The 281,126-nt window shown below is 41.0% G+C and overlaps 1 protein-coding gene and 1 pseudogene across 1 annotated transcript; both read right to left on the bottom strand.

Annotated features, from left to right (window-relative positions):
* Positions 1 to 52,287: 52,287 nt before the first annotated feature.
* Positions 52,288 to 184,857, bottom strand: LOC142842044 (Y-linked testis-specific protein 1-like). The gene is given in 6 exon segments (XM_075959025.1): positions 52,288 to 52,411; positions 58,396 to 58,601; positions 100,810 to 100,991; positions 101,139 to 101,355; positions 108,000 to 108,231; positions 184,766 to 184,857. Coding segments are annotated over 6 exon segments (1,053 nt in total).
* A 3,473-nt stretch (positions 184,858 to 188,330) lies between these two features.
* LOC142842043 (RAC-beta serine/threonine-protein kinase pseudogene) lies at positions 188,331 to 195,985 on the bottom strand (annotated as a pseudogene).
* Positions 195,986 to 281,126: the final 85,141 nt, after the last annotated feature.

Below are 281,126 nucleotides of genomic sequence, written 5' to 3'. Positions count from 1 at the left end.
GTCAGTACACTCCCATTAAAATGAAATCCAGCTTCTTTTTTCAAAAGATTTATTTATTGTACAATATTCTGCCTGCATGTATGTATCCCTGTGGGCCAGAAGAGGGCATCAGATCTCATTATAGATGGTTATGAGCGACAATGTGGTTACTGCAAATTGAAATCTGGACCTCTGGAAGAGCAGCTCTTATCCTCTGAGCTCTCTCTCCAGCCCAAAATTCAGCTTCTTAATCCCTGTCCACATCCTATGAGCTCTAAACAAGGGCAGTCAATGAAATTCATTTGTCTTATAGACAAGGCTGGTCTTGAAACTCAAGTCCAAGAGGACCAAAGACCTCAACATAAAGCCAGCCATACTGAACATTATAGAAGAGAAAGTGGCGAAATACACTTGAATACATTGGCACAGACAACCTAAATGTAATGCCAGCAACTCAAAAACTAAGAGAAACAATTAATAAATGGGATATCCTGAAACTGAAAATCTTCTGTAAAGCAAAGGATATGGTCAACAAGACAAAACAACAGCCTACAGAATGGGAAAAGAATTTCACTGAAACTACATCACACAGAGGTCTGATCTTTAAAACTTTCAAAGAACTCAAGAAATTGGTTATGAAAAGAACAAATAATCTAATAAAATAAGGAAAGCAGACCTAAACAGAGAACTCTAAACAGAGGTATCTAAAATATCTGAAAGACACTTAAGGAAATGTACAAAACCTTTAGTCATCAGAGAAATGCAAATCAAAACAACTCTGAAATTCCATCTTACACCTATAAAATGACCAAGACCAAAAACACTAATGGCACCTTATGCTGGAGAGGTTGTTTGGAAAAGAAAACAGTTCTGCATTGATGGTAGGAATGCAAGCTGGTACAACCCCTTTGGATGTCAGTGTGATGATTTCTAAAAAAAAAGGGAAACAAGCTTCCTCAAGACCCAGGAAAACCTCTTTTGCGTATATATCCAAAGGGTGGTCAATCACGCCACAAGTTTTTGTGCTCAACAGTGTTTTAGAGTCATTGCTTATCAAAGCCAGAACCTGGAAACAATCTAAATTCCCCTTGAAGGAAGAATTGGTAAGGAACATGTGGGACATATACACAATGGAGTACTATACAGCAAAGAAAATAATGATATCTTGAACTTTGCACGGAAATGGATGATGAAGAAAAGCATTCTTTTGAGTTAGGTAACCCAGACATAGAAAAATAATTATCATATATACTCACTCAAAGGAGGTTATTAAATATAAAGCACCAAAAACCAGCTGCGAAACCATAATACAAAGAACTTAGACAATAATGAGGACACAAAGAAAGACATATATTGATCTAATATACATGGGAAATAGAAAAAGACAAGTTCTCCTGAGTAAATTGGGAGTATTGGGAACTTGGGCAAGGGTTGAAGTGGGCAGGGGAGAGGAAGGGAGAGGGACAATGACAAAATTTAGAGTTCAGTAAAAATCAATAAAAATAAATAAAAGAAAAATGTAATTCAATTGTTTTATGATGCTTTGCACATAGTTGAGAGTCAATTTGTTTACCTGTTATCACAGAAAAATGAACTACTAATGAGACAAAAAGTTGTCTCACTTATGGGCTGCATAAATTTTACATGCGTTAGGAATTTGCTTGAAGGTTGTATCTACACATGGCTTTCACTGGAGACGTCCCTTGGATTGTGTTAATTATTGGTGAGGGCTGGTGGCAAATATGTTGTCCTACATTTACTAATTAAAGAAGGCACTCTCACATATCTCTTGTAACTTCCCATGCTTAAACTGCTCTCTGTGGAATAAACAAAAAATGTAAGATTACTAGTTATTTTATGGGGTTTCAGAAGCCAGCATTTTTAAACATCATATTTAGACATTATGTTCTCCATTACTGTGAGTTCTCAGTGTCTTTCCATTGAAGAATGCCTCAATATGGAGTAGACTGTATTGAAATAATATGAATTTTATCTGTGATGTTTCTCCAAGGGATTCTTTGACGAACATGCAAGAATTTTTATAAAATTAAGAGTGCCACAATATGTATTTTTGGTTAACATAGTTAACATAGGTTGTCAAAAATGGATGCAAGAAACTTTTCCGTTACAGGGGTAATAAATCCTTTAAATTGAGTATGGAAATCTCTGGTAATACTAATGTTCACACTAAGAAAAAGAACAGTCTATTGCTATTTGATGCTAAACTCCCCTTGTCAAAAGTAGAGTCCTAATATATACCAACCTACACTGTCCCCATAGATGAGTTTTATTGAAGGGAATGAGTTTAACTTCCACAAACATATTCTATCAATTTAAGATATTTTAAAATAAGAAAAGAAAAAAATTAAACAAAAGAAGAACCAAGGAAAAAGCTGTATAAGAAAATAAGATTACAAATTAAAGTATGTTTGATTTACAAAAATGATAAAGGATAGAAAATGGTTAGGAATGCATGAGGATACAAAAGGAGAAGTAAGGAAAGTTTAACAAAATGTAAAAAGGACATGGCAGTCTAAGCAATTTCTTTTCAAAGTGGTCATAGTTTATGCAAATAATTCTTCTCAAACACAAGATAAATGAAATAACTTTTATTATCAAATCACAGTATAAAATGTACAACGCAGAACAAAAACTATAGAAAATATACCAGTTCATGATGAATATAAAATTAAAACATTTGAGTAAACTATGATTTCCTAAAGAAATTGGGAATAATTTTGTAAATTCTTAAACCCAAACAGTGATTGAAGGGATATACCACTCTTATATTGTACAAAAGTAATAGAACTGTGGGACATTGTATGTGTTTGAGTACACACACAAATAAATAAATATTGAACCTAAAAATGAAAACCTAAATATCATCACACAGATAAAAAAATAGCAAAGATCGTAATCAGGAAACAATGAGCTAATACCAAAAATTCAAACCTGAAGCAGAAAAAAGTAAACAATCCAACAAACACTTAAATCTATAGAAGGGCAAATATTCAAGCAAGCAGTTAGTGAAGGCAAACTAACGTAATGATTGTACAAGATTAAACTGAGATACTGAAGAAAAGGTGAAGGAAGATGAAAGAAAAAATTAACAAAGAGAAAGGGGAGAGGGAGAATTAAAGAAAGGGAAAGACAGACAGAGAGAGAGAAAGAGAGAGAGAGAGAGAGAGAGAAGAGAGAGAGAGAGAGAGAGAGAGAGAGAGAGAGAGAGAGAGAGAGAGAGAGAGAGAGAGAGAGAATATCCAGGGAAGGTAACAACTTTGAATAAGCCCCAATTTAGACTTCTGAGTCACTCCTGTTTTGCATTCCTGCTAAAAATGGCTTGGAATATCCTTGAAATCTGTCTTCAATCTTATTAAGGGAAAAACTGTACAACACTTTGTGTCTTATGATATGGCACAAGCCATTAGTGACAATACACCTAAATCACCTCTGACTACCAAGACAGAAGGGGCCCTGGCACTGTCATGTTAAAAGCAGGATTCTGCCAATGCAAGTCATAGAATACTAAAGTCAATCAATGTTATCATTAGCAAGAGTTGAATTTCAGTTGTTTTTTAATTAGAAAATCAACTGATAATTTAGTAGGTTCACATAATGGACACTCTGTTAGGCAAAAGTTCTCTAAGAGCCCTATCAAAGACTCTCTTTTATCCATATAATTTCTTATGCAAATTTGACCAGAGATGTCTCAAGGAACTTGAGCTAATGGTTTCTTGTTTGGGCTAAAGATTGTGTAGGATTCTCTTCCCCAAAGAACTGACTCATTCCATTAGGAAAAAATGACATCACTTCAATGTCAAGAGACAATGAAATTGGGGGGGGGGGGGGATTAATGGAACCTGACAATTATCTGAAAGAGTTTCCAGAAGTTTTAGAAACAAAATAATTGACACTGGGGCAAGAGGCCCAGGATCTCTCAGTATGCAACAATAACATACTGATATGGAAAATTGTAGTAGGAAGGCTGCATGTTAGTTATGGGCTGCTCAGATCCAAAAGAACTACAGAGATATTGTATTAATTAAATCACTGCTTTTCCCATTTGCAATATCTTATTATTGGCTAACTCTCACATATTAACATAACCCATTTCTATCAATTTATGTACTGCCACAGGCTGTGCTGTCCCTACTCAAGTTATGGCATTTGTCTCCAACAGGGTAACATGGCTTCTTTTGGCTCTGCCTTCTTTTCAAAGCATTCCCTGCCTAACTCTATTTTGCCCCTCCACACAGACCAAGCTATCTTTTTATTTATTAACCAATAAAAGGAACACATAGACTGAAGGCCCACCCACATCAGACACTTATACGTAACATGAAGTTACCATTTTTCACATGAGGGTCTGGCTTGTTGGGGTTTCTGTCCTGCCTGGTAAACCACAGTCAGTAAGCCACAAAGAAAATCATACATAGGTCTCCATAAATTATAAGCTGATTGGCCCATTAGCTCTAGCCTCTCACTGGTTCTCACATCTTGATTAACCCATTTTTCTGATCTATGTAAGGCATGAGGTTCAATAACCTTTTTCAGAGGGGCAGATCACATCCTGCTGTTTTGGTGGTTTAGGCAGGAGTAGGAGGAATCAACTTCCTCCTTCCTAGAATTTTCCTGTTCTTATTGCATCATTTCTACTTCCTGTCTTGTTTTTTAACTCATACTCCCTACCTGGCCTATCAGTGTTTATTAAAAACATGATTATCAGAATACTGACAATTCTCCCACACCCCTTGCACCTCTAAAAAAATAACCAGGAAAAAAATCAAATGATAGTATCCACAGTCCATTCTTTGGGGATGTGAGCATAATATTCCAGGCTGCTTCCAGCTTGTTTGGAGCACTGATAATCTTATGGGGACCTAAAGAATATTTAGAATTATGATCACGTCCTGACTGAAGTATCTTTTGAGCCTTGATCACCTCAGGCCACAGACTTGAACCTGTTCTGGATGAAGAAATCAGACGTCTGTGCCATGTATTCCTGCCAGAGATTTCTTAGGTGGTCTTCCTTGATCAAAGCTAATATTTCTTAACTCTGAATAAAATACACAGCCTCTCATTTTCTGTGGAAACAAAAGCAAAATCTCTTCTCCAAAGTAACATTCCTTTTGACTTCAATTTTGAATCCAAGCTATTTTCAAAATACCTATTTTGGATTAATTCTGCAACATTTATAAGGAAATATCTTTTAGTAGCACTTGTTCTTTTCTCAGAATTCAAACAATTTAAAGAGAACATATTAGTACACAGTATCAAGATTCTCTGTGTATTTTTCATCTTTACTGGATTTTTATCCTCTATTTCTTTTATTTTTACTTTTAACTTTTGGCTTTTTGAGACAGGTTCTCTGTGTAATTTTGTCCTGAAACTTCCTCTGTAAATGAGGCTATCCTTTAACTCACAGAGATCCATCTGTCTTTGCCTCCCAGGCAAATCCTACCAGCATGTGCCACCACAACTTGCTGCGCTCTTGCTTTCCTTTTTTATTTACTCTGAGAACTTTAACATTTAGCCAGTATGTATTTTTAACACACTGTATACCAAACATGTAACATATAATAGAAAACTAAACATGTAACATATAAATCTCAAATTTTAAGTTTATCTATTTAGAGTTAATTTATTAGTACAGAGGACATACACCACAAAAAAATCATTGAGCAGCTTCTAGAGAAGGAGGTTTTCTTCCTCTGTGAATCACTTTTTACTGTATATCTGCCTTTTTATGACCACATTAGTCTTTAATTCAGTAAGCAAGTATGGTTGAGGTACTTGCCAGAGCCATGTTTATTGACACAACTTGGCATTTCAAGGTCCTTGCCAGGAAGCAAGCTGCAAAAGAAAAGTATGTTCTTAAAGAACACCCAGAAGCCCCTATGGCATTTCAAGGTCCTTACCAGGATGCAAGCTATAAGAGTGTGTCCATAGCTCCATAGTTGGGACTGCCTGCTTTAAAGAGTCAGAGTTTTCCCTGGCAGGATGGATCAGAAAGCCAGCATTTTAAAACAGTGCAGCTTTTTTCTTGCTACTGCTGAAAACCAAAATGCTTTACTCTAGTCTTTCACAAGCTTTTTCAGGTTTTCTCTGGATGCAGTTATCCACATGAACATCATTCTGTAACATGGAGGTGCCATTTTTAAGATGAGGGGCTAGCATGTTGGGAATTTCGTCCTGCCTGGTAAACCACAGTCAGTAAGCCACAAAGAAAATCATACATATGTCTCCATAAATTATAAACTGATTGGCCGATTAGCTCTAGCCTCTCACTGGTTCTCACATCTTGATTAACCCATTTTTCTGATCTATGTAAGGCATTAGGTTCAATAACCTTTTTCAGAGGGGCAGATCACATCCTGCTGTTTTGGTGGTTTAGGCAGGAGTGGGAGGAATCAACTTCCTCCTTCCCAGAATTCCCCTGTTCTCATTGCATCATTTCTACTTCCTGTCTGGTGTTTCTACCTATACTTCCTGCCTGGCCCATCAGCATTTATTTAAAACATGATTGAGAGGATACAGAAACTTGTCCTGCACCACTTATGCAGGATGATCAGCTATGATATGGACACCTGGTTCAATGCCAACACACAAGGTATTTAGTCTTCCCTAGTTTTATTGACACTGTGGATTTATCTAAGGGAGCACGAGATGTAGTATTTGCTCAGCTCCTACAAGAAAGAAAAAAAGAAAAATAAACTATTGAACACACATCCCAAACACCACAAATCTTTGCATGGCACTATCTATAAAATGCAGTAAGAATCTTATTGAAAACAGGTACAGAGTAGAAAACTCAACAAGTAACAAGTAATTCTCAAATTCTAAGTTTATTTTTCTAGAGTTAATTTATTAATACAGAGGACATACACCACAAAAAAGTCATTGAGTAGCTTTTAGAGAAGGAGTAACCAGTGCCAATACTCTTTGGTTCTAATTCCAGTTAATGTCCAACTCTTAAAGATTTGGCCATTGACTCACTGGGAGAATCAAAATTTCTATATTCTGAAATGAATGAATGTAGAAGATACTTAACTTTGGGTAGTAAAATATCCAAAAGAAAATCCTGATATTCATCTGCTTCCTGCATGCAGAGATCACAATATAGGTTCAGAAGAAACTCCTTAATATTCCCAAGCAACTATTATCTCATGAGTATAATTGGAACAGCAGCAAACTGAACATCAGTGAATGAAGGAGGTATATCAATATTTGATTAAGCTCAGAAACACACACCTACAAACACACTTACATTACGCCTATTTTGATAGCCATTCTTAAAACACCAATTGCCAAATAGATTCCATGACATTTATCACCAGTACAGATAATTACCTCTGGATTACAGTGAAGTGACAATTTTCACTTGAGAAATGCTTTCATCACACTTTCATGTTGAATGTGCATTGGCTATCTCCTCAATATTTAGAATTTTTTTTATTGATAAAAGGAGGATAAAGAAAAGAAAAAAAAACAAATTTCCACCTCCTCCCACCAGCCACCCATTTCGCTCCCCCTCCTCCCACTCTTCTCCCCCTCATCCCACTCTTCTCCCCCTCCTCCCACCCCTCTCCCATTCCCCCCACACCTCTCCCCCGCCCTTTACAGTCCAAAGAGCTGTCAGGGTTCCCTGCCCTGTGGTAAGTCCTAGGTCCTACCCCCTCCATCCATATCTAGGAAGGTGAACATCCAGACTGGCTAGGCTCCCACCAAGCCAGCACATTGCGTAGGATCAAAACCGCGTGCCATTGTCCTTGGCGTCTCATCAGCCCTCATTGTTCACCATGTTACGAGAGTCCAGTTTTAACCCATGCTTTTTCAGTCACAGTCCAGCTGGCCTTGGTGAGCTCCCAGTAGATCATCTCCACTGTCTCAGTGGGTGGGTGCACTCCTCGTGGTCCCAACATCTTTGCTCATGTTCTCACTCCTTCTGCTCCTCATTGGGACCTTGGGAGCTCAGTCCAGTGCTCCAGTGTGGGTCTCTGTCTCTATCTCCATCCATCGCCAGATGCAAGTTCTAGGATGATATGCAATATATTCGTCAGTATTGCTCTAGGGTAGGGTCATTTCAGGTTCCCTAGCCTCAGCTGCCCAGGGAACTAACTGGGAACCTCAGCTTGGGAACCTGGGAGCCCCTCTAGGGTCAAGTCTCCTGCCCAACCTAAAGTGGGTCCTTTAACTAAGAATTGTGGTTCTGTGCTCCCCTATCCAACCTTCCTTTATCCCGATCCTCTTTTTCCCCAAGTCCCCCCTCCTTCGCTTCTACCATTTCTCTCCCCATCTCCATTAACCCCCATCCCACCCCACCCCCAAGATCCCACTTTTCTCCCCGGCAATTTTGTCTACTTCCCTTATCCAAGAGGATAACTATATGTTTTTCCTTGGGTTCACCTTCTTACTTAGCTTCTTTAGATTCACCTATTGTAGACTCCGTGAACCCTATTTATGGCTAGAAACCAATTATGAGTGAGTACATCCCATGTTCTTCTTTTTGGGTCTGGGATACCTCACTCAGGATAGTGTTTTCTATTTCCATCCATTTGCATGCAAAATTCGAGAAATTGTTTTTTACCGCAGCGTAGTACTCTAGTGTGTATATATTCCATACTTTCTTCATCCATTCTTCCATTGAAGGGCATCTAGGTTGTTTCCAGGTTCTGGCTATTACAAATAATACTGCTATGAACATAGTTGAACAAATGCTTTTGACATATGATAGAGCATCTCTTGGGTAAATTCCCAAGAGTGGTATTGCTTGGTCCAGGGGTAGGTTGATCCCGAATTTCCTGAGAAACCGAAACACTGACTTCCACAGTGGTTGCACAAGAGTGCATTCCCACCAGCAATGGATGAGTGTACCCCTTCCTCCACAGCCTCTCCAGCAAAGGCTATCCTTGGTGTTTTTGACTTTAGCCAATATTACAGGTGTAAGATGATATCTCAAAGTTGTTTTGATTTGCATTTCCCTGATAGCTAAGGAGGTTGAGCATGACCTTAAGTGTCTTTTGGCCATTTGAACTTCTTCTGTTGAGAATTCTCTGTTCAGTTCAGCGCCCCATTTTTTAATTGGGTTAATTAGCATTTTAAAGTCTAGTTTCTTGAGTTCTCTATATATTTTGGAGATCAGACCTTTGTCTGTTGCGGGGTTGGTGAAGATCTTCTCCCAGTCAGTAGGTTGCCTTTGTGTCTTAGTGACAGTGTCCTTTGCTTTACAGAAGCTTCTCATTTTAGTAGGTCCCATTTATTCAATGTTGCCCTTAATGTCTGTGCTTCTGGGGTTATACCTAAGAAGCCATCGCCTGTGCCCATCTGTTATAGGGTATTGCCCACTTTCTCTTCAATCAGATTCAGTGGTTTCGGGCTGATATTGAGGTCTTTAATCCATTTGGACTTGAGTTTTGTGATCGGTGATAGATATGGGTCTATTTTCATTCTTCTACAGGTTGACATCCAGTTGTGCCAGCACCATTTGTTGAAGATGCTTTCTTTCTTCCAATGTATACTTTTAGCTCCTTTATCGAAATGAGGTGTTCATAGGTTTGTGGGATAAAGTCCGGGTCTTCTATACGATTCCATTTGTCCACTTCTCTGTTTTTCTGCCAGTACCACCCTGTTTTCATTACTGTAGCTCGGTAATAGAGTTTGAAGTCAGGGATGGTAATGCCTCCAGAAGATCCTTTATTGTATAGAATTGTTTTGGCTATCCTGGGTTTTTTGTTTTTCCATATAAAGTTGATTATTGTCCTCTCCAGATCTGTGAAGAATTTTGATGGGATCTTGATGGGGATTGCATTGAATCTATAAATTGCCTTTGGTAGAATTGCCATTTTTACTATGTTGATCTTCCCAATCCAAGAGCAAGGGATGTCCATCCATTTTTTGGTATCCTCTTCAATTTCTTTCTTCAATGCCTTAAAGTTCTTATCAAATAGATCTTTCACTTCCTTGGTTAGATTTACCCCAAGATATTTTATGCTGTTTGTGGCTATCGTGAATTGAGAAGCTTCTCTGATTTCCCTCTCTGCTTCCATATCCTTTGAGTATAGGAGGGCGACTGATTTTTTGGAGTTGATCTTTATCCTGCCACATTACTAAAGCTGTTTATCAGCTGTAAAGTTCTTTGGTGGAATTTTGGGTGTCGCTTATGTACACTATCATATCATCTGCGAATAACGAAAGTTTAACTTCTTTCTTTCCAATTCGAATCCCCTTCATCCCATTATGCTGTCTTATTGCTATTGCTAGAACTTCAAGCACTATATTGAAGAGGTATGGCGAAAGTGGGCAGCCTTGTCGTGTTCCTGAGTTAAGCAGGATGGCTTTGAGTTTCTCTCCATTTAATTTGATGTTAGCTGTCGGCTTGCTGTATATAGCTTTTATTATATTTATGTATGACCCTTGTATCCCTAATCTCTCCAAGACTTTTAACATAAATGGTTGTTGAATTTTGTCAAATGCTTTTTCAGCATCTAATGAAATGATCATATGGTTTTTTTCTTTCAGTTTATTTATATGATGGATTACATTGATAGATTTTTGTATGTTGAACCAGCCCTGCATCTCAGGAATGAAGCCTACTTGATCATAATGGATAATTTTTCGGATGTGTTCTTGGATTCGGTTTGCCAGTATTTTGTTGAGGATTTTTGCGTCGATATTCATGAGTGAGATCGGCCTGTAATTCTCTCCTGGTTGAGTCTTTGTGTGGTTTTGGTATCAGAGTAAATGTAGCTTCATAAAAGGAATTTGGTAATGACCCTTCTGTTTCTATATTGTGGAATACGTTGAGGAGTATAGGTATTAGGTCTTCTTGGAAGTTCTGGTAGAATTCCGCATTGAAACCTTCTGGCCCTGGGCTTTTTTTGATAGGGAGGTTTTTGATAACAGCTTCTAGTTCTTCGCGACTGACAGGTCTGTTTAGATTGTTCACCTGATCCTGATTTAATTTTGGTAAATCGTATTTATCCAAAAAAGTGTCCATTTCTTTTACATTTTCCAGTTTAGTGGCATACAAGCTTTTGTAGTAAGATCTAATGACTCTCTGAATTTCCTCTGTGTTTGTGGTTATGTCCCCCTTTTCATTTCTGATCTTATTAATTTGCAAATTTTCTCTCTGCCGTTTGATTAGTTTGGATAGGGGCTTGTCAATCTTGTTGATTTTCTCCAGGAACCAGCTTCTTGATTCATTGATTCTTTGGATTGTTTTCTGTTTTTCTATTTTGTTGATATCAGCCCTCAGTTTGATTATTTCCAGTCTTCTACTCCTCCTAGGTGAGTGTGCTTCTTTTTTTTCTAGAGCTTTCAGGTGGGCTGTTAAGTCTCCAATATGTTATTTCTCTGTTTTCTTTAAGTGGGCACTTAGTGCTATGAACTTTCCTCTCACGACTGCTTTCATAGTGTCCCATAAGTTTGAGTATGTTGTTTCTTTATTTTCATTGAATTCAAGGAAGACTTTAATTTCTTTATTTATTTCCTCCTTAATCCAGGTATGGTTCAGTAGTTGACTGTTCAGTTTCCATGAGTTTGTAGGCTTTCTAGGGGTAGCATTGTTGTTTAATTCTAACTTTAATCCATGGTGGTCTGATAAGACACAGGTGGTTAGTAATATTTTTTTGTAGCTGTGAAAGTTAGCTTTGTTACCAAGTATGTGGTCAATTTTCGAGAAGGTTCCATGAGCTGCAGAGAAAAAGGTATATTCTTTCCTCTTTGGGTGGAATATTCTATAGATGTCTGTTAAGTCCATTTGCTTCATTACCTCCATTAATTCTCTAATTTCTCTGTTAGGTTTTGTCTGATTGACCTGTCCATTGGTGAAAGAGGAGTGTTGAAGTCTCCTACTATTAGTGTGTGTGGTTTGATGGCTGCCTTGTTTTAGCAATGTTTCTTTTACATATGTGGGTGCTTTTATATTAGGGGCATAGATATTCAGGACTGAGATTTCTTCCTGATGAATTTTTCCTGTTATGAGTATAAAATGTCCCTCTCCATCTCTTCTGATTGATTTGAGTTTGAAGTCAACTTTGTTAGATATTAGTATGGCCATACCTGCTTGTTTCTTAGGTCCATTTGCTTGATAAGCCTTTTCCCAGCCCTTTACTCTGAGTAGGTGCCTGTCTTTGTGGTTGAGTTGTGTTTCTTGTAGACAGCAGAATGTTGGATCCTGTTTTAGTATCCAGTCTCTTAGCCTGTGCCTTTTTATAGTTGAGTTGAGTCCATTGACACTAAGTGATATTAATGACCAGTGGTTGTTAACTCCAGTCACTTTTTTAGTAGTAGAGTTTGTGTGTTTCCCTTCTTTGAGTTGTGCTGGTGAAGGGTCTCTAGATGTCTGAGTTATTGAGGTCTTTGTTGGACTCCTTGGTTAGTGATTTTCCTTCTATTATTTTCTGTAAGGCTGGATTTGTGGCTATGCATTGCTTAAATTTGTTTTTATCCTGGAAAATTTTGTTTTCTCCATTTATGGTGAATGAAAGCTTGGCTGGATATAGTAGTCTGGGATTGCATCCATGGTCTCTTAGTTTTTGCAGTACATCTCTCCAGGACCTTCTGGCTTTCATGGTTTCCATAGAGAAGTCAGGTGTAAGTCTGATAGGTTTACCTTTATAAGTAAGTTGGCCTTTTTCCTTTACGGCTCTTAATATTCTTTCTTTATTCTGTATATTTTGTGTTTTGATTATTATATGGCGAGGGGATGTTTTTTTTTTTTTGATCTAGCCTATTTGGGGTTCTGTAGGCCTCTTGCACCTTCATAGGTACATCCTTCTTCAGGTTGGGAAAGTTTTCTTCTATAATTTTGTTAAGTATATTTTCTGGACCGTTGAGCTGCACTTCTTCTCCTTCTTCTACTCCAATTATTCTTAGGTTTGGTCTTTTTATTGTGTCCCATATTTCCTGAATGTTTTGTGATGAGAGTTTGTTGGACTTGCTGTTTGCTTTGATCAGTGCGTTTATTTTCTCTATGTTATCCTCAGACTCTGAGATTCTTTCTTCTATCTCTTGTATTCTGCTGGTTATGCTTGTTTCTGTAGTCTCTATTCGTTTACCTAGATTTTCCATGTCCAGCCGGCCCTCTGTTTGTGTTTTCTTCTTTGCCTCCATTTCATTTTTCAAATCATGAACTGTTTCCATTATCTGCTTGATTGTTTTTCCTTGCTTTCCTTGGGTATCATTCACTGATTTACTCAATTCCTTGAACTTAATGTTACACTTCTCATCCATTTCTATAAGGGCATTTTTTATATGCTGTTTAAGGGTGTCAATCCCTGTCATGAAGTCAGTTTTTTCTCCTTCTTCTTGATTAAGGTGTTCATGTCCTCCTGTTGTGAGGTCGCTGGCTTCTGGTGGTTTCGTGTTGTTTTTCAGATTGTTGGGTGAATTCTTGCATTGGCGTCTCCCCATCTCTTCCTCCCAATATTCTCCTATGGATCTTCTTTTACAGGATCAGGTCTTCTTGTCAAATGATGTACCTTCCCAGTGATGTCACTCCCCCGTGATGTTTCTCCTGGAGTCCAGTTCGGATCTCCTTGCTGCTTGGTTAGCTCGCAAACAAAGGGCCCACCCTGCTTGCTGCAGGCAGGTTATGGAGACAAAGGAGCTACCACCTTCCCCTTTGCACTCACCTTCGGGTTCAGTCCCAGCGCCCAGGCAGTCTGAGCAGGGAGGTGAACTGCTCCAAGAAGGGAGGGATGGAAGGAGACAGGGAGTTGGGGGATCTGGATGTAAGCTGGATGGGATAGGAAGAGAGAGGAGGTACCGGGCAGTGTAGCCCTGTAGGTGATCAGGAAGTGTTGGCGGGCTGTTCCCGTGTGCCGCAGCACTCACTCACCACAATGATGTCTCACTAGGTGCCCTGATTGCAAATCCATGTTGCTTGGTTCGCTCCCAGACAAAGGGCCCACCCTGCTTGCTGCAGGTGGGCTATGGGGACAAAGAAGCCCCCGAGCTCCCCTTTACCCTAAGCTTTGGGTTAGGACCCAGCGCCCAAGCAGGCAGAGCAGGGAGGCGCTCTGCCACCAAGGAAGGGAGGGGGGAGAGAAACAGGGGGTGGGGGGATCTGGATGTAAGCTGGATGGGATAGGAATAGAGAGGAGGTACCGCGCCAATGTTTAGAATTTTTGTTGTTGCTAAAGAGAAAAGACCTCCTTCCGCAGGTTAGACATGTCTTATTTTCACACTCTACCACCTAGAATAAAGTAAATACCTTTATGCTGACAAGTGATCTCTCTGTGTTATCCTGTTCTGAGTTGTCTACCTGAGTAGTCATATCAAGTAATTCATCAGCTGTTGTAATACTATGCCATTACAATATTTAAAATAGTTGTCTCTGGAGCACAAAACCCCTTCCCCCAGCTCCTTCTGCAGGGCTGTCCTTCTTATGCAGGACCCAGACCCCCATAACCACCCCCCCAACCCTGCCTTGCTGTATGCTATGACCAGTGCTCAAGAACAGTTTTAAGCTCCTACACTAAGGCTACCCACCCAGAGTGGTGAGTGCCTGTCTAACGGGCAGGCCTCAAGGTCCCCTGTAAATTAGCCCGGGCACCTTTAACTTGTGCTACATGGTCTCCTGTGCTGTCCTGGACCGCACCCTGACTGGCACATTCTTCATTTTGTCCCTGGCTCATTGGGCTACCAGGCGGCCCTCTTTAGGTGCTGAGGAGTTCCATCTGGATGGGTGAGTGTGTGTTATCCAGGGGCGGATTTAACTGGAAGAGAGTACAAACCCCACTCCCCAAGCTCCTTCTGCAGGGCTGTCTTTCTTACACCCCTCCCCCAAGCCTGCGTTTTCTGCAAGGTCCTTTTATGCTCCTAAACCAGAGCCGTGAGCGCCTGCCTACCAGGCAAGCCTAAAGACCCCCAAAAGGGAGCACATGCACCTTCAGCTTGAGCGGCAGGGTGTCCTGTGTTCTACTAGTCCCTGACCTGCCCCCCAAGTTCCCTCTTTTGTCCAAGGGACATTGGAATACCAGGCGTCCATGTTTTGATGCTGAGGAGTTCCATCTGGACTGGCCGGTTGCTGCTTTTACACTGAAGAGATACACCCAGAGAGTCAGTGACAGCAAAGACTGGACCAAGATGCCAGGCCTCTCCTGGTTCCATTTGAAGGCAGAGATGGGAAGGCGCCAATGCGGGAATTCCTCCACCAATCTGAAAGGCAACATAACAACACCAGAATCCAGGGATCCCGAAATAAGAAGAATTGTACACCCTACTCCAGAAGAATTAGAAGAAATCGACTCAAAAGTGAATTATATGAAAATAATAGAAGACCTTAAACAGGAGGTGAAAAACTGCCATAAAAATTAGAGATTACAAACAAAAAGGTAGAGAAAATGAATAAATCGCTCAAAAATACCCAAGAAAACCAAGAGAAACAAGAAAAAGCAATCAAACAGGAAAGGGAAGCTGTTCACGTTTTGAAGAATGAAAGGGAAGTAATGAAGAAAACACAAACAAATGGAAGGATGGAGATGGAAAATCTGGGTAAATGAACAGGAACTACAGAGACAATTACTACCAACAGATTACTAGAGATAGAAGAAAGAATGTCAGACACTGAAGATACCGAAGAGAAAATAAACACACTGATCAAAGAAAACAGCAAAACCAACAAATTCTCCTCAAAAAACATTCAGGAAATCTGGAACACAATAAGAAGACCAAACCTAAGAATAATAGGGATAGAAGAGGAAGAAAAAGTACAGCTCAACCGTTCAGAAAATATATTTAACAAAATTATAGAAGAAAACTTTCCCAACCTGAAGAAAGATATTCCGTTGAAGGTTCAAGAAGCATACAGAACACTGAATAGACTGGACCAAAAAAAAATCTCCTATAATATATAATATAATAATAATAATAATATAATAATCAAAACACAAAACATACAGAATAAAGACAGAATATTAAGAGCTGCAAAGGAAAAAGGTCAAGATACTTAAAAAGTAAACCTTTCAGACTTACATCTAAGTTCTCTATGGAAACCATGTAAAGAAGAAGGTCCTGGAGAGATGTACTGCAGAAGCTAACAAAACATGAATGCAAGCCCAGACTACTATACCCAGCCAAGCTTTCGTTCACTATAAATGGAGAAAACAAAATTTTCCAGGATAAAAAAAAAATTAAAGAATACGTAGCCACAAATACAGCCTTAAGAAAGTAATAGAAGGAAAATCACAAACCAAGGAGTCCAACAATGACCACTATAACTCAAACATCTAGAGACCCTTCACCAGCACAACTCAAAGAAGGGAAACACACAAACTCTACTACTAAAAAGTGACCAGAGTTAACAACCACTGGTCATTAATATCACTTAGTGTCAATGGACTCAACTCAACTATAAAAAGGCACAGGCTAAGAGATTGGATACCAAAACAGGATCCAACATTCTGCTGTTTACAAGAAACACAACTCAACCATAAAGACAGGCACCTACTCAGAGTAAAGGGATGGGAAAAGTTTTATCAAGCAAATGGACCCAAGAAACAAGCAGGTGTGGCCATGCTAATTTCTAACAAAGTTGACTTCAAACTTAAATCAATCAGAAGAGATAGAGAGGGACATTTTATACTCATAACAGGAACAATTCATCAGGATGAAGTCTCCATCTTGAATATCTATGCCACAAATATAAGAGCACCCACGTACATACAAGAAACATTACTAAAACTCAAGGCAGCAAACTGCACACACTAATAGTAGGAGACTTCAACACTCCTCTCTCACCAAAGGACAGGTCAGTCAGACAGAAACCTAACAGAGAAATAAGAGAATTAATGGAGTTAATGAAGCAAATGGACTTAACATACATCTATAGAACATTCCACCCAAATAGGAAAGAATATATATTCTTCTCTGAAGCTCATGGAACCTTCTTGAAAAGTGACCATATACTAGGTAACAAAGCAAACTTCCACTGTTGCAAAAAAAAAAATATTCGTAACCTCCTTTGTCTCATCAGATCACCATGGATTAAAGTCAAAATTCAAAAACAATGTTACCCCCAGAAAGCCTACAAACTCATGGAAACTGAACAGTCAACTACTGAACCACACCTGGATCCAGGAAGAAATAAAGAAAGAAATTAAAGTCTTCCTTGAATTCAATGAAAATAAAGAAACAACCTACTCAAACTTATGGAACACTATGAAAGCAGTCCTGAGAGGAAAGTCATAGCACTAAGTGCCCACTTAAAGAAAACAGAGAAAGCACACATTGGAGACTTAACAGCCCACCTGAAAGCTCTAGAAAAAAAAGAAGCAGACTCATGTAGGAGAAGTAGAAGACTGGGAATGAGCAAACTGAGGGCAGAAATCAACAAAATAGAAACACAGAAAACAATCCAAAGAATTAATGAAACAAAAAGCTGGTTCCTGGAGAAAATCAACAAGATTGATAAACCCCTATCTAAATTAATCAAATGGCAGAGAGAGAATATACAAATTAATAAGATCAGAAATGAAAAGGGGGACATAATCACAGATACAGAGGAAATTCAAAGAATCATTAGATCTTACTACAAAAGCCTGTATGCCACAAAACTGGAAAATGTAAAAGAAGTGGACACGTTTTTAGATAAATACACTATACCAAAGTTAAACCAGGACCAGGTGAACAATCTAAATAGACCTCTTGGTCGCGAAGAATTAGAAGCTGTTATCAAAAACCTACCTACCGAAAAAAGCCCTGCACCAGACGGTTTTAATGCAGAATTCTACCAGAACTTCCAAGAAAACCTAACACCTATACTCCTTAATGTATTTCACAATATAGAAACAGAAGGGTCATTACCAAATTCCTTTTATGAAGCTACAGTCACTCTGACACCAAAACCACACAAAGTCTCAACCAAGAAAGAGAATTACAGGCCAATCTCACTCATGAACATCAACGCAACAATCATCAACAAAATACTGGCAAACCGTGTCCAAGAACACATGAGAAAAATTATCCATTTTGATCAAGTAGGCTTCATCCCAGAGTTTAAGGGCTGGTTCAACATACAAAAATCTATCAATGTAATCCATCATATAAATAAACTGAAAGAACATAACAATATGATCATTTCATTAGATGAAGAAAAACTTTTGACAAAATTCAACATCCCTTTATGATAAAAGTCTTGGAGAGATTAGGGATAAAATGCTCATACCTAAATATAATAAAAGCTCTTTACAGCAAACTGACAGCTAACATCAAACTAAACGGAGAGAAACTCAAAGCCTTCCCACTAAAATCAGGAACACAACAAGGCTGCCAACTATCTCCACACCTCTTCAATACAGTGCTTGAAATTTTAGCAATAGAAATAAGACAACATAAGGATATCAAGGGAATTCGAATTGGAAAGGAAGAAGTTAAACTTTCGTTATTGCAGATGATATGATAGTGTACATAAGCGACCCCAAAAACACCACCAAATAACTCCTACAGCTGAGAAACACCTTTAGTAATGTGGCAGGATATAAGATCAACTCCAAAAAAAATAATCAGTCGCCCTCCTATACACAAAGGATATGGAAAGAGAGAGGGAAATCAGAGAAGCATCACCTTTCACAATAGCCACAAATAGCATAAAATATCTTGGGGTAACTCTAACCAAAGAAGTGAAAGATCTATTTGACAAGAACTTTAAGGCATTGAAGAAAGAAATTGAACAGGATACCAGAAAATGGATGGATCTCCCTTGCTCTTGGAGTGGGAGGATCAACATAGTAAAAATGGCAATTCTAACAAAGGCAATTTGTAGATTCAATGCAATCCACATCAACGTCCCATCAAAATTCTTCACAGATCTTGAGAGGACAATAATCAACTTATATGGAAAAACAAAAAACCTAGGATAGCCAAAATAATCCTATACAATAAAGGATCTTCTGGAGGCATTACCATCCCTGACATCAAACTCTATTAAAGATCTACAGTAATGAAAACAGTGTGGTATTGGCATGAAAACAGAGAAGTTGACCAATGGAATCGTATAGAAGACCCAGATTTTTAAAAACAAACCTATGAAAACCTTATTTTTGATAAAGGAGCTAAAAGTATACAATGGAAGAAAGAAAGCATCTTCAAAAATTGTGCTGGCATAACTGGATGTCAACGTGTAGAAGAATGAAAATAGACCTATATCTACCGTCATGCACAAAACTCAAGTCCTAATGGATCAATACCTCAATATCAGTCCAAACACACTGAATCTGATAGATGATTAACTGGTAAGTGCCCTACAACAGATGGGCACAGGAGATCACTTCCTATGTATAACCCCAACAGCACAGACATTAAGGGTAACATTGAATAAATGGGACCTACTAAAATGAGAAGCTTCTGTAAAGCAAAGGACACTGTCACTAAGACAAAAAGGCAACCTACTGACTGGAAGAAGATCTTCACCAACCCCGCAACAGACAAAGGTCTGATCTCCAAAATATATAGAGAACTCAAGAAACTAGACTTTAAAATGCTAATTAACCCAATCAAAAAATGGGGCACTGAACTGAACAGAGAATTCTCAACAGAAGTTCAAATGGCCAAAAGACACTTAAGCTCATGCTCACCCTCCTTAGCGATCAGGGAAATGCAAATCTAAACAACTTTGAGATATCATCTTAAACCTATTGGAATGGGTAAAATCAAAATCACCAATGATAGCCTTTGCGGGATAGGCTTTGGAGGAAGGGGTACCCTCATCCACTGCTGGTGGGAATGCAATCTTGTGCACCACATTGGAAATCAGTGTTTTGGTTTCTCAGTAAATCGGGATCAACCCACCCGTGGACCCAGCAATGCCACTCTTGTGAATAAACCCAAGAGATGCCCGATCATATGACAAGGGCATTTGTTCAACTTTCTTCATAGCAGCATTATTTGTAATAGCTAGAACCTGGAAACAACCTATATGTCCTTAAATGAAAAAATGGATGAAGAAAGTCTGGAATATATATACACATTACAGTACTACTCAGTGATAAAAACAATGACTTCTCAAATTTTGCATGCAAACTATCCTGAGTGAGGTAACCCAGACCCAAAAAGATGAACATGGGATGTACTCATTCATAATTGGTTTCTAGCCATAAATAAAGATCCGTGAGTCTATAATTTGATATCATAAAGAAGCTAAATAAGAAGGTGAACCCAAAGAAAAACATATAACAATCCTCCTGGTTATGGGAAGTAGACAAGATTGCCAGGCAAAAATTGGGATCTTGGGGGTGGGGTGTGAGGAGGGTAAGGTGAGATGGGGAGAGAAATGTGAGAAGGGGAGGATGGGGGAAACTTGGGGAAACAGGATGATTGGGATAAAGGAAGGTTGCATAGGAGAGGAGGGAGGCACATACTTTAATTATCGGAGCCATCTTAGTGTTGGCAAGAGACTTGGACCTAGAGGGTCTCCCAGGTGCCCAGGACGATGTTTCCAGTTAGTTCCTTGGGCAGCTGAAGATAGGGAACCTGAAATGACCCTATTCTATAGCTATACTGATGAATATCTTGCATATCACCATAGAACCTTCATCTGGTGATGGATGGAGATAGAGACAGAGACCCACACTGGAGCACTGGACTGAACTCCCAAGGTCCTAATGAGGAGCAGAAGGAGGGAGAACATGAGCCAAGAAGTTGGGACCACGAGGGGTGCACCCACCCACTGAGACAGTGGGCCAGATCTATTGGTAGCTCACCAAGGCCAGCTGGACTGTGACTGAAAAAGCATGGGATAAAACCGGACTCTCTGAACATGGCGGTCAATGAGCGCTGCTGAGAAGCCAAGGACAATGGCACTGGGTTTTGATCCTCCTTCATGTTCTGGCTTATTGGGCGCCTAGCCAGTTTGGATGTTCACCTTCCTAGACCTGGATGGAGAAGGGAGGACTTTGGACTTTCCACAGGACAGGGAACCCTGATTGCTGTTTGGACTGGAGAGGTAGGGGGCAGGAGTGGAAGGAGGGGGAGGGGAGTGGAGGAGGAGGAGGGAAATCGAAGGCTGGGAGGAGGGAATAATTTTTCATTTTTTCAATAAAAAATAAATAGTTGTCTCTCTAAAAAAATAAACAAAAATCATTACTTTTCTTCTGCTCACTTTCCTCCCTTCTTTTCTGCATATAGACAATCAAAGATAATCACACTTGGTTAGTTGGAAAACAGCTATTATCTCTCAAGTCTATCCCAATTTAATACAGTTCCTCATATTAAACTGAACCCTTCCACTCATCATATCACATTATATATTTATTTACTTTTCTATTAATATGTCTCTTTATAAGTTGTGACTGCTCTGACTTCTCTTTCACAAAGCATTCTTCTGTGATTGTTGTAAAAGACACAGCACTTGAGGTCATCACTATGCCTAGAACATTGATAGATGAGTACTTAGACAGAGTCAAGATATTCCTGATCTCATTTCTAAGGCACATGACCCCAGAACTCAGGTGTTTCTACTTTGCTCAGCTGTTTGGCCTTGCAGGAAAACATGTTCTATTTATACTGTTTTGTATCAGTGTTACATGAAACATTTATCTATTGTCAATTAAGTGGAGGTAGATGAGGAAATAAGACATCCAGTTCACACAGAGTGAGCACCAGTAAACAGACATATTCATACACAAGCATACATATGCACCAAACAACAGAAATTACAAATACCCATGAATATATTCAATACCTTCCATCACTAACCAAGGAAGTTAGTCTAGATTCTTGGTAAACAGCCTTTTTTATTTTGGAGTCACTTTTAATATAACAATAGGGAACTTTTTCCTCTTTAAGTAATGAATTTGCATAATAATCCTTACCTTTGAGATTTTGTTATTGTTTCTGGAAATAGGACCATCCTATCTGTGTCTTGGAGACTTCCTCCTCTTCCTCTTTGCCAAGAAGAATTCTATGTCTTTTGTTCCTGACATTTTCTTCAAGTATATTTCACTTTTTATTGTTTTCACTAGGATGTTGCTATGTTCTTCTTTTGATTGATCATTTGTTTTCCATATGGGTTTCAACAATTGCTTTCCACATGGGTTTCAACAAATGGTATTTTATGTTCTCAAAATATAGTAGACAACCACCATGAAAAAGATAGATGCTTCTTACTTGAATCACTTTTTGAGATTCTTTCATGACCCATGGCTGTTTTAATCTCTAGAGAACAAACTCTGCATGGATACTCTCATACCATTTCATGTATGAGACCTATAATGTATTACTAGTAAGCCATATGATAGTCATCCTTCCATCTGTGATAATGCTATTTCACAAATGAAGGATACATTGCTATAAAACAAATGTTTATAAAGCTCTCTATATAATTCTCTATAAAGTATCTTGGATAAAGTAAATATGTGCATATTAAATATTAATCACATATTAGATGCTGAATATTTCCTTTGTAATCCAAAATGGCAGTGAAACCTGAATACATGAAGCTCTTCACATTTCATTGGCTTCAAATATGCTTTGATCCTCATATGAGAGTCTCTTCCCAGTAAAAGACACCTTAATTTCTTCTTGATACCAAATATTCAGTATCAAAACCAGATGTCTAATTTGTATACCTATATAAAGTACATGTTACAATGTTTTAATAATAGGTATTTAGTAATAGTCATGTAAAAATATTCTGACTCTAAAATATCAGACAGTAAATTTATTAATCATATCTTTTAAAGAAGAAAAATTTAAAAAAGAAAAGAGAGAAAGAGAATAAAATGGAAATATGGAAAAAATTATATCATAAGAATGAAAGAGAAAGAAAAGAGAAATCAAATGAAGCAGAATTAATAATTACAGAGAGGAAAGAAAAAAAATATGAACAGAGAGTCAATAGAGCATTTATGAAGTAGGAAAGAAGAAGCAAAAATAATAAAAGGAAGGAAGGAATGGTAGATAATCAAGTAGTTAATATTTATTATATCATGGAGATATATTTTTATTTATCCATTAATATATGCAAAGGTAATTAATGACTAAAGAGACCATTAATAATCAAGGAAAAGAATATAGGTGACTTAGTAGGAACATGGGAGAACATTTTATAATACAATTATTTCATTGGAGGAATGAAGAAAGAAGAATTTTGGATAATGAATTTGCTTGTTCCCTTAGCAACAGAATTTCTACTACTTCCAGCCTTGCTTATTTTTCTCAAGATTTTCTTATTATTATCATTCTGGTCCCATAGTCTGCCACATACATTGTGTCAAATCTTTTTACCGATAGTTCAGGTCATTTTTAATTTGTCACTTTTGAAAAATTTATCAGATTGGAGAGCAAATGCATGAATAAATATTTGGTTACTGCAAAGAAAAAAATCACATGATCTCAAAAGTAAAACAAAAAAAAAATGCTTTTGAAAAAACTATGTGTCTTAATTTCACCAGTAGAAACCAGAATAACCAGTACAAATTTTGCCCCCAGGATATGAGGACTGGGTAGGTTTGGATAGCCAAGAAATAGCTTGTGCAACTGAGCAGGACTCTGTAGAACTGAGATAATGAATTTCTGCTAGTAAGAAAAGCTGGGATTCCAGGCAAGTTCCTCTTTTGTTGCAGTATCATATGTAGTCTTAGGTTACATTGATGTTCTTTTCCTTGCAAACATGGTCTCTAATGGAATTAGAAATCTATATTTTCTGCTTTCCTTGGATCAATAATTACAGAGGCCTCTAGTCTTTAGGAAATAATATTTTATAACACAATCTATAGACTTTAAACGGCCTTGGAATTTCAAGATAGTTGGAACCCTTACACTTTCGTGGTGAACTGAGATGGTACTCAATTCATGTCTTAACAAGAAGAGTATTGGATCCATAAGTAAGCCCATTCATTTTAAGGTCATTGTTTATACTTGAATGTCAAGCTGTTTTTAACCTAGTTTCACTTCACTCACATTGTGCCCTGCTCTTCCAATTTGCCATTTGCATGCCTATTGCAGGACTCCAACAATATGGTAAGACACTTAATTCATCACTGCTGGTTAAAGATGGTTCTAACTTGTTGAATTAGTGGAATGATATTGGGTTTGCTGTTTTTACTGGATTCTCCCTTTAATAAAACAAAAACATTCCCACAGTAAAAAAATATCATACCCATATGAAGAAAACATGGGTTCAGAAAGCTAAAAAGAACAAGATTCTTTTTGGGCAGATATTCCAGAACCCTAAGAAATAAGTCAGTGATACTAGCCCAAGAGTCATATCCCAGGAGATTTCTGTACATAACAGAAGTAAATTGATATGAACAGTTGTACAGCACATTCAGGCTTTATCTGGACACAAAGTTCAATGGTGACCCACAGTATGTTCAGTAGTTCTCAGTGGTATTGACATTGTGCATCGAGGCTTCTAGTTACCATCATATACGTCAAGTAGGATAGTGGCCTCATTGTATAAAAACATCTGTCACATCATATCTCATTCTTGTCTACTCTATTTCTCAGGGTATCATTCAAGTTTCAGCTTAGAGGAGAAAGATCTCCATTATTGGGACAATTTTGAGGCCCAGAAGCATACTGGGGATGATCTGAAAATTCTTTGGTAGTGATCACCTTGAGAAAGATAGAAATTCTGAGATGACTTTAGTAAAAACCACTTATTTTTATGAATTTCATTAGAGTGGAGAAAGCCTTATGTGTTATCTTTAATATTAGAAAGTCGTTACAGCAATTTTAATCATAAATATATTCAGATCATCAAAAAGCCACAGTGTGAGATGCCTGGAGAATAGGAATATTTTGGGGAGCCCATTTTAGAGGGTAAACTTCTGAGGTCATTCTGAATGGTCTAGCCTTGTGAGAAAGTTCCTGACAACGTTTGACCAAATAGCAAGATCCAATCACACCATTGTGTAGAAGGGAAAGAACTAGTTTAACCTGAGTAAGGTTTGGTTAGACATCATTTGCTTCCTACTTTGCTTCCAAATTCCATGACCCTTATATTACATCAAATACCGGGAAGAGTAAAAGAAACAATTACAATGCTCTTTCATCATGATTATTGGTGGTATAAACTTTGATGTTTCCTAAGAATTGTAATGATCTGTGCATATCCATCAATGTAAGTGATGAGGGATGTCCTTGTATATGTGTTTTTCATTTTAGGTTAATGAATAAATCTGCTTTGACCTATGGCAGGGTACAATATAGTCAGGCTGGAAGAGATATAGGAAGAGATCACGTGGATCCCAGGGAGGCCATGTAGCTGTACACCAGAAGTTTCCATTAGGCTACAGCCATAAGGTGATACAAAGATTAACAGAAATGGGTTAATTTAAGATGTAAGAGTTAGGTAAAAAGAAGACTGAGTTGTTAATAGGTTAAGTGATATTGTAAATTTCTGTGTGATTATTTGGGTTGGGGCAGTTGGGAAACATAAGGGCAGTCTTCATTTACATGAATGACATGAACATTTTGCATTTCTGACTGGTACATTTTAGGCAGAGTCCATGATTATTAGTTTTAGCTTTTTATATTTTCCCTCTACCTAAAGTCTTGTGAGGTCCCATGGTTATGAAAGGGTTTCCCCAGCAGTTGGAGACCCTGGGATTGGCACTAAGGTAATATGAGTCCAATGGACAAGTTAAATGTGTCCATGGAAGCAGGGGGATGCTCTAAAGCCTCCCAGGGTCAGTGGCTAGATCTGAATCTCAATTTATACTAAGTGAATGATTTGAAATCCCTTTGGTCATGGAATCCAATTCTGACATGTTATTCGCCACTGTGGACTATTCCAGACACCCTATGGAAAAAAGGGGATCTTTGTAAATTTTGTGGTTGAAGTTTGTAATCATAGTTCCCTCTTTCACTACTCTGGACTGAATATGGGCAAATCTGATTCTCACTTTTACAGTGTCAGTGGTGTAAGGATTATTTAATCTGGGCTCTTTGTATTCAAAGGTAAAGCTTGAGCATTTTTGCCAAAAAAAAAAAAAATCCTTAAGACCACCTTTGGCAAAAGGTGAAAGTCTGCAGTAGGCTTTGTCCGAGGAAGGAGATATGACAGTTTCATTAGTAAAATCAATGGAGTAAGCTAACTTGGGGAGAGTCTAGACATTGGCTCTATGTGAGAAAGGGTAAATTTTGAGACCTGTGTAGGGCAAGGTATAAGTTGGAAATCCTTGCACACAGGGGAGAAGTATCATGCACCATCCTGTTGTAGGTGAATGTTCTTACAAACCCATTCAGAGAAGGAAGGTCCCATTATTGCACTTCAATTTCCAATAATTCTTTGGAGCTTTCTCCTTTTGTGTTGACTCTTGAAGAGTTTAGGCACCAACAAGAGCTTTCTTCATTATGTCTGGATGCCTGTCAACAGCAAGATTTTTTTTTCAGGTTGGTTTCTTATTCCATATATGGGCACAATGATGGGGCCAGTTGATTTCTAGTGATTGGATTGAAAAACATAGCTTAGGATTCAGTTTCTAATTCTAAAGTAATGAGAGGGGCCAAAAATCTACAGTGGTGCAATGCATTTCACTAGCCACCTGTACCAAATCTTAAAGGTTTAAATCATTTTTATTTAGAACAGCATATTTTGGAGTACTTTGAAAACAGAATAAAATTCTTGAGAATTTTTGACAGAATCCTACAAGCTAGGATGCAGTATTTCACAAGGTGAAAAAAAAAGGAATGCATGAGTTTCATTGAGTCAAACACAATGCTTCCTAATCTCCCTTGGATAGGTGGATTATGAGTAAGTACACATTCTTAATGGAGAGAAGGATTATGGCCCAGTTTGACTCAGGGTTTTTCTCATGAAACTTTCAATAAACAAAATATATATGAGGTCTCTTGATAACAGGACTACAGAGAACCTCTTCCTAGAATGGAAATTTATGAGACTACCTTTAGCAAATGAGAATTCCTGAATGTCTTTATTCACATGGAGGAGGGCTCCAGTCACATATGGTAGAAAAGTAACATGCAATACACTCAAGATCAAAAGTGGAAGGGCCCAAGGCATCATGGATAATGGGATAAGAATCTGGCTCTGCACTAGGACCCAGATAATTTTTACAATGCAAAAATACATACCCAATGAGAAATATTTGATAGTCTAAGGCAAATCTCATGACAATCTTCCAATAGACTAAGCAAGCATTGATGTTTCCTCAAGGATGTGTTCAGCTGTACATATTTGTAAATATAGAAACAGTGCATTTTTGAAAAATGAACTTGGAGACAGATGGCTTGAGAGCCAATTTGCTCTTTCCACCTTCTGTCCTGTGATTTAAAAGCAGAATGTTTTAAGTTCCCATTGATCACATATGTGTTTGTGTGATTATCTTTGTCAGCAGGGTCAGATCTAAAGCAATCTTAGTAGAGGAATGTGTAATGTCAACATCACAAAAATGAAACTTGATGGTTTTTTAATCTTAGGGTAGACTAAAGTGCTGAAGATCATAGGGTGTAGGTCTGAGACTTCCCTTTTATACAGGGGTCAGTTTTGAGAGACCTTTCAATAGAGTTTGATTTTTCAGATTTCCTTTTGTGGAAACTTAACTTCTGAAATCTTCTTCCTGGATTGAAGTAGATAATTGGGTCACAAACCTTCAGTGAAGATCATGAATGTCTCATATTTCTTTTGCGTGGTGGTATAAGGCACTCTTGGTCTGGTACCCCTGACATGAGTAGAATAAAGACAGAGTCACTTGGGAGCATTGGGAATATATAAGAACCATGAAACACCAAATAATTGTTTTAGGTTAGGGCTCATTGGAAAATGGGTTTATGAAAATCTAAGTCTTAACAGAGTACTGACATACTGTTCCATGTACTGAAGAAGAATAGGTGACTAACATTAACAGTAATAATAATAATAGGAAAATGAAAATTCTGAGCCCAGTTTAAGAGTGGAAAACTCTGAGATCCCATTATTAATGAGAACAGAATCCATTTTCGACAAAGTGTGAAAGTGCCATACGCATTTCTGTTAAAGAGGACTATTCTGGGACCCTCATATAGTGGAGAAAGTTCCCAGCACTGGTCATGGTCTTTTAACTCTTATTCCTTGTTTGTATTCCATCTGGGAGAGACAAGGCAGCAACAATCTAGATCTTCTTCCAAAGACATGGATGATTGTTCCTCACTAGGTTACTTCCTGTAGTTTGTGTTCAGCAGTCCTTATCTAGGCAGAGATGTTAAAATCATCCCATTTATATTGACTGATTTGAATGCAGATGTAATGTGGTTCTATGCTCCGATTGCTAAACATGCCTATGTGACCTCAAACCAGAATAGACTAGTGTCCCTTGTTTATAGAGAGAGTCTCCCATGGACATATACCTGAAAAGCATGATGGACGACCTATTAGGCCATACGTGTAAGGTTTCTGGCCCCATGTTTGAAAGGGAGAATGTTTTGAGAAGGTAAGAAAAAGCTCAAAGGTACAGAACAATCAGGCAGAAGATGAGGCTCCCAGGTTACCTTGGGAACTAGAAGAAGGAGGAGCCGATATCTTATCTGGTCCAAATGTCATCACACTATGGAATACTCATGTGTTTGGAGGTTCTGAAGCTTCATTTCAAGCAATCAGAGTGATTTTTCCTGTTTTATTGATTTTCATTGAACATTTTTCTCTGTTTTCCTCTCCGCATCTACCCTCCTCTTCAACCTTCTTCCAATATCCCCATGCTCTCCATTTTCTCAGGAGATCCCCTTGGAAGCAGAGTGTTTCTTTTATAGTTTGGTTGGCAGTTGCTAGCCCTGTGTCCTCCACAAGCCGTTTATCAGAAGCACAGCCATAGGAGACAAAATGGGACGACTCCATTTCTGGTGAGACTATAAGAAGTAAAAAGGATTAATCAGGGATCAGATATTAATGTTTTTGTCCCAGGATATCAGTTCAGAGTGCTCTGACATCTTTTTGATCATATGGCATGCCTGGACACATAGGTCAGAAGGGAAAATTAATATCTTCTCAGTTAGAGAAATAGACCTGAGGTTTCTGCAGATAAAGTTGGATTATTGAAGGAAGCGAAGGTCACGGATTGCTTATTTTTAGTTTACATGACAAAAAGATGAACATCTGAGTGAGTCTTCATGTCACTGTCCTGGTCAGTATATCCTTAATCAGATGAGTCTCTTTCAGTAACCTTGAAGGTAAATGGTGTGTCTAAAGTACCCCATTTCAAGGAAAGTAGAATATTACCACCATTTTTGACAGGGTATTTATTGTTAGAGGCTCTCATAGGATCAATAAATGCCTACAGTTTACTGCAGTAGAAATCTGGGACCCATGTTTTAAGAAAAATGTCTGAGGTTCAATCCATAATAAAAGGAATTATATGGGCCCGTCAAATGAAAGGAACATCTAAGCCTCCTTTGAACAAACTGGAAAGATGTAGGACTCCCTTTGTTCCAGGATGAAGATCAAATATCTCCTTTATCAATAGGAGGAGTGAGGACCCTTGTGAAGAATGGAGTTTCTGAGACCCATGAGGCAGGGGAGATATGATCAGAATGTGAAAATTTCATATAACCATGATCAAAAATTCAATTGACTTCTATACCTCATAAGCTTTCAAAGTTGCCTCACCATTTAACTCTGCTTTATAGTTTAGAATTTCCATATCATTATCTGAATCTGCAAGAGACAAAACATCACTATCAGAATTCATGAAGATCTTCTGGAGGAGGCACAGTATGATTGACTCCCAAGAAAGCTGTGCAGTCAAACAGGACAGGGTGTGACTTAGAAATCTATTCCATGGCTACTTTAATTTAGGAAGTAGCATGGGTTCCTAGATTTGCCTACTATTCTTGACTTCTGTAAACTAACCACAGGGACTAATGCTTTTTGGTCAGTGGTGAAGTATTCCATGTGCCCTTCCTCAGAGGGAAATTTCTGAAAGCCATTTGGGCCAAAAGGGGTATTTTAAGGCCTAAGTTATCAGAGCAAAAAAAAAAAAATAAAGTTTTGGAAAGAGACAGAACCTAGACCTTGTTGGTCAAATAGGATTGCATCTGCTTACCTTCTTTATAAGAGAAGATCTAAGCACTCTCTATTCCTTCTCCAACTCTTCAGTGAACTGTCTAAAATTCTCATTTCTGACCACTTTTTTGAGGTACAATGGCAATCAGAGGGTTCTTCTTACAAGTTGAATTATTGCAGCTTGAAAACAGATTATCTTAGATCAAGGGTAGTTTTTATTCTTCTGCCATGTAACTTCAAACTAGAGTTCCATAAGTGTCCTTTGCTGATCAGAAGTGTACTTCTTAGTCATTCAGTTCTTAAGGAGAAGCTCTAGTCTCTATTATTTGCTAGACCTGAATCAGCCATGAACACAAAAAGAAGCTCCTTTGTTTTCCTAGTAAAATGGTGTCAATCTCAAGTACCTGTCAGCCAGGTATTAATATTTGAGATTTTTTTCAGTTAAATGCCAGTTTTTCACAACTTACTTCATCAAACAGGCATATCTCAGACTCCTCCAGTAGAGACAATCGAAGCTCTGTTTCCTGTTTGAAGATTGTATGTAAAAGAAATCCCTCCTTGGCAAAGTATGAAAATCAAGGGTTACTGTATTTGGAGGAAATAACTTTAAAACCCTCTTCAGAAGAGAGTGCTCCAAGGTGTATGCTTCTTCCATTAGTGAATTAACTCAATTTAGAAGAGGCTCTCTAAGACATGATAGAGTTGTTAGCTGGAGGCCTGAACTGTTCTGCTTCTGTAATAAATCTGAATTCCCAGTGTAAATTAGCAGAAATTCTATGGCTCATTCCCTTAAAGGGTTTGTATTTGTAGTCTCCTTGGAGCATTGGGGAAGTCTGAGGCTTTTTTGTTTCTCAAGTTATGTCTCAGGATGCCTTCAGCATTGAGGATGTGCATGACACCCTTGTTATGAAGTTTTAAGTATGAGGTCCCTTTGGGCAATTACACAATATCTGAGTTCTCCTGGTTCTCAAAGGAGGGTGTGTCAATCTTCTTTTGAACACAGTGTAATGGCTGAAACTTTTGTTGTTGACAGGTTATTCGTTTACTGGTCAAAGCTGTGAGTTACTTTGGCTCTAGGCAGAAAAGATTGAGGCCAATTGGGTCATTGAGAAAGATCTGAAACCCCAGTTTCTGAAGGAGTGGTCAGAAGCTCCCTTCGTCCATACATCTCTTTGGGAAATCTCTTATAATGTCAGGGTAGGACTATAGCCTGCTTGAGAATTAGTGGAGTTCATTCTGTATCCCGGTTCAGAAGAAATGTGCCTGAGCACCTAGTGAGTCCATGAAAATATTTTGAGGTCCACTTCAGTTACTGGGGAAAAGGATGAGTCCTTCTGGGCCTGAAGGAACAAGTCTGAGCCCTCTTTGTCTGAAAGAAAAATGTAGAAGCCCTGTACAGAATTAGACACAGTGGACGTGGCAGACATGATGCAGATGCTGTGGACGTGGTGCAGATGCTATGGACGTGGCGCAGATGCTGCGGACATGCGCAGACTCGAACTTATATTGTTTGATAGTCCAAGCTTGAAACAGTGAAGCCCACACTGAGAGCAGATAATCCCATGACAACTAATTAAAGTAGGTGTTTGGTGGCCACCCTGCAGAGTGGTAGGCCTCTTGTTGGCTACCTAGGTCCCTGGCGAACGGGGAACCTGGTCCTGTCCCTGAAGACCCTCCTAAATATGAGAGTGCTCTTGAACTGCGGTGGGACCCTGGAAACAGACCAGGGGCATTCCCCAACCCCCTTGACTCAACGGTCAGCCTTTGGGGTCTGCTCCCCTCTGCTGGGGCTGCTCTTCCTCTGCTACAACCTCTCTCTCCCTGGCCCATTCCAGCTTGTTCCCAGAGGCTTCCTTCCTTCTCCCTCCCTTCTGCGGGGATGTGGGATCACCCATTTCAGCCTGTTTGGGCGCTGGGTCAATGCTTGGGGCAGAGGGCAGCAGGAGTGTCTTTGTTTTGGTGGCTGGGCTGCAGAGTGGTAGGCCTTTTGTTGGCAAGATACCTGGCAAACTGGGAGCCTTGTCCTGTTCCTGTAGACCCTCCTGAGTGGTGAGAGGGATCTTGGCCCACAGCGGGAGCCAGAAAATGGAGCGGGGGCATTTTGTAATTGGGGCCCCTGAACAGCAGGGAAATTGGATTCTGTTTTAGGAGACCCACTAAATAGCATTGGTAGGAGGAGAAGGGCCAGTGGCAAAGCAAGAATTCATCCAATAATCTGAAAAACAACATGAAAACATCAGAAAACAATGATCTTACAACAGAAGGACCTGAACATCCTAGAACAGAAGAAGTCGAAAAAATTGACTTTATGAAAACAAAAGAGTCCCTAAAACAACATGTAAAAATTGGCACTATAGAAATGGATGAGAAGTATAACCAAACATTTGAAGAAATGAGTAAATACGTAAATGATACCCTGGGAAACCAAGAAAAAAATGATCAAACAAGTAATGGAAACAGTTCAAGAAATGAAAACTGAAATGGGAGCAAGGAAGAAAACAAAAACTGAGGACCGGCTGGATATAGAGAAGCAAAGTCAATGAGCAGAGACTACAGAAACAAGCATAATCAGTAGAATACAAGAGATAGAAGAAAGAATCTCAGATTCTGAGGATGCCATAGAGAAAATAAACGCACTGATCAAAGAAAACAGGAAAGCCAACAAATTCTCATCACAAAACATTCAGGAAATATGGGACACAATAAAAAGACCAAACCTAAGAAAAATAGGGATAGAAGGAGACAAGTCACAGCTCAAAGGCCCAGAAAATATTTTTAAAAAAATTATGGAAGAAAACTTTCCCAACATGAAGAAAGAAATTCCTTTGAATATTCAAGAAGCATACAGAACACCAAATAGACTGGATGAAAAAAAATCCCGTCGCCATTCAATAACCAAAACACAAAACATACAGATAAAGACAGAATGTTAAGAGCTGCAAATGAAAAAGTCAAGTAACTTATAAGGGTAAACTGATCAGACTTACACCTGACTTCCCTGTGGCATCCATGAAAGCCAGAATGTCCTGGATAGAGGTACTGCAGAAAATAAGAGAACATGGAAGCAAGCCCAAACTACTATACCCAGCCAAGCTATCATTCACTATCAATGGAGGAAACAAAACATTCCAGGAGAAGAACAAATTCAAACAATACATAGCCACAAATCCAGCCTTACAAAAAGTAATAGAAGGAAAATAACAACCCAAGGAATCCAACATTGCCAAACAGCCTACAGTAACTCAGGCACCTAGTGACCCTTCATCAGCACAACTCAAAGAAGGGAGACACACAAACTCCTCTACCAAAAACAATAAGAATAACTGGAGTAAACTACCACTGGTCATTAATATCACTTAATGTCAATGGACTCAACTCACCTATAAAGTGGCACAAGCTAAGAGATTGTATGCGGAAACAGAATCCAACATACTGCTGTTTACATGAATCACATCTCAAATACTTCTACTCAGAGTAATGGGTTGGGAAAAGGATTTTCAAGCAAATGGGCCTAGGAAACAAGCAGGTATGGTCATACTAATTTCTAACCACAGTGACTTCAAACTAAAATCAATCAGAAGAGATAGAGATGGAAATTTTATACTCATACCAGGAACAATTCATCAGGATGAGGTCTCAATTCAGAATATCTATGCCCCTAATAAAAAAGCACCCACTTATGAAAAAGAAACATTACTAGAACTCAAGGCAGACATCAAACCACACACACTAGTAGTAGGAGACCTCAACACACCTCTTTTGCCTATGGACAGGTCAATCAGACAGAAACCTAATAGAGAATTAAGAGAATTATTGGACTTAATGAAGCAAATGGACTTAACAGACATCTGTAGTACAGTTAACCCAAATAGGAAAGAATATACCTTCTTCTCTGCAGCTCAAGAACCTTCTCGAAAATTGACCATATCCTCGTTAAAAATGGAAACCTCCACAGATACAAAAAAAAAAACATCAGTGTCCACACATGTCTTATCAGATCACCATGGATTAAAGTTGGAAGACAACAACAATGATGCCCCAAGAAAGTAAAAAAAAAAAAAAAAAAAAAAAAAAAAAACTCATGGAAACTGAACAGCCAACTACTGAAACACACCTGGGTCAAGGAAAGAAAGAAATTAAAATCTTCCTTGAATTTAAGGAAAATAAAGAGACAACATACTCAAACCTATAGGATATGATGAAAGCAGAGCTAAGTGGAAAGTTCATAGAACTAAGTGCCCACTTAAAGAAAATGGAGAAAGCATACATTGGTTACTTAACAGCACATCTGAAATATCTAGAAAAAAAAGAAGCAGACGCGCCCAGAAGGAGTAGAAGACTCGAAATAATCAAACTGAGGAATGAAATCAACAAAATAGAAAGACAGAAAACAATCCGAAGAATCAATGAAACAAAAAGTTGGTTCTTGGAGAAAATCAACAAGATCAACAAATCCCTATCCAATCTAACTAAATGACAGAGAGAGAGAGAACACGCAAATTAATAAGATCAGAAATGAAAAGAGAATCACTATAACTTAATACAAAAGCCTGTAGGACAAAACACTGGAAAATTTAAAAGAAATAGACAATTTTTTTAGATAAGTACCATATACAAAAGTTAAATCAAGACCAGGTGAACAATCTAAATAGACCTGTTAGTTGCGAAGAATTAGAACCTATTATCAAAAAACCTCCCTTCCAAAAAAAGCCCAGTACCAGATGGATTCAATGCAGAATTCTACCAGAACTTCCAAGAGGAGCAAATACCTATACTATTTGTTGAAGAAAGCATCTTCAACAAATGGTGCTGGCACAACTGGATGTTAACCTGTAGAAGAATGAAAATAGACCCATATCTATCACCGTGCACAAAACTCAAGTCCAAATGGATGAAAGACCTCAATATCAGCCCGAAACCACTGAATCTGATAGAAGAGAAAGTGGGCAATACCCTACAACAGATGGGCACAGGCGATCGCTTCTTAGGTATAACCCCAGAAGCACAGACATTAAGGGCAGCATTGAATTAATGGGACCTACTGAAACTGAGAAGCTTCTGTAAAGCAAAGGACACTGTCACTAAGACACAAAGTAACCTACTGACTGGGAGAAGATCTTCACCAACCCCGCAACAGACAAAGGTCTGATCTCCAAAATATATAGAGAACTCAAGAAACTAGACTTTAAAATGCTAATTAACCCAATTAAAAAATGGGGCGCTGAACTGAACAGAGAATTCTCAACAGAAGAAGTTCAAATGGCCAAAAGACACTTAAGGTCATGCTCAACCTCCTTAGCGATCAGGGATATGCAAATCAAAACAACTTTGAGATACCATCTTACACCTGTCAGAATGGCTAAAGTCAACAACAACAAGGATAGCCTTTGCTGGAGAGGCTGTGGAGGAAGGGGTACCCTCATCCATTGCTGGTGGGAATGCAATCTTGTGCAACCACTGTGGAAGTCAGTGTTTCGGTTTCTCAGGAAATTTGGGATCAACCTACCCCTGGACCCAGCAATACCACTCTTGGGAATTTACCCAAGAGATGCTCTATCACATGTCAAAAGCATTTGTTCAACTATGTTCATAGCAGCATTGTTTGTAATAGCCAGAACCTGGAAACAACCTAGATGCCCTTCAATGGAAGAATGGATGAAGAAAGTATGGAATATATACACACTAGAGTACTACGCTGCGGTAAAAAACAATGACTTCTCGAATTTTGCATGCAAATGGATGGAAATAGAAAACACTATCCTGAGTGAGGTATCCCAGACCCAAAAAGAAGAACATGGGATGTACTCACTCATAATTGGTTTCTAGCCATAAATAGGGGTCACAGAATCTACAATTGGCGAACCTAAAGAAGCTAAGTAAGAAGGTGAACACAAGGAAAAACATATCGTTATCCTCTTGGATAAGGGAAGTAGACAAAATTGCCGGGGAGAAAAGTGGGATCTTGGGGGTGGGGTGGGAAGGGGGTAAGGGGAGATGGGGTGAGAAAAGGTAGAAGGGAAGGAGGGGGGACTTGGGGAAATAGGAGGATCGGGATAAAGGAAGGTTGGATAGGGGAGCACGGAACCACAATCCTTAGTTAAGGGACCCACTTTAGGGTGGGCAGGAGAATTGACCCTAGAGGGGCTCCCAGGTGCCCAAGCTGAGGTCCCCAGTTAGTTCCTTGGGCAGCTGAGGATAGGGAACCTGAAATGACCCCATCCTAGCGCAATACTGACGAATATCTTGCATATCATCTTAGAGCTTTCATCTGGCGAGGGATGGAGATAGAGACAGAGACCCACACTGGAGCACTGGACTGAGCTCCCAAGGTCCCAATGAGGAGCAGAAGGAGGGAGAACATCAGCAAAGAAGTCGGGACCACGAGGGGTGCACCCACCCACTGAGACAGTGGAGCTGATCTACTGGGAGCTCACCAAGGCCAGCTGGACTATTACCAAAAAAAGCATGGGATAAAACTGAACTCTCTGATCATGTCGAACAATGAGGGCTGATGAGACGCCAAGGACAATGGCACGCAGTTTTGATCCGACGCAATCTGCTGGCTTGGTGGGAGCCTAGCCAGTTTGGATGTTCACCTTCCTAGATATGGACGGAGGGGGGAGGACCTAGGACTTACCACAGGGCAGGGAACCCTGACTGCTCTTTGGACTGGAGAGAGAGGGGGAGAGGAGTGGGGGGAAGGGGAGAGGGGTGGGAGGAGGGGGAGAAGAGTGGGAGGAGAGGGAGAAGAGTGGGAGGAGGGGGAGGGAAAGGGGAGGCTGGGAGGAGGTGGAAATTTGTTTTTTTTTTTTCTTTATTCTTCTTTTATCAATAAAAAATGTTTAAAAAAAAAAAAAATTATCCATTAAAGGGGAGCTCGGGGGCTTCTTTGTCCCCACAGCCCGCCTGCAGCAAGCAGTGTGGGCCCTTTGTCTGCCAGCGTACAAAGCAGCAAAGAGTTTCAATCAGGACACCTAGTGAAACATCATTGTGGTGAGTGAGTGCTTCGGCACCCGGGAACAGCCCTCCTACACTTCCTGATCAACATACAGGGCTACACTGCCCTGTACCTACTCTCTCTTCCTATCCCATCCAGCTTACATCCAGATCCCCCTACCCCCTGTCTCCCTCCATCCTTCCCTTCTTGGAGCAGAGTGCCTCCCTGCTCAGCCTGCCTGGGCGCTGGGACAGAACCCGAAGGTGAGTGCAAAGGGGAAGGTGGTAGCTCCTTTGTCTCTATAGCCTGCCTGCAGCAAGCAGGGTGGGCCCTTTGTTTGCGAGCTAACCAAGCAGTAAGGAGATCCGAACTGGACTCCAGGAGAAACATCACGGGGAAGTGACATCACTGGGAAGGTACATCAGTTGGCAAGAAGACCTGATCCTGTAAAAGAAGATCCATAGGAGAATATTGGGAGGAAGAGATGGGGAGACACCAATGCAAGAATTCACCCAACAATCTGAAAAACAACACGAAACCACCAGAAGCCAGCGACCTCACAACAGGAGGACATGAACACCTTAATCAAGAAGAAGGAGAAAAAACTGACTTCATGACAGGGATTGACAACCTTAAACAGCATATAAAAAACACACTTATAGAAATGGATGAGAAGTATAACAGAAAGTTCGAGGAATTGAGTAAATCAGTGAATGATACCCTAGGAAAGCAAGGAAAAACAATCAAGCAGATAATGGAAACAGTTCATGATTTGAAAAATGAAATGGAGGCAAAGAAGGAAACACAAACAGAGGGCCGGCTGGACATGGAAAATCTAGGTAAACGAATAGAGACTACAGAAACAAGCATGACCAGCAGAATACAAGAGATAGAAGAAAGATTCTCAGAGTCTGAGGATAACATAGAGAAAATAAACGCACTGATCAAAGAAAACAGCAAAAAAAGACCAAACCTAAGAATAATTGGAGTAGAAGAAGGAGAAGAAGTGCAGCTCAACGGTCCAGAAAATATACTTAACAAAATTATAGAAGAAAACTTTTCCAACCTGAAGAAGGATGTACCTATGAAGGTTCAAGAGGCATACAGAACCCCAAATAGGCTGGATCAAAAAAAAAAAAACATCCCTCGCCATATAATAATCAAAACACAAAATATACAGAATAAAGAAAGAATATTAAGAGCCGTAAAGGAAAAAGGCCAACTTACTTATAAAGGTAAACCTATCAGACTTACACCTGACTTCTCTATGGAAACCATGAAAGCCAGAAGGTCATGGATAGATGTACTGCAAAAACTAAGAGACCATGGATGCAAGCCCAGACTACTATATCCAGCCAAGCTTTCATTCACCATAAATGGAGAAAAAAAATTTTCCAGGATAAAAACAAATTTAAGCAATATGTAGCCACAAGTCCAGCTTTACAGAAAATAATAGACGGAAAATCACTAACCAAGGTGTCCAACAAAGACCTCAATAACTCAGACATCTAGAGAACCTTCACCAGCGCAACTCAAAGAAGGGAAACACACAAACCCTACTACTAAAAAAGTGACCGGAGTTAACAACCACTGGTCATTAATATCACTTAATGTCAATGGGCTCAACTCACCTATAAAAAGGCACAGGCTAAGAGATTGGATATGAAACAAGATCCAACCTTCTGCTGTCTACAAGAAACACACCTCAACCACAGAGACAGGCACCTACTCAGAGTAAAGGGCTGGGAAAAGGCTTATCAAGCAAATGGACCTAAGAAACAAGCAGGTGTGGCCATACTAATTTCTAACAAAGTTGACTTCAAACTCAAATCAATCAGAAGAGATGGAGAGGGACATTTTATACTCATAACAGGAAAAATTCATCAGGAAGAAATCTCAATCCTGAATATCTATGCACCTAATATAAAAGCACCCACGTATGTAAAAGAAACATTGCTAAAATTCAAGGCAGCCATCAAACCGCACACACTAATAGTAGGAGACTTCAACACTCCTCTTTCACTGATGGACAGCTCAATCAGACAGAAACCTAACAGAGAAATTAGAGAATTAATGGAGGTAATGAAGCAAATGGACTTAATAGACATCTATAGAATATTCCACCCAAAGAGGAAAGAATATACCTTTTTCTCTGCAGCTCATGGAACCTTCTCGAAAATTGACCACATGCTCGGTAACAAAGCTAACTTACACAGCTACAAAAATATATTACTAACCACCTGTGTCTTATCAGACCACCATGGATTAAAGTTAGAATTCAACAACAATGCTACCCCCAGAAAGCCTACAAACTCATGGAAACTGAATAGTCAACTACTGAACCATACCTGGATTAAGGAGGAAATAAAGAAAGAAATTAAAGTCTTCCTTGAATTCAATGAAAATAAAGAAACAACATACTCGAATATATGGGACACTATGAAAGCAGTCCTAAGAGGAAAGTTCATAGCACTAAGTGCCCACTTAAAGAAAACAGAGAAAGCACATATTGGAGACTTAACAGCCCACCTGAAAGCTCTAGAAAAAAAAAGAAGCAGACTCACCTAGGAGGAGTAGAAGACTGGAAATAATCAAACTGAGGGCTGATATCAACAAAATAGAAACACAGAAAACAATCCAAAGAATCAATGAATCAAGAAGCTGGTTCCTGGAGAAAATCAACAAGATTGACAAGCCCCTATCCAAACTAACCAAACGGCAGAGAGAAAATTTGCAAATTAATAAGATCAGAAATGAAAAGGGGGACATAACCACAAACACAGAGGAAATTCAGAGAGTCATTAGATCTTACTACAAAAGCTTGTATGCCACTAAACTGGAAAATGTAAAAGAAATGGACACTTTTTTAGATAAATACGATTTACCAAAATTAAATCAGGATCAGGTGAACAATCTAAACATACCTGTCAGTCGCGAAGAATTAGAAGCTGTTATCAAAAACCTCCCTACCAAACAAAGCCCAGGGCCAGATGGTTTCAATGCGGAATTCTACCAGAACTTCCAAGAAGACCTAATACCTATACTCCTCAATGTATTCCACAATATAGAAACAGAAGGGTCATTACCATATTCCTTTTATGAAGCTACAGTTACTCTGATACCAAAACCACACAAAGATTCAACCAGGAAAGAGAATTACAGGCCAATCTCACTCATGAATATCGATGCAAAAATCCTCAACAAAATACTGGCAATCCGAATCCAAGAACACATCCGAAAAATTATCCATTATGATCAAGTAGGCTTCATTCCTGAGATGCAGGGATGGTTAAACATATGAAAATCTATCAATGTAATCCATCATATAAATAAACTGAAAGAAAAAAACCATATGATCATTTCATTAGATGCTGAAAAAGCATTTGAAAAATTCAACATCCATTTATGTTAAAAGTCTTGGAGAGATTAGAGATACAAGGGTCATACATAAATATAGTAAAAGCTATATACAGCAAGCCGACAGCTAACATCAAATTAAACAGAGAGAAACTCAAAGCCATCCCGCTTAACTCAGAAACACGACAAGGCTGCCCACTTTCGCCATACCTCTTCAATACAGTGCTGGAAGTTCTACCAATAGCAATAAGACAGCATAATAGGATCAAGGGGATTCGAATTGGAAGGAAGAAATTAAACTTTCGTTATTCGCAGATGATATGATAGTGTACATAAGCGACCCCCAAAATTCTACCAAAGAACTTTTACAGCTGATAAACAGCTTTAGTAATGTGGCAGGATAGAAGATCAACTCCAAAAAATCAGTCGCCCTCCTATACTCAAAGGATATGGAAGCAGAGAGGGAAATCAGAGAAGCTTCTCCATTCATGATAGCCACAAACAGCCTAAAATATCTTGGGGTAAATCTAACCAAGGAAGTGAAAGATCTATTTGACAAGAGCTTTAAGGCATTGAAAAAAGAAATTGAAGAGGATACCAAAAAATGGATGGACATCCTTTGCTCTTGGATTGGGAGGATTAACATAGTAAAAATGGCAATTCTACCAAAGGCAATTTATAGATTCAATGCAATCCCCATCAAGATCCCATCAAAATTCTTCACAGATCTGGAGAGGACAATAATCAACTTTATATGGAAAAACAAAAAACCCAGGATAGCCAAAACAATCCTATACAATAAAGGATCTTCTGGAGGCATTACCATCCCTGACTTCAAATTCTGTTACCGAACTACAGTAATGAAAACAGGGTGGTACTGGCATAAAAACAGAGAAGTCGACCAATGGAATCATATAGAAGACCCGGACTTTATCCCACAAACCTATGAACACCTCATTTTCGATAAAGGAGCTAAAAGTATACATTGGAAGAAAGAAAGCATCTTCAACAAATGGTGCTGGCACAACTGGATGTTAACCTGTAGAAGAATGAAAATAGACCCATATCTATCACCGTGCACAAAACTCAAGTCCAAATGGATGAAAGACCTCAATATCAGCCCGAAACCACTGAATCTGATAGAAGAGAAAGTGGGCAATACCCTACAACAGATGGGCACAGGCGATCGCTTCTTAGGTATAACCCCAGAAGCACAGACATTAAGGGCAGCATTGAATTAATGGGACCTACTGAAACTGAGAAGCTTCTGTAAAGCAAAGGACACTGTCACTAAGACACAAAGTAACCTACTGACTGGGAGAAGATCTTCACCAACCCCGCAACAGACAAAGGTCTGATCTCCAAAATATATAGAGAACTCAAGAAACTAGACTTTAAAATGCTAATTAACCCAATTAAAAAATGGGGCGCTGAACTGAACAGAGAATTCTCAACAGAAGAAGTTCAAATGGCCAAAAGACACTTAAGGTCATGCTCAACCTCCTTAGCGATCAGGGATATGCAAATCAAAACAACTTTGAGATATCATCTTACACCTGTAAGATTGGCTAAAGTCAAAAACACCAAGGATAGCCTTTGCTGGAGAGGCTGTGGAGGAAGGGGTACACTCATCCATTGCTGGTGGGAATGCAATCTTGTGCAACCACTGTGGAAGTCAATGTTTCGGTTTCTCAGGAAATTCGGGATCAACCTACCCCTGGACCCAGCAATACACCACTCCTGGTAATATACTCAAGAGATGCTCTATCACATGTCAAAAGCATTTGTTCAACTATGTTCATAGAAGTATTATTTGTAATAGCCAGAACCTGGAAACAACCTAGATGCCCTTCAATGGAAGAATGGATGAAGAAAGTATGGAATATATACACAGTAGAGTACTACGCTGTGGTAAAAAACAATGACTTCTCGAATTTTGCATGCAATTGGATGGAAATAGAAAACACTATCCTAAGTGAGGTAAGCCAGATCCAAAAAGATGAACATGGGATGTACTCACTCATAATTGGTTTCTAGCCATAAATAGGGTTCACGGAGTCTACAATAGGCGAATCTAAAGAAGCTAAGTAAGAAGGTGAACCCAAGGAAAAACATATAGTTATCCTCTTGGATAAGGGAAGTAGACAAAATTGCCAGGGAGAAAAGTGGGATCTTGGGGGTGGGGTGGGATGGGGGTTAGGGGAGATGGGGAGAGAAAAGGTAGAAGGAAACGAGGGGGGACTTGGGGAAACGGGAGGATCGGGATAAAGGAAGGTTGGATAGGGGAGCACGGAACCACAATTCTTAGTTAAGGGACCCACTTTAGGTTGGGCAGGAGACTTGACCCTAGTGGGGCTCCCAGGTGCCCAAGCTGAGGTCCCCAGTTAGTTCCCTGGGCAGCTGAGGATAGGGAACCTGAAATGACCGTACCCTAGAGCAATACTGACCAATATATTGCATATCATCCTAGAACTTGCATCTGACGATGGATGGAGATAGAGACAGAGACCCACACTGGAGCACTGGACTGAGCTCCCAAGGTCCCAATGAGGAGCAGAAGGAGTGAGAACATGAGTAAAGATGTCGGGACCACGAGGAATGCACCCACCCACTGAGACAGTGGAGATGATCAACTGGGAGCTCACCAAGGCCAGCTGGACTGTTACCAGAAAAAGCATGGGATAAAACTGGACTCTCGGAACATGGCGAACAATGAGGGCTGATGAGACACCAAGGACAATGGCACGCAGTTTTGATCCTATGCAATGTGCTGGCTTGGTGGGAGCCTAGCCAGTCTGGATGTTCACCTTCCTAGATATGGATGGAGGGGGGAGGACCTAGGAAGAACCACAGGGCAGGGAACCCTGACAGCTCTTTGGACTGTAAAGGGCGGGGGAGAGGAGTGGGGGGAAGGGGAGAGGGGTGGGAGGAGGGGGAGAAGAGTGGGATGAGGGGGAGAAGAGTGGGAGGAGGGGGAGGGAAATGGGAGGCTGGTGGGAGGAGGTGGAAATTTGTTTTTTTTTTCTTTTCTTTATCCTCCTTTTATCAATAAAAAAATTAAAAAAAAAACTACAAAAAATAACTTGAAAAATTCAAAAAAAAAAAACTGGACTCTCGGAACATGGCGAACAATGAGGGCTGATGAGACGCCAAGAACAATGGCACACGGTTTTGATCCTACGCAATGTGCTGGCTTGGTGGGAGCCTAGCCAGTCTGGATGTTCACCTTCATAGATATGGAATGAGGGGGGAGGACCTAGGACGAACCACAGGGCAGGGAACCCTGACAGCTCTTTGGACTGTAAAGGGCGGGGGAGAGGAGTGGGGGGAAGGGGAGAGGGGTGGGAGGAGGGGGAGAAGAGTGGGAGGAGGGGGAGAAGAGTGGGAGGAGGGGGAGGGAAATGGGAGGCTGGTGGGAGGAGGAAATTTGTTTTTTTTTTCTTTTCTTTATACTCCTTTTATTAATAAAAAAATTTAAAAAAATTATCCATTATGATCAAGTAGGCTTCATCTCAGATATGCAGGGCTTGTTCAACATATGTAAATCTATCAAGGCAATCAATCATATAAATAAACTCAAAGAAAAAAAACATATGGTGATTTCATTAGATGATGAAAAAGCATTCGACAAAATTCAACATCCCTTTATGATAAAAGTCTTGCAGAGATTAGGGACACAAAGGTCATACCTAAATATAATAAAAGATATGTACATCAAGCTGACAGCTAACATTAAATTAAATGGAGAAAAACTCAAATCCATCTGACTAAAATCACAAACTCGGCAAGACTGTCCACTCTTCCACATAGTGCTTGAAGTTCTAGCAAAAGCAATAAGACAACATAGGCGGATCAAAGGGATTCCTATTGGAAAAGAAGAAGTTAAACTTTCGTTATTTGCAGATGATATGATAGTATACAAAAGCAACCCCAAAAACTCTACCAAGGAACTCCTATAGCTGATAACCATCTTTAGTAATGTGGCAGGATACAAGATCAAATCCAAAAACTCATTTGCCTTATAATACAATAACGATAAGGAAGCAGAGAGGGAAATCAGAGAAGCATCAACTTTCACAATAGCCGCAAATAGCATAAAATATCTTGGGATAACTCTAACCAAAGAAAGAAAAGATATATTTGACAACAACATTAAGGCTTTGAAGAAAGAAATTGAAGAGGATACTAGAAAATGGAAGGATCTCCCTTGCTCTTGGATTGCGAGGATCAACATAGTAAAAATGGCAATTCTACCAAAGGTAATCTATAGATTCAATGTAATTCCCATGGAAATTCTTCACAAACCTTGAGAAGAAAATAATCAACTTTATATGGAAAAAACAAAGAACCCAGGATAGCCAAAACAATCTTATACCATAATAGATCATCTGGAGCCATTGCCATCCCTGACTTCAAACTCTATAACAGAGCTTCAGTATTGAAAACACCTTGGCATTGGCAAAAAAACAGAGAAGTCGACCAATGTAATCGAATAGAAGATCTGGACTTTAACCCACAAAGCTATGAACACCTGATTTTTGATAAAGTAGCTAAAAGTATAAAATGGAAAAAGAGAGCATCTTCAACAAATTGTGCTGCTAAAACTGGATGTCAATCTGTAGAAGAATGAAAATTGATCTATATCTATCACCATGCACAAAACTCAAGTACAAATGGATTCAAGACCTCAATATCAGTCTGAACACACTGAATCTGATAGATGAGAAAGGGGGATGTATTCTACAACACATGGACATAGGAGACCACTTCCTACATATAACCACAGACACACAGGGAATTTTGAATACAAATTTTTTTTGTTTTCAGAGACAGAGAGTCTTATACTATTTTGGGAAATGCAGAAAGGTCATTGACTCTTGCGGGAAGCACGGGATATCAAGAGTCAACTGAGTAATTAGAGAAGCCTGAACATTTTCCTGATAATATCTTTATGGGAATTTTGAATATCAATGTTTTGCAGGTCAGGAAGCAGTGTGATCAATCTCCAACATGCTAGGAGGCAATCCTCAGCTAGGTTCTGAACCAATTCAGCTAACTCCTTCTGATTCTTTCTTTATTTTCTTTATTTCTGCTGATCAAGTTAAGGCACATACACTGGGTTTAGGGCAATGCTAGATGTTCTAATGCTCTAAAACTTTAGGCACCTAGGTTGTTTTATTTTTGGGCAGAGACTTTGAGGTCAGAAGATTTGGATAAGAAACATTCTGAACCTCTAAGACAGAGGGAATTGATCTTTCACCCACTAGTAGGTCAAGGGCAATATTTGTACTAAAAAGCACATGCTATTCTCAGTGGGTAAGAATAGATTGTATATCATGTTCTATGTAGAAACTGTGACTTATTAATAATCAGATGCAAAACATCTTCCATTTTTATATTCAGATGGACCAATCTGGTGCCTTAATATGCATCTGAGATAGCCAAAAATGGAAATCAAATGTTTAACGGGCATTTGATGAGAAAGAAAAGTTATAGACTTCTGTTATTCATGTGGGCCACAGAGTAGAAAAATATGAGGCTGGCCTGTAAATAAGAAGATGTAATTACGGCATGATAAAAGGCAGTAGGACCCACAATCTCCCCTTGATATGTGCATCTTTAGAACTTCAGTTTGACAGGCTCTTAAGGTTTGAAGCCTCCATGGGCAGAAGGATTGTGTTTGTGTCTTCCTGGGGCAGAAGCTGAAGTTCTAACTTAATCTACATTAGAGGGCACATTTCTGAATTCCCTCTGCTCACAAGGAGCAAATCTGAGGATCAGTGATTTAGATGTTTAATTCTTGTGGCTCTCACTTTCAGACTGCAAAATTCTGAAGCTGCCTTCTCCATAGGAAAATCTAAAGCCCCTTTGGTCACATTGATATGTTCTGATGCCTTCTTGAGGGGGGGAGGTTAGAACTTAGGCTTTTTTGTGAGTCCCGTTACCTTTTATTCTGGCAGGATCCTCATCATAAGCATTTCCTAAACACAGGTCTAAATGCAGAAACAAAAATCCAAAATATTCAGGCATCTGAGAAATTCATTTGGTTAAACACATTTCACTGATTTAAAAAAGGCAGATCTTCAAAGCTAGAGAGATGGCTCAGTGGTCAAGAGCACTGCCTGCTTTTCTAAAGGTCCTGAGTTCATTCCCAGCAACCACATGGTGGATTACAACCATCTGTAATGAGATCTGGTGCTCTCGTCTGACCTGCAGGCATGCAGGCAGGCATAATACTACGTAGTTTTTCACAGTGGAATCTTTTCCAGACTGTATGGGACTAAACATGATTATCTATGGCCTCCTAGGACAGTAGGGTTATGTATGGGCATCCCATGTTCATATTGAAAGCCTGTGGATCTGCCTTGGTAAGTGATGGAAGGTCTCAGTTCCACTACTTCAGGTAGCTATGTCGGAAATTTCGTTGAACAACAGAGAATGATGTGGCACTCCTTTTTGGAATTGGTGAATATATGAGTCCCCATTGTACAGAAATCGAAGCCTTGCTCCAGTCTCTGGCACCAGAACAAAGTCTATGTCCCTCTTGGATAGAAAGTGTGTGTTTAAAATCCTGCTTTGTAGAAACAGGATGTCTCACAGCATTGCTTCTGGGCGATGAGAAAGACATGACTCATCACTATCAATGGGAATGTCTCCATCTGTAGATGAACTAAAGCTTTCTTGTGCTTCAGTGGAAGATTTGATGACTTCTTGAGTATATGGTGAATGACTGAATGTTGTTCTGGTATAAATAGAACAAACACTGAAGTCCCATGAGTAGATGAAAAATGTCTTAATGAGAGGGAGTAGTTGCTATGCCTTTTTCTGTAGAAGTGGATGCTTCTATGCTCTCTTTTGGAGTAACATTTTGTTTCTTGTCCCTTTTGGCAGATGAAGCCTGTCTAAATCCTCTTTGTGACAAAGATAGATGCTTATAGCCCCCATGTTCTCTATGGGAAGCATGAACATCTGCTTTGTTAGAACCTGTTCCAATAGAGTTTTGATAGATCTTGAATGTTTATGGCTGCCTTGGGAGGAAGCAATACTTCTCCCACTATCCTCATGAGATCATGAGGATCTGCAGACTCCCTTAAAGATGTAAGTTTCTATGCATTCTTGAGGAGTAGGTTTTGATTTCTGGTCATATTTGGAGCATGAATGCTTGGACTCTGTTTTGGACAAGGAGCATATGAGGCAGCCCTCATGTTCTGAATGGGAAACATGAACAACTGCTTTGTTAGAGGGGACCTGTTCCTAATTGATTTTGGTAGATTTGGAATATCTAGGAATTCCATGGGAAGAAGGAGAAAATCTGAGGCCCTCCTCATAAGATTGAGATGATCTCCAAACTCCCTTTGCAGAAGTAGTAGTGAGGCTCTCTTTGGGCTCAGTTTTAAGCCTTAGAGTAACGTTTTTAGAAACCTAATCTCTGCCTGCCTTTTGGGAGAATGCTGAAATTTCCAGCCTTCATCTTCTGTTGGGATAGATTTGAGGCATGATTCTTTAGAAGCAAGTTTTGATTTTGTGTTCTTTGATTTCAAATGTTTGGAGCCACCTTGTTAAGAGGGAGAACATCTTTGATACTTTTTAGGAGGGGAACTAGATCTGAAGTTCAATTCTGATGATACATGGTGTGAGACACTCCTTGGAGTAGTAGTGGTAGAAAGTGAGTCCTTTCTGATATATATGGAAGATGTGAGCCTATTTCTGGCAGAGTGAATGATTTTAAGGCATCAAGTTCTAAAAGTAAATATCTGATGATTCATTTAAGAAATGGAGCATGCTCCACTATTGTTTTGGTAGAATTGGAAAATCTATGGCTTTTATTGGGATAAGAGTAATATCTCAGGCAGTCTCCATGAGAAGGAATAGGAATGAATCTTTCATGTGCACAAGTGGACATTCCCAAAGATACCATTGAAAAGATAGTTTCCACTCTTTCTTGGGTAGATGGTATAGGCTCAACAAGCCCTTGGGGTTGTGTGGGATTTCCAAAGGTATCATAAAGAGGTTTTGAGGGCTCCAGATACTTGTGGTCTTATACTGACTGGCCTAGAGTAAATTTTTCAGAATGCCAATGTCTCAGAGTCCCTAAAAAGTGTGGTAAAGTATCTAGAGCACCTGACCAGGTTCTGAAGTCTTACAAACCTCTTTTGCTGTTGGAAAAGTTTCTGAGTTCTCTGGTGTAAGGGAAAGTTGCAGAGTCTGCACTGAAGGCACTTGATATTCTAAGGAATCTTGGGAAATTGTTGAAGTTTCTGTAAGCCCAATGCAAGAATATGGTATATCTAGAAAACTTTGGGTAAATGGTGGGGTTTCTCTTGTCCCCTTAATCAGAGTGAGCAAGTACAAACATTCCTGGATCAGATGATGACTGTCTTAAAGGCTTATGGTTTAAAGAATGGCCTAAAACCTCTTAGGTGACTAAGAATTATCTGGAGATTCTTGAGCAGATGATGAACATCCAAATGATTCCTATGCTGATACAGAAATTGCGAGAGCCTCTTGTGAATGCAATGGATTTCCTGTATAGCTTTGCTGATTGGGTGAATCTCCTTGTACACCTAAAGATATTTCCTAACTACCTTTTGATGAGGAGGAGAATGAACAATTCCCAGATGCAGGATGAGTGGGTCTTAGAAAACCTTGGTCAGAAAGAGAAGGTCCCAGAGATTCTTCCAAAAACACTGATGGTCTAAATTTTTTCTTTTTCAGATACAGATGGTCCTATAGTCCTTTGGAGAGAGAAAGAAATTTTGTGAGTTTCTAGGATAGATGGAAAGGTTTATGAAATTCCTGGGTAAGAGTCTGATATATTACTAGCTTCATGGTAGATGACAAAGGTTCTGATGTCTCTGGCATAAGGGGAGCCTCTTTTAGACTCTGTACAGAAGGAGCCATATGTGCTAGAGCATTTTGTGCATGTGCTGAAGTTTCTATATTCCCCTGAGTAGAAGATGGCTCTTCTGGAGTGCTATGGGTAGATGGTGGTGTTTCTCATGGCCATTTGAATATTCAGATAGTCCAAGATTTCCTAGACAGGATAATGATAATGATAATAACTGTTCTGAATGCCTTTGTTCCAAACAAGTGCCTGAAGCATATTTAGGTGACAAGGAAGTATCTGGAGACCCAGAAGCATTTATTGAATATGTATCTGCTGATATAGACCATCTCAGAGCCTCTTGTAAGTTGAATAAATTTTGCTTAGGTTTGATGAGATATTGAATCTCCTTGTACACCAAATGATATGTTCTGATAACTTTGTTCTGAGGGGGAGAGTTACCCTGTCCCAGATGCAGGTGGAGTGGAACCCATAGATGCTTGTTCAGGAGGAGAAGGTCCCAGGGATTCCTCCAGAAATACCGCTGGTCCTAAAATTTCTTTCTCAGATACAAGTGGTCCCAGAGTTCTTTGGCAGAGAATGAAATTTCCAAACATTGGTAGGCAGATGGAAAAGTTTCTGACATTCTTGGGGAAGAATCTGATATTTTACAAGCCTCTTTGGTAGATTACAACAGTTCTGATATGTCTCTGGCAAAAGGGGAGTCTGTTTTAGAATCTGCACTGAAAGAGGCAGATGTACTAAAGAATTTTGCGCAGGTGGTGAAGTTTCTATAATCCTTTAAGTAGAAGATGGTATTTTTAGAGTTCTATGGGTAGATGGTGGTGTTTCTAGTGTCCCCTGTGAATACTCAGCGCAATATATCCTGATAATGCTTGCCTTGGAAAGGATTGCCTTTGATGCCCTTATTCAAAACAAGCACCTGAAGACTTTTCAAGTGACAAGGAAGTATCTGGAGAACAATAAACAAATTGTGAGTTTCCAAAAGACTCTTGTGCTGATATGGACATTCCTTGAGCTCCTTGTGTAGACCATATATTTCCTGGAGAGTTTTGCTGCAGTGGTTTCATAAAATCATCTTTTCACATAAACACATTTTTTTAAACCTATGTATATTAATGAAATTCTATCAGGCCCCATTTGAGATGAGGCAGTTTTCACAAAGTGTTGGTCAGATGGAGAAAATCCCAGAGCCCTGTAGGAAATTGTTGGTGATCTCAGGATCACTTGTTCAGTTATAGAAGGGCCTGTGCACCTTTGGCAAATGTTGAAAATTTCAGTGTCTCTAAAATAGATGTCTGAGGTTCTATAGACCTTGAGAGAGATTTCAAAGTACTATAAAACTCTTCATGAAATGGCAAAGGATCTGTTGTCTCTTAAGCAAATTTGGGAGGTACCCAGAGACCACTCCAATGAAGTCTGAATTTCTAAAACACTTTGAGCTAATAATGGTGCTGTTACTATAGAATTTTGGATAGATAATGGAGTTTTCCTAGCACCTTGTTTAGATAGTGATGTTCCTAAAGGATCTTTTGAAGATTGAGAAAGTCCACAATCTTGTGGAATAGACGATGAATGTACAAAAACCTCTTGAACTAAAGAAGGGTCTAGATCCTCTTGAGAAGATATGAACATTTCTAGAGATTTTTGTACAGACTTTGAATGTCCTACAAATGCTTGTGCTGATATTGCAGTTCCAAGAGCCCTTTGCATGGATAATGACTCTGCTAAACAGCCTTACTGAAGTGGTGATGATCCTAGAATCACTTTGGTAGCTATAAACAATAAGTAAAACTATTGAGCTGATAATAAATATTGGGAGGTCCCTATTACAGGTGAAGTAGGTCTCACTGAACACTTAGAAGATGGAAAAGATTGAACAGATTTTTTGAGAGATGATGATTCCTAAATTTGTTGGTCAGAATCACAAGAGAACAGAGCACTTTGGGCAGATATTGAATGTCCCAGAGTTTCTGGGAGAGGTGTCAAAGTTTCTATATTCACAGATAAAGATTCTGAATATTTCAACACCATTTGGGGAGATGTAAAAGTTTCTGATAACTGTGGAATTTATCGGGTATGTCCAAACTACCCTGAGAGTCAGGTTGAAGTTCCTCAGCATGATGCACATTTAAAGAACATTCTATATTTTTCTGGAGAGAATATGTTGTTTCTAGAGTAACTTGAGAAGATGAAAAATTTTGCAATATTCCCAGGGCAGGGAAAAATGTGTTTCTTGTAGGACAGATGGGTACTGTGCCACAGACCATTGATTATATAAAGTATCTTGCACTTTGTGGGACAATCTGGATGATTCTGGAGACCCTTGGACAAATGCACAATGTCCTAGAGACTCTTGTCCTGATACAGACAATCACATCGTTCCTTGGACAAATAATGAACATCCTTCATAGGCCTTCTGATGTGGGTTTATCCTAGAGTCACTTTTGTGGATAAAGACACTTTTTACCACACTTAGTCTTGAGGAGAATGTACCAGAGTACCTGGTGCAGGTGGGGTAGGTGCTGGAGACTCTTGGGAAGATAGAGAATGTTTCAGAGAAGTTCAGAGATTTGGTGAAGATGCTGTATGCTTCTATGAAGGTGTGTACAGTTCTTATTTACTTTGAGAGGGTAGATAAAAGCTCGCAGCATCTTGGAGTGTGTAAATGTAAAGTCTTTGTGTCCTTGAGGCAGATAGAAATTTTTCTACAGGCCCTGGGGTAGACAGAGTAGTTTGCACCCCCCCCCCCCCGGGCAGATGGCCAGTCTTTTAATTCACCCTTTGAAAATTAAGTTTTCCCTCAGTTCCCAGGGAAAGAGATCATCATTAGCATATGGCAAAGTTTCTGTTCTCCTCTGATTAAAGACCATTTCCTACACCTCTGGGGAAGACATAGGTGTTCTGGGAACACCCTGGATAGACACACGACGTCTCAGAGTCCATGAAACAGATGGAGCCATTCCTAAATCCACTTTGGCAGGTGGCAAAAATCCTAGAGTCACTGGAGTAGAAGATGAAGATCCCAAATCCCCTCTTGAGGAATTGCATAACACTAGATTGCCATGTGCACAGGTATAAACTTCCAGAGTCATTTTCTACATGAAGAAAGACAAGATTCCACAGCTTCTAATAAAGATAATGAATATCTGGAACACACTTGAACATATAAGACAATTTCCACTGACTCTATGTAAGATGATAGAATTTCTTGCCCAGAAAAAGAAATCACCATTTGCCCTTTTCAAGAAGGCACAGATCCAAAAGGATACGAAGCAGATGAATCTGCTTGTTGAACCCTTTGGGCAGACTTCCAATATCCAAGTCATCACAGAGAATGAAATAGAGGGTCCTAGAAAGGGTTTCATAGGTTTAGAGTAACCAAAATTTCCTTCTTCAGACAGGGAAGAATTCAGAAGGTAGTAGAAAGAATGGAAATAACTCAAGTTTTCTGGGCATTTACAAAATGTTCCAGAGGCACATCAGATACCACATGTCGTCTGGTAGTTGTAACAGTTTTGCATACACCTGGTAAAGATGATGATTATCGTTGGGAGTCCCAGGGAGTTAGCAAAAGTTCTACAGAATTTTGTGCTATGATAGAAATTATTGGAGACCATGGAACAGATTTCAAAGTTTCTACCATTTTTTGGCATGCTGGCTATATCCCTGAGACAGTGGGGTAGATAATGAATATGCTAATATACTTGTGCAGAATTGAACTGTGATAATGTATGTTGTGTATGTGAGGAAGTTCCTGAGAGCCCTTGAGCACGTAGGATGTCCTAGACTCCTTTGTGCAGATGTGGCCAGACTCTTGTGTAAATTGACAGGAACCTACAGTTTCTTGAGCACATTGAAAAGTTGCTTAACTTCCCTGGTAAAATGAGTAAATTCCCAGAGTCTCCTGAGGACTAGGTTCATAATATACTGAACTTCCTACATGAGATGGAAAAGTTTCCGATGTCTCTCTTTTATGTGACATTGCCCATGATAACAATGTTTATTTTTGAAATTTACTTGGATGTCTGCAAAAGATATCAAAGTCCCCAGAGTTGAATTTGAAGTGTTGATGGACTAAGTTCTAGAGGCAGATGAGCAGAGATTAGAAATGCTGGATTATTTGGGACAAATGATGAAAGTCTTCTAGGCACTTTATTAAATGGTGAAGACTATCTAGGAGATGGGACAGATAGAGAGTTTACCACAGGCTCTATGACAGAAGACAAATGGCTGAGATTCATTTGGGCAAGTTAAGATGATTCTAGATTACCAGAGAAACAATGTAAAGGATAATAGTTCTTCTTGAGGAAATGAAAAAATTCACAGAGTTACTTGTGCACACAAAGAAATTTTCAGAGATTATCCAAAATATAGAAAATGTTCAGGATATCCTGAAATTGCAGAAATTTGGAACATTCCCCAAGAACCAGGGGCAGATATTCCAGTACCTCAAGGAGAGGACAAAGATCAGAGTGTGCTCTTTTATGATTAGGAAGTATTCAGAAATCCTGGGGCAAATGGATGATGCTGTAGAGAATTTTGCACAGACTGAGAAATTTTCTGAGGGTTTGGAATGAAGCAGGATGTTTCCTAGTTCCTTGATTATATAGAAATATCACTATCTTTCCATGTTCAGTCACAGATATGGCCAAACCCTTGGGGGAATAAGAAGTGTTCACTGACTCTTCTGAAGCATGACACTCACAAAAACCTCTGACTGGATTGCAAATATTCTAACAGTGTCTGTGTATTTTGAATAAACCTCAGAGGTCCTGTCCTTGATGCAAATGGTCCTACAGTATGTTTTATAGGTGTCAAATTTCCAGTTGTGCCTTTGGCAGGTAAGAGAATCTCTGCAGTGCTCTGGGAAGCAGAAGAATTTTCTAAGAGTTCCTTGTGCAGAATTGGAAATTTTCTGAGTTCCTAGTGATGGTGGTCATATTCACAGTCATTTCATCAGAACAAGAAGATGGTGGAGTTGTTTATCTTGATGAAAAAACATCCAGATGCCCTGGTACAGATGGAATGTTCCTCTATTCACTTGGGTAGATAGGGAATTTAAATATGGCCATGGAACTGCTTTGAAAAGTGCAGAAAGTTGTAGAGTCTCTTCAGCAAATCATGATATATTCAGCATTTCCTCAGATGACATAACATGTTTCAGAGGCCCATGGGCAGGATTCAAAGGCCTTAGATTACCTTGGCCAAAAGGGAAAAAAAATTCTGCAGATCTTTGGACAGAAGTAAAAAATCATCTAAGCACTAGAGTTGGTGACAAAGCTCCTATAATGCTTGTAGCAGACTGAGAAGTTTTCACAATCTCTCTCACACATAAATCATGTCCCAAGGATTTCCGGGAATGTTGCTGTTGTCTCCAAATTTTTGAAGAATATACTGAATGTTTTGAAGACCTTTGCATAAATGACAAAGAACTTGGGACAGGCAAAGTTACCTCTGTGGCTGTGGAGAGTACCTTAGGCAATTTAGAAAGTAGCAAAGTTCCTAGAGACCATGGGTTAGATAAAGGATTTTCCTGAGCACCTGGAGAAGATGAAAAATGTTTTATGTGCTCTAGTGAAGAAAAAAATTTCCCTGAGGTTTCTGGCTAGATTTGTAATGTCCTGTAGTCCTTCTAGTATGTTGGGTAGATGAAGAAAATTATTTAGACTATTGTAAAGAATTTGGATGTTTTAAAGCCCTATTAGAAGGTGCCAGAGTCCCTACAATTTATTGTGTTAACACAGATAGATTTAGAGACACTTGTTCAGATAGTGAAGATCCTAGATTCTGGGGCAGATGCCCCAAATCCAACAGTTCCTTGTGTAGGTAAAGAAATTATCAGTAGCCTTTGAGCAGGTGGAGAAACACTGAGTTCCTTATGGGCACTTTGATTACCCCCTAACTTAGAAAGTGGATGTCCTTCAGTGCTCTGGGCCTGTGTGGGCTTTGCCAAAGTGGGTTCTGTATAAGAAAAATATTTTTCAGGAATTTGAGTAGTAGGTGAAGGTTTCAGCATCACCTGTCCTGATGTGTTCACTTCAAGAGCTTCTTATGAAGATAATCAAAATTCATTATGTTTTTGCAAAGATGGAGAAGGTACTAGACTCGCTTATGTTAGAGAGGAACATCTTTGAGTCATTGGTGTTGGTGGCAATGTGCAAATTGAAACATTCCAAAATCACCTGGAATAGAAGACAGATGGCTATGTGTGCACTGGTCAAACTTGTACAGTCCCAACTATTCTTGGGAAGATGCTGACTGTCGTAGTGATTGTTGGTTATATGGTGAAGAAGCTAGAGTTCCCTGAGGAGATATGTAAAGTTGGTCATATAGAAAATGTACTAGATCTTTGGATGTTGATAAAGAAGATTCATGAGATCTAGTGCCTTGTTGAAAAAGGCCTGTATTCCAGAAGGAAACACTAAGGCCCTGTAGGCCCTTTGAAAAGGGTGATAAATCTGTGCAAAACAAGTTTAATAGCTTACTTTGGAAAGATGCTGGTGGACTCAGAATTAATGGGGAAGATGCTGAATGTTCTACAGTCCCTGATCTGGATGAAAAAAACCCAGAGTACCTTGGAGAGAACATAGAATTTTCCCTATGCCATTGATTAGACAAGGATTTGGTTGATTTAGAGTAGTTTGGAGAGGTTTAGGAGCATCGGGTGAGTTCATTTAAACATCTGCCCTGCCATATCTGGAAAACACTGTTCCCTTGTCATTGATCATGTTCTGTGGGACTTGTGCTATAAAACTCATGAACAGACTCACCGGCACACAGACTAAATATGTACATATTGATTCACAATGGTGTGTGGTATGCACACCTATGGTGAATGCACTGAACTTCATAAAATCAGCTAACTAGGGAATCCATAATGCTAGGTTGAGTGTGGCAAAGACACCACAAACCACATAATACCAGTATGATATTGATGCCTGATTCCCATCAGGCAAGGATCCTGTCCACCTGTAATGGGACAATTTTTTGGTTCCTTTGGTAATTTCAATATTACAATCCATCTACTTTTATTGTGAAATAAACACACACACACACACACACACACACACACACACATACACAAAAGTTAATGCACACACACTGATGATGCTAAGAGTCCACTTCAGTTAAATCTGTTCTGGTTTGGCACACAGGCTCTGGCTTCAAAGGTGCTTTGGAGTTTACAGGCCATCAGTGGTGTTCTGGTTTCATTGGTGTGCCTAATTATCCTAGATCCAATTTTATCCTTGCTGATTTTTCTCAAGGGGAAATATGTCCCTATATGTTTATGGAAACATCTGGAAGGTGTCAGTCATGTAGGCCATACCACCTTACTGTGCTGACCCTTCATGTTTCAGAGAAGGAGCCAGTAGCCTAGTGCTGGGCCTTTCTGATACTCACCCAAGTCTATGTTTCAAAGCATGTCTAAGGACTCCCATCACTCGTAACCTGGAAAAGTTGATTATATAAACACCATTGGGTACCTGTTCTTTTCCTTTTTACAGCCCTTGCCTCTGTTTATCTCTCCTTTCAAATTTAACTGTAAAGAAGAAGCATCCGAGGCACACATTTAACACTTTGCCTGGAAATCTCATCTGCAGAGCTAGCTTTATTATTTTTTCCATGTAACTACAGGGCATGGCACACTGGAAATCTATAGCAGCCAAAAGAGGATCTATGTTTCCCCACATCTTCTTCACACTCACCAGAGCTGTTTTCTAAGCTCAATCTTGTTCATGATTATTTCTATTTCTAACTGGATATGGGAGTTTTCCCATAATGCTCCATGCAGTCAAACTCATTGTCACCTCCTTCAACACCCATGACTCTAGGAAGAGTCTGCCAAAGGCTATGTGTTTCTCCAGCTTTTTGTACCATGTGCCCCCTGTCTGCTTCAAAACTCTGTCCCTGAGTTGTGAGAGCTGCACTTGAAAGTGGGTAACAATATATGGGTTACTTTATTCTTTATGGTGTGACAGAATGTCCACAAACCTCAGAGTTTCAAAGCACCATCCATTTGCTTACTTGGGGATATGTGAATCACAGTCCACACAGGCTCAAATGGGAGAGTTCTTTGCAGACTTGAAAACTGAAGCTGCTGGGGAAGAGTTCACATCTAGGCAGCCAGGTTTGTTAAGGTGTTATATTTAGTAATCAGTTTCTAAACTTAGAAAATTTTATACAATGGTCTGTGCTCAGCATGAAGAGTTCTGGATCCTATAGGCCCCATACACTTCACATGGTGCAATATTTTCTCCATTTTCAAGGCCAGCCATCACTCTGTCAAATGGTTCCCAACCACTCAGAACTCTCCAATTCCCTTCTACCACCAGCTGGAGGCGTGGCTCTGCTTTAAGGGTCTCATCTGATGTTTCTGACCTTCCAGGATCATCTCCACATTCTATGTTAGATTGGTAGCTGGCTGTAATTGCATTTGTAAAGACTCCTTGGCACAGCACCAGATTTAACGCTTGACTGAATTCTTAATTTTATTTCAATTGCTGCCATAAAATACCTGAAGGATTAGCAACTCAGGGAAGAATAGGTTGATTTTTGTTTCACAGTTCCCAAGATATATAGTCCATCTTGGTGAGGAGGGCATGGCCAAAAAGGCTAAAAAGAAAATGACTGATTAAATTGTACACATATCAGGAAGCAGAGTAGAGTATGAGCAGGAAGTGAGGTACATTCACAAAGTACCCCTTGGGGATATAACTCCCCCAGACCCACTCTGCCCCCTGAAGGTTCCATAAAATTCCCAAAGAGTGGAATGAGCAGCAGATGGGGTGTTTGATATTAGCCCTTCTACACACATCATTTCTCCACACTCTCCATACTTCTTGTAACACTGTTGCTCCAAATTTATAGTTGAGGGAACTAGAGAACAAACAGGTAGAGTCACCAGTTCAGGATAGTTTCCAGGCAGTCTCATTTCCAACCATATGGTCTTGTCCACATGCTACCTCACTCCTTGAATGATGACTGCCAGTGAGGAAAGAGAAATAAAAGACAAACAAATGGACAATCATTTTTGATGGACAGTGGGAAATTGTTATGTTCTGATATAAAATATGAAATGTCAGGCTTTGTGTAGGTACTTTGTAGATCTCACATCACCCTCCTGCATCCCACAAACCAGTATCAACACTGCTATTGCTATTATTATCTTTGATGTTATTTTCTCATGTACAACTGCTAGTAATTACACAATATCCACAGTGGCCTGAGTCAATGGCATTGCCATACACTGCTGGAAACCAAACCCAGTCCATGGCAACACACCTCAGATGTTGCCTCCCACAGACACATTGGTCCCAGCAGCCTCTAACTCACCTACTCTTGGAGGCCACTGGGATCCTCCAGGCCTTGATTTTGCTCAGCTCTGTGTCTGAGCTCTGTATCTGTAGCAGCAGGTGAGGCACCCAAACAGTGACCACCCCCTGGGTGGTGAAGTGCTGGTGGGTGTAGTTCACAATGGTGCTCACTTTGCTCTTTATCTTTTTCCCATTCACAAAAATGGTATCATAGGTCTTGGAGACCTTGGGCGAAAAGGCAAAAACAGGCAGACACATCAGCAAGAGACACACACAGACCTTGATGACAGTAGATGTTAACAAGCCTTTGATAGCTCTGATTTATAAAGCACCAGAAGAGCAGAATGGGGACAAATAGAAATTTGTTAGCACTCATTGGTGACAAATAACTGATAGAATTGCTCCTGGAAAGCCAATTGTGTCACAAAACCGACAAGTAAAACCATAAACATAATTAAAAGGAGTTTTGTAACCTCAGCTGCCTTTTGGGAGAGCACAGTTTTCCTTAACTTACCTTTACTTATGTGCGCAAATCACCACTATTGGAACCCCAGGTGTATCCTATTCCACTCCTGTACCACAAGAATAAAACCTTGTTTTTTTTTTCTGTCTGGATGCAGATGACTGAACTCAACAATTGAAGGTCTTGTCCTCCATTGGGAAAGTGTCTTTGTGTGAAGTTCAAGGGAGGGCCTGAAGAGTCACGGTGAATCACAGATAATGAAGACCAGTGGTTTCATTGTAGACATGAGAAGCCTGAGAACAAATGCTGCATGGCTGGGTCGTGGGGCAAACTATATGTGTTTGTGTGTGTGTGTGTGTGTGTGTGTGTGTGTGTGTGTGTGTGTGTGTGTATGTGTCGGTGTAGTGGCCAGTGGTCAACATCAAGAGACATCGAATCCCTCAGGATCATTTAATTTGTGTTTTGTGACTGGGTGTCTCATTACATCGAAGAGCTCATTGACTGGACAAGAATATCTAGCCATTTTTCCCCTGATATTCTCCAACTCCTACCTTCCCAAAGTTTAGATCACAAGCATAAAGCCTGTTTTTTTTATCTGGATGCTGAGGACTGAACTCATGTCCTATATTTATGGATTAAGCACTTCATCAACTCAATCAGCTCCCTGGTCCCTATTGGCAAATCATTGCTATGTCAGAGGAATGATATCTAGAATAAATAGAAACTTACCAACTCAACTATAATGAAGCTACACTAAGGCTACCAACCCAGAGCTGTAAGTGCCTGCATACTGGGCAGACCTCAAGGTCCTCCACAAGGGAGCCAGGGCACCTTCGACTTGTGCTGCAGGCTCTCCTGTGCTCTACTCGACCCTGCCCAGCCAGCCACGTTCTTACTTTTGGCCCAGGCTCATTGTACTACCAGGCATCCCTGTTTAGATCCTGAGGAGTTCCATCTGGATGGGTGAGTGTGCGCTATCCAGGGGTGGATAGTCCCAGAAGAGAGCACAAATACCCCTCCACCTACTCCTGCTGCAGGACTGTCTTTCTTACACAGGACCCTCCCCCCAAGCCTGCATTGTCTGCAAGGTCCTTTGCTGAGGAACAGTGTGCTGCTCCTACACATAGGCTACCCACCCAGAGCAGTGAGTGCCTGCCTATCAGCCAGGCCACAAGGACCCCCGAAATGGAGTGTGGGCACCTTCAGCATCAAAACCAACAAATCCTCATCACAACACATTCAGGAAATCTGGGACACAATAAAATGACCAAACCTAAGAATAATAGAGGTAGAAGAAGAAGTACAACCCAACAGTCCAGAAAATATATTTAATAAAATTATAGAAGAAAACTTTCCCAACCTAAAGAAAGATATTCCTTTGAAGATTCAAGAAAAATAAAGAACACCAAATAGACTGGACCAAAAAAAAATCTTCTCACCATATAAAAATCAAAATACAAAACATACAGAATAAAGAAAGAATATTAAGAGCTGCAAAGGAAAAAGGTCAAGATACTTATAAAGGTAAACCTATCAGACTTACACCAGACTTCCTATGGAAACGATGAAAGCCAGAAGGTCATGTATAGATGAAATGCAGAATCTAAGAGACCATGGATGCAAGCCCAGACTACTATACCCAGCCAAGATTTCGTTCACTATAAATGGAGAAAACAAAATTTTCCAGGATAAAAACAAATCTAAACAATACATAGCCACAAATCCAGCCTTACAGAAAGTAATAGAAGGAAAATCACAAACCAAGGAGTCCAACAATTCCCACAATAACTCAGATATCTAATGACTCTTCACCAGCACAACTGGAATAAGGCAAACACACAAACTCTAATACCAAAAAAAAAGGAAGAAAATGACCAGAGATAACAACCACTGGTCATTAAGATCCCTTAATATCAGTGGACTCAACTCACCTATAAAGAGCCACAGGCTAAGAGATTGGATATGAAAACAGGATCCAACATTCTGCTGTTTAAACACATCTCAACCACAAAGATAGACATCTACTCAGAGTAAAGGGCTTGGAAAAGACTTATCAGGCAAATGGACCTAAGAAACAAGCACGTCTGGCAATACTAATTTCTTACAAAGGTTAGTTCAAACTAAAATCAATCAGAAGAGATGGAGATGGACATTTTTCACATATAACAGGATCAATTCATCAGGACAAAGTCTCAATCCTGAATATCTTGCCCCTAATAAAAAACACTCACATATGTAAAAGAAACATTACTAAAACTCAAGGCAGTCATCAAACCACACACACTAGTAGAAGGAGATTTCAACACTCCTATCTCACCAATGGAGAGGTCAATCAGAGAGAAACCTAACAGAGAAGTAAGAGGATTAAGGGAAGTATGAAGCAAATGGACTTAACAGACATCTATAGATCATATCACGCTAATAGGAAGGAATATACCTTCTTCTCTGCAGCTCATGGAACCTTCTCAAAAATTGACCATATACTCTGAAACAAAGCAAACTTACACAGTTACAAAAAAAATATTAGTAACCACCTGTTTCTTGCTGGATCACCATGGATTAAAGTTAGAATTCAACAACAATGCTACCCTCAGAAAGCCTACAAACTCATGCAAACTGAACAGTCAACTTCTAAACCACACCTGGATCAAGGAAGAAATAAAGAAAGAAATCAAAGTCTTCCTGGAATTCAATGAAAATAAACAACCTATTCAAACTTATGGGACACTATGAAATCATTCCTGAGAGGAAAGTTAATAGCACTAAGTGCCCACTTAAAGAAAACAGAGAAAGCACACATTGGAGACTTAACAGCCCACCTGAAAGCTCTAGAAAAAAAAAGAAGCAGGCTCACCTAGGAGGAGTAGAAGACTGGAAATAATCAAACTGAGGGTGGAAATCAACAAAATAGAAACACAGAGAACAAGCCAAAGAATCAATGAAACAAAAAGCTGGTTCCTAGAAAAAATCAACAAAATTGATGAACCCTATCCAACCTAATCAAATGGCAGAAAGAGAATATGCAAATTAATAAGATCAAAAATGAAAGGGGGGACATAACCACAGACACAGAGGAAATTCAAACAAGTATTAGATCTTACTACAAAGGCCTGTATGCCACAAAACTGGAAAATGTAAAAGAAATGGACACTTTTTTAGATAAATACCATATGCCTAAGTTAAACCAAGACTAGGTGAACGATCTTCTATATAGACCTGTTAGTCATGAAGAATTAGAAGATGTCATCAAAAACCTCCCTACCATAAAAAGCCCAGTACCAGATGGTTTCAATGCAGAATTCTACCAGAATGTCAAAGAACAGCTAATACCTATACTCCTTAATGTATTTCACAATATAGAAACAGAAGAGTCATTGCCAAATTCCTTTTATGAAGCTACAGTCACTCTGATACCAAAACCACACAAAGACTCAACCAAGAAATAGAATTACAGGCCAATCTCATTCATGAACATCGACGCAACAATCCTCAACAAAATACTGGCAAACCGTATCCAAGAACGCATTAGAAAAATAATCCATTATGATGAAGTAAGCTTCATCACAGAGATGTAGGGCTGGTTCAACATACGAAAATCTATCAATGTAATCAATCATATAAATAAACTGAAAGAAAAAACAATATGATCATTTCATTAGATGCTGAAGAAGCTTTTGACAAAATTCAACATCCCTTTATGATAAAAGTATTGGAGAGATTAGGGATACAAGAGCCATACCTAAATATAACAAAAGCTATTTACAGCAAACTGACAGCTAACATCAAACTAAACGGAGAGAAACGCAAAGCCATCCCGCTAAAATCAGGAACACGGCAAGGCTGTCCACTCTCTCCATACCTCTTTAATATAGTGCTTGAAGTTTTAGTAATAGCAATAAGACAACATAAGGGGATCAAGGGGATTCGAATTGGGAAGAAAGAGGTTAAACTTTCAGTACTTGCAGATGTTATGATAGTGTACATAAGCGACCCCAAAAAAATCCACCAAAGAACTCCTACAGCTGATAAACAGCTTTAGTAATGTGGCAGGATACAAGATCAACTTCAAAAAATCAGTCGCCCTCCTATACACAAAGGATATGGATGCAGAGAGGGAAATCAGAGAAGCATCACCTTTCATGATAGCCACAAACAGCATAAAATATCTTGGGGTAACTCTAACCAAGGAAGTGAAAGATCTATTTGACAAGAACTTTAAGGAATTGAAGAAAGAAATTGAAGAGGATACCAGAAAGTGGAAAGATCTCCCTTGCTCTTGGATTGGGAGGATCAACATAGTAAAAATGGCAATTCTAGCTCTTTTGGCGCGAGGCATTGGGAGTTGGGTCCCAGTCACCCCGGCACCCGGGCGGGCTCCCCTGCCTTTGTTTCTGTGGCCTGCCTGCACCAAGGAGGGTAGGCACTTTGTTTGCGAGCTGCCCAACCAGCACGGAGGCCTGATCTCTCGGCCCCAGGAGAACCAGCGTTGGGGTGAGTTTCTGGCCCGCAGCGCCAGCCAGGGACGGGGATCTCGGGGGTCCCCTGGCCTCCTGTCTTTCTTGGGCTCTCTGCAGGACCTCTATTCCCTGGTTACTGCCTCTTTCTTCCTGGCCCACCCAGCTTCCGTCCAGAGCCCTCCCCACTTGGGCCCCCCGCCCTCTTTTGGCGCGAGGCATTGGGAGTTGGGTCCCAGTCCTCCCGGCGCCCGGGCGGGCTCCCCTGCCTTTGTTTCTGTGGCCTGCCTGCACCAAGGAGGGTAGGCGCTTTGTTTGCGAGCTGCCCAACCAGCAAGGAGGCCTGATCTCTCGGCCCCAGGAGAACCAGCGTTGGGGTGAGTTTCTGGCCCGTGGCGCCAGCCGGGGACAGGGATCTCGGGGGTCCCTTGGCCTCCTGTCTTTCTTGGGCTCTCTGCAGGACCTCTATTCCCTGGTTACTGCCTCTTTCTTCCTGGCCCACCCAGCTTCCGTCCAGAGCCCTCCCCACTTGCCCCCCCCCTGCCCTCTTTTGGCGCGTGGCATTGGGAGCTGGGTCCCAGTCCTCGGGGGCGCCCGGGCGGGCTGCACTTCCTTTGTTTCTGTGGCCTGCCTGCACCAAGGAGGGTAGGCGCTTTGTTTGCGAGCTGCCCAACCAGCACGGAGGCCTGATCTCTCGGCCCCAGGAGAACCAGCGTTGGGGTGAGTTTCTGGCCCGCAGCGCCAGCCAGGGACGGGGATCTCGGGGGTCCCTTGGCCTCCTGTCTTTCTTGGGCTCTCTGCAGGACCTCTATTCCCTGGTTACTGCCTCTTTCTTCCTGGCCCACCCAGCTTCCGTCCAGAGCCCTCCCCACTTGGGCCCCCCCCCCCCCCCCCCGCCCTCTTTTGGCGCGAGGCATTGGGAGCTGGGTCCCAGTCCTCCCGGCGCCCGGGCGGGCTCCACTGCCTTTGTTTCTGTGGCCTGCCTACACCAAGGAGAGTAGGCGCTTTGTTTGCGAGCTGCCCAACCAGCACGGAGGCCTGATCTCTCGGCCCCAGGAGAACCAGCGTTGGGGTGAGTTTCTGGCCCGCAGCGCCAGCCAGGGACGGGGATCTCGGGGGTCCCCTGGCCTCCTGTCTTTCTTGGGCTCTCTGCAGGACCTCTATTCCCTGGTTACTGCCTCTTTCTTCCTGGCCCACCCAGCTTCCGTCCAGAGCCCTCCCCACTTGGGCCCCCCGCCCTCTTTTGGCGCGAGGCATTGGGAGTTGGGTCCCAGTCCTCCCGGCGCCCGGGCGGGCTCCACTGCCTTTGTTTCTGTGGCCTGCCTGCACCAAGGAGAATAGGCATTTGTTTGCGAGCTGCCCAACCAGCACGGAGGCCTGATCTCTCGGCCCAGGAGAACCAGCGTTGGGGAGAACCAGCATTGGGGAGAACCAGCGTTGGGACGAGCCAGGGTTGGGCACGGAGACCTGATCCCTTGGTGCCAGGAGAGCCAACATTGGTGAGGCCGCATTGGGTAGGCAAGGAGACCTGATCTGGTAAAAGAAGACCCATAAGGGAGTATTTGGAAGAAGAGATGGGCAGACGCCAAGGCAAGAATTCGCCCAACAAACTGAAAAGCAACATGAAGCCACCAGAATCCAGCGACCTCACAACGGAAGGTTATGAACACCTTAATCAAGAAGGAGAAAAGTTTGACTTCATGAAAGTGATTGACGCCCTTAAACAGCATGTAAAAAAGGCCCTTATAGAAATGGATGAGAAATATAAAAGAAAGTTTGAAGAATTGAATAAATCAGTGAATGATACCCTAGAAAACCAAGGAAAAACAATCAAACAGATAATGGAAACAGTTCAAGACTTGAAAACTGAAATAGAGGCAAAGAAGAAAACACAAACAGAGGGCCGGCTGGACATGGAAAATCTAGGTAAACGAATAGAGACTACAGAAACAAGCATAACCAGCAGAATACAAGAGATAGAAGAAAGACTCTCAGATTCTGAAGATACCATAGAGAAAATAAACACACTGATCAAAGAAAACAGCAAGTCCAACAAACTCTCATCTCAAAACATTCAGGAAATATGGGACACAATAAAAAGACCAAACCTAAGAATACTACGAGTAGAAGAAGGAGAAGAAGTGCAGCTCAATGGTCCAGAAAATATATTTAATAAAATTATAGAAGAAAACTTTCCCAACCTAAAGAAAGATATACCTATGAAGGTGCAAGAAGCATACAGAACACCGAATAGGCTGGATCAAAAAAAACATCCCCTCGCCATATAATTATCAAAACACAAAGCATTCAGAATAAGGAAAAAATATTAAGAGCGGCAAAGGAAAAAGGCCAAATTACTTACAAAGGTAAACCTATCAGACTTACACCTGACTTTTCCATGGAAACCATGAAAGCCAGAAGGTCCTGGATAGATGTACTGCAGAAACTGAGAGACCATGGATGCAAGCCCAGATTACTATACCCAGCCAAGCTTTCGTTCACTATAAATGGAGAAAATAAAATTTTCCAGGATAAAAACAAATTCAAACAATATGCAGCCACAAATCCAGCCTTACAGAAAGTAATAGAAGGAAAATCACTAACCAAGGAATCCAATAATGACCACAATAACTCAGACATCTAGAGACCCTTCATCAACACAAACCAAAGAAAGGATACACACAAACTCTACGACTAAAAAAAAATGACCGGAGTTAACAACCACTGGTCATTAATATCACTTAATGTCAATGGTCTCAACTCACCTATAAAAAGGCACAGGCTAAGAGATTGGATAAGAAAACAGGATCCAACATTCTGCTGTTTACAAGAAACACACCTCAACCACAAAGACAGGCACCTACTCAGAGTAAAGGGTTGGGAAAAGGCCTATCAAGCAAATGGACCTAAGAAACAAGCAGGTGTGGCCATACTAATCTCTAACAAAGTTGACTTCAAACTTAAATCAATCAGAAGAGATGGAGAGGGGCATTTTATATTCATAACAGGAACAGTTCATCAGGAAGAAGTCTCAATCCTGAAGATCTATGCCCCTAATATAAAAGCACCCACGTACATAAAAGAAACATTGCTAAAATTCAAGGCAGCCATCAAACCGCACACACTAATAGTAGGAGATTTCAACACTCCTCTCTCCCCAATGGACAGGTCAATCAGACAGAAACCTAACAGAGAAATAAGACAACTAATGGAGGTAATGAAACAAATGGACTTAACAGACATCTATAGAACATTCCACCCAAATAGGAAAGAATACACCTTCTTCTCTGCAGCTCATGGAACCTTCTCGAAAATCGACCACATAGTCGGTAACAAAGCAAACATCCACAGTTACAAAAAAGTATTACTAACCACCTGTGTCTTATCAGATCACCATGGATTAAAGTTAGAATTCAACAACAATGCTACCCCCGGAAAGCCCACAAAGTCATGGAAACTGAACAGCCAACTACTGAACCACACCTGGATTAAGGAAGAAATAAAGAAAGAAATTAAAGTATTCCTGGAATTAAATGAAAATGAAGAAACAACATACTCAAACTTATGGGACACTATGAAAGCAATCCTAAGAGGAAAGTTCATAGCACTAAGTGCCCACTTAAAGAAAACAGAGAAAGCTCACATTGGAGACTTAACAGCCCACCTGAAAGCTCTAGAAAAAAAAGAAGCAGACTCACCTAGGAGGAGTAGGAGACTGGAAATAATCAAACTGAGGGCTGAAATCAATAAAATAGAAACACAGAGAACAATCCAAAGAATCAATGAAACAAAAAGCTGGTTCCTGGAGAAAATCAACAAGATTGACAAACCCCTATCCAAACTAATCAAACGGCAGAGAGAGAATTTGCAAATTAATAAGATCAGAAATGAAAAGGGGGACATAACCACAGACACAGAGGAAATTCAGAGAATCATTAGATCTTACTACAAAAGCCTATACGCCACAAAACTGGAAAATGTAAAGGAAATGGATACTTTCTTAGATAAATATCATTTACCAAAGTTAAATCAGGACCAGGTGAACAATCTAAATAGACCTGTTAGTCGCGAAGAATTAGAAGAGGTTATCAAAAACCTCCCTACCAAAAAAAGCCCAGGACCAGATGGTTTCAATGCGGAATTCTACCAGAACTTCCAAGAAGACCTAATACCTGTACTCCTTAATGTATTTCACAATATAGAAACAGAAGGGTCATTACCAAATTCCTTTTATGAAGCTACAGTTACTCTGATACCAAAACCACACAAAGACTCAACCAGGAAAGAGAATTACAGGCCGATCTCACTCATGAATATCGATGCAAAAATCCTCAACAAAATACTGGCAAACCGAATCCAAGAACACATCCGAAAAATTATCCATTATGATCAAGTAGGCTTCATTCCTGAGATGCAGGGCTGGTCAACATACGAAAATCTATCAATGTAATCCAGCATATAAATAAACTGAAAGAAAAAAACCATATGATCATTTCATTAGATGCTGAAAAAGCATTCGACAAAATTCAACATCCATTTATGTTAAAAGTCTTGGAGAGATTAGGGATACAAGGGTCATACCTAAATATAATAAAAGCTATATACAGCAAGCCGACAGCTAACATCAAATTAAACGGAGAGAAACTCAAAGCCATCCCGCTTAACTCAGGAACACGACAAGGCTGTCCACTTTCGCCATACCTCTTCAATATAGTGCTGGAAGTTCTAGCAATAGCAATAAGACAGCATAATGGGATCAAGGGGATTCGAATTGGAAAGGAAGAAGTTAAACTTTCGTTATTCGCAGATGATATGATAGTGTACATAAGCGACCCCCAAAACTCCACCAAAGAACTTTTACAGCTGATAAACAGCTTTAGTAATGTGGCAGGATACAAGATCAACTCCAAAAAATCAGTCGCCCTCTTATACACAAAGGATATGGAAGCAGATACGGAAATCAGAGAAGCTTCTCCATTCACGATAGCCACAAACAGCATAAAATATCTTGGGGTAAATCTAACCAAGGAAGTGAAAGATCTATTTGACAAGAACTTTAAGGCATTGAAGAAAGAAATTGATGAGGATACCAAAAAATGGATGGATATACCTTGCTCTTGGATTGGGAGGATCAACATAGTAAAAATGGCAATTCTACCTAAGGCAATTTATAGATTCAATGCAATCCCCATCAAGATCCCATCAAAATTCTTCACAGATCTGGAGAGGACAATAATCAACTTTATATGGAAAAACAAAAAACCCAGGATAGCCAAAACAATCCTATACAATAAAGGATCTTCTGGAGGCATTACCATCCCTGACTTCAAACTCTATTACAGAGCTACAGTAATGAAAACAGGGTGGTACTGGCAGAAAAACAGAGAAGTCGACCAATGGAATCGTATAGAAGACCCGGATTTTACCCCACAAACCTATGAACACCTCATTTTCGATAAAGGAGCTAAAAGTATACAATGGAAGAAAGAAAGCATCTTCAACAAATGGTGCTGGCACAACTGGATGTCAACCTGTAGAAGAATGAAAATAGACCCATATCTATCACCGTGCACAAAACTCAAGTCCAAATGGATTAAAGACCTCATTATCAGCCCGAAAACACTGAACCTGATAGAAGAGAAAGTGGGAAATACCCTACAACAGATGGGCACAGGTGATCGCTTCTTAGGTATAACCCCAGAAGCACAGGCATTAAGGGCAACATTGAATAAATGGGACCTACTAAAACTGAGAAGCTTCTGTAAAGCAAAGGACACTGTCACTAAGACACAAAGGCAACCTACTGACTGTGAGAAGATCTTCACCAACCCCGCAACAGACAAAGGTCTGATCTCCAAAATATATAGAGAACTCAAGAAACTAGACTTTAAAAATGCTAATTAACCCAATTAAAAAATGGGGCACTGAACTGAACAGAGAATTCTCAACAGAAGAACTTCAAATGGCCAAAAGATACTTAAGGTCGTGCTCAACTTCCTTAGCAATCAGGGAAATGCAAATCAAAACAACTTTGAGATACCATCTTACACCTGTCAGAATGGCTAAAGTCAAAAATACCAAGGATAGCCTTTGCTGGAGAGGCTGTGGAGAAAGGGGTACCCTCATCCATTGCTGGTGGGAATGCAATCTTGTGCAACCACTGTGGAAGTCAGTGTTTCGGTTTCTCAGGAAATTCGGGATCAACCTACCCCTGGACCCAGCAAACCACTCTTGGGAATTTACCCAAGAGATGTTCTATCACATGTCAAAAGCATTTGTTCAACTATGTTCATAGCAGTATTATTTGTAATAGCCAGAACCTGGAAACAACCTAGATGCCCTTCAATGGAAGAATGGATGAAGAAAGTATGGAATATATACACACTAGAGTACTACGCTGCGGTAAAAAACAATGACTTCTCGAATTTTGCATGCAAATGGATGGAAATAGAAAACACTATCCTGAGTCAGGTATCCCAGACCCAAAAAGAAGAACATGGGATGTACTCACTCATAATTGGTTTCTAGCCATAAATAGGGGTCACAGAATCAACAATTGGTGAACCTAAAGAAGCTAAGTAAAGAAGGTGAACACAAGGAAAAACATATCGTTATCCTCTTGGATAAGGGAAGTAGACAAAATTGCCGGGGAGAAAAGTGGGATCTTGGGGGTGGGGTGGGAAGGGGGTAAGGGAAGATGGGGAGAGAAAAGGTAGAAGGGAAGGAGGGGGGACTTGGGGAAATAGGAGGATCGGGATAAAGGAAGGTTGGATAGGGGAGCACGGAACCACAATTCTTAGTTAAGGGACCCACTTTAGGGTGGGCAGGAGAATTGACCCTAGAGGGGCTCCCAGGTGCCCAAGCTGAGGTCCCCAGTTAGTTCCTTGGGCAGCTGAGGATAGGGAACCTGAAATGACCCCATCCTAGCGCAATACTGACGAATATCTTGCATATCATCTTAGAACTTTCATCTGGTGATGGATGGAGATAGAGACAGAGACCGAGACCCACACTGGAGCACTGGACTGAGCTCCCAAGGTCCCAATGAGGAACAGAAGGAGGGAGAACATGAGCAAAGAAGTCGGGACCGCAAGGGGTGCACCCACCCACTGAGACAGTGGAGCTGATCTACTGGGAGCTCACCAAGGCCAGCTGGACTATTACCAAAAAAAGCATGGGATAAAACTGAACTCTCTGATCATGACGAACAATGAGGGCTGATGAGACGCCAAGGACAATGGCACGCAGTTTTGATCCTACGCAATCTGCTGGCTTGGTGGGAGCCTAGCCAGTTTGGATGTTCACCTTCCTAGATATGGACGGAGGGGGGAGGACCTAGGACTTACCACAGGGCAGGGAACCCTGACTGCTCTTTGGACTGGAGAGGGAGGGGGAGAGGAGTGGGGAGAAGGGGAGAGGGGTGGGAGGAGGGGGAGAAGAGTGGGAGGAGGGGGAGGGAAAGGGGAGGCTGGGAGGAGGTGGAAATTTGTTTTTTTTTCCTTTATTCTTTTATCAATAAAAAAAATAATCAAAAAAAAAAAAGAATGAAGTTGACTAGAGTAAGAGGCAGTGATAGGTTTTTTCATTTGTTTGGTTAGTGGGTTGGTTTTGGTTTTTTGGGTTGGGTCAACAACCTGGGTTCCAGGATACACTCAGACCAGAGAACCTCCCACCAACTTGCAATATTCATTTCCAAACTGGAACAGTAGGAAAAAAAAACAAAATAAAACAAAACACTTTATGTGCCTCAAACTACAGCAAGCCTTCTACATGATTAAAGAAATATCTGTGTTGTCTGACGCTGAACTATAGTAGAGACACAATACAAGCAAGCAGCTTGACCCACCTAGACTACCTAGAACTTGAAAAGAAATTCACTGAGGAACTGCTACTTGAGGGCAGGATGTATGCCAGCCTGCTTGGTCCCGCCACTGAGTCCATTACATGCATTCCCCAGAAGTGTTGTCTACTGGGGACTCCTGGGCTATTTTGCTTTCAAGGTGAGTTCTCAGCCTTTCTGAGGGGAGCAGAAGATGGATCATTTTTAAAAGATGAAATGAGTGACTGAAGCATGATTGCTGCCTGAAGGCCAATCAATCGAGCTGTGAAAAAACGAGGTGGCTCAGCTCAACTCCTCTTACACACTCCCTGCCGCACACAAACCAGGAACACTTGAACTGGATGAGTGTTCGGTGCACTTCACACTCTTGTCAGAGCTTCTGGGGCTTTCTTTACAGGTTCACTGTCCAGTGGAGACTCCAATGGGTGGACATATAGGTGGGAGATGAAGGGAAGAAAATATTACAGCCATTAATATTTAATACTGGCTTAGTAACTTAAATATTGAGATGAATCTCAAGATTCTTAAGAGGAAAAATAATAACGAAGAATAAGCATAATATTTTACTCAGTGACTACAGTTGATGATGAAAAGATGAATTGGTTTAACATTAAAGCTAACTAAGTATAAATGTTTATATGTAATGATTTGATGAGAACAAACTTTAATATTTAGGTAATTACTTTTGGTTCTCTGGAAATACCTATTGGGATTCCTTTTGATATTGGCCTAATGATTTCTTATTTTAATATTTTAAAAACATGTACATACACACACACTGGACCCACACACATACACCCCATATATAAACCCCACACAGGCATACACTCACACTCCACACAGCCCCCCCCACATACACATGCACACACACCTCACATATACACCGTACACTCACACACAACACACCCCACGCACACCACATACATACACACACACAGAGAGAGAGAGAGAGAGAGAGAGAGAGAGAGAGAGAGAGAGAGAGAGAGAGAGTTTGAGAACAGGAGGTTCCAGCAGCAGCAGGATGCTTTCTTAGGAATGGAAGGGTACCAACAACCCTAGAAGCTCTTCTCATAGTTACAGCTCCAGCTTTGTGCAAGGCCTTGACTTGCCAGTGGAAACCTTGTTTCGCTCATAGAAACAGCTGCTTTGTGCTGTTATCAGAATTTCCTTGAGAAGTTTGTAACAGAGCAAGATGCAGTGTCCTGTCTTACAGCAGGTGATCTGTAAAGTCATTGTTTGCAAAACGGCTCTCCTCTTCCCTGCTCCCTTCCTTTCTCCCTTCTTCCTTTCCCCTCCCTTGGAAGATGTCCTCTTTACAGAAATAGCAGACAGATGCCTTCTGCTCACTGATGTGTAGTGTTTTTACCATGAATAGAGATTGGTGGAGCCACATCTTTTTCATGGGAGTAATAGGAAAGAATAAGATAACTTAATTCACTAGGCAGTCAAGCCGAATCCCAGTCATTTTAGTGACTAATAATTGTTCTTAGCATATGATCATTAAAGAGTCCAGGAATAAAATATAAGAATAAGGGGTCTATTCAAAGAATATAGAAATACAAAGTTGTAAGCTCAAACATATTTGGGGATAAAAACATAAATAAATAAAGCTGGAAGTCACTGTTAACCTTTAACAAACACTTTCTGCATTGAGAGCAGACATCCTGGCAGCCTCTGTGTACAGCTTTTAGCAATGGTCTCCTTCCTCCCAGCTTCCCAGCTAGGCAGGATCTGCAGACAAAGGTTAGCTTCTAACTATTGCTCTATAGGGCTCTCTTCTTGTCTTCTCTTAATTTTTAACTGTCCCCATATGTGACTCTACTCTCTGCCTTGCATTCTTTCAGGGACAGTGAAAAGTGGCCATGTCAGCCACGGGCTTTCACAAGCATCCTAAGTTAACATCCTAACATCCTATAACCAAAAGTTGTAAAACTTAAAATGTAATGTGACTTTAAGCCTGACCTCAAGGTTGACCCACACCTGGTGCCTGATTTTACTATAAGAGGAAGCTGAAAACCAATGCTACAGCTACAGAAGTCCGATCTCTGGCTGTGGTCATGGCTGTAGATAAGCTTTGTGTGCCCCATAGAGATTTATTTTTTATCTTTTTCTGGAATAAAATTCGTTTTTGCTTTAATAGACTTTAGTGGTCTATCCCCATCTTTGCGTGACACCTGGACCCAAAAGACATCAGGTAAAAAATTGAAGGCCTGTGACCCTGCCATCATCCTGTTACCTGTAGGGTAGGTAAGGCTTTGTAAACTGAGGTGTAGTATCTCTGTGGTAATTGCCTCTCGGAAGGGTTCACTGTTATTTGAACAAAAGGTGCTAAAACATTTCCTTCTCTTCTCCTCTGTCTCTTCCAGGAAAACCAGAGTGGTGGCCTGGTAGCTGGTGCCCCTGGTAGCTGGAGGTCCTGGTAGCTGGTGTCTCTGGAAGCAGCTCTTTTAGGCCTCATTCACTCACTGCTGCTCCTAAAGAGACCTCTCAGGATGATCCTTAGAGTCCTGGCTGTATCAGCCAGCATCTCTTGTTTCCCTGTTTCTTTAATGACACTCAGGGTTTCTCTTCCTTTCCCTCAGCAAGAGGTGAACTCTCAGACTTTAGAATGATCTTCTAATCAATGAGAGGAACGGTCATCCTGCTCTGTTACATATGGTTTAGCCTACCTAAATGAAGAAGACCAAGTGTTTATATTTCAGACTCTCATTAAAGTTCAACCCCAAGGTCAGAAGTCAGATCGGCAATTAATACTAAAAAAAAAAAAAAAATGGCAATTCTACCAAAGGCAATTTATAGATTCAATGCAGTCCCCATCAAGGTCCCATCAAATTTCTTCACAGATCTTGAGAGGACAATAATCAACTTTATATGGAAAAAAAAAACAGGATAGCCAAAACAGTCTTATATACTAAAGGAACTTCTGGAGGCATTACCATCCGTGACTTCAAACTCTACTACAGAGCTACAGTATTGAAAACAGCTTGGTATTGGTATAAAAACCCACAAATTATGAAAACCTCATTTTCAATAAAGGAGCTAAAAGTATACAATGGAATAAAGAAAGGTTCCTCAACAAATTGTGCTGGCACAACTAGATGTCAACCTGCAGAAGAATGAAAATTGACCCATATCTATCTCCATGCACAAAACTCAAGTCCAAATGGATTAAAGACCTCAATATCAGTCTGAGCACACTGAACCTGATAGAAGTGAAATTGGGAGGTACCAAACAGATGAGTACAGGTGATCGCTTCCTAGGTTTAACCCCAGAAGCACAGACATTAAGGGCAACATTGAATAAATGGGACCTACTGAAACTGAGATGCTTCTCTAAAGCAAAGGACACTGTCACTAGGACAAAAAGGCAACCCACTGACTTTGAGATGATCTTCACCCACCCCGCAACAGATAAAGGTGTGATCTCCAAAATATACAAAGAACACAAGAAACTAGACTTTAAAATGCTAATTAACCCAATTAAAAAACGGGGCACTGATCTGAACAGATAATTCTCAAAAGAAGAAGTTCAAATGGCCAAAAGACACTTAAGGTCATGTTCAACCTCCTTAGCCATCAGGGAAATGCAAATCAAAACAAATTAGAGATATCAAAGATGTCAAATTGGCTAAAATCAAAAACACCAATGATAGCCTCTGCTGGAGAGGTTGTGGAGAAAGGGGTACCCTCTTCCATTGCTGGTGGGAATGCAAACTTGTGCAACCACTCTGGAAAGCAGTGTTTCTGTTTCTCGGGAAATTTGGGATCAACCTACCCCTGGACCCAGCAATACCACGCTTGGGAATATACCCAAGAGATGCCCCATCATATGACAAGGGCATTTGTTCAACTATGTTCATAGAAGCATTATTTGTAATAGCCAAAACCTGGAAACAACCTAGATGTCCTTCAATGGAAAAATGGATGAAGAAAGTGTGGACTACATACACATTAGAGTACTACTCAGCGGTAAAAAAACAATGACTTCTCGAATTTTGCATAAAAATTGATGGAAATAGAAAATACTATCCTGAGTGAGGTAACCCAGACCCAAAAAGATGAACATGGAATGTACTCACTCATCATTGGTGTCTAGACATAAATAAAGGTTTGTGAGTCTATAATTTGATAACCTAAGCAAGCTAAATAAGGTGAACCCAAAGAAAAACATATAGCTATCCTACTGAGTAGGGGAATTAGAAAAGATTGCCAGGCAAAAAATCGGGATCTTAAGGGTGGGGTGGGAGGTGGGTAAGGGGAGATGAGGAGAGAAAAGTGAGAAGGGTAGGATGGGGAGAACTTGGGGCAACGGGATGATTGGGACAAAGGAAGGTTGGATAGGGAAGCAGGGACGCACATATCTTAATTAATGGAGCCATCTTAAGGTTGGAAAGAGACTTGTACCTAGAGGGGCTTCCAGGTGCCGAAGGCGAGTTTCCCAGTTAGTTCCTGGGGCAGCTGAGGATAGGGAATCTGAAATGATCCTATCCTATAGCCATACTGATGAATATTTTGCATATCACCATAGAACCTTCATCTGGTGATGGATGGAGATAGAGACAGAGACCAACACTGGAGCACTTCACTGAGCTCCAAAGTTCCAATGAGGAACAGAATGAGGGAGAAGATGAGCAAGGAAGTCAGGACCAATAGGGGTGCACCTACCCACGAAGACAGTGGGGCTGATCTATTGGGAGCTCACCAAGGCCAGCTGGATTGTGACTGAAAAGCAGGGGATAAAACCGGACTCTCTGAATATGGAGGACAATGAGGGCTGCTCAGAAGCCAAGGACAATGGCACTGGGTTTTGTTCCTACTTCATGTTCAGTCTTCGTGGGAGCCTAGCCAGTTTGGATGTTCACCTTCCTAGACCAGAATGGAGGGGGGAGGACTTTGGACTTTCCACAGGGCTGGGAACCCTGACTGCTCTTCAGACTTGAGAGGGAGGGGGAGAGGAGTGGGGGGAGGAGGAGAGGAGTGGGGGGACGGGAAGAGGAGTGGTGGGACGGGGGAGGAGTGGGAGGCTGGGAGGAGGAGGAAATTTATTTTTCTCAATAAAAAAAAAAATCCGGTGGAAATTCTTCACAAATCTTGTGGAGGCATTACCACCCATGACTTCCAACTCTTTTACAGAGCTTCAGTATTGAAAACAGCTTGGTATTGGTATAAAAACAGAGAAGTTGATCAATTGAATAGAGTAGAAAACCCAGATTTTAACCCACAGACCTATGAACACCTCATTTTCGATAAAGGAGCTAAAAGTATACAATGGAAGAAAGAAAGCATCTTCAACAATGGTGCTGGCAGGACTGGTTGTCAACCTGTAGAAGCATGAAAATAGATCCATATCTACCGTCATGCACAAAACTCAAGTCCAAAGAGATTGAAGACCTCAATATCAGTCCGACTACACAGAACCTGATAGAAGAGAAATTGGGAAGTGCGCTACAACATATGGGCACAGGAGATCACTTCCTACGTATATCCCCAGCAGCACAGACATTAAGGGAAACATTGAATAAATGGGACCTACTGAAACTGAGAAGCTTCTGTAAAGCAAAGGTCACTGTCACTAAGACAAAAGGGCAACCCACTGACTGGGAGAAGATCTTCACCAACCCTGCAACAGACAAAGGACTGATCTCCAAAATATATAAAGAACTCAAGAGACTAGACTTTAAAATGCTAATTAACCCAATTAAAAATGGGGCACCAAATTGAACTGAGAATTCTCAACAGATGAAATCGTAATGGCCAAAACACACTTAAGGTCATGCTCAACCTTTTTGGTTATCAGGGAACTTTGAGATACCATCTAAAACCTGTCAGAATGGCTTTAAAAAAAAACACCAATGATAGCCTTTGCTGGAGAGGTTGTGGAGTAAGAGGCACACCGTAAGGGGCACACTCATCCATTGCTGGTGGGAATGCAAACTTGTGCAACCACTTTGGAAAGCAGTGTGGTGGTTTCTCAGGAAATTCGGGATCAACCTACCTCTAGATCCAGTAATACAAATCTTGGGAATATAACCAAGAGATGCCCTATCATATGACAAACGCATTGGTTCAACTATGTTCATAGCAGCATTATTTATAATAACCAGAACCTGGAAACAACCTAGATGCCCTTCAATGGAAGAATGGATGAAAAAAGTGTGGATTATATACATATTAGAGTACTACTCAGCGGTAAAGAACAATGACTTCGTGAATTTTGCCATCAAATTGATGGAAATAGAAAACATTATTCTGAATGAAGTATCCCAGAACCAATAAAATGAACATGGGATGTCCTCACTCATAATTAGTTTCTAGTCATAAATAAAGGACATTGAGCATATAATTTGTGATCATAGAGAAGCTAAATAAGAAGGTGATCCCAAAGAAAAACATATAATTATCTGCTTGGATATGATAATTAGACAAGATTGCCATGCAAAAACTGGGAACTTTGGAGTGAGGTGGCATGGGGCTAAGGGTAATTGGGGTGAGAAACGTGAGAAGGGGAAGATTGGGGGATCTTGAGGGATTCAGATGGGATGGGGGAATGGGATAGTTGGAACACAGGAGCAGAGAAATATATATCCTAATTAAGGGAGCCACCTTAGTGTTGGCAAGAGACTGGATTCTAGAGGGGCTCGCAGGTGTCCAGGAAGACTTCCTCAGATAGTACCTTGGACAACTGAGGAGAGGGAACCTAAAACGATCCTATCCTATAGCCATACTGATGAAAATCTTGCATATCACCTTAGAAACTTCATCTGGGGATGGATCGAGATAGAGACAGAGAACCAAATATTATCACCGGACTGAGCTCTTAAGATCCAAATGAGCAGAAGGAGGGAGAACAAGAGCAAGGAAGTCACAACCACGAGGGGTGCACCCACCCACTGTGACAGTGGAACTGATCTATTGGGAGCTCACCAAGGCCAGCGGGACTGGGACTGATTAAGCATGGGATGAAATGGAACTTTCTGAACATGGCGGACAAAGAAGGCTAATGAGAAGCCAAGGACAATGACACTAGGTTTTGATCCTCATACATGAACTGGCCTTGTTTGAGCCTAGCCTGTTTGGATGATCACCCTCCTGTACATTTGACTTCCCGCATGGCTTGGAATCTGGACTGCTTTTCATTCTCGAGAGTTAGGGGGAATGGAGTAGGGATGGAGGGAGAGGGGGAGGGTAGTGGGGGGAGGAAGCAATGTGTGGGAGGAAGTGGAGGGAAAGGGGAATTGGGGAGGAGGCAGAAATTTTTTTCAACAACTAAAAATAAATAAAGCTGAGAAGTTAAGAGAAATGACACTTTCTGGAGCCCCCACTGGGATGATAATTTCAAATGAGATATCAGACCCTTGTGACATTGTCTTTTAATATTGTTTTTGTTGTTGTATAGATTTTTGTGTGTGTATGATAATTCCATAATTGCATGCAGTGTGTAATGGTCAAGTGAAAGCTTTCAGTATATTGACCTCTTCAAACATTTGAAAAATTAATTCCTGTCAGTCAGTGGTGGCTCATGTCTTTAATTCCAGCACTTGGGAAGCAGTGCAGGATCTCTGAGTTTGAGGCCAGCCTGGTCTACATAGAGAGTTCTAGGTCAGCCAATGCTATACCGAGAGACTCTGTCTCAGAAAAATAAACAAACAATAAATAAGTAAATAAATAAATTCACACATAACGGTTGTGTCTGTTTGTGTATGTGTGTGTGTGTGTGTGTGTGTGTGTGTGTGTGCATGAGTTTGATGGGGTAGGTGACCCCAATATAAATCTGATAACCCAAATTTGTCTTCTTATCATTACCCTGTGTTTGGAAACTGTAAGTTCACCTATTTTGGATACTGATAAAATATATAATAGGTTATTTGAACTACAGTATTTCAGCTGTTCTGGCATAAAGTTTCTAACCTCCAATCATCCCTGTCTCTGAGCAGCTGGAGCCAGGTTTGAAGCCTTTTACTTCTAGGTCAGACTTTAACCACTTAAGGTAGCCTACTCTCTTTGATCTCCCTATTCCAAACAGCATATATGTCCTAAATCGATGTCGAGAAGCATTTGGGGGGATTTCATTATAATTGAGTTTGTAAGTTCCTATTTATTCTAACTATCATTCCTTTGACAGAGCAATGATTTGCAAATATGAACCAGGGAGACAATTGTGTTGATGAAGTGCTTAACCCATAAGCACAGGACCTGAGTTCAGTCCTCAGCATCCAGATACAAAAAAAAAAAAAAAAAAAAAAAAAAAAAAAAAAAAAACAAAACAGGTTTCATGCTTGTGATCTAAACTTTGGGAAGGCAGGAATTGGAGGATACCAGGGGAAAATGGCTAGATAGTTTCATCCAATCAGTGAACTATTCGATGTAATGCGATACTCTGTCACAAAACACAAATTAAATGGATCCTGAGGGATTGGATGTTGATGGAGGAAGGACATTGGTGAAATAAAGAAACTGCCTTGGCCTTTAAAGGTTAAAATTTAGATTGGAGAAGGAAATAGAACAGAATGCTGGGAGGAAGAGGAAGTGAGCTTAGACTTCACGCAGCTCCTCTCAGAGCCAGATGCCATGATGCAAGCTGCCAGGTCAGACATGCTGAATCTTTCCCGGTAAGTGCACCTTGGGGTGCTACACACATTATTAGAAATGGGCTTGTCCAGGTGCGAGAGTTAGCTGAGAAGACGCTAGATATAATGGGCCAAGCGGTGTTTAAAAGAATACAGTTTGTGTGTAGTTATTTCTGGTGTAAATCTAGCTGTGCGGGATCCCTGCAGGACACAAAGCAGACCCGCAGCTCCTGACAACAGAATGGTGCCCAGACGTGTAGATAACTGAATCCACTGAAAGCCTGAGAAAGCTTGGGAAAGAGTAAAGCATGTTTTCTTGGTAGCAACAATTTCTAGGATCTACTCTGCTTGCTAGGGGCATGTAAGCTAGGGGCTTCCTTATTGAGCTTTAGCTGCAAACCTTGCAGCTCTTTTAAGAGGTTCTGCCACGAAACAGTTAAATGGTGTTGATAAAAGCCAACTGAATGCTTTTGTTGGTTTTCAGAAGTAGCATGAAAAAACCTGTGTTGTTTTAAAATGCTGGCTTTCTGGGCCATCCTGCCAGGGCAAACTCAGGAAGGAGGTACGACTACAGAGAGAGGACTTGAGTGTTGTCTGTGGACATAATGCTGCAACTTGTTTGCTGGCAAGGACCTTGAAACACTGTAGACCTGTGGCACTGAATGCGGCTCTGGCCAGTACCTCAGCAAAAAGTTTGGAAGGGCAGAAAGCTAAGGAATGGGCTGGATCTAGCCGGCAAAGCAACAGCTTTAATCCGACTGATATTGCTTGCTAAATTAAGGACTCATGTGGTCAAAAAAGAGACATATACAATAAAAGAAAGATTGAAAGTAAAAGAAAATGTTTAAATGATTTACAGTGTGTTAAAAATATGTGCAGGCTAAAAGTTGAAGTTCTTAAAGTAGAAAAAAAAGGAAGAGAGTTGTTGGGTGTGGTAGTACACACCTTTAATCCCAACACTTGGGACACAGAAGGAGATTGACCTCTGTGACATCTAGGTGTGGTAGCACATGCCTTTAATCCCAATACCTGGGAGGCAGAGACAGGCAGATCTCTGAGAGTTCAAGTACAGCTTGGTTTAACAGAGTTATTCCAGGACAAAGATATACAGAGAATATAAAATAAAAGTAAAAATAAACAAAATAGAGTTAAAATAAAGCCGTACAAAGATGGAAAATAGACAGAGAATTTTGATACTGTATGCTATTATGCTCTCTTTGAATTGTTTGAATGTTGAGGAAGGAGCAAGAGCTGCTAAAAGATATTTGTTTATAAATGCTGCTGAGCTAATCCAACATAGATATTTTGAAAATGCCTTGACTTTGAAATTTGGATCTAAGGACATGATGCTTTGGAAAGGAGTTTCTTATTTTGTTTTCACAGAGGATGAGTCTGTGGATTGCTTCTATCCGAATATGGTATGATGGACCATGCACTCCTGATTGGTTGCTGTGAACACCTTCAGAAAATTGCTTCGCTCAACTGCCAACTGAGATGAAACTAGCACACAGGTTATACCATGAAAGACCTAATTAATGACTGTATCGGCAGTAAATAAATGCAAAGGCAGATATTAAAGAATATATGTACAGTTTTAATGTTTAAACAAACTTACACAACCGAGGTTTCCGCTCAGCCATTTCACAGGAGGCAGGAAAAGGGAAAAAATGGCAGGAGCTGCCTCCCGCGCGCCCATTTATGGTATGCATTCACCCGAGGCAAACCCCGCCCCCTAAAGGGGCTGACTTAACCCTACAAATGACGCCCCCAACCAGCAGGAAGCATTGTAGAAAAAAAAACTTCGCCCATGTTCCCAAATATGGTTTATAAATGTTCTTTTACATTTAAAGTGGGATATGATATAGATATGAATAATTTGCATTAGTATAGATTTTGCTTTATTGATAGAGATTTAAGGTCAATTTTGTTATATGTATATGTGTTTCTGATCTTGATTAAGGTATTGTGATTGTGTAGTTCGCTTAAAATGTAATGTATGTAGGTTGTTAATGGATAATCCAATAATAGTCAAGCTTGTAGTCATGTTAGTTAAGATTTCCTAGATGTACATAGATATATTTTAGATAGGCATTCTTCATATTTTTCAAAGATTATAGAATATGGCATCTTAAATGTTTTAATAACTTAGGGTTTTTATGACAATGAGACATGTCTGCTCCTGGCAGCATCAGCTACTTCAAGAGGAAGATGGACATCAAAGAGGCATCTTATGGAGTTTGATAACCATTTGGGCAAGAAACTGACCTTGCCTGGACTGTTGCATAAACTGGACATAAAGAACTCTCAGAGAGAGGACTACTGAACTTGTCTAAAGGTGAGATGATCTTTTGGGGTTCCTGATTCATGAAAGAGTCTATGAGACATTATGCAGGACACAGCAGATAGTGACTGAACTGACTTTGAAATTTCCTGCTTCATTGAAATGTCTGCTGGAAATTATGGCTGAAGATGGATGCCCCAATGGTACAGAGGAACTTTGGGTGACTGTCCAGGCAGCGAGGTGTCTCTGTCATTTCTAGAGTTTAAAAGTTGCTTATTTCTTGTGTGCTTAGGTAATATTGTATCTTTCTGGAATCTTTGATGGAGGTAAAGAATAGTTAGTTATACTTCTAGTTTTCCTTAGTTATGATAAAGATAAAATAGATATAAATATTGTAATTCTTACTTGATAACTGTTTTGTTATATTTAATTTTGCTATGTTAAAGTTAAAGCCTTCCTTCCTTTTTGCTTAAAATGAAAAAGGGGGAATGATGGACTAAGGTCATTGGATGAATAAAAAAACTGCCTTGGCCCTGATAGGTTAAAATTTAGATAGGAGGAGTAAATAGAACAGAATGTTGGGAGGAAGAGGAAGTGAGCTTAGACGTCACGCAGCTCCTCTCAGATCCAGACACCATGAAGCAAGCTGCCAGGTCAGAATGCTGAATCTTTCCTGGTAAGCGCACCTTGGGGTGCTACACACATTATTAGAAATGGGCTTGTCCAGGTGCGAGAGTTAGCTGAGAAGAGGCTAGATATAATGGGCCAAGCAGTGTTTAAAAGAATACAGTTTGTGTGTTGTTATTTCTGGTGTACAGCTAGCCGTGCAGGAGCTGGGTGGGACGACAAGCAGACCTGCAGCTCCTTCTACAGGATGTCACTCCAGGTTGACCCCTGGCTACTGAACACACACAAGCACACACACACACACACACACACACACACACACACACATTCATGCAGCCACACATGTACACACACACACAAACACACATAGTTTGCACCTCCATCTAGCCATGCCACATTTGTTCTTAGGCTTCTCATAGCTACAATGAAACCAATGGTCTTCATTATATGTGATTCACTGTGACTCTTTAGCCCCTCCATTAAACTTAACAGAAAGACAATTTCCCAATAGAGGAAAAGACCACAGCATTTTATTTTTTCATCCAGGAGATGGGAAGGGAAGCAGTGGGTGAGCTAGAGCACATAAAAATACTGAGAAAGAGATCACTGTGCAATGCCACCTCCTCTCCAGTTTTCAAAAAAGTGCAGTTTATGGTATGTAGGATTGATTCAATCCATGTTTCTAGTACATTCTATGAACATTCCGACTATCAGGGTTTTAATCTAGGGCACAGACCTCTTGATCTTTTGTCAGATATTCCACTTAATGGCCAGAACTAAGCATTTTCTAGAAACAATTAAATATTTTATGCATCTTCAAATGTGGTACCGGTGTAGAATAAGATACACCTGGGGCTCCAATGATGGTGATTTGAGCACATAAGTAAAGGTAAGTTAAGGAAAGTAGTGCTCTTCCAAAAGGCAGCTGAGGTTCCAAAACTCCTTTAAATTATGTTTATGGTTTTACTTGTCAGAATTTTGTGGCACAAAGTGGCTTTTCTAGAGCCATTCTATCAGTTATTTGTCACCAATGAGTGCTAACAAATTTCTCTTTGTCCGCATCCAGCTCTTCTGGGGACTTATAAATCAAAGTTATCAAAGGCTTGTTAATATATACTGTTGTAAAGGTCTGTGTATGGTGTGTCTATTGTTGATGTGTCTCCATGTTCTTGCCTTTTCCCCCAAGGTCTCCAAGACCTATGATAAAATTTTTGTGAATGGGAAAAAGATAAAGAGCAAAGTGAGCACCATTGTGAAATACACCCACCAGCACTTCACCACCCAGGGGGTGGTCACTGTTTCGGTGCCCCACCTGCTGCTGCAGATACAGAGCTCAGACACAGGGCTGAGCAAGATCAAGGCCTGGAGAATCCCAGTTGCCTCTAAGAAGAGGTTAGTTAGAGGCTGCTGGGATCAATATGTCTGTGGGAGGCAACATTTGAGGTGTGTTGCCATGGACTGGGTTTGGTTTCCAGCAGTGTATGGCAGTGCCCTGAACTCGGGCCCCTGTGGATTTGACTTGGGTAATTACTGGCAGTTGAATATGACGAAATAGCAGTGCTAATACTGGTAACTTCACTGAGCTGTTTGTAGGATGCAGGAGGGTGATGTCAGATCTACAAAGTACCTACACAAAGCCTTAAAGCCAGAGCCTGTGTTCCAAACTGGAACAAATTTAACTGAAGTGGATTCTTAGCAGTATCAGTGTGTGTGCATTAGCTTTTGTGTGTGTGTGTGTGTGTGTGTGTGTGTGTGTGTGTGTGTGTGTGTGTGTGTTTAAATCACAATAAAACTGATGGATTGTAATATTGAAATTTCTTCTTATCTTGAGAATATTTGCTATAGAAACACAGTCACAGTAGTACTGAGAGTGTAGTCTTCCTCAGCAAGTAGGAGTAACTTTAGGAAACTCCCCAGTAGTTAGGCTCAATTGCCAAGGAAGGATGGCCAAGAGGAGCCAATGAACTCAGGGATGGCAGATAAAACTCAGCCTAAATAACACCTCAACTCATTTAGGCAGAATATGACAGAATCATGCAACATTTACATGATATATAAAATGCCTGGACTAGAACATAAGGGGAACACAGCAATGTGGAGCTGAGAGAGCATGGCAAAAACTGATTAAATCTGGCAAAAATCATATAAGCATACCAAAGAAAACATCCACGGAAAACACCAGTTTGAAAAAAACATAAGAAATCTACACAACAACATTAACATGTTGAAAATTCTGAGATTTATTTTTTACATTGATATATCCTTTTTATTTTTTGCATTCTTTTATTTATTTATTTATTTATTTATTTATTTATTTATTTATTAAAGATTTCTGTCTCTTCCCCGCCACCTTCCTCCTCCCCCAGTGAGGTCCCCCTCCCTTGTCAGCCCAAAGAGCAATCAGGGTTCCCTGCCCTGTGGGAAGTCCAAGGACCACCCTCCTCGATCCAGGTCTAGTAAGGTGAGCATTCAAACTGCCTAGGCTCCAACAAAGCCAGTACATGAAGTAGGATCAAAAACCCATTGCCATTGTTCTTGAGTTCTCAGTAATCCTCATTGTCCACTATGTTCAGCGAGTCCGGTTTTATCCCAGGCTTTTTCAGACCCAGGCCAGCTGGCCTTGGTGAGTTCCCGATAGAACATCCCCATTGTCTCAGTATGTGAGTGCACCCCTCAGGGTCCTGAGTTACTTGCTCATGCTCTCTCTCTCCTTCTGCTCCTGATTTGGATCTTGAGATTTCTGTCCGGTGCTTCAATGTGGGTCTCTGTGTCTGTCTCCTTTCATCACCTGATGAAATATTAATTCAGGAGGATGCCTATATGTTTTTCTTTGGGTTCTCCTTTTTATTTGGCTTCTCTGGGATCACTAATTATAGGCTCAATGTCCTTTATGTAGCTAGAAAACAAATATGAGTGAATACATCCTATGTTCCTCTTTTTGGGTCTGGCTTACCTCACTAGTTTTTTTTATATTTCCATCCATAGTGTTTTATATTTCCATCCATTTGAATACAAAATTCAAGAATTCCTTGTTTTTTACTGCTGAGTAGTACTCTAATATGTATATATTCCATACTTTCTTCATCCATTCTTCCATTGAAGGGCATCTAGGTTGTTTCCAGCTTCTGGCTATTACAAACACTGTCACTAAGACAAAAAGGCAACCCACTGACTGCAAGAAGACCTTCACCAACCCCGCTACTGATCTCCAAAATATATAAAGAACTCAAGAAACTAGACTGTAAAAGGCTAATCAACCCAATTATAATATGGGGCACTGAGGTGAACAGAGAATTCTCAACAGAAGAAGTTCAAATGGCCAAAAGACACTTAAGGTCATGCTCAACTTCCTTAACGGTGAGGGAAATGCAAATCAAGACAACTTTAAGATACAATCATACACCTGTCAGAATGGCTAAAATAAAAAACAACAATGATAGCATTTGCAGGAGAGGTTGTGGAGAAAGGGGTACCATCATCCATTGCTGGTGGGAATGCAAATATGTGCAACCACTTTGGAAAGCATTGTGGCGATTTCTCAGGAAATCCGAGATCAACCTACACCTGGACCCAGTAATACCACTCTTGGGAATATACCCAAGAGATGCCCTATAATACAACAAAAGTATATGCACAATTGTGTTCATAGCAACATTGTTTGTAATCGCCAATTTTGAGATTTTAAGACAAAGCTGAGATCTTATGTATGTCACTGTCACCCTGGTGATGATTAAACCAATCCATCGCAGTGTGACTTCCTGTGTTTAAAATAATCTGTCAAAAACGTCTGATCTCGATCCTTTGTCCCTGGATCATTGGGATACCAGCGGCCCTGTTTAGTTGCTGAGGAATTCCATCTGGACGGGTGAGTGTGTGCTATCCAGGGGCGGACTGTCCTGGAAGAGAGCACAACCCCCCTCCCCCAGCTCCTTCTGTAGGGCTGTCTTTCTTTCGCAAGACCCAGCACCCCAGCCCCCCTCCCCAACCCTGCACTGCTGTATGCTAGGACCAGTGCTCAAGAACAGTTTTAAGCTCCTACACTAAGGCTAGCCACCCAGAGCGGTGAGTGCCTGCCTACTGGGCAGGCCTCAGGGTCCCCTGTAAGGGAGCTCGCGCACCTCCAGCTCCTGCGCCAGGCTTTCTGTACCCTTCTGGATATCGCCAACCCCTTGCTCCGTTCATCCTTTTGCCCACGGATCATTGGGCTACCTAGCGGCCCTGTTTAGTTGCTGAGGAATCCCATCTGGACGGGAACGGTTCCTGCTACTACAATGAAGAGACACACCCAGAGAGTCAATCATAGCAGAGACTGGACCAAGACACCAGGCCTCTTCTAGCTCCATTTGAAGGAAGAGATGGAAGGCGCCAAGGCAAGAATTCCTCCTACAACCTGAAAGGCAACATGACACCACCAGAATACAGGGATCCAGAAATAAAAAGAATTATACACCGTACTACAAAAGGAATAGAAGAAATCGACTCAAAAGTGAACTATATGAAAATAATAGAGGACCTTAAACAGGAGGTGAAAAACTGCCATAAACAATTAGAGGTTACAAACAAAAAGGTAGAGGAAATGAATAAATTGCTCAAAGACACGCAAGAAAACCAAGAGAAACAAGAAAAAGCAATCAAACAGGTTAGTGAAGCTGTTCAAGACTTGAAGAATTAGATGGAAGCAATGAAGAAAACACAAACCGAGGGAAGAATTGAGATGGAAAATCTGGGTAAAGGAACAGGAACTACAGAGACAAGTACTAACTACAGATTACAAGAGATAGAAGAGAGAATGTCAGACACTGAAGATACCATAGAGAAAATAAAAACACTGCTCAAAGAAAACAGCAAAACAAACAAATCCTCATCACAAAACATTCAGGAAATCTGGGACACAATAAAAAGACCAAACCTAAGAATAATTGGGATAGAAGAAAGAGAAGAATTACAGCTCAACGGTCCAGAAAATATATTTAATACAATTATAGAAGAAAACTTTCCCAACCTAAAGAAACATATTCCTTTGAAGGTTAAAGAAGCAGACAGAACACTGAATAGACTGGACCAAAAAAAAAAATCTCGTCCCCATATAATAATCAAAACATACAGAATATAGAAAGAATATTAAGGGCTGCAAAGGAAAAGGGTCAAGTTACTTATAAGGGTAAACCTATCAGACTTACACCTGACTTCCTTATGGAAACCATGAAAGCCAGAAGGTCCAGAATAGATGTACTTCAGAAACTAAGAGACCATGGAGAAAAACCCAGGCTATAATATCCAGCCAAGCTTTTGTTCACTATAAATGGAGAAAACAAAATTTTTCAGGAAAAAAAATTTAAACAATACGTAGCCACAAATCCAGCCTTACAGAAAGTAATAAAAGGAAAATCACAAACCAAGGAGACCAACAATGACCACAATAATTCAAACATCTAGAGACCCTTTACCAGCACAACTCAAAGAAGAGAAACACACAAACTCTACTACTAAGAAAAAACCGACCAGAATTAACAACCACTGGTCATTAATATCACTTAATGTCAATGGACTCAACTCAATTAAAAAGGCACAGGCTAAGAGATTGGATAAGAAAACAGGATACAACATTCTGCTGTTTACAAGAAACACACCTCAACCACAAAGACAGGCACCTACTCAGAGTAAAGGGCTGGGAAAAGGCCTATCAAGCAAATGGACCCAAGAAAAAGCAGGTGTGGCCATACTAATTTCTATCAAAGTTGACTTCAAACTTAAATCAATCAGAAAAGATAGAGAGGGACATTTTATACACATAACAGGAACAATTCATCAGGATGAAGTCTCAATCCTGAATATCTATGCCACAAATAAAAAAGCACCCATGTAGGTACAAGAAACATTGCTAAAATTCAAGGCAGCCATCAAACGGCACACACTAATAGTAGGAGATTTCAACACTCCTCTCTCACCAATGGACAGGTCAAGCAGACAGAAACCTAAAAGAGAAATAAGAGAACTAATGGAGGTAATGAATCAAATGGACTTAACAGACATCTATAGAATATTCCACCCAAAGAGGAAAGAATATACCTTCTTCTCTGCAGCTCATAGAACCTTCTCGAAAATTGACCACATACTCGATAACAAAGCAAACTTACACAGTTACAAAAAAATATTCTTAACCTCCTGCATCTTATCAGACCACCATGGATTAAAGTTAGAATTCAACAAAAATGCTACCCCCAGAAAGCCTACAAACTCATGGAAATTGAACAGTCAACTTCTAAACCACACCTGGATCAAGGAAGAAATAAAGAAAGAAATCAAAGTCTTCCTTGATTCAATGAAAATAAAGAAACAACCTATTCAAACTTATGGGAAAATATGAAAGTAGTCCTGAGAGGAAAGTTCATGGCACTAAGTGCCCACTTAAAGAAAACAGAGAAAGCACACATTGGAGACTTAACAGCCCAAATGAAAGCTCTAGAAAAAAAAGCAGACTCACCTAGGAGGAGTAGAAGACTTGAAATAAACTGAGGGCTGAAATCAACAAATAGAAACACAGAAAACAATCCAAAGAATCAATGGAACAAAAAGCTGGTTCCTAGAGAAAATCAACCAAATTTATAAACCCCTATCCAAACTAATCAAATGGCAGAGAGAGAATATGCAAATTAATAAGATCAGAAATGAAAAGGGGGACATAACCACAGGCACAGAGGAAATTTCAAGAATCATTAGATCTTACTACAAAAGCCTGTATGCCATAAAACTGGAAAATATGAAAGAAATGGACACATTTTTAGATACATACCATATACCAAAGCTAAACCAGGACCAGGTGAACAATGTAAATAGACCTGTTAGTCGTAAATTATTAAAGGCTGTCATCAAAAACCTCCCTACCAAAAAAAGCCCAGGACCAGATGGAATTAATGCGCAATTCTACCAAAACTTCCAAGAAGAGCTTATACCTATACTCCTTAATGTATTTCACAATATAGAAACAGAAGAGTCATTGCCAAATTAATTTTATGAAGATACAGTCACTCTGATACCAAAACCACAGAAGACTCAACCAAGAAAGAGAATTACAGGCCAATCTCACTCATGAACATCGACGCAAAAATCCTCAACAAAATACTTGCAAACCATATCCAAGAACACATTGGAAAAATTATCCATTATGATCAAGTAGGCTTCATCCCAGAGATGCAGGGCTGGTTCAACATATGAAAATCTATCAATGTAATCAATCATATAAATAAACTGAAAGAAAAAATCATATGATCATTTCATTAGATGCTGAAGAAGCTTTTGACAAAATTCAACATCCCTTTATGATAAAAGTATTGGAGAGATTAGGGATACAAGGGTCATACCTAAATATAATAAAAGCTATTTACAGCAAACTGACAGCTAACATTAAACTAAACGGAGAGAAACTCAAAGCCATCCCATTAATCTCAGGAACATGACAAGGCTGTCCACTCTCTCCATACCTTTTCAATATAGTGCTTGAAGTTTTAGCAATAGCAATAAGACAACATAAGGGGATCAAGAGGATTCGAATTGGTAAGGAAGAGTTTAAACCTTCATTAATTGCAGAAGATATGATAGTGTACATAAGCGACCCCAAAAAATGCACCAAAAAACTCCTAAAGCTGATAAACACCTTTAGTAATGTGGCAGGATACAAGATCAACTCCAAAAAATTAGTCGCCCTCCTATACACAAAGGATATGGACGCAGAGAGGGAAATCAGAGAAGCATCACCTTTCACGATAGCCACAAATAGCATAAAGTATCTTGGGGTAACTCTAACCAAGGAAGTGAAAAATCTATTTGACAATAACTTTAAGGAATTGAAGAAAGAAATTGAAGAGGATACCAGAAAGTGGAAAGATCTCCCTTGCTCTTGGATTGGGAGGATCAACATAGTAAAAATGGCAATTCTACCAAAGGCAATTTATAGATTCAATGAAATCCACATCAAGGTCCCATCAAAATTCTTCACAGATCTTGAGAGGACAATAATCAACTCTATATGGAAAAATAAAAAATCCAGGATAGCCAATACAGTCTTATATAATAAAGGAACATCTGGAGGCATTACCGTCCTTGACTTCAAACTCTACTACAGAGCTACAGTATTGAAAAGAGCTTGGTATTGGTATAAAAACAGAGAAGTCGACCAATGGAATTGTATAGAAGACCCAGATTTTAACCCACACACCTATGAACACCTCATTTTCGATAAGGAGCTAAAAGTATACAATAGAAGAAAGAAAGCATCTTCAACAAATTGTGCTGGCACAACTGGATGTCAATCTGTAGAAGAATGAAAATTGACCCATATCTATCTCCATGCACAAAACTCAAGTCAAATGGATTAAAGACCTCAATATCAGTCCAAGCACACTGAACCTGATAGAAGAGAAATCAGGAGGTACCCTACAACAGATGGGCACAGGCGATCGCTGCCTAGGTATAACCCTAGCAGCACAGACATTAAGGGCTTCATTGAATAAATGGGGCCTACTGAAACTGAAAAGCTTCTGTAAAGCAAAGGACACAGTCACCAGGACAAAAAGGCAACCCATTGACTGGGAGAAGATCTTCATCAACCCTGCCACAGACAAAGGTCTGATCTCCAAAATATATAAAGAACTCGAGAAACTAGACTTTAAAATGCTAATTAACCCAATTAAAAAACGGGGCACTGATTGAACAGAGAATTCTCAACAGAAGAAGTTCAAATGGCCAAAAGACACTTAAGGTCATGTTCAACCTCCTTAGCCATCAGGGAAGTGCAAATCAAAACAAATTTGAGATATCATCTTACACCTGTCAGTTTGGCTAAAATCAAAAACACCAATGATAGCCTCATCTGGAGAGGTTGTGGAGAAAGGGGTACCCTCATCCATTGCTGATGGGAATGCAAACTTGTGCAACCACTCTGGAAAGCAGTGTTTCTGTTTCTCAGGAAATTTGGGATCAACCTACCCCTGGACCCAGCAATACCACGCTTGGGAATATACCCAAGAGATGCCCCATCATATGACAAGGGCATTTGTTCAACTATGTTCATAGCAGCATTATTTGTAATAGCCAGAACCTGGAAACAACCTAGATGTCCTTCAATGGAAGAATGGATGAAGAAAGTGTGGAATATATACACATTAGATTACTACTCAGCGGTAAAAAACAATGACTTCTCGAATTTTGCATGCAAATGGATGTAAATAGAAAATACTACCCTGAGTGAGGTAACCCAGACCCAAAAAGATGAACATGGGATGTACTCACTCATAAATAGTGTCTAGACATAAATAAAAGTCAGAGAGTCTATAATTGGATATTCTAAAGTAGCTAAATAAAAAGGTGAACCCAAAGAAAAACATATAGCTATCCTACTGAGTAGGGGAATTAGAAAAGATTGCCAGGCAAAAAATCGGGATCTTAAGGGTGGGGTGGGAGGGGGTAAGGAGAGATGGGGAGAGAAAAGTGTGTTGGGTAGGATGGGGAGAACTTGGGGCAATGGGATGATTGGGATAAACAAGGTTGGATAGGGGAGCAGGGAAGCATATATCTTAATTAAGGGAGCCATCTTAGGGTTGGGAAGAGACTTGGACCTAGAGGGGCTTCCAGATGCCCAAGGCGGGGTCCCCAGTTAGTTCCTGTGGCAGCTAAGGATAGGGAACCTGAAATGATCCTATCGTATAGCCATACTGATGAATATCTTGCATATCACCATAAAACCTTCATCTGGTGATGGATGGAGATAGAGACAGAGATCCACACTAGTGTACTGGACTGAGCTCCCAAAGTCCCAATGAGGAACAGGAGGAGGGAGAAGATGTGCAAAAAAGTCAGGACCAATAGGGGTGTACCCGCCCACTGAGACAGTGGGGCTGATTTATTGGGATCTCACCAAGGCCAGCTGGACTGAGACTGAAAAAGCAGGGGATAAAATCGGACTCTCTGAACATGGCGAACAATGAGGGCTGATGAGAAGCCAAGGACAATGGCACTGGGTTTTGATCCTACTTCATGTTCTGGCTGTGTGTGAGCCTACCCAGTTTGGATGTTCCCCTTCCTAGACCAGGATGGAGGGGGGAGAACTTTGGACTTTCCACAGGGCAGGGAACCCTGACTGCTCTTCAGACTTAAGAGGGAGGGGGAGAGGAGTGGGGGAGATGGAGAGGAGTGGGGGGACGGGTAGAGGAGTGGGGGGTAGGAGTGGGAGGCTGGGAGGTGGCAGAAATTGTTTTTTTCTCAATAAAAAAGAAAGTTAAAAAAAATCTCTGATCTCCAAAATATATAAAGAACTCAAGAAATTAGACTGTAATATGGTAATTAACCCAATTCAATATGTGCACTGAACTGAACAGAGAATTATCAACAGAATAAGTTTAAATGGCCAAAAGACACTTAAGGTCATGCTCAACCTCCTTAGCAATCAGGGAAATACAAATCAAAACAACATTGAGATATCATCTTACACCTGTCAGAATGGCTAAAATAAAAAACTTCAATGATATTTTTTCTGAAGAGGCTGTGAAGGATGGGGTACCATCATCCATTGCTGATGGGAATGCAATCTTGTGCAACCACTGTGGAAATCAGTGTTTTGGTTTCTCAGGAAATTCGGGATCAACCTACCCCTGGACCCAGCAATACCACTCTTGGGAATATACCCAAGAGATGCCCTATCATATGACAAAAGCATTTGTTCAACTATGTTCATAGCAGTATTATTTGTAATAGCCAGAACCTGGAAACAACCTAGATGTCCTTCAATGGAAAAATGGATGAAAAAAGTGTGGAATATATATATATTAGAGTACTACTCAGCGGTAAAAAACAATGACTTCTCGAATTTTGCATGCAAATGGATGGAAATAGAAAACACTATACTGAATGAGGTAACCCAGACCCAAAAAAGATGAATATGGGATGTACTCACTCATAATTGGTTTCTAGCCATAAATAAGGGTCACATAGTCTACAATAGGTGAACCTATAGAAGCTAAGTAAGAAGGTGAACCCAAGGAAAAACATATAGTTATCCTCTTGGCTATGGGAAGTAGACAAAATTGCCGGGAGAAAATTGGGATCTTGGGGGTGGGGTGGGATGGGTGTAAGGGGAGCAGGAGAAAGAATAGGGAGAAAGGGAGGATGGGGGGAACTTGGGGAAAAACGAAGATTGGGATAAAGGAAGGTTGGATAGGGGAGCACAGAATCACAATTCTTAGTTAAGGGAGCCACCTTAGGGTTGGCAAGAGATTTGAACCTAGAGTAGCTCCCAGGAGCCCAAGGCGATGTCCCCAGTGAGTTCCTTGGGCAGCTGAGGATAGGGAACCTGAAATGACCCTATCCTATAACAATACTGACGAATATCTTGCATATCATCATAGAACCTTCAACTGGTGATGGATGGAGATAGAGACAGAGACCCACACTTGAGCACTGGACTGAGCTCCCTAGATCCCAATGAGGAGCAGAAGGAGGGAGAACATGAGCAAAGAAGTCGGGACCACGAGGGGTGCACCCATCCACTGAGACAGTGGAGCTGATCTATTGGGAGCTCACCAAGGCCAGCTGGACTGTGACTGAAAAAGCAGGGGATAAAACCAGACTCTCTGAACATGGTGAACAAAGAGGGCTGCTGAGAAGCCAAGGACAATGGCACAGGGTTTTGATCCTACTTAATGTGCTGGCTTTGTAGGAGCCTAGCCAGTTTGGATGTTCACCTTCCTAAATATGGATGGATGGGGGAGGACCTAGGACTTACCACAGGGCAGGGAACCCTGACTGCTCTTTGGACTGGAGAGGGAGGGGGAGAAGAGTGGGGGAAGGGGAAGAAGGTTGGGAGGAGGGGGAGAAGAGTGGAAGGAGGGGGAGGGAAATGGAAGGCTGGGAGGAGGCCGAAACTTGTTTTTCTTTCCTTTTCTCAATAATAAAAATAAAATAAATGAAGATGAAAGAGAAAAGATAATCTGTCAATTCTATTTTGTTACAGGGAAATTTGCATTCTTTGCACAGATTAACTAGCAGCATCATTCCCTGCACCATCAAATGCAAGGCAAAGAAAGCATGGACATGTTGTTGAATGCTGAGGATGTTGTTGAGAGTGTTTGTTGGTTTCTTCTTAAAAAAAAATTATCATTGTCACTCATGCATGAAGCATATCCTGTCTCTCTGATGTATCCTGAAGGACTGAAATAAATAAAATAAAATAGTTTTTTTCTCACATACTAGTAACATTTTTGTGCTATATCCAAATATGTGTGTTGCATGAGCTCCTCCTGCTCCTTCAGCTAATAGCCACTGAGATACCAGCCCATTGTGGTGTGGTCTCTCTCTCTTTCAAAAAGCAACATCTACCTTCAGCTTGATCTCTTGCTTCCAGCTTCCCTTCTGGAAACTAGGCTCCTTTCCTGATCCTGCAGAGGGCTTTTGTCAGGGATTGTGATCTCTAAGTTTTTCCCCTTTCAAGAAATAATCATTCTATTAATCACAATTCTAAACTGGTGTGGGAGATTGTTTGTGACTTATGCCTTCATATGTGATACAAGCAACCTGGGTTTGGAGGGTGTTCTCTCTGTTCATGTGGGGAAGGCGTGGCGGCAAGAGTAGGAGGCTGCTCATTTTCTGAAAGGAAATCAGTAAACAGTGGGGACCAAGTACAAGGATGTCCTGAAATATCAAGGCTTGTCCTTTAAGCCCCCAAAGCCTCCAGCTAGGTTCTAGGTCACCACAATCTCCAAAACCCACTGAGCATGAAGTATTCAGAACCAGAAGCTTGTGTGTGTCATATCACATGAAATCATCCTGAGTACAACAATCTGTTTTTTAATGCTACATTCTTTTGTCCCAACAGAAACATCTTTATTACCAATAAACATAACTTGCTGCATCTTTGGGGTCCTAGAATTGCTTTAAAGTGTTCCTGGGACAGTCTTACAAACCTTCCTGTGTTGTTATGAGACCTTAAGGGGACAGCACTTATTTCAGAAATCAAAGGCAGTTGATTTCAAAACTGTGGTTAGCTGTTGGATAGACATTGGTTTGCCTATACCTACTCTATGGAAGGATGGATTTGACTAAGAAAGTGAGATATCATACATGGAGGCAGATAACCTTACCTTTGCAAATGACCCATTGTGAGGCCTTATTTCAGGCTCCTCTCTTCTCCTAATCTTGGTTTCTTTATTAGTTTAGGACACGAATTAAAACTCAAACCACAGGATCTGTGAACACTGAATGAGTTAAGTATGTGAGACCACCTTGATGTCTGCTTGTCTGTCAACAGGGGCAGAGTTCATGGGCATCTGATGCATTGAACAGGAATGTCAGCTGTCAATCTCTGGTCCACCTAACTCTACAGCATAAAAGTTGTCATGGTTGCTCATCTGATCTTCCTCATATGATCTCCATCCACAGAGATGTCAGAAAAATCCTCCCCTGAGAGAGCAAGTTCTTTACAAATGAAAGATTATACAACAGAAGAGACATGGAATATTTATTTGGGCAAGATGTTGAAAGGATAAAGTGATGGAGGAAGGTCATTAGTTAATTTAATAAAAAAACTGCTTGCCCTGATAGGTTAAATCATAGGTGGATGGAGTAAACAGAACAGAATTCTGGGAGGAAGAGGAAGTGAGCTCAGAGAAGCCATGCTCCCCTCCCCCAGGCAGACACAATAGCTCTGCTCTCTGAGGAAGATTGTGATGCAGCCAGCCACCAGGTCAGACATTTTGAATAGTTCCTGGTAAGCGGACCTCGTGGTGCTACATAGATTATTAGAAATGGGTGAAGAGGCTGAAACTAATGGGCCAGGAAGTGTTTAAGAGAATACAGTTTGTGTGTAATTATTTCGGGGCATAAGCTATTGAGGCTGCCCTGGTGCTGGGGACGCAGCCCCGATGCTCAAATTTACTACTGAATGGCGCTCAGACGTGTGGACAACTGAATCCACTGAAAGCCTGAGAAAGCTTGGGAAAGCATAAAGCATGTTTACTTGGCAGCAGCAATTTCTTGGGTCTGCTCTGCGTGCTAGAAGCAAGCAAGCGCTCTCATCTAAGAGAGGCTTCCTGACTCATCTTCAGCTGCAAAACCCTGCAGCTCTTAAGAGGTCCTGCCATGAAACATTTAAATGGTGTTGATAAAAGCCAACTGAATGCTTGTTTGTTTTCAGCAGCAACAGGAAAAAAAAAACTGTGTTGTTTTAAAAATGCCAGCTTTCTGGGCCATCCTGCCAGGGCAAACTCTGACAGTTTGAGGCAGGAGGGCCAGCTACAGAGAGAGGACTTGAATGTTGTCTGTTGCAGCTTGTTTGATGGCAAGGACCTTGAAACACTTGTGGCACTGAAGGTGGCTCTGGCCGGTACCTCAGCCACAAGGTTGGAATGGCAGAAAGCTAAGGAATGGGCTACATCTAGCCTGCAAAGCCATGGCTTTAGTCCTACTGAGATTGCTTGGTAAAGACTCATGTGGTCAGAAAAACAGAGAGAGATATAGAGTAAAGAGAGATTCAAAGACAAAGAAAATTTTTAAATGATTTACAGTGTGTTAAAAATATGTGCAGGCTAAAAGTTGAAGTTCTTAAAGTTAAAAAAAGGAAGAAAGTTGGTGGGTGTGGTAGTACACACCCTTAATCCCAACACTTGGGAGGCAGAGGGAGATTGACCTCTGTAACGTCAAGGTGTGGTAGCACCTGCCTTTAATCCCAGTGCCTAGAAGGCAGAGACGAACAGATCTCTGTGAGTTCAAGGTGTAGTAATGTACAACTTTAATCCCAATGCCTGGGAGGCAGAGACACGCAGATCTCTGAGAGTTCAAGGACAGACTGGTCTACAGAGTTATGCCAGGTCAAAGATACAGAGAACCTGTCTCAAAAGACAAAAAATAAAAAGGAAAAATAAACAAAATAGAGGTTAAAATAAAGCGCACAAAGATGGAAAATACACAGAGAATTTTGATACTGTATGCTATTATGCTCTCTTTGAATTGTTTGAATGCTGATGAAAGAGCAATAGCTGCTAAAAGATATTTTTTTTATAAATGCTGCTGAGCTAATCCAACATAGATATTTTGAAAATGCCTTGACTTTGAAATTTGTATCTAAGGACATGATGCTTTGGAAAGGAGTTTCTTATTTTGTTTTCACAGAGGATGAGAGTCTGTGGATTGCCTCTATCCCAATATGTTATGATGGACCACACCCTCCTGAAAGGTTGCTGTGAACACCTTCAAAAAATTGCTTTGCTCAACTGCCAACTGAGATGAAACTAGCACACAGGTTATACCATGAAAGACCTAATTTCAGCAAGATGCCCCCATTCAGCAAGAAGCAGTTTGGAGAGAAAAAACTGCACCCATGTTCCCAAATATGGTTTATAAACGTTCTTTTACATTTAAAGTGGGATATGATTTAGATATGAATAATTTGCATTAGTATAGATTTTGCTTTATTGATAGAGATTTAAGGTCAATTTTGTTATATGTATATGCATTTTTGATCTATATTAAGGTATTGTGATTGTGTAATTTATTTAAAAATGTAATGTATATAGGTTGTTAATGGATAATCATTAATAATAGTCAAGTTTGTAGTCATGTTAGTTAGATTTTCTAGATATATAGATGTATATTTCAGTTAGATAGGCATTCTTCATATCTTTCAAAGACTACAAAATATGCTATTTAATCTTTTAAGAACTTAGGGTTTTTCATGACAATGAGACACTCTGCTCCTGGCAGCACCAATCTACTTCAGGAAGAAGATGGGCATTAAAGAGCATCCTTATGGAGTTTGATAGCCATTTGGGCAAGAAACTGCTCTTGCCTGGACGATTGCATAAACTGGACACAGAGAACCCTCAGAGAGAGGACGGCTAAACTTGCCTAAAGGTGAGATGATCTTTCAGGGTTCCTGATTCATGAAAGAGTCTGCAAGACGTTCTTCAAGAAAAGCAGATAGTGACTGCCTTTGAAATTTCCTGCTTCATGGAAATGTCTGCTGGAAACTATGGTCCTATAGGCTGAAGATGGATAATCCAATGGTACAGAGGAGCTTTGGGTAACTGTTCAGGCAGCGAGATTTCTCTGTAATTTCTAGAGTTTGAAAATTGCTTACTTTTTCTTTGCTTAGGTAATATTGTATTCTTCTGGAGTCTTTGATGGAGTTGAAAAATAGATAGTTATAGTTTCCATTATTATGATAAAAGATAAAATAGATATAAATATTGTAACTGTAATTCTTACTTGATAACTGTTTTGTTATATGTAATTTTGCTATGTTAAAGTTAAAGCCTTTCTTTTTGTTTAAATAGAATAAGGGGAAATGATGGAGGATAGGTCATTGGTTAATTAAATAAAGAAACTGCTTGTCCTGATAGGTTAGAATATAGGTGGTTGGAGTAAACAGAACAGAATGCTGGGAGGAAGAGGAAGTGAGCTCAGAGACACCATGCTCCTTCCCCCGGGCAGACACGATAGCTGTGCTCTCTGAGGCAGACAGCGAAGCAGCCAGCCACAAGGTCAGACATGCTGAATCTTTCCTGGTACGCGCACCTCGTGGTGCTACATAGATTATTAGAAATGGGTTAAGAGGCTGAAACTAATGGGACAGGCAGTGTTTAAAAGAATACATTTTTTGTGTTGTTATTTCAGAGCATAAGCTAGAGAGGCGGCCCTAGTGCTGGGGACACAGCCCTGCTGCTCAAATTACTACAATAAAGGGGAAAATGGAAGAAGGAAAGGAAGATAAGAGAGAGACAAGGAAGAATGGATGAATTCAATCATTCATTGGAAAAATGGGTGAACAAATGAATGAGGAGACCTAGTCGGATAAAATTTACTGCATTCCCTCTGTCAGGCCAAATTGAGGACTGACAAGGTTTTTCACTGAGGAGGAGGCTTATTCCATTTTGCCTTCTTGGTGTTCCAGGCCCACCCATGAGTGACGATGAGGACAGGGAGAAGAAGGGTTGAGGGTGTACCAGCATGCCCTGGTACGAGGTCTCACCCAAATTGTAGCCAAATCACCTGATCTGGGACAGCTGATCTACATGCTGGAGCTTAACTGGCAGTTTGACAACTCTAACATTTTTACCATGTTTGTGAAGATGAAGGAACCAAAAATCGCCCCGTTAAGGGAGGGCAGGATCCTTACAAGATGGGAGTCAGACATCAATACCACACTGGTATTTGGGGGTCTGATGGGTTTGGGGGGTCTTTGCCATACTCCAACTAGCATCATGGATTCCCTAGTTAACTGATTTTATGGAGCTCAGTGCATTCATAATATGTGTGCATGTCACACACCAGTGGCATCAATGTGTACATGTTTATCCTGTGTGTGGGTGAGTGTGTTCATGAGTTTTATAGCCCAAGTACTACAGAACATGATCAATGAAAGGGAACACTGTTTTCCAGATATGGCAGGGCAATTATTTAAATGAACTGACAAGGGTTGGATGGCATGGATAAGACCTATGAGAGTTCAAGGCATACCGAATCCAGGCATGACAAAGTAGGTGGCAGACAGAATCCTGGCAAAACTAAGTAGGTAACTTGAGGTCCAACCCATTGCAGAAGAGCAACTGGGAGGAGACACTTTTCTCTAAGTAGGAGACTACTGGTCACTCAACATCCTCCAGTGCAGATCAAACACCCAGTGATTTACAGCCAGTACGAATTAAAACATTAATAAAATGAAACCTAATTTTCTCTGATTTTAAGTATACATTTGTGTCCCTTCCTGATTAATCTACTCTTTATCCTCTTAAGTCCCAATACCTCACTCTGATATCTGTCACATCTTTCCATTTGACATGCTTATCCCTCAAGCTTTATCCCTCCCCGAGATCCTACCTATTTTTTGCCCCCTCTCCACTGCTTCCTAGACAACCATCTTGTCCTTTTCCCCACCCCACATACCCAGTCCTTTCCTCTCCAAGGGGAAAAGACCATAAATCCTGCTTTGTTTTGAGTCATGTATTTCTGTGATGTCCCATCCACCAGACACAATCCATCATTGACCAAATAACACAACATGTTCACAAATTTTAATTTTTAGAGCAAGAATATTTCTTGGAAAAGATACCAGGCATAATAGAAGCCCTGAGGTATCTCTGAAAAAAACACATTCCCTAAACACATTTTTAAGTCTGCCCCTCCAAATTTGAGAATTTCACTTTAACAGATCTTCACCAAATCATAGACATAGATATGGAACTCATTATCAAACTTGATGAAATACACGGAAGGTTTGGTGGGAACTTGGTAAACAATTTTACCTATCTCTTGGGTTCCATCTTTTTTGTTGTAATGCACACATTTGCCTGCCAAGGAATCCCTGCCTAATTCCAAAGTCACCTCTACTGGAGGATATTCTGGCATGATGTGAAAGTAGCCTTCAATGTAATCATTAAGATGGTGGTAAAGGTACAGGACTGGATCATTCTCGTTGACAATGTAGAAACAGGTCGTTATGGTCTGCACCTCATCTGGGACCACGCAACTCCACTATTCCTTAGAGCCTGGCATGATGTGGAGGTTGCCTTCCAGGTAGTCATCCAGGAGGTGGTAAATGTACAAGACCGGATCTTTCTTGTAGGTAATATAGAACCAGGTCTTCATGATTGGCACCTCCTCTAGGACCATCCCGTTCCAGTCATGCTTAGAGCCATCTGTGCCCATGAATGTATGTTTCACTGCTCTGCCAACTATGGTGTTTGAGAGATGAGTGTCTGTCACCTGAGGAAATGGCACATTATTAGGCAGGATCTTAAGGTTTAAAATCCTTTCATCGCTGTGAAGCTCCCATCCATAGACACAATCAATCCCATCATATTTCAAGAAAGAGAGAGAGGGATTTGTTGGTGGTTGATCTAGAATGATGGCTTTCCACTGGGTGACTGTTTCATTGGCTTCCTTCCAGCCATGAGAAATTCTGCGGCCAACAATATTCTCCAGGTCTTCAAAAGGCCTACTCAGTTTTTGCTACTGGAGAGATGGCCCATTGCTCTTCTGGAGAGGTGGCATGCATCTCATACTGGGAGGCATCTTCATCGTTGCAATAGACTTACTGAGATAGGCCACAGCACTCCTGTTCCACTGTCTCTTGGCTCTCTATCTGTGCTTGGGCTTCATAGCTGCCAATCTCTGCATTGGAAGAACTCTTTAGTTTATATCAGACATAAAGTGGTTTCTTCCACCTTAAGTGCCTGCAAGGATAAGAAGGTGAAGATGTGAGGTCAAGGCTCTCTTCTGGAAGATCTTTGGGGCAGGTGACAAAGGCTGTGCTGAACAATACCTAAATGTAAATTGTTCTTAAGAAATTAATAGGAAAATTATCAAACTATTGTCTACAGTTCAGTATATCTGTATTAGAGACACATTCCTGCTGCCCAAAGGCAATGGACCTCTACTGAGAAACCTACTTCCTTACTATGTCAATAAGAGGAGAAGGTATGCCTATCACCAAAGTGAGGAAGAAAAATCTGAGCAAATGGCAAAGAATTCAAAAGACAGACACTTCTTTCCTTCCCACTCAAGCTATTGGTTAGGTGGCTGATCCCAAACCACCTGCCCAAGGTCATGGCACTCCAGTCCACTGGCTCTCTGTGTTGTGTCCCCTGATCCAGACACAGGTTTATTACATAAAGCCATTCTGTGTCTTCATTAGAGAACTGAGTACTGTGATACTAACTGCAAAAAGAAAGACTCATTAATCTGGGCAAAAGCATCATTTAGAAATAATTAATATCTTTTAAAACACATATGGACAAAGAGGATCTTTGCCATTTTAGAGGACTGATGAATTGGACATTGTTAGCAAAGATAAAGTGGAAAGAATAGCTGGCATTTACCATTCCCACAGCTATCAAATATAGTAGCTGTTAATAACATAAATTTTGGACCCACAGAAGATTTCAAGGAAACCTTTCTGGGACTACAGAGGTCCCAGTTGCTTCCTTAACATAATTACCAAAAGGAAATGTCTTGGCTCTCCAGATTACATCTTCTGGAAATGTTCAGCTGCCTAATCCTGTTGAACAGTTGTGGAGCCCAGGAGCTGAACTGACCTCCTCAGCCACCGTGAAGATAGTAAACCTACCTATCCAGAAGACTAGTGCTTCATGTGGAACAGAGTTGCCACCCCCAATCACAGCTTTGTGACATCACCAAGGCTCTACTTATGTCATAAAACCCCTCATAGACTGGTTTCTTCCCTATTAACCTACAGAAATATCCAGCATACAGGTCCTAAAATGCTGCTCATACAGCCCCGTGGAGACCGCAAATAAAAACCCCACTCGTCTTTCCAATTACATGAGTCATATTTTGCCAAGTAACTCAATCTCTTTATGTGTCTTTTTCTGAAAAAATCTTCGGTGTCTGAGTCAACAACTCACACGAATGTTTTTTTCCTAGCTACCATCTCTTCATTGGTTATCTTCTATTGATTTTTTTATTACTTCATAATAATAAATATCAAATTTTCCACTTCCTTTCCTCCTCCCACATTCTTCTTGCTCCCCACTAAGCCTCTCCACTCCCACTCCAGACCAAATAGAGGGCAGGGTACCTTGACCTGTGGGAATTCTAAGCCCACCCTTCATCCATCCAGATTTAGGAAGGTATGCATCCACATAGAATAGGGTCAAAAAAAAAGCCTGTATATGAAGTGCAGACAAATGCCAGTGCCATTATCATTGGCTTCTCAGCCTGCCCCAATTGTCAGCCATTTTCAGAACTTCCAGTTTGATCCCATGTTCTTTCATTCCCAGGCCACTGGTTTAGTTGAAATCCCATTAGTTCAGGCACAGTGTCTCAGTGTGTGGACCAAGACCTTTTATACCTGACATCCTTGCTCTTATTCTCCATCTGTATGCTCTTCCACTGGATCTTCAAAGCTCCATCTAGTTTTCTGAATTACCCTGACTTAATCTCCCTCATTTGCCAAACAAAAGTTCTATGGTGATATTCAAGATTGTCATCAGTCTGACTATGGGATAAGGCACCCATAGTGCCTAGGGACATGGAACAGTGCAGTCAACCTCTCCAAATCTGCCCAAGTTCCTAGAGGGGGTCACCCCATGGCCTTCTAAGAACCCCCTCGAAAGATAAGGATCTTGACATCCCCACAATGGCCCGCTAAATTGAGATATCATCAGTGTATATGCATTAACTTGTGTGTGTGTGTGTGTTTAAATCACAATAAAAACAAATGGATTGTAATATTGAAATTTCTTCTCATCTTGAGAAGAATATTTGCTACAGAAACACTGTCACAGTAGTACTGAGAGTGTAGGCTGTCTCAGCAAGGAGAAGTAACTGGAGGAAACCCCCAGGAGTTAGGCTCAGTGGCCCAAGAATTATGCCCAAGGAAAGTCAATGAACTCACGGATGGAAAATAAAACTCAGCCTAAATAACACCCCAAACCATTTAGGTGGAACATGAGATACTCGTGCAAAAATTACAAAATGTCTAAAATGCCTGGACTAGAACATAAGGGGAACACAATGATGTGTAGCTGAGAGTGCATGGCAAAACTGATTGGATCTGGCAAAAATTATGTAAGCATACCAAAGCAAACATCCAAAGAAACCACCAGTGTGACAGAACCCTAAGAAATCTGTATGACAACATATCATGTTGAACATTCTGAGATTTATAGACAAAGGAAAGATCTTAAATATGTCACTGTCACACTGGTGATGATTAACCCATTCCATCATAGTGTGACTCCCTGATGTGTTTCAGATAACCTGTCAATTCTGTCTATTTAGTTACAGGGAAATTTGCATTGCTTGCACAGATTAAATAGCAGCATCATTTACTGCACAATCAAAGGCAAGGCAAAGAAATCATAGACATGTTGTTGAATGCTGAGGATGTTATTGGGAGTTTTGTGGGTTTTTTCTTAAAGGGAAATCATCGGTGACTCTCATGCATGAAGCAGATCCTGTCTCTGTGATGTATCCTGAAAGATTGAAATAAATAAAATAAAATAGTTTTTTTCTCACATACTAGTAACATTTTTGTTGCTATATCCAAATATGTGTGTTGCATGAGCTCCTTCCGCTCCTTCAGCTAATAGCCAGTGAGATACCAGCCCATTGAGGTGTGGTCTCTCTCTCTTTCAAAAAGCAACATCTTCCTTCAGCTTGATCTCTTGCTCCCAGCTCTGCTTCCTGCTACTAGGCTCCTTTCCTGATCCTGCAGAGAGCTTTTGTCAGGGATGGTGATCTGTAAGTTTTTCCCCTTTAAGGAAATAACCATTCTTTTCATCATAATTCTAAACTGGTGTGGGAGATTGTTTGTGACCTACCCCTTCATATGATATGAAACAACCTGGGTGTGGAGGGTGTTCTCTCTGTTCATGTTGGTGAAGGCCTGGCAGTGGGATTAGGAGGCTGCTCATTCTCTGTAAGGAAATTAGTAAACAGTGGGGACCAAGTGCAAGGATGTCCTGAAATATTAAGGCTTGCCCTTTCAGAACCCAATTACTCCAGCTAGGTTCAGAACCAGAAGCATATGTGGGCCATACATATCACATGCAATCATAGTGAGTATGCCAATCTGTTTTTTAATGCTACATCCTTTTGTCCCACCAGAACCATCTTTATTACCAATAAAGATAACTTGCTGCATCTTTGTTGTCCTAGAATTGCTCTCAGATGGGGAGAGCTGGGAAGTTCTTATGTACCTACCTGTGTTGTTATGAAACATTAGGGGAACAGCAATTATTTCAGAAATCAAAGGCTGTTGGATTCAAATTTGTGGTTAGCTTTTGGTTGGACAATTGGTTTTCCTATAGCTACTCAAGGGAAGGATGGATTTGACTAAGAAAGGGAGACAGCATACATGGAGGCAGGTAGCCTTAACTTTGCAAATGACCCATTTTGAGGCCTTTCTTCAGGCTCCTCTCTTCTCCTCATCTTGGTTTCTTTATAAGATTAGGACAAGAATGGGCGGAGAGACTATGCGTGGGACAGAACAGGCTCACCTGCTAGGTGACCAGATGCTATAGGAACAGAGGAAAACCTGTTCATTATTTCTCTAGCTTAAACTTCAAAATCCAGGATCTGTGAACACAGAATGAGTTAAGTATTTTTGACCACAGTGATGTCTGCCTGTCTGTCACCAGCAGCAGTGCTCATGGGCATCTGAGTCATTGCCCAGGAATATCAGCCATCAACCTGTGTTCTGCCTAACTCTACAGCATTAGAGTTGTCATGGTTGCTCCTCTGCTCTTCCTCATATGGTCTCCATCCACAGAGAATTCAGCAAATCCTCCCCTGAGAGGGTAAGTTCTTTACAAATGAAAGTTTATGCAACAGAAGAGACAGAAGATTTATCTGGGCTAGCTGTTGACAAAATACAGGGGGAAATGTAAGAAGGGATATAAGAATAGAGAGAGAGATGAAAGAATGGATGAATTCAATAATTCATTGGATAAGTGAGTGAACCAATGGATGAGGAGAACTTTTAGGAAAAAATGTGCTTCATTTGAGAGTCAGCCCAAATTGAGGATAGATAAGGTTTTCTACTAAAGAGGAGGCTTAGTCCATTTTGCTTCTTTGTGCTCCAGGCCAACCCAGGAGAGTGATGATGAGGATGAGGAGAAGAAGGGGCGAGGGTGTACCAGCATGCCCTCATATAAGTTCTCACCCATATTGTAGCCAAATCACCTGACCTGGGACAGCCGTACTACATGCTGGGCCCTGACTGGCAGTTTGACACCTCCAAACTTTTCACCAAGTTTGTGAAGATGAAGGAACCAAAAATTGCCCCGTAACAAGAGGATGCAGGATCCTTGCATGATGGGAGTCAGGCATCAATATCATACTGGTATTTTGGGGTCTGATGGGTTTGTGGGGTCTTTGCCACACTCTACCTAACATCATGGTTTTCCTAGTTTTATGGAGCTCGGTGCATTCTTCATATATGTGCAGGTCACACACCAGTGTGCATCAATGTGTACATGTTTATCCTGTGGGGGGGTGAGTCTTTTCATGAGTTTTATAGTCCAAGTCCCACAGAATATGATCAATGTCAATGATTGTTTTCCAGATATGGCAGGGCAATTATTTAAATGAACTCACAGGGGTTGAATAGCATGAAAAAGACCTATGAGAGTTCAAGGCATACCGAATCCAGGCATGACAAAGTAGGTGGCAGACAGAATCCTGGCAAAAGGAAGTAGGTAGCTTAAGGACCAACCCATTGCAGAAGAACAACTTGGAGGAGATACTTTTCTTTAAGCAGGGGTCTCCTGGTCACTCCACATGCTCCAGTGGAGATCAAACACCCAGTGACTTACAGCTGGTACGAATTAAACTATTAATCAAATGAAACCTAATTTTCTCTGATTCTGATTATACATTTGTGTCCCTTCCTCATCAATATAATCTGTTTCATCTTAAGTCCCAACACCTCACTCTGATATCTGTCACATCTTTCCATATGACATGCTTTTCCCTCAACTATATTCCTCCCTGAGATCCTACCTATTTTTTGTCCACTCTCCACTGCTTCCTAAACAGGCATCTTTTCCTCTTCCCCACCCCACATCCCCAGTACTTTCCTCTCCAAGGGGAAAAGACCATAAATCCTGCTTTGTTTTGAGGCATGTATTTCTGTGATATCCCATCTACCAGACACAATCCACCACTGACCAAATAACACAACATGTTCACGAATTTTTATTTTTAGAGCAAGAAAATTCAATTGGAAAAGATACCAGGATTAATAGAAGACCTGAGGTATCTCTGAAAAAAACACATTCCCAAAGAGAGAATTAAGTCTGCCCCTCCAAATTTGAGAATTTTACTTTAACAGATCTTCACCAAATCATAGACATAGATATGGAACTCATTATCAAACTTGATGGAATACACAGAATGTTTGGTAGGAACTTGGTAAATAATTATACCTATCTTTTAGGTTCTGTATTTTTTGTTGTACTGCACCCTATTGCCTGTTCAGGCATCCTTGCCTAATTCCAAAGTCACCTCTACTGGAGGACATTCAGGCATGATGTGGAGGTTGCCTTCAATGGAATCATCATGATGGTGGTAAAGGTACAGGACCGGATCATTCTCGTTGACAATATAGTAACAGGTCGTTATGGTCTGCACCTCATCTGGGACCACGCCACTCCACTCCTCCTTAGAGCCTGGCATGATGTGGAGGTTGCCTTCCAGGTAGTCATCCAGGAGGTGGTAAATGTACAAGGCCGGATCTTTCTTGTACGTAATATAGAACCATGTCTTCATGATTGGCACCTCCTCTAGGACCATCTCTTTCCATTCTTCCTTAGAGCTATTTGTGTTCTCAAATGTATGTTTCATAGCTCTGCAAACTATGGTGTTTGAGAGATGTCTGTCACCTGAGGAAATGGCATGTTATTAGGCAGGATCTTAAGGTTTAAAATCCTTTCATCGCTGTGAAGCTCCAATCCATAGACACAATCAATCCCATCATATTTCAAGAAATAAAGAGAGGGATTTGTTGGCAGTTGATCTAGAATGATGGCTTTTCACTGGGTGACTGTTTCATTGGCTTCCTTCCAGCCATGAGAAATTCTGCAGCCGACAATATTCTCCAGGGCCTCAAAAGGCCTACTCAGTTTTTGCTACTGGAGAGATGGCCCATTGCTCTTCTGGAGAGGTGGCATGCATCTCATACTAAGAGGCATCTTTATCATGGCGGTAGACTTTCTGAGGTAGAGCCCTCCTGGTCTGCTGTCTCTTGGCTCTCTTTCTGTGCTTGGGCTTCATATCTGCCAATCTCTGCATTGGAAGTACTCTTCAGTTTATATCAGACACAAAGTGGTTTCCTCCACCATGAGTGCCTGCAATGATAAGAAGGAGAGGCTATGAGGTCAAGGCTTTTTTCTGGAAGAACTTTGGGGCAGGTGACAAAGGCTGTGCTGAACAGGTTTGGATACCTAAATGTAATTTTGTCTTTAGAAATTGACATGAAAATTATCAAACTACTATCTACAGCTCAGTATATCAGTCTCAGGGACACATTCCTGCTGCCCAAAGGCAATTGACCTCTACTGAGAAACCTACTTCCTGACTGACTACGTCAATGAGAAGAGAAGTTATGCCTATCCCCGAAGTGAGTAATAAAAATCTGAATAGGTAACAAAGAATTTGAAGGACAGCCACACCTCTATTAAGCCAAAAGCCATTAGTTTGGTGGCTGAATTCAAAACCACCTGCCCAAAGTCATGGCACTCTAGTCTACTGGCTCTCTGTATTGTCTCCTGATCCAGACCCAGCTTTATTACATAAAGCCATTCTGTGTCTTCATTAAAGAAGTGAGTACTGTGAGACCCACTGCAAAAAGAAAGACTCATTAGTCTGGGCAACAGCACTATTTAAAAATAATTAGTATTATTCGGACAAAGAGGAGCTTTGCCATTTTACTGGAATGATGAATTTGATATTGTTAGCAAAGATAAAGTGGGAAGAATAGCTGGCATTTACCATTCCCACAACTATCAAACATAGGAGCTGATAACAACCTAAATACTGGACACACAGGAGATTTGAAGGTAAACTTTCTGGGACTACAGAGGTCCCAGTTGCTTCCTAAACATATTTACCAAAAGAAAATGTCTTGGCTCTCTAGATTCCATCTTCTGGAAATGTTCAGCTGCCTAATCCTGTGTAACAGTTGTGGAGCCCAAGAGCTGAACTGAACTCCTCAGCCACCGTGAAAATAGTAAGCCCACCTTCACAGAAGACTAGTGCTTCATGTGGAACAGAGTTGCCACCCCCAACCAAGGCTTTGTGACAATACCAAGGCTCTACTTATGTCATAAAACCCCTCATAGACTTGTTTCTTCCCTATTTGCCGAAAGAAACATACAGGTCCTAAACTGCTGCTTATACAGCCTCCTGAAGACCCAAAATAAAAACCCCAATCTTCTTCCCAATTACTTGAGTCACACTCTTGCCCAAGCAACTTAATCCCTGTATCTTTTTTTTCTGAAAACGTCTTTGGTTTCTTAGTCAACAACTCACATGAATGTTTTATTTTCCTAGCTCCCATCTCTCCATTGGTTATCTTCTATTGATTTTTATTACTTCATAAATAATAAATTTCTAAATTTTCTACTTCCTTTCCTCCTCCCACATTCTTCTTACTCCCCCACTAAGCCTCTCCACTCCAACTTCAGTCCTAATAGAGGGCTGAGTACCTTGACCTGTGGGATGTCCAAGACACCCTCTCCATCCAGATTTAGGAAGGTATGCATCCACATAGAATAGGATCACAAAAAGCCTGTATATGCAGTGCAGATAAATCTCAGTGCCTTTATCACTGGGTTTTCAGCCTGCCCCAATTGTCAGCCACATTCAGAGCTTCCAGTTTGATCCCAGTGCTCTTCAGTCCCAGTGTAGCTGGTTTGGATCTCCCATTAGCTCAGGCACAATGTCTCAGTGTGTGGACCAAGCCCTTTTATTCCTGACTTGCTTGCTCATATTCTCCTTCCTTCTGCTCTTCAACTGGAGCTTGGAAGCTCAGTCTAGTTTTCTGATGTGGGTCCCTGCCTTTTTCTCCATCCTTTGCCAAACATAAGTCTTATGGTGATATTCAAGATAGTCATCAGGCTGACTATGGGACAAGTCCAGTTTAGGCACTCTTTCCTCACCTAAGTTACTAGCTAGTGTCATCCCATGGCCTTCTTGGAACCTCTCTAGAGATAAGCCTCTTGCCTATTCCAGAATAGCCCCCTAAGTTGAGATATCTACTTCTCTGCTCCCATATCCATTTTTCCTCCATCTCAACCATCCCACTCCCCCAAACTCTACCTAACCCTCCCCTTCTCCCTTCTCTCTCCCCATCTTTTTCCCCCTCCTCAACACCACTCCAATGCTCCCAACTGTTTCTTGATGATCTTGTCTCTTTCCTGTTTCCAAGAGGATGTCTCTATATATTTTCCTTTGGGTTCATCTTGCTACTTAGCTTCTCTAGGATCATGAACTATAGGCTCAGTTTTCTTTGTTTATGGCTGAAATCCACTAATATATGAGTACATACCATATTTATATTTTTGGATCTGGGTAATTTCACTTAGGATAATGTTTTCTACTTCCATCCATTTGCATGAAAAATTCAAGATATTACTGTGTTTTTACCACTGAGTAGAACTCTAATGTATAGATGTGCCACGCTTTCTTGATATATTCTTCCATGGAGTGGCATCTAGGTTGATTCCAGGTTCTGAATATTACAAATAATGTTGCTATGAACAGAGTTAAACAAATGTTTTTGTAGTATGAATGGGTATCTTTTGTGTATATTCCCAAGAGTAGTATTGCTGGATCCTAAAGTATGCTGACTCCCAATTTTCTGAGAAACGGCTACACTGATTTCCAAAGTGGTTGCACAAGACTGCATTCCAACCAGCAATGGATGAGTGTTCCACTTACACCAAATCCCCTCTAGAATAGGTTGTCATTAGTGTTTTTGACTTTAGCCTTTCAGTCACGTGTAAAATTGTATCTCAAATTTATTTTTATTGTCATTTCCCTGATCACTAAGGAAGTTGAACATCACATTAAGTTTCTTTTGCCATTTAAAATTCTTCTGTTGAGAATTTTGTTTAGTTCAGTACAAAATTTTTCATTGGGTTATTTAGAATTTTAAATGTCTAGTTTTTTTAGTTCTTTTTATATTTTGGAGATCAGGCTTTGTCTGATATGTGGTTGGGGAAGATTGTCTCCCATTCAGAAGATTGTATTTTTGTTTCAATAACTGTGTTTTTTTGCTTTACAGAAGCTTCTCAGTTTCAGGAGGTCCCATTTACTAATTGCTGCTCTTTTTGGCCTTCCTATTGGTGTTATACACAGGAAGTGTTCTCCTGTGTCCCTGTCTTACAGACTACATCCCAATCTCTCTTCTATCACATTTACTGTGGTCAGATTTATATTGAGGTACTCAATCCATTTGAACTTGAGTTTTGTGCATGGTGATAAACAAGGATCTATTTTCATTCTTTTACAGGTTGACATCCAGTTATGCCAGAAACATTTGTTAACGATGTTTTTTTGTTCCATTGTATAATTTTCCCTTTTGGGGTCAAAAATCAGGTGTTCCTAGGTATCTATGTGTGTGTTTTAATATCTGTTTCTTCAATTCAATTCCATTGGTTATTGCCTTTGTTTTAATGCCAATGCCAAGCACTTCTTACTACTGTAGCTCTGTAGTAGACCTTGATGTCAGGAATGAAAGTGACTCCAGAAGTTTCTTCATTGTATAGGATTGTTTTGGCTATCCTGTATTTTTATATAAAGTTGATTATTTTTCTCTTTAAAATAGTCTGAAGAATTTTGTTGGAATTTTGATCTGTATTGCATTGTGATGGAGGAAGTTCATTGGTTTATTAATGAAGAAACTGATTGGCCTGATAGGTTAGAACATAGGTGGGTGGAGTAAACAGAACACAATGCTGGGAGGAAAAGGAAGTGAGCTCAAACTCCGTAGCTCTCCTCTCTGAGACAGACACAATGAAGCTCCAACCCAGGATGGACATAGGCTAGAATCTTCCTGGTAAGCACACCTCGTGGTGCTACACACATTAATAGAAATGGGCGAAGCAGTGTTTAAATGAATACAGTTTGTGTTGTTATTTTGGGGCATAGGCTAGCCTGCAGCTCCTTCAAAAGAATGGTGCCCAGACATGGATAACTACATCCACAAAAAGCCTGAAAAAGCTTGGGAAAGAATAGAGTAAAGCATGTTTTCTTGGTAGCATCAATTTCTTGGGTCTGTTCTGCTTGCTATATGCAAGTAAGTGCTCTCAGCTAAGAGAGGCTTCCCGACTCAGCTTTAGCTGCAAAACCCTGAAGCTTTTAAGAGGTCCTGACACTAAACACTTAAATGGTGTTGATGAAAAGCTGAACACAGGGGGAGCTCTGGGGTTCCTTGGCCTCCTGTACTTCTTGGGCTCGCTGCAGGACCTCTATTCCCTGGGTACTGCCTCTTTCTTCCTGGCCCACCCAGCTTCCGTCCAAAGCCCCCCTCCCCACTTGCCCCCCCTGCCCTCTTGTGGTGGGTGGCATCGCCCAGCCCAGCCTGTCTGGGCGCTAGGTCCCAGTCCTCGGGGCACCCAGGCGGGCTCCAGTTCCTTTGTTTCTGTGGCCTGCCTGCACCAAGCAGGGTAGGCGCTTTGTTTGCGAGCTGCCCAACCAGCATGGAGGCCTGATCTCTCGGCCCCAGGAGAACCAGCATTGGGGTGAGTTTCTGGCCCACGGTGCCAGCCGGGGACGGGGAGCTAGGGGGTCCCTTGGACTCCTGTCTTTCTTGGGCTCTCTGCAGGACCTCTATTCCCTGGGTACTGCCTCTTTCTTCCTGGCCCACCCAGTTTCCGTCCAGAGCCCTCCCCACTTCGGCCCCACCGCCCTCTCTCGGTGCATGGCATTGGGCGCTGGGTCCCAGTCCTCGGGGCGCCCAGGCAGGCTGCAGTTCCTTTATTTCTGTGGCCTGCCTGCACCAAGCAGGGTAGGTGATTTGTTTGCGAGATGCCCAACCAGCATGGAGGCCTGATCTCTCGGCCCCAGGAGAACCAGCATTCGGGTGAGTTTCTGACCCACGGCACCAGCCGGGGACGGGGAGCTCTGGGGTTCCTTGGCCTCCTGTACTTCTTGGGCTCTCTGCGGGACCTCTATTCCCTGGGTACTGCCTCCTTCTTCCCAGCACACCCATCTTCCGTCCAGAGCCCCTCCCACTTCACCCCCCCTACCCTCTTTTGGCGGGTGGCATCGCCCAGCCCAGCCTGTCTGGGCGCTAGGTCCCAGTCCTCGAGGTGCCCGGGCGGGCTCCAGTTCCTTTGTTTCTGTGGCCTGCCTGCACCAAGCAGGGTAGGCGCTTTGTTTGCGAGCTGCCCAACCAGCACGGAGGCCTGATCTCTCGGCCCCAGGAGAACCGGCGTTGGGACGAGCCAGGGTTGGGCACTGAGACCTGATCCCTTGGTGCCAGAAGAGCCAACATTAGGGAGGCCGCGTTGGGTAGGCAAGGAGACCTGATCTGGTAAAAGAAGATCCATAAGGGAGCATTTGGAAGAAGAGATGGGCAGATGCCAAGGCAAGAATTCGCCCAGCAAACTGAAAAGCAACATGAAGCCAACAGAAACCAGCGACCTCACAATGAAAGGACATGAACACCTTAATCAAGAAGGAGAAAAGATTGACTTCATGAAAGTGATTGACGCCCTTAAACAGCATGTAAAAAATGCCCTTATAGAAATGGATGAGAAATATAACAGAAAGTTTGAAGAATTGAATAAATCAGTGAAAGATATCATAGAAAACCAAGGAAAAACAATCAAACAGATAATGAAAACAGTTCAAGACTTGAAAACTGAAATGGAGGCAAAGAAGAAAACACAAACAGAGGGCCAGCTGGACATGGAAATTCTAGGTAAACGAATAGAGACTACAGAAACAAGCATAACCAGCAGAATACAAGAGATAGAAGAAAGACTCTCAGATTCTGAAGATACCATAGAGAAAATAAACACTATGATCAAAGAAAACAGCAAGTCCAACAAACTCTCATCACAAAACATTCAGGAAATCTGGGACACAATAAAAAGACCAAACCTAAGAATACTACGAGTAGAAGAAGGAGAAGAAGTGCAGCTCAATGGTCCAGAAAATATATTTAATAAAATTATAGAAGAAAACTTTCCCAACCGAAAGAAAGATATACCTATGAAGGTGCAAGAAGCATACAGAACACCGAATAGGCTGGATCAAAAAAAAAACATCCCCTCGCCATATAATTATCAAAACACAAAGCATACAGAATAAGGAAAAAATATTACGAGCAGCAAAGGAAAAAGGGCAAATTACTTACAACGGTAAACCTATCAGACTTACACCTGACTTCTCCATGGAAACCATGAAAGCCAGAAGGTCCTGGAGAGATGTACTGCAGAAACTGAGAGACCATGGATGCAAGCCCAGATTACTATACCCAGCCAAGCTTTCGTTCACTATAAATGGAGAAAAAAAAAATTTCCAGGATAAAAACAAATTCAAACAATACGCAGCCACAAATCCAGCCTTACAGAAAGTAATAGAAGGAAAGTTACTAACCAAGGAGTCCAACAATGGCCACAATAACTCAGACATCTAGAGACCCTTCATCAACACAAACCAAAGAAGGGATACACACAAACTCTACGACTAAATAAAAATGACGGGAGTTAACAACCACTGGTCATTAATATCACTTAATGTCAATGGACTCAACTCACTTAAAAAAGGCACAGGCTAAGAGATTGGATAAGAAAACAGGATACAACATTCTGCTGTTTACAAGAAACACACCTCAACCACAAAGACAGGCACCTACTGAGAGTAAAGGGTTGGGAAAAGGCCTATCAAGCAAATGGACCTAAGAAACAAGCAGGTGTGGCCATACTAATCTCTAACAAAGTTGACTTCAAACTTAAATCAATCAGAAGAGATGGAGAGGGGCATTTTATATTCATAACAGGAACAGTTCATCAGGAAGAAGTCTCAATCCTGAAGATCTATGCCCCTAATATAAAAGCACCCACGTACATAAAAGAAACATTGCTAAAATTCAAGGCAGCCATCAAACCACACACACTAATAGTAGGAGACTTCAACACTCCTCTCTCACCAATGGACAGGTCAATCAGACAGAAACCTAACAGAGAAATAAGACAATTAATGGAGGTAATGAAGAAAATGGACTTAAGAGACATCTATAGATCATTCCTCCCAAATAGGAAAGAATACACCTTCTTCTCTGCAGCTCATGGAACCTTCTCGAAAATCGACCACATAGTCGGGAACAAAGCAAACATCCACAGTTACAAAAAAATATTACTAACCACCTGTGTCTTATCAGATCACCATGGATTAAAGTTAGAATTCAACAACAATGCTACCCCCGGAAAGCCCACAAAGTCATGGAAACTGAACAGCCAACTACTGAACCATACCTGGATTAAGGAAGAAATAAAGAAATTAAAGTCTTACTTGAATTCAATGAAAATAAAGAAACAACATACTCAAACTTATGAGACACTATGAATGCAGTCCTAAGATGAAAGTTCATAGCACTAAGTGCCCACTTAAAGAAAACAGAGAAAGCACATATTGGAGACTTAACAGCCCACCTGAAAGCTCTAGAAAAAAAAGAAGCAGACTCACATAGGAGTAGGAGACTGGAAATAATCAAACTGAGGGCTGAAATCAATAAAATAGAAACACAGAGAACAAGCCAAAGAATCAATGAAACAAAACGCTGGATCCTGGAGAAAATCAACAAATTGACAAACCCCTATCCAAACTAATCAAACGGCAGAGAGAGAATTTGCAAATTAATAAGATCAGAAATGAAAAGGAGGACATAACCACAGACACAGAGGAAATTCAGAGAATCATTAGATCTTACTACAAAAACCTATATGTCACAAACTGGAAAATGTAAAGGAAATGGATACTTTCTTAGATAAATATCATTTACCAAAGTTAAATCAGGACCAGGTGAACAATCTAAATAGACCTGTTAGTCGCGAAGAATTAGAAGCTGTTATCAAAAACCTCCCTAAAAAAAAAAGCCCAGGACCAGATGGTTTCAATGCAGAATTCTACCAGAACTTCCAAGAAGAGCTAATACCTATACTCCTTCATGTATTTCACAATATAGAAACAGAAGGGTCATTACCAAATTCTTTTTATGAAGCTACAGTTACTCTGATACGAAAACCACACAAAGACTCAACCAAGAAAGAGAATTACAGGTCAGTCTCACTCATGAATATCGATGCAAAAATCCTCAACAAAATACTGGCAAACCGAATCAAAGAACACATCCGAAAACTTATCCATTATGATCAAGTAGGCTTCATTCCTGAGATGCAGGGCTGGTTCAACATATGAAAATCTATCAATGTAATCCAGCATATAAATAAACTAAAAGAAAAAAACCATATGATCATTTCATTAGATGCTGAAAAAGCATTTGACAAAATTCAACATCACTTTATGTTAAAAGTCTTGGAGAGATTAGGGATACAAGGGTCATACCTAAATATAATAAAAGCTATATACAGCAAGCCGACAGCTAACATCAAATTAAATGGAGAGAAACTCAAAGCCATCCCGCTTAACTCAGGAACACGACAAGGCTGTCCACTCTCGCCATACCTCTTCAATATAGTGCTGGAAGTTCTAGCAATAGCAATAAGACAACATAATGGGATCAAGGGGATTCGAATTGGAAAGGAAGCAGTTAAACTTTCGTTATTTGCACATGATATGATAGTGTACATAAGCGACCCCCAAAACTCCACCAAAGAACTTTTACAGCTGATAAACAGCTTTAGTAATGTGGCAGGATACAAGATCAACTCCAAAAAATCAGTCGCCCTCTTATACACAAAGGATATGGAAGGAGAGAGAGAAATCAGAGAAGCTTCTCCATTCACGATAGCCACAAACAGCATAAAATATCTTGGGGTAAATATAACCAAGGAAGTGAAAGATCTATTTGAGAAGAACTTTAAGGCATTGAAGAAAGAAATTGAAGAGGATACCAAAAAATGGATGGATATCCCTTGCTCTTGGATTGGGAGGATCAACATAGTAAAAATGACAATTCTACCAAAGGCAATTTATAGATTCAATGCAATCCCCATCAAGATCCCATCAAAATTCTTCACAGATCTGGAGAGGACAATAATCAACTTTATATGGAAAAACAAAAACCCCATGATAGCCAAAACAATCCTATACAATAAAGGATTGTCTGGAGGCATTACCATCCCTAACTTCAAACTCTATTACAGAGCTACAATAATGAAAACAGGGTGGTACTGGCATAAAAACAGAGAAGTCGACCAATGGAATCGTATAGAAGACCTGGATTTTATACCACAAACCTATGAACACCTCATTTTTGATGAAGGAGCTAAAAGTATACAATGGAAGAAAGAAAGCATCTTCAACAAATGGTGCTGGCACAACTGGATGTCAACCTGTAGAAGAATGAAAATAGACCCATATCTATCACCGTGCACAAAACTCAAGTCCAAATGGATTAAAGACCACATTATCAGCCTGAAAAAACTGAACCTGATAGAAGAGAAAGTGGGAAATACCCTACAACAGATGGGCACAGGTGATCGCTTCTTAGGTATAACCCCAAAAGCACAGGCATTAAGGGCAACATTGAATAAATGGGACCTACTAAAACTGAGAAGCTTCTGTAAAGCAAAGGACACTGTCATTAAGACACGAAGGCAACCTACTGACTGTGAGAAGATCTTCACCAACCCCGCAACAGACAAAGGTCTGATCTCCAAAATATATAGAGAACTCAAGAAACTAGACTTTAAAATGCTAATTAACCCAATTAAAAATGGGGCACTGAACTTAACAGAGAATTCTCAACAGAAGAAGTTCAAATGGCCAAAAGATACTTAAGGTTGTGCTCAATTTCCTTAGCAATCAGGGAAATGCAAATCACAACAATTTTGAGATACCATCTTACACCTGTCAGAATGGCTAAAGTCAAAAACACCAAGGATAGCCTTTGCTGGAGAGGCTGTGGAGGAAGGGGTACCCTCATCCATTGCTGGTGGGAATGCAATCTTGTACAACCACTGTGGAAGTCAGTGTTTCGGTTTCTCAGGAAATTCGGGATCAACCTACCCCTGGACCCAGCAATACCACTCTTGGGAATTTACCCAAGAGATGCTCTATCACATGTCAAAAGCATTTGTCAACTATGTTCATAGCAGTATTATTTGTAATAGCCAGAACCTGGAAACAACCAAGATGCCCTTCAATGGAAGAATGGATGAAGAAAGTATGGAATATATTAACACTAGAGTACTACGCTGCAGTAAAAAACAAAGACTTCTCGAATTTTGCATGCAAATGGATGGAAATAGAAAACACTATCCTGAGTGAGGTATCCCAGACCCAAAAAGAAGAACATGGGATGTACTCACTCATAATTGGTTTCTAGCCATAAATAATGGTCACGGAGTCTACAATTGGCGAACCTAAAGAAGCTAAGTAAGAAGGTGAACATAAGGAAAAACATATAGTTATCCTCTTGGATAAGGGAAGTAGACAAAATTGCCGGGAAGAAAAGTGGGACCTTGGGGGTGGGATGGGATGGGGGTAAGTGGAGATGGGGAGAGAAAAGGGAGAAGGGAAGGAGGGGGGACTTGGGGAAACAGGAGGATCGGGATAAAGGAAGGTTGGATAGGGGAGCACGGAACCACAATTCTTAGTTAAGGGATCCACTTTAGGGTGGGCAGGAGAATTGACTCTAGAGGGGCTCCCAGGTGCCCAAGCTGAGGTCCCCAGTTAGTTCCTTGGGCAGCTGAGGATAGGGAACCTGAAATGACCCTATCCTAGCGCAATACTGACGAATATCTTGCATATTATCCTAGAACTTTCATCTGGCGATGGATGGAGATAGAGACAGAGACCCACACTGGAGCAATGGACTGAGCTCCCAAGGTCCCAATGAGGAGAAGAAGGAGGGAGAACATGAGCAAAGAAGTCGGGACCACGAGGGGTGCACCCACCCACTGAGACAGTGGAGCTGATCTACTGGGAGCTCACCAAGGCCAGCTGGACTATTACCAAAAAAGCATGGGATAAATCTGGACTCTCTGAACATGACGAACAATGAGGGCTGATGAGACACCAAGGACAATGGTACACAGTTTTGATCCTACGCAATCGGCTGGCTTGGTGGGAGCCTAGCCAGTTTGGATGTTCACCTTCCTAGATATGGACGGAGGGGAGAGGACCTAGGACTTACCACAGGGCAGGAAACCCTGACTGCTCTTTGAACTGGGTAGGGAGGGGGAGAGGAGTGGGGGGAAGGGGAGAGGGGTGGCAGGAGGGGGAGAAGAGTGGGAGGACGGGGAGAACAGTGGGAGGAGGGGGAGGGAAAGGGGAGGCTGGGAGGAGGTGGAAATTTGTTTTTTTTCTTTATTCTTCTTTTATCAATAAAAAAAAGGAAAAAAAGCTGAACACATACTTTTTCTTTTCAGCTATAGCAGGAAAAATGCTGCACCATTTAAAAATGCCAGCTCTCTTGGCTATCCTGCCAGGACAAACTCTGACTGTTTGAGGCAGGAAGGCTGGTTACAGAGAGAGGGGAATTGAGTGTTGTCTGTGTACATACTGTTGCAGCTTGCTTGCTGGCAGGGACCTTGAAATGCCATAGATTTGTGGCAGTAAACATGGCTACAGTTGGTACCTCTGCCTTGAGGCTGAAAGCTAAGGAATGGGCTGGATCTAGCTGGCAAAGCCACGGCTTTAATCCTACCCACATTGCTCAGTAATTTAAAGGTTCATGTTGTCAGAAAAAGAGAGATACAGTAAAGAGAGATTCAAAAACAAAACAAAAAAAAAACCTTTAAATGATTTACAGTGTGTTAAAAATATATGCCGGCTAAAAGTTAAAGTTCTTAAAGTAAAAAACAAAAAAGGAAGAATGAGAGTAGTTTGGTTGTGGTGGTACACACATTTAATCCCAGTACTTGAGAGGCAGAGGTAGATTGACCTCAATGACTTCAAGGTGTGATAGGAAATACCTATAATCTCAGTGCCTAGAAGGCAGAGACAAACAGATCTCTGTGAGTTCAAGGTGTGGTAGCACACACCTTTAATCCCAATGCCTGGGAGGCAGAGACAGAGGGATCTCTGAGAGTTCGAGGACAGTGTGGTCCACAAAGTTTTTTCCAGGGCAAAGATATAGAGAGAATATAAAATAAAAGTAAAAAATAAACAAAATAGAGGTTAAAATGAAGCTGGACAAAGATGGAAAATACACAGAGAATTTTGATACTGTATGCTATTGTGCTCTCTTTGAGTTGTTTAAATGCTGAAAATAGAGCAATAGCTGCTAAAAGATATTTGTTTATAAATGCTGCTGAACTAATCCAACATAGATATTTTGAAAATACCTTGACTTTAAAATTTGGATCTAAGAATATGATACTTTGGAAAAGAGTTTCTTCTTTTTTTTCACAGAAGATGAGGCCCTGTGTATTGCTTCTATCCCAATATGGTATGATAAACAACGCCCTCCTGAAAGGTTGTTGTGAAGACCTTCAAAAAATTACTTTGCTCAGCTGCTGAATGAGATTTACCTGGCACACAGCTTATATATATGGTATATAAAAGACCTAAATAACAGTGCCCCCCATTTAGCAGGAAGCAGTTTGGAGAGAAAAAAACTCCACCCATTTACCCAAATATGGTTTATAAATGTTCTTTTACATTTAAAGAGGGATATGATATAGATATGAATAATTTGTATTTGTATGGATTTTACTTTATTAATATAAATTCAAGGTCAATCTTGTTATATGTATATGTATTTCTGATATTGATTAAGGTATTGTGATTGTGTAGTTCATTTAAAAATGTAATGTATATAGGTTGTTAATAGATAACCATCTATTAACATAATTTAAAAGTCAAGTTTGTAGTCATGTTAGTTAGATTTTCTAGATGTACATAGATATATTTTAGATAGACATTCTTCATATCTTTCAAAGACTAAAGAATATCACATTTAATGTTTTAATAACTTAGGGTTTTTCATGACAATGAGACACGTCTGCTTCTGGAAGTACCAATCTACTTCAAGAAGAAGATGGGAATCGAAGAGCACCTTATGGAGTTTGATAGCCATTTGGGCAACAAACTGCTCTTGCCTGGACTATTGTATAAACTGGACATAGAGAACCCACAGAGAAAGGACTACTGAGCTTGCCTAAAGCTGAGATGATCTTTCAGGGTTCCTGATTAATGAAGGAGTCTGTGAGACATTCTGCAGGACACAGCAGATAGTGGCTTAACTGCCTTTGAAATTTCCTGCTTCATGGAAATGTCTCTGGATAGTATGGGCCTGACGGCCAAAGATGAATGCCCCAGCAGTATAAAAGAACTTTGGGTGACTGTCCAGGCAGTGAGATGTCTCTTTCATTTCTAGAGTTTTGAAAGTTGCTTATTTTTTGTTTGCTTGGTTAATATTGTATTCTGCTGGAGTCTTTGATGGAGTTGAAGAATAAATTGCTAGTTATAGTTTTCCATTATTATGATAAAAAGATAAAATAGATATAAATATTGTAACTATAATTTTTACCTGATAACTGTTTTGTTATATATAATTTTGCTATGTTAAATTTAAAGTAAAGAAATTGATAGGTTAGAACATAGGTGGGTGGAGTTAACAGAACAGAATGCTAGGAGGAAGAGCATGTGAGGTCAGTCTCCATAGCTCTCTTCTCTGAGGAAGACACGATGAAGCTCCAACCCAGGATGGACATAGGCTAGAATCTTCCTGGTAATCGCACCTCATGGTGTTACATACATTAATAGAAATGGGCCAAGTAGTGTTTAAATGAATACAGTTTGTGTGTTATTATTTTGGGGCATAAGCTAGTGAGGTGGCCAGGAGCTGGGTGGCATAATGCAGCCCGCAGCTGCTTCAACAACATTGGATATATAGATTGCCTTTAGTAGGATTGCCACTTTTATCATTTTGATCCTACCAATCCAAAAACATGGGAGTGCTTTCCATTTTCTGGTACCCTCTTCAATTTCTTTCCTCAAAGGCTTAAAGTTCTTATCAAATAGGTCTTTCGCTTTCTTGGTTACTGTTTCCTAAAGATACTTTATGCTATTTCTGGCTATTGTGAATAGTGATGTTTCTTTGATTTCCCTCTCAGCTTCTTTATCCTTTGTGCATTGGTGGGATACTCTAGGAGTTCTCTGCTAGAGTTTTTGGGGTCACTTATGTACACTATCTTATTATCTGCAAATAAGAAAAGTTTGACCCCTTCCTTTCAAATTTGAATCCCCTTGATCTCAAAAAACGATATATAGATCCTCTTGGAAATTGGAAGCAGACAAGGTCATCAGGCAAAACTTGGAAAGTTGGGGTAGGAAAGAGAGTTGGGAAGTGAAAGAGGAGAAGGGTAAGGTTGGGGAGATCTTGGGTAAGTGGGATGGTTGAGATGGAGGGAGGCCAGATACGGGAGCAGAAATAAGATATCTTAGTTAAGGGAGTCATTTTGGATTTGGCAAGAGGAATGGCTCTGGAGGACTTCCCAGGAGTCCATGAGGATGACCCCAGTTAGGACCCTGGACAGTGGAGGAGAGGGTGCCTGAACTGGCCTTGTGCTTTTGTCAGACTGATGACTATCAGAATATCACCATCGACTCTTCATCTGGTGACTAATGAAGACAGAAAAAACCACCAACATTGGAGCACTGGACTAAACTCTGAAGATCCACTTGAGGAGAAGGAAGGAGAATATAAACAAGAAAGTCAGGACCATGAGTGGTTGGTCCACTCACTGAGACAGTGTGCCTGATCTAATGAGAGCTCACCAAATCCAGCTGGACTGGGACTGAAAGAACATGGGATCAAACTGGAAGCTCTGAATGTGGCTGACAATTAGGTCAGACTGAGGGGTTAATGATAATGGCACTGTGATTTGTCTATACTGCATATACTGGCTTTTTGGGATACTGTTCTCTTTGGATGCATACCTTCATAAGCTTGGATGTAGGAGGGGTGCCCTGGACATCCAACAGGGCAGAGTGCCTTGCCCTCTCTTATGACTTGAAAGAGGTGTGAGGGGAGTGTGGTGAGAGTAGGAAGGAAGTGGGAGGAAGGGAGAGAGTGGTAATGTTGATTGTTATAATTTATAAAGTAATAAAAAATGGAAAAAAGAAAGAGTACAGGAGAATTTGCAGCAGGTAGGTTGCCCCAATACTAACCAGCAGGTACCAGACCCTGTAAGCTACCTGCCCTATCATTCTCCCAAACTCAAATAATCTCCTGCAACCTCAGTGTAACATCTAAATTTCTTTTGGTTACAGTACAGAGAGAAAAAATAGGTTAGTAAGAAGCCGCCTGGTTTGATCCCCACCCTCTATGAATTCAAAATTTGGCAAAACCTTGGCCACTTCTCCACCTTCCTCAGCTTATCTAGCCAACCAGAAGGAGAGATTTCTGCTGAGAGGCCAAAGACAGAGGACAATAAAGGGAAGTGTAAAGCACAATCAGTGACTCCACACAGTGGACCAATAGGGGAAAACAGAAGAGAATACCAGGTTTTAAGGCTAATTGAGACCTCAGAGGATCTTTGAAGCACAAACATCACCAGTACAAAGCAGACAAAAAACATTTCTCAAAGACTTAGACGTTTGCTGCAAAGCTTCAACTAAAATGAAAAGACACTGGAAGAAGAGATGTTTAGGCACCAATTCAAGAGGTCATTCATGAACCAGAAAAGCAACATGGCAACACCAGAACCCAGTAGTCACACAACAGGACAACTTGATAATACTAAACCAGAAGAAGCATAAGAAAATATTTTTAAATATAACCTTATGAAAATGATGGAGACACTTAAAGAGAAAATGAAAAACTCCCTTTAAGAAATGGAGAAGACAAAGAAAAAATAGAAGAAAATAATAAATCCCTCATAAAAGTCCAAGAAAACCAGGGGGAAAAACAATCAAATGGTGGAGTAAACTACTCAAGAATAGAAAACTGAAATAGAGGCAATGAAGAAAACACAAAGTGAGGAAATTCTAGATATGAAAAATCTGGGTAAATAAAAAGAAGCTACAGAGGCAAGTATAGCCAACAGAATATAAGAGATAGAAGAGATAATGTCAAGAACTAAAGATACTATGGAAGAAATCATTGCAGTGATCCAAAAGCATTAAATCTAAAAAATTCTTAACAGAAAACATGCAGGAAATCTGGGACACCATGAAAAGAACAAACGTAACAGTAACATCAATAAAAGAAGAGCTCATGCTCAAAGTCATAGAAAATATACTCAACAAAATCATAAAAAACTTTGGCAACCTAATGAAGGATATCCCTATGTAAGTAAAATCTTACAGCACACAAAATAGACTGGATAAATAAAGTCTCCTCGCCACATAATATTTATAATACAAGCCATACAGGAAAAAAGACATAAAGCCAAAAGGTTCCGGGCAGCTCTCCTGCAGATACTAAGACACCACGGATGCAAGTCAAGAATATTTTACCCAGAAAGACTCTCAATCACCATTGATGTTGAAAACAAGAAATTCCATGAGAAATCTAAAATTAAACAATACGAATTCACAAACCCAGCCCTACAGAAATTACAAATAGGGATATCCCAATATAAGTAAAATAACTGCCCCCACAGGAAACAGATAATTTTCCACTAGTGAAACCCAAAAAGGGAAACACACAACCACTCCCACTAAAAAATAAGAGGAATTAACAACCAGTGGCTGCCTTTTGTCCACCGTGTCCTTGGGCTACCAGGTGTCCCTGTTTCAGTGCTGAGGAGTCCCATCTGGATAGGTGAGGGTGTGCTATCCCAAGGTGAACTGTCCCAGGAGAGAACACAAATCCCCCTCCCCCAGCTCCGGCTGCAGGGGTGTCTTCCTTACACACAACCCAACCCCTTCAAGCCTGCCCTTTTGTTTGCAAGGTCCTAGTCTCAGGAACAGTTTCCTCCACCTGTGCTAAGTCTACCCACCCAGAGAGATGAGTGCTTGCCTGCTAAGCAGGCCTGAAGGTCCCCACAAGGGACCTTCAGCTTGTGGTGCAGGGTCTCTTGTGTTCTACTCGACCCCACCCTGCTCCCCATGTTAACCCTTTTGTCTGCAGTGTTCTTAGGCTACCAGGCATCCATGTTTCAGTGATGAGGAGCTCCATCTGGACAGAGGGCAATAACATGCATCCGTTTCAGTGCTGAGGAGTTCCATCCAGACAGGAACAATTCCTGCTTCTACACGGAGGAGATCCACCCAAAGAATCAGTCACAGCAAAGACTGGACCAAGACACCAGGCCTCTCCTGGCTCCATTTGAAAGAAGAGATGGGCAGGCGCCAATGCAAGAATTCTTCCAACAACCTGAAAGGCAAAATGACATCACCAGAATCCATGGATTCCGAAACAAGAATATTTGAACACCCTAGTCCCAAAGAAATAGAAGAAATTGACATTAAACAGAATTATATGAACATAATAGACGACCTTAACCTGCCATATGGCCGGTAAAAAACTGCCATAAAGAAATAGAGATGACAGCCAGGCAGTGGTGGTGCAGGCCTTTAATCCCAACACTCTGGAGGCAGAGTCAGGCAGATCTCTGTGAGTTCGAGACAAGCCTGGTCTACAGAGCTAGTTCCAGGACAGGAACCAAAAAGCTACGGAAAAACACTGTCTCGAAAATTAAAAAAAAAAAGAAATAGAGATGACAAACAAAAAGGTAGAGGAAATGAATAAATCTCTCAAAGATACCCAAGAAAAACAAGAGAAATAAGAAAAAGCATTCAAAGAGGTAAGGGAAAGGATTCAAGATTTAAAGATTGAAATGGAGGAAATGCAGAAAAAAAAATTGAGGGAAGGCTGGAGATGAAACATCTGTCTAAACAAGCAGGAACTACAGAGACAAGTATAACCAACAGAATACAAGAGATAGAAGAAAGAATCTCTCAGATACTGAAGATACCATAGAGAAAATAAATGCAGTGATCAAAGAAAACAGCAAATCCAACAAATACAGAGCACCACATTCAGGAAACATGGGACACAATAAGAAGACCAAACCTATTATATTTAGGTATGACCCTTGTATCCCTATTCTATCCAAGACTTTTATCATAAAGGGATGTTGAATTTTGTCAAAAGCTTTTTCAGCATCTAATGAAATGATCATATGATTTTTTTCTTTCAGTTTATTTATATGATGGATTACATGGATGGATTTTCGTATGTTGAACCAACCCTACATCTCTTGGATGAAGCCTACTTGATCATGATGGACAATTTTTCTAATGTGTTCTTGGATATGGTTTGCCAGTATTTTGTTGAGGATTTCTGCGTCGATGTTCAAGAGTGAGATTGGCCTATAATTCTCTTTCTTGGTTGAGTCTTTGTGTGGTTTTGCTATCAGAGTAACTGTAGCTTCATAAAAGGAATTTGGCGGTTTTCTGTGGCCTGTCTGCACCAAGCCAGGAGAGCCAACATTGGGGAGAGCCAGCGTTGAGCAGGCAAGGTAATAGAAGATCCGGTAAAAGAAGATCCATAAGGGAGCATTTGGAAGAAGAGATGGGCAGACGCCAAGGCAAGAATTCTCCAACAAGCTGAAAAGCAACTAGAAGCCACCAGATACCAGCAACCTCACAACAGGAGGACATGAACACCTTAATCAAGAAGAAGTAGAAAAGACTACTTCATGAAAGTGATTGACGCCCTTAAACAGCATGTAAAAAACGCCCTTATAGAAATGGATGAGAAATATAACAGGAAGTTTGAAGAATTGAATAAATCAGTGAATGATATCCTAGAAAACCAAGGAAAAACAATCAAACAGATAATGGAAAGAGTTCAAGACTTGAAAACTGAAATGGAGGCAAAGAAGAAGACACAAACAGAGGGCCAGCTGGACAGTGAAAATCTAAATAAACGAATAGAGACTACAGAAACAAGCATAACCAGCAGAATACGAGAGATAGAAGAAATACTCTCAGATTCTGAAGATATCATAGAGAAAATAAACACACTGATAAAAAGAAAACAGCAAGTCCAACAAACTCTCATCACAAAACACTCAGGAAATCTGGGACACAATAAAAAGACCAAACCTAAGAATACTAGGAGTAGAAGAAGGAGAAGAAGTGGAGCTCAATGGTCCAGAAAATATATTTAATAAAATTATAGAAGAAAACTTTCCCAACCTAAAGAAAGATATACCTATGAAGGTGCAAGAAGCATACAGAACACCGAATAGACTGGATCAAAAAAAAAAAATCCCTTTGCCATATAATTATCAAAACACAAAGCATACAGAATAAGGAAAGAATATTAAGAGTTGCAAAGGAAAAAGGGCAAATTACTTATAAAGGTAAACCTATCAGACTTACACCTGACTTCTCCATGGAAACCATGAAAGCCAGAAGGTCCTGGATAGACGTACTGCAGAAACTGAGAGACCATGGATGCAAGCCCAGATTACAATACCCAGCCAAGCTTTCATTCACTATAAATGGAGAAAATAAAATTTTCCAGGATAAAAACAAATTTAAACAATACGCAGCCACAAACCCAGCCTTACAAAAGTAATTGAAGGAAAATCACTATCCAAGGAGTCCAACAATGACCACAATAACTCAGACATCTAGAGACCCTTCACCAACACAAATCAAAGAAGGGCAACACACAAACTCTACGGCAAAAAAAAAAATGACTGGAGTTAACAACCACTGGTCATTAATATCACTTAATGTCAATAAACTCAACTCACCTATAAAAAGGCACAGGCTAAGGGATTGGATACAAAAACAGGATCCAACATGATGCTGTTTACAAGAAACACACCTCAACCACAAAGACAGGCACCTACTCAGAGTAAAGGGCTGGGAAAAGGCCTATCAAGCAAATGGACCTAAGAAACAAGCAGGTGTGGCCATACTAATCTCTAACAACGTTGACTTCAAACACAAATCAATCAGAAGATATGGAGAGGGGCATTTTATACTCATAACAGGAACAATTCAACAGGAAGAAGTCTCAATCCTGAATATCTATGCCGCTAATATAAAAGCACCCACGTACGTAAAAGAAACATTGCTAAAATTCAAGGCAGCCATCAAACCGCACACACTAATAGTAGGAGACTTCAACACTCCTCTCTCACACATGGACAGGTCAATCAGACAGAAACCTAACAGAGAAATAAGACAATTAATGGAGATAATGAAGCAAATGGACTTAACAGACATCTATAGAACATTCCACCCAATAGGAAATAATATACCTTCTTCTCTGGAGTTCATAGAACCTTCTCGAAAATTGACCAAATACTTGGTAACAAAGCAAACATCCACAGTTACAAAAAGATATTAGTAACCACCTGTGTCTTATCAGTTCACCATGGATTAAAGTTAGAATTCAACAACAATGCTACCCCCAGAAAGCCTACAAACTCATGGAAACTGAACAGTCAACTACTGAACCATTCCTGGATTAAGGAAGAAATAAAGAAAGAAATTAAAGTCTTACTTGAATTCAATGAAAATAAGAAACAACATACTCACACTAATGGGACACTATGAAAGCAATCCTAAGAGGAAAGTTCATAGCACTAAGTGCCCACTTAAAGAAAACAGAGAAAGCTCACATTTAACAGCCCACCTGAAATCTCTACAAAAAAAGAAGCAGACTCACCTAGGAGGAGCAGAAGACTGGAAATGATCAAACTGAGGGCTGAAATCAATAAAATAGAAACACAGAAAACAATCCAAAGAATCAATGAAACAAAACGCTGGATCCTGGAGAAAATCAACAAGATTTACAAAACCCTATCCAAACTAGTCAAACGGCAGAGAGAGAATTCGCAAATCAATAAGATCAGAAATGAAAAGGGGGACATAACCACAGACACAGAGGAAATTCAGAGAATCATTAGATCTTACTACAAAAATCTATATGTCACAAAACTGGAAAATGTAAAGGAAATGGACACTTTTTTAGATAAATATTATATACCAAAGTTAAATCAGGACCAGGTGAACAATCTAAACAGACCTGTTAGTCGCAAAGAATTAGAAGAGGTTATCAAAAACCTCCCTATCAAAAAAAGCCCACGACCATATGCTTTCAATGCGGAATTCTACCAGAACTTCCAAGAAGAGCTAATACCTATACTCCTTCATGTATTTCACAATATAGAAACAGAAGAGGCACTGCCAAATTCCTTTTATGAAGCTACAGTTACTCTGATACCAAAACCACACAAAGACTCAACCAAGAAAGAGAATTATAGACCGATCTCACTCATGAACATCAATGCAAAAATCCTCAACAAAATACTGGCAAACCGAATCCAAGAACACATCCGAAAACTTATCCATTATGATCAAGTAGGATTCATCGCAGGGTAGCACGGCTGGTTCAACATACGAAAATCTATCAATGTAATCCATCATATAAATAAACTGAAAAAAAATCATATGATCATCGCATTAGATTCTGAAAAATCATTTGACAAAATTCAACATCCCTTTATGATAAAAGTATTGGAGAGAATAAGGATACAAGGGGCATACCTAAATATAATCAAAGCTATATACAGCAAGCCGAAAGCTAACATCAAATTAAATGGAGAGAAACTCAAATGCATCCCATTAAACTCAGAAACACGATAAGGCTGTCCACTCTCGCCATACCTCTTCAATATAGTGCTGGAAGTTCTAGCAATAGCAATAGGAAAACATAAGGAGATCAAGGGGATTCGAATTGGAAAGGAAGAAGTGAAACTTTCGTTATTTGCAGATGATATGATAGTGTACATAAGTGACCCCCAAAACTCCACCAACTAACTTTTACAGCTGATAAACACCTTTAGTAATGTGGCAGGATACAAGATCAACTCCAAAAAATCAGTCGCCCTCTTATACACAAAGGATATGGAGCAGAGAAGGAAATCAGAGAAGCATCACCTTTCACGATAGCCACAAACAGCATAAAATATCTTGGGGTAACTCTAACCAAGGAAGTAAAAGATCTATTTGACAAGAACTTTAAGGAATTGAAGAAAGAAATTGAACAGGATACCAGAAAATGTAAGGACCTCCATTGCTCTTGGATTTTGAGGATCAACATCGTAAAAATGGCAATTCTACCAAAGGCAATTTATAGATTCAATGCAATCCCCATCAAGATCCCATCAAAATTTTTCACAGATCTTGAGAGGACAATAATTAACTTTATATGGATAAACAAAAACCCAGGATAGCCAAAACAATCCTATACAATAAAGGATTGTCTGGAGGCATGACCATCCCTGACTTCAAACTCTATTACAGAGCTACAGTGATGAAAACAGTGTGGTACTGGCATAAAAACAAAGAAGTCGACCAATGGAATCGTATTGAAGACGCGAATTTTAACCCACAAACCTATGAACACCTAATTTTTGATAAAGGAGCCAAAAGTAAACAATGGAAGAAAGAAAGCATCTTCAACAAATGGTGTTGGCATAACTGGATGTCAACCTGTAGAAGAATGAAAATAGACCCATATACATCACCATGCACAAAACCAAGTCCAAATGGATTAAAGACCTTACTATCAGTCAGAACACATTGAACCTGATAGAAGAGAAAGTAGGAAGTACCCTACATCAGATGGGCACAGGAGATCGCTTCCTATGTGTAACCCCAACTGCACAGACATTAAGGGCAACATTGAATAAATGGGACCTCCTGAGACTGAGAAGCTTCTGTAAAGCAAAGGACACTGTCACCAAGACAAAAAGGCAACCTACTGGCTGGGAGAAGATCTTCACCAACCCCACAATGGGCAAAGGTCTGATCTCCAAAATATATAGAGAACTCAGGAAACTAGACTTTAAAATGCTAATTAACCCAATTAAAAAATGGGGCACTGAACTGAAGAGAGAATTCTCAGCAGAGGAAGTTCAAATGGCCAAAAGACACTCAAGGTCATGTTCAACCTCCTTAGCAATCAGGGAAATGCAAATCAAAACAACTTTGAGATATCATCTTACAGCTGTCAGAATGGCTAAAGTCAAAAACTCCAATGATAGCCTTTGCTGGAGAGGTTGTGGAGGAAGGTGTACCCTCATCCATTGCTGGTGGGAATGCAATCTTGTGCAACCACTTTGGAAATCAGTGTTTCGGTTTCTCAGGAAATTCGGGATCAACCTACCCCTGGACCCAGCAATACCACTCCTGGGAATATACCCAAGAGATGCCCTATCATATGACAAGAGCATTTGTTCAACTATGTTCATATCAGTATTATTTGTAATAGCCAGAAGCTGAAAACAACCTATATGCCCTTCAATAGAAGAATGGATGAAGAAAGTGTGGAATATCTACACATTAGAGTACTATACTGCGGTAAAAAACAGTGACTTCTCGAATTTTGCATGCAAATGGATGGAAATAGAAACACTATCGTGAGTGACGTAACCCAGACCCAAAAGGATGAATATGGGATGTACTCACTCATAATTGGTTTCTAGCCTTAAATAATGGACACAGAGACTACAATTGGTGGTCCTAAAGAAGCTAAGTAAGAAGGTGAGCCATAGGAAAAACATATAGTTATCCTCTTGGGTATGTGAAGTAGACAAAGTTGCCGGGGAGATAATTGAGATCTTGGGGGTGGGGTTGGATGGGGATAGGGGAGATGGGGAGAAAAAAGGGAGAAGAGGAGGAAGGGGGGAACTTGGGGAAAAAGGAGGATTGGGATAAAGGAAGGTTGGATAGGGGAGCACGGAAGCACAATTCTTAGTTAAGGGAGCCACCTTAGCGTTGGCAAGAGACTTGAACCTAGAGTGGCTCCCAGGTGCCCAGGGCAATGTCCCCAGTTAATTCCTTGGGCAGCTGGGGATAGGAAGCCTGAAATGACCCTATCCTATAGCAATACTGATGAATATCTTGCATATCATCATAGAACCTTCATCTGGTGATGGATGGAGATAGAGACAGAGACCCACACAGGAATACAGGACTGAGCTCCCAAGGTCCCAATGAGGAGCAGAAGGAGAAAGAACATGAGCAAAGAAGTTGGGACCACGAGGGGTGCACCCACCCACTGAGACAGTGGAGCTGATCTATTGGGAGCTCACCAAGGCCAGCTGGACTGTGACTGAAAAAGCATGGGATAAAACTGGACTCTCTGAACATAGTGAACAATGAGAGCTGATGAGACACCAAGGACAGTGGCAAGGGGTTTTGATCCTACGTAATGTGCTGGCTTTGTGGGAGCCTACCCAGTTTGGATGTTCACCTTCCTAGATATGGACAGAGGGGGGAGGACCTAGGACTTACCACAGGGCAGGGAACCCTGATGACTCTTTGGACTGGAGAAGGATGGGAAAAGCAGTGGGGGGAGGGGGAGAAGGTTGGGAGGATAGGGAGAATGGAGGTAGGAGGGGGAGGGAAAAGGGAGGTGGGAGGAGGTGGAAACTTGTTTTTTTTTCTCTCATTTTCTCAATAAAAAAAGGAATTTGGCAATGACTCTTCTGTTTCTATATTGTGAAATACATTAAGGAATATAGGTATAAGCTCTTCTTGGAAATTCTGGCAGAATTCCACATTGAAACCATCTGGTCCTGGGCTTTTTTTGGTAGGGAGGTTTTTGATGACAGCTTCTAATTCTTCGCGAATAACAGATCTATTTAGATTGTTCACCTGGTCCTAGTTTAACTTTGGTATATGGTATTTATCCAAAAATGTGTACATTTCTTTTATATTTTCCAGTTTTGTGGCATACAGGCTTTTGTAGTAAGATCTATTGATTCTTTGAATTTCCTCTGTATCTGTTGTTATGTCCCCCCTTTCATTTCTGATCTTATTAATTTGCATATTCTCTCTCTGCCGTTTGATTAGTTTGGATAGGGGTTTTTCAATTTGGTTGATTTTCTCCAGGAACCATTTTTTTTGTTTCATTTATTTTTTGGATTGTCTTCTGTGTTTCTATTTTGTTGATTTCAGGCCTCACTTTGATTATTTCCAGTCTTCAAATCCTATGTGAGTCTGCTTCTTTTTTCTCTAGAGCTTTCAGGTGGGCTGTTAAGTCTCCAATGTGAGCTTTCTCTGTTTTCTTTCAGTGGGCACTTAGTGCTATGAACGTTCCTATCTGGACTGCTTTCATAGTGTCCCATAAGTTTGAGTAGATTGTTTCTTTGCTTTCATTGAATTCATGGAAGACTTTGATTTCTTTCTTTTTTCTTCCTTGATCCAGGTGTGGTTTAGAAGTTGACTGTTCAATTTCCATGTGTTTGCAGGCTTTCTGGGGGTAGCATTGTTGTTGAATTCTAACTTTAATCCATGGTGAACTGATAAGACGCAGGAGGTTACGAATATTTTTTTGTAACTCTGTAAGTTTGCTTTGTTACCGAGTATGTGGTCAGTTTTTGAGAAGGTTCCATGAGCTGCAGAGAAGAAGGTATATTCTTTCCTATTTGGGTGGAATGTTCTATAGATGTCTCTTAACTCCATTTGCTTCATTACCTCCATTAGTTCTCTTATTTCTCTTTTAGGTTTCTGTCTGATTGACCTGTCCATGTGTGAGAGAGGAGTGTTGAAGTCTCCTACTCTTAGTGTGTGCCGTTTGATGGCAGCCTTGAGTTTTAGCAATGTTTCTTGTACCTACGTGGGTACTTTTATATTAGGGGCATAGATATTCAGGATTGAGACCTCCTCCCGTTGAATTGTTCATGTTATGAGTACAAAATGTCCCTCTCTATCTTTTCTGATTGATTTAAGTTTGAAGTCAACTTTGTTAGAAATTAGTATGGCCACACCTGCTTGTTTCTTGAGTCCGTTTGCTTGATAAGCCTTTTCCCAGCCCTTTACTCTGAGTAGGTGCCTGTCTTTGTGGTTGAGGTGTGTTTCTTGTAAACAGCAGAATGTTGCATCCTGTTTTCATATCCAATCTTTGAGCCTGTGCCTTTCTTTTGGTGAGTTTAGTCTATTGACATTAAGTGATATTAATGACCAGTGGTTGTTAACTCCGGTCAGTTTTTTAGTAGTAGAGTTTGTGTGCTTCCCTTTTTTGAGTTGTGATGGTGAAAGGCCTCTAGATGTTTGAGTTATTGTGGTCATTATTGGACACCTTGGTTAGTGATTTTCCTTCTATTACTTTCTGTAAAGCTGGATTTGTGGCTACATATTGTTTAAATTAGTTTTTATGCTGAAAAATTTTGTTTTCTCCATTTATAGGGAATGAAAGCCTGGCTGGATATAGTAGTCTGGGCTTGCATCCATGGTCTCTTAGTTTCTGAAGTACATCTATCCAGGACCTTCTGGCTTTCATGGTTTCCATAGAGAAGTCTGGTGTAAGCCTGTTAGGTTTACCCTTATAAGTAACTTGACACTTTTCCTTCGCAGCTATTAATATTCTTTCTTTATTTTGTATGTTTTGTGTTTTGATTATTATATGGCAAGAAGATTTTTTTTTGGTTCAGTCTATTCGGTGTTCTGTATGCTTATTGAACCTTCAAAGGAATATCTCAAGTCCAAACAGATCAAAGACGTCAATATCACTGTGAACACTCTGAACCTGACAGAAGAGAAAGCAAGAAATACACTACAACAGATGGGCACAGGAGATCGCTTCCTATTTATAACCCCAGCAGCACAGACTTTAAGAGAAATATTAAATAAATGGGACCTCCTGAAACTGAGAAGCTTCTGTAAAGCAAAATATACTGTCTCTAATACAGAAAGACAACCTACTGACTGGGAGAAGATCTTCACCAACTCCACAACAGACAAAGGTCTGATCTCCAAAATATATAGAGAACTCAAGAAACTAGACTTTAAAATGCTAATTAACCCAATTAGAAAATGGGGCACTGAACTGAACAGAGAATTCTCAACAGAAGAATTTCAAATGGCCAAAACACACTTAAGGTCATGTTCAACCTCCTTAGCAATCAGGGAAATGCAAATCAAAACAACTTTGAGATACCATCTTACACTTGTCAGAATGGCTAAAGTCAAAAACACCAAGGATAGCCTTTGCTGGAGAGGTTGTGGAGGAAGGTGTACCCTCATCCATTGCTGGTGGGAATGCAATCTTGTGTAACCACTTTGGAAATCAGTGTGGCAGTTACTCAGGAAATTCAGGATCAACCTACCCCTGCACCCAGCAATACCACTCTTGGGGATATACCCAAGTGATACCCTATCATATGACAAAAGCATTGATTCAACTATGTTCATAGCAGCACTATTTGTAATAGCCAGAACCTGGAAACAACCTAGATATCCTTCAATATAAGAATGGATGAAGAAATTGTGGAATATATACACATTAGAGTACTACTCAGCAGTAAAACCAATGACTTCTCAAATTTTGCATGCAAATGGATGGAAATAGAAAGCACTATTCTGAGTGAGGTATCCCAGACCCAAAAAGAGGAACATGGTATGTACTCACTCATAATTGGTTTCTAGCCACAAATAATGGTCATTGAGTCTATAATCTGTGATCTTAGAGAAGCTAAATAAGAAGGTGAACCCCCAAAAACCATATAGTTGTTATACTGGGTATGGGAAGTAGACAAGATTGCCAGGCAAAAAATTCAGAAGTTGGGGGCAGTTTGGGATGGGGGTAAGGGGTGATGGGGAGAGAAAAGTGAGAAGGGGAGAATGGGGGAAACTTGGGGAAACGGGATGATTGTTAGAAAGGAAGGTGGAATAGATGAGCAGGGAATCACATAACTTAATTAAGGGAGCCATCTTAGGGTTGTCAAGAGACTTGAACCTAGAGGGGCTCCCAGGTGCCCAGGGCAATGTCCCCAGTTAGTTCCTGGGGCAGCTGAGGATGGGGAACCTAAAATGACCCTATCCTATAGCAATATTGATGAATATCTTGCATATCACCATAGAACCTTCATCTGGTGATGGATGGAGATAGAGACAGAGACCAACACTGGAGCACCGAACTGAGCTTCCAGGGTCCAAATGAAGAGCAGAAGGAGAAAGAACATGAGCAAGGAAGTCAGGACCACAAGGGATGCACCCACCCACGGAGACAGTGGGGCTGATCTATTGGGAGCTCACCAAGGCCAGCTGGTCTGCGACTGAAAAAGCATGGGATAAAACCGGACACTCTGAACATGGCAGACAATGAGGGCTGTTGAGAAGCCGAAGACAATGGCACTGGGTTTTGATCATACTTCATGTCCTGGCTTTGTGGGAGCCTAGCCAGTTTGGATGTTCTCCTTCCTAGACCAAGATGGAGGGGGAGGACCTTGGACTTTCCACAGGGCAGGGAACCCTGACTGCTCTTCAGACTGGAGAGGGATGGGGAGAGGAGTGGGGGAGGGGGAGAGGAGTTGGTGGGATGGGGAGTATTGGGGTGAGGGGGGGAGAAGTGGGAGGCTGTGAGGAGCCGGAAATATTTTTTCTCAATAATAAAAAAATAAAAAAAATTACATTTGAACCCACCCACACACACACACACAAAAGACCAAACCTAAAAATAACATTTGTAAAAGAAGGAGAAGAAGTACAGCTCAGTGGTACAGAAAATATATTTAATAAAATTATGGGAGAAAACTTTTCCAACCTAAAGAAAGATATCCCCATGATGGTGCGGAAGCATAAAGAACACCAAATAGACTGGATCAAAAAAAAAAAATCCTCGGATCTCAGCAACTGAAGAGCCATCATTGGCATGAGTTTCGGACCCACAGCAGCAGCGTGGGACACGGAACTCAGACGTTCCTCATCCTCCCTATACTTCCTGGGCTTCCTGCTGGGCCTATACTCCCAGCATACTGCCTATCTCTTCCTATCTCACCCAGCTTGCATCCAGAACCCTCCACACTTCTGACGCCTCCATTCCCTCTTCGCAGCACTGGGGCCACCCTGAGGGCAACCAAGCTGACGGGAGCTTCTTTGTTTCAATAGCTAGCCTGCAGCATGCAAGGTAGGTGCTTTGTTTACAAGCTACCTAACAGCCCAGAGATCTGATCTCGGCACCAGGACAGCCATCATTGGGGTGAGTTTTGGACACCTGGCAGAAGCCCAAGACAGGGAACTCAGAAGTCCCTCATCCCTCCCTATACTTCCTGGGCTTCCTGCAGGGCCTATACTCCCATCATACTGCCTCTCTCTTCTGATCCCACCCAGCTTGCATAGAGAAAACTTTCCTCTTTTGCCTTAGTCCCCTCTTCGGGCACATAACATCACCCAGCTCAACTTGTATGGGCCCTGGGGCCGAATCCTGAGGGCAATTGGGCAGGCAGGAGTTGCTTTGTTTCAATAGCCTGCCTGCACCAAGCAAAGTAGGCAATTTGTTTATGAGCAACCCAACCAGCACAGAGATCTGATCTCAGCACCAGAGGAGACATCACTGGAGCACCAGGACAGCCATCATTAGGGAGTACATCAGTAGGCAAGGAGACCTAATCCTGTAAAAGAAGATCCATAGGGGAGCATTCAGAGGAAGAGATGGCTAGGCACCAATGCAAGAATTCACCCAAAAATCCATAAAACAACATGAAACAACCAGAACCCAGCGATCTCACAACAGGAGGACAGGAACACCTTAATCAAGAAGAAGTAGAAAAGATTGACTTTATGAAAGTGATTGACACCCTTAAACAGCATGTAAGGAATGCCCTTATAGAAATTGATGAGAAATATAACAGAAAGTTTGAAGAATTGAATAAATCACTGAATGATACTCTAGAAAACCAAAGAAAACAAACAAACATAATGGAAACAGTTCAAGGCTTGAAAACTGAAATGGATGCAAAGAAGAAAACACAAACAAAGGGCCAGCTGGACATAGAAAATTTAAGTAAACAAACAGAGTCTACAGAAACAAGCATAACCAACAGAATACAAGAATTAGAAGAAAGAATCTCATATTCTGAAGATACTATAGAGAAAATAAATGCACTGATCGAAGAAAAGAGCAAGTCCAACAAACTCTCATCACAAAATATCCAGGAAATAAAGGACACAATAAAAAGACCAAACCTAAGAATAATAGAAGTAGAAGAAAAAGAAGAAGTGCAGCTCAATGATCCAGAAAATATATTTAATAAAATTATAGAAAAAAAAATTTCCCAACCTTAAGAAAGATGTACCTATGAAGGTTCAAAAAGCAAAGAGAACAATTAATAGGTGGATCAAATAAAAAACATCCCCATGCCATATAATAATCAAAACACAAAGAATACAGATTAAAAGAAGAATATTAAGAGCTGCAAAGGAAAAAGGCCAAGTTACTTACAAAGGTAAACCTATCAGACTTACACCTGACTTCTCTATGGAAAACATGAATGCCAGAAGGTCCTGAATAGATGTAATGCAGAAAGTAAGAGACCATGACTGCAAGCCCAGACTACAATACCCAGTCAAGCTTTGGTTCACTATAAATGGAGAAAACAAAATTATCCAGGATAAAAAAAAATTAAACAATATGTAGCCACGAATCCAGCCTTACAGAAAATAATAGAAGGAAAATCACTAACCAAGGAGTCCAACAATGACCACAATAACTCAGACATCTAGAGACGCTTCACAAATCAAAGAAGGGAAACACACAAACCCTACTACTAAAAAACTGACCGGAGTTAACAACCACTGGTCATTAATATCACTTAATGTCAATAGACTCAACTCACCTATAAAAATCACAGGCTAAGACATTGGATATAAAACAGGGTCCAACATTCTGCTGTTTACAAGAAACACACCTCAACCACAAAGACAGGCACCTACTCAGAGTAAAGGGATGGGAAAAGGCTTATGCAGCAAATGGAACTAAGAAACAAGCAGGTGTGGTCCTATTAATTTTTAACAAAGTTGACTTTAAACTTAAATCAGAAGAGATGGAGAGGGACATCTTAGACTCATAACATGAACAATTCAACGGGAGGAGGTCTCAATCCTGAATATCTATGCCCCTAATATAAAAGCACCCACGTACGTAAAAGGAACATTACTAAAACTCAAGGCAGCCATCAAACCGCACACACTAATAGTAGACTTCAACACTAATCTGTCAATAATGGACAGGTCAATCAGACAGAAACCTAACAGAGAAATAAGAGAATTAATGGAGAAAATAAATCAAATGGACTTAAGAGACATCTATAGAAAATTCCACCCAAATAGGAAAGAATATACCTTCTCCTCTGCAACTCAAGAAACATACTCAAAAATTGAAGAAACACTCAAAAACAAAGCAAGCTTCCACAGTTACAAAAAAAAATATTAGTAACCACCTATGTCTTATCAGATTACCATTGATTAGAGTTAGAATTCAAAAACAATGCTACCCCAGAAAGCCAACAAAATTATGGAAACTGTACAGTCAGCCACTGAACCATACCTTAAATAAGAAAGAAATAGAGAAAGAATTTAAAGTCTTCCTTGAATTCAATGAAAATAAAGAAACAACACACTAAAACTTATGGGACACTATGAAAGCAGTCCTAAGAGGAAAGTTCATAGCACTAAGTGCCCACTTAAAGAAAACAGAGAAAGCACACATTGGAGACTTAAAAGCCACCTGAAAAGTCTAAGGAAAAAAAGAAGCAAACTCACCTATGAGGAGTAGAAGACTGGATATAATCAAACTGAGGGCTGAAATCAACAAAATAGAAACACAGAAAAAAATCCAAAGAATCAATGAAACAAAAAGCTGGTTCCTGGAGAAAATCAACAAGATTGATTAACCCCTTTCCAAATTAATCATATGACAGAGAGAGAATATGCAAATTAATAAGATCAGAAATGAAAACGGGGACATAACCACAGACACAGAAGAAATTCAGAGAAGCATTAGATCTTACAACAAAAGACTGTATGCCACAAAATGGGAAAAAGTAAAAGAAATGGACATTTTTAGATAAGTACCATATACTAAGGCTAATCCAGGACCAGGATAACCATCTAAATAAACCTGTTATTCTCAAAGAATTAGAAGTTGTTATCGAAAACCACCATACCAAAAAATGTCCAGGTCTGCATAGTGTAAATGAAGAATTCTACCAGACCTTCCAAGAAGACCTAATACCTAAACTCCTTAAGGTATTTCACAATATAGAAAGAGAAGAGTCATTGCCAAATTTCTTTTATAAAGCTACAGTTACCCTGAAACAAAAACCACATGAAGACTCAACCGAGAAAGAGAATTACAAGCCAGTCTCACTCATGAAAATCGATTAAAAAATCCTCAATAAAATACTGGCAAACTGAATCCAAGAATACAATAGAAAAAATATCCATTATGACCAAGTAGGCTTCATCCCAGAGAGCAGGCTGGTTCAACATAAGAAAATCTATCAATGTGATCCATCATATAAATAAACTGAAAGAAAAAAACATAAGATCATTTCATTAGATGCTGAAAAAGCATTTGACAAAACTCAACACCCCTTTATGATAAAAGTCTTGGATAGAATAGGGATACAAGAGTCATACATAAATATAATAGAAGCTATCTATGGCAAGCTGACAGCTAGTATCAAATTAAATGGAGAGAAACTAAAAGCCATCCCGCTAAAATCAAGAATACGACAAGGCTGTCCACTCTCTCCACACCTCTTCAATATAGTGCTTGAAGTTTTAGCAATAGCAATAAGACAACATAAGGGGATCAAGGGGATTCAAATTGGAAAGGAAAAAGTTAAACTTTCATTATTTGCAGACACTATTTGTCTTTCACTATTTGCAGATAGTGTACATATGCGACCCCAAAAACTCCACCAAAGAACTCCTACAGCTGATAAATACCTTTAGTAATATGGCAGAATGCAAGATCAACTCAAAAAAGTCAGTCGCCATCTTATACACAAAGGATAAGGAAGCAGAGAGGGTAATCAGAGAAGGATCACCTATCACAATAGCCACAAACAGCATAAAATATCTAGGGGTAACTCTAACCAAGGAAGTGAAAGACATATTTGACAAGAACTTTAAGGCATTGAAGAAAGTAATTGAATAGGATACCAGAAAATGGAAGGAACTCCATTGCTCTTGGATTTTGAGGATCAATATAGTAAAAATAGAAATTCTACCAAAGGCAATTTATAAATTCAATGCAATCCCCATCAAGGTCCCATCAAAATTTTTCACAGATCTTGAGATGACAATAATCAACATTATATGGAAAAACAAAAAACCCAGGATAGGAAAAACAATCTTACACAATAAAGGATCTTCTGGAGGCATTACCATCCCTAACTTCAAACTCTATTACAGAGCTACAGTAATGAAAACAGCATGCTTCTGGCATAAAGACAGAGAAGTCAACCAATGGAATCTTATAGGAGACCCAGATTTTAACCCACAAACCTATGAACACCTTATTTTTGATAAAGGAGGTAAAAGTATACAATGGAAGAAAGAAATCATCTTCAACAAATGGTGTTTGCACAACTGGTTGTCAACCCGTAGAAGAATAAAAATAAACCCATATCTATCACCATGCACAAAACTGAAGTCAAAATGGATCAAAGACCTTAATATTAATCTGAAAACACTGAACCTGATAGAAGAGAAAGTAGGAAAAACCCACAGCAGATGGGCACAGGAGATCAGACATTAAGGGCAATATTGAATAAATGGGACCTACTAAATCTGAGAAGCTTTTGTAAAGCTAAGGACACTGTCACTAAGACAAAAAGGCAACCTACTGACTGGGAGAAGATCTTCACCAACCCCGCCATAGACAAAGGTCTGATCTCCAAGATATATAGAGAACTCAAGAAACTAGACTTTAAAATGCTAATTAACCCAATTAAAAAATGGGGCACTGAACTGAACAGAGAATTCTCAACAGAAGAATTTCAAATGGCCAAAACACACTTAAGGTCATGTTCAAACTCCTTAGCAATCAGGGAAATGCAAATCAAAACAACTTTGAGATATCATCTTACAGCTGTCAGAATGGCTAAAATCAAAAACACCAATGATAGCCTTTGCTGGAGAGGTTGTGGAGGAAGGGGTACCCTCATCCATTGCTGGTGGGAATGCAATCTTGTGCAACCACTTTGGAAATCAGTGTGGCAGTTTCTCAGGAAATTCTGTATCAACCTACCCCTGGACCCAGCAATACCACTCTTGGGGATATACCCAAGTGATACCCTTTCATATGACAAAAGCATTGATTCAACTATGTTCATAACAGCATTATTTGTAATAGCCAGAACCTGGAAACAACCCAGCTGTCCTTCAATGGAAGAATGGATGAAAAAAGTGTGGAATATATACACATTAGAGTACTAACTGTGGGAAAAAAAACAATGACTTCTCAAATTTTGCATGCAAATGGATGAAAATAAAAAAACACTATCCTGGCTGAGTTAACCCATACTAACAAAGATGAACATTGGATGTACTCACTCATAATTGGTTTCTAGCCATAAATAAAAGTCACTGAGTGATGTGGGAGTTATTTCTTATTAATAAAGAAACTTCCTAGGCCCATCTGATAGGCCAAGTTTAAGGTAGGCAGAGAAAAGAGAACAGAATGCTGGGAGAAAGAATCAGAGTAAAGTGAGTTGCCATGGTTCTCCCTCTCCAGACAGATGCAGGTTAAGATCTTCCCTGGTAAGCAACCTCGTGGGCTACACAGATTATTAGAAATGGGTTAGATACATATGTAAGAGCTAGCCAATAAGAGGCTGGAACTATTTGGCTGAGCACTGTTTAAAAGAATACAGTTTCTGGGTAATTATTTCAGGGCATAAGCTAGCCATGTGGATGGTCGTGTGGCGGGACTCAGCTTCGCTGCTCCTATTACAACAACTGAGTCTATAATTTGTGATTCCAAAGTAGGTAAATAAGAAAATGAACCCAAAGAAAAATATACAGTTATCCTCATGAATATGAACCTTCATCTGGTGATGAATGGAGAAAGAAACAGAGACCCACACTAGAGAACCGGAGTGAGCTCCCAAGGTACCAATGAGGAGCAGATGGGGGGGGAGCATGAGCAAGGAAGTCAGGGCCATGAGATGCACCGACACACTGAGACAGTGGGGCTGATCTATTGGGAGCTCACCAAGGCCAGCTGGACTGTGACTGAAAAAGCATGGGATAAAAACAGACTCCCTCAAAGTTGTTTGATTTGCATTTCCCTGATTGCTAAGAAAGAAGAGCATGGTCTTAAGTGTCTTTTGGCCATTTGAACTTCTTCTGTTGAGAATTCTCTGTTCAGTTCAGTACCCCATTTTTAATTGGGTTAATTAGCATTTTAAAATCTATTTTCTTCAGTTCTTTATATATATTGGAGATCAGACCTTTGTCTGTTGCAGGGTTCTTGAAGATCTTCTCCCAGTCAGTAGGTTGCCTTTTTGTCTTAATGACAGTGTCCTTTGCTTTACAGAAGCTTCTCAGTTTCAGGAGGTCCCATTTATTCAATGTTGCCCTTAATGTCTGTGCTGCTGGGGTTATACATAGGAAGTGGTCTCCTGTGCCCATCTGTTGTAGTGTACTTCCCACTTTCTCTTCTATCAGTTTCAGAGTGTTTGGACTGATATTGAGCTCTTTGATCCATTTTGACTTCAGTTTTGTGCATGGTGATAGATATGGGTCTATTTTCATTCTTCTACAGGTTGACATCCAGTTGGGCCAGCACCATTTGTTGAAGATATTTTCTTTCTTCCCTTGTATGCTTTTAGCTCCTTTATCAAAAATGAGGTGTTCATATGTTTGTAGATTAAAATCCAGGTCTTCTATACGATTCCATTGGTCGACTTCTCTGTTTTTATGCCAATACCCCACTGTTTTCACTACTGTAGCTCTGTAATAGAGAAGTTCAAATGGCCAAAAGACACTTAAGGTTATGGTGTACCTCCTTAGCAATCAGGGAAATGCAAATCAAAACAACTTTGATTTGCATCTTACACCTGTCAGAATGGCTAAAATAAAAATTACCAATGATAGCCACTGCTGGAGAGGTTGTGGAGGAAGGGGTACACTCATCCATTGCTGGTGGGAATGCAATCTTGTGCAACCACTTTGGAAAGCAGTGTGGTGGTTTCTCAGGAAATTCTGTATCAACCTACCCCTGGACCCAGCAATACCACTCTTGGGAATATACCCAAGAGATGCCCTATCATATGACAAAAGCATTTGTTCAACTATCTTCATAGCAGCATTATTTGTGATTGCTAGAACCTGGAAACAACCTAGATTACTTTCAATGGAAGAATGCATGAAGAAAGTGTGGAATTTATACATATTAGAGTATTACTGAGTGGTAAAAAACAATGACATCTTGCATTTTGCATGCAAGTGAATGGAAATAGAAAACACTATCCTGGGTGAGGTAACCCAGACCCAAAATGATGAACATGTGATGTACTCACTCATAACTGTTTCTAGCCCTGAATAAAGGATATTGAGCCCATAATTTCTGATCCTAGAGAAGCTAAATAAGAAGGTGAACCTTAAGGAAAACATATAGTCAACCTCCTGCGTATTGGAAGTAGACAAGATTTCCAGGCAAAAATTGGGAACAAGGCGGAAGGGTGTGATGGGGGTAAGGGGAAATGGGGAGAGAAAGGCTTAAGTGGATGAAGGGAGTTTTGGGGAATGGGATGATTTGGGATAAAAAAAGGGTAGATATGGGAGCAGGGAAGTATATATCCTAAGTAAGGGAGCCATCTTGGGGGACAAGAGACTTGACTCTAGGGGGGCACCCAGGTGTCCAGGGAGATGTCCCTGTTATTTTCTTGGACAGATGATGAGAGGGAGCCTGAAATGGCCCTACCCTATTCCATACTGACGAATATCTTGCATATCACCATAGAACCTTCATCTTGTGATGGATGGAGATAGAGACAGAGACCCTCATTGGAGCACTGAACTGATCTCCCAAGGTCCAAATGAGGAGCAGAAGAAGGGAGAACATGAGCAAGGAAGCCAAGACCATGAGGGGTGCACCCACCCACTGAGACAGTGGGGCTGATCTATTAGATCAACAAGGCCTGCTGGACTGGGATTGAACAAACATGGGATAAAACCATACTCCTTGAACATGGCAGACAATGAGGGCTGATGAGAAACCAAGGACATTGGCACTGGGTTTTGATCCTACTGCATGAACTTACTTTGTGGGAGCCTAGCCAGTTTGGATGCTTACCTTTCTAGACCTGGATGGAGGGTGGAGGACCTTAGACTTCACCCAGGACAGGGAACTCTAACTGCTCTTTGGACTGGAGAAGAAGGGGGAGAGGAGTTTTGGAAGGAGGAGAGGAGTGGGGGAAATGTGTGGAAAATGGGATGTGAGGAGTAGGTTGAAATATTTTAAATAAATCATATATATTTATTTAAAATATATATATATATAACAACCAATGTGCATTAATATCATTTAATATCAATAAACACACCTCATCTATAAAAAGACACAGGCTAAGGGAATGCATACAAATATAGGATCCAGAATTCTGCAGTATAAAAGAAACACCAACATTAAAGACTGATGTTCCCTCAGAGTAGGTGTGGAAAGGTGTGGAAAAACTTTTTCCATTCAAGTAGTCCTCAGAATGAAACAGGTGTATCTATGCTAATATCCAACAAAATAGGTTTCTAATTGAAATTAATCAGAAGAGAGAGAGAGGAGGAAACTTTATTCTCATAACAGGGACAATCAATCTATCAAGATAAAGTTTCAATCAAGAACATTTATGTCACTAATATAAGAGCACCCACATATGTAAAAGAAACATTACTAAAGCTTAAACTGCCCATCAAACAAAACACATTATTAAGAAAATTTAACTCCACACACTAGCCAATGGACAGGTCAACCTGACAGAAACTTAACAGCAAAATAAGAAATCTAATATATGTCATGTCTCAAGGGACATAACAGATATCAATAGAATATTCTACACAAACACAAAAGCATGTATCTTATTCTCAGCACCTCATGGAACATCTAAAAATAGTCACTTATTCATTAACAAAACAAACCTCCAAAAATAATGGAGTAACCCTCTGTGACTTACCTGAGAACCATGGACTGAAGTTAGAATTTAACAATAACACTATGTGCAGAAAGCCTACACTCATGGAAATTGTGCAGTGCATATATAAATATTGTACCTGCAATCTTGCTTGATTCATGTTTTGTTATAAGGAATTTTAGTATGTTAAATTGAAAACCTTCCATTTTTTTTAAACAGAAAAAGGGAGGTGATGTGGGTCTTGGAAGAAGCCATAGAGCCACTGCCATACATATGCAATCTGAAATGCTGCTGGTAGTCCATGAGACTCATGGTAAAACATGAAATAATGGAGATGGGTTAATTCTAGATGTCCATATGAGCAATGGAATGTTTGATCCTTTACCATCTACCCAATGGGCTGTAGGACTTTTGATATATATTCCAGGGATCATGTAACCATCAGATTCAGAACACAGGAAACTTAAACATGTTTCATATGAGGGAAAAATGGAGAAAGTTCTCCATTTGAGAAACCATTCAAATCAACCTCCAGAGAAGATGTAAAAGACACTTCCCCAGGACCACATTACACAGGAACCTTCATTTACTTGCCAGGCCCTAGAACATTTTGTAACTTCCTAAGGTCCTCTGCAAATTAACACACCTTACCAAAACACTTTGTGCCCTTTGCCGTCTAAAGGATGCAGAACATCCCACTTTTTTCTCCAGGTTTTCAAAAGGATAACAAATGCTCCCAATGTTCTTGTCCAGTAGAGGGGCATCTGAGGAATTTTTTCGCTCTCTGCTCCAGGAACTAAAGCCATTTCCTTACTTGCTCCAGATCCTTTAGAACATACTCCCCCCTACAAAATGCAACTCAAGCCACTTCCCCTTGTCTTCAAGAGGTGATAGACTCTTTGCTACCTGAACAAAGGTCTTTGGGATGGTCTCCATCAGATCATGGTTCTCTGGGACCATTGGCATCTACACTTAGGAGCTGGGGGACCTTCCGTATCAGAAGCAGACACTATACACCTATCTGCATCTGCAAGAGTAACCAAAGCACATTTGACATATTCCCTTGGGCCTTCAGCATCTAAATATTATGAACAGATGGAGGTGGGATTTTTGTCACCTGTCCATTGAGATCTTGAGGCTTTTCAGTCTGGTCAAAGGATTGTGTAAATGGCCAAGTTTGCAGAAGGGGCTCTCGAAAATTTATCAGTTGCTCAAAGAATTACAAACCTTTCAACTTCTTTCCAGGAGGCTAATAAATCTTCTCAATCTGACCAAAGTTAGCTATTACTTTCAGCACATGTCAAAGAGGTTTGATACCTGCCCTGTTTTATTGTAAAACTGGAGAATCATTGTTAGCCCCCTCAGAAGATACAGATCATCCATCTTTAGCTAGTGCTCAGGTGCAGGAACCTTCTCTATCTACTATAGAGCTTCAAGACAGCTTGCTAACTACAAAACATCTCTGAAACTTTCCATATCTCTCTGTGCCTCCCTGTGTCCTTTTCAATATTCTCTAGAGTCTGAGACTGTAGACCTTTCCACATCATCTTCAGAGTGCCTGAAACTATGCTAGTCTGTCCAAAAGGATCTAGGATATTATTCAACTGTAGAAAAGGGTAAAGAACATTTTTCAACAGCCTCGAAAACAACAAGATAATTGTTCTAACTCCAGGTAGGGGTGTGGAGGGCATTTATCATCTGCTCCAAGTTTTCAGTAATCTTTCGAATATGGCCCAGTAGATTTAGCAACTTTACTTTCTTCCCAAGGTGCTCAGGAACATTTTAAATTGACTCTCTGCTGAAGAGTCTCAAAATCTTTCTGAAGCTTCCCAAGATGTTGTGGAAACTCATGAATCCCCTCAGAGCATTCATGGATATGTGTTACCTGAATTAGAGCCTATGACAACTTTTACATCAGTTTCTTTCAGGGACTACAGTAACTTCACCGTCTGCTGCACAAACTCTGAAATTTTCTTCATTACTACATGTGACTTCAGCAACTTCTCTAAAAGCCCAAAAAAAGATAGTGGGACCTAGACCTCTTTCACAAAGAAATCTAGAAGTGTTGTCATTGAAACACGGAAACCTAGAAACTTTGGTATCTGCCAGAGGGAATGGGAGAAATTTTCAGTTAGAAAAAGATACTGTTTAACAGTCTTTTTCACTGTAGGGCATTTTAGGATCATTGCCATGTACAAAAGGAGTTCTATGATCTACTCCATATGCCAATAAACTACACAAAATATTACCATCTACAAAAAAGGACTCTGTCTCTCCTAAAGGACCTTAGGTACTGCTCATATCTACAAATAGGACACTTTAAAATTTTGCAATCTGATCATGAACTTATAAAATATTACTATTCTTTTCAGGATGCTTTTAAACATCCTAAAAGGTTTGTGCAAGAGTTGTGCAAGAGTCACCATCTGCTTCAGAGACTCTGAGACCATCTTCTCACCAAAAAATTAAACAGGGAAACCATCATCTGCACTAGATGCTAGTAAATCTCTCCAAACTACTCTAAGGAATCAACCAACTTGCCTGTCTAATCAAAAACATCAGGAAAATTCTATGTCTCTCCTAGGTACACTGGGTTCTTTCTCATCCAGATCAGAGTCTGTAGAATATTCAGCATCTTCCCCATTAATTCTGGGTTCACCAGCATATTTCTAAAGTAAGCTAGGACACTTTTTTTGCACATATTTATCACCATCTTTCAAAGGGCCGACAGGGCCTTGGTGAATTCCATCTGGAACTACAAGACATTTACAACATGGCACCAGATCTCAAGAATCTTCTTTATCAACATCAAAAATCTAGCGTATTTTCTTTATGACAAACTTTACATATCTGCTCAGGGAACACTAGCTTCTTCATCATATAACCAACAATCAATACAACAGTCAGCATCATCCCAAAAAAATGTTGGGACTATATAAGATTGACCAGTGCACACATAGTCATCTGTCTTCCATACCAGATGATTTAAGAATGTCTCCATTGGTCCCAATGATTACAGGAACATTGCCACAAATACAAATGACTCAAGGACATTCCTCACTAACACAAGCAAGTCTACTTCCTTCTCCATCTTTGCAAAAAGATGATGAATTTTGACTATCTTCACAAGCAACTCTGGAAGTGAACACATCAGGGCAGGTGATGGTGAAACCTTCACCTATGACTCAAATTCCTGAAAAAGCTTTTTGTTATACAGAACCCACTTTGGTAAAGCCCACACAGGCACAGAGCACTGAAGGACATCCACTTTCTAAGTTAGAGACTAATCAATGTGCCCATAAGGAACTCAGTGTTTCTCCACCTGCTCAAAGGCTGCTGGTAATTTCTTTACCTACACAAGTAGCTGTAGGATTTTGGGCATCTGCCCCAGAATCTAGGATCTTCACTATCTGAACAAGTATCTCTAAAACTATCTATATCCACACAATAAACTGTAGGGTCTCTGGCACCTTTTAATAGGGCTTTGAACTATCCAATTTCTTTGCAATAGTCTAAAACATTTTCTCCATCTACCCAATGTACTAAAAGGATGACAAGGACTATATGACATAAGAAATCTAGCCAGAAACCTCAAGGAAATTTTTATCTTCACTAGAGAACATAGAATATTTATCATCTTCTCTAAGTGCTCAGGAAAATCCTTTGTATAATCCATGTTCTCTAGGAAATTTGCTATCTTCTAAATGTCCTAAGAGACTCTCCACAGATACAGAGGTAGAATTGCCTGTCACAAGTTCTTTGTCACTTACCCAAAGGTCTTCAAAATATTCAATATATTTTTCAAAAATTTTGAGACAACATCAATATTCCCAGAATATCATGGGACATTTTTCATGTGTGAGAGAGAGTGTAAAAACTTCTCAGTCTGCTACAAGCATTATAGAAGTTTTGTCACCACCTCTAGTGCCTAGATGATGTTTTATTTCTATCAACGGATCTGCAGATTTTTTTCATTCTGGCCAAGGGAATCTAAGTCCTTTGAAACCTGCCCATGGGCCTCTGAAACATTTTATGTCATCTGAGGAAATGCTGAATTTAGCCTGATTTTCTGAAGAGACTCTACAATTTTTTTGCACTTTTCAAAGCAGTTCCGGGCCATATACAAATTCTCCATCTACCCATGTGACTAAGGGAACATTCCATCTGTACCAGGGCATCTGGTTGTTCTGTAATCAAGATAAACATCTCCACCATCTACTTGTGCTGATGAAATGACTGTGGGAACATGCCCACAATCACAAGGAACTCTGGAAATGTCCAAATCTGCACAAGGGACTCTTAGAGTCTTCTTCTGCTTCCCAGGCTGCTGCAGAGTTTCTCTTACCTGGCAAAGCACAATTGGAAATTTGACATCTGTAAAACATACTGTAGGACCTTATGCATCAAGGACAGAACCTCTGGGGTTTATACAAAATACCCAGCTACTGTTAGAATCCTTGCAATCTAGTCAGAGTTTTTTGTGAGTGTCAGGCTGCAGAAGGGCCTGTGGACCCTTTTTATTTCCCCAAGGGACTTATCTGTGTCTGCACAAGGAAAGATAGTGATATTGTTGTATAATCAATGACTTAGGAAACATCCTGCTTCATCCCAAACCCTCAGAAAATTTCTCAGTCTGTGCAAAATCTCTACAGCATCATCCATTTGCCCCAGGATTTCTGAATCCTTCCCAATCTGAAAAGAGAACACTAGGATCTTTGTCCTCTCCTCAAGGCACTGGATTATATGCCCTTGGTTCTCAGGAAATGGTCCAAATTTCTGTGATTTCTAGATATCCTGAACAATTGCTATATTTTGGATCACCTCTGGAAATTTCACAATGAACTCTGTGACTTTTTTCATTTCCTCAAGGAGAACTTTATCATTTACATTGTTTCTCTGGTAATCTAGAATCATCTCAACCTGCCAAATGAATCTCAGCCATTTGTCTTCTGTCCGAGAACCTGTGGTGAAATATCCATCTGTCCCAGCTCCTAGATAGTCTTTGCCATTTAATAAAGTACCTAGAAGACTTCATCACATGTCCCAAATAATCCAGCATCTCTAATATCTACTCATCTGCCTCTAGAACTTAATGTATCTGATTACCGAGTCCATCAGCATCTTTCAAAGGAACTCCAGGGCCTTTGATATCTTCTGAAGACATCCAAGGAAAAGTCCAAAATACACATAGTTATCATGGGCAATGTCACATATAAGAGAGATGTTGGAAACATCACCATCTCATGTAGGAAGTTCAGTATATTATAAACCTTGTCCTCAGGATACTCTGGGACTTTACTCCTTTTGCCAGGGGAGTTAAGCAACTCCTCAATGTGCTCAAGAAACTGTGGGTTCCTATCTATTTACACAAGGGTCTATCCATATCTACACAAAGGAGTCTAAAAATTCTCCACCTGCTCAAGGGCTCTCAGAAATTTCCTCACAAACACAACATACATGATCACAGTTCACTTCTGCACAGCATACAGTAGCATATTTATCATCTACCCAGGTGTCTCAGGGATATAGCCAGCATGCCAAAAAGATGGTAGAAACTTTGAAATTTTTTCCAGGGTCTCAAAGAATTTCTATCACAGCACAAGGTGTAGAACCTTTGCTAACTCCCTGGGATTCCCAGAGATATTCATCATCTGCACCAGATGTATGCAAAACTTCTACAACTACCAGATGACATGTGATATCTGAGGGGCCTTGGGAACTTTCCATATATGCCCAGGAGAACTTGAGTTCTTTCCATTCGGTCCAATGCCTTTTGAAACTTTCCCTGTCTGAAGAAGGAACTTTTGGTTATTCTAAACCTGTGCAAGGCTTTCTAGGACCCTTTGTTTCATTCTATGGGACCTCTTGGATATTGGAAGTCTGTCCAAAGGGTTCACCAAACAGATCCATCTGCTTCAGACTCTTAGTATCTTTGCCTTCTTGAAAAGGGCAAATGGTGATTCCTTTATCTGGACAATGGACTGTGTCATCTTTTCTAGAGCCATTGGAAATTTCCTTATCTGTTCAAGTGAGTTACAGACATTCATTATCTTTACTGAAAGCTGTGGAATCTTGCCTTTCTTCATGTGAAAAAAAGGAGTCTGGAAGTTTCTACCTGTGCACATGGCAATCTAATGTTATCCAATTCCTCAAGAGGGGATTTTTGATCTTCATAATCTACTCCAGTGACTCTAGGATTTTCTCCACTTGCCAAAGTGGAATTAGGAATGTCTCCATCTGTTTCATGGACTCTGAGACCTCCTGTGTCTACACAGGGTGTTCTAGGAATACCTACATCTTGCCAAGCGGTGTAGGAAATCTTCATTAATCAGAGAAAAGAAACTTTGCCACATGGCAAAAGTGGTCTCTTTTCTGGGAAATGAGGGAAATTCTTAATTTTAAAAGGGTGAATTAAAAGTCTGGCCATCTGCCCAGGGATAAGTAAAGCTGCTCTGTCTACCCCAGGGCCTGTAGAAAAATTTCTATCTGCCTCAAGGACACAAAAACTTTTCAGTTCCACACTCCAAGATCCTGGGAGCTTTTCTCTATACTCCCAAAATAAATCAGAACTGTACACACCTTCATAGAAGCATATAGAATATTCACCAAATCTCCAAACTTCTCTGAAACATTCTCAATCTTCCCAAGAGTCTCTGGGGCCTACCCCACCTGCACCAGGTACTCTGCAACATTCCCCATAAGACCAAGGGTGGTAGAAAGTGTCTGTATCCACAAAAGTGACTCTAGGATAAACACCACATCAGAAGGCCTATGAAGGAAATTCATTATTTGTCAAAGGAACTGTGTGATTGTCTGTATCAGGACAAGAGTCTCTAGGACATTGCTCATTTGTCCAAGGGTCTCCAGAGTCATCCAGATCTTCTCACAAAGTGCAAGACAGGTCTTATAATCAAGGGTCTGTGGCAAAGTTCCTATCTGTCCCCCAAGAAACACATTCGTTCCCTGCCCAGGGTATATTGCTAAATTTTTTAGCATCTCAAGTTACTCCAGAAACATCATCTTCTCTACTGAAAGATATACAAGGTTCTTTAGACGTTCATGGTGCTCAGCAACTTCAACCTGATTTGCAGAGTAATTGGGACATTTCCAATGGATTCCAAAGTCATCAGAAACTTTAACATCTCCCCAAATGGTTTTTAATTGTTCAGAGTCTTCATCTGTGAATCTAGAAACTTTGACACCTCTCCCAGAAATTCTAAGACATTCAATATCTGCCCAAAGTGCTCTGTTCCCTTCTGATTCTGACCAACAAATTCAGGAATCATAAACTCTCCAAATGTCTGATCAATTTTCCCGTCTTCTAAATGTTCACTGAGATGTACTCCATCTGTACTAGGGACCTCCAATCTTTATTATCAGTACTCAAAATTGTCTATAGCTGCCAAACGTATTCTAGGATCATCACCACTTTAATAAGGGTGTTTAGGAGATTCATTATCCATGCAAAGGGCTCTTGGAACTTCCATATCAGCACAAGCATTTGTAGGACATTCAAAATCTACTCAAGAATCTCTAGAAATGTTCATATCTTCTCAAGAGGATCTAGACCCTTCTTTAGTTCAAGAGGTTTTTGTACATTCATCGTCTATTCCACAAGATTGTGGACTTTCTCAATCTTCAAAAGATATGTTAGGAACATCACTATCTACACAAGGTGCTAGGAAATCTCCATTATCTATCCAAAGGTCTACAGTAAGAGCACTATTATTAGCATAAAGTGTTCTAGAAATTCAGACTTCTTTGGACTTCCCAATTTGCTTAAGAGACAAGAGATCCTTTGACATTTTTTGAAGAGATTTATAGTACTTTGAAATCTCGCTCACAGTCTATAGAAACTCGGACATCTATTGTAGAGACACTTAGATTTTCACATTTGCCAAAGGTGCAGCAGGCCCTTCTAAAACTGAACAAGAGATACTGAGTTCACCAACAATTTCCTACAAAGCTCTTGGATTTTCTCCATCTGACCAACACTTTGTGAAAACTGCCTCATCTCAAATGGGGCCTGATACAATTTCATAATAGATGAAAGTTTAAAAGAAATGTCTTCATGTGAAAAGGTGACTTTATGAAACCACTGCAGCAAAACTGTCCAGGAAATACATTGTCTACACAAGGGGCTTGAGGAATATCCATATCAGCACAAGAATCTCTTGGACACTTACTATCTGTTCATGGTTCCCCAGATACTTCCTTGTCACTTGAAGAGGCTTTAGACACTTGTTTGGAAAAATGGCATCCAGTGCAGTCCTTATCATTAGCATTATCTGATCTAGCAGATCTTGGGCTACCTGAAATTTGCAGGGGACACTAGAAACACCACCATCTACCATCACACTCTAAAAATATCATCTTCTACCCAATGGATTACAGAAACTTTACCACCTGCCCCAAAATCTCTAGCACATCTGCCTCCTTCAGTACAGATTCTAAAATAGGCTCCCCTTATTCCAGAGATATCAGAACTTTTGTCATCTGCCAAAGAGGCTTATAATATATCAGACTCTTCCCCAAGAGCTTCAGAAACTTTTCCATCTACCTCAAGATCTCTGGAAATTTCATTCTCTGCTGAAGTACTGTGGGACCATGTGCATCTGGAAAGAAATTTTAGGACCGTCAGTATCTCTGGAGGAATCCCAGGGACCTCTCCTCCTGATCAAGTCCACTCGACCTGCATCTGGGACAGCACCAATCTCCCCCTCAGAACAATGTTGTCAGGACATATCTTTAGGTGTACAAGGAGATTCACCATCTCAGCAAGCATAAGCAGGAAATTTATTGAATTCACAAGAGGCTCAGAGATTGTCTATATCAGAAGATACACATTCAATAAATGCTTCTGGGTCTCCAGATACTTCCTTGTCACCTAAAGAGGCTTCAGGCACTTGTTTGGAACAAAGGCATTCAGGACAGTCATTATCGTCATTATCGTTATCATTATCTGATCTAGGAAATCTTGGACTATCTGAATATTCAAAGGGCCATGAGAAACACCACCATCTACCCATAGCACTCCAGAAGAGCCATCTTCTACCCAATGGATTATAGAAACTTCAGCACCTGCCCAAAATGCTCTAACACATCTGGCTCCTTCAGTGCAGATTCTAAAAGAGGCTCCCCTTATGCCAGAGACATCAGAACTTTGTCATCAACCAAGAAGCTTGTAATATATCAGACTCTTCCACAGGAAGTTCAGAAACTTTTCCATCTACCCTAGAAACTCTCAAAATTTCATTCTCTGGACAAAGTACTATATGATCATCTGTAACTGAAAAAGAAATTTTTGGACCATCAGTATCTTTGGAAGATTTTCTGGAAACTTCTCACCCCGACCAAGGATTTCTAAGACCTTCTCTACCTGCACAGGGAATGGGTCATTTTCCACCTCAGCACAAGGTTGTCAGGAAATATTTTCAAGTGTACATGGAAATTCACCATCTCCGCAAGGCTATACAGGAAATCCATTGCATTCATAAGGTGCTCTGGGACTATCTGTATCAGCATAGGAATTCCTTGGACATTCACCATCTGATCAAGAGCCTCCAGATAATTCTTTGTCATCCCAAGAAGCTTCAGGACTTTCTTTGAACCATGAGCATATAGGACAGTCATCATCTGATCCAGGAATGCTTTGACTTTCTGACTCTGACTAGCAGACAATAGAAACTCCACCATTTGCCCAAAGTTTCTAGAAATACCATCTCCTTACAATGGGGTTACAGAAACTTCAACAACTTTCCAAGATTCCTTAAAATATCAACCTCCTTCAGGGCAGATTCTGCAACCTTCCCTTACACCAGAGACCTCAGAAACTTTACCAACAGCAAAAGATGTTTTTAAGAACTCAGAACCTGTGTCAGGTGCTCTAGAAACTTTACCACCCTTTTTAGAGGCTCTGAGACATTGGAATTCTGAAAAATGTACTCTAGGCCCTTCAGTATATGACGACAAGAATCTGGAGCCCTCAACACCTCTTTATGATACCTTTTGAAATCCCACACCACCCCAAAGGCTTCTAGAACCTATACCCAAGAAGGAGTGGACTTTCTTTTCAATGGAGTCTTTGGGAATGTCCAATTGTGCACATGACAGGTTCATTTCTATTCCTTCTCATGAAGACTGCCTGAGATATTACTCTTATCCCAATAAAAGCCATAGGTGTTCCAGTTCTACCAAAAAAATAGTGAAGCAAGCTCCATTTCTTAAATGAAGTATCAGATATTTACTTTTAGAACTTGATGCCTTAAGATCATTCACTTCTGCAAAAAGTAGGCTCACATCTTCCATATATATCAGAAAGGACTCACTTTCTACCACTACTACTCCAAGGAGTGTCTCACACCATGTATCATCAGAATTGAACTTCAGATCTAGTTCCCCTCCTAAAAAGTATCAAAGATGTTCTCCCTCTTAACAAGGTGGCTCCAAACATTTGAAATCAAAGAACACAAAATCAAAACTTGCTTCTAAAGAATCATGCCTCAAATCTATCCCAACAGAAGATGAAGGCTGGAAATTTCAGCATTCTCCCAAAAGGCAGGCAGAGATTAGGTTTCTAAAAACGTTACTCTAAGGCTTAAAACTGAGCCCAAAGAGAGCCTCACTACTACTTCTGCAAAGGGAGTTGGAGATCCTCATAATCTCATGATGAGGGCCTTAGATTTTGTCCATCTTTCTAAGGAATTCCTAGATTATCCAAATCTACCAAAATCAAATTGGAACAGGTCCCCTCTAACAAAGTAATTGTTCATGTTTTCCATTCAGAATATGAGGGCTGCCTAATATGCTCTTTGTCCAAAACAGAGTCCAAGCATTCATCCTGCAAAAGGAACCAGAAACCAAAAGCTACTCCTCAAGAGTGAATAGAACCTTCCATCTCTAAGGGAGGCTGTAGATCCTCTCAATCTCATGAGCAGGGTGGGAGAAGTTTTGCCTCTCCCCAAGGCAACCAGAAACATTCACTATCAATCAAAACTAAATTGGAACAGACCCTAACAAAGCAGATGTTCATGCTTCCCATATAGAACATGGGGTCTGTAAGCATCTCTCTTTGTCACAAAGAGGATTTAGACATGCTTAATCTGCCAAAGGGGACAAGAAACCAAATGCTACTCCAGAAGAGAGCAATAGAAGCATCCACTTCTACAGAAAAAGACATAGCAACTACTCCCTCTCATGAAGACATCCTTCATCTCCTTATGGGACTTCAGCGTTAGTTCTACTTCTACCAGAACAAGATTCAGGCATTCACCTTATACTCAAGAAGTCATCAAATCTTCCACTGAAGCACAAGAAAGCTTTAGTTCATCTTCAGATGGAAACATCCCCACTGATAGTGATGAGTCATGTCTTTCTCATCACCCAAAAGCAATGCTGTCAGACATCCTATTTCTATAAAGCAGGATTTTAAATACACATTTTCTATCCAAGAAGGACAGAAACCTTCCACTGGTGCAAGAGATGGGAGCACGGCTTGGATTCCTGTACAGTGTGGACTCACATTCACCAATTCCAAAAGGGAGTGCCACATCATTCTCTGTTGTCCAAGAAAATTTCAGACATAGCTGACCTGAAGTAGTGGACCTGAGATCTTCCATCACTTAACAAGGCAGATATACAGCCTTTCAATATGAACATGGGATCCCCATTTATATTCTGTTCTAGGAGGCCAAATATAATCATTCAGTCCCATAGAGTCTCCAAAAGATCAAACTACAACAAAAAATATTATGCTTGCCAGAAGAGAGCACCAGATCTCATTACAGATGGTTGTAAACCACCATGTGGTTGCTGGGAATTGAACTCAGGTCCTTTACAAAAGCAGGCAGTGCTTATAACCACTGAGCCATCTCTCCAGCTTTGGAGAGCTGTTTTTTAAATCAGTTAAATGTGTTCAACCAAATGTATTTCTCAGATGCCTGAATATTTTAGATTTTTGTTTCTGCATTTAGACCTGAGTTTGCTAAATGCTTATGATGAGGATCCTTTCAGAATAAAAGGTAATGGGACTCACAAAAAAGCCTAAGTTCTTACCTCTCCCCTCAAGAAGGCATCAGAACATATAAATGTGACCAAAGGGGCCTCAGATTTACTATGACCAAGGCAGCTTTAACATGTTTCAGTCTGAAAGTGAGAGCCTTGAGAATTGCCTGTCTAAATTACTGAGCCTCAGATTTGCTCCTTGTGGCCAAAGAGAATTCAGAAATGTACCCTCTAATGTAAACTGGGTTAGAACTTCTATTTCTGCCCCAGGAAGACACAAACATAATCCTTCTGCCCATAGAGGCTTCAAACCTTACAAGCCTGTTATACTGAGGTTCTAAAGATGTGTATTTCAAGGGGAATTGTGGGTCCTGTTCTATCTTATCATGCCATATTTACATATTCTTATTTACAGGCCAGCCTCATATTTTCCTACTCTGTGGCCCACATGAACAACAGGAGTTTATAACTTTTCTTCCTCATCAAATGCCTGTTAAACATTTGATTTCCATTCCTGGCTATCTCAGATGTACATTAAGGCATCAGATTGGTTTATCTAAGTGTAAAAAAGGCAGATGTTTTGCATCTGATTATGAATAGGTCACAGTTTCTACATAGAACATGATATACACTCTATTACCCACTGAGAACAGCATGTGCTTCTTCTGACTAATATTGCCTGCGATTTACTAGTGAATGAAAGAACAATACCCTCTGTCTAAGAGGTTCAGAGTGTTTCTTAATCAAATCTTCTGACTTTAAAGTCTCTGTCCAAAAATAAAACAACCCTGGTGCCTAAAGTTTTAGATCATTATAACATTTAGCAGTGCCCTAAACACAGTATATGTGCCTTAACTTGACCAGCAGAAATAAAGAAAATAAATAAATAACATAATCAGAAGGAGTTAGCTGAGACCTAGCTGAGAATTGTTTCCTAGCATGTTGGGAGTTGATCACACTGCTTCCTGACCTGCACAACATTGATATTCTAAATTCCCATGAAGATTTGATGAGAGAATGTTCAGGCTTCTCTAATTTCTCAATTGACTCTTGATATCCCATGATTCCCACAAGAGTCATTGACCTTTCTGCATTCTGTCTTTGGAGACAGAAAATTTTGTACTCAAAATTCCCTATTTGTCTCATTCTGTACAGTGTTCCCCATTTTTTTTTCTGACAAAGAGGCATCAGACTTATTCCTTCAGGCCCAGGAGGACTCATCCTTTTCTCCAGTAACTAAAGTGGACCTCAAAATATTTTCATGGATTCACTGGGTGCTCAGGCACATCTCTTCTGAACCAGGATACAGAATGAACTCCAGGAATTCTCAAGCAGGCTATAGTCCTACCATGAAATTATAAGAAAATTTCAAGGAGATGTATGGATGAAGGGAGCTTCTGACGATGCCTTCAGAACTGGGGGATTTCAGATCTTTCCCAATGGCCCAGTTGGCCTCAATCTTTTCTGTCTAGAGACAATGTAACTCATAGCTTTTACCAGTAAAGTAATAACCTGTCGACAACAAAAGCTTCAGACATTACCCTGTGTTCAAAAGAAGATTGACACACCTTCCTTTGAGAACCAGGAGGAATCAGACATTCTGTAATTGCCAAAATGGACTTCATACAACTTCAGAGCAAGGGTGTCATGCACATCCTCAATGCTGAAGGCATCCTGAGACATAACTTGAGAAACAAAGAAGCCTCAGACTTCCCCAATGCTCCAAGGAGACCACAAATACAAACCCTTTAAGGGAATGAGCCATAGAATTTCTGCTAATTTACACTGGGGATTCAGATTTATTCCAGAACCAGAACAGTTCAGGCCTTCAGCTATCAACTCTATCATGTCTTAGATAGCCCCTTCTAAATTAAGTTAATTCACTCATTGAGAAAGCTTACACCTTTGAGCACTATCTTCTGAAGAGGGTTTTAAAGTTATTTTCTCCAACCACAATAGCCCTTGATTTTCATACTTTGCCAGGGAGGGGTTTCTTTTATATGCTGTCTTTAAACAAGGAAACACAGCTTCCATTGTCTCTACTGGAGAAGTCTGAGACATGCCCGTTTGATGAAGTAAGCTGTGAAAAACTGGCATTTTAACTGAAAAAAAGTCTCAAATATTAAGACCTGGCTGACAGATACTTGAGATTGAATCTCTATTACAAGCAAAACAAAGGATCTTCTCTTTTTGTTCATAACTGATTCAGGTCTACCAAATAATAGACACTAGAGCTTCTCCCTCAGAACTGAATGGCTAAGAATTATGCTTCTGACCACCAAAGTATTCTCATGGAACTCTAGATTGAAGTTACATGGCAGAAGAATAAAAAGTACCCTGGATCTAAGATCATCTGTTTTCAAGCTGCACACCAGATATAGGCTTATCCTCAATGTCTACACCAGTGCAGCTTATCCACAGTTTAAGTTAGGGAACAGACCTAGGGACTATAATTCATCTTGTAAGAAGAACCCTCTGATTGCCATTAAGGTTCAAAAAGAGTGGTCAAAGATAAGAATTTTCTACAGTTCACTGAAGAGTTGGAGAAGGTCTAGGGAGTACCTCTCTGGAAGGTATGCAGTTGCATTCCCATTTGCCCAACAAGGTCTAGGATCTGTCTCCTTTCCAAAACTTTATTAGTTTTTTTCTCTGATAACTTAGGCCTTATCATACCCCATTTGGCCCAAATGGCTTTCAGAAATTTCCCTCTGAGGAAGGGCATATGGAATACGTCACCATTGACCAAAGAACACTAGTCCCTGCGGTAGTTCACAGAAGTCAAGAATAGTAGAAAAATCCAGGAACCCATTCCACTTCCTAAATTAAAGTAGCCATGGAATAGATTTCTCAATCACACCCAGTCCTGTTTGATTGCACAGAATTCTTAGGATTCAACCACACTCTGCCTCCTCCAGAGGGTCTCATGTGATTAAGGGTATACTGACATGGACAGTGACATGAAGACTCACTCAGATGTTCATCTTTTTGTCATGTAAACTGCAAATAAGCACTCCCTCAATTTAGCTTCCTTCAAAAATCCAATTTTATCTGCAGAAACCTCAGCTCTATTTCTCTAACTGAGAAGATATTAATGTTTCCGTTCTGACCTGGGTGTCATCCAGGCATGCCAAATGACCAAAGGGATGTCAGCACACCCTGAACCAATATCCTAGGACAAAAATGTAAAAATCTGATCCCCGATTAAACCCTTTTACCTCTTAGTGTCTCACCAGAAATGGAATGGTCCCATTTTGTCTCCTATGCCTGTGCTTCTGATAAAAGGCTTGTGGAGGACACAGGGCTAGCAACTGCCAACCAAACAATAAGTGAAACACTTTGCTTCCAAGGGGATCTCCTGAGAAAATGGGGAGCATGAAGACATTTGGAAAATTTTTAAAGAGAGGGAAGATGCAGAAAGGAAGGCATAAAAATGTTCAATGAAAATCAATAAAAATGAGAAAAAAACACTCTGATTGCTTTTAATGAAGCTTCAGATCCCCCAAGCACGTGGGTATTCCATAGTGTGATGACATTTGGACCTGATAAGATATTGGTTCCACCTTCTTTTAGTTCCCAAGGTAACCTGTAATTTTAATCTTCTGCCTGAAGGTTCTGGAGCTTTGAGCTCTTTCCTACCTTCCCAAAACATTCTCCCTTTTAAAGATAGGGCCAGAAACCTTCCATGTATGGCCTAATAGGTCTTCCATCATGCTGTTCAGGTATATGTCCATCAGAGACTCTCTCTATAAACAAGGGACACTAGTCTACTCTGGTTTGAGATCACATAGGCATGTTTAGCAATTGGAGCATAGAACCACATGACTGCATTCATTTCAGTCAATATAAATGGAATGATTTTAACATCTCTGCAGAGATCAGGACTGCTGAACACGAACTACAGGAAGTAACCTAGCCAGGAACAATCATCCACATCTTTGGAAGAAGATCTAGATTGTTGCTGCCTTGTCTCTCCCAGATGGAACACAAACCATGAATAAGAGTTGAAAGGTTATGATCAGTGTTGGGAACTTTTTCCACTATATGAGGTGCCAAGAATATTCCTTTTCAACAGAAATGTGTAACACTTTCACACTTTGCCCAAAAGCAATTCTGTTCTCATTTTTCAATGGGGTCTCAGAGGTTTTCTCTCTTACACTGGGCTCAAAATTTTCATTTTCCTATTATTATTATTATTATTTATTACTAGTAGTCATCTATTCTTCCCCAGTACAAGGATCAGGATGTCAGTACTCTCTTAAGACTTAGATTTTCCTAAACCAATTTTCCAATGAGCCATATACTAAAACATTTGTTTGGTGTTACATGGTTCATTTTTGTTTGTTTGTTTTTTATTTCTTTTTAGTTGTTGAAAAAAATTTCCGCCTCCTCCCCATTTCCCATTTCCATACCCCTCCTCCCACACATCAAACTCTCCCACCAATTCCCTCCTGCTCTCCCCATCCTCTCCTCCTCCCCCAAGTCCATTCCCCCTTCCTCTTAAGACTAAAGAGCTGTCCATATACCCTGCTCTGTGGGAAGTCCAAGGTCCTCCCACATCTATCCAGGTCCAGGAAGGTAAACATCCAAACAGGCTAGGCTCCCACAAAGCCAGTGCATGCATTAGGACCGAAACCTAGTGACATTGTCCTTGGCTTCTAATCAGCCTTCATTGTCTGCCATGTTCAGAAAGTCCAGTCTCATCCCATGCTTATTCAGTCCCAGTCAAGCTGGCCTTGGTCACAGTGGGTGGGTGCACACCTCATGGTGCTGACATCCTTGCACATGTCTCCCTCCTTCTGTTCCTCATTTGGACCTTAAAAGCTCAGTCTGGGGCTCCAATTTGGGTGTCTGTCTCTATCTTGATCCATTGCCAGATGAAGGTTCTAAGGTGATATGCAAGATAGTCATCAGTATGGCTATAGGATGGGGTCATTTCAGGTACCCTCTCCTCAGTTGCCCAAGGTACTATCTGGGAACATCTCCCTGGACCCCTGCAAGCCCCTTTAGAGTCAAGTCTCTTGCCAACCCTAAGATGGCTCCCTTAATTAGGATATATATTTCCTGCTACCCTATCCAACCTTCCTTTATCCCAACAATCCTCTTCACCCAAGCTCCCCCATCCACCCTTTCTCATGTTTCTCAACACATTTCCCCTTAGCCCCATGCCACCTTACCCCCAAGTTCCCAGTTTTTGCCCAGCAATCTTGTCTACTTCCAATATCCAGGCTGATGACTATATGTTTTCCTTTGGTTTCACCTATTTATTTAGCTTCTCTAGTATCAGAAATCATATGCTCAATGACCTCTATTTATGTCTAGAAACCAATTATGAGTGAGTACATACCCTGTTCCTCTTTTGGGGTCTGGGATACCTCACTCAGGATAGTGTTTTCTATTTCCATCCATTTGCATGCAAAATTCATGATGTCATTGTATTTTAACACTGAGTAGTACTCAAATATGTATATATTCTACACTTCCTTCATCCATTCTGGCAATGAAGGGCATCTAGGTTGTTTCCAGGTTCTGGCTATTACAAATAATGGGGTTATGAACATAGTTGAACAAATGCTTTTGTCATATGATAGGGCATCTCTTGGGTATATTCCCAAGAGTGGTATTACTGTATCTTGGGGTAAGTTGATCCCTAATTTCCTGAGAAATTGCCACAGTGATTTCCAAAGTGGTTGCACAAGTTTGCATTCCCACCAGCAATGGAAGAGTGTAACCTTTACTCCACGACTTGTCCAGCAAAGGGTATCATTGGTGTTTTTTATTTTAGCCATACTGACAGGTGTAAGATGGTATCTCAAAGTTGTTTTGATTTGCATTTCCCTGATAGCTAAGGAGACTGAGCATGAACATAAGTGTCTTTTGGCCATTTGAAGTTCTTCTGTTGAGAATTATCTGTTCAGTTTAGTGCCCCATTTTTTAATTGGGTTAATTAGCATTTTAAAGTCTAGTTTCTTCAGTTCTTTATATATTTGGGAGATCAAACCTTTGTTTGTTGCAGGGTTAGTGAAGATCTTCTCCCAGTCAGTGGGTTGCCTTTTTGTCTTAGTGACAGTGTCCTTTGCTTTACAGAAACTTCTCAGTTTCAAGAGGTCCCATGTATTCAATGTTGTCCTTAATGTCTGTTCTGCTGGGGATATATGTAGAAAGTGATCACCTGTGCCCATATATTGTAGGGTACTTCCCATTTTCTCTTCTATCAGGTTCAGTGAGTTCAGCTTGATATTGCGTCTTTAATCCATTTAGCCTTGAGTTTTGAGCATGGTAATAGATATGGATCTATATTCATTCTTATACAGGTTGACAACAAGTTCTTCCAGCACCATTTGTTGAAGATGCTTTCTTTCTTCCATTGAATACTTTTAGCTCCTTTATCAAAAATGTGGTGTTCATAGGTTTGTGGGTTAAAATTAGGGTCTTCTACTTGAATCCATTGATCGACTTCTCTGTTTTTATGCCAATACCAAGCTGTCTTCAATAGTGAAGCTCTGTAATAGAATTTGAAGTCAGGGATGGTAATGCCTCCAGAAGTTCATTTATTGTATAAGATTGTTTTGGCTATCCTGGGTTTTTGTTTTTCCATATAAAGTTGATTACTGTCCTCTCAAGATCTCTGAAGAATTTTGATGGGATTTATTGGGATTGCAATGAATCTATAAATTGCCCTTGGTAGAATTGCCATTTTTACTATGTTGATTCTCCCTGTTTAGGTGCTGAGGAGTTCCATCTGGACATACATCCCTGTTTATTTGCTGAGGCATTTCATCTGGAATGGTGATTCTGTGCTATCCGGGAGCAGATTGTCCTGGAAGAGAGCACAAAGCCCCCTCCCCCAGATCCTGCTGCAGGGTTCACTTTCTTACACATGACCCAGCCCCCCAATGCACCCAAAGCCTGCCCTGCTGTCTGCTAGGTCCTTTGCTCAAGAACAGTTTTCTGCTCCTCCACCAAGGCTACCCACCCAGAGAGGTGAGTGCCTGCCTACCAGGCAGGCCCCAAGGATTCCTGCAAGGGAGCGTGGGCACCTTCAGCTTGTGCTGCAGGGTCTCCTGTGTTTTATTCGACCCCTCCCTACCCCTCAATTTGCCCTTTTGTCCGCGGTTGATTGGACTACCAGGTGTCCATGTTTAGGTGCTGAGGAGACCCATCTGTATGGGAACGGTTCCTGCTTCTACACTGAGGAGATACACCAAGAGAGTCAGTCACAGAAAAGACTGGACCAAGACACAAGACCTCTCCTGGCTCCATTTGAAGGAAAAGATGGGCAGGCGCCAATACAAGAATACCTCCAACAACCTGAAAGGAACATGATATCACCAGAATCCAGGGATCCCGAACTAAGAAGAATTGTACACCCTACTCCAGAAGAATTAGAAGAAATCAAGTCAAAAGTGAATTATATGAAAATAATAGAGGACCTTAAACAGGAGGTGAAGAACTGTCATAAACAATTAGAGATTATAAACAAAAAGGTAGAGGAAATTAATAAATGTAATAAAGTTATATGGTTCTTATATATTTCCATTCCTCCCAAGTGACTCTCTTTTTTCTTCGAACTGCAGGCATGACAGACCAAGAGGGCCTTATACCACAAGTAAAACAAGTACCAGACATTCATGATTTTCACTGAAGGTTTATGAGCCCATTATCTACTTCCATCCAGGAATAGAATTTCAGAAGTTAAGTTTTCACAAAAGGAAATCTGAAAAAATCAAACTCTATTGAAATGACTCTCAAAACTGACCCCTTTATACAAGGGATGTCTCAGACCACCACCCTATGATCTTCAGCACTTTAGTACACCCTAAGACTAAAGAACCATCAAGTTTCCTTTCTTGAGTTGTTGACCTCACACATTCCTCTACTAATATGGCTTTAGATCTGGTCCCTCTGACAAAGATAATCACATAAACACATATGTGATCAATTGAAGGCGTAAGTCACAAACAATGCCACACCAATTTGGGATTATGATTAATAGGGTGATATTTATTTAAAGGGGAAAAACTTATAGATCACTGTCCCAGGCAACAGCCCTCTGCGCAACCAGGAGTCTAGTCACCGGTGGAGCAGGAAGTGTAGAGAGAGGAGAGGGAAGTGGCCGCTTTTTTAAAGGGAGAGAGACCACGCCCCAAGGGGCTGGTATCTCAGCGGCGATAGGTTGGAGGAGTGGGAGGACCTCCCGCAACACCTCCCCCTTCTGTTTAAATAAGAGAGTTCTAAACCTACTATGAAATTATATACAATAAGTACAAATATCCTATTCTAACTAGCTTAGGTCTTGTATAATAAATAACTTGGCCAAGTCATGAGAGAAAGTAACTACATTTATATAGTCTTCAACCCCATCAAAGATCTGAGAAGGGAAATAATGTTACCTGGGTAATTAGGAAGTTCAGTAAAACAACTTCCAAAACATGCATCAAATCACAGAGACAACTAGCTACCTAGGCAATCACCCAAAGTCACATTAGCAGCGTTGAAGCAACCAACTTTGGCTAAGGCCTAACATAACTGACACACCATTTTCAAAGGCAAGCAACTTTCAAAACTATCTTACCCTGTCTTGGCAGGATAAGACAGCCCTGTTTTACCCATTGATGCATGCTCTGTTTCTTTGTCAGTGGTTGAGGTATGGGCATTTCTTTGCCCCAAGGCCAGTTCTGCCAAAAAGAAATGCTCCAGGTGGGGTGTCTTTGGTGCTCAACATTCTCTCGGGAATAGAGTGGTGTTGCCAGGAGCAATTGTGTCTCACTACCACAAAACTCTGAGTTAGATTAAAGGCCATTTTCTACAGCTCTTTGAAGAAGTTGAAGATTATCTATCTATACTGAGTATAATCTCTATATATCTAAAGAACCTGATTAGTCTAATTATAAATGACAAACTTAGATGACTATTAGTCTATATAATTCTCAATATCTATCTAACTTAAAGACCAAGACAATAAACGACTGTGAAACAAATGAGGACAATGACCTCCAAATATAAACAATGTACAGATATACATTGCAGTAGGTAAATATATATCAATACACAAACATTATATAAGTATCTTAATCAGAGGTAGAAATGTACACTGCAATATGGTAAATATATACAATATATATATATCAATACAATATATGTCAATACATAAAAAATGTTTTAAACAGAGGTACAAACATGAATGCATACAATAGTCAATACAATTTAACTTTGTATCAATATACAAGAATCTATATCAATATATTTGTCTAACAACAGTAACTCACAATTACAAATCTATTATCCCATCATCCCTCTTTTTTTTTTCAAAATGATCCCTGAGCTTATAAAATTCCTCCCCCAACCCTCAATCGTATACTAATTATAATCAACCCCTAAATGATGTCCCTAAACCCAAGGGCAAACTTTACTGGGAGAGGGGACGTCGTCCTCTAAAATTACTTCCAGCTGTCATAGGGGCGACGTTCTTTCTGGGGGATCCTGTGAAAGTAAAATGATGGTTAAATTTCAAGATCAATGTCTTTTAAAATTGCCAATAGTCTCTGAGTATTTTGTGCAGGTCTGGCCAAAATGTTGTATAAGATGTGCACCATTTCAGCTAACCAAGTTGGAACTGTCTTGTGCAGCTGGTACCCAAAGCAGGTCTTGTTGTAGCACTATCAGTATCATGACGTCATATCAACCAGGTGGAGTTGTTGTTATGGGGCCCCATCTTCATCCTGGAAACTTCAAATGTCACTTCAGGAAAAACTCATTGTTCATTGTGAAAAACTTAAACATTAATCATATAGACATATATAGACATATATATATATACATATTCACTGAAAGGCATGATAGATATGTTCAATGAAAAGTATGATAGATATGAAGAAAAGCAAAGATGTTTTCTAAACTCATATTTCTTTCTGTCCCATATCATGGCTCTTGACATGAGACAGAAACTCCAGAAACTCTGGGTTTTTCTCTTACCAACAGGCTTGGAATTGGAGAGGGACTGAGCCAGAGTCCAACTTCAAAACCAGCTTTATAAATTTAGAAATATGGTTTAATATTACTTACACAACCCTTTCAGTTTTCTTGATATTTCCTATTGGGCAGGTATTTTTCCATCTGTCAGTATCCAAATATCCAGGGTCCCTTGAATTTTTCAAAGATGAGTGTTTTCCTGTGGAGATAAGAACAGAACCCTGCCCCCATTCTATATGTTTTTCTTACCATCTGTATGAATATCATCATTGTAGATAAGTTGTCATTTCTCCTTTCCAAGAGGTTTCTCCTCTTCAAATCGAAACTTTATTAATTTTGATGGTATCCACAATTTTTCTTCTCCTGTGGAAACAAGAGCAAAACCCCTTCCCCAACGTAGCACATCTCCTGGCTTCCATTGAGAGGTCAGCACATCTTTGAAATAAATCGGTTTATTTAGTTCAGCAGACTTTTCCATTATCCAATGTCTCTCTGCTGCTGTCGTTCCTTTCTCATTAGCGTTAAGAAAATTCAAGGTTAATAAAGCATTATGTAATCTATTTCTGGGGGTATTTTCAGTCCCTTTCTGTTTGTTCAGCATATCCTTTATAGTACGATTTGATCTTTCTATAACTGCCTGACCTGTAGGATTGTTTGGTATACCTGTAATGTGTTTTATATTATAATAATCAAAAAAGAGTTTCATTTTCTTAGATACATATGCTGGACCATTATCTGTCTTTATTTGTGCAGGTATACCCATGATGGCCATAACTTCCAATAAATGTGTGATTACTGAATCAGCCTTTTCTGAGCTCAGGGCAGTAGCCCATTGAAAACCTGAATACGTGTCTATGGTATGGTGTACATATTTTAATTTACCAAATTCCATAAAGTGGAACACATCCATCTGCCAGATTTCATTTCTCTTAGTACCCTTTGGGTTACTCCCTGCAGGCAACGGTGTTTGATTATAGAAAGAACAAGTAGGACATCTCTTTATAATGTCCTTAGCTTGTTGCCAAGTAATGGAAAATTGTTTCTTTAGGCCTTTACTATTGACATGATGCTTCTTATGAAATTCTGAGGCCTGCAACACACTTCCAATCAATAATTGATCAATCTCAGCATTGCCTTGGGCTAGAGGACCAGGCAGACCTGTATGGGACCGGATGTGTGTTATGTACATCGGACAAAGCCTGTTCCTGATTATGTCTTGTACCTGGATAAACAATGAAGTCAACTCTGTGTCATCTGGTATAAATTCAACTGTCTCAATATGCAAGATAACTCTTTCTGCATATTGTGAATCTGTAACTATATTAAGAGGTTCTTTAAAATCCCTTAGCACCATAAGAATGGCATATAATTCTGCCTTCTGGACAGAATTATAAGGGCTTTGTTCCACCTTACTCAATTCATCTGACTTGTAACCTGCTTTCCCTGATTTATTTGCATCAGTATAGAAAGTACGGGCTCCAGTTATTGGAGCATCACGTACAATTCTAGGAAGAATCCAAGAAGTTCTTTTTATGCGGTTAAGTCTACCACTTTTGGGATAGTTGCTATTAATTTCTCCCAAAAAATTAGCACAAGCTCTTTGCCACGGTTCATTGTCTTCCCATAACTTTTTTATTTCTTCAGTAGTAAAAGGCACTATAATTTCTGCTGGGTCTATACCTGCTAGTTGACGAAGTCTCAGCTTACCTTTTATAATTAATTCAGAGACTTTTTCCACATAAGTTTTTAATTTTTTACTTGGTTTATTAGGTATAAATATCCACTCTAAAATAATATCTTCCCTCTGCATTAGAATCCCTGTAGGAGAAATTCTGGAAGGCAATATGACTAGGATGCAGCTAAGATTTGGGTTCACCCTATCCACATGTGCCTCCTGTAATTTTTCCTCAATCATTGTCAGTTCCTTTTCTGCTTCAGCTGTCAGTTCTCTTGGACTATTCAAATCTTTATCACCATCTAAGGTTTTGTTTAAATGAACTACTAGATCAGGTGTTATCCCAACAGCTGGTCGTAGACTGGAAATGTCTCCTAACAATCTTTGGAAGTCATTAAGAGTCTTTAAGTGGTCTCTCCTAATTTGTGCCTTTTGCGTTTTAATTTTCTCTAACCCTATTCTGTAACCTAGGTAATTAATAGAGTTTCCTCTTTGAATCTTTTCAGGGGCAATTTGTAATCCCCACCTAGGCAAGACTTTCTTTACTTCTTCAAACATCCTTTCTAAAGTATCTTTATTTGAATCAGATAACAAGATGTCATCCATGTAATGATAAATGATGGACTTGGGAAATTGTTTACGAATTATTTCCAATGGCTTACTTACAAAATATTGGCACAGTGTAGGACTATTGAGCATACCCTGTGGGAGGATAGTCCACTGATATCTCTTATTAGGCTGAGAATTATTATAAGTAGGCACTGTGAAGGCAAATTTTTCTCTATCCTTTTCTTGTAACGGTATAGTGAAAAAACAATCTTTCAAATCAATAACTATAAGAGGCCATCCTTTTGGTAACAGAGAAGGCAAAGGAATTCCAGACTGTAGTGGGCCCATAGGTTGAATTACTTTGTTGACAGCTCTTAGATCTGTCACCATTCTCCATTTACCAGATTTCTTTTTTACAACAAACACAGGAGAATTCCAAGGGCTGGTTGATTCTTCAATATGGTGAGCATCTAGTTGCTCTTGCACCAGCTGTTCCAATGCCTGTAGTTTATCTTCAGCTAGAGGCCACTGTTTGATCCATATTGGCTTCTCAGTTAGCCATTTTAAAGGTAGGGCTGTTGGTACCTCTAAAGGTTTGGTATTTGCTGTATGTTCTTGTACAGCCTGAATGGCTGGTGACCTTTTTCCATAATACCTCATCATATCCTTCCCCGAATTATGAATTCCTGGAAATACAGGAATGTTAATCTGGGTATTCCATTGCTGTAGCAGGTCACGGCCCCATAAATTTATGGCAATATTGGCTATATATGGCCTTAGTCTTCCTATTTGCCCTTCAGGCCCTATGCATTCAACCCATCTTGTGCTTTGTTTTACACGAGATAGGGTTCCAATTCCTAGGAACTGAACATCTACCTCTTGAAGAGGCCAATTTGGATGCCAAGATTCTGGGGTAATGATACTTACATCCACACCTGTGTCTAATAAGCCTTCAATAAAAGTGCCATTTATACAGACTCTTAGCTTTGGTCTTTGATCATTAATAGAAGTCTGCCAAAATATACGTTTACTCTGTCCTACTGGGTTTTTTGACTCATCCTCCACACGTAATTCATCATTTAGACCAGTATTACTTTTTACAGCAGAAATTGGAGCTTTTAATTTTCTTGGTGAGGCACGTTCTCCACTGTGACTGGGAATGACTGGGCCACTGTTGGCTTGGGGGCCTGTGAGAGGCCCCCCATGGAGTTTCCCGATGATATCGGATTGCCCCGTCTATCTGTTGTTGACCTACATTCGTTGGACCAATGCCTGCCTTTACCACATCTCCTACATATACCTGAAGGCCGAGGTCTCCTATTTTTGTCATTCCCAGAAGAGATATTATTCCTAGAAATTCTTTGCCTGCAATCCCTTTGTAAATGTCCTAATTTACCACAATTAAAACACCTGGCAGTTTGATGTCTCCTCATTGCTTTGGAAATCACTTCTCCTACCCAAGATTCATCATTATAGCTAAACGTCTCAACATTCATCGTATGCTGAATCCATTCATCCATAGGTGCTGATCTAGACTTTAAAGGCCCAATTATCTTTTTGCATTCTATGTTTGCATTCTCAAAAGCTAGAGATTCAAGAAGTATTCGTCTAGATTCTGGGTCTGTTACCCCTATGTCCAGAGCCTTAATCAATCTTTGCAAAAAGTCAATAAAGGGTTCTCTCTGTCCCTGCCTAATTCTGGTATATGATTCAACCCTTTTTGCTGGATCTTGTATCCTATTCAAAGCATTTAAAGCTGCTTGGTGACATAGACACAGTACTTCATCGTCATAAAGAGCTTGGACCTGTGGATCAGCATATTCTCCTGCACCAAGAATTTGATCTTGGGAAACCTCAATACCTTTTGCTCTTCCTTGCTGTTCCATATGTTTGGATTCTTCTCTGAAATAAATTCCAAACATCAAGGAAGGTCCCTTATCTAAAACTGCAGACACTAACTGATGGAAATCATGGGGGATAGCTCTAGCATTAGAAGCCCAAGTCTTTATCATTTCCTTTACATATGCATTGTGCAAGCCAAAATTAACAACAGCTTGCTTAATTTCTTTCAGATCATTCATTGCTATTGGTGTCCATCTAACTTCTCTGACTCCCTTTGAGCCTTTAGAAGTTGACGCTTTGTCAGAATTAAGCACAGGGTATGTCGCTAGAACCCTGGGTAAGCCAGTTCTAATAGCTGGTGGAGGCATTGTATCCTGTCCTTGTGCCTCCTTACTCTGTTCACCAGCTGCAATAATTTCTCCAATCTTTTCAAACCTTTTTATCATTGTCTCTCTTAAATCCTGAATCTCCTGACCTGTATATATTTCCAGTGATTTCACTGAGGTATCAATTTTTTGGTCCCCATTCTGCACCTGTGATTCCAAAGCTTTAATTTTTTCCTTCAAAGATAACATGTCCTCCTTAAACTTTTCTTGTATATCATGTAGATTCCCATCTTGGAGGTACATTCTGTCTGTTACCTTATCAAAACTTTGTGATAAACTCTGAAGGTCAAATTCAACAGCCTGAACCCTTTCAGGTAACTTTCTAATACCCTTGGATATGGAATCAATTTTGTCTGTCATAGTATCCACTTGTTCAGATAACCTCTGATTTTCAATAATTTTAATCCTGTCAATTAGTTGTTCATTATTAGTTCGTAAAGATTCTATCATTCTTAGGAGTGCCATATTCTTCTGTTCATTATTAGTTTGTAAAGATTCTATCATTCTTAGGAGTGCCATATTTTTCTGTTCATTATTAGTATGTAAAGATTCAATCATTCTTAGGAGTGCCATATTCTTCCTTAATGATAGAATATGGAAAAGAAAACTGAAGCCTAGTAACAAGCAAATTAAGGTATTCCCATAATCATATAAACCTTGTATGATGTAATTCATTGTATTAGTAAATATAAAATTACTAATCCATTGTATTAGTGAAAACAAAGCAGTAAAATTTGCGTTAGAAACGAAAATTGCCATATTACCTATTGTCCAGCAGGTGGCGCTGTTGCAGAATCGCGATGAAAACATGGTCCTGTTTCAGTGCCTTAGTAGATGTTAAAAACTGGAAAACGCAAGTTTCTCAACAAAGTAAATGTAATTAAATCAATTCCAGAGACGGAACCAGAAACCCAGAATCCAGGGGTAGAGAAGAGCAATCTGGAAGCTGCTTATGCCTCCACGTGACAGAGTCACCCTGAGGGGTTGCAGCTTTCAGCAACCGTGTGCTCTGGTTCGCGCCACTTTAAGAGCTGTGCTTGCAAGAGAGATTTAAAAACAATTCAGAAAAGAGCAAACCACGGGAGGCCAAGGCCGCTGCTGCAAGGCACAGGCAGCGGCTGAGGAAGCAAGGGCTCCCGCCAAGCCGAACTTGCGGCCGCCAAGCCGAACTTGCGGCCGCCAAGCCGAACTTGCGGCCGCCAAGCCGAACTTCTGGCTGCCAAGCCGAACTCACGGCTGCGAGCCGGGAGAGGTTCTAAAACCAAATGTTGGGTGCCAAATGAAGGCGTAAGTCACAAACAATGCCACACCAATTTGGGATTATGATTAATAGGGTGATATTTATTTAAAGGGGAAAAACTTACAGATCACTGTCCCAGGCAACAGCCCTCTACGCAACCAGGAGTCTAGTCACCGGTGGAGCAGGAAGTGAAGAGAGAGAGGAGAGGGAAGTGGCCGCTTTTTTAAAGGGAGAGAGACCACGCCCCAAGGGGCTGGTATCTCAGCGGCAATAGGTTGGAGGAGTGGGAGGACATCCCGCAACAATCAATGGGATCTTAAAACTTTCTGCTTTTAGATCATAGAAGGTAGAAAGAGAATATTGCTTCTAAAGCCATCAGTCTCAAAGTTTGTTTTTCCAAAATGCAATGTTTCTATATTCACAGATATGTAGAGCTGCATACATACATCCTTGAGGAAACATCAATGCTTGCATTACTACTTAGTCTGATTTGAGATTTAACTTAGACTCTCAAAGATTTCACATTGGGTATGTATGTTTGTATTGTGAAAAGTAGCTGAATGCTAGTGCAGAGCAAGACTCTTAACCCATTACCCATGATGCCTTGGTACCTTCCAATTTTTTTTTATTTTTATTTTATTTACTGAAAGAAAAAAAAAAGAAATTCCCGCCTCCTCCCAGCCTCCCATTTCCCTCCACCTCCTCCCACTCTTCTCATTTTGCCCTCACTTCTCTCCCCTCCCTCTCCAGTCCGAAGAGCAGTCAGGCTTCCCTGCCCTGTGGAAAATCCAAGGTCCTCCCCCTTCCATCCAGGTCTAGGAAGGTGAACATCCATACTGGCTAGGCTCCCACAAAGCCAGAACATGAAGTAGGATCAAAACCCATTGCCATTGTCCTTGGCTTCTCATCAGCCCTCATTGTCTGCCATGTTCAGAGTGTCTGGTTTTATCCCATGCTTTTTCAGTCACAGACCAGCTGGCCTTGGTGAGCTCCCAATAGATCAGCCCCACTGTCTCAGTGAGTGGCTGCACCCCTTGTGGTCCTGACTTCCTTGCTCATCTTCTCCCTCCTTCTGCTCCTCATTTGGACCCTGGGAGCTCAGTTCTTCTTCCTTTACAATTCGAATCCCCTTGATCCCATTATGTTGTCTTATTGCTATTGCTAGAACTTCCAGCACTATATTGAAGAGGTATGGCGAAAGTGGACAGCCTTGTCGTGTTCCTGATTTTAGTGGAATGGCTTTGAGTTTCTCTGCGTTTAATTTGATGTTAGCTGTCGGCTTGCTGTATATAGCTTTTATTATATTTAGGTATGACCCTTGTATCCCTAATCTCTCCAAGACTTTTAACATAAAAGGATGTTGAATTTTGTCAAATGCTTTTTCAGCATCTAATGAAATGATCATATGGTTTTTTTCTTTCAGTTTGTTTATATGCTGGATTACATTGATAGATTTTCGTATGTTGAACCAGCCCTGCATCTCAGGAATGAAGCCTACTTGATCATAATGGATAATTTTTCGGATGTGTTCTTGGATTCGGTTTGCCAGTATTTTGTTGAGGATTTTTGCGTCGATATTCATGAGTGAGATCGGCCTGTAATTCTCTTTCCTGGTTGAGTCTTTGTGTGGTTTTGGTATCAGAGTAACTGTAGCTTCATAAAAGGAATTTGGTAGTGACCCTTCTGTTTCTATATTGTGGAATACATTGAGGAGTATAGGAATTAGGTCTTCTTGGAAGTTCTGGTAGAATTCCGCATTGAACCCATTTGGCCCTGGGCTTTTTTTGGTAGGGAGGTTTTTGATAACAGCTTCTAATTCTTCGCGAGTTACAGGTCTGTTTATATTGTTCACCTGGTCCTGGTTTAATTTTGGTAAATGGTATTTATCTAAAAAAGTGTCCATTTCTTTTACATTTTCCAGTTTAGTGGCATACAGGCTTTTGTAGTAAGATCAAATGACTCTCTGAATTTCCTCTGTGTTTGTGGTTATGTCCCCCTTTTCATTTCTGATCTTATTAATTTGCGTGTTCTCTCTCTGCCGTTTGATTAGTTTGGATAGGGGTTTATCAATCTTGTTGATTTTCTCCAGGAACCAGCTTTTTGTTTCATTGATTCTTTGGACTGTTTTCTGTGTTTCTATTTTGTTGATTTCAGCCCTCAGTTTGATTATTTCCAGTCTTCTACTCCTCCTAGGTGAGTCTGCTTCTTTTTTTTCTAGAGCTTTCAGGTGGGCTGTTAAGTCTTCAATATGTGCTTTCTCTGTTTTCTTTAAGTGGGCACTTAGTGCGATGAACTTTCCTCTTAGCATTGCTTTCATAGTGTCCCATAAGTTTGAGTATGTTGTTTCTTTATTTTCATTGAATTCAAGGAAGACTTTAATTTCTTTCTTTATTTCTTCCTTAATCCAGGTATGGTTCAGTAGTTGACTGTTCAGTTTCGATGAGTTTGTAGGCTTTCTGGGGGTAGCATTGTTGTTGAATTCTAACTTTAATCCATGGTGATCTGATAAGACGCAGGTGGTTACTAATATTTTTTTGTAACTGTGTAAGTTAGCTTTGCTACCGAGTATGTGGTCAATTTTCGAGAAGGTTCCATGAGCTGCAGAGAAGAAGGTATATTCTTTCCTGTTCGGGTGGAATAATCTATAGATGTCTGTTAAGTCCATTTGCTTCATTAACTCTATTAATTCTCGAATTTCTCTGTTAGGTTTCTGTTTGATTGACCTGTCCATTGGTGAGAGAGGAGTGTTGAAGTCTCCTACTATTAGTGTGTGTGGTTTGATGGCTGCCTTGAGTTTTAGTAATGTTTCTTTTACATATGTGGGTGCTTTTATATTAGGGGCATAGATATTCAGAATTGAGACTTCATCCTGATTAATTGTTTCTGTTATGAGTATAAAATGTCCCTCTCCATCTCTTCTGATTGATTTAAGTATGAAGTCCACTTTGTTAGAAATTAGTATGGCCACACCTGCTTGTTTCTTAGGTCCATTTGCTTGATAGGCCTTTTCCCAGCCCTTTACTCTGAGTAGGTGCCTGTCTTTGTGGTTGAGGTGTGTTTCTTGTAGACAGCAGAATGTTGGATCCTGTTTTCGTATCCAATCCCTTAGTCTGTGCCTTTTTATAGGTGAGTTGAGCCCATTGACATTAAGTGATATTAATGACCAGTGGTTGTTAACTCCGGTCACTTTTTTAGTAGTAGGGTTTGTGTGTTTCCCTTCTTTGAGATGTGCTGGCTAAAGGTCTCTAGATGACTGAGTTATTGTGGGCATTGTTGGACTCCTTGGTTAGTGATTTTCCTTCTATAATTATCTGTAAGGCTGGATTTGTGGCTACGTATTGTTTAAATTTGTTTTTATCCTGGAAAATTTTGTTTTCTCCATTTATAGTGAACGAAAGCTTGGCTGGATATAGTAGTCTGGGCTTGCATCCATGATCTCTTAGTTTTTGCAGTACATCTATCCAGGACCTTCTGGCTTTCATGGTTTCCATAGAGAAGTCAGGTGTAAGTCTGATAGGTTTACCTTTATAAGTAACTTGGCCTTTTTCCTTTGCGGCTCTTAATATTCTTTCTTTATTCTGTATATTTTGTGTTTTGATTATTATATGGCGAGGGGATGTTTTCTTTTGATCCAGCCTATTTGGTGTTCTGTATGCTTCTTGAACCTGCATAGGTACCTCTTTCTTCAGGTTCGGAAAGTTTTCTTCTATAATTTTATTAAATATATTTTCTGTACCGTTGAGCTGCACTTCTTCTCCTTCTTCTACTCCAATTATTCTTAGGTTTGGTCTTTTTATTGTGTCCCAAATTTCCTGAATGTTTTGTGATGAGAGTTTGTTGGTTTTGCTGTTTTCTTTGATCAGTGTGTTTATTTTCTCTATGGTATCTTCAGTGTCTGATATTCTCTCTTCTATCTCTTGTAATCTGTTGTTAGTACCTGTCTCTGTCATTCCTGTTTGTTTACCCAGATTTTCCATCTCCATTCTTCCCTCGGTTTGTGCTTTCTTCATTGCTTCCATTTCATTCTTCATGTCTTGAACCGCTTCCCTAACCTGTTTGATTGCTTTTTCTTGTTTCTCTTGGTTTTCTTGCGTGTCTTTGAGCGATTTATTCATTTCCTCTACCTTTTTGTTTGTAATCTCTAATTGTTTATGGCAGTTTTTCACCTCCTGTTTAAGGTCCTCTATTATTTTCATATAGTTAACTTTTGAGTCGATTTCTTCTATTTCTTCAGGAGTAGGGTGTACAATTCTTCTTATTTCGGGATCCCTGGTTTCTGGTGGTGTCATGTTGCCTTTCAGGTTGTTGGAGGAATTCTTGTATTGGCGCCTTCCCATCTCTTCCTTCAAATGGAGCCAGGAGAGGCCTGGTCTCTTGGTCCAGTCTTTGCTGTGATTGACTCTCTGGGTATATCTCTTCAGTGTAGAAGTAGGAACCGTTCCCGACCCGATGGGATTACTCAGCAACTAAACAGGGCCGCCAGTAGACCAATGATCCAGGGCCAACAGGATGAATGGAGCAAGGGGGGGATGGTATCCAGGAGCGCGCAGGAAGCCTGGCGCCAGAGCTGAAGGTGCCCAGCTCCCTTACAGGGGACCCTGAGGTCTGCCCGGTAGGCAGGCACTCACCGCTCTGGGTGGGTCGTCTTAGTTTAGGAGCTTAAAACTGTACTTGAGCACTGGTCCTAGCATGCAGCAGGGCAGGGTTGGGGAGGGGTGCTGGGGGGCTGGGTCGTGGGAAAGAAAGACAGCCCTGCAGAAGGAGCTGGGGGAGGGGGGTTGTGCTCTCTTCCAGGACAGTCCGCCCCTGGATAGCACACACTCACCCGTCCTGATGAGATTCCTCAGCAACTAAGCAGGGCCGCCAGTAGCCCAATGATCCAGGGCCAACAGGATGAATGGAGCAAGGGGGGGATGGTATCCAGGAGCGCGCAGGAAGCCTGGCGCCAGAGCTGAAGGTGCCCAGCTCCCTTACAGGGGACCCTGAGGTCTGCCCGGTAGGCAGGCACTCACCGCTCTGGGTGGGTCGCCTTAGTTTAGGAGCTTAAAACTGTACTTGAGCACTGGTCCTAGCATACAGCAGGGCAGGGTTGGGGAGGGGTGTTGGGGGGGCTGGGTCGTGCGAAAGAAAGACAGCCCTGCAGAAGGAGCTGGGGGAGGGGGTTTGTGCTCTCTTCCGGGACAGTCTGCCCCTGGATAGCACACACTCACCCATCCTGATGGGATTCCTCAGCAACTCAAGGGATTATTTCTTGAGTGAGATGATACCTAGACTCCATCATAAATTAGAAACAACATAAGGATAGATATGAGTATATAATGATTCAAGGCAAATGTTGAAATAATAAATTATATATTATGTGAAAAATAGTAATAACTTTACTGTTGCTGGGACAGAAAGTAAAAATTGGTGAGTGATGGGAAATGAATTTGGAAAAAAGTGTGTGATGCAGTATACTCTACAGCACATAGAGGGGTCTCTGTGAATGATCACAGTACAGTGTAATGGAAGTTGTATTTTAGGAATATTATAATGCCTCCACTATGGATTACAAATCAAATAACAAAACTGGAGAGGAAAGGGAGTTCATTTATAAGACTGCTGCAGTGATCCAAAAAATTCATGTTGATTTTCTAAATTACAGGCAACAAAATGAACAAGTTCAAACTACCCTTTGGTAGCTGTATGATCATTGACAATAATTTAAATGTATATAGACACTCTCAAGAAAGAAGGAAGCATGGATGTTATTTTTTAATCCCAACACTAAGGAAGCTAAATTGTAATCCCAACCCCGAGACAGTGCAAACAGGAATTCAAGTCCAGCTTGAATAAAATACTGTCTCAACAACGAAAAACTAAAACTGAAAAACCCAAAATATATATACACATTAGAGTACTATGCTGCGGTAAAAAACAATGACTTCTCTAATTTTGCATGCAAATGGATGGAAATAGAAAACACTATTCTGAGTGAGGTAACCCAGACCCAAAAAGATGAACATGGGATGTACTCACTCATAATTGGTTTCTAGCCATAAATAAGGGTCACGGATTCTACAATTAGTGAACCTAAAGAAGCTAAATAAGAAGGTGAACCCAACGAAAAACATATAGTTATCCTCTTAGCTATGGGAACTAGACAAAATTGCCGGGGAGAAAATTGGGATCTTGGGGGTGGGGTGGGATGGGGGTAAGGGGAGATGGGGAGAGAAAAGGGAGAAGGGGAGGATGGGGCGAACTTGAGGAAACAGGATAATTGGGATAAAGGAAGGTTGGATAGGGGAGCACGGAAGCACAATTCTTAGTTAGGGTTGGCAAGAGACTTGAACCTAGAGTGGCTCCCAGAAGCCCAAGGCGATGTCCCCAGTTAGTTCCTTGCACAGCTGAGGATAGGGAACCTGAAATGACCCTATCCTATAGCAATAATGACGAATATCTTGCATAGCACCATAGAATTTTCATCTGGTGATGGTTGGAGATAGAGACAGAGGCCCACACAGAAGCACTGGACTGAGCTCCCAAGGTCCCAATGAGGAGCGGAAGAAGGGAGAAGATTAGCAAGGAAGTCAGGACCACGAGGGGTGCACACACCCAATGAGACAGTGAGGCTGATCTATTGGGAGCTCACCAAGGCCAGCTGGACTATGACTGAAAAAGCATGGGATAAAACCAGACTCTCTGAACATGGCGAGCAATGAGGGATGATGAGAAGTCAAGGACAATGGCACTGGGTTTTGATCATACTTCATGTTCTGGCTTTGTGGGAGCCTAGCCAGTTTGGATATTCACCTTTCTAGATATGGGTGGAGGGGGGAGGACCTTGGACTTTCCACGGGGCAGGGAATCCTGACTGTTCTTTGGACTGGAGAGGGAGGGGGAGAGAAGTGGGGGGAGGGGAAGAAGGTTGGGAGGAGGGGGAGGGAAATGGGAGGCTGGAATGAGGCTGAAACTTTTTTATCCTTTACTCAATAAAAAATAAATAAATAAATAAAAAATCCAGGTGAGTCAAAATAAAAACAAAAAACTTTTAGAACTTTTTTTCAGCATGGAAAACTAAGAAAATTTACACCATTATATGCCAACCATATACTGAAGAAGGAAGTACAAGAATGAAAACTTATTTTTGTGAAGTGAGATTATGAATTCACTTTTTTTTTAATTTATTTATTTATTAACGATTTCTGTCTCTTCCCTGCCACCGCCTCCCATTTCCCTCCTCATCCCCCAATCAAGTCCCCCTCCCTCCTCAGCCCAAAGAGCAATCAGGGTTCCCTGCCCTGTGGGAAGTCCAAGGACCACCTACCTCCATCCAGGTCTAGTAAGGTGAGCATCCAAACTGCCTAGGCTCCCACAAAGCCAGTACATGCAGGAGAATCAGGAACCCATTGCCATTGTTCTTGAGTTCTCAGTAGTCCTCATTGTCTGCTATGTTCAGGGAGACTGGTTTTATCCCAGGCTTTTTCAGACCCAGGCCAGCTGAACATCCCCATTGTCTCAGTGTGTGGGTGCACCCCTCACGGTCCTGAGTTCCTTGCTTGAGCTCTCTCTGCTTTTGCTCTTGATGAAACTCATGAAGTGAACATATATCCAACATAGAACAAATGTAACTCATGTAGTAACAATGGATTTCATCAATATCTGTCAGTTAATAACTGAAAAAGCATAAGGAAACCTTGGGTATTGTGAGGAAAGGAAAGAATCCCACGCAACACTAATGATAGCTGGCTGTCAGTGTTAGTTAAATGTGCAAAGATACAAACAGAAAAGTGGAACATAGAAGAGAGAAGAGTGGAAGGGAGACAGGAGTGCTGAAGAACATCAATGAGAAATTAAAAATAATGCTGCTATGAACACAGTAGAGCAAATGTCCTTGTGGTGTGAGTGCACAAGCTTTGGGTATATGCCAGAGAGTGGTATTACTGGATCTTGAGGTAGATTGGTTTCCAGTTGTCTGAGAAACTGCTATACTTATTTCCAAAGTGTCTTTAGAAATTTGTACTCCCACCAGCAATGGAGGAGTACTCCACTTACTCCATATCCTCTCCAGAATAAGCTGTCATTGGTGTTTTTGATCTTAGCCATTCTGACAGGTGTAAGATGGAATCTCAGAGTTTTGATTTCCATTTATCTGATGGCTAATGATGTTGAGCAATTCCTTAAGTTCCTTTTGACCTTTCAGATTTCTCAACAAAAAGTTCTCTGTTTAGATCTACACCAAATTTTAATTGAATTATTTGTTGTTGTGTGGCCTAGTTTCTTGAGTTCTTTGTATATTTTGTAGATCAACCTTCTGTCTGATGTGGGGCTGGTGGAGATCTTTTTCTGTTCTATGGGCTGTCATTTTATCTTGTTGACTGTGACTTTTTTTACAGAAGCTTCTAGGTTTTAGGAAGTCCTATTTATAAATAGCCCATATCAGTGTCTGTGCTACTAGTGTCATATTCAGGAAGTAGTCTCCTTCCTTAAGGGACAGCCTTTGTTGACTCCCCATGGGAGGCCTCACCACCAATGAGGATGGGAACTTGTTATGGGAATGTAGGTGGAGTGGTAGGAGCAGAGGAGAGAAACTGGAATTGGAATGTAAAATAAAAAAAACTGCTTAAAAATAATAAATATCAATGAAAATTGAAGCTAGTAACACAGTTTTTACTCTCATCATGTTGGGGAGAATTCCTAGAAGATTTATCTTCCCTTTGCTGAGCTTATAGCAATGGGAACAGTAACTAAAGATCTGCTATGACCATGCAAAATCTAAAACATAACTAAGAGCTTAACATTATGAATCTTCAGTGTGAGACACGACATAATTTTTCCACTAACATTATTTGGTATGTTTTTACATTTTGATTTTTGGTTTGAGAATTTCATGTATATAAATAATGCATTTGTTAAAATCCACCCCCATTTTTCTTTTCATTTCCTATTCCCTCATCCTCCCTCCAACTTAAAACTTATTTTTTTAAACATTAGCCCAATGAGTGTGTTTAACACCATCTGCATATACATGTCTATAAGACGACCTCTGGATCATGAGCACCCTCATAGTAGCAACAACCTTAAAGAAAAAAATGCCTATTCTGGGAGTAAGGTGAGGAATGTGATACAGGAACACATTTAAAGCTGGGCATTCCAGTCTCTCATTCTTTACAAGGTGACCAGTGTTGGTCTCTGTATCATGCTTAATAAAATATAACATTTCTCAGTGGGGAGATAGCAGTTATACATGTCACACAAGAAAGAGTAGAATTGCCGGGTGGTGGTGGCACATGCCTTTAATCCCAGCACTCAAGAGGCACAGGCAGGTAGATCTCTGTGAGTTCGAGGCCAGCCTGGTCTACAAGAGCTAGTTCCAGGACAGGACCAAAAGGCTACGGAAAAACCCTGTCTTGAAAATCCAAAAAGAAAGAAAGAAAGAAAGAAAGAAAGAAAGAAAGAAAGAAAGAAAGAAAGAAAGAAAGAAAGGAAGGAAGGAAGGAAGGAAGAAAGAAAGAAAGAAAGAATAGAATTCAGAACCTTAGAATCCATCAACTAAATATGTAGTGGACATGGAAGCCAACTTGATATTCCAGCCCAGCAGTTGAGAAAAGCAGGTGCAAGACTAGCTTTATTGGTGAACACTTAGTTTGCTTGAGAGAACATGCCTCCGAAATGTAAGGTGGAAGAAGTAGGGAAGATTAGTGCAATCAATCTTGCAGCTTTTTACAAATATGTGCATATACAACATCACATTTATGCAGACATATAAGAACACAATTACAAATGGAAGAAAGAAAAAAGAACTATTTGATATTCAATTCCATAGAAAAATCATTCATTGAGAACCTGTTTCTCCTGTTTTAAGAAAAAAGACTTTTCTTTCCCAAAGCCAGAATTGGGTAAAGAAGCACTATAACACTCACAATTAGTATGATATAAAAAAATTAAATTCTTCAACTGCAAAAAACAAAATTTGTTCCTCACAAAGTAGAGTGGAGGTGGAAATGAAGAGATGTGGATGAGGTGGGGGGAGCATAAGGGCATAACTGAGACCAAGAACTCATTGTGTTTTTAACACCCAATCTCTTTCACATTTGAAAACCACAACTAGAAATCATGGTGCCAAGTGAACAAAAGTTTTAGTGAGGTATGTAGAACGAAGTGAGCATGGCAATCTAGTGTTCCTAAAGTACTATTAAGACATGAGAAAACCATGCAGAGTAAAGAAGATTCAGATTCTGGTACTGCAGTGGTGTTCAATGTGTGGCTTCCCACTTTTTAGTGTTTCTGTATTTAAAAAACAAACAAACGAAAAACCCCAAAAAACAGTTTTCCAGTGAGAGATGAGGGTGCAGCCAAAGGATGGATGCTTTTTTTTTGTTTGTTTGTTTGTTTTGTTTTTTTTGTCAAAATAAAGTCAGCTTTATTTCCAAAAAGAAATCACTAAATATTTATACATTATTTATATAAATTATGTGATGACCTTCAGCAAATAAAGGGGACCTATAAAATGTTATGGCTTGCATTGTAGATTTTAATTGCGAAATTTCTTCTTTTTCCGGAACTTCTTTCCTGCTGCATTTGCTGCTTTTTCAGCCATGATTTCTGAATACTTCGATTCTGAGTTCAGAATATTTAACCGAAGGATGGATGCTTTTTTGATAGCACATTTGATGGATCTGTTTAAAGTGTATGTTTTTCTCAGATCCTACTGATGGGTTCACCCCACCTCACATTCTCTCCTCTCCAGCCTCACAACCTAGTCCTAAACCCAGTCAGGCAGCAGCCTGACTTCTTGTAGGCAAGGATGATTCTTCCAGAAGGCCCTGATTATGATGTCTCACATTGTAGACAATGAGGAGCCCTGACGTCACCTGCAATATGTAAGGCCGGGCAGCAGACAGCTCAAGCTAGTTATTACCAGGCTGTTAAGGAAAGAAGCTCGTTGCTCCCAGATTACTCCAGCTGGCCTGCGCGCTCCGACTGCCGATACTCCCTGAACCTGGTGCCTTCTTTCTGAAGAAAGCCATCGCTAGAGAGCGCCATGAACATCGTATTCATCCTCCTAGGCAGCATTGTATTTGCCTTCATCTTTAACATCCTGGAGAAACTATTTCAGGTAAGCAGTATGTATCATTAAAGTAGCTAAAGGCGAGCACGGCCATGTCTTTGAAAAACTGCTGAAAGAGGAAGGGAACTAAGGAAAGAAGACCAAATAACGCCTTTCCTCTCCATAGAGCCCTGATATTTTCGATATTTGTCCCACATAAACTTCTCAAGCTGTCACGACTGAATTCAGTAGTTAGGTTCAGAAAATACATGTGTCACTAATAACATGGTCAGGTTCCACTGATCCTCTCCCTCAGCACAAGAAAACAGGAAAGCTAAACTGGTCTGTTCTTCACCATCAAAGTCTCACCTTAAGAATGGGTCGTTTCTCTTGTCTTCTCTCACTTCTCTGATGGTATCCTGTGTAAATGTGAATTTCCTGGTGTTGGTTTAAAATAAGTGCAGTGAATTTATAATAGAATTAATGTCATATGCCAAGGTTACTACTGAGTTTCATAAAGCAAGAACATGGCTGTACAAGGCAACCTCCATACCTTTTTCTTGAATCTTTGCCTGCACAAAACATTGTACACTTTTCTCAATTTTGTAGTTTGTTTTCAAACTGTTTCCTTTTTGTGTAGAAGCATTTCAATTTCATGTGATCTTTTTTATTGATTTTTGAGATTGTTTCCTATGATATTGTAGATGTGTTCTAAAGTCCTTAAGTGTGTTTCCTATCTTTTACCACACACAAAAGTCACTCCCACGTGTATCATATACTAACATTTAAAGTCATGACTCCACTTTAAGTGGAATCAGTTTCTTTTCTTGTATTTCTCCCATTGCACCCTACTCCATCTCACCATGGAGCCAATTTCCTGTTTTTCCTCCCTCTATGGCTTTAGGAACTGCCAAGTTCTCACAAGTATTCTCAGCTCCAAATGTGTGTGCATGAATGGTACTTAAAATTCCAAGTGCAATGCTTATCATTCATATCAAAACCATGTTTGGAGGCTTCTCCTGAACTTCCAAAGGCCAGACATGACAAGGTGGCATCATTTTTCTTTGTGATTATGGAAAACACAGTTGGCATTCAATGTTTCTCTTCTACATATGCCAATCTATATCACTTGGTGAAATATCTGTTTTTAGCGGATTTAGAAATTTCTAGGCTGCAAAAAAAGTTGTAATTTTTTACAGATAAAAGTGAATGAAAGGTCACCTGAGTCAACCTCTTCTGTACCCCTTCAAAGAAATCCCATTTGGACTACACAGGAACAATGCTGCACATCTCCCAGTCAACAACTTCAATCTTGCCATGTTAACATCACACAGTTGTTATCCATGTACAAAAGAATACTAGTTGATCTGAACAATGTGGAAAATGAGCTCTCTAAACTGGAACAACTCCTTTCTATTAAGGACTCACTTGGCAAAGACCCACTGTAACAGTTCCAGTAGATACTGAGAGTGGAAGCAACCAATAAATTCTACTGATTTAGATTCTTGCAAATGAGTTTTTATTTAAAGGAGTAAGGTGCCAGTATATGCTTAAACACCTAGTATATGCTTATACTTAAGAATCCTTTCCATTTTTACTAAGACACCTTTCATGGGGAAGGAATTTGAATAACAACACAGGAAAAGCCAGTTCAAACCTTTGGGTATTTGACAGAAAGTTGCATTTAAAAGTTTATAGCTGTGATACAACAATCTGAAGTACATTCTGTTGGAAGAGTTTTGTCCGGTAGATTGAATCATAACACCATAGTCATATACAACTTTGATTAAAGTGAGTGAATTGCACAGGCCTACTTTCTGTTAGGAAAACAACTGTTTTTATCAATTTATATAGCTATTATTGGGCTCCCTATAATTTATGTTTTAGAAATTAAGATATTAAAAATTTTTTCATGCTTGATTTAATGATGTAAGTCTTTAACTACTCCTAAAGTCAAATACAATTACCTCTATTTCAATTATCCACTATCAAATAAAGTTTTCTTTTTCTAGTTCCTGAGATAGGTTTCCTTTGTAGCTTTGGAACCTCTCCTGAAAGTAGCTCTTATAAACCAGGCTGGCCTTGAACTCAGTGAGATCTGTCTGCCTCTGCCTTCTGGGTGCTAGGATTAAAGCCATTTGTCACCACCACCCTGCTCAACTAAGCTCTTTTAAAAGTCATTTTAAATGTGTGCAGTTCTCCCTATAGCTTTATTTATTATCCTATTTTATTTTTAAATGAGCGTCTTTATTGCTTATACTATACAAATATGAGGAGTAAGAAAAGCCAGTACGGATCAGAGAGAACTATCAGATAACACACATAAAAACGAAAAAGCAGACGATCCCACACCATCATTACACACCCTCACCCTACTGTTTTTTAATGCCTTTTCTGAGGGGTGTAGTGGGAGAGTAAAACAAGGAAAACTCATTTCCAAATGCCCAGAGATATTGAGGATGGGGAAGCTTGGCCACAGCAGCTGGTGGACACCCTCCTCCACTGTACCCCATGGGATCAAACACTCAGGCTGGTTTTGTGAACTGAGCTCACTCACACATGTGCTGCATACAGCTGTAGGCACCTGTATCCCATGAACCTAGATGTTCAGTGCTAGGGAAGGGTGCTCCCTGGCACCTATCACACTGACACAGATTCTGACTCGCACATTCAACTTAATGCTCCAGAACCGGGGACTGAATGAGGTGGTACTCATCCCAATGTGTACCAGAGACATCTATCCCCATCTCTCTCCCCTTTCAGACTGAAGTCAAGTACAAGGGGCTTATTACTGTCTTGTTGTGAAAAGTGTAACACTCAAGGTTGAATGGGATCCAGCAGGAGACAGGGCTGGCTAGAGGGAATCCCTGGTAAGATATACAGCTGTGAAAAGTAAGGCTGACTCCCAAATGTTCATCCTGCCCTGTGCAAATCAAGAGAGCAGCTTGGGAAAAAGTGGCAGGTTCAAAAGGCCGCTCCTCATTCACCCACCAAGACCCAGTTTGGCTTGGCTCCAGTTTCTATGGTGCCAAATCCAGATGCCTGGACTTCCAAAGGCCTCTGTCTGTCCCTGGACATTATGGTTTATCTGCCTCAGATGAGGTGGTGGCAGATAGGTTGCCCAGATGACAGCATACAAGGACTCTGGTGCTGTAGGGGGCAGGTTTCATCCAAATGTGGCTTTCCCTGGCTTGACTCCAAACCCAGGTGACCACGTGACTCCCCACATTACCCACTTGGAGGCTGTGGTGATATAAATTTCCTCCATCCTCTCATCTGGGAACAGGGAGGCGACTGGAAAAGAGGGTTGCCAGGGCCACTATGACTGGGCAAGAGCTGAAGAAGAAACCAGATATGGAAGTGATAGAGACATGGAAGGGAACACAAACCAAAAGGAAAAAGAATTTTTTTCTCTAAAAGACACCCAGGCAGTGGATGGCAGCCATGCTTCAGTCCTGTGGTGCCAGAGGGCTGTTCAATCTCTGATGCTGGCGGAGAAGGAGAACTGCGAAAGTGCATCTGCTGCTCCAGTTCCAGCAAGCCCAGGCTGTCATAGCGTTCCAAGGGTGTGACTATGATTAACTGGGTGGTAAACTAATCATCAAAGTACCTTGTGTCCAAGTCAGACTTCACCTGAGGTTTAAAAGGTGGTATGAGCTTTCTCTGTACCACATCCTGCCAAGGAAGAAGCTGTGCTCCATGACCTCCTTTACATCACTGAGACCTCCACCAAGCCTCTGCTTAGGGTCCTTCTTCAGTCCAGCCAACAAGGACTTGCCCTCTATCCAAGCATTTCTGGGAAGTAGATCTCTTCCATGAAAATGGCCTCAATGAGGTTCTCAAGATCCTGGTTGTAAAGGACAGGCAGCTACACATCACCTCCTATATGACTGCACTCCAGCCCATCCAGTCCACTGCACAACTGTAGTCATTGTCTTCCTGCTCCTCAGGTGCCAGGAAGTTGGGGTACCACAGAAGGTTCTCATGGTGGCCCCATCACTGCACAAGTCAAAGTCAGTGATCTTGATGTGTTGAAATATGAGCGGCAGGCTGTGTCCCGCCACCTGGCTAGCTTTACCCAAAAAAATTACACGGAAACTGTATTCTTTTAAACACTACTTGGCCCATTATAACTAGCCTTTTCTTGGTTAACTCTCGCATCTGGAATAGCCCATTTTTAATAATGTGCATAGCCCACGAGGTGGCTTACCAGAGAAAATCTGAACCTGTGTCTGTCTGGAGTGGGAGAATCATGGTGACTCCCTGACTCAGCTTTTTTCCAGCATTTTGTTCTTTTTACTCCACTCACCTAAGGATTGGCCTATCAAATGGGCCTAGGCAGTTTCTTTATTAATTAACCAACGAAAGCAACAAATTAGAAAGAAATCACTTTAAGAGGCTGAAACTAATGGGCCAGGCAGTGTTTATTAAATGAATACAGTTTCCGTGTAATTATTTTGGGTATAAAGCTAGCCGTGCGGGCCAGCAGGGTGCTGGGGATGCAGCCCCACAGCTTTTATTACAACATTGATGTGCCCAACTTTTTCCAGAGTAAGGTTTTCCAGCTTGATGTCAGAGTATACCACATTCCTGGAGTTCAAATACTCAAGAGCTGACAGGATCTTTACACCATAATATTGAGACTGATACTCTGTGAAGACTCAAGAGAGATGGAAGAATAGTTCACTGATGTGGGAGTCCCCTCTGTGTGTTGCTTGTATTGGTTAATGAATAAAGAAACTGCCTTGGCCTGATAGGGCAAAACTTAGGTAGGCGAAGAAGACAGAACTGAATTCTAGAGTGAAGAAAATGGAGTCAGAGAGACACCATGGTCCTACCAGAGATAGATGTTCTGACAATTTTTTGGTAGGCCAAAAACTCATGGTGATATATAGATTAATAGAAATGGGTTAAACAAATATGTAAGAGTTAGTCATTAAGAAGTTAGAGCTAATGGGCCAAGGAGTGATTTAATGAATACAGTGTCTGTGTGGTTATTTTGGGGCTAAGCTAGCCAGGCAGCTGGGATGAACAAGCCGACCCTGCTCCTACAATTGATGCTCCACTGTTGTCGACTATATCCATGCAAAACGTGAGAATGCTTGAAAAAATTCTAGATACAAAAATACGGAGTTTAGCACAGCTTTTTGTTTTTTGCTGGTGACATGCCACAGCTTCTTTGAGAGAGATTTTTCCTGACTCAGCAACAGCTGCAGGAAAAAAAGCCAGGCCATTTTGAAATGCAGGCTTTCTGGGCTATGCTACCAGCATGACCTCTGGCTTTTTCAGGAGGTCTGGCTACAGAGCATTTAAATTGGTTTTGTGAGCAGAGTGCTGTGCCTTTCTTGATGGCAATGTGGACTCACTGTGTGCATAATAGTGGGAGAGTACATGTAACTCAGAAGCACAAGCAGCTCTGTCATGCTGGAGTGTGCAGATTTAACAGGAACTACTTTATTTATCATACTAATAGTGCACCTTAAGTTTTAAGCTGGACAGGCAAACAGGTGGTACCATATTACTCCTGCTAATAGTGCAGTTGAAGTTTGTAAGAAGTGCTTAGCATTTTAAAAATTGCTCCTGGACAGTAAAGAATTACAGATTCACAGTAGGACAGATTCAAACATAAAAGACACCTAAATGGGTCACAATGTTGAATAAGTGCATGAAGGCTTGGGAGAGAAGAAAAAGAATATAGACAGTCATAAAATAAAATTAATGCTGAAAATAAACTTAAAGTCTTTTATCTTTTTATTCAAAAATTTACACTTCCTCCCTTCCTCCCATTCCACTCCTGCTCCCCTACTTGCCCTCCTCCCACTGCCTCCCTCCTTAAAAGAGGGCAGGGTACTCTGCCCTGTAGGAGGGCCAAGGCCCTCCCCCTCCATCTAGGCCTAGGAAGGTGTGCATCCAATCTGACTAGGATCCTAAAAAGCCAGTACATGCAGTAGAAAAAGGTCCCAGTGACATTATTTATGAGTCCAGTTTGATCACATGCTCTATCAATCCCAGTCCAGCTGGATTTGGTGAGCTCCCATTAGATCAGTCCCACTGTCTCAGTGGGATGACCAACCCCTTGCAGTCCTGACTTCTTTGCTCATCATCTTCCTCCTTCTGTTCTTCAACTAGTCCTTGGGAACTCAGTCCATTGCTCTGATGTGGGTCTCTGTCTCTATTTCCATCTGTTGCCAGACAAAGATTCTATGATGATATTCCAATAATGATCAGTGTGATAGTGGGGCAAGGACAGTTCAGGCACCCTCTCCTCTGCTGTCCAAGGACCTAGCTGGGGACATCCCCATGGTCACCTGGGATCCCCTCTAGAGCCAAGTCTCTTGCCAACCCTAAAATGGATCTCTTAATGTAGATATCTTCTACCCTGCTCTATACCAGGCTTCCTCTATCTTCACCCTCCCACACCCCCAAGCTCTCCCTAGTCTTTCCCTTATCCGCTTTCCCCAAGTCCACCCTCCACTACCTCCACATGCTCCCAACTTTTGCCTGGCAAACTTGTTTGCACCCAATTTCCATATTTATATTCCCCTTTGATTTCATCTTGTTAATTAGCTCCTCTAGGCTTGCAAACTATAGGCTTAATGTCCTTTGTTTATGGCTACAGTCCACTAATGAGTGAGTGTAGTAATAGGGGCGGCGACGGGGCTGTGTCCCCAGCACCCTGGCTGCCTGCTCAGCTAGCTTTTGCCCCAAAATAACAACACACAAACTGTATTCATTTAAACACTGCTTGGCCCTTTAGCTTTTGCCCTTACTGGCTAATTCTGATATACCGATCAACCCATCTCTAATAATCTGTGACACTGGTCTTACAGGGAAGATTCTAGGTCGGAGCTTCATCGCATGTGTCTGCATGGGAGCGGGGCATGGCATCTCTCTGAGGCATCTGCTCCCGAGAGGAGAGCTGTGGAGTCTGACCTCACTTCCTCTTCCTCACGGCATTCTGTTCTGTTTACTCCACCTACCTATGTCCTAACCAATAAAATGGGCCAAGGCAGTTCCTTTATTAGCCAATGACCTTCCTCCATCAAGTGAGTACATACCATATTCATCTTTTTGGGTCTGGGTTATTTCAGGATATTGTTTTTTATTTCCATAAATTTGCATGCAAAATTCAAGATATCATATTTATTGCCACTGAGTAGTACTCTAATGTGTATATATTCCACACTTTATTTATTCTTCCATTGATGGGCATTTAGGTTGTTTCCAGGTTCTGGCATTTACAAATAATGCTGCTATGAACATAGTCAAACAAATGCTTTTGTAGTCAGATTGGGCATCTCTTGGGTATATTCCCAAGAGTGGTATTACTGGATTCTGAGGTAGGTTAATTAACAATTTTCTGAGAAACCGCCACATTGACATTTAAAGTCATTGCACAAGTTCGCATTCCCACCAGCAATGGATGAGTGTTCCCAATACTCCACATCCTCTCCAGCATAGGTTATCATTGATGTTTTTTGATCTTAGCCATTCTGACAGGTGTAAGATGGTTTGTTTTGATTTTGAATTTCCCTGATCACTAAGGATATTGAACATGACCTTAAGTGTCCTTTGGATATTTGAACTTCTATTGAGAATTCCCTAGTCAGTTCAGTACCCCATTATTAAATTGGGTTAAATAGAATTTTACAGATTAATTTCTTGAGTTCCTTATATAATTTGGAGATTAGACCTTTGTCTGATATGTGGTTGGTTAAGATCTCCCATTCAGGAAAATTCCTTTTTTGTCTTAATGACAGTGTCCTTTGCTTTACATAAGCTTCTCAGTTTCAGGAGGTCCCATTTATTCATTGTTGCTTTTGTTGTCTGTGCTACAGGGGTTCTACATAGGAAGTGGTCTCCTGTTACTATGTGTTGCACTTTCTCTTCTATCAAGTTCAGTGTGTTTGGGTTTATATTGAGGTCTTTAATCCATTTGGACTTGAGTTTTGTGCATGGTGATAGATATGGATCTATTTTCACTCTTTTATAGGTTGTCATCCAGTTATGCAAGCACCATTTGGTAAAGATCCTTTCTTTAAAAAAAAGATGTTTTCTTTTACTGTATACTTTTAGCTCCTTTGTTGAAAATCAGGTGTTCATAGGTTTGTGGGTTAATATCTAGGTCTTCATTTCAATTCCATTAGTTGACATCTCTGTTTTTGATGCCACTACCAAGCTCTTTTTATTACTGTAGCTCTGTAATAGAGTTTGAAATCAGAGATAATAATGTCTCTGGAAGTTCCTTTATTGTATAGGATTGTTTTGGATATCCTGGGGTTTTTCTTTTTCCGCATAAACTTGATTATTGTTCTCTCAAGATCTGTGAAGAATTTTGTTGGGATTTTGATTGGGATTGCATTGAATCTATTATTCCCTTTGGTAGAATTGCCATTTTTACTATGTTAATCCTGCCGATCCAAGAGTTTGGGAGATCCATCCATTTTCTGGTGTCCTCTTCAATTTCTTTATTTAAAGCTTTAAGGTTCTTGTCAAATAGATCTTTCACTTCCTTCCTTAGAGTTACCCCAAGATACTTTATGCTATTTGTGGCTATCATGAAAGTTAAAATTTCTCTGATTTCCCTCTCTGCCTCTCTATCTTTTGTGGATAGGAGGGCTACTGATTTTTTTTAATTCATCTTGTAACCTGCCATATCACTGTAGGTGTTTATCATCTGTAGGATTTCTTTGGTAGAGCTTTTGGGGTCACTGATATACACAATCATATCATCTGCAAATAACAAAAGTTTGACTTCTTCCTTTCCAATTCGAATCCCCTTGGTCTCCTTATGTTGTCTTATTACTATTGCTAGTACTTCAAGCACTATGTTGAAGTGATATATTGAGAGTGGACAGCCTTGTCTTGTTCCTAATTTTAGTGGAATGGCTTTGAGTTTCTCTCCATTTAATTTGATATTAGCTGTTTTCTTGCTGTATATTGCTTTTATTATATTTAGATATGATGCTTGTATCTCCAACCTCTCTAAGACCTTTATCATAAGGTGGAGTTGAATTTTGTCATGCTTTTTCAGCACCTAATGAAGTGATCATATGGAATTTTATTTCAGTTTATTTATATGAAGGATAACATTTTTCAATTTTCATATGTTGAACCAACCCTGCATTTCTGGGATGAAGCCTACTTGATTGTAATGGATAATTTTTTGATGTGTACTTGGATTCGGTTTGCCAGTATTTTATTGAGAATTTTTGCGTCGATGTTCATTAGAAAGATTGGTCTGTCATTCTTTTTCTTGACTGAGTCTTGTGTAGTTTTGGAATCATGGTAATTGTAATTTCACAAAGGGAGTTTGGCAATGACTCTTCTGTTTCTATTATGTGAAATACATTAAGGAGTATTGGTATCAGCTCTTTCTTGGAAGTTCTGGTAAAATTCTGCAATAAAACCTTCTGGTCCTTGCTTTTTTGGTAGTGAGGATTTTTATGACAACTTCTATTTCCTCATGACTTACAGGTGTATTTAAATTGTTTACCTGGTCTTGATTCAATTTTGATATATGGTATTAATCTAAAAACAAGTCCATTTCTTTTACATTTTCCAACTTTGTGGCATATAGGCTTTTGTAGTAAGACCTAATGATTCTTTGAATTCCCTGTGTCTGTTGTTATGCCCTCCTTTTCATTTCTGATATTGTTAATTTGTGTATTCTCTCTCTGCCTTTTGATTAGTTTGGATAGGGGTTTGTCGATCTTGTTGATTTTCTCAAAGAACCAGCTCTTTGTTTCATTGATTCTTTGGAGTGTTTTCTGTGTTTCTATTTTGTAAAATCACCTCAGTTGACTGAGTTTTGTTAAATTGTTTGTATCAGTAAAAAAAATATAAGAAAACACAATAATATACATACTAGACTCTGTGTACTCACCATCTATGTAATGTATATTTTTCTTTACTCCTATTAATATATGACTGTCTGTACTCTGACTCTTTAAAGACTTTACTAATTTCTTTATTTCTTCCCTGACTCAGGGGTGGTTCAGTAGTTTACTGTTCAGTTTCCATTAGTTTTTAGGCTTTCTGGGTGTAGAATTGTTGAATTTTAACCTTATTCCATGGTGATCTGATAGTACACAGGTGGTTACTACAATTTCTTTGTATCTATGGATGTTTGCTTTGTTACCGAGAATGTGATCAATTTTTTAAAAGGTTCCATGAGATGCTGAGAATAAGGTATATTCTTTCCTATTTGGGTTCAATTTTCTATAGATCTGTTAAGACCATTTGGTTCATAACATTTGTTAGTTCTCTTATTTTTCTGTTAGGCTTCTATCTGATTCACCTGTCCATTGGTGTGAGAGGAGTGTTGAAGTCTCCTACTATTAGTGTGTGGGGTTTGATGTGTGCTTTGAGTTCCAGTAATGTTTCTTTTACATAAGTGGGTGCTTTTACATTAGGGGCATATATATTCAGGATAGAGACTTCCTCCTGATGAATTGTTCTTGTTAGGAGTATAAAGTATCCATCTCCATCTCTTCTGATTAATTTAGTTTGAAGTCAATTTTGTTATAAATTAGTATAGCCATACTCACTTGTTTCCCAACCTTTAACTCTGAGGTAATATCTGTCTTTGAGGTTGAGGTGTGTTTCTTGGAAATAATAGAAATATGGAGCCTGTTTTTGTATTCAATCTCTTAGCCTGTATTTTTTTATGTTTAAACAAAAAGGAAGGCTTTAATTTTAATGTAGTAAAATTACATATAACAAAACAGTTATCAAGCAAGAATTACAGTTACAATATTTATATTTACTTTATCTTTTATCATAACTAAGGAAAACTATAACTATAAATTCTTCAACGACTCCAGAAGGATATAATATTACCTAAGAAAACAGGAAGTACACTGTAAGTAACTTTTAAAACTCTAGAAATGACAGAGATATTTTGCTGCCTGAACAGCCACCCAAAGTTATTTTGTACTGTTGGGGCATCCATCTTTATCCTATAGGCCCATAGTATCCAGCAGACTTTTCCATGAAGTTGGAAATTTTAAAGATAGCTTAGTCACTTTCTTTTGTGTCCTGCGAATGTCTCACAGATTCTTTAATGAAGCAGGAACCTAGAAGGATCATCTCACCTTTAGGCAAGTCATCTTTCTGCAGATTCTTCATGTCTAGCTTATGCATCAGTCCAGGCAAGAGCAGTCTCTTGCCCAAATGGCTAACCAACTCCATAAGGATTCTCTTTGATGCCCATCTTTCTCAAGAAATAGATTAGTGCTGCCAGGAACTGATGTGAATCATTGTCATGAAAAGCCCTAGGTTATTAAATATTTAAAAATCCATACTCTGTAGTCTTTGAAAGATATTAAGAATGCCTATCTAACTGAAATATATCTCTATATATCTAGAAAATCTAACTAACATGAGTACAAACTTGACTATTATCGATGATTATCCATTAACAACCTATATTTCCTAATTATACATTACATTTTTAAATAAACTATGAAATTACAATAACTTAATCAAGATCAGAAATATACATATAATAATATTGACCCTAAATTTATATTAATAAATCATAAGTCATACTAATGTGAATTATTCATATCTATATATATCCCCCTTTAAATGTAAAAGAACATTTATAAACAATATTTGGGAATATGAGCATAGTTTTCCTACACTAGAGGAGGTAGGAAACTGGGAAGGGTTGAGTTTTATAGACCACTCTAGTTCCACCTTAGTTTTTCTGCTTCCTAACTGTTGAGTGATGTAACCAGCCTGCTCACCCTCCTGCTGCCACAGACACGCATTTGCCTTGCTGCTATGCCTTTCCCACCATGATGCAGTTTAACATCTGAAACCATAACAAGTCTTTCTTTGGACCACTAGCTCCCAAATAATGACATGGAGACTTCTTATCAAATATGAATGCTTGGCCTGAGCTTAGACTTGTTTTCAACTAGCTCTTAAATTAACCTGTTTATAGTAATCTATGTTCTGCCACGTGGCTCATTACCTCTTTTCAGTACTGTACATCTTCCCACTTTCTTCTTTCTGTCTGGCAAACCCCCTCTGCCAGATCAATTCCCAAAGTTCCTATCTCTGTCGGGAAGTTCCATCTATCCCCTCCTGCCTAGATAACGGTCATTTGGCTCTTTATTAAACCAATCATAAGGTGTCTTAGGCAGGTGAGGTAAAACAGAGACACATCTTTACACATACACAGTATACAAAAAGATTATCCTTATATGAAGTTGTGATCCACAATGAACTTCTCGTTTCTTAAAGTGCTTTCTTGTCAGGTTCATGATCACAGTGGTGAGAAGGTCTCTAACATATGTAGTTACTCTGAATAGCATTCAAAGAATTCATTTTAGCATAATCTACTTTGTTAGGCTCTTCCAATGACTAATCTATCTTCCAATAAACCTCTTCTTCTACAGGGTCCACCAAATCCCAAGAGTGCCAGACACAGATGACTAAAATTCTTATAAAAGGGTCTTCAAGTGATGTTTGGATTCACACTTTAACATTTTCCTTTAACCTCACCATTACTAGAATACATACATTTTAGGAGATGTACATCAAGAATTATAATGAATTCGCTCCCTGATAAGGTAAGTTTACAAAATTTTTTTCTTTTTTTTTTATTGAGAAAATGAGTAAAAAAGTTTCCACATCCTCCCAGCCTCCCATTTCCCTCCCCCTCCTCCCACCCTTCTCCCCCTCCCCCCACTCCTTTCCCCCTCCCTCTCAGGTCCAAAGAGCAGTAAGGGTTCCCTGCCCTGTGGAAAGTCCTAGGACCTCCCCCTCCGTCCATATCTAGGAAGGTGAACATCCAAACTGGGTAGGCTCACACACAGCCAGAACATTACATAGGATCTAAACCCCTTGCCATTGTCTTTGGCGTCTCATCAGCTCTCATTGTTTGCCATGTTCAGAGAGTCCAGTTTTATCCCATGCTTTTTCAGTCACAGTCCAGCTGGCCTTGGTGAGCTCCCAATAGATCAGCTCCACTGTCTCAGAGGGTGGGTGCACCCCTCGTGGTCCCAACTTCTTTGCTCTTGTTCTCCCTCCTTCTGCTCCTCATTGGGACCTTGGGAGCTCAGTCCAGTGCTCCAGTATGGGTCTCTGTCTCTATCTCCATCCATCACCAGATGAAGGTTCTATGATGATATGCAAGATATTCGTCAGTATTGCTATGGGATAGGGTCATTTCAGGATCCCTATCCTCAGCTGCCCCAGGAACTAACTGGGGACCTCGGCTTGGGCACCTGGGAGCCACTCTAGGTTCAAGTCTCTTGCAAACCCTAAGGTGGCTCCCTTAACTAAGAGTTGTGCTTCCGTGCTCCCCTATCAAACCTTCCTTTATCCCAATCCTCCTTTTTCTCCAAGTTCCCCCTTCCTCCCCTTCTCCCTTTTCTCTCCCCATCTCCCCTTACCCCCATCCCGCCCCATCCCCAAGATCTCAATTTTCTCCCCGGCAACTTTATCTACTTCCCATAGCCAAGAGGATAACTATATGGTTATCCTTTGGTTCACCTTCTTACTTAGCTTCTTTAGGATCACCAATTGTAGGCTCCGTGTCCCTTATTTATGGCTAGAAACCAATTATGAGTGAGTACTTCCCATATTCATCTTTTTGGGTCTGGGTTAGCTCACTCAGTATAGTGTTTTCTATTCCCATCCATTTGCATGCAAAATTAGAGAAGTCATTGTTTTTTACCGCAGCATAGTAATCTAATTTGTAGATATTCTACACTTTCTTCATCCATTCTTCCATTGAAGGGCATCTAGGTTGTTTCCAGGTTCTGGCTATTACAAATAATACTGCTATAAACATAGTTGAGCAAATGCTCTTGTCATATGATAGGGCATCTCTTGGGTATATTCCCAGGAGTGGTATTGCTGGGTCCAGGGGTAGGTTGATCCCAAATTTCCTGAGAAACCGAAACACTGATTCCACAGTGGCTGCACAAGATTGCATTCCCACCAGCAATGGATGAGGGTACCCCTTACTCCACAACCTCTCCAGCAAAGGCTATCATTGGAGATTTTTATTTTAGCCATTCTGACAGGTGTAAGATGATATCTCAAGGTTGTTTGGATTTGCATTTCCCTGGTCGCTAAGGACGTTGAGCATGACCTTATGTGTCTTTTGGCCATTTGAACTTCCTCTGCTGAGAATTCACTGTTCAGATCAGTGCCCCATTTTTTAATTGGGTTAATTAGCATTTTAAAGTCTAGTTTCCTGAGTTCTCTATATATTTTGGAGATCAGACCTTTGTCTGTTGTGGGGTTGGTAAAGATCTTTTCCCAGTCAGTAGGTTGCCTTTTTGTCTTGGTGACAGTGTCCTTTGCTTTACAGAAGCTTCTCAGTTTTAGTAGGTCCCATTTATTCAATGTTGCCCTTAATGTCTGTGCTTCTGGGGTTACACATAGGAAGCGATCTCCTGTGCCCATCTGATGTAGGGTACTTCCCACTTTCTCCTCTATCAGGTTCAGTGTGTTCTGACTGATAGTGAGGTCTTTAATCCATTTGGACTTGAGTTTTGTGCATGGTGATATATATGGGTCTATTTTCATTCTTCTACAGGTTGACGTCCAGTTATGCCAGCACCATTTGTTGAAGATGCTTTCTTTCTTCCAATGTATACTTTTGCCTCCTTTATCATAAATGAGGTGTTCATAGGTTTGTGGGTTAAAATTCGGGTCTTCTATATGATTCCATTGGTCAACTTCTCTGTTTTTATGCCAGTAACATCCTGTTTTCATCACTGTAGCTCTGTAATAGAGTTTGAAGTCAGGGATGGTAATGCCTCCAGAAGATCCTTTATTGTATAGGATTGTTTTGGCTATCCTGGGTTTTTTGTTTTTCCATATAAAGTTGATTATTGTCCTCTCAAGATCGGTGAAGAATTTTGATGGGATATTGATGGGGATTGCATTGAATCTATAAATTGCCTTTGGTAGAATTGCCATTTTTACTATGTTGATCCTCCCAATCCAAGAGCAAGGGAGGTCCTTCCATTTTCTGGTATACCCCTCAGTTTCTTTCTTCAATGCCTTAAAGTTCTTGTCAAATAGATCTTTCACTTCCTTGGTTAGAGTTACCCCTAGATATTTTATGCTGTTTGTGGCTATCGTGAAAGGTGAAGCTTCTTTGATTTCCCTCTCTGCTTCCATATCATTTGAGTATAGGTGGGCGACTGATTTTTTGGAGTTGATCTTGTATCCTGCCACATTACTAAAGCTGTTTATCAGCTGTAAAAGTTCTTTGGTGGAGTTTTGGGGGTCGCTTATGTACACTATCATATCATCTGCAAATAACGAAAGTTTAACTTCTTCCTCTCCTATTCGTATCCCCTTGATCCCATTATGCTGTCTTATTGCTATTGCTAGAACTTCAAGCACTATATTGAAGAGGTATGGAGAGAGTGGACAGCCTTGTCGTGTTCCTGATTTTAATGGGATGGCTTTGAGTTTCTCTCCATTTAATTTGATGTTAGCTGTCGGCTTGCTGTATATAGCTTTTATTATATTTAGGTATGACCCTTGTATCCCTAATCTCTCCAAGACTTTTATCATAAAGAGATGTTGAATCTTGTCAAATGTTTTTTCAGCAACTAATGAGAGGAACATATGGTTTTTTCTTTAAGTTTATTTATATGCTGGATTACATTGATAGATTTTCGTATGTTGAAATAGCCCTGCATCTCTGGGATGAAGCCTACTTGATCATAATGGATAATTTTTCCAATGTGTTCTTGGATACGGTTTGCAAGTATTTTGTTGAGGATTTTTGCGTCGATGTTCAGGAGTGAGATTGGCCTGTAATTCTCTTTCTTGGTTGAGTCTTTTGTGGTTTTGGTATCAGAGTGACTGTATCTTTATAAAATTAATTTGGCAATGACTCTTCTGTTTCTATATTGTGAAATACATTAAGGATTATAGGTATAAGCTCTTCTTGGAAGTTCTGGTAGAATTCCGCATTAATTCCATCTGGCCCTGGGCTTTTTTTGGTAGGGAGGTTTTTGATAACCTCCTCTAATTCTTCGCGACTAACAGGTCTATTTAGATTGTTGACTAGGTCCTGATTTAACTTTGGCAAATGATATTTATCTAAAAAAGTATCCATTTCCTTTACATTTTCCAGTTTTGTGGCATATAGGCTTTTGTAGTAAGATCTAATGACTCTCTAAATTTCCTCTGTGTTTGTGGTTATGTCCCCCTTTTCATTTCTGATCTTATTAATTTGCAAATTTTCTCTCTGCCATTTGATTAGTTTGGATAGGGGTTTGTCAATCTTGTTGATTTTCTCCAGGAACCAGCTTTTTGTTTCATTGATTCTTTGGATTGTTCTCTGTGTTTCTATTTTATTGATTTCAGCCCTCAGTTTGATTATTTCCAGTCTCCTACTTCTGCTAGGTGAGTCTGCTTCTTTTTTTTCTAGAGCTTTCAGGTGGGCTGTTAAGTCTCCAATGTGAGCTTTCTCTATTTTCTTTAAGTGGGCACTTAGTGCTATGAACTTTCCTCTTAGGACTGCTTTCATAGTGTCCCATAAGTTTGAGTATGTTGTTTCTTTATTTTCATTGAATTCAAGGAAGACTTTAATTTCTTTCTTTATTTCTTCCTTAATCCAGGTATGGTTCAGTAGTTGACTGTTCAGTTTCCATGAGTTTGTAGGCTTTCTGGTGGTAGCATTGTTGTTGAATTCTAACTTTAATCCATGGTGATCTGATAAGACACAGGTGGTTACTAATATTTTTTTGTAACTGTGGATGTTTGCTTTGTTACCGACTATGTGGTCAATTTTCGAGAAGGTTCCATGAGCTGCAGAGAAGAAGGTATCTTCTTTCCTATTTGGGTGGAATGTTCTATAGATGTCTGTTAAGTCAATTTGCTTCATTACCTCCATTAATTCTCTTATTTCTCTGTTAGGTTTCTGTCTGATTGACCTGTCCATTGGTGAGAGAGGAGTGTTGAAGTCTCCTACTATTAGTGTGTGCGGTTTGATGGCTGCCTTGAATTTTAACAATGTTTCTTTTATGTACGTGGTCGCTTTTATATTAGGGGCATAGATGTTCAGGATTGAGACTTCATCCTGATGAACTGTTCCTTTTATGAATATAAAATGCCCCTCTCCATCTCTTCTGATTGATTTAAGTTTGAAGTCAACTTTGTTAGAGATTAGTATGGCCACACCTGCTTGTTTCTTAGGTCCATTTGCTTGATAGGCCTTTTCCCAACCCTTTACTCTGAGTAGGTGTGTGTCTTTGTGGTTGAGGTGTGTTTCCTGTAAACAGCAGAATGTAGGATCCTGTTTTCTTATTTAATCTCTTAGCCTGTGCCTTTTTATAGGTGAGTTGAGTCCAATGACATTAAGTGATATTAATGACCAGTGGTTGTTAACTCCAGTCATTTTTTTTTAGTCGTAGAGTTTGTGTGTTTCCCTTCTTTGATTTGTGTTGATGAAGGTTCTCTAGATGTCTGAGTTATTGTGGTCACTGTTGGACTCCTTGGTTAGTGATTTTCCTTCAATTACTTTCTGTAAGGCTGGATTTGTGGCTGCATATTGTTTAAATTTGTTTTTATCCTGGAAAATTTTATTTTCTCCATTAATAGTGAACGAAAGTTTGGCTGGGTATAGTAATCTGGGCTTGCATCCATGGTCTCTTAGTTTCTGCAATACATCTATCCAGGACCTTCTGGCTCTCATGGTTTCCATAGAGAAGTCAGGTGTAAGTCTGATAGGTTTACCTTTGTAAGGTATTTGGCCTTTTTCTTTTGCCTCTCTTAATATTTTTTCCTTATTCTGTATGCTTTGTGTTTTGATAATTATATGGCGAGGGGATGTTTTTTTTTTATCCAGCCTATTCAGTGTTCTGTATGCTTCTTGCACCTTCATAGGTATATCTTTCTTTAGGTTGGGAAAGTTTTCTTCTATAATTTTATTAAATATATTTTCTGGACCATTGAGCTGCACTTCTTCTCCTTCTTCTACTCCTATTATTCTTAGGTTTGTTCTTTTTATTGTGTCCCATATTTTCTGAATGTTTTGTGATGAGAGTTTGTTGGACTTGCTGTGTTCTTTGATCATTGTGGTATCTTCAGAATCTGAGATTCTTTCTTCTATCTCTTGTATTCTGCTGGTTATGCTTGTTTCTGTAGTCTCTATTCGTTTACCTAGATTTTCCATGTCCAGCCGGCCCTCTGTTTGTGTTTTCTTCTTTGCCTCCATTTCATTTTTCAACTCTTGAACTGTTTCCATTATCTGTTTGATTGCTTTTCCTTGGTTTTCTAGGGTATCATTCACTGATTTATTCAATTCTTCAAACTTCCTGTTATATTTCTCATCCATTCTATAAGGGCGTTTTTTACATGCTGCTTAAGGGTGTCAATCACTTTCATGAAGTCAGTCTTTTCTCCTTCTTGATTAAGGTGTTCATGTCCTTCCGTTGTGCGGTCGCTGGTTTCTGGTGGTTTCATGTTGCTTTTCAGTTTGCTGGGCGAATTCTTGCCTTGGCGTCTGCCCATGTCTTCTTCCAAATGCTCCCTTATGGATCTTCTTTTACCGGATCAGGTCTCCTTGCCTACCCAACGCGGCCTCCCCAATGTTGGCTCTCCTGGCGCCAAGAGATCAGGTCTCCGTGCCCAATGCTGGCTCTCCCCAACGCTGGTTCTCCTGGTGCCGAGAGATCAGGCCTCCGTGCTGGTTGGGCAGGTTGCAAACAAAGCGCCTACCCCTCTTGGTGCAGGCAGGCCACAGAAACAAAGGAACTGCAGCCCGCCTGGGCGCCCCGAGGATTCAGACCCAGCGCCCAGACAGGCTGGGCTGGGTGATGCCACGCGCCGAAAGAGGGCAGTGGGGCCGAAGTGGGGAGGGCTCTGGACGGAAGCTTGGTGGGCCAGGAAGAAAGAGGCAGCCCCTAGGGTGTAGAGGCCCTGCCGAGAGCCCAAGAAGGACAGGGGGCCAAGGAATCCCCGAGCTCCCCGCCCCAGGCTGGCACAGCGGGCCAGAAACTCACCCCAAAGCTGGTTCTCCTGGCGCCGAGAGATCAGGCCTCCGTGCTGGTTGGGCAGCTCGCCTAGCCTGTATTTTTTATAGATGATTTGAGTCCATTGATATTAATGAAAATAATGACCATTGTTTTTTAACTCTGGTCATCATTTTGTTAGTAGAGTTCATGAGCTTCCCTTCTTTGAGTTGTGCTGGTGAAGTGTTGTTAGATATCTGAGTTATTGTGGGTGTTGTTGGCTTATTGGGTTGTGATTTTCCTTCTATTACTTTCTGGAGGGATGGGTTTGAGGCTATGTATTGTTTAAATTTGTTTTTAATCTTGGAATATCTTGTTTTCACCATTGATGGTGAAAGAAAGTTTGTCTGGGCTTGCATTCATCTCTTTGTTTCTGCAGCATGTCTATCCAAGACGTTCTTGCTTTCATGGTTTCCATTGAGAAGTCTGATGTAATTCTGATTGGTTTACCTTTATAAGTTACTTGACCTTTTCTTTGCAGCTCTTAATATTCTTTCTTTATTCTGTATGCTTTGTGTTTTATTCCAGTTTCTTTGGTATTCTGGATACTTCTTGTACATTCAAAGAAATATCCTTCTTTAGGTTGGAAAAGTTTTCTTCTATAATTTTGTTTAATATATTTTCTGTGCCTTTGAGCTGTCATTCTTCTCCTTCTACTCCTATTGTTCTTAGGTTTGATCTTTTTATGTTGTCCCAGATTTCCTGGATGTTTTGTGATGAGAATTCGTTGAATTTGCTGTTTTCTTTGATCAGTACATTTATTTCCTTTATCATCTTTACAGCTTCTGAGATTCTTTCTTCTATCTCTTGTATTCTGTTGGTTATAGTTGTCTCTGTTGTTTCTGTTCATTTACCCAGATTTTCCATATTCTGCCATCTCTCAGTTTATGTTTTCCTCATTGCCTCCATTTCAGTTTCCAAGTCTTGGACTATTTCCATTACTTGTTTGACTGCTTTTTTTCTTGTTTTTCTTGGGTATCTTTGAGGGATTTATTCATTTCTTCTAACTTTTTGTTAGTCTTCTCATCCATTTCTGTAAAGAAATTTTTCACATCCTGTTTAATGGTCTCTAACACTTTCATAATGTTATGTTTAAAGTCTATTCCTTCTACTTCTTCAGGATTAGGTTTTTCAAGCCTTCCTGCTGTATTTTTGCTGGATTCTAGCATTATCATGTTGCTTTTCAGGTTGTTGGAGGAATTCTTGCATTGGCACCTGCCCATCTCTTCCTTCCAATGCTGTTAGGAGAGTCTTGGCCACTTGGTCTGATTGTTGTTGTGGCTAACTGTTTTCTTGAAGGATTTTCTTGGCCAGCCCTCTCTTAGGTCCCCTCAGCACTGGAGTTGTCTCTCAGATTTTCTCCACCCTAAAGAAGGCTGTGGTGGTGGATCTAAAAACTCTGCAAATGGAAAGAAGTGCATGGTGGGAAAGCTGTGATGGGATAAGTAGAGAAAATCAGTAGCCTGGGAGAAGTCCCACTGAATGGCCAGAAAGTTTAAGGGATTGGAGTGTGCCTCTGCTCTGTTCCTGGCCAAGCCAACTGGTTGGGCACACACTTATCTTTCTGAATTGATATTCTGGTACAGGACCAGGATGAATTGCTGGCCAGGGACCTCTCAGACAAAAGGGCGCACTTGCTAGGACCAGGCTCAGTGGAACATAGGAACTACTGCAGCAAAGCAATCACCACTTTGTCCCCAGACCCTCAGCACCGAAACAGGCTGAATTGGGGAATCCTATGACCAAGCAGATGGAAAAGGGGTGCTTGAGGGCAAGATGGGATGGGATAAGCAGAGAAAGGCAGTAGCTGGGGAAAAGTCCCACTGAATGGCCAGAAAGTTTAGGGGGTTGGATGATGCCTGTGTTCCCTTCCCACTGCATCTGGCTGACTGGGTGTGCATACACATTCCCCTCTGTATGGATTTTCTATAGAACATTCCACCCAAATAGGAAAAATATACCTTCTTCTCAGCATCTTATGGAACCCTTTGAAAATTTATCACATTCTCAGTAACAAAAAAACATCCACAGATACAAAAAAAATTAGTAAATACCTGTGTCTTATTAGATCACTATGGAATAAAGTTAGAATTTAAAAAATCTACCCCCAGAAAGCCTACAAGCTTATGGAAATTGAACAGTCAATTACTGAACCATATCTGGTTCAGGGAAGAAATAAAGAAATTAAAGTCTTCTTGATTTGTAAATGGGTAACTTCTTGAAAAGGATGTTGGAAATCTGATCAAGGATACAAACAATTTCAGGAGTAAAATTTGGTCAACTGAGGTTTTTTTGGAAATGGTACAGATTGATAGTGATTTATTTAAACTAAATTTAAGCACTTAGAGAAGGAAACAGCTGATGACAGTGGGTGCTGAAACATTATTTGCGAGAATTAACACTATTGAATATGTTAATTGGACTCTGTCAAAGGTGTGTGACAGATTGACTGATAGAATGTCTCTCCAGGAAGGTAATATGCATGCTATAAAGATTATGTCCAAGGATGGGACATTATCTCTACTGGACAGACTTCATACCTTGGAATACTCAATGAGGGCATTAGAGTATCACTGGGCAGGAAATCCAGACATCACAAAAGGCAATGGTAAACAAACTTGAAAAATTTGTGGAAATTATCAAATTTGATGACGAGGAACAAAAGGCAAAAATGCCAAATTTAACCTCTTTAGTACGTAAAAAACTCGAAGATAGCTTCCCCAGAGTTCTGCCTGCCTTTCCAATATTAATAACCGAACAAGTATCTTGTCCCAAGTACCCGAAAGTTGTCAATGAATATACATGGGAGCCCATATGTATGACTGATCTAAAGGAAATTAAACAATCAATTGTAGCTTATGGAATACATTTGTCCATTGTTAGGGAAATGGTCAAAATCTAGGCTTTCAATAGCAAAGCAATGCTTCAAGATTGGGCTCAGTTAATCTCAGGTTTTAAGATAGACCACAATTACATTAGGGGTGCTTTGTTAAAGATTGAGTGAGAATTTTATAGCAACAAGAGAAAGTAAAAGGATTTGAGATTTCTCTAGATCAAATTCTATATGAATGACTTTGTTCCTCAGTATCAAGCTTTTTATTATGAGCACAGGAGATTTAAAGGCCTGGGACAGGATCCAGGAACTAGAAAAGAGAGTTAAATAACATCTTGTGGTTAAACAGGGTAAAAAAGAAACTTTTAGTGACTTTTTGCAAAGACTAACTATGGCTGTACAAATAGAAGTAACTGACCCAGAATCTAGGCATATAATAATTAAGTCTTTGGCTTTTGAAAATGCCAACACAGAGTGCAAAGAGATCCTCAGGCCTTTAGAGATTAGATCAGCACCCATGGATGAATGGGTCTTGCATACAGTAAATGCCAGGACACTTGACTATGGCACTGAGGCATGAGTAGGAGAAGTAATATCCAATGGTAAGAGAAAATATCAATATGCCAAATATTTTAATTGTGGTTGAATGGGACATACAAGGAAGTATTGTAGATAATGGATTTCTATGAATAATGTCTCCACTGGGAATGGCAGAAATAAGAGGACTCTGCCTTCAGGTATATGTAGGAGATATGGACCAATAAATGTAGGTCAATGAAAGTTAGACACGGCAACCTGATAACATCAGAAAATGTCATAGGGGGCCTCTCACAGGCCTTCATGACAAATGTAGTCCAGTCATTCCCAGTTGCTGTGGAGAACATGTCTTCACAGGAAAATTTAAAAAATCTAAAGCCAGACGTGCTTTTTTTATGAGCAGCCCAAGCAGCAGGGAGATCTGATCTCAAAATCAGGAGAGCCATCATTGGGGTAAGTTTCTGACCCACGGCACAGCCCAGGACACAGAACTCAGAAATTCCTCATCCCTCCTACAATTCCAAGCTTCCTGCAAAGCTTATACTCCGCGCATACTGCCTATCTCTTCCTATCCCACCCAGCTTGCATCCAGAACCTGCCCCACTTCTGCCCTCCTTCCCATTTCAGGCACATAACATCACCCAGCTAGCTTGTCTGGGCACTGGGGCCGAACCCTGAGGGCAACCGGGTGGGTGGAAGTTTTTTTGTTTCAATAGCCTGCCTGCACCAAGCAAGGTAGGTGTTTTGTTTATGAGCTACCCAAGAAGCACAGAGATCTGATTTCGGCACCAGGAGAGACATCACTGGAGCACCAGGATAGTCATCACTGGGAAGGTACATCAGTAGGCAAGGAGACCTGATCCTGTAAAAGAAGATTCATAGGGAAGCATTCAGAGGAAGAGATGGGCAGGCAACAATGCAAGAATTCACCCAACAATCTGAAAAACAACACGAAACCACCAGAAGCCAGCAACCTCACAACGGAAGGACATGAACAGCTTAATAAAGAAGAAGTAGAAAAGATTGACTTTATGAAAGTGATTGACACCCTTAAATATTATGTAAAAAAATGTCTTATAGAAATGAATGAGAAGGATAACCGAAGTTTGAAGAATTGAATAAATCAGTGAATGATACTCTAGAAAACCAAAGAAAACAAACAAACAGATAATGGAAACAGTTCAAGAGTTGAAAACTGAAATGGAGGCAAAGAAGAAAACTCAAACAGAGGGCCGGCTGGACATGGAAAATCTAGGTAAATGAATAGATACTACAGGAACAAGCATAACCAACAGAATACAAGAGATAGAAGAAAGAATCTCAGATTCTAAAGACACCATAGAGAAAATATAACACTGAACAAGGAAAACAGCAAGTCCAAAAAACTCTCATCACAAAACATTCAGGAAATATGGGACACAATAAAAAGACCAAACCTAAGAATTATAGGGTTAGAAGAAGAAGAAGTGCAGCTCAACGGTCCAGAAAATATATTTAATAAAATTATAGAAGAAAACTTTCCCAACCTGAAGAAAGATATACCTATGAAGGTTCAAGAAGCATACAGAACACCAAATAGGCTGGATCAAAAAAAAAACCATCCCCTTGCCATATAATTATCAAAACACAAAGCATACAGAATAAAGAAAGAATATTAAGAGCTGCAAAGGGAAAAGGTCAAGTTTCTTATAAAGGTAAACCTATCAAACTTAAACCTGACTTCTCCATGGAAACCATGAAAGCCAGAAGATCCTGGATATATGTACTTCAGCAACTAAGAGACCATGGATGCAAGCCCAGACAACTATGCCAGGCCAAGCTATTGTTCACTATCAATAGAGAAAACAATAATTCCAGGATAAGAACAAATTTAAACAATAAATAGCCACAAATCCAGCCCTACAGAAAGTAATAGAAAGAAAATCACAACCAAAGGAATCCAACATTGCCCACAATAACTCAGGCATCTAGAGACCCTTCACAAACTCTACTACCCAAAAGAATAAGAATAACCAGAGTAAACAACCACTGGTGATTAATATCACTTAATATTAATGGTCTCAATTCCCCTATAAAAAGGCATAGGCCAAAATATTGGATAAGAAACAGGCTCCAACATTCTGCTGTTTCCAAGAAACACATTTCAACCACAAAGACAGGGTTGGGAAAAAATTTCTCAAGCAAATGGTCCTAAGAAAAACACAGGTGTGGCCATACTAATTTCTAACAAAACTGACTTCAAACTAAAATCAATCAGAAGAGATGGAGAGGTATATTTTATACTCATAACAGGAAAAATTCATAAGAATGAAGTCTCAATCCTGAATATCTACACCCCTAAAAAAGCACCCATTTATGTAAAAGAAATATTACTAGAACTCAAGGCAGACTTCAAACCACACACTAGTACTTCGAGACTTCAACCCATCTCTCTCTCCAATGGACAGGTCAATCAGACAGAAACCTAATAGAATTATTAGAATAATTAAGAGAATTATTGGAGGTAATGAAGCAAATGAACTTAATACACATCTATAGAACACTCTACCCAAATAGGAAAAAATGTACCTTCTTCTCTGCAAAACATGGAACCTACTCGAAAATTGACCATATACTCAGAAACAAAGGAAATGTCCACTGACACAAAAAATATCAATGTCCACATTTGCCTTATTAGATCACAACAGACTAATGTTAGAACACAACAACAATGCTACCCTCAGAAAGCTAAAAAACTTATGGAAACTGAACAGTAAACTACTGCACAACACCTGGGTCAAGAAATAAAGAAAGAAAGAAATTAAAGTTTCCTTGAATTTAATGTAAATAAAGAGAAAACATACCTATGGGACATGACGAAAGCAGTGTTAAGAGGAAAGTTCATAGCACTAAGTGGCCACTAAAAGAAAACTGAAAAAGCATACATTGGGAACTTAACAGCACACCTGAAAGCTCTAGAAAAAAAGAAGCAGACACGCACAGAAGGAGTAGAAGACTGGAAATAATCAAACTGAGGACATAAATTAACAAAATAGAAACACAGAAAAGAGTCCAAAGAAACAATGAAACAAAAAGTTGCTTCTTGAAGAAAATCAACAAGATCGACAAGCCCCTATCCAAACTATTTAAATGACAGAGAGAGAACACGTAAATAAATAAGATCAGAAATAAAAAGGGGGACATAACCACAGACACATAGGAAACTAAGAGAATCATTACATCCTACTACAGAAGATTGTATGCCACAAAACTGGAAATTGCAAAAGATATGGACATTAATTTAGGTAAGTACCATATACCAAAGTGAAACCAGGACCAGGTGAATGATCTAAATAGACCTGTTAGTCGCGAAGAACTAGAAACTGTTATCAAAAATCTCCCTTCCATGGTGGTCTGATAAGACACAGGTGGTTAGTAATATTTTTTTGTAGCTGTGTAAGGTAGCTTTGTTACCGAGTATGTGGTCAATTTTCGAGAAGGTTCCATGAGCTGCAGAGAATAAGGTATATTCTTTCCTCTTTGGGTGGAATATTCTATAGAGGTCTGTAAAGTCCATTTGCTTCATTACCTCCATTAATTCTCTTATTTCTCTGTTAGGTTTCTGTCTGATTGACCTGTCCATCGGTGAAAGAGGAGTGTTGAAGTCTCCTACTATTAGTGTGTGCGGTTTGATGGTTGCCTTGAATTTTAGCAATGTTTCTTTTACGTATGTGGGTGCTTTTATATTAGGGGCATAGATATTCAGGATTGAGATTTCTTCATGATGAATTTTTCCTGTTATGAGTATAAAATGTCCCTCTCCATCTCTTCTGATTGATTCAAGCTTGAAGACAACTTTGTTAGAAATTAGTATGGCCACACCTGCTTGTTTCTTAGGTCCATTTGCTTGATAAGCCTTTTCCCAGCCCTTTACTCTGAGTAGGTGCCTGTCTTTGTGGTTGAGGTGTGTTTCTTGTAGACAGCAGAATGTGGGATCCTGTTTTCGTATCCAATCTCTTAGCTTGTGCGTTTTTATAGGTGAGTTGAGCCCATTGACATTAAGTGATATTAATGACCAGTGGTTGTTAACTCCGGTCACTTTTTTAGTAGTAGGGTTTGTGTGTTTCCCTTCTTTGAGTTGTGCTGGTGAAGGGTCTCTAGATGTCTGAGTTATTGAGGTCTTTGTTGGACTCCTTGGTTAGTGATTTTCCTTCTATTATTTTCTGTAAGGCTGGATTTGTGGCTACGTATTGCTTAAATTTGTTTTTATCCTGGAAAATCTTGTTTTCTCCATTTATAGTGAACGAAAGCTTGGCTGGATATAGTAGTCTGGGCTTGCATCAATGGTCTCTTAGTTTTTGCAGTACATCTATCCAGGATCTTCTGGCTTTCATGGTTTCCATAGATGAGTCAGGTGTAAGTCTGATAGGTTTACCTTTATAAGTAAGTTGGCCTTTTTCCTTTGCGGCTCTTAATATTCTTTCTTTATTCTGTATATTTTGTGTTTTGATTATTATATGGTGAGGGGATGTTTTTTTTTTTTTTGATCCAGCCTATTTGGTGTTCTGTATCCTTCTTGAACCTTCATAGGTACATCCTTCTTCAGGTTGGGAAAGTTTTCTTCTATAATTTTATTAAGTATATTTTCTGGACCATTGAGCTGCACTTCTTCTCCTTCTTCTACTCCAATTATTCTTAGGTTTGGTCTTTTTATTGTGTCCCATATTTCCTGAATGTTTTGTGATGAGAGTTTGTTGGACCTGCTGTTTTCTTTGATCAGTGCGTTTATTTTCTCTATGTTATCCTCAGAATCTGAGATTCTTTCTTCTATCTCTTGTATTCTGCTGGTTATGCTTGTTTCTGTAGTCTCTATTCGTTTACCTAGATTTTCCATGTCCAGCCGGCCCTCTGTTTGTGTTTTCTTCTTTGCCTCCATTTCATTTTTCAACTCATGAACTGTTTCCATTATCTGTTTGATTGTTTTTCCTTGCTTTCCTAGGGTATCATTCACTGATTTACTCAATTCCTCGAACTTTCTGTTATACTTCTCATCCATTTCTATAAGGGCATTTTTTATATGCTGTTTAAGGGTGTCAATCACTGTCATGAAGTCAGTTTTTTCTTCTTCTTCTTGATTAAGGTGTTCATGTCCTTCCGTTGTGAGGTTGCTGGCTTCTGGTGGTTTCGTGTTGTTTTTCAGATTGTTGGGTGAATTCTTGCATTGCCGTCTCCCCCTCTCTTGCTCCCAATATTCTCCTATGAATCTTCTTTTACAGGATCAGGTCTTCTTGCCAACTGATGTACCTTCCCAGTGATGTCACTCCCCCGTGATGTTTCTCCTGGAGTCCAGTTCGGATCTCCTTGCTGCTTGGTTAGCTCGCAAACAACGGGCTCACCCTGCTTGCTGCAGGCAGGCTATGGAGAAAAAGGAGCTACCCCCTTCCCCTTTGCACTCACCTTCTGGATCAGTCCCAGCGCCCAAGCAGGCTGAGCAGGGAGGCGCTCTGCCACCCAAGAAGGGAAGGATGGAGGGAGAGAGGGGGTGAGAGGATCTGGATGTAAGCTGGATGGAATAGGAAGATAGAGGAGGTACCGGGCAGTGTAGCCCTGTAGGTTGATCAGGAAGTGTAGGCAGGCTGTTCCCGGGTGCTGCAGCACTCACTCACCACAATGATGTTTCACTAGGTGCCCTGATCGAAACTCCGTGCTGCTTGGTTCGCTCGCAAACAAAGGGCCCACCCTGCTTGCTGCAGGCAGGCTATGGGGACAAAGGAGCTACCGAGCTCCCCTTTTCCCTCCGCTTTGGGTTAGGACCCAAGGCCCAGGCAGGCAGAGCAGGGAGGTGCTCTGCCACCAAGGAAGGGAGGGGGAGAGGAAGACAGGGAGTGGGGAGATCTATGTAAACTGGATGGGATAGGAAGAGAGAGGAGGTACCGGGCAGTACAGCCCCGTAGGTTGATCAGGAAGTGTAGCAGAAATTCTTAATAAATAAATAAATTTTTAAAAAGAAAGAAATAAAGAAATAGAAATAAATGAAACTTGACCAGTTTGTTTCTTTAGCAATTAATTTTAACATATAAATAATTTTGAATTTTTTTTGTCTTAAAAATGTATACACCAGCAGTTTAGACAAAGCCTTAAGCAAGTTGTATATTACTGATGTCACATAATAAAGAAGTAGACATTATGTCCATGCCAGCAAATCAATGTCAAAACTACTTAGAGCAGAGTTTAGGAAGTGACTGTGTACTAGAGTTCAGCCCCACCATCTGTTGTATATGGCCTGTGGGCTAAGAATGTGCTCTGTGTTTCTAAGTGCTTTGAGAAATCTCATTTCACGATACATGAAAGTCCTATGAATTTAATTTTGAATGTTTATAAATAAAGACTCATTGGAACACACACAAAACAAAGAATTAAAGGGAGTGTTCCCCTACACTCTCTTTCTGTACTATGAAAGATAAGAACATTCTTTTGGAAGTGTATTTAGATTTTTTAAAGAATTGTGAGTTTCCCTCAAAAAAAGTCACAAAGAAAGCAGCACGGAGTTGCGATCAGGGCACCTAGTGAGACATCATTGTGGTGAGTGAGTGCTGCAGCACCCGGGAACAGCCCGCCTACACTTCCTGATCAACCTAAGGGCTACACTGCCCGGTACCTCCTCTCTATTCCTATCCCATCCAGCTTACATCCAGATCCCCCCACCCCCTGTTTCTCTCCCCCCTCCCTTCCTTGGTGGCAGAGTGCCTCCCTGCTCTGCCTGCCTGGGCGCTGGGTCCTAACCCAAATCATAGGGTAAAGGGGAGCTCGGGGGCATCTTTGTCCCCATAGCCCGCCTGCAGCAAGCAGGGTGGGCCCTTTGTCTGCGAGCAAACCAAGCAGCACGGAGTTGCGATCAGGGCACCTAGTGAGACATCATTGTGGTGAGTGAGTGCTGCGGCACCGGGAACAGCCCGCCTACACTTCCTGATCAACCTACAGGGCTACACTGCCCGGTACCTCCTCTCTTCCTATCCCATCCCATCCAGCTTACAACCAAATCCCCCAACCCCCTGTTTCTCTCCCCCCTCCCTTCCTTGGTGGCAGAGCGCCTCCCTGCTCTGCCTGCTTTGGCGCTGGGTCCTAACCCCAAGCGTAGGGTAAAGGGGAGCTCGGGGGCTTCTTTGTCCCCATAGCCTGCCTGCAGAAAGCAGGGTGGGCCCTTTGTCTGCTAGCGAACCAAGCAGCACGGAGCTGAGATCAGGGCACCTAGTGAGACATCATTGTGGTGAGTAAGTGCTGCAGCACCCGGGAACAGCCCGCCTACACTTCCTGATCAACCTACAGGGCTACACTGCCCGGTACCTCCTCTATCTTCCTATCCCATCCAGCTTACATCCAGATCCCCCCACCCCCTGTTTCTATCCCCCCTCCCTTCCTTGCTGGCAGAGCGCCTCCCTGCTCAGCCTGCCTGGGCGCTGGGACTGAACCCGAAGGTGAGTGCAAAGGGGAAAGTGGTAGCTCCTTTGTCTCCATAACCTGCCTGCAGCAAGCATGGTTGGCCCTTTGTTTGCGAGCTAACCAAGCAGCAAGGAGATCCGAACTGGACTCCAGGAGAAACATCACGGGGGAGTGACATCACTTGGAAGGTACATCAGTTGGCAAGAAGACCTGATCCTGTAAAAGAAGATCCATAGGAGAATATTGGGAGGAAGAGATGGGGAGACGGCAATGCAAGAATTCACTCAACAATCTGAAAAACAACACGAAACCACCAGAAGCCAGCGACCTCACAACAGGAGGACATGAACACCTTAATCAAGAAGAAGAAGAAAAAACTGACTTCATGACAGGGATTGACACCCTTAAACAGCATATAAAAAACGCCCTTATAGAAATGGATGAGAAGTATAACAGAAAGTTCGAGGAATTGAGTAAATCAGTGAATGATACCCTAGGAAAGCAAGGAAAAACAATCAAGCAGATAATGGAAACAGTTCATGATTTGAAAAATGAAATGGAGGCAAAGAAGAAAACACAAACAGAGGGCCGGCTGGACATGGAAAATCTAGGTAAACGAATAGAGACTACAGAAACAAGCATAACTAGCAGAATACAAGAGATAGAAGAAAGAATTCAGAGTCTGAGGATAACATAGAGAAAATAAACGCACTGATCAAAGAAAACAGCAAGTCCAACAAACTCTCATCACAAAACATTCAGGAAATATGGGACACAATAAAAAGACCAAACCTAAGAATAATTGGAGTAGAAGAAGGAGAAGAAGTGCAGCTCAACGGTACAGAAAATATAATTAACAAAATTATAGAAGAAAACTTTCCCAACCTGAAGAAGGATGTACCTATGAAGGTTCAAGAGGCATACAGACCCCAAATAGGCTGGATCAAAAAAAAAATCCCCTCGCCATATAATAATCAAAACACAAAATATACAGAATAAAGAAAGAATATTAAGAGCCGCAAAGGAAAAAGGCCAACTTACTTATAAAGGTAAACCTATCAGACTTACACCTGACTTCTCTATGGAAACCATGAAAGCCAGAAGGTCCTGGATAGATGTACTGCAAAAACTAAGAGACCATGGATGCAAGCCCAGACTACGATATCCAGCCAAGCTTTCATTCACCATAAATGGAGAAAACAAAAATTCCAGGATAAAAACAAATTTAAGCAATACATAGCCACAAATCCAGCCTTACAGAAAATAATAGAAGGAAAATCACTAACCAAGGAGTCCAACAAAGACCTCAATAACTCAGACATCTAGAGACCCTTCACCAGCGCAACTCAAAGAAGGGAAACACACAAACCCTACTACTAAAAAAGTGACCGGAGTTAACAACCACTGGTCATTAATATCACTTAGTGTCAATGGACTCAACTCAACTATAAAAAGGCACAAGCTAAGAGACTGGATACGAAAACAGGATCCTACATTCTGCTGTCTACAAGAAACACACCTCAACCACAAAGACAGGCACCTACTCAGAGTAAAGGGCTGGGAAAAGGCTTATCAAGCAAATGGACCTAAGAAACAAGCAGGTGTGGCCATACTAACTTCTAACAAAGTTGACTTCAAACTTAAATCAATCAGAAGAGATGGAGAGGGACATTTTATACTCATATCAGGAACAATTCATCAGGATGAAGTCTCAATCCTGAATATCTATGCCCCTAATATAAAAGCACCCACATACGTAAAAGAAACATTGCTAAAATTCAAGGCAGCCATCAAACCGCACACACTAATAGTAGGAGACTTTAACACTCCTCTCTCACCAATGGACAGGTCAATCAGACAGAAACCTAACAGAGAAATTAGAGAATTAATGGAGGTAATGAAGCAAATGGACTTAACAGACATCTATAGAATATTCCACCCAAAGAGGAAAGAATATACCTTATTCTCTGCAGCTCCTGGTACCTTCTCGAAAATTGACCACATACTTGGTAACAAAGCTATCTTACACAGCTACAAAAAAATATTACTAACCACCTGTGTCTTATCAGACCACCATGGATTAAAGTTAGAATTCAACAACAATGCTACCCCCAGAAAGCCTACAAACTCATCGAAACTGAGCAATCTACTACTGAACCATACTTGGATTAAGGAAGAAATAAAGAAAGAAATTAAAGTCTTCCTGGAATTCAATGAAAATAAAGAAACAACATACTCGAACTTATGGGACACTATGAAAGCAGTCCTAAGAGGAAAGTTCATAGCACTAAGTGCCCACTTAAAGAAAACAGAGAAAGCACATATTGGAGACTTAACAGCCCACCTGAAAGCTCTAGAAAAAAAAAAGCAGACTCACCTAGGAGGAGTAGGAGACTGGAAATAATCAAACTGAGGGCTGAAATCAACAAAATAGAAACACAGAAAACAATACAAAGAATCAATGAATCAAGAAGCTGGTTCCTGGAGAAAATCAACAAGATTGACAAACCCCTATCCAAACTAGTCAAACGGCAGAGAGAAAATTTGCAAATTAATAAGATCAGAAATGAAAAGGGGGACATAACCACAAACACAGAGGAAATTTAGAGAGTCATTAGATCTTACTACAAAAGCTTGTATGCCACTAAACTGGAAAATGTAAAAGAAATGGACACTTTTTTAGACAAATACCATTTACCAAAATTAAATCAGGACCAGGTGAACAAGCTAAACATACCTGTCAGTCGCAAAGAACTAGAAGCTGTTATCAAAAACCTCCCTACCAAAAAAAGCCCAGGGCCAGATGGTTTCAATGCGGAATTCTACCAAACTTCCAAAAACACCTAATACCTATACTCTTCAATGTATTCCACAATATAGAAACAGAAGGGTCATTACCAAATTCCTTTTATGAAGCTACAGTTACTCTGATACCAAAACCACACAAAGACTCAACCAAGAAAGAGAATTACAGGCCGATCTCACTCATGAATATCGACGCAAAAATCCTCAACAAAATACTGGCAAACCGAATCCAAGAACACATCCGAAAAATTATCCATTATGATCAAGTAGGCTTCATTCCTGAGATGCAGGGCTGGTTCAACATACAAAAATCTATCAATGTAATCCATCATATAAATAAACTGAAAGAAAAAAACCATATGATCATTTCATTAGATGCTGAAAAAGCATTTGACAAAATTCAACATCATTTATGTTAAAAGTCTTGGAGAGATTAGGGATACAAGGGTCATACCTAAATATAATAAAAGCTATATACAGCAAGCCGACAGTTAACATCAAATTTAACGGAGAGAAACTCAAAGCCATCCCGCTTAACTCAGGAACACGACAAGGCTGCCCACTTTCGCCATACATCTTCAATATAGTGCTTGAAGTTCTAGCAATAGCAATAAGACAACATAATGGGATCAAGGGGATTCGAATTGGAAAGGAAGAAGTTAAACTTTCGTTATTCGCAGATGATATGATAGTGTACATAAGCAACCCCCAAAATTCCACCAAAGAACTTTTACAGCTGATAAACAGCTTTAGTAATGTGGCAGGATACAAGATCAACTCCAAAAAATCAGTCGCCCTCCTATACTCAAAGGATATGGAAGCAGAGAGGGAAATCAAAGAAGCTTCTCCATTCACGATAGCCACAAACAGCATAAAATATCTTGGGGTAAATCTAACCAAGGAAGTGAAAGATCTATTTGACAAGAACTTTAAGGCATTGAAGAAAGAAATTGAAGAGGATACCAAAAAATGGATGGATATCCCTTGCTCTTGGATTGGGAGGATCAACATAGTAAAAATGGCAATTCTACCAAAGGCAATTTATAGATTCAATGCAATCCCCATCAAGATCCCATCAAAATTCTTCACCGATCTGGAGAGGACAATAATCAACTTTATATGGAAAAACAAAAAACCCAGGATAGCCAAAACAATCCTATACAATAAAGGATCTTCTGGAGGCATTACCATCCCTGACTTCAAACTCTATTACAGAGCTACAGTAATGAAAACAGGGTGGTACTGGCATAAAAACAGAGAAGTCGACCAATGGAATCGTATAGAAGACCCGGACTTTATCCCACAAACCTATGAACACCTCATTTTCGATAAAGGAGCTAAAAGTATACAATGGAAGAAAGAAAGCATCTTCAACAAATGGTGCTGGCACAACTGGATGTCAACCTGTAGAAGAATGAAAATAGACCCATATCTATCACCGTGCACAAAACTCAAGTCCAAATGGATTAAAGACCTCAATATCAGCCCGAAATCACTGAACCTGATAGAAGAGAAAGTGGGAAATACCCTACAACAGATGGGCACAGGAGATCGCTTCTTAGGTATAACCCCAGAAGCACAGACATTAAGGGCAACATTGAATAAATGGGACCTACTAAAACTGAGAAGCTTCTGTAAAGCAAAGGACACTGTCACTAAGACACAAAGGCAACCTACTGACTGGGAGAAGATCTTCACCAACCCCGCAACAGACAAAGGTCTGATCTCCAAAATATATAGAGAACTCAAGAAACTAGACTTTAAAATGCTAATTAACCCAATTAAAAAATGGGGCGCTGAACTGAACAGAGAATTCTCAACAGAAGTTCAAATGGCCAAAAGACACTTAAGGTCATGCTCAATTTCCTTAGCAATCAGGGAAATGCAAATCAAAACAACTTTGAGATATCATCTTACACCTGTAAGATTGGCTAACGTCAAAAACACCAAGGATAGCCTTTGCTGGAGAGGCTGTGGAGGAAGGGGTACCCTCATCCATTGCTGGTGGGAATGCAATCTTGTGCAACCACTGTGGAAGTCAGTGTTTTGGTTTCTCAGGAAATTCGGGATCAACCTACCCCTGGACCCAGCAATACCACTCTTGGGAATTTACCCAAGAGATGCTCTATCACATGTCAAAAGCATTTGTTCAACTATGTTCATAGCAGTATTATTTGTAATAGCCAGAACCTGGAAACAACCTAGATGCCCTTCAATGGAAGAATGGATGAAGAAAGTATGGAATATATACACACTAGAGTACTACGCTGCAGTAAAAAACAATGACTTCTCGAATTTTGCATGCAAATGGATGGAAATAGAAAACACTATCCTGAGTGAGTTATCCCAGACCCAAAAAGATGAACATGGGATGTACTCACTCATAATTGGTTTCTAGCCATAAATAGGGTTCACGGAGTCTACAATAGGCGAATCTAAAGAAGCTAAGTAAGAAGGTGAACCCAAGGAAAAACATATAGTTATCCTCTTGGATAAGGGAAGTAGACAAAATTGCCAGGGAGAAAATTGGGATCTTGTGGGTGGGGTGGGATGGGGGTTAGGGGAGATGGGGAGAGAAAAGGTAGAAGGGAAGGATGGGGGGAACTTGGGGAAAAAGGAGGATTGGGATAAAGGAAGTTTGAATAGGGGAGCACGGAACCACAATTTTTAGTTAAGGGACCCACTTTAGGGGGGGCAGGAGACTTGACCCTAGAGGGGCTCCCAGGTGCCCAAGCTGAGGTCCCCAGTTAGTTCCCTGGGCAGCTGAGGATAGGGAACCTGAAATGACCCTACCCTAGAGCAATACTGACGAATATATTGCATATCATCATAGAACCTTCATCTGGTGATGGATGGAGATAGACAGAGAGACCCACACTGGAGCACTGGACTGAGCTCCCAAGGTCCCAATGAGGAGCAGAAGGAGTGAGAACATGAGCAAAGATGTGGGGACCACGAGGAGTGCACCCACCCACTGAGACAGTGGAGCTGATCTACCTGGGAGCTCACCAAGGCCAGCTGGACTGTTACCAGAAAAAGCATGGGATAAAACTGGACTCTCGTAACATGGCGAACAATGAGGGCTGATGAGACGCCAAGGACAATGGCATGCGGTTTCGATCCTACGCAATGTGCTGGCTTGGTGAGAGCCTAGCCAGTCTGGATGTTCACCTTCCTAGATATGGATGGAGGGGGGAGGACCTAGGACTTACCACAGGGCAGGGAACCCTGACAGCCCTTTGGACTGGAAAGGGAGGGGGAGAGGAGTGGGGGGAAGGGGAGAAGGGTGGTAGTAGGGGGAGAAGAGTGGGAGGAGGGGGAGAAGAGTGGGAGGAGGGGGAGAAGAGTGGGAGGAGGGGGAGGGAAATGGGAGGCTGGTGGGAGGAGGAAATTTGTTTTTTTTTCTTTTCTTTATCCTCCTTTTATCAATAAAAAAATTTAAAAAAAAAGTCAGAAAGATATCTGAGAATGACACACATTACTTTTCAGTTTTTGAGTCACAGATAACACTCTATAAGCTTATCTGACAAACACATATGCATTTCTTTCTAAAGAACAGCACTTTCTTGAAACTGTTAAAGCATTGTTAGAAGTAAAGGAAGTGTTCTTCTAGACTCTATATACTGTAGTTTAAGGTAAGCACATTCTCCTGAAAATGTATTTAACTTCTTGATAGAACATTAAGTTTCCCTCATAAAAACACATGAAGCTTTCTGAGAAAGACACAGTTTACATTAACGTCTCTTTCTACAGTTAACAAGTTTAAAACTTTCATGTAAAATGAACACACATAATTTTCTATAAAAAAAACACACTTTATTCAAAAATTTCAAAGCATTTTTAGGAGTCAATAAAAGCATTCCTATACAGTTTATATGGTGTATTTGAAAGATAAGTCCATTCCTTTGAACGTGTTATGAGCTTCTTCATAGAATTGTAGGTTTCCCCCAAAGAACAACACAACGCATACTGATAAAGACAGCCATTTCTTTTTGGTTTTGTGTTAGCACCTCTGTCAACTTACATACATAAAAAGACGCACATAATATTGCTCTCTAAAGAAAAGCAATATCTTTAAACTATTCAAAGCATTGTAGGACATATGCTGTACAATAAAAAGAAAGCACATTCTTTTGATAGTGTATTTACCTTCTTAATACAACTGTAAATATTCCTCAAAGAACAAAAAAGATTTCTGAGAAAGATACACGTTACTTTACAGTTTTCTATTCACTTTTAACACTTTATAAGCTTATCTGAAAAATGCAGAATGCATTTTTATCTCAGCCGGAGCCATTTCTTTAAACTGTTCAAAGCATTGTTAGACTTAAAGGTGAGTTCCCATACACTTAATATGCTGTACATTCAAAGATAAGAACAATCTTGTGAAAGTGACTTAGCTTTTTCACAGAACCATAAGTACCCATCAGGAAACATATAAAAAGGATTTGTGAGGACACATGGTAATTTTCAGTTTTCTCTTCACTATTAGCCCCTCTGAAAGCTTTCATGGAAAACGTACATACATATTTCTTGAAAGAAAAACACTTTCTTTAAACTGTTCTAAACAGTTACAAAAAAAGGAGTGTTCCTATGCATTCTATATACTGTACTCTGGAAGGTAAGCACTTTCTCATGAAAGTGTACTTGGCTTCTGGCTAGAAACAGAAGTTCCATAAATTTCAAAGCTTTGATACCTATAATGTGTACTGTAAAAGACAAGCACATTCCTTTGAACATGTACTTAGCTTCTTCATAGAAACCTTTATAGGTTTCTCTCAATGAAATACACTAATAATTCTGAAAAAGACACACAATTCTATAGGCATATGAGAAAAAGCAAATATATATATATTGCACACTAAAGAAAAGTATTGTCTTTAACTATTCACAGCATTGTTGGAAATGAAAGGATCAATTCTTACACTACTTACTTTTAAAAAAAGGACATTCTTTTGAAAGTCGGTTGAGCTTCTTAATACAACCATGAATATTACTCAAAGAAACAAAAAAGCTTTCTGATAAAAACACATGTTACTTTAGAATTTTCTATTAACTTTTAATACTTTGTATAAGCTTAACTGAAATAAAGCAGTTCTTTCTCAAAAGAAGCCCTTTCTTTAAACTTTAAGCATTGGTAGACATAAAAAAGAGTGTTCCCATACACTCGATATGCTGTACATTGAAAGATGAGCACAATCTGCTGAAAGTGTTTGTTCGCCAAAGTTACCTTCTTGAGAAAGACACAGTTAACTTTAAAGTCACTCTTCACCCTTATATAATATTTGTGTAAAATGCACATGCAAATTTCTCAAAGAAAACAACTTTCTCAAAATGATCTAAAGACTGTTAAAAGAAAAGTTCATATATACACTCAGTATATTGTCATCGGAAGATAAGCACTATCTTTCCAAAATCTATACATCTTCTTGGTAGAACCATAAGTACCCCTAATGTAACCAACAGAGCCTAATGAGAGAGAGACACTTTGTTTTCTGTTCTCTTTTCTCCTACTCGATTCTGTGTGGAAAACACACATGATTATATTAACAACACTCCATAGGCTTATATGAAAAACAGATATGTGTTGTTGGATAAAGAAGAGCACTTTCTCTAAACATTTCAAAGCCTTGGTAGAGGTAAAATTAGACCATTCCGCTCGACTCTGTATGCTGTAGTTGAAGACAAGCACATTCTCTTGAGAGTGGAATTAGCTTCCTGATTGCTTTCTGAGAACCACGCAGGTTACTTGAAAGTTTCTCTATAAAAGTTAACGACTCTAAAAGTGAAAAAAGAGAGTATGCACATACTGTTCTCTAAAGAGATGCCCTCTCTTCAAAGCTTTCAAAACGTTGGTAGCAATCAAAGGAGCAATCCCCTATACTTTGTCGGCTACCCTTTGAACGATAAGTCCGTTCATTTGAATGTGGAACAAGCTTCTTTATAAAATTGTGTAGGTTCCCCCCGCCACAAAAGAAACATCCTGACGATGACATCATGTCCTTTCTGTTTTCCGGTCCCAGTTCTGTAAGCACACATACTTATTGCTCTCTCTGAAGGAAAGCAAAGTCTCAAAACTACCCAAAGCACCAAAGGAATTGACAAAGAGCGAGCGTCCCTCACACTCCACCTAAACAGAAAGCAAATTCTGTCGAATGTCGGTTGGACTTCCCAAAACAGATTTCTGAGAAAGACACATGTTACTGTAGAGTTGTTGCTTCCCTCTTAAACCTGTTTTCTAAGCATACCTGCAAAAATGCAAACGCCTTCTTTTGCCAGCAAAGCCCTTTCTCAAAACAGTGGAAAGCATTGGTAGGCATAAAAGGAGGATTCCCATACACTCCATACATTGAGAGATAAACCCAATCTCTTGAAAGTGGTTTCTCGCCTAAGTTTCCTGCAAAGAAAAGGGAATGCTTTCTGAGAAAGACATAGTTTACTGTAAAGTCTCACTTCCCTCTTAGCCCCTCTAGAAGCTTTCTTTCGTGTCAAAAGGACATAGTTCGGTTCTCCAAAGGAAAGGAGTTCCTTAAAATGATCTAAGCTAAGCACGGTTAGACTAAAACGGGATGTTCCTTCACACTGGACATGCTGTCCTCCCAAAACAAGCACTTTCTTGCCCAAGTGATTATTTAACTTCTTGCTCTTAGAACCGCACATCTCCCTCAATGCAGCAAACATGAAGCTTTCTGTGAAAGACACACATTACTTTTCCATTTCCTTCCCTAGTCTTATGTGGAAAACGCACATACCCTATTTCTCTCTAAAGAGGGTCGCTTTCCTTAGACAATTCATAGCCCTGTTAAACGTAGAGGGAGTTCTCCTATCCAGCCGCCAAGCTGGACTTTGAATGAGAAGCACATTTATTGATCTCTAAGGAGAAACACTTTCTTCGAAATGTTTAAAAGCATTGCTGGAAGCGGAGCGGAGTGTTCCCCTCCGCTCTCTTGCTGTGAATGTATTCTGATTCGTAGTAGACTTGTGAGTTTCCCTCCAAGAAGCACGCAGAGATTCCTGAGAAAGACACACGTTACTCTTCAGTTTTCGAGTCACAGTTAACAAGACTCCATAGGCTTACCTGAAACAAGAAGAGCGCTTTCTCGAAACCATTCAAAGCCTTGGTAGAGGTAAAAATGGTGTGTTCCACTCGACTCTGTATGCTGTAGTTGAAGACAAGCACATTCTCTTGAGAGTGGAATTAGCTTCCTGATTGCTTTCTGAGAACCACGCAGGTTACTTGAAAGTCTCTCTCCAACAGTTAAGGACTCTAATAGTGGAAAAAAAGAGTATGCACATACTGTTCTCTAAAGAGATGCCCTCTCTTCAAAGCTTTCAAAACACTGGTAGCAGTCAAAGGAGCAGTCCCCTATACTTTGTCAGCTGCCCTTTGAACGATAAGTCCGTTCATTTGAATGTGGAATGAGCTTTCTATATAATTGTGTAGGTTCACCCCACCAAAAAAGAAACAACCTGAAGACGACATACGTGTCCTTTCTGTTTTCGGGGCCCAGCTCTGTAAGGGCACATACTTCTTGCTCTCTCTGAAGAAAAGCAAAGTCTTGAAACCACACAAAGCACCATAGGAATTAAAAAAGAGCAAGCATCCCGCACACTCCAACTGAAGGGAAAGCACATTCGTTCAAATGTCGGTTGGCCTTCCCAAAACAGATTTGTGAGAAAGACACACATTACTCTAGAGTTGTCGCTTCCCACTTAACCCTGTTTTCTCAGCTTACCTGTAAAAATATGAATGAGTTTCTCTCACCAGCAGAGCCATTACTCTAAACCATGCAAATGAAAGGAGGGTTCCCATACCCTCGAAACATTGAAAGATAAGCATAATCCTTGAAAGTGGTTTCTCGCCTAGGTTTCCTACAAGAATACAGGCAGCCTTTTCAGAGAAAAACATGGTTGACTGTAAATGCTCTCTTCCCTCTTAGCCCCTCTAGAAGCTGTCTTTCATGTCAAAAGCACAGACATAGTTCGGTTCTCCAAAGGAAAGGACTTCCTTAAAATGATCTAAGCTAAGAACTGTTAGATTAAAACGGGATGTTCCTTCACATTGGATATGCAGTTCTCTGAAGATAAGCACTTTCTTGCCCAAGTTCGTATTTAGCTCTTGCTAGAACCACACATCTCCCTCAATGCAACACACATGAAGCTTTCTGAGAAAGACACACTTTACTTTTCCGTTTCCTACCCTAGTCTTATGTGGAAAACACACATACCCTATTTCTCTCTAAAGAGGGTCGCTTTCTTTAAACCATTCAAAGCACTGTTAGACCTAAAGAAAGTTCTCCTATCCACCCTCCAAGCTGGACTTTGAATGAGAAGCACATTTATTTATCTCTAAGGAGAAACACTTTCTTCAAAATGTTCAAAAGCATTGCTGGAAGTTCAAAAGCATAGCTGGAAGCAGAGTGGAGTGTTCCCCTCAGCTCTATTGCTGTACTTTGAAAGATAAGCCCATACTTTTGGAAGTGAATGTATTCTGATTCGTAGTAGACTTGTGAGTTTCCCTCCAAGACGCACGCAGAGATTCCTGAGAAAGACACACGTTACTCTTCAGTTTTCGAGTCACAGTTAACAACACTCCATAGGCTTACCTGAAACACGCATGTGCGTTGCTCGCCAAAGAAGAGCGCTTTCTCGAAACCGTTCAAAGCCTTGGTAGAGGTAAAAATGGAGCGTTCTGCTCGACTCTGTATGCTGTAGTTGAAGACAAGCACATTCTCTTGAGAGTGGAATTAGCTTCCTGATTGCTTTCTGAGAACCACGCAGGTTACTTGAAAGTCTCTCTCCAACTGTTAATGGTACGCATGCTTTTCTCAAAGGGATCCCTCTCTTCAAAGCTTTCAAAGCATTGGTAGCAGTCAAAGGAGCGGTCGCCTATACCTTGTCGGCTGCCCTTTGAATGATAAGTCCGTTTGTTCGAACATGGAACTAGCTTCTTAATGGAATTGTGTAGGTTCCCCACCAACAAAGAAGCATCCTGAAGACGACACGCGTGTCCTTTCTGTTTTCGCGAAACTGATATGTAAGCAATTAGTGCTCTCTCTGAAGAAAAGCAAATTCTAGAAACTACCCAATACACCATAGGAATTGACAAAGAGCGAGCGTCCCGCACACTCAACTTGAAGGGAAAGCACATTTCTTTGAATGTCGCTTGGCCTTCCCAAAACAGATTTCTGAGAACGACACACGTTACTCTAGAGTTGTCGCTTCCCTCTTAACCCTATTTCTAAGCCTACTTGCAAAAATGCAAATGCGATTCTTTCACCAGCAGAGCCTTTCCTCTTAACCATGGGAAGCATTGGTAGGCGTGAAAGGAGGGTTCCCGTACACTCGAAACATTGAAAGATAAGCCCAATCTCTTGAAAGTGGTTTCTCAGCTAGGTTTCCTTCACAGAAACAGGCAACAATTTCTGAGAAAGGCATGGTTGACTGTAAAGTCTCTCTTCCCTCTTAGCCCCTCGAGAAGCTTTCTTTCGTGTCAAACGCACAGACATAGTTCGTTCTCCAAAGGAAAGGACTTCCTTAAAATGATCTAAGCTAAGCACTGTTAGACTAAAACGGGATGTTCCTTCACACTGGACATGCTCTTCTCCGAAGATAAGCACTTTCTTGAGCAAGTTCTTATTTAGCTTCTTGCTAGAACCGCACATCTCCCTCAATGCAACACACATGAAGCTCTCTGAGAAAGACACACTTTTCTTTTCCGTTTCCTACCCTAGTCTTATGTGGAAAACGCACATACCCTATTTCTCTCTAAAGAGGGTCAAATTCTTTAAACCATTCAAAGCCCTGTTAGAAGTAAAGGGAGTTCTGCTATCCACCCTGCAAGCTGGACTTTGAATGAGAAGCACATTTATTGATGTCTAAGTAGAAACACTTTCTTCGAAATGTTCAAAAGCATTGCTGGAAGCGGAGCGGAGTGTTCCCCTCAGCTCTCTTGCTGTACTTTGAAAGATAAGCCCATTCTTTTGGAAGTGAATGTATTCTGATTCGTAGTAGACTTGTGAGTTTCCCTCCAAGACGCACGCAGTGATTCCTGAGAAAGACAAACGTTACTCTTCAGTTTTCGAGTCACAGTTAACAACAATCCATAGGCTTACCCGGAACACGCATGTGCATTGCTCGCCAAAGAAGAGCGCTTTCTCGAAACCGTTCAAAGCATTGGTAGAGGTAAAAATGGAGCGTTCTGCTCGACTCTGTATGCTGTAGTTGAAGACAAGCATTCTTTGAGAGTGGAATTAGCTTCCTGATTGCTTTCTGAGAACCACGCAGGTTACTTGAAAGTCTCTCTCCAACAGTTAATGGTATGCATGCTTTTCTCAAAGAGATCCCTCTCTTCAAAGCTTTCAAAGCATTGGTAGAAGTCAAAGGAGCAGTCACCTGTACCTTGTCGGCTGCCCTTTTAATGATAAGTCCGTTTGTTCGAACGTGGAACTAGCTTCTTAATGGAATTGTGTAGGTTCCCCCACCAACAAAGAAGCATCCTGAAGACGACACGCGTGTCCTTTCTGTTTTCGCGAAACTGATATGTAAGCAATTAGTGCTCTCTCTGAAGAAAAGCAAATTCTAGAAACTACCCAATGCACCATAGGAATTGACAAAGAGCGAGCGTCCCGCACACTCAACTTGAAGGGAAAGCACATTTCTTTGAATGTCGCTTGGCCTTCCCAAAACAGATTTCTGAGAACGACACACGTTACTCTAGAGTTGTCGCTTCCCTCTTAACCCTATTTCTAAGCCTACTTGCAAAAATGCAAATGCGATTCTTTCACCAGCAGAGCCTTTCCTCTTAACCATGGGAAGCATTGGTAGGCGTGAAAGGAGGGTTCCCGTACACTCGAAACATTGAAAGATAAGCCCAATCTCTTGAAAGTGGTTTCTCACCTAGGTTTCCTTCACAGAAACAGGCAACACTTTCTGAGAAAGGCATGGTTGACTGTAAAGTCTCTCTTCCCTCTTAGCCCCTCGAGAAGCTTTCTTTCGTGTCAAACGCACAGACATAGTTCGGTTCTCCAAAGGAAAGGACTTCCTTAAAATGATCTAAGCTAAGCACTGTTAGAATAAAACGGGATGTTCCTTCACACTGGACATGCTCTTCTCCGAAGATAAGCACTTTCTTGCCCAAGTTCTTATTTAGCTTCTTGCTAGAACCGCACATCTCACTCAATGCAACACACATGAAGCTCTCTGAGAAAGACACACTTTACTTTTCCGTTTCCTACCCTAGTCTTATGTGGAAAACGCACATACCCTATTTCTCTCTAAAGAGGGTCGCTTTCTTTAAACCATTCAAAGCCCTGTTAGAAGTAAAGGGAGTTCTGCTATCCACCCTGCAAGCTGGACTTTGAATGAGAAGCACATTTATTGATGTCTAAGGAGAAACACTTTCTTCGAAATGTTCAAAAGCATTGCTGGAAGCGGAGCGGAGTGTTCCCCTCTGTTCTCTTGCTGTGAATGTATTCTGATTTGTAGTAGACTTGTGAGTTTCCCTCCAAGAAGCACGCAGAGATTCCTGAGAAAGACACACGTTACTCTTCAGTTTTCGAGTCACAGTTAACAAGACTCCATAGGCTTACCTGAAACAAGAAGAGCGCTTTCTCGAAACCATTCAAAGCCTTGGTAGAGGTAAAAATGGTGTGTTCCACTCGACTCTGTATGCTGTAGTTGAAGACAAGCACATTCTCTTGAGAGTGGAATTAGCTTCCTGATTGCTTTCTGAGAACCACGCAGGTTACTTGAAAGTCTCTCTCCAACAGTTAATGGTACGCATGCTTTTCTCAAAGAGATCCCTCTCTTCAAAGCTTTCAAAGCATTGGTAGCAGTCAAAGGAGCGGTCGCCTATACCTTGTCGGCTGCCCTTTGAATGATAAGTCCGTTTGTTCGAACGTGGAACTAGCTTCTTAATGGAATTGTGTAGGTTCCCCCACCAACAAAGAAGCATCCTGAAGACGACACGCGTGTCCTTTCTGTTTTCGCGAAACTGATATGTAAGCAATTAGTGCTCTCTCTGAAGAAAAGCAAATTCTAGAAACTACCCAAAGCACCATAGTAATTGACAAAGAGCAAGCATCCCGCACACTCCACTTGAAGTGAAAGCACATTTCTTTGAATGTCGCTTTGCCTTCCCAAAACAGATTTCTGTGAACGACACATGGTACTCTAGAGTTTTCGCTTCTCTCTAAACCCTGTTTTCTAAGCATACCTGCAAAAATGCAAGTGTGTTTCTTTCACCAGCAGAGCCTTTCCTCTTAACCGTGGGAAGCATTGGTAGGCGTGAAAGGAGGGTTCCCGTACACTCGAAACATTGAAAGATAAGCCCAATCTCTTGAGAGTGGTTTCTCACCTAGGTTTCCTTCACAGAAACAGGCAACACTTTCTGAGAAAGACATGGTTGATTGTAAAGTCTCTCTTCCCTCTTAGACCCTCGAGAAGCTTTCTTTCGTGTCAAACGCACAGACATAGTTCGGTTCTCCAAAGGAAAGGACTTCCTTAAAATGATCTAAGCTAAGCACTGTTAGACTAAAACGGGATGTTCCTTCACACTGGGCATGCTCTTCTCCGAAGATAAGCACTTTCTTGCCCAAGTTCTTATTTAGCTTCTTGCTAGAACCGCACATCTCCCTCAATGCAACACACATGAAGCTCTCTGAGAAAGACACACTTTACTTTTCCGTTTCCTACCCTAGTCTTATGTGGAAAACGCACATACCCTATTTCTCTCTAAAGAGGGTCGCTTTCTTTAAACCATTCAAAGCCCTGTTAGAAGTAAAGGGAGTTCTGCTATCCACCCTGCAAGCTGGACTTTGAATGAGAAGCACATTTATTGATGTCTAAGTAGAAACACTTTCTTCGAAATGTTCAAAAGCATTGCTGGAAGCTGAGCGGAGTGTTCCCCTCCGCTCTCTTGCTGTGAATGTATTCTGATTCGTAGTAGACTTGTGAGTTTCCCTCCAAGAAGCACGCAGAGATTCCTGAGAAAGACACACGTTACTCTTCAGTTTTCGAGTCACAGTTAACAAGACTCCATAGGCTTACCTGAAACAAGAAGAGCGCTTTCTCGAAACCATTCAAAGCCTTGGTAGAGGTAAAAATGGTGTGTTCCACTCAACTCTGTGTGCTGTAGTTGAAGACAAGCACATTCTCTTGAGAGTGGAATTAGCTTCCTGATTGCTTTCTGAGAACCACGCAGGTTACTTGAAAGTCTCTCTCCAACAGTTAATGGTACGCATGCTTTTCTCAAAGAGATCCCTCTCTTCAAAGCTTTCAAAGCATTGGTAGCAGTCAAAGGAGCGGTCGCCTATACCTTGTCGGCTGCCCTTTGAATGATAAGTCCGTTTGTTCGAACGTGGAACTAGCTTCTTAATGGAATTGTGTAGGTTCCCCCACCAACAAAGAAGCATCCTGAAGACGACACGTGTGTCCTTTCTGTTTTCGCGAAACTGATATGTAAGCAATTAGTGCTCTCTCTGAAGAAAAGCAAATTCTAGAAACTACCCAAAGCACCATAGTAATTGACAAAGAGCAAGCATCCCGCACACTCCACTTGAAGTGAAAGCACATTTCTTTGAATGTCGCTTTGCCTTCCCAAAACAGATTTCTGTGAACGACACACGGTACTCTAGAGTTTTCGCTTCTCTCTAAACCCTGTTTTCTAAGCATACCTGCAAAAATGCAAGTGTGTTTCTTTCACCAGCAGAGCCTTTCCTCTTAAACGTGGGAAGCATTGGTAGGCGTGAAAGGAGGGTTCCCGTACACTCGAAACATTGAAAGATAAGCCCATTCTCTTGAGAGTGGTTTCTCACCTAGGTTTCCTTCACAGAAACAGGCAACACTTTCTGAGAAAGACATGGTTGATTGTAAAGTCTCTCTTCCCTCTTAGACCCTCGAGAAGCTTTCTTTCGTGTCAAACGCACAGACATAGTTCGGTTCTCCAAAGGAAAGGACTTCCTTAAAATGATCTAAGCTAAGCACTGTTAGACTAAAACGGGATGTTCCTTCACACTGGACATGCTCTTCTCCGAAGATAAGCACTTTCTTGCCCAAGTTCTTATTTAGCTTCTTGCTAGAACCGCACATCTCCCTCAATGCAACACACATGAAGCTCTCTGAGAAAGACACACTTTACTTTTCCGTTTCCTACCCTAGTCTTATGTGGAAAACGCACATACCCTATTTCTCTCTAAAGAGGGTCGCTTTCTTTAAACCATTCAAAGCCCTGTTAGAAGTAAAGGGAGTTCTGCTCTCCACCCTGCAAGCTGGACTTTGAATGAGAAGCACATTTATTGATGTCTAAGTAGAAACACTTTCTTCGAAATGTTCAAAAGCATTGCTGGAAGCTGAGCGGAGTGTTCCCCTCCGCTCTCTTGCTGTGAATGTATTCTGATTCGTAGTAGACTTGTGAGTTTCCCTCCAAGAAGCACGCAGAGATTCCTGAGAAAGACACACGTTACTCTTCAGTTTTCGAGTCACAGTTAACAAGACTCCATAGGCTTACCTGAAACAAGAAGAGCGCTTTCTCGAAACCATTCAAAGCCTTGGTAGAGGTAAAAATGGTGTGTTCCACTCAACTCTGTGTGCTGTAGTTGAAGACAAGCACATTCTCTTGAGAGTGGAATTAGCTTCCTGATTGCTTTCTGAGAACCACGCAGGTTACTTGAAAGTCTCTCTCCAACAGTTAATGGTACGCATGCTTTTCTCAAAGAGATCCCTCTCTTCAAAGCTTTCAAAGCATTGGTAGCAGTCAAAGGAGCGGTCGCCTATACCTTGTCGGCTGCCCTTTGAATGATAAGTCCGTTTGTTCGAACGTGGAACTAGCTTCTTAATGGAATTGTGTAGGTTCCCCCACCAACAAAGAAGCATCCTGAAGACGACACGCGTGTCCTTTCTGTTTTCGCGAAACTGATATGTAAGCAATTAGTGCTCTCTCTGAAGAAAAGCAAATTCTAGAAACTACCCAATGCACCATAGGAATTGACAAAGGGCGAGCGTCCCGCACACTCCACTTGAAGTGAAAGCACATTTCTTTGAATGTCGCTTTGCCTTCCCAAAACAGATTTCTGTGAACGACACACGGTACTCTAGAGTTTTCGCTTCTCTCTAAACCCTGTTTTCTAAGCATACCTGCAAAAATGCAAGTGTGTTTCTTTCACCAGCAGAGCCTTTCCTCTTAAACGTGGGAAGCATTGGTAGGCGTGAAAGGAGGGTTCCCGTACACTCGAAACATTGAAAGATAAGCCCATTCTCTTGAGAGTGGTTTCTCACCTAGGTTTCCTTCACAGAAACAGGCAACACTTTCTGAGAAAGACATGGTTGATTGTAAAGTCTCTCTTCCCTCTTAGACCCTCGAGAAGCTTTCTTTCGTGTCAAACGCACAGACATAGTTCGGTTCTCCAAAGGAAAGGACTTCCTTAAAATGATCTAAGCTAAGCACTGTTAGACTAAAACGGGATGTTCCTTCACACTGGGCATGCTCTTCTCCGAAGATAAGCACTTTCTTGCCCAAGTTCTTATTTAGCTTCTTGCTAGAACCACACATCTCCCTCAATGCAACACACATGAAGCTCTCTGAGAAAGACACACTTTACTTTTCCGTTTCCTACCCTAGTCTTATGTGGAAAACGCACATACCCTATTTCTCTCTAAAGAGGGTCGCTTTCTTTAAACCATTCAAAGCCCTGTTAGAAGTAAAGGGAGTTCTGCTATCCACCCTGCAAGCTGGACTTTGAATGAGAAGCACATTTATTGATGTCTAAGGAGAAACACTTTCTTCGAAATGTTCAAAAGCATTGCTGGAAGCTGAGCGGAGTGTTCCCCTCCGCTCTCTTGCTGTGAATGTATTCTGATTCGTAGTAGACTTGTGAGTTTCCCTCCAAGAAGCACGCAGAGATTCCTGAGAAAGACACACATTACTCTTCAGTTTTCGAGTCACAGTTAACAAGACTCCATAGGCTTACCTGAAACAAGAAGAGCGCTTTCTCGAAACCATTCAAAGCCTTGGTAGAGGTAAAAATGGTGTGTTCCACTCGACTCTGTATGCTGTAGTTGAAGACAAGCACATTCTCTTGAGAGTGGAATTAGCTTCCTGATTGCTTTCTGAGAACCACGCAGGTTACTTGAAAGTCTCTCTCCAACAGTTAATGGTACGCATGCTTTTCTCAAAGAGATCCCTCTCTTCAAAGCTTTCAAAGCATTGGTAGCAGTCAAAGGAGCGGTCGCCTATACCTTGTCGGCTGCCCTTTGAATGATAAGTCCGTTTGTTCGAACGTGGAACTAGCTTCTTAATGGAATTGTGTAGGTTCCCCCACCAACAAAGAAGCATCCTGAAGACGACACGCGTGTCCTTTCTGTTTTCGCGAAACTGATATGTAAGCAATTAGTGCTCTCTCTGAAGAAAAGCAAATTCTAGAAACTACCCAAAGCACCATAGTAATTGACAAGGAGCAAGCATCCCGCACACTCCACTGGAAGTGAAAGCACATTTCTTTGAATGTCGCTTTGCCTTCCCAAAACAGATTTCTGTGAACGACACACGGTACTCTAGAGTTTTCGCTTCTCTCTAAACCCTGTTTTCTAAGCATACCTGCAAAAATGCAAGTGTGTTTCTTTCACCAGCAGAGCCTTTCCTCTTAAACGTGGGAAGCATTGGTAGGCGTGAAAGGAGGGTTCCCGTACACTCGAAACATTGAAAGATAAGCCCATTCTCTTGAGAGTGGTTTCTCACCTAGGTTTCCTTCACAGAAACAGGCAACACTTTCTGAGAAAGACATGGTTGATTGTAAAGTCTCTCTTCCCTCTTAGACCCTCGAGAAGCTTTCTTTCGTGTCAAACGCACAGACATAGTTCGGTTCTCCAAAGGAAAGGACTTCCTTAAAATGATCTAAGCTAAGCACTGTTAGACTAAAACGGGATGTTCCTTCACACTGGGCATGCTCTTCTCCGAAGATAAGCACTTTCTTGCCCAAGTTCTTATTTAGCTTCTTGCTAGAACCGCACATCTCCCTCAATGCAACACACATGAAGCTCTCTGAGAAAGACACACTTTACTTTTCCGTTTCCTACCCTAGTCTTATGTGGAAAACGCACATACCCTATTTCTCTCTAAAGAGGGTCGCTTTCTTTAAACCATTCAAAGCCCTGTTAGAAGTAAAGGGAGTTCTGCTATCCACCCTGCAAGCTGGACTTTGAATGAGAAGCACATTTATTGATGTCTAAGGAGAAACACTTTCTTCGAAATGTTCAAAAGCATTGCTGGAAGCTGAGCGGAGTGTTCCCCTCCGCTCTCTTGCTGTGAATGTATTCTGATTCGTAGTAGACTTGTGAGTTTCCCTCCAAGAAGCACGCAGAGATTCCTGAGAAAGACACACGTTACTCTTCAGTTTTCGAGTCACAGTTAACAAGACTCCATAGGCTTACCTGAAACAAGAAGAGCGCTTTCTCGAAACCATTCAAAGCCTTGGTAGAGGTAAAAATGGTGTGTTCCACTCAACTCTGTGTGCTGTAGTTGAAGACAAGCACATTCTCTTGAGAGTGGAATTAGCTTCCTGATTGCTTTCTGAGAACCACGCAGGTTACTTGAAAGTCTCTCTCCAACAGTTAATGGTACGCATGCTTTTCTCAAAGAGATCCCTCTCTTCAAAGCTTTCAAAGCATTGGTAGCAGTCAAAGGAGCGGTCGCCTATACCTTGTCGGCTGCCCTTTGAATGATAAGTCCGTTTGTTCGAACGTGGAACTAGCTTCTTAATGGAATTGTGTAGGTTCCCCCACCAACAAAGAAGCATCCTGAAGACGACACGCGTGTCCTGTTTTCGCGAAACTGATATGTAAGCAATTAGTGCTCTCTCTGAAGAAAAGCAAATTCTAGAAACTACCCAAAGCACCATAGTAATTGACAAAGAGCAAGCATCCCACACACTCCACTTGAAGTGAAAGCACATTTCTTTGAATGTCGCTTTGCCTTCCCAAAACAGATTTCTGTGAACGACACACGGTACTCTAGAGTTTTCACTTCTCTCTAAACCCTGTTTTCTAAGCATACCTGCAAAAATGCAAGTGTGTTTCTTTCACCAGCAGAGCCTTTCCTCTTAAACGTGGGAAGCATTGGTAGGCGTGAAAGGAGGGTTCCCGTACACTCGAAACATTGAAAGATAAGCCCATTCTCTTGAGAGTGGTTTCTCACCTAGGTTTCCTTCACAGAAACAGGCAACACTTTCTGAGAAAGACATGGTTGATTGTAAAGTCTCTCTTCCCTCTTAGACCCTCGAGAAGCTTTCTTTCGTGTCAAACGCACAGACATAGTTCGGTTCTCCAAAGGAAAGGACTTCCTTAAAATGATCTAAGCTAAGCACTGTTAGACTAAAACGGGATGTTCCTTCACACTGGGCATGCTCTTCTCCGAAGATAAGCACTTTCTTGCCCAAGTTCTTATTTAGCTTCTTGCTAGAACCGCACATCTCCCTCAATGCAACACACATGAAGCTCTCTGAGAAAGACACACTTTACTTTTCCGTTTCCTACCCTAGTCTTATGTGGAAAACGCACATACCCTATTTCTCTCTAAAGAGGGTCGCTTTCTTTAAACCATTCAAAGCCCTGTTAGAAGTAAAGGGAGTTCTGCTATCCACCCTGCAAGCTGGACTTTGAATGAGAAGCACATTTATTGATGTCTAAGGAGAAACACTTTCTTCGAAATGTTCAAAAGCATTGCTGGAAGCTGAGCGGAGTGTTCCCCTCCGCTCTCTTGCTGTGAATGTATTCTGATTCGTAGTAGACTTGTGAGTTTCCCTCCAAGAAGCACGCAGAGATTCCTGAGAAAGACACACGTTACTCTTCAGTTTTCGAGTCACAGTTAACAAGACTCCATAGGCTTACCTGAAACAAGAAGAGCGCTTTCTCGAAACCATTCAAAGCCTTGGTAGAGGTAAAAATGGTGTGTTCCACTCAACTCTGTGTGCTGTAGTTGAAGACAAGCACATTCTCTTGAGAGTGGAATTAGCTTCCTGATTGCTTTCTGAGAACCACGCAGGTTACTTGAAAGTCTCTCTCCAACAGTTAATGGTACGCATGCTTTTCTCAAAGAGATCCCTCTCTTCAAAGCTTTCAAAGCATTGGTAGCAGTCAAAGGAGCGGTCGCCTATACCTTGTCGGCTGCCCTTTGAATGATAAGTCCGTTTGTTCGAACGTGGAACTAGCTTCTTAATGGAATTGTGTAGGTTCCCCCACCAACAAAGAAGCATCCTGAAGACGACACGTGTGTCCTTTCTGTTTTCGCGAAACTGATATGTAAGCAATTAGTGCTCTCTCTGAAGAAAAGCAAATTCTAGAAACTACCCAAAGCACCATAGTAATTGACAAAGAGCAAGCATCCCGCACACTCCACTTGAAGTGAAAGCACATTTCTTTGAATGTCGCTTTGCCTTCCCAAAACAGATTTCTGTGAACGACACACGGTACTCTAGAGTTTTCGCTTCTCTCTAAACCCTGTTTTCTAAGCATACCTGCAAAAATGCAAGTGTGTTTCTTTCACCAGCAGAGCCTTTCCTCTTAAACGTGGGAAGCATTGGTAGGCGTGAAAGGAGGGTTCCCGTACACTCGAAACATTGAAAGATAAGCCCATTCTCTTGAGAGTGGTTTCTCACCTAGGTTTCCTTCACAGAAACAGGCAACACTTTCTGAGAAAGACATGGTTGATTGTAAAGTCTCTCTTCCCTCTTAGACCCTCGAGAAGCTTTCTTTCGTGTCAAACGCACAGACATAGTTCGGTTCTCCAAAGGAAAGGACTTCCTTAAAATGATCTAAGCTAAGCACTGTTAGACTAAAACGGGATGTTCCTTCACACTGGACATGCTCTTCTCCGAAGATAAGCACTTTCTTGCCCAAGTTCTTATTTAGCTTCTTGCTAGAACCGCACATCTCCCTCAATGCAACACACATGAAGCTCTCTGAGAAAGACACACTTTACTTTTCCGTTTCCTACCCTAGTCTTATGTGGAAAACGCACATACCCTATTTCTCTCTAAAGAGGGTCGCTTTCTTTAAACCATTCAAAGCCCTGTTAGAAGTAAAGGGAGTTCTGCTATCCACCCTGCAAGCTGGACTTTGAATGAGAAGCACATTTATTGATGTCTAAGTAGAAACACTTTCTTCGAAATGTTCAAAAGCATTGCTGGAAGCTGAGCGGAGTGTTCCCCTCCGCTCTCTTGCTGTGAATGTATTCTGATTCGTAGTAGACTTGTGAGTTTCCCTCCAAGAAGCACGCAGAGATTCCTGAGAAAGACACACGTTACTCTTCAGTTTTCGAGTCACAGTTAACAAGACTCCATAGGCTTACCTGAAACAAGAAGAGCGCTTTCTCGAAACCATTCAAAGCCTTGGTAGAGGTAAAAATGGTGTGTTCCACTCAACTCTGTGTGCTGTAGTTGAAGACAAGCACATTCTCTTGAGAGTGGAATTAGCTTCCTGATTGCTTTCTGAGAACCACGCAGGTTACTTGAAAGTCTCTCTCCAACAGTTAATGGTACGCATGCTTTTCTCAAAGAGATCCCTCTCTTCAAAGCTTTCAAAGCATTGGTAGCAGTCAAAGGAGCGGTCGCCTATACCTTGTCGGCTGCCCTTTGAATGATAAGTCCGTTTGTTCGAACGTGGAACTAGCTTCTTAATGGAATTGTGTAGGTTCCCCCACCAACAAAGAAGCATCCTGAAGACGACACGCGTGTCCTTTCTGTTTTCGCGAAACTGATATGTAAGCAATTAGTGCTCTCTCTGAAGAAAAGCAAATTCTAGAAACTACCCAATGCACCATAGGAATTGACAAAGGGCGAGCGTCCCGCACACTCCACTTGAAGTGAAAGCACATTTCTTTGAATGTCGCTTTGCCTTCCCAAAACAGATTTCTGTGAACGACACACGGTACTCTAGAGTTTTCGCTTCTCTCTAAACCCTGTTTTCTAAGCATACCTGCAAAAATGCAAGTGTGTTTCTTTCACCAGCAGAGCCTTTCCTCTTAAACGTGGGAAGCATTGGTAGGCGTGAAAGGAGGGTTCCCGTACACTCGAAACATTGAAAGATAAGCCCATTCTCTTGAGAGTGGTTTCTCACCTAGGTTTCCTTCACAGAAACAGGCAACACTTTCTGAGAAAGACATGGTTGATTGTAAAGTCTCTCTTCCCTCTTAGACCCTCGAGAAGCTTTCTTTCGTGTCAAACGCACAGACATAGTTCGGTTCTCCAAAGGAAAGGACTTCCTTAAAATGATCTAAGCTAAGCACTGTTAGACTAAAACGGGATGTTCCTTCACACTGGGCATGCTCTTCTCCGAAGATAAGCACTTTCTTGCCCAAGTTCTTATTTAGCTTCTTGCTAGAACCACACATCTCCCTCAATGCAACACACATGAAGCTCTCTGAGAAAGACACACTTTACTTTTCCGTTTCCTACCCTAGTCTTATGTGGAAAACGCACATACCCTATTTCTCTCTAAAGAGGGTCGCTTTCTTTAAACCATTCAAAGCCCTGTTAGAAGTAAAGGGAGTTCTGCTATCCACCCTGCAAGCTGGACTTTGAATGAGAAGCACATTTATTGATGTCTAAGGAGAAACACTTTCTTCGAAATGTTCAAAAGCATTGCTGGAAGCTGAGCGGAGTGTTCCCCTCCGCTCTCTTGCTGTGAATGTATTCTGATTCGTAGTAGACTTGTGAGTTTCCCTCCAAGAAGCACGCAGAGATTCCTGAGAAAGACACACGTTACTCTTCAGTTTTCGAGTCACAGTTAACAAGACTCCATAGGCTTACCTGAAACAAGAAGAGCGCTTTCTCGAAACCATTCAAAGCCTTGGTAGAGGTAAAAATGGTGTGTTCCACTCGACTCTGTATGCTGTAGTTGAAGACAAGCACATTCTCTTGAGAGTGGAATTAGCTTCCTGATTGCTTTCTGAGAACCACGCAGGTTACTTGAAAGTCTCTCTCCAACAGTTAATGGTACGCATGCTTTTCTCAAAGAGATCCCTCTCTTCAAAGCTTTCAAAGCATTGGTAGCAGTCAAAGGAGCGGTCGCCTATACCTTGTCGGCTGCCCTTTGAATGATAAGTCCGTTTGTTCGAACGTGGAACTAGCTTCTTAATGGAATTGTGTAGGTTCCCCCACCAACAAAGAAGCATCCTGAAGACGACACGCGTGTCCTTTCTGTTTTCGCGAAACTGATATGTAAGCAATTAGTGCTCTCTCTGAAGAAAAGCAAATTCTAGAAACTACCCAAAGCACCATAGTAATTGACAAGGAGCAAGCATCCCGCACACTCCACTGGAAGTGAAAGCACATTTCTTTGAATGTCGCTTTGCCTTCCCAAAACAGATTTCTGTGAACGACACACGGTACTCTAGAGTTTTCGCTTCTCTCTAAACCCTGTTTTCTAAGCATACCTGCAAAAATGCAAGTGTGTTTCTTTCACCAGCAGAGCCTTTCCTCTTAAACGTGGGAAGCATTGGTAGGCGTGAAAGGAGGGTTCCCGTACACTCGAAACATTGAAAGATAAGCCCATTCTCTTGAGAGTGGTTTCTCACCTAGGTTTCCTTCACAGAAACAGGCAACACTTTCTGAGAAAGACATGGTTGATTGTAAAGTCTCTCTTCCCTCTTAGACCCTCGAGAAGCTTTCTTTCGTGTCAAACGCACAGACATAGTTCGGTTCTCCAAAGGAAAGGACTTCCTTAAAATGATCTAAGCTAAGCACTGTTAGACTAAAACGGGATGTTCCTTCACACTGGGCATGCTCTTCTCCGAAGATAAGCACTTTCTTGCCCAAGTTCTTATTTAGCTTCTTGCTAGAACCGCACATCTCCCTCAATGCAACACACATGAAGCTCTCTGAGAAAGACACACTTTACTTTTCCGTTTCCTACCCTAGTCTTATGTAGAAAACGCACATACCCTATTTCTCTCTAAAGAGGGTCGCTTTCTTTAAACCATTCAAAGCCCTGTTAGAAGTAAAGGGAGTTCTGCTATCCACCCTGCAAGCTGGACTTTGAATGAGAAGCACATTTATTGATGTCTAAGGAGAAACACTTTCTTCGAAATGTTCAAAAGCATTGCTGGAAGCTGAGCGGAGTGTTCCCCTCCGCTCTCTTGCTGTGAATGTATTCTGATTCGTAGTAGACTTGTGAGTTTCCCTCCAAGAAGCACGCAGAGATTCCTGAGAAAGACACACGTTACTCTTCAGTTTTCGAGTCACAGTTAACAAGACTCCATAGGCTTACCTGAAACAAGAAGAGCGCTTTCTCGAAACCATTCAAAGCCTTGGTAGAGGTAAAAATGGTGTGTTCCACTCAACTCTGTGTGCTGTAGTTGAAGACAAGCACATTCTCTTGAGAGTGGAATTAGCTTCCTGATTGCTTTCTGAGAACCACGCAGGTTACTTGAAAGTCTCTCTCCAACAGTTAATGGTACGCATGCTTTTCTCAAAGAGATCCCTCTCTTCAAAGCTTTCAAAGCATTGGTAGCAGTCAAAGGAGCGGTCGCCTATACCTTGTCGGCTGCCCTTTGAATGATAAGTCCGTTTGTTCGAACGTGGAACTAGCTTCTTAATGGAATTGTGTAGGTTCCCCCACCAACAAAGAAGCATCCTGAAGACGACACGCGTGTCCTGTTTTCGCGAAACTGATATGTAAGCAATTAGTGCTCTCTCTGAAGAAAAGCAAATTCTAGAAACTACCCAAAGCACCATAGTAATTGACAAAGAGCAAGCATCCCGCACACTCCACTTGAAGTGAAAGCACATTTCTTTGAATGTCGCTTTGCCTTCCCAAAACAGATTTCTGTGAACGACACACGGTACTCTAGAGTTTTCACTTCTCTCTAAACCCTGTTTTCTAAGCATACCTGCAAAAATGCAAGTGTGTTTCTTTCACCAGCAGAGCCTTTCCTCTTAAACGTGGGAAGCATTGGTAGGCGTGAAAGGAGGGTTCCCGTACACTCGAAACATTGAAAGATAAGCCCATTCTCTTGAGAGTGGTTTCTCACCTAGGTTTCCTTCACAGAAACAGGCAACACTTTCTGAGAAAGACATGGTTGATTGTAAAGTCTCTCTTCCCTCTTAGACCCTCGAGAAGCTTTCTTTCGTGTCAAACGCACAGACATAGTTCGGTTCTCCAAAGGAAAGGACTTCCTTAAAATGATCTAAGCTAAGCACTGTTAGACTAAAACGGGATGTTCCTTCACACTGGGCATGCTCTTCTCCGAAGATAAGCACTTTCTTGCCCAAGTTCTTATTTAGCTTCTTGCTAGAACCGCACATCTCCCTCAATGCAACACACATGAAGCTCTCTGAGAAAGACACACTTTACTTTTCCGTTTCCTACCCTAGTCTTATGTGGAAAACGCACATACCCTATTTCTCTCTAAAGAGGGTCGCTTTCTTTAAACCATTCAAAGCCCTGTTAGAAGTAAAGGGAGTTCTGCTATCCACCCTGCAAGCTGGACTTTGAATGAGAAGCACATTTATTGATGTCTAAGGAGAAACACTTTCTTCGAAATGTTCAAAAGCATTGCTGGAAGCTGAGCGGAGTGTTCCCCTCCGCTCTCTTGCTGTGAATGTATTCTGATTCGTAGTAGACTTGTGAGTTTCCCTCCAAGAAGCACGCAGAGATTCCTGAGAAAGACACACGTTACTCTTCAGTTTTCGAGTCACAGTTAACAAGACTCCATAGGCTTACCTGAAACAAGAAGAGCGCTTTCTCGAAACCATTCAAAGCCTTGGTAGAGGTAAAAATGGTGTGTTCCACTCGACTCTGTATGCTGTAGTTGAAGACAAGCACATTCTCTTGAGAGTGGAATTAGCTTCCTGATTGCTTTCTGAGAACCACGCAGGTTACTTGAAAGTCTCTCTCCAACAGTTAATGGTACGCATGCTGTTCTCAAAGAGATCCCTCTCTTCAAAGCTTTCAAAGCATTGGTAGCAGTCAAAGGAGCGGTCGCCTATACCTTGTCGGCTGCCCTTTGAATGATAAGTCCGTTTGTTCGAACGTGGAACTAGCTTCTTAATGGAATTGTGTAGGTTCCCCCACCAACAAAGAAGCATCCTGAAGACGACACGCGTGTCCTTTCTGTTTTCGCGAAACTGATATGTAAGCAATTAGTGCTCTCTCTGAAGAAAAGCAAATTCTAGAAACTACCCAAAGCACCATAGTAATTGACAAGGAGCAAGCATCCCGCACACTCCACTGGAAGTGAAAGCACATTTCTTTGAATGTCGCTTTGCCTTCCCAAAACAGATTTCTGTGAACGACACACGGTACTCTAGAGTTTTCACTTCTCTCTAAACCCTGTTTTCTAAGCATACCTGCAAAAATGCAAGTGTGTTTCTTTCACCAGCAGAGCCTTTCCTCTTAAACGTGGGAAGCATTGGTAGGCGTGAAAGGAGGGTTCCCGTACACTCGAAACATTGAAAGATAAGCCCATTCTCTTGAGAGTGGTTTCTCACCTAGGTTTCCTTCACAGAAACAGGCAACACTTTCTGAGAAAGACATGGTTGATTGTAAAGTCTCTCTTCCCTCTTAGACCCTCGAGAAGCTTTCTTTCGTGTCAAACGCACAGACATAGTTCGGTTCTCCAAAGGAAAGGACTTCCTTAAAATGATCTAAGCTAAGCACTGTTAGACTAAAACGGGATGTTCCTTCACACTGGGCATGCTCTTCTCCGAAGATAAGCACTTTCTTGCCCAAGTTCTTATTTACCTTCTTGCTAGAACCGCACATCTCCCTCAATGCAACACACATGAAGCTCTCTGAGAAAGACACACTTTACTTTTCCGTTTCCTACCCTAGTCTTATGTGGAAAACGCACATACCCTATTTCTCTCTAAAGAGGGTCGCTTTCTTTAAACCATTCAAAGCCCTGTTAGAAGTAAAGGGAGTTCTGCTATCCACCCTGCAAGCTGGACTTTGAATGAGAAGCACATTTATTGATGTCTAAGGAGAAACACTTTCTTCGAAATGTTCAAAAGCATTGCTGGAAGCTGAGCGGAGTGTTCCCCTCCGCTCTCTTGCTGTGAATGTATTCTGATTCGTAGTAGACTTGTGAGTTTCCCTCCAAGAAGCACGCAGAGATTCCTGAGAAAGACACACGTTACTCTTCAGTTTTCGAGTCACAGTTAACAAGACTCCATAGGCTTACCTGAAACAAGAAGAGCGCTTTCTCGAAACCATTCAAAGCCTTGGTAGAGGTAAAAATGGTGTGTTCCACTCGACTCTGTATGCTGTAGTTGAAGACAAGCACATTCTCTTGAGAGTGGAATTAGCTTCCTGATTGCTTTCTGAGAACCACGCAGGTTACTTGAAAGTCTCTCTCCAACAGTTAATGGTACGCATGCTTTTCTCAAAGAGATCCCTCTCTTCAAAGCTTTCAAAGCATTGGTAGCAGTCAAAGGAGCGGTCGCCTATACCTTGTCGGCTGCCCTTTGAATGATAAGTCCGTTTGTTCGAACGTGGAACTAGCTTCTTAATGGAATTGTGTAGGTTCCCCCACCAACAAAGAAGCATCCTGAAGACGACACGCGTGTCCTTTCTGTTTTCGCGAAACTGATATGTAAGCAATTAGTGCTCTCTCTGAAGAAAAGCAAATTCTAGAAACTACCCAAAGCACCATAGTAATTGACAAGGAGCAAGCATCCCGCACACTCCACTGGAAGTGAAAGCACATTTCTTTGAATGTCGCTTTGCCTTCCCAAAACAGATTTCTGTGAACGACACACGGTACTCTAGAGTTTTCGCTTCTCTCTAAACCCTGTTTTCTAAGCATACCTGCAAAAATGCAAGTGTGTTTCTTTCACCAGCAGAGCCTTTCCTCTTAAACGTGGGAAGCATTGGTAGGCGTGAAAGGAGGGTTCCCGTACACTCGAAACATTGAAAGATAAGCCCATTCTCTTGAGAGTGGTTTCTCACCTAGGTTTCCTTCACAGAAACAGGCAACACTTTCTGAGAAAGACATGGTTGATTGTAAAGTCTCTCTTCCCTCTTAGACCCTCGAGAAGCTTTCTTTCGTGTCAAACGCACAGACATAGTTCGGTTCTCCAAAGGAAAGGACTTCCTTAAAATGATCTAAGCTAAGCACTGTTAGACTAAAACGGGATGTTCCTTCACACTGGGCATGCTCTTCTCCGAAGATAAGCACTTTCTTGCCCAAGTTCTTATTTAGCTTCTTGCTAGAACCGCACATCTCCCTCAATGCAACACACATGAAGCTCTCTGAGAAAGACACACTTTACTTTTCCGTTTCCTACCCTAGTCTTATGTAGAAAACGCACATACCCTATTTCTCTCTAAAGAGGGTCGCTTTCTTTAAACCATTCAAAGCCCTGTTAGAAGTAAAGGGAGTTCTGCTATCCACCCTGCAAGCTGGACTTTGAATGAGAAGCACATTTATTGATGTCTAAGGAGAAACACTTTCTTCGAAATGTTCAAAAGCATTGCTGGAAGCGGAGCGGAGTGTTCCCCTCCGCTCTCTTGCTGTGAATGTATTCTGATTCGTAGTAGACTTGTGAGTTTCCCTCCAAGAAGCACGCAGAGATTCCTGAGAAAGACACACGTTACTCTTCAGTTTTCGAGTCACAGTTAACAAGACTCCATAGGCTTACCTGAAACAAGAAGAGCGCTTTCTCGAAACCATTCAAAGCCTTGGTAGAGGTAAAAATGGTGTGTTCCACTCAACTCTGTGTGCTGTAGTTGAAGACAAGCACATTCTCTTGAGAGTGGAATTAGCTTCCTGATTGCTTTCTGAGAACCACGCAGGTTACTTGAAAGTCTCTCTCCAACAGTTAATGGTACGCATGCTTTTCTCAAAGAGATCCCTCTCTTCAAAGCTTTCAAAGCATTGGTAGCAGTCAAAGGAGCGGTCGCCTATACCTTGTCGGCTGCCCTTTGAATGATAAGTCCGTTTGTTCGAACGTGGAACTAGCTTCTTAATGGAATTGTGTAGGTTCCCCCACCAACAAAGAAGCATCCTGAAGACGACACGCGTGTCCTGTTTTCGCGAAACTGATATGTAAGCAATTAGTGCTCTCTCTGAAGAAAAGCAAATTCTAGAAACTACCCAAAGCACCATAGTAATTGACAAAGAGCAAGCATCCCGCACACTCCACTTGAAGTGAAAGCACATTTCTTTGAATGTCGCTTTGCCTTCCCAAAACAGATTTCTGTGAACGACACACGGTACTCTAGAGTTTTCACTTCTCTCTAAACCCTGTTTTCTAAGCATACCTGCAAAAATGCAAGTGTGTTTCTTTCACCAGCAGAGCCTTTCCTCTTAAACGTGGGAAGCATTGGTAGGCGTGAAAGGAGGGTTCCCGTACACTCGAAACATTGAAAGATAAGCCCATTCTCTTGAGAGTGGTTTCTCACCTAGGTTTCCTTCACAGAAACAGGCAACACTTTCTGAGAAAGACATGGTTGATTGTAAAGTCTCTCTTCCCTCTTAGACCCTCGAGAAGCTTTCTTTCGTGTCAAACGCACAGACATAGTTCGGTTCTCCAAAGGAAAGGACTTCCTTAAAATGATCTAAGCTAAGCACTGTTAGACTAAAACGGGATGTTCCTTCACACTGGGCATGCTCTTCTCCGAAGATAAGCACTTTCTTGCCCAAGTTCTTATTTAGCTTCTTGCTAGAACCGCACATCTCCCTCAATGCAACACACATGAAGCTCTCTGAGAAAGACACACTTTACTTTTCCGTTTCCTACCCTAGTCTTATGTGGAAAACGCACATACCCTATTTCTCTCTAAAGAGGGTCGCTTTCTTTAAACCATTCAAAGCCCTGTTAGAAGTAAAGGGAGTTCTGCTATCCACCCTGCAAGCTGGACTTTGAATGAGAAGCACATTTATTGATGTCTAAGGAGAAACACTTTCTTCGAAATGTTCAAAAGCATTGCTGGAAGCTGAGCGGAGTGTTCCCCTCCGCTCTCTTGCTGTGAATGTATTCTGATTCGTAGTAGACTTGTGAGTTTCCCTCCAAGAAGCACGCAGAGATTCCTGAGAAAGACACACGTTACTCTTCAGTTTTCGAGTCACAGTTAACAAGACTCCATAGGCTTACCTGAAACAAGAAGAGCGCTTTCTCGAAACCATTCAAAGCCTTGGTAGAGGTAAAAATGGTGTGTTCCACTCAACTCTGTGTGCTGTAGTTGAAGACAAGCACATTCTCTTGAGAGTGGAATTAGCTTCCTGATTGCTTTCTGAGAACCACGCAGGTTACTTGAAAGTCTCTCTCCAACAGTTAATGGTACGCATGCTTTTCTCAAAGAGATCCCTCTCTTCAAAGCTTTCAAAGCATTGGTAGCAGTCAAAGGAGCGGTCGCCTATACCTTGTCGGCTGCCCTTTGAATGATAAGTCCGTTTGTTCAAACGTGGAACTAGCTTCTTAATGGAATTGTGTAGGTTCCCCCACCAACAAAGAAGCATCCTGAAGACGACACGCGTGTCCTTTCTGTTTTCGCGAAACTGATATGTAAGCAATTAGTGCTCTCTCTGAAGAAAAGCAAATTCTAGAAACTACCCAAAGCACCATAGTAATTGACAAAGAGCAAGCATCCCACACACTCTACTTGAAGTGAAAGCACATTTCTTTGAATGTCGCTTTGCCTTCCCAAAACAGATTTCTGTGAACGACACACGGTACTCTAGAGCTTTCGCTTCTCTCTAAACCCTGTTTTCTAAGCATACCTGCAAAAATGCAAGTGTGTTTCTTTCACCAGCAGAGCCTTTCCTCTTAAACGTGGGAAGCATTGGTAGGCGTGAAAGGAGGGTTCCCGTACACTCGAAACATTGAAAGATAAGCCCATTCTCTTGAGAGTGGTTTCTCACCTAGGTTTCCTTCACAGAAACAGGCAACACTTTCTGAGAAAGACATGGTTGACTGTAAAGTCTCTCTTCCCTCTTAGCCCCTCGAGAAGCATTCTTTCGTGTCAAACGCACAGACATAGTTCGGTTCTCCAAAGGAAAGGACTTCCTTAAAATGATCTAAGCTAAGCACTGTTAGAATAAAACGGGATGTTCCTTCACACTGGACATGCTCTTCTCCGAAGATAAGCACTTTCTTGCCCAAGTTCTTATTTAGCTTCTTGCTAGAACCGCACATCTCCCTCAATGCAACACACATGAAGCTCTCTGAGAAAGACACACTTTACTTTTCCGTTTCCTACCCTAGTCTTATGTGGAAAACGCACATACCCTATTTCTCTCTAAAGAGGGTCGCTTTCTTTAAACCATTCAAAGCCCTGTTAGAAGTAAAGGGAGTTCTGCTATCCACCCTGCAAGCTGGACTTTGAATGAGAAGCACATTTATTGATCTCTAAGGAGAAACACTTTCTTCGAAATGTTTAAAAGCATTGCTGGAAGCGGAGCGGAGTGTTCCCCTCCGCTCTCTTGCTGTACTTTGAAAGATAAGCCCATTCTTTTGGAAGTGACTGTATTCTGATTCGTAGTAGACTTGTGAGTTTCCCTCCAAGACGCACGCAGAGATTCCTGAGAAAGACACACGTTACTCTTCAGTTTTCGAGTCACAGTTAACAACACTCCATAGGCTTACCTGAAACACGCATGTGCGTTGCTCGCCAAAGAAGAGCGCTTTCTCGAAACCGTTCAAAGCCTTGGTAGAGGTAAAAATGGAGCGTTCTGCTCGACTCTGTATGCTGTAGTTGAAGACAAGCACATTCTCTTGAGAGTGGAATTAGCTTCCTGATTGCTTTCTGAGAACCATGCAGGTTACTTGAAAGTCTCTCTCCAACAGTTAATGACTCTAAAAGTGAAAAGAAAAGAGTACGCATACTTTTCTCAAAGAGACCCCTCTCTTCAAAGCTATCAAAGCATTGGTAGCAGCCAAAGGAGCATCCCCTATGCTTTATCGTCTTCCTTTGAACGATAAGTCCGTTCGTTCTAACGTGGAACGAGCTTCTTTTTGGAATTGTGTAGGTTCCCCCACCACCACCAAAGAAACATCCTGAAGACGACACGCGTGTCCTTTCTGTTTTCAGGTCCCAGCTCTGTAAGCACTTACTTCTCTCTCTGAAGAAAAGCAAATTCTAGAAACTACCCAAAGCACCATAGTAATTGACAAAGAGCAAGCATCCCGCACACTCCACTTGAAGTGAAAGCACATTTCTTTGATTGTCGCTTTGCCTTCCCAAAACAGATTTCTGTGAATGACACACGGTACTCTAGAGTTTTCGCTTCTCTCTAAACCCTGTTTTCTAAGCATACCTGCAAAAATGCAAATGCGATTCTTTCACCAGCAGAGCCTTTCCTCTTAACCGTGGGAAGCATTGGTAGGCGTGAAAGGAGGGTTCCCGTACACTCGAAACATTGAAAGATAAGCCCAATCTCTTGAAAGTGGTTTCTCACCTAGGTTTCCTTCACAGAAACAGGCAACACTTTCTGAGAAAGACATGGTTGATTGTAAAGTCTCTCTTCCCTCTTAGCCCCTCGAGAAGCATTCTTTCGTGTCAAACGCACAGACATAGTTCGGTTCTCCAAAGGAAAGGACTTCCTTAAAATGATCTAAGCTAAGCACTGTTAGAATAAAACGGGATGTTCCTTCACACTGGACATGCTCTTCTCCGAAGATAAGCACTTTTTTGCCCAAGTTCTTATTTAGCTTCTTGCTAGAACCGCATATCTCCCTCAATGCAACACACATAAAGCTCTCTGAGAAAGACACACTTTACTTTTCCGTTTCCTACCCTAGTCTTATGTGGAAAACGCACATACCCTATTTCTCTCTAAAGAGGGTCGCTTTCTTTAAACCATTCAAAGCCCTGTTAGAAGTAAAGGGAGTTCTGCTTTCCACCCTGCAAGCTGGACTTTGAATGAGAAGCACATTTATTGATCTCTAAGGAGAAACACTTTCTTCGAAATGTTCAAAAGCATTGCTGGAAGCTGAGCGGAGTGTTCCCCTCCGCTCTCTTGCTGTGAATGTATTCTGATTCGTAGTAGACTTGTGAGTTTCCCTCCAAGAAGCACGCAGAGATTCCTGAGAAAGACACACGTTACTCTTCAGTTTTCGAGTCACAGTTAACAAGACTCCATAGGCTTACCTGAAACAAGAAGAGCGCTTTCTTGAAACCATTCAAGCCTTGGTAGAGGTAAAAATGGTGTGTTCCACTCCACTCTGTATGCTGTAGTTGAAGACAAGCACATTCTCTTGAGAGTGGAATTAGCTTCCTGATTGCTTTCTGAGAACCACGCAGGTTACTTGAAAGTCTCTCTCCAACAGTTAATGGTACGCATGCTTTTCTCAAAGAGATCCCTCTCTTCAAAGCTTTCAAAGCGTTGGTAGCAGTCAAAGGAGCGGTCGCCTATACCTTGTCGGCTGCCCTTTGAATAATAAGTCCGTTTGTTCGAACGTGGAACTAGCTTCTTAATGGAATTGTGTAGGTTCCCCCACCAACAAAGAAGCATCCTGAAGACGACACGCGTGTCCTTTCTGTTTTCGCGAAACTGATATGTAAGCAATTAGTGCTCTCTCTGAAGAAAAGCAAATTCTAGAAACTACCCAATGCACCATAGGAATTGAAAAAGAGCGAGCGTCCCGCACACTCAACTTGAAGTGAAAGCACATTTCTTTGATTGTCGCTTGGCCTTCCCAAAAGAGATTTCTGAGAACGACACACGTTACTCTAGAGTTGTCGCTTCCCTCTTAACCCTATTTCTAAGCCTACTTGCAAAAATGCAAATGCGATTCTTTCACCAGCAGAGCCTTTCCTCTTAACCGTGGGAAGCATTGGTAGGCGTGAAAGGAGGGTTCCCGTACACTCGAAACATTGAAAGATAAGCCCAATCTCTTGAGAGTGCTTTCTCACCTAGGTTTCCTTCACAGAAACAGGCAACACTTTCTGAGAAAGACATGGTTGACTGTAAAGTCTCTCTTCCCTCTTAGCCCCTCGAGAAGCATTCTTTCGTGTCAAACGCACAGACATAGTTCGGTTCTCCAAAGGAAAGGACTTCCTTAAAATGATCTAAGCTAAGCACTGTTAGAATAAAACGGGATGTTCCTTCACACTGGACATGCTCTTCTCCGAAGATAAGCACTTTCTTGCCCAAGTTCTTATTTAGCTTCTTGCTAGAACCGCACATCTCCCTCAATGCAACACACATGAAGCTCTCTGAGAAAGACACACTTTACTTTTCCGTTTCCTACCCTAGTCTTATGTGGAAAACGCACATACCCTATTTCTCTCTAAAGAGGGTCGCTTTCTTTAAACCATTCAAAGCCCTGTTAGAAGTAAAGGGAGTTCTGCTATCCACCCTGCAAGCTGGACTTTGAATGAGAAGCACATTTATTGATCTCTAAGGAGAAACACTTTCTTCGAAATGTTTAAAAGCATTGCTGGAAGCGGAGCGGAGTGTTCCCCTCCGCTCTCTTGCTGTACTTTGAAAGATAAGCCCATTCTTTTGGAAGTGACTGTATTCTGATTCGTAGTAGACTTGTGAGTTTCCCTCCAAGACGCACGCAGAGATTCCTGAGAAAGACACACGTTACTCTTCAGTTTTCGAGTCACAGTTAACAACACTCCATAGGCTTACCTGAAACACGCATGTGCGTTGCTCGCCAAAGAAGAGCGCTTTCTCGAAACCGTTCAAAGCCTTGGTAGAGGTAAAAATGGAGCGTTCTGCTCGACTCTGTATGCTGTAGTTGAAGACAAGCACATTCTCTTGAGAGTGGAATTAGCTTCCTGATTGCTTTCTGAGAACCATGCAGGTTACTTGAAAGTCTCTCTCCAACAGTTAATGACTCTAAAAGTGAAAAGAAAAGAGTACGCATACTTTTCTCAAAGAGACCCCTCTCTTCAAAGCTATCAAAGCATTGGTAGCAGCCAAAGGAGCATCCCCTATGCTTTATCGTCTTCCTTTGAACGATAAGTCCGTTCGTTCTAACGTGGAACGAGCTTCTTTTTGGAATTCTGTAGGTTCCCCCACCACCACCAAAGAAACATCCTGAAGACGACACGCGTGTCCTTTCTGTTTTCAGGTCCCAGCTCTGTAAGCACTTACTTCTCTCTCTGAAGAAAAGCAAATTCTAGAAACTACCCAAAGCACCATAGTAATTGACAAGGAGCAAGCATCCCGCACACTCCACTGGAAGTGAAAGCACATTTCTTTGAATGTCGCTTTGCCTTCCCAAAACAGATTTCTGTGAACGACACACGGTACTCTAGAGTTTTCGCTTCTCTCTAAACCCTGTTTTCTAAGCATACCTGCAAAAATGCAAGTGTGTTTCTTTCACCAGCAGAGCCTTTCCTCTTAAACGTGGGAAGCATTGGTAGGCGTGAAAGGAGGGTTCCCGTACACTCGAAACATTGAAAGATAAGCCCATTCTCTTGAGAGTGGTTTCTCACCTAGGTTTCCTTCACAGAAACAGGCAACACTTTCTGAGAAAGACATGGTTGATTGTAAAGTCTCTCTTCCCTCTTAGACCCTCGAGAAGCTTTCTTTCGTGTCAAACGCACAGACATAGTTCGGTTCTCCAAAGGAAAGGACTTCCTTAAAATGATCTAAGCTAAGCACTGTTAGACTAAAACGGGATGTTCCTTCACACTGGGCATGCTCTTCTCCGAAGATAAGCACTTTCTTGCCCAAGTTCTTATTTAGCTTCTTGCTAGAACCGCACATCTCCCTCAATGCAACACACATGAAGCTCTCTGAGAAAGACACACTTTACTTTTCCGTTTCCTACCCTAGTCTTATGTAGAAAACGCACATACCCTATTTCTCTCTAAAGAGGGTCGCTTTCTTTAAACCATTCAAAGCCCTGTTAGAAGTAAAGGGAGTTCTGCTATCCACCCTGCAAGCTGGACTTTGAATGAGAAGCACATTTATTGATGTCTAAGGAGAAACACTTTCTTCGAAATGTTCAAAAGCATTGCTGGAAGCGGAGCGGAGTGTTCCCCTCTGTTCTCTTGCTGTGAATGTATTCTGATTCGTAGTAGACTTGTGAGTTTCCCTCCAAGAAGCACGCAGAGATTCCTGAGAAAGACACACGTTACTCTTCAGTTTTCGAGTCACAGTTAACAAGACTCCATAGGCTTACCTGAAACAAGAAGAGCGCTTTCTCGAAACCATTCAAAGCCTTGGTAGAGGTAAAAATGGTGTGTTCCACTCAACTCTGTGTGCTGTAGTTGAAGACAAGCACATTCTCTTGAGAGTGGAATTAGCTTCCTGATTGCTTTCTGAGAACCACGCAGGTTACTTGAAAGTCTCTCTCCAACAGTTAATGGTACGCATGCTTTTCTCAAAGAGATCCCTCTCTTCAAAGCTTTCAAAGCGTTGGTAGCAGTCAAAGGAGCGGTCGCCTATACCTTGTCGGCTGCCCTTTGAATAATAAGTCCGTTTGTTCGAACGTGGAACTAGCTTCTTAATGGAATTGTGTAGGTTCCCCCACCAACAAAGAAGCATCCTGAAGACGACACGCGTGTCCTTTCTGTTTTCGCGAAACTGATATGTAAGCAATTAGTGCTCTCTCTGAAGAAAAGCAAATTCTAGAAACTACCCAAAGCACCATAGTAATTGACAAAGAGCAAGCATCCCGCACACTCCACTTGAAGTGAAAGCACATTTCTTTGAATGTCGCTTTGCCTTCCCAAAACAGATTTCTGTGAACGACACACGGTACTCTAGAGTTTTCACTTCTCTCTAAACCCTGTTTTCTAAGCATACCTGCAAAAATGCAAGTGTGTTTCTTTCACCAGCAGAGCCTTTCCTCTTAAACGTGGGAAGCATTGGTAGGCGTGAAAGGAGGGTTCCCGTACACTCGAAACATTGAAAGATAAGCCCATTCTCTTGAGAGTGGTTTCTCACCTAGGTTTCCTTCACAGAAACAGGCAACACTTTCTGAGAAAGACATGGTTGACTGTAAAGTCTCTCTTCCCTCTTAGCCCCTCGAGAAGCATTCTTTCGTGTCAAACGCACAGACATAGTTCGGTTCTCCAAAGGAAAGGACTTCCTTAAAATGATCTAAGCTAAGCACTGTTAGAATAAAACGGGATGTTCCTTCACACTGGACATGCTCTTCTCCGAAGATAAGCACTTTCTTGCCCAAGTTCTTATTTAGCTTCTTGCTAGAACCGCACATCTCCCTCAATGCAACACACATGAAGCTCTCTGAGAAAGACACACTTTACTTTTCCGTTTCCTACCCTAGTCTTATGTGGAAAACGCACATACCCTATTTCTCTCTAAAGAGGGTCGCTTTCTTTAAACCATTCAAAGCCCTGTTAGAAGTAAAGGGAGTTCTGCTATCCACCCTGCAAGCTGGACTTTGAATGAGAAGCACATTTATTGATCTCTAAGGAGAAACACTTTCTTCGAAATGTTTAAAAGCATTGCTGGAAGCGGAGCGGAGTGTTCCCCTCCGCTCTCTTGCTGTACTTTGAAAGATAAGCCCATTCTTTTGGAAGTGACTGTATTCTGATTCGTAGTAGACTTGTGAGTTTCCCTCCAAGACGCACGCAGAGATTCCTGAGAAAGACACACGTTACTCTTCAGTTTTCGAGTCACAGTTAACAACACTCCATAGGCTTACCTGAAACACGCATGTGCGTTGCTCGCCAAAGAAGAGCGCTTTCTCGAAACCGTTCAAAGCCTTGGTAGAGGTAAAAATGGAGCGTTCTGCTCGACTCTGTATGCTGTAGTTGAAGACAAGCACATTCTCTTGAGAGTGGAATTAGCTTCCTGATTGCTTTCTGAGAACCATGCAGGTTACTTGAAAGTCTCTCTCCAACAGTTAATGACTCTAAAAGTGAAAAGAAAAGAGTACGCATACTTTTCTCAAAGAGACCCCTCTCTTCAAAGCTATCAAAGCATTGGTAGCAGCCAAAGGAGCATCCCCTATGCTTTATCGTCTTCCTTTGAACGATAAGTCCGTTCGTTCTAACGTGGAACGAGCTTCTTTTTGGAATTGTGTAGGTTCCCCCACCACCACCAAAGAAACATCCTGAAGACGACACGCGTGTCCTTTCTGTTTTCAGGTCCCAGCTCTGTAAGCACTTACTTCTCTCTCTGAAGAAAAGCAAATTCTAGAAACTACCCAAAGCACCATAGTAATTGACAAAGAGCAAGCATCCCGCACACTCCACTTGAAGTGAAAGCACATTTCTTTGTCGCTTGGCTTTCCCAAAACAGATTTCTGTGAATGACACACGGTACTCTAGAGTTTTCGCTTCTCTCTAAACCCTGTTTTCTAAGCATACCTGCAAAAATGCAAATGCGATTCTTTCACCAGCAGAGCCTTTCCTCTTAACCGTGGGAAGCATTGGTAGGCGTGAAAGGAGGGTTCCCGTACACTCGAAACATTGAAAGATAAGCCCAATCTCTTGAAAGTGGTTTCTCACCTAGGTTTCCTTCACAGAAACAGGCAACACTTTCTGAGAAAGACATGGTTGACTGTAAAGTCTCTCTTCCCTCTTAGCCCCTCGAGAAGCATTCTTTCGTGTCAAACGCACAGACATAGTTCGGTTCTCCAAAGGAAAGGACTTCCTTAAAATGATCTAAGCTAAGCACTGTTAGAATAAAACGGGATGTTCCTTCACACTGGACATGCTCTTCTCCGAAGATAAGCACTTTTTTGCCCAAGTTCTTATTTAGCTTCTTGCTAGAACCGCATATCTCCCTCAATGCAACACACATAAAGCTCTCTGAGAAAGACACACTTTACTTTTCCGTTTCCTACCCTAGTCTTATGTGGAAAACGCACATACCCTATTTCTCTCTAAAGAGGGTCGCTTTCTTTAAACCATTCAAAGCCCTGTTAGAAGTAAAGGGAGTTCTGCTTTGCACCCTGCAAGCTGGACTTTGAATGAGAAGCACATTTATTGATCTCTAAGGAGAAACACTTTCTTCGAAATGTTCAAAAGCATTGCTGGAAGCGGAGCGGAGTGTTCCCCTCCGCTCTCTTGCTGTGAATGTATTCTGATTCGTAGTAGACTTGTGAGTTTCCCTCCAAGAAGCACGCAGAGATTCCTGAGAAAGACACACGTTACTCTTCAGTTTTCGAGTCACAGTTAACAAGACTCCATAGGCTTACCTGAAACAAGAAGAGCGCTTTCTTGAAACCATTCAAGCCTTGGTAGAGGTAAAAATGGTGTGTTCCACTCCACTCTGTATGCTGTAGTTGAAGACAAGCACATTCTCTTGAGAGTGGAATTAGCTTCCTGATTGCTTTCTGAGAACCACGCAGGTTACTTGAAAGTCTCTCTCCAACAGTTAATGGTACGCATGCTTTTCTCAAAGAGATCCCTCTCTTCAAAGCTTTCAAAGCGTTGGTAGCAGTCAAAGGAGCGGTCGCCTATACCTTGTCGGCTGCCCTTTGAATAATAAGTCCGTTTGTTCGAACGTGGAACTAGCTTCTTAATGGAATTGTGTAGGTTCCCCCACCAACAAAGAAGCATCCTGAAGACGACACGCGTGTCCTTTCTGTTTTCGCGAAACTGATATGTAAGCAATTAGTGCTCTCTCTGAAGAAAAGCAAATTCTAGAAACTACCCAATGCACCATAGGAATTGACAAAGAGCGAGCGTCCCGCACACTCAACTTGAAGTGAAAGCACATTTCTTTGATTGTCGCTTGGCCTTCCCAAAACAGATTTCTGAGAACGACACACGTTACTCTAGAGTTGTCGCTTCCCTCTTAACCCTATTTCTAAGCCTACTTGCAAAAATGCAAATGCGATTCTTTCACCAGCAGAGCCTTTCCTCTTAACCGTGGGAAGCATTGGTAGGCGTGAAAGGAGGGTTCCCGTACACTCGAAACATTGAAAGATAAGCCCAATCTCTTGAGAGTGCTTTCTCACCTAGGTTTCCTTCACAGAAACAGGCAACACTTTCTGAGAAAGACATGGTTGACTGTAAAGTCTCTCTTCCCTCTTAGCCCCTCGAGAAGCATTCTTTCGTGTCAAACGCACAGACATAGTTCGGTTCTCCAAAGGAAAGGACTTCCTTAAAATGATCTAAGCTAAGCACTGTTAGAATAAAACGGGATGTTCCTTCACACTGGACATGCTCTTCTCCGAAGATAAGCACTTTCTTGCCCAAGTTCTTATTTAGCTTCTTGCTAGAACCGCACATCTCCCTCAATGCAACACACATGAAGCTCTCTGAGAAAGACACACTTTACTTTTCCGTTTCCTACCCTAGTCTTATGTGGAAAACGCACATACCCTATTTCTCTCTAAAGAGGGTCGCTTTCTTTAAACCATTCAAAGCCCTGTTAGAAGTAAAGGGAGTTCTGCTATCCACCCTGCAAGCTGGACTTTGAATGAGAAGCACATTTATTGATCTCTAAGGAGAAACACTTTCTTCGAAATGTTTAAAAGCATTGCTGGAAGCGGAGCGGAGTGTTCCCCTCCGCTCTCTTGCTGTACTTTGAAAGATAAGCCCATTCTTTTGGAAGTGACTGTATTCTGATTCGTAGTAGACTTGTGAGTTTCCCTCCAAGACGCACGCAGAGATTCCTGAGAAAGACACACGTTACTCTTCAGTTTTCGAGTCACAGTTAACAACACTCCATAGGCTTACCTGAAACACGCATGTGCGTTGCTCGCCAAAGAAGAGCGCTTTCTCGAAACCGTTCAAAGCCTTGGTAGAGGTAAAAATGGAGCGTTCTGCTCGACTCTGTATGCTGTAGTTGAAGACAAGCACATTCTCTTGAGAGTGGAATTAGCTTCCTGATTGCTTTCTGAGAACCATGCAGGTTACTTGAAAGTCTCTCTCCAACAGTTAATGACTCTAAAAGTGAAAAGAAAAGAGTACGCATACTTTTCTCAAAGAGACCCCTCTCTTCAAAGCTATCAAAGCATTGGTAGCAGCCAAAGGAGCATCCCCTATGCTTTATCGTCTTCCTTTGAACGATAAGTCCGTTCGTTCTAACGTGGAACGAGCTTCTTTTTGGAATTGTGTAGGTTCCCCCACCACCACCAAAGAAACATCCTGAAGACGACACGCGTGTCCTTTCTGTTTTCAGGTCCCAGCTCTGTAAGCACTTACTTCTCTCTCTGAAGAAAAGCAAATTCTAGAAACTACCCAAAGCACCATAGTAATTGACAAGGAGCAAGCATCCCGCACACTCCACTTGAAGTGAAAGCACATTTCTTTGATTGTCGCTTGGCCTTCCCAAAACAGATTTCTGTGAATGACACACGGTACTCTAGAGTTTTCGCTTCTCTCTAAACCCTGTTTTCTAAGCATACCTGCAAAAATGCAAATGCGATTCTTTCACCAGCAGAGCCTTTCCTCTTAACCGTGGGAAGCATTGGTAGGCGTGAAAGGAGGGTTCCCGTACACTCGAAACATTGAAAGATAAGCCCAATCTCTTGAGAGTGGTTTCTCACCTAGGTTTCCTTCACAGAAACAGGCAACACTTTCTGAGAAAGACATGGTTGACTGTAAAGTCTCTCTTCCCTCTTAGCCCCTCGAGAAGCATTCTTTCGTGTCAAACGCACAGACATAGTTCGGTTCTCCAAAGGAAAGGACTTCCTTAAAATGATCTAAGCTAAGCACTGTTAGAATAAAACGGGATGTTCCTTCACACTGGGCATGCTCTTCTCCGAAGATAAGCACTTTCTTGCCCAAGTTCTTATTTAGCTTCTTGCTAGAACCGCACATCTCCCTCAATTCAACACACATGAAGCTCTCTGAGAAAGACACACTTTACTTTTCCGTTTCCTACCCTAGTCTTATGTGGAAAACGCACATACCCTATTTCTCTCTAAAGAGGGTCGCTTTCTTTAAACCATTCAAAGCCCTGTTAGAAGTAAAGGGAGTTCTGCTATCCACCCTGCAAGCTGGACTTTGAATGAGAAGCACATTTATTGATGTCTAAGGAGAAACACTTTCTTCGAAATGTTCAAAAGCATTGCTGGAAGCTGAGCGGAGTGTTCCCCTCCGCTCTCTTGCTGTGAATGTATTCTGATTCGTAGTAGACTTGTGAGTTTCCCTCCAAGAAGCACGCAGAGATTCCTGAGAAAGACACACGTTACTCTTCAGTTTTCGAGTCACAGTTAACAAGACTCCATAGGCTTACCTGAAACAAGAAGAGCGCTTTCTCGAAACCATTCAAAGCCTTGGTAGAGGTAAAAATGGTGTGTTCCACTCGACTCTGTATGCTGTAGTTGAAGACAAGCACATTCTCTTGAGAGTGGAATTAGCTTCCTGATTGCTTTCTGAGAACCACGCAGGTTACTTGAAAGTCTCTCTCCAACAGTTAATGGTACGCATGCTTTTCTCAAAGAGATCCCTCTCTTCAAAGCTTTCAAAGCATTGGTAGCAGTCAAAGGAGCGGTCGCCTATACCTTGTCGGCTGCCCTTTGAATGATAAGTCCGTTTGTTCGAACGTGGAACTAGCTTCTTAATGGAATTGTGTAGGTTCCCCCACCAACAAAGAAGCATCCTGAAGACGACACGCGTGTCCTTTCTGTTTTCGCGAAACTGATATGTAAGCAATTAGTGCTCTCTCTGAAGAAAAGCAAATTCTAGAAACTACCCAAAGCACCATAGTAATTGACAAGGAGCAAGCATCCCGCACACTCCACTGGAAGTGAAAGCACATTTCTTTGAATGTCGCTTGGCCTTCCCAAAACAGATTTCTGTGAACGACACACGGTACTCTAGAGTTTTCGCTTCTCTCTAAACCCTGTTTTCTAAGCATACCTGCAAAAATGCAAGTGTGTTTCTTTCACCAGCAGAGCCTTTCCTCTTAAACGTGGGAAGCATTGGTAGGCGTGAAAGGAGGGTTCCCGTACACTCGAAACATTGAAAGATAAGCCCATTCTCTTGAGAGTGGTTTCTCACCTAGGTTTCCTTCACAGAAACAGGCAACACTTTCTGAGAAAGACATGGTTGATTGTAAAGTCTCTCTTCCCTCTTAGACCCTCGAGAAGCTTTCTTTCGTGTCAAACGCACAGACATAGTTCGGTTCTCCAAAGGAAAGGACTTCCTTAAAATGATCTAAGCTAAGCACTGTTAGACTAAAACGGGATGTTCCTTCACACTGGGCATGCTCTTCTCCGAAGATAAGCACTTTCTTGCCCAAGTTCTTATTTAGCTTCTTGCTAGAACCGCACATCTCCCTCAATGCAACACACATGAAGCTCTCTGAGAAAGACACACTTTACTTTTCCGTTTCCTACCCTAGTCTTATGTAGAAAACGCACATACCCTATTTCTCTCTAAAGAGGGTCGCTTTCTTTAAACCATTCAAAGCCCTGTTAGAAGTAAAGGGAGTTCTGCTATCCACCCTGCAAGCTGGACTTTGAATGAGAAGCACATTTATTGATGTCTAAGGAGAAACACTTTCTTCGAAATGTTCAAAAGCATTGCTGGAAGCGGAGCGGAGTGTTCCCCTCTGTTCTCTTGCTGTGAATGTATTCTGATTCGTAGTAGACTTGTGAGTTTCCCTCCAAGAAGCACGCAGAGATTCCTGAGAAAGACACACGTTACTCTTCAGTTTTCGAGTCACAGTTAACAAGACTCCATAGGCTTACCTGAAACAAGAAGAGCGCTTTCTCGAAACCATTCAAAGCCTTGGTAGAGGTAAAAATGGTGTGTTCCACTCAACTCTGTGTGCTGTAGTTGAAGACAAGCACATTCTCTTGAGAGTGGAATTAGCTTCCTGATTGCTTTCTGAGAACCAGGCAGGTTACTTGAAAGTCTCTCTCCAACAGTTAATGGTACGCATGCTTTTCTCAAAGAGATCCCTCTCTTCAAAGCTTTCAAAGCGTTGGTAGCAGTCAAAGGAGCGGTCGCCTATACCTTGTCGGCTGCCCTTTGAATAATAAGTCCGTTTGTTCGAACGTGGAACTAGCTTCTTAATGGAATTGTGTAGGTTCCCCCACCAACAAAGAAGCATCCTGAAGACGACACGCGTGTCCTTTCTGTTTTCGCGAAACTGATATGTAAGCAATTAGTGCTCTCTCTGAAGAAAAGCAAATTCTAGAAACTACCCAAAGCACCATAGTAATTGACAAGGAGCAAGCATCCCGCACACTCCACTGGAAGTGAAAGCACATTTCTTTGAATGTCGCTTGGCCTTCCCAAAACAGATTTCTGTGAACGACACACGGTACTCTAGAGTTTTCGCTTCTCTCTAAACCCTGTTTTCTAAGCATACCTGCAAAAATGCAAGTGTGTTTCTTTCACCAGCAGAGCCTTTCCTCTTAAACGTGGGAAGCATTGGTAGGCGTGAAAGGAGGGTTCCCGTACACTCGAAACATTGAAAGATAAGCCCATTCTCTTGAGAGTGGTTTCTCACCTAGGTTTCCTTCACAGAAACAGGCAACACTTTCTGAGAAAGACATGGTTGATTGTAAAGTCTCTCTTCCCTCTTAGACCCTCGAGAAGCTTTCTTTCGTGTCAAACGCACAGACATAGTTCGGTTCTCCAAAGGAAAGGACTTCCTTAAAATGATCTAAGCTAAGCACTGTTAGAATAAAACGGGATGTTCCTTCACACTGGGCATGCTCTTCTCCGAAGATAAGCACTTTCTTGCCCAAGTTCTTATTTAGCTTCTTGCTAGAACCGCACATCTCCCTCAATGCAACACACATGAAGCTCTCTGAGAAAGACACACTTTACTTTTCCGTTTCCTACCCTAGTCTTATGTAGAAAACGCACATACCCTATTTCTCTCTAAAGAGGGTCACTTTCTTTAAACCATTCAAAGCCCTGTTAGAAGTAAAGGGAGTTCTGCTATCCACCCTGCAAGCTGGACTTTGAATGAGAAGCACATTTATTGATGTCTAAGGAGAAACACTTTCTTCGAAATGTTCAAAAGCATTGCTGGAAGCGGAGCGGAGTGTTCCCCTCTGTTCTCTTGCTGTGAATGTATTCTGATTCGTAGTAGACTTGTGAGTTTCCCTCCAAGAAGCACGCAGAGATTCCTGAGAAAGACACACGTTACTCTTCAGTTTTCGAGTCACAGTTAACAAGACTCCATAGGCTTACCTGAAACAAGAAGAGCGCTTTCTCGAAACCATTCAAAGCCTTGGTAGAGGTAAAAATGGTGTGTTCCACTCAACTCTGTGTGCTGTAGTTGAAGACAAGCACATTCTCTTGAGAGTGGAATTAGCTTCCTGATTGCTTTCTGAGAACCAGGCAGGTTACTTGAAAGTCTCTCTCCAACAGTTAATGGTACGCATGCTTTTCTCAAAGAGATCCCTCTCTTCAAAGCTTTCAAAGCGTTGGTAGCAGTCAAAGGAGCGGTCACCTATACCTTGTCGGCTGCCCTTTGAATAATAAGTCCGTTTGTTCGAACGTGGAACTAGCTTCTTAATGGAATTGTGTAGGTTCCCCCACCAACAAAGAAGCATCCTGAAGACGACACGCGTGTCCTTTCTGTTTTCGCGAAACTGATATGTAAGCAATTAGTGCTCTCTCTGAAGAAAAGCAAATTCTAGAAACTACCCAAAGCACCATAGTAATTGACAAAGAGCAAGCATCCCACACACTCCACTTGAAGTGAAAGCACATTTCTTTGAATGTCGCTTTGCCTTCCCAAAACAGATTTCTGTGAACGACACACGGTACTCTAGAGCTTTCGCTTCTCTCTAAACCCTGTTTTCTAAGCATACCTGCAAAAATGCAAGTGTGTTTCTTTCACCAGCAGAGCCTTTCCTCTTAAACGTGGGAAGCATTGGTAGGCGTGAAAGGAGGGTTCCCGTACACTCGAAACATTGAAAGATAAGCCCATTCTCTTGAGAGTGGTTTCTCACCTAGGTTTCCTTCACAGAAACAGGCAACACTTTCTGAGAAAGACATGGTTGACTGTAAAGTCTCTCTTCCCTCTTAGCCCCTCGAGAAGCATTCTTTCGTGTCAAACGCACAGACATAGTTCGGTTCTCCAAAGGAAAGGACTTCCTTAAAATGATCTAAGCTAAGCACTGTTAGAATAAAACGGGATGTTCCTTCACACTGGACATGCTCTTCTCCGAAGATAAGCACTTTCTTGCCCAAGTTCTTATTTAGCTTCTTGCTAGAACCGCACATCTCCCTCAATGCAACACACATGAAGCTCTCTGAGAAAGACACACTTTACTTTTCCGTTTCCTACCCTAGTCTTATGTGGAAAACGCACATACCCTATTTCTCTCTAAAGAGGGTCGCTTTCTTTAAACCATTCAAAGCCCTGTTAGAAGTAAAGGGAGTTCTGCTATCCACCCTGCAAGCTGGACTTTGAATGAGAAGCACATTTATTGATCTCTAAGGAGAAACACTTTCTTCGAAATGTTTAAAAGCATTGCTGGAAGCGGAGCGGAGTGTTCCCCTCCGCTCTCTTGCTGTACTTTGAAAGATAAGCCCATTCTTTTGGAAGTGACTGTATTCTGATTCGTAGTAGACTTGTGAGTTTCCCTCCAAGACGCACGCAGAGATTCCTGAGAAAGACACACGTTACTCTTCAGTTTTCGAGTCACAGTTAACAACACTCCATAGGCTTACCTGAAACACGCATGTGCGTTGCTCGCCAAAGAAGAGCGCTTTCTCGAAACCGTTCAAAGCCTTGGTAGAGGTAAAAATGGAGCGTTCTGCTCGACTCTGTATGCTGTAGTTGAAGACAAGCACATTCTCTTGAGAGTGGAATTAGCTTCCTGATTGCTTTCTGAGAACCATGCAGGTTACTTGAAAGTCTCTCTCCAACAGTTAATGACTCTAAAAGTGAAAAGAAAAGAGTACGCATACTTTTCTCAAAGAGACCCCTCTCTTCAAAGCTATCAAAGCATTGGTAGCAGCCAAAGGAGCATCCCCTATGCTTTATCGTCTTCCTTTGAACGATAAGTCCGTTCGTTCTAACGTGGAACGAGCTTCTTTTAGGAATTGTGTAGGTTCCCCCACCACCACCAAAGAAACATCCTGAAGACGACACGCGTGTCCTTTCTGTTTTCAGGTCCCAGCTCTGTAAGCACTTACTTCTCTCTCTGAAGAAAAGCAAATTCTAGAAACTACCCAAAGCACCATAGTAATTGACAAAGAGCAAGCATCCCGCACACTCCACTTGAAGTGAAAGCACATTTCTTTGATTGTCGCTTGGCCTTCCCAAAACAGATTTCTGTGAATGACACACGGTACTCTAGAGTTTTCGCTTCTCTCTAAACCCTGTTTTCTAAGCATACCTGCAAAAATGCAAATGCGATTCTTTCACCAGCAGAGCCTTTCCTCTTAACCGTGGGAAGCATTGGTAGGCGTGAAAGGAGGGTTCCCGTACACTCGAAACATTGAAAGATAAGCCCAATCTCTTGAAAGTGGTTTCTCACCTAGGTTTCCTTCACAGAAACAGGCAACACTTTCTGAGAAAGACATGGTTGACTGTAAAGTCTCTCTTCCCTCTTAGCCCCTCGAGAAGCATTCTTTCGTGTCAAACGCACAGACATAGTTCGGTTCTCCAAAGGAAAGGACTTCCTTAAAATGATCTAAGCTAAGCACTGTTAGAATAAAACGGGATGTTCCTTCACACTGGACATGCTCTTCTCCGAAGATAAGCACTTTTTTGCCCAAGTTCTTATTTAGCTTCTTGCTAGAACCGCACATCTCCCTCAATGCAACACACATGAAGCTCTCTGAGAAAGACACACTTTACTTTTCCGTTTCCTACCCTAGTCTTATGTGGAAAACGCACATACCCTATTTCTCTCTAAAGAGGGTCGCTTTCTTTAAACCATTCAAAGCCCTGTTAGAAGTAAAGGGAGTTCTGCTTTCCACCCTGCAAGCTGGACTTTGAATGAGAAGCACATTTATTGATCTCTAAGGAGAAACACTTTCTTCGAAATGTTCAAAAGCATTGCTGGAAGCGGAGCGGAGTGTTCCCCTCTGTTCTCTTGCTGTGAATGTATTCTGATTCGTAGTAGACTTGTGAGTTTCCCTCCAAGAAGCACGCAGAGATTCCTGAGAAAGACACACGTTACTCTTCAGTTTTCGAGTCACAGTTAACAAGACTCCATAGGCTTACCTGAAACAAGAAGAGCGCTTTCTTGAAACCATTCAAAGCCTTGGTAGAGGTAAAAATGGTGTGTTCCACTCCACTCTGTATGCTGTAGTTGAAGACAAGCACATTCTCTTGAGAGTGGAATTAGCTTCCTGATTGCTTTCTGAGAACCACGCAGGTTACTTGAAAGTCTCTCTCCAACAGTTAATGGTACGCATGCTTTTCTCAAAGAGATCCCTCTCTTCAAAGCTTTCAAAGCGTTGGTAGCAGTCAAAGGAGCGGTCGCCTATACCTTGTCGGCTGCCCTTTGAATAATAAGTCCCTTTGTTCGAACGTGGAACTAGCTTCTTAATGGAATTGTGTAGGTTCCCCCACCAACAAAGAAGCATCCTGAAGACGACACGCGTGTCCTTTCTGTTTTCGCGAAACTGATATGTAAGCAATTAGTGCTCTCTCTGAAGAAAAGCAAATTCTAGAAACTACCCAATGCACCATAGGAATTGACAAAGAGCGAGCGTCCCGCACACTCAACTTGAAGTGAAAGCACATTTCTTTGATTGTCGCTTGGCCTTCCCAAAACAGATTTCTGAGAACGACACACGTTACTCTAGAGTTGTCGCTTCCCTCTTAACCCTATTTCTAAGCCTACTTGCAAAAATGCAAATGCGATTCTTTCACCAGCAGAGCCTTTCCTCTTAACCGTGGGAAGCATTGGTAGGCGTGAAAGGAGGGTTCCCGTACACTCGAAACATTGAAAGATAAGCCCAATCTCTTGAGAGTGCTTTCTCACCTAGGTTTCCTTCACAGAAACAGGCAACACTTTCTGAGAAAGACATGGTTGACTGTAAAGTCTCTCTTCCCTCTTAGCCCCTCGAGAAGCATTCTTTCGTGTCAAACGCACAGACATAGTTCGGTTCTCCAAAGGAAAGGACTTCCTTAAAATGATCTAAGCTAAGCACTGTTAGACTAAAACGGGATGTTCCTTCACACTGGGCATGCTCTTCTCCGAAGATAAGCACTTTCTTGCCCAAGTTCTTATTTAGCTTCTTGCTAGAACCGCACATCTCCCTCAATGCAACACACATGAAGCTCTCTGAGAAAGACACACTTTACTTTTCCGTTTCCTACCCTAGTCTTATGTGGAAAACGCACATACCCTATTTCTCTCTAAAGAGGGTCGCTTTCTTTAAACCATTCAAAGCCCTGTTAGAAGTAAAGGGAGTTCTGCTATCCACCCTGCAAGCTGGACTTTGAATGAGAAGCACATTTATTGATGTCTAAGGAGAAACACTTTCTTCGAAATGTTCAAAAGCATTGCTGGAAGCTGAGCGGAGTGTTCCCCTCCGCTCTCTTGCTGTGAATGTATTCTGATTCGTAGTAGACTTGTGAGTTTCCCTCCAAGAAGCACGCAGAGATTCCTGAGAAAGACACACGTTACTCTTCATTTTTCGAGTCACAGTTAACAAGACTCCATAGGCTTACCTGAAACAAGAAGAGCGCTTTCTTGAAACCATTCAAGCCTTGGTAGAGGAAAAAATGGTGTGTTCCACTCCACTCTGTATGCTGTAGTTGAAGACAAGCACATTCTCTTGAGAGTGGAATTAGCTTCCTGATTGCTTTCTGAGAACCACGCAGGTTACTTGAAAGTCTCTCTCCAACAGTTAATGGTACGCATGCTTTTCTCAAAGAGATCCCTCTCTTCAAAGCTTTCAAAGCATTGGTAGCAGTCAAAGGAGCGGTCGCCTATACCTTGTCGGCTGCCCTTTGAATGATAAGTCCGTTTGTTCAAACGTGGAACTAGCTTCTTAATGGAATTGTGTAGGTTCCCCCACCAACAAAGAAGCATCCTGAAGACGACACGCGTGTCCTGTTTTCGCGAAACTGATATGTGTAAGCAATTAGTGCTCTCTCTGAAGAAAAGCAAATTCTAGAAACTACCCAAAGCACCATAGTAATTGACAAAGAGCAAGCATCCCACACACTCCACTTGAAGTGAAAGCACATTTCTTTGAATGTCGCTTTGCCTTCCCAAAACAGATTTCTGTGAACGACACACGGTACTCTAGAGTTTTCGCTTCTCTCTAAACCCTGTTTTCTAAGCATACCTGCAAAAATGCAAGTGTGTTTCTTTCACCAGCAGAGCCTTTCCTCTTAAACGTGGGAAGCATTGGTAGGCGTGAAAGGAGGGTTCCCGTACACTCGAAACATTGAAAGATAAGCCCATTCTCTTGAGAGTGGTTTCTCACCTAGGTTTCCTTCACAGAAACAGGCAACACTTTCTGAGAAAGATATGGTTGATTGTAAAGTCTCTCTTCCCTCTTAGACCCTCGAGAAGCTTTCTTTCGTGTCAAACGCACAGACATAGTTCGGTTCTCCAAAGGAAAGGACTTCCTTAAAATGATCTAAGCTAAGCACTGTTAGACTAAAACGGGATGTTCCTTCACACTGGGCATGCTCTTCTCCGAAGATAAGCACTTTCTTGCCCAAGTTCTTATTTAGCTTCTTGCTAGAACCGCACATCTCCCTCAATGCAACACACATGAAGCTCTCTGAGAAAGACACACTTTACTTTTCTGTTTCCTACCCTAGTCTTATGTAGAAAACGCACATACCCTATTTCTCTCTAAAGAGGGTCGCTTTCTTTAAACCATTCAAAGCCCTGTTAGAAGTAAAGGGAGTTCTGCTATCCACCCTGCAAGCTGGACTTTGAATGAGAAGCACATTTATTGATGTCTAAGGAGAAACACTTTCTTCGAAATGTTCAAAAGCATTGCTGGAAGCGGAGCGGAGTGTTCCCCTCTGTTCTCTTGCTGTGAATGTATTCTGATTCGTAGTAGACTTGTGAGTTTCCCTCCAAGAAGCACGCAGAGATTCCTGAGAAAGACACACGTTACTCTTCAGTTTTCGAGTCACAGTTAACAAGACTCCATAGGCTTACCTGAAACAAGAAGAGCGCTTTCTCGAAACCATTCAAAGCCTTGGTAGAGGTAAAAATGGTGTGTTCCACTCAACTCTGTGTGCTGTAGTTGAAGACAAGCACATTCTCTTGAGAGTGGAATTAGCTTCCTGATTGCTTTCTGAGAACCACGCAGGTTACTTGAAAGTCTCTCTCCAACAGTTAATGGTACGCATGCTTTTCTCAAAGAGATCCCTCTCTTCAAAGCTTTCAAAGCATTGGTAGCAGTCAAAGGAGCGGTCGCCTATACCTTGTCGGCTGCCCTTTGAATAATAAGTCCGTTTGTTCGAACGTGGAACTAGCTTCTTAATGGAATTGTGTAGGTTCCCCCACCAACAAAGAAGCATCCTGAAGACGACACGCGTGTCCTTTCTGTTTTCGCGAAACTGATATGTAAGCAATTAGTGCTCTCTCTGAAGAAAAGCAAATTCTAGAAACTACCCAAAGCACCATAGTAATTGACAAAGAGCAAGCATCCCGCACACTCCACTTGAAGTGAAAGCACATTTCTTTGAATGTCGCTTTGCCTTCCCAAAACAGATTTCTGTGAACGACACACGGTACTCTAGAGTTTTCGCTTCTCTCTAAACCCTGTTTTCTAAGCATACCTGCAAAAATGCAAGTGTGTTTCTTTCACCAGCAGAGCCTTTCCTCTTAAACGTGGGAAGCATTGGTAGGCGTGAAAGGAGGGTTCCCGTACACTCGAAACATTGAAAGATAAGCCCATTCTCTTGAGAGTGGTTTCTCACCTAGGTTTCCTTCACAGAAACAGGCAACACTTTCTGAGAAAGACATGGTTGATTGTAAAGTCTCTCTTCCCTCTTAGACCCTCGAGAAGCTTTCTTTCGTGTCAAACGCACAGACATAGTTCGGTTCTCCAAAGGAAAGGACTTCCTTAAAATGATCTAAGCTAAGCACTGTTAGACTAAAACGGGATGTTCCTTCACACTGGGCATGCTCTTCTCCGAAGATAAGCACTTTCTTGCCCAAGTTCTTATTTAGCTTCTTGCTAGAACCGCACATCTCCCTCAATGCAACACACATGAAGCACTCTGAGAAAGACACACTTTACTTTTCCGTTTCCTACCCTAGTCTTATGTGGAAAACGCACATACCCTATTTCTCTCTAAAGAGGGTCGCTTTCTTTAAACCATTCAAAGCCCTGTTAGAAGTAAAGGGAGTTCTGCTATCCACCCTGCAAGCTGGACTTTGAATGAGAAGCACATTTATTGATGTCTAAGGAGAAACACTTTCTTCGAAATGTTCAAAAGCATTGCTGGAAGCTGAGCGGAGTGTTCCCCTCCGCTCTCTTGCTGTGAATGTATTCTGATTCGTAGTAGACTTGTGAGTTTCCCTCCAAGAAGCACGCAGAGATTCCTGAGAAAGACACATGTTACTCTTCATTTTTCGAGTCACAGTTAACAAGACTCCATAGGCTTACCTGAAACAAGAAGAGCGCTTTCTTGAAACCATTCAAGCCTTGGTAGAGGAAAAAATGGTGTGTTCCACTCCACTCTGTATGCTGTAGTTGAAGACAAGCACATTCTCTTGAGAGTGGAATTAGCTTCCTGATTGCTTTCTGAGAACAACGCAGGTTACTTGAAAGTCTCTCTCCAACAGTTAATGGTACGCATGCTTTTCTCAAAGAGATCCCTCTCTTCAAAGCTTTCAAAGCATTGGTAGCAGTCAAAGGAGCGGTCGCCTATACCTTGTCGGCTGCCCTTTGAATGATAAGTCCGTTTGTTCAAACGTGGAACTAGCTTCTTAATGGAATTGTGTAGGTTCCCCCACCAACAAAGAAGCATCCTGAAGACGACACGCGTGTCCTGTTTTCGCGAAACTGATATGTAAGCAATTAGTGCTCTCTCTGAAGAAAAGCAAATTCTAGAAACTACCCAAAGCACCATAGTAATTGACAAAGAGCAAGCATCCCACACACTCCACTTGAAGTGAAAGCACATTTCTTTGAATGTCGCTTTGCCTTCCCAAAACAGATTTCTGTGAACGACACACGGTACTCTAGAGCTTTCGCTTCTCTCTAAACCCTGTTTTCTAAGCATACCTGCAAAAATGCAAGTGTGTTTCTTTCACCAGCAGAGCCTTTCCTCTTAAACGTGGGAAGCATTGGTAGGCGTGAAAGGAGGGTTCCCGTACACTCGAAACATTGAAAGATAAGCCCATTCTCTTGAGAGTGGTTTCTCACCTAGGTTTCCTTCACAGAAACAGGCAACACTTTCTGAGAAAGACATGGTTGACTGTAAAGTCTCTCTTCCCTCTTAGCCCCTCGAGAAGCATTCTTTCGTGTCAAACGCACAGACATAGTTCGGTTCTCCAAAGGAAAGGACTTCCTTAAAATGATCTAAGCTAAGCACTGTTAGAATAAAACGGGATGTTCCTTCACACTGGACATGCTCTTCTCCGAAGATAAGCACTTTCTTGCCCAAGTTCTTATTTAGCTTCTTGCTAGAACCGCACATCTCCCTCAATGCAACACACATGAAGCTCTCTGAGAAAGACACACTTTACTTTTCCGTTTCCTACCCTAGTCTTATGTGGAAAACGCACATACCCTATTTCTCTCTAAAGAGGGTCGCTTTCTTTAAACCATTCAAAGCCCTGTTAGAAGTAAAGGGAGTTCTGCTATCCACCCTGCAAGCTGGACTTTGAATGAGAAGCACATTTATTGATCTCTAAGGAGAAACACTTTCTTCGAAATGTTTAAAAGCATTGCTGGAAGCGGAGCGGAGTGTTCCCCTCCGCTCTCTTGCTGTACTTTGAAAGATAAGCCCATTCTTTTGGAAGTGACTGTATTCTGATTCGTAGTAGACTTGTGAGTTTCCCTCCAAGACGCACGCAGAGATTCCTGAGAAAGACACACGTTACTCTTCAGTTTTCAAGTCACAGTTAACAACACTCCATAGGCTTACCTGAAACACGCATGTGCGTTGCTCGCCAAAGAAGAGCGCTTTCTCGAAACCGTTCAAAGCCTTGGTAGAGGTAAAAATGGAGCGTTCTGCTCGACTCTGTATGCTGTAGTTGAAGACAAGCACATTCTCTTGAGAGTGGAATTAGCTTCCTGATTGCTTTCTGAGAACCATGCAGGTTACTTGAAAGTCTCTCTCCAACAGTTAATGACTCTAAAAGTGAAAAGAAAAGAGTACGCATACTTTTCTCAAAGAGACCCCTCTCTTCAAAGCTATCAAAGCATTGGTAGCAGCCCCTATGCTTTATCGTCTTCCTTTGAACGATAAGTCCGTTCGTTCTAACGTGGAACGAGCTTCTTTTTGGAATTGTGTAGGTTCCCCCACCACCACCAAAGAAACATCCTGAAGACGACACGCGTGTCCTTTCTGTTTTCAGGTCCCAGCTCTGTAAGCACTTACTTCTCTCTCTGAAGAAAAGCAAATTCTAGAAACTACCCAAAGCACCATAGTAATTGACAAAGAGCAAGCATCCCGCACACTCCACTTGAAGTGAAAGCACATTTCTTTGATTGTCGCTTGGCCTTCCCAAAACAGATTTCTGTGAATGACACACGGTACTCTAGAGTTTTCGCTTCTCTCTAAACCCTGTTTTCTAAGCATACCTGCAAAAATGCAAATGCGATTCTTTCACCAGCAGAGCCTTTCCTCTTAACCGTGGGAAGCATTGGTAGGCGTGAAAGGAGGGTTCCCGTACACTCGAAACATTGAAAGATAAGCCCAATCTCTTGAAAGTGGTTTCTCACCTAGGTTTCCTTCACAGAAACAGGCAACACTTTCTGAGAAAGACATGGTTGACTGTAAAGTCTCTCTTCCCTCTTAGCCCCTCGAGAAGCATTCTTTCGTGTCAAACGCACAGACATAGTTCGGTTCTCCAAAGGAAAGGACTTCCTTAAAATGATCTAAGCTAAGCACTGTTAGAATAAAACGGGATGTTCCTTCACACTGGACATGCTCTTCTCCGAAGATAAGCACTTTTTTGCCCAAGTTCTTATTTAGCTTCTTGCTAGAACCGCACATCTCCCTCAATGCAACACACATGAAGCTCTCTGAGAAAGACACACTTTACTTTTCCGTTTCCTACCCTAGTCTTATGTGGAAAACGCACATACCCTATTTCTCTCTAAAGAGGGTCGCTTTCTTTAAACCATTCAAAGCCCTGTTAGAAGTAAAGGGAGTTCTGCTTTCCACCCTGCAAGCTGGACTTTGAATGAGAAGCACATTTATTGATCTCTAAGGAGAAACACTTTCTTCGAAATGTTCAAAAGCATTGCTGGAAGCGGAGCGGAGTGTTCCCCTCCGCTCTCTTGCTGTGAATGTATTCTGATTCGTAGTAGACTTGTGAGTTTCCCTCCAAGAAGCACGCAGAGATTCCTGAGAAAGACACACGTTACTCTTCAGTTTTCGAGTCACAGTTAACAAGACTCCATAGGCTTACCTGAAACAAGAAGAGCGCTTTCTTGAAACCATTCAAGCCTTGGTAGAGGAAAAAATGGTGTGTTCCACTCCACTCTGTATGCTGTAGTTGAAGACAAGCACATTCTCTTGAGAGTGGAATTAGCTTCCTGATTGCTTTCTGAGAACCACGCAGGTTACTTGAAAGTCTCTCTCCAACAGTTAATGGTACGCATGCTTTTCTCAAAGAGATCCCTCTCTTCAAAGCTTTCAAAGCGTTGGTAGCAGTCAAAGGAGCGGTCGCCTATACCTTGTCGGCTGCCCTTTGAATAATAAGTCCCTTTGTTCGAACGTGGAACTAGCTTCTTAATGGAATTGTGTAGGTTCCCCCACCAACAAAGAAGCATCCTGAAGACGACACGCGTGTCCTTTCTGTTTTCGCGAAACTGATATGTAAGCAATTAGTGCTCTCTCTGAAGAAAAGCAAATTCTAGAAACTACCCAATGCACCATAGGAATTGACAAAGAGCGAGCGTCCCGCACACTCAACTTGAAGTGAAAGCACATTTCTTTGATTGTCGCTTGGCTTTCCCAAAAGAGATTTCTGAGAACGACACACGTTACTCTAGAGTTGTCGCTTCCCTCTTAACCCTATTTCTAAGCCTACTTGCAAAAATGCAAATGCGATTCTTTCACAAGCAGAGCCTTTCCTCTTAACCGTGGGAAGCATTGGTAGGCGTGAAAGGAGGGTTCCCGTACACTCGAAACATTGAAAGATAAGCCCAATCTCTTGAGAGTGCTTTCTCACCTAGGTTTCCTTCACAGAAACAGGCAACACTTTCTGAGAAAGACATGGTTGACTGTAAAGTCTCTCTTCCCTCTTAGCCCCTCGAGAAGCATTCTTTCGTGTCAAACGCACAGACATAGTTCGGTTCTCCAAAGGAAAGGACTTCCTTAAAATGATCTAAGCTAAGCACTGTTAGAATAAAACGGGATGTTCCTTCACACTGGACATGCTCTTCTCCGAAGATAAGCACTTTCTTGCCCAAGTTCTTATTTAGCTTCTTGCTAGAACCGCACATCTCCCTCAATGCAACACACATGAAGCTCTCTGAGAAAGACACACTTTACTTTTCCGTTTCCTACCCTAGTCTTATGTGGAAAACGCACATACCCTATTTCTCTCTAAAGAGGGTCGCTTTCTTTAAACCATTCAAAGCCCTGTTAGAAGTAAAGGGAGTTCTGCTATCCACCCTGCAAGCTGGACTTTGAATGAGAAGCACATTTATTGATCTCTAAGGAGAAACACTTTCTTCGAAATGTTCAAAAGCATTGCTGGAAGCGGAGCGGAGTGTTCCCCTCCGCTCTCTTGCTGTGAATGTATTCTGATTCGTAGTAGACTTGTGAGTTTCCCTCCAAGAAGCACGCAGAGATTCCTGAGAAAGACACACGTTACTCTTCAGTTTTCGAGTCACAGTTAACAAGACTCCATAGGCTTACCTGAAACAAGAAGAGCGCTTTCTTGAAACCATTCAAGCCTTGGTAGAGGAAAAAATGGTGTGTTCCACTCCACTCTGTATGCTGTAGTTGAAGACAAGCACATTCTCTTGAGAGTGGAATTAGCTTCCTGATTGCTTTCTGAGAACCACGCAGGTTACTTGAAAGTCTCTCTCCAACAGTTAATGGTACGCATGCTTTTCTCAAAGAGATCCCTCTCTTCAAAGCTTTCAAAGCGTTGGTAGCAGTCAAAGGAGCGGTCGCCTATACCTTGTCGGCTGCCCTTTGAATAATAAGTCCGTTTGTTCGAACGTGGAACTAGCTTCTTAATGGAATTGTGTAGGTTCCCCCACCAACAAAGAAGCATCCTGAAGACGACACGCGTGTCCTTTCTGTTTTCGCGAAACTGATATGTAAGCAATTAGTGCTCTCTCTGAAGAAAAGCAAATTCTAGAAACTACCCAATGCACCATAGGAATTGACAAAGAGCGAGCGTCCCGCACACTCAACTTGAAGTGAAAGCACATTTCTTTGATTGTCGCTTGGCCTTCCCAAAAGAGATTTCTGAGAACGACACACGTTACTCTAGAGTTGTCGCTTCCCTCTTAACCCTATTTCTAAGCCTACTTGCAAAAATGCAAATGCGATTCTTTCACCAGCAGAGCCTTTCCTCTTAACCGTGGGAAGCATTGGTAGGCATGAAAGGAGGGTTCCCGTACACTCGAAACATTGAAAGATAAGCCCAATCTCTTGAGAGTGCTTTCTCACCTAGGTTTCCTTCACAGAAACAGGCAACACTTTCTGAGAAAGACATGGTTGACTGTAAAGTCTCTCTTCCCTCTTAGCCCCTCGAGAAGCATTCTTTCGTGTCAAACGCACAGACATAGTTCGGTTCTCCAAAGGAAAGGACTTCCTTAAAATGATCTAAGCTAAGCACTGTTAGAATAAAACGGGATGTTCCTTCACACTGGACATGCTCTTCTCCGAAGATAAGCACTTTCTTGCCCAAGTTCTTATTTAGCTTCTTGCTAGAACCGCACATCTCCCTCAATGCAACACACATGAAGCTCTCTGAGAAAGACACACTTTACTTTTCCGTTTCCTACCCTAGTCTTATGTGGAAAACGCACATACCCTATTTCTCTCTAAAGAGGGTCGCTTTCTTTAAACCATTCAAAGCCCTGTTAGAAGTAAAGGGAGTTCTGCTATCCACCCTGCAAGCTGGACTTTGAATGAGAAGCACATTTATTGATCTCTAAGGAGAAACACTTTCTTCGAAATGTTCAAAAGCATTGCTGGAAGCGGAGCGGAGTGTTCCCCTCCGCTCTCTTGCTGTGAATGTATTCTGATTCGTAGTAGACTTGTGAGTTTCCCTCCAAGAAGCACGCAGAGATTCCTGAGAAAGACACACGTTACTCTTCATTTTTCGAGTCACAGTTAACAAGACTCCATAGGCTTACCTGAAACAAGAAGAGCGCTTTCTTGAAACCATTCAAGCCTTGGTAGAGGAAAAAATGGTGTATTCCACTCCACTCTGTATGCTGTAGTTGAAGACAAGCACATTCTCTTGAGAGTGGAATTAGCTTCCTGATTGCTTTCTGAGAACCACGCAGGTTACTTGAAAGTCTCTCTCCAACAGTTAATGGTACGCATGCTTTTCTCAAAGAGATCCCTCTCTTCAAAGCTTTCAAAGCGTTGGTAGCAGTCAAAGGAGCGGTCGCCTATACCTTGTCGGCTGCCCTTTGAATAATAAGTCCGTTTGTTCGAACGTGGAACTAGCTTCTTAATGGAATTGTGTAGGTTCCCCCACCAACAAAGAAGCATCCTGAAGACGACACGCGTGTCCTTTCTGTTTTCGCGAAACTGATATGTAAGCAATTAGTGCTCTCTCTGAAGAAAAGCAAATTCTAGAAACTACCCAATGCACCATAGGAATTGACAAAGAGCGAGCGTCCCGCACACTCAACTTGAAGTGAAAGCACATTTCTTTGATTGTCGCTTGGCCTTCCCAAAACAGATTTCTGAGAACGACACACGTTACTCTAGAGTTGTCGCTTCCCTCTTAACCCTATTTCTAAGCCTACTTGCAAAAATGCAAATGCGATTCTTTCACAAGCAGAGCCTTTCCTCTTAACCGTGGGAAGCATTGGTAGGCGTGAAAGGAGGGTTCCCGTACACTCGAAACATTGAAAGATAAGCCCAATCTCTTGAGAGTGCTTTCTCACCTAGGTTTCCTTCACAGAAACAGGCAACACTTTCTGAGAAAGACATGGTTGACTGTAAAGTCTCTCTTCCCTCTTAGCCCCTCGAGAAGCATTCTTTCGTGTCAAACGCACAGACATAGTTCGGTTCTCCAAAGGAAAGGACTTCCTTAAAATGATCTAAGCTAAGCACTGTTAGAATAAAACGGGATGTTCCTTCACACTGGACATGCTCTTCTCCGAAGATAAGCACTTTCTTGCCCAAGTTCTTATTTAGCTTCTTGCTAGAACCGCACATCTCCCTCAATGCAACACACATGAAGCTCTCTGAGAAAGACACACTTTACTTTTCCGTTTCCTACCCTAGTCTTATGTGGAAAACGCACATACCCTATTTCTCTCTAAAGAGGGTCGCTTTCTTTAAACCATTCAAAGCCCTGTTAGAAGTAAAGGGAGTTCTGCTATCCACCCTGCAAGCTGGACTTTGAATGAGAAGCACATTTATTGATCTCTAAGGAGAAACACTTTCTTCGAAATGTTTAAAAGCATTGCTGGAAGCGGAGCGGAGTGTTCCCCTCCGCTCTCTTGCTGTACTTTGAAAGATAAGCCCATTCTTTTGGAAGTGACTGTATTCTGATTCGTAGTAGACTTGTGAGTTTCCCTCCAAGACGCACGCAGAGATTCCTGAGAAAGACACACGTTACTCTTCAGTTTTCGAGTCACAGTTAACAACACTCCATAGGCTTACCTGAAACACGCATGTGCGTTGCTCGCCAAAGAAGAGCGCTTTCTCGAAACCGTTCAAAGCCTTGGTAGAGGTAAAAATGGAGCGTTCTGCTCGACTCTGTATGCTGTAGTTGAAGACAAGCACATTCTCTTGAGAGTGGAATTAGCTTCCTGATTGCTTTCTGAGAACCATGCAGGTTACTTGAAAGTCTCTCTCCAACAGTTAATGACTCTAAAAGTGAAAAGAAAAGAGTACGCATACTCCTGTCTTCAAAGCTATCAAAGCATTGGTAGCAGCCAAAGGAGCATCCCCTATGCTTTACCGTCTTCCTTTGAACGATAAGTCCGTTCGTTCTAACGTGGAACGAGCTTCTTTTTGGAATTGTGTAGGTTCCCGCACCACCACCAAAGAAACATCCTGAAGACGACACGCGTGTCCTTTCTGTTTTCAGGTCCCAGCTCTGTAAGCACTTACTGCTCTCTCTGAAGAAAAGCAAATTCTAGAAACTACCCAAAGCACCATAGTAATTGACAAAGAGCAAGCATCCCGCACACTCCACTTGAAGTGAAAGCACATTTCTTTGAATGTCGCTTGGCCTTCCCAAAACAGATTTCTGTGAATGACACACGGTACTCTAGAGTTTTCGCTTCTCTCTAAACCCTGTTTTCTAAGCATACCTGCAAAAATGCAAATGCGATTCTTTCACCAGCAGAGCCTTTCCTCTTAACCGTGGGAAGCATTGGTAGGCGTGAAAGGAGGGTTCCCGTACACTCGAAACATTGAAAGATAAGCCCAATCTCTTGAGAGTGGTTTCTCACCTAGGTTTCCTTCACAGAAACAGGCAACACTTTCTGAGAAAGACATGGTTGACTGTAAAGTCTCTCTTCCCTCTTAGCCCCTCGAGAAGCTTTCTTTCGTGTCAAACGCACAGACATAGTTCGGTTCTCCAAAGGAAAGGACTTCCTTAAAATGATCTAAGCTAAACACTGTTAGAATAAAACGGGATGTTCCTTCACACTGGACATGCTCTACTCCGAAGATAAGCACTTTCTTGACCAAGTCCTTATTTAGCTTCTTGCTAGAACCGCACATCTCCCTCAATGCAACACACATAAAGCTCTCTGAGAAAGACACACTTTACTTTTCCGTTTCCTACCCTAGTCTTATGTGGAAAACGCACATACCCTATTTCTCTCTAAAGAGGGTCGCTTTCTTTAAACCATTCAAAGCCCTGTTAGAAGTAAAGGGAGTTCTGCTTTCCACCCTGCAAGCTGGACTTTGAATGAGAAGCACATTTATTGATCTCTAAGGAGAAACACTTTCTTCGAAATGTTCAAAAGCATTGCTGGAAGCGGAGCGGAGTGTTCCCCTCCGCTCTCTTGCTGTGAATGTATTCTGATTCCTAGTAGACTTGTGAGTTTCCCTCCAAGAAGCACGCAGAGATTCCTGAGAAAGACACACGTTACTCTTCAGTTTTCGAGTCACAGTTAACAAGACTCCATAGGCTTACCTGAAACAAGAAGAGCGCTTTCTTGAAACCATTCAAAGCCTTGGTAGAGGTAAAAATGGTGTGTTCCACTCAACTCTGTGTGCTGTAGTTGAAGACAAGCACATTCTCTTGAGAGTGGAATTAGCTTCCTGATTGCTTTCTGAGAACCACGCAGGTTACTTGAAAGTCTCTCTCCAACAGTTAATGGTACGCATGCTTTTCTCAAAGAGATCCCTCTCTTCAAAGCTTTCAAAGCGTTGGTAGCAGTCAAAGGAGCGGTCGCCTATACCTTGTCGGCTGCCCTTTGAATGATAAGTCCGTTTGTTCGAACGTGGAACTAGCTTCTTAATGGAATTGTGTAGGTTCCCCCACCAACAAAGAAGCATCCTGAAGACGACACGCGTGTCCTTTCTGTTTTCGCGAAACTGATATGTAAGCAATTAGTGCTCTCTCTGAAGAAAAGCAAATTCTAGAAACTACCCAATGCACCATAGGAATTGACAAAGAGCGAGCGTCCCGCACACTCAACTTGAAGTGAAAGCACATTTCTTTGATTGTCGCTTGGCCTTCCCAAAAGAGATTTCTGAGAACGACACACGTTACTCTAGAGTTGTCGCTTCCCTCTTAACCCTATTTCTAAGCCTACTTGCAAAAATGCAAATGCGATTCTTTCACCAGCAGAGCCTTTCCTCTTAACCGTGGGAAGCATTGGTAGGCGTGAAAGGAGGGTTCCCGTACACTCGAAACATTGAAAGATAAGCCCAATCTCTTGAGAGTGCTTTCTCACCTAGGTTTCCTTCACAGAAACAGGCAACACTTTCTGAGAAAGACATGGTTGACTGTAAAGTCTCTCTTCCCTCTTAGCCCCTCGAGAAGCATTCTTTCGTGTCAAACGCACAGACATAGTTCGGTTCTCCAAAGGAAAGGACTTCCTTAAAATGATCTAAGCTAAGCACTGTTAGAATAAAACGGGATGTTCCTTCACACTGGACATGCTCTTCTCCGAAGATAAGCACTTTCTTGCCCAAGTTCTTATTTAGCTTCTTGCTAGAACCGCACATCTCCCTCAATGCAACACACATGAAGCTCTCTGAGAAAGACACACTTTACTTTTCCGTTTCCTACCCTAGTCTTATGTGGAAAACGCACATACCCTATTTCTCTCTAAAGAGGGTCGCTTTCTTTAAACCATTCAAAGCCCTGTTAGAAGTAAAGGGAGTTCTGCTATCCACCCTGCAAGCTGGACTTTGAATGAGAAGCACATTTATTGATCTCTAAGGAGAAACACTTTCTTCGAAATGTTTAAAAGCATTGCTGGAAGCGGAGCGGAGTGTTCCCCTCCGCTCTCTTGCTGTACTTTGAAAGATAAGCCCATTCTTTTGGAAGTGACTGTATTCTGATTCGTAGTAGACTTGTGAGTTTCCCTCCAAGACGCACGCAGAGATTCCTGAGAAAGACACACGTTACTCTTCAGTTTTCGAGTCACAGTTAACAACACTCCATAGGCTTACCTGAAACACGCATGTGCGTTGCTCGCCAAAGAAGAGCGCTTTCTCGAAACCGTTCAAAGCCTTGGTAGAGGTAAAAATGGAGCGTTCTGCTCGACTCTGTATGCTGTAGTTGAAGACAAGCACATTCTCTTGAGAGTGGAATTAGCTTCCTGATTGCTTTCTGAGAACCATGCAGGTTACTTGAAAGTCTCTCTCCAACAGTTAATGACTCTAAAAGTGAAAAGAAAAGAGTACGCATACTCCTGTCTTCAAAGCTATCAAAGCATTGGTAGCAGCCAAAGGAGCATCCCCTATGCTTTATCGTCTTCCTTTGAACGATAAGTCCGTTCGTTCTAACGTGGAACGAGCTTCTTTTTGGAATTGTGTAGGTTCCCGCACCACCACCAAAGAAACATCCTGAAGACGACACGCGTGTCCTTTCTGTTTTCAGGTCCCAGCTCTGTAAGCACTTACTGCTCTCTCTGAAGAAAAGCAAATTCTAGAAACTACCCAAAGCACCATAGTAATTGACAAAGAGCAAGCATCCCGCACACTCCACTTGAAGTGAAAGCACATTTCTTTGAATGTCGCTTGGCCTTCCCAAAACAGATTTCTGTGAATGACACACGGTACTCTAGAGTTTTCGCTTCTCTCTAAACCCTGTTTTCTAAGCATACCTGCAAAAATGCAAATGCGATTCTTTCACCAGCAGAGCCTTTCCTCTTAACCGTGGGAAGCATTGGTAGGCGTGAAAGGAGGGTTCCCGTACACTCGAAACATTGAAAGATAAGCCCAATCTCTTGAGAGTGGTTTCTCACCTAGGTTTCCTTCACAGAAACAGGCAACACTTTCTGAGAAAGACATGGTTGACTGTAAAGTCTCTCTTCCCTCTTAGCCCCTCGAGAAGCTTTCTTTCGTGTCAAACGCACAGACATAGTTCGGTTCTCCAAAGGAAAGGACTTCCTTAAAATGATCTAAGCTAAACACTGTTAGAATAAAACGGGATGTTCCTTCACACTGGACATGCTCTACTCCGAAGATAAGCACTTTCTTGCCCAAGTCCTTATTTAGCTTCTTGCTAGAACCGCACATCTCCCTCAATGCAACACACATAAAGCTCTCTGAGAAAGACACACTTTACTTTTCCGTTTCCTACCCTAGTCTTATGTGGAAAACGCACATACCCTATTTCTCTCTAAAGAGGGTCGCTTTCTTTAAACCATTCAAAGCCCTGTTAGAAGTAAAGGGAGTTCTGCTTTCCACCCTGCAAGCTGGACTTTGAATGAGAAGCACATTTATTGATCTCTAAGGAGAAACACTTTCTTCGAAATGTTCAAAAGCATTGCTGGAAGCGGAGCGGAGTGTTCCCCTCCGCTCTCTTGCTGTGAATGTATTCTGATTCGTAGTAGACTTGTGAGTTTCCCTCCAAGAAGCACGCAGAGATTCCTGAGAAAGACACACGTTACTCTTCAGTTTTCGAGTCACAGTTAACAAGACTCCATAGGCTTACCTGAAACAAGAAGAGCGCTTTCTTGAAACCATTCAAGCCTTGGTAGAGGAAAAAATGGTGTGTTCCACTCCACTCTGTATGCTGTAGTTGAAGACAAGCACATTCTCTTGAGAGTGGAATTAGCTTCCTGATTGCTTTCTGAGAACCACGCAGGTTACTTGAAAGTCTCTCTCCAACAGTTAATGGTACGCATGCTTTTCTCAAAGAGATCCCTCTCTTCAAAGCTTTCAAAGCGTTGGTAGCAGTCAAAGGAGCGGTCGCCTATACCTTGTCGGCTGCCCTTTGAATGATAAGTCCGTTTGTTCGAACGTGGAACTAGCTTCTTAATGGAATTGTGTAGGTTCCCCCACCAACAAAGAAGCATCCTGAAGACGACACGCGTGTCCTTTCTGTTTTCGCGAAACTGATATGTAAGCAATTAGTGCTCTCTCTGAAGAAAAGCAAATTCTAGAAACTACCCAATGCACCATAGGAATTGA

This window comes from Microtus pennsylvanicus, chromosome Y, assembly GCF_037038515.1.
Source record: "Microtus pennsylvanicus isolate mMicPen1 chromosome Y, mMicPen1.hap1, whole genome shotgun sequence".
NCBI lineage: Eukaryota > Metazoa > Chordata > Mammalia > Rodentia > Cricetidae > Microtus > Microtus pennsylvanicus.
This window is presented reverse-complemented; position numbering and strand designations above follow the sequence as displayed.